Here is a 226,976-nt window from a genome sequence, read left to right on the forward strand (position 1 = left end):
TGTAATATGAATATTTCATGCAAGCGTTAATTAACAAAAATATTTGATCCAGTCATCAGATCCACGAAGAAGATCTCAATAATGGAGCATAAATGTTGTTGATACTATATCTACAACTTTTCCATTAAGATGCATAATTTCTTTTGATGCTGTATCGATAAATGTCTAGGTTACAGCATTATTTACAAAGTTATTACATGGCAAAATCGATCTTGATCGGTGGTAGTTTTGATCGAAAGTAATCGAAGAGATTCCTCGACGATAGAGTATCTTAGGCACAACTAGTCGGGCTTCCGTTTGAATTCCTGACAAGGTAACGACCAAGAAGGAGCATAATACTTCACGAAGCAACCTCACATGCGACACAATCAACCCGCACACCAGTCAAACGGGACACGCACGATAGAAACACGTGCAGCGCGCACACATGTGCAGGCCGGTTAAACGGGAGAACCGGCAAGACTTCCGTTGCTTGGGGCGTCAGGTTAAAAGGTGTAGGAATTCGATTCGGTGGCATAAAAAGCAACGTCGATGGTGAGCTTCGATCTGCGCAAAGGAGGGAACATATTACACATATTAATACACGAGGGGAAAGGAAGAAAGTCGACGTCGAAGAAATTTAACATTGATTAATGTCGAAATCGTGCTGGTCTTACTTTCCTGATTGTCGACGAAAATCACACGGTCGTGCGCTCTTCTTTTAGAAAGCTAAAGTCCTCTTTGTAGCACGTGAATCAACGGCACATATACGTAAATCGGTAAACAGAAAGCACCTAATTATACGGCTAGCTAATTAAACGATCCCAATGCGGGAATATATCAGTCTCCCATCTCTTTCCGCGAAGAAATCGTCTTTCCGCCTAGTCACCGTACACTCGGGTCGAGGAACAACCTGTATCGTATACACGAGCATTGTACTTACATGCCTGTTTCATGCACACAAGTGTATACTCCACAACGATGTATAATGTACACGTATGGTCGTACATGTACGATGTATCGTACGTACGGAGGATGTAGTTAAGCGAGTATTATAATATACGCGCGTCGACTGATACTACATCCATCCAGCACGCTGACAAACATAAATTCTATCGTGTGCACGAGCACTAGTGGGTGTCGTTGCTATTGTGCACCAAGACTCGTACGCGGACTAAGATACGCACATGTATGGTCGGACGCGATTCTATTCTCGTGCATTCCGAGCCATGCGGGTAGTATAGGGCTGCACGTTTCCTGTGTACTCACGCCAGTCAGCTCTTTACGCGTACGTAAATGCGTAAGCGCGTGTAGACGTGAACACATGTGCGATGTTGCGGCCGTAAACCGCGTGTTTATTGTCGCACCGACGCGACGTGGCGAGTACATGAGAACCCGATGTCATATTGTACCGCGGTTCGACAAAAGCGGATCGTGATCTGGCATCGGTTTCTTTACTTCCGCTTGCGACACACGCGATGAATTATTATGGTCTGATGTTTCGACAGTTATTACAGCTAATGTGCGATAGAATTTATCACATCATTCGTCTTTTTTTTTCTTGAAAATGTATTATACTGTATACTTTGATATTATATACTTATTGTATATTGTTATATGGATATACTTTGAATTTTCAAATTCTATTTTTGTATCGTTATGATTTCTCAATTGATATTCAATACAGTTTATCTATTGGTTGATCTTATTTAGTCTGTCAATACACCCTCTGACACATTTACAACCAATAATTTCATTGATATACCAAAGTTATAAGTACAAGTTATAAGATTTTGTAATTGAAACGAGAACAAGAATTTGAAGTTTGCTTTCAAATATCTTTAAATCAATATGAAAAATTCTACTTTTCTCAGAGTCACTGATGCAGTTTGTCTACTTAGCCTTATTTTAACTGTGAAGAAACAATAATCTAACACTAATTCACTTTCGTCACTTTCGTTTCTATCTTAATTTTATATCCCTATTCTTTTTCTCTATGTAAAAAGATTGAACTCATATAATAAATAAATGAACATAAAAGCAGTTTATACATTAATAAAGGCGAGATTGAATATCGAACGACAGGCTGTTGAAAAGACGAGATTCAAACACGTAGTGTTACGTCAGAGGCGGTATCGAGCGATCGATCAACCCGTGTTGACCAATAGGATATCGACATGATCGCGCAGGTGCCTGGAAAAACGTGGGTGCCACCATCTCGTGGGTGGTACGAAGGCTAGAAATTCATGATTTTTGCTCACCTTTCGAAAATATAAAGTTTTCGTTGAGTGAGGTCGCCGTCGCCCACGTTATCGCGACCGGTGAACAGCTGCGAGACCTGGCGAATGAAAAGTTGGTTCCTTTCCCGCGTAGGACGACAGCGAGACGTGATTACGGCAACACGTGCAACTCCAACGATCAGATATAGTAAACGAAATAAAAATTCGTTTCGTCTCTGAGGAACAGAATAGACGCGTTATTTAATCGTTGATCCAAACAATCATGACGTCGTTTGGTTGCAATTGAGAAAGATAACTGTACGCGTGTCGTCGATTGTTGCAAATTAATTGAGAACAAGAAACACGATACAGTAAGCACGCGTGATTAATTTCATTGCTTCTCTCGTTCTTAGAATCCATCGATCACGATGTCGGTTACGCGATCTGGTGAACAAGGCGTCGATTATCCCAAATCTTTCAGACTAGCGAGTACGTCGTCTTGTTATGTCAGTAGAGCACAAGAAGCCTTTTCAAGCAATCGTAACATCGAACTCTTAATGTGGACATGTAATAAATAATAAAAAATTATAGACTGAACATTTTCTGATCGAATAAATTGCATGGCCAATTATTGTATGTATTGAGAGATGTTTCTGATAGATAATTTCTTCGTGTCGATCGCAGCAGATACAAAACGCAGACAGTATATTGGAATTACGTTGCATTATTATGCCGAACACGGGTTCCGTGAATGCATGATGGCGCGCCAAGCAAGATCTTGCATCTTTACCTGTCGACCTGTCCATTCTGTTCCTAGGCAGGTCCCGAAAAAAACCTGTTTTGGTCGCAATTGAATGCATTCGTGTCTGCTCTATCAACAACCAATAGAGAATAGGGAATGATGTCATGTTAAACTCCTACCTGTTTTCTGTGAAGATATCTTCATTTAAATGCATAAACATTCTTGCCATTTGTGTATCTTAAGGCTGATCAAGAACGATACTGTTTAGGTACTTTTTGTATCCGTAGAGAAACACACTTTTTCTTGTAAAAGATCTCAATGAGAGTTATATTCTTTCTTCAAGTTTCAATGCATGTATATATATATATGTTTAACAAGTGTAGTTGATCCTCTGTAAAACACGTATAATATACAAATTCAGCTTCTTTGTATCGAAAAGGAAATATTTCGTAGTAAAGGAATACATACATTTCTGCATCAATAACTGAATTTCCATTTTACATCGACAACAGCGCCAACTCGACTGGTTCGGCGATTCAAAGGATGAATCATTGCTTGAAATGCAGGAATCTTACTTTCCTAAGCGTTGCCGGCAGTATAGTAATCGTGGCGCCACATTGTGGACAAAGACAGTAACGCAGGTTGCATCTGGATGACTCGTAGCAGGGGAAAATGTCTCGCAGGTATCTGGTTTGACGAACCACGATGCGTGCGTGGTGCATGTGTGTGCGTATCGTGTGAATTTTCGCAGGTGGTGATTTTTCGTGCAGAACGAATATCCGAGATCTGCCGGTGGACGGACGCTAATCGAAACAAGGAGACGCGAGTTCGAGGCGCCGTGATCGCGGGGCGTATCCCAAAATCGTGGCGGAGAAACGGTCCTGCTTTCGTCCAGTAAACTTCGTCGTGCTACGTGCGTCGTGTTTTGTCGTGTTCCGTGAGAAAATCGTAATTCTGTAAAAAAGAAAGTGCGAGTGAGAACAAATCGAAGGGGTTAAATATCAGCTAATCAAGGGAAATTGATTTGACATGACGACTACCGAGCTGACTCACCTTCCTGAACGATGTCGAATCACTTTGTAGCGAATTTTGAAAAATTCTATTGTTAAACAATAGTCAGTTAAACAATAATCTTCAAACAGCAACCTAAAAATCTTATTTATTATCATCAAACGTCTCACTGTGAATCACTGCCAATGTGTAACTCAGCCGACGATTCTTACGTACAAAAGCTAGGTTATCTGCAACTCGGGGATGAATCCACTGACGCCGGCGGTGCGTCGGGTACCGGCAGGGTCACGGGATCACGACCTGAGGCTCAGGTACCCGTGTCGAGGAATGTCATAAGCAGAACAGATGCCAGAGGACCTGGTAGACCAGTTGGTGCTATTGAAAGTTTCATTGAGAGCAATGCTGACACTTGCAGGCAGTCAGCAGCTGATTACAAGCTATATGAACGTGAAAATATAATAGCTGCATCAAGATTTCCCACACCAAAACCAGTAGAGCAAATCAGTGCTCAGCAGCAACAAAATCAAAACCGTATGAGTCATCAGCAAGCACCAGTATATGAAAATATTGACTATTATCCGCAACAAAATCAACCTCATCCTCCATATTATCATCCAGTGGAATCTAGGAAGAGCCCTAAGAGTAGTCCTAGGGGATCTTTAGCAGGTGAATCCTATGAACCTACGTTTAGAAAAGCACAACCACAGGTTCCTACTGGGAATCGATATCAATCTGCATCACCAGCAAAAGAATTACCTCCATATGAGGCACCTCCTGTATATGAAAATATTCAGGAGGTGCATTTCCCAGAAAACACACAAAATAAACCAGGCCCTCAGGTTCCACCAAATTATTATCACCCAGCAACAATTAATGGCGGTGATTATGTTGTTATGACAGGAAAAGTGGGCCAAGCACAAAATCAAAGAGGTATGACACAAAATTTATCATACACACAACAAAGAGGAAGCAATATACGTGGTCAAAGTTATGATGGCTCTAGTTTACAACGCTGTGTTGATTCATCCACATCAAGGTACTTACAAGGATCTTCTTCATCTTTAGATCATCAAGCTGGTAGAAGTGCTTATGTTCCACCATCTGAACTACAAACACCAACCCGAAATTTTAATTATAATTCTGAGCAACAACAACAACATTCTCCCAGATCTGGACTTCCTTATCATAGTGAGTCACCACCGATACGCTTACCTCCAGAGCCACATCATTATCGTGGATCTGTGGATAGTTCAATGAGTGGACAGCATGGATTTAGAGCTTCAAATCATATAGAAACTGTACAACAGTCTCAATACCGCCAGGATAGTCCCCAAAGTTACAAATCTTACATAGAATCACCCGCAAGAAGTACAAATACAAATATTACTGGAGAGACTCAGGCCAGAAACTCACCTGTCTATGGTGCGAGACAAGGAGAGCAATCTGCTTGCCGCAATTCTCCCTGTTATTCTCCAAGTAGAATGTTACCATCAAATGAGAGAAACTATCATCATCAAGAACCTAGATCAGAATTTCCTGTCAGAAATTCTCCAATATATTCATCGAATAGATCATCAGAACACTTAAGATTAAGTAATTTACAGAATGATAGAAGTTTTGTTCAGGATACAACTGATCCTTCTGATACATCAAAACCATCACCTATGTATTCACCTAGCCGTAGTGATTCTTCCAGAACCGTAGCCAATAATAATAGTACAAGAGGTTCTCCAAAAGTAAGTCCAACTCACAACCAGGTATCGTCCGATACAGTCGCACAAAATGTGGTTAATTCGCCAAGACACGTGTCACCATCTTCCGCAAGCAATATTATCGGTAGTCCTCTACGTGGTCAGGTACAAACACCAGTGACCACTGGTGCACCAACCATCGCAGAATCTGATCCAAATGTTCATGGGCCTAGAATCACCAGTCTCCCTCCAGGGGTGACCAGTGGTGTAGCCGGCCCAGTCTTTTTAAATGCCGGTGTACCTGTATTGCAAAGGCCACCCGAACCTGAACTTGAAGAAAGAAAGTCAGTCAGTCCACCGATCAAACCGACATCCGGCAAGGGGCTACTACCCTACAATGTTATACCACCTAGACCTTCCGTAAGGAACTGGCTTATACAATTAAAAAAAGATGCATTAACCATTAGCGTTTAATTCTATTTTGTGCTTTTTCCTCTTTGCAAAACCTGTTCACAATGTAACGCTGTAATCGCACGTTAATTGGGTTACGGGAACGCATCGTTGCTTTCGATTTGTTTTGGATGAATGCCAAGTATGCTGATCCATTTGCATGCTGATTTCATATAAAAGGTATGACTACTAACACTAACGATTATACAATTTATCGTGATGATTTTTTATAGAAATTGACCATGAAGAATAATAAACTGTGAATTTTTTGTTATGCTTTTTATAATCGATGCTTGCTAGGATACAAAAAAGCTGGTGATGATTTTATTTAAGCGATGATGTCACAAATGTCAGTTATTATCGCTGATATTTTATATAATGGCTGACCTGTTTAACGATAAGATTAGCAATTTACTTAGATGCAAATGTTATTTCAAATAGCCCGATAAATATTTCCTCCTATTTACTAAGAAAATATATCGGGACGACATCGACTTCAACAATTTTCAATATTGCGTGAAAAAAAACGCGTATCGCTCGCAATACCTTATGATTCGTGACGAGTTTTTTCTTCGAACTCGCGCTGAATCACACGTTGTAAATCGTCAGCTCCTGACAAGCGCTGTATAGTTACTGTGCAATATTTTATTCATACAAGATGCGTACGCATCCTCTCTAAGCATGTAATATACCCTCTGTGTCTCGAACTTTTCTCTTTTTTGTCACGAACGTTGTTGTAACCGCATGCAAATTTATGTGTCCCTGTGACGAAATCCCATCCCAATCTATGACACCATTTGTCAGTACCGATCACAACGCAAAATGTGATTTATTTCTTGTAGGGACCCACCGAAGCAGAGAGGAAAATAGAAGAATTGACAAGACAACTCGAAGAGGAGATGGAGAAGCAAGAAGAAGAAGGGGAATACTTTGGTAAGAAACAACGATCGAACGGTGCTCGTAAAACAGTCGTCGAGCATTCAGGAGGATATTTTTTATTCTGTAAATTTGTCTATGCAATAGCTCCCCATTGTAAGATTTTAATTGGCACAATGTTTACATAGTTTTACCGTACCAAACTCTGTTTTCCTAACAATGTTTGTATAATATTTTTAAACAGATTGAGATGTGACAATTTGGCATAATTCCGTCATTAGAGGAGTTAATTTCCGACACGTTCCGATCCATAATTTGCACCGATTCTGAGAACGAATAAAAAGCAGCAGGGTACCGTGCCAATTCCCACGGCACAAGTTCCCCCTTGGTAGACCGGTTTTGGAAAATGGAGTCAAGTTTCAGTGTGTCGCGAAACTTTTTAACCCGGCGTTTCGTTGACATTCACTCTCTGCCCATTCGTTTCCACCTACGTGTCTTCGCACCTACGTGAAGCATCACAAGTGTGCGTGTTACATGCATTTGTTAGGTGAACGCAGACATGCACTATCTTTTCCTTGTATTGCACGTGTATGTCCGAACACTGTAAGGTGGTATTCACATTGGACACTTTCTTCGACGTCTATTGTGTTTTGTAATTAAGTATTCGCTGTTTCGATGAAGATTACTTCACAGACAGGAAGGAAGAAGCTTCGAAGAATAGGCGTCCAAAAATATCGATGAAGTACAATTGGACAAGAGACTTGTAGTGTCATTTTATTCTAGTTCAAAGCTCCAAATTTGTAAGATATTTATGTTAGAAATCTAACATCATGTTTGTCACTCTAATAGTTTTGTAAATGACCGGTGCGGTTACACAACTATGAAACACTTATCAATGCAGATAAATACGCATTCGATGCAAATAGCTTTCAGGCATGTCTATATTTGGCTGCGCATTTTTTTTAAAACCAGTATTTTCCAATAATTCATACGATAATGATGTTGTAGATTTTATTTAAACGCAGCCTAACCGTAGTCAAAGAGGAACTGAAAAATCTGTGCGCGCGGATAGGAACTTCAGTTGAGCAAGCCAATCTCAGCCGAGAGGTAGCTGGCGTTTAGGTGAGCTTAGTTTGTTTCTCTTCGTTTTTGTGTACGAGTTCTATTCTTCGTGTAACGTCCTGTACACGGCAAACTGCCGTGGCCAGGTCGCGCTCGCCGCGGTAAGTAATCTCGTTATAGATAGACTAGTCCGACTCGTTGGTGGATTCTAGTTCGAGCGAGACTGGCCTAGTGAAACTGAACCGTTGAATCGAAACTACAAGTGTCACTAACGGCGAATGAGGGATAAAGGATTCCTGTGAAGGGAATGGCAGGGCCTGTGTTACCTATTGATAGTTGTGAGTTTCTTCCGTAGTTCCTCTGGATCGTGTCATTAGTCCGTATTTCTTCTGACAGTTATTGACCCTGAAGAGCGGATCTTATTGTCGAGTATCGACGAGGGTATTTTTAAACTTTGCCCAATGCGACTAAACTATAGAGTTATGGTTGACAAGGCATTTTCATGACTTTAAAAATAGTTTCAAATGTTTGACACTAGTGCTATGAAAAAAATTTATTTTTTAAATGTATTCTGTTGCAATATTATAAAGGATACGTTGATGCTTTTCGACAGGTATTTGTCACACATGCGGTGAAAAAGTAACGGGGGCGGGTCAGGCCTGCCAAGCTATGGGCAACCTTTATCACACAAATTGCTTCATATGCTGTTCCTGTGGAAGAGCGTTACGCGGTAAAGCGTTCTATAATGTCCACGGAAGAGTGTACTGCGAGGAAGATTATCTGGTACGTAAGACAATAATTGCAATAGACGAGTGATACGATGACGTAGCTCATAGAAGATTTTGTCTGTAGTACTCTGGTTTCCAACAAACTGCTGAGAAGTGCGCAATCTGTGGTCACCTCATTATGGAAATGGTAATTAAATCGATAATGATAAAACGATTTACGTTGAGGTTTTAATTTATTCTATATTTTCTTACTTGTAGATATTACAAGCTATGGGGAAATCCTATCATCCAGGATGCTTTAGATGTTGTGTTTGTAACGAATGTCTTGATGGCGTTCCCTTCACGGTTGACGTTGACAATAAAATTTACTGTGTTAACGATTACCATAGGATGTTCGCGCCAAAGTGTGCTTCCTGTGGAAAAGGAATCACTCCAGTTGAGGTAAGTAGTTATATTTTCAAATGAGTGATTTTTGTAAAAATAACAGACATAACTTTGATTGATACGTTTTATTTCTCAGGGTACAGAGGAAACCGTAAGAGTTGTTTCCATGGACAAAGATTTCCATGTAGATTGTTACGTTTGCGAGGATTGTGGTATGCAACTGACCGACGAACCGGACAAACGATGCTACCCACTCGATGGTAGGCTTATGTGTCGTGCGTGCCACATCCAACGCATATCCCACACGCAACCCAGAGCTCCACAGCCAGTATCAGCTAGTTATCAATTTATGGGATAAGTTAAATATATTAAGTTGAATGTTTAAAATTCAATTGCATATCGGTCATCCGGTAATGAACATCGTTAAGAACTGACTGAACAAATCGATCTATCACTAACGTAAAGCTTACACGTGTCTATCCTCTACGAAATAGAAATTTATAGAAAAAATACAGTTATCGATATTTACAATATAATTAATCAATGTTTACAGAAGTAATATAGCTTTATTGTTCCTCTAAAATGTGAGAGGTTTGACGTGATCTAGCAAGACTGGATATTTGCAAAATCGAAATATCTACACTGCCTTTTGGGATCATCTAGAATCTAGATTATATAGCCAGGGCGACGTTTGATCTTTTTTTAGCAATGTATATTATTCCGTTTTTATGAGAAATAATTTCCCATTGACAGCTATTAATATAGGTTAGTATATTTAATATATGTGGTCTTATTTATTTTATCCAAGATATACGCGAATACAGTGGTCTCGTTAGGACGAACGAGTTGCGCAGGCAACTGTGATATATTAGCATAATAACTACATTGTTGTTAAGTAATGATTCCTTATTTTAGTTCATGTATATATGTTTGATATATAATTATGTATATTAATATTATATTACTATACATTATACAGGGTGGTTGGTAACTGCTGGTACAAGCAGGAAGGGAGTGATTATACGCGAAAAAAGAAGTCGAAAATATAGAATAAAACTCTTTTTTTAAATTTTTTTTTTAATTTTTCCATTGAGACAACGATCTACAGTGAGATCCGTTATAACGTACCGCACGCGTACCAAGCGAAAATTCAAAGTCGATTTTCTCGAAAACGAAGCCTCAAACGAAAAATTTTTATTCTATATTTTCGACTTCTTTTTTCGCGTAGAATCACCCCCTTTCCGCTTGTACTACCAGTTACCAACCACCCTGTATATAATATGAGAACAATCCTGCTGTCAATGTATATCGACTTTCTTATGATTAATAATTCTGGGCGCATCTCGACGTGGTGATTTATGATAATTATAGTGTATTATTACTGTACTTGACGTATCGCGTTTGCTAACAGTATTTATTATGACAATACACCATATATTGGTTACTAGTATCAAAACTTCATACAAGACTCTTGACTTTCGTGTATATTACTCAGGAATTTTAATACGATCGTGACAACCTCATCGTTGGAAAATTATGTGAATGTTAATGTTCAAATCAATGAATGGTACTAAATAAGGTTCGGTGCATTGAAGACGAATAATTTTAGTTTACTACAATGCACAATTTGTGCTGCCAAAAAAGCTTCCCTATATCTGATTAATTAATCAATATTTCTGCGTGTAAATAAGGTAGGCTGAAGATAAACTACGAGTATTGTAGGTGAAAAGTACAATGTTATTTAAGTATATGTGCGGTATATAAGATAAAACGTCTGTTCAATAAAGGAGGGTATATCTGAGCATCTGTAATTTGTGTCAATTAATTTTTTTAAAGATTTCAAGGTGGGTTAGGTATATGTAGCCGTTCTTTCATATAATATTACATATAAGATTTTCTTCTTTCATCATAACACAATAACGTTTACACATTTACAAGTGATAATATACATCCTTTTCATCAATCAGGCTTTTAGATTGAATCTCTTATCCAGGTGATCAATTAACTTTGTCCCATATGTTTTTGCTATGTTTTTGGGGGTTCTGTTTGTCGTTCTATTTTGAATCCTGTTTTTGGAGTCATTGTTGTTGTCGTTTTACTTGATTCTGCTGTCTATAACATAGAAAAAATTATATAGAACATATTATAAATTTGAGGACAGCACACTAGAAACCTAAGAAAGCGAATTAAAAAAAAACTAAACATTCAGAGAATTCTGAATTCAGTAGAAAATAGACCTACACACAGTATCATATGCAGACTACATCAAGAAGGCATGTAACAAATAATATAGTAGTCAGTTTTAGTTAAATGTCTTCACAGTTTACTATCAAGTAAAGGAATAATTTAGTGTAGTTATACCTTGTATACCATTTGTGATTGTTTACCAAATGACAAAGGTTTTACTATCCCTGACTTGCTGAGCTGTCTAATAGCCATTGTTGTGCACCCTATACATTATATACACATATATATATATCATTAATTTTTCATATGATCAACAATTTTGAGAATTGTTTTTGTTTAATTACCTATGGTGACAGTATATCTAAGAGGCGTAAATATTTTATAAAGGAGATATGCTAAGGCCCAGTTTCCAACAGTAGAATCTTTTACTTTGTCTATATACTTCTTACTAAAATGCATAAGCTCCATGAGGTGTGCAATATCCACTCCACTGAAAGAATAGACATTGCAAAGTATTGTGATCACATGTAATTTTATATGTAATTTATTATATACTATTTGACAGTGCTTACTTTTTGATTGTTACATAGAATGTGACAATCCATCCTATAGAGGTAACTATATGAACTGGCACTAAAATATGCCAATAATCCTTGGTCATTTGTTTCATTTTCGCGAACACTGAAAGTTTTTTCATCGGTTCTATTTTCGGGGCATCTCCTTTATTAGCATTCAAGTTACAATAACGCATGACCAGGATATCCTTACCGAATTTATGCCTATATGGCATTTCGTATGTTTTAATACGATTGAGAAACGGGACATAATTGCACGACAAGTTTCTGTAATGTGGATGCCTTTCTGAAATCGACAACGTCGCGATTGTAATTGTAAACCATTGGTAAAATAATCTTACGCGTTAACCTACCGAAAAATTTCAATCTCCAACGTCTTGAATCGGTATATCGTGTAAGACGTGTTGTCTCTAAGAAATTTTTTGTCATCAATATGGGACTAAATCCTAAAGTAGTTGCGAACCTTACGCCCCGGCAAAAAGACACATCCATTTTCGAAAAAGCGATTGTGGCTATTTCTAACCAAGAAACTGTGCTTTCAAGTTGTACTGTGAGATAGTTATAGTTCCGAGTTTGTCGAGTTGTACGTCTTGGACAGGTAAATTGGACAGAACTTACCGAAAGATTATTTAGTTCAGCCGACGTTGGCCTACGTAATGTTCGTAAAAATTACGTAAATATAGTAACAAAAACTCACATGTTTCTCGTATCGTTTACTGTAAAAGACTAGTTTGATGATCGAAACGTAACGAATGACAGCAGAGACATCTATCGAATTCTTTATCGTTAATATGCATATAGGCGGATGCTATATCTAAAAAGATATTTTGGTAGGAAACTTCATAGACAGTTGTCGGTTATTATTTTTAAACTAACAACATAAAACAACGAGATCATTTTAAACATAGTTACAAATAAATTTAATGTAAAATACTAGTGGTACAATATGTAGATAAATGTGATACTTCTTTTGGCATCAATTGCATAGTACAGTTACAAGATACATGTAAATGTCTTATTATGCAGTTGTTCAAAGGTTTCATAAAGTATTTACATAATTTCTAATTTGTGTTATATATACAGCGATATATTATCTTGTCTTTTTGCTATTAACATATTGAGATTCGCGTACTAATCAAAGCCAGTGGGAGGAATAACTGTGAAGTGATTTTTCGAGCGCCATTTTGGTACCAGTGAAAAAATAACGCTGAAATAAATTCAAGAAGGTCTATAGTTGTGATGTATTATTAGTATATTTCGCAATTAATATTCTATAGAATCTAGTCTCTTCTTATTTTTACCTGTGTCATCGCGATTTGTGATCCAACCAACAACAGGTTCCATTTCATTTTGTCGTTTTAGCCATTTATTTAGGGGCTCGAAATATCTTAATATAGCATTAGCATCCATCCTGTTTGTTCTACCTCTTGTCATTTGTCGTACCACATCTTTCCAAGATCTGGACGAACCAATTGATAGCACATCGCTAAAAAAATAAGAAATGAAGAGGGAATATATTTTCTATACTTTTTTTTCTATTATAATTTGTTTACACATACGATAATAATCTCCCAGCTTCTCTTGATCTATAAAAATCACAAGTATGTAAATCACCAGTGTGGCCTGCTATTTCACATAAAGATTCGAACAGTTGAAATTGCAAGACAACACCAACAAAATATCTAAAAATAAGATCATGTAAATATTAGAATTTATTAAATTGGTATATTAATATCTATTATTTAATAAATAAATTTAATAAAAAATTTCTAATTTCTTAAATTAATTTTTTTAATTTATAATTTAATAATAATAATAGCTCTTTTATACTTGGCATAAAGAGCGTCAGCTGGGATATGATACTTCGATCCAGGATCAAAATCTCTTTCGGATCGTGGCACTGGAGGCACGATTCCTTGATACTGCAATCTTAATTCCCACCATTTATTTGTCATATCCGTAACACCCTCGTTGAATACACGCCACCTCCACTTTTAACATAAAAGGACAGAGATGTATTCACAGTTTCAAAAAGACATCGCGCTTGCAAATAAAATATTGTAAAACCTCATCAACTATGTACGCAAATGGCATGTAGGCAACTTTACGAAGGGCCATTAGCATCAAGAAATTGATATCGCTTCCATAATCATCCGTAGAATTGTCATGTAATTCGAGTTTACTTAAATGTTGAGGGGTGAACACGGAAAGTTCAATGGCGTCACTGACTGCTTCGAAAAATCCTAATTTACACAGGATTGGTATTTACTGAATCATTCAACTTTTATTATCACAATGATAATTCTTTTTGTCACCTGGAATTGCCTCGTTTCGAAATAATAATGGTTGATCGCTATATTGTAAGAAGTATTGCAATCGAGCGATCTCATGGTGTGTTGATAGTAAATCTTCCATCGTAACCCTCGTACACTGCTTAATGCTATAAAATTAATCGATTAAATACATTAAATCATGCTTTATCGACAATGATAAGTACCTGTAATTCATCCTATTGCAAAAATCCCAAGCACTGGGAGTACACTTGACTTCCCTGTCGATAGGTTTCTCAAACATCGAAAATCTCCAGAATTCAGGTGGCATTGGCTTCATTCCAAGAGAAGTAAAGAATTCCTCTGCTATTTGGAACATCCTGGAATATTTTCTTTGTTAATATCGTAATATATCAATTAATATTACATTTAAGCATTACTATCGTAATATCACCTTAACGGTGTGAATCTTCGAATCATCATTTCCAAAGTGACGTCTAATTTTTTACTTGCTGGAAATGGCTGTACTAGGTCGAAAAGATCTTCCCAATTTTGTGCCCACATATTTCCTAAAATATGCGCCGGAATTGGTCCATCCCTTCTTATTTTATCGCCGTATCTTTCGAATAATTTCGTTCTTACATAAGTAAAGAGATTTTTGTACAAATGCATGATCGCTGACATTACGTCTGCTGTGTTCTGTCGAAAGTATTCATCTTCGAACAATTCTCTCATTTGATCACCTGCATCCTCAAACCCTATCGGAAGATACTTTTAAAATATGGATTCTTTTCTAAGAAAATTTTCAATGCAATTACATATGATTTTATTCACCATTTAGTCTAGCAGCTTGATTTGCTAGTTGAATGTATCTCATATATTTATTTTTAAGTTGAGGTCCAGTAGCTTCATGCCAAGCATGCCAATAATATAATAATTCATCATAGTCCTTAGATTTTGCCATTATTTTATTCACATCTAAGAAATATGCATTTATTTATTTGATATTCACAATTTGTTGATTATTACATGGACGAGTAAACTAACCATGGTCTAAATTCAGGTCACAATTTGCTCCTATAGTTCTATAAGGACACACCCTTGTTCGCACATATATTTCCTTCATTTCGAGAATCAGACTGTGCAACTGAAAATCAGTAATATTTCCGTCGTTTTGAGTTTTCATGAGATAATATTTTCATATTTACCTCATTAAATTTGTCATCTGTCAAAGAATTTCGTCCCCTGATAGCGATCATCTTGAGTTCCCTTTTAGCGAAGGGATCTCCTATTCGACTCCAAGCGAAACTGACAGCCTTGCGCCACGAAATTCGGTCAAATTTCAACTTCAAAGTCTGTTCTTCTATCTGATAAAGCAAAAATAATGAAATTTCTGACAAATTATTTCTGACAATCGAATATTTTTAGAAAAGATTTTTTTAGGGAGATCTATGTACCATTCTTCGACGATTTTCTTCAGTGACATTTGTTGCAAAATTCCATTGCGCTGTCATCACTCTCGTGCACATTGCAGAAGCTTCACTATCATATTCTCGAAGAAATTGTACAGCATCCCCTAAATTCACGTTCATACCCTAAATTCAATTTAAAATGAGATGAAACAAAACTTTAATATATACATCGAAGCAAAATCATGTTCTTTCTTCTGTAACCAAACTGCAGTACAATAAAATTTGCAATGCTACTTCATACTTTTAACCGTGAAAATGGTTACAAAGAACATTCCTACTGACCCAGATAGCGTGATCATATGATTCAAGGCCTAATTAGAATTTTAAATGCAGCTTTGATCTAATATTCCCCACGGGATAACAAGTCTCCCTCCAACCGTGTCAAGTAGGCTTCTATCAAAGTGTATCATCGCCAAAATACCGTTAATGTGATTTATAAACAACAATGAAGTAGAAAACACCGAAATCATAATTCATTTCCTTACCTCTAAATATTTGCTACAGCTTCTCTGCATAAGAGAACAAATAATCATTATACCAATCAATTTCCTCAGAATCCTCATTTTTGTCATAGTTAAAGTGGAGCCAAAAATAAGACAAATAAAGTGCAGGTGTCGTTGATCTCTTTCGAAATCGTTTTTCATTCTCACGGGAAATAAAATGCAGTTAGAAAGTCAGGATGTTGATCAATCGGCTCTTCATGCACCACTGAGCATATTATTCTTGCCATTTCACTGTCTGCCTTCTATGTTTCAAAAAAATGTCTTTTACACGATACTAATAAAAATGAAAAATTCTTTTTTACGATGATTCATTGACACAACAAGCGTGATCTTTCACTTCCTTTTATGATTGAAACACTGTTAGAAACTTTCGATTCCATTGCAAAACGCAATCTTCGATACCATCGTCCCACAGAAGGAAAGTTTATTAGGTTCGATAAAGAGGCTTTTGAAGTTTTTAATAAGGAATTACGTAAATTATTTGCGAGAAGAATTTCGATTAGTACTGTTTGCCAATTAGCAGTTGATCGAACATTCGGTACGTCGATGTTGTCGTCGCAAAACTGAATCACCACAGAAAGAGAGACAGGTCTTCCGGACGGATATTCCACGGGCGAAAAGAGGAAGGGACAGGCATCGTCGGTGCGTGAAGCGTGACCACCCAACATACCGTAGCACACGCCAAAATCCTCCTATCTTCAACCCGATTCATATTTCTTAATGCATTTACAAGAATGCATGAATACAGCTTAGAATGAACGGAGGAGTCGAAGATTTTTCTTTTTATGGGACAGAGTTCCCAATTTCTCTTTTCAGTCAAATTTTTTTTTTGTGTCGTACATTTTACATTTACAGTAACACTATCGAAAAATTTTTAAATCCACTTTGCATCCCATAGTTGAAAAACAAATTTTAATAATAAAGTTTTCGTTTTATTTGAAAATCACTTACCCTGTTGAAAGTCACATATATTTTTCGTAAAAAATTTTAAAAATGTGCTGTCTTTGAAATTAGAAAATTGGTTACTTTAAAATATAAAGGTTGAGTGTAAATTTATCGGACTTGAAACGATTTCAAAAATTAGTTATTAAAAATTGCCGAACGATGCTTTCGGTTCGTTCAGTATCTAAAAAATTTTTTTCAAACAATTTGTTTTATGGAAAGTACTGGTGTCATGGAAAGTGGATGATCGTTCCAGGTTTCCTTCGTCTTCTAAACAAGCACCGTAACTCCAATTATCCGGTGGCGTAACCAGTGACTATATGGGACCGCCGTAATTTTTTTACAGATATAATTGCATCCACGTCTCCTAGCGAAGACTTCTGCGTTTGACCAGTGGAAACAATTTTAAGGTCCTCGAGCAAGGTGATGGGAAAAGTAGGTAAAGATTTTAAAAAGTTATTGGGTATCTCGTGTTCGATATCTTCTTCTCTCTTGTACTAAAGTAATATATCAAATCAATAGATGAATCTCAAATTAGATAAAATTGTACCGTGACTTACTGTCTTTGCCTGGCTTCTTCGTCCATACGAGATTTCTTTCTGATCTGAGACTGTTTTCTATACTCCTCAAATATTATCTTCTCGATATTCCTACGTCTCTGCAGTAATTTATAAGTTTTGTCTAATTCCCTGCATTCTACTTGTATGTGGACAAATTCTAAAATATCTGGTGCCTAAAGATAATATCTTTTCTTACAAGCAATCTCATTAATCTACTTATTTTATCATAGAATCTTATCAATGAACAAAAGTAAACATTTACGACATGATTATCCATGAAACTCAATAAATTTTGCAATTTCCTGTTCTGCCGTTTCACTTTAACCTCAACGACCCGCTGCTCGATCTTTAACTCTTTAATCTGATCCTGTTTCGTTATAATTTCGCTCTTCACCTCGTTCAATTTACGCAACAGATCTCCCAGTTTCTGCTTGTGTTGCGTCAGTTTCAGATGGTAGTACCCTGTTACGAATACAATGTACAGACCTAATCTTGTACAAGATCTTACACTCGTTCAAGATCGATCACCTGCGATTCTCTTCATATCTATCACGTACAAGTTCTTTTCTTCGAGCATCTTTGCGTAATCCTGGTTCTCGATGCTTAATTTCTCGAAGTCAACGGCGTGAAGTAACTCGCCTAGTTCCTTCCTCTGAGCAAGCTGCTGTCTAGCCTTTCTGATCAGCATTCTCAATGTAGCGCTCTTCAATCTTAGCCTCTCTAGTATCGTGTTCGCCGATCTCAGCCATTCTTCGATGAATCTTCGCGAGAAGTCGCGCGTGAAAAATGCATTCACAATACGGCGGTACACTCTGAAACACGTGCAATCACCTGATCACTCGTTCGGCAGGAATCTTCCCTGTTATAGAGTCCACGCCCTCTACAACCACTTCCGATTCGAACTCTGCCGTCGATTCATGCGCCTCGCTGATCCGAATTTCGATTTCCTCGATCTTTGCCCTCATGGTTGCTTTCTTCTTTCGCACGAACACTTGCATCTGTTCCAGTTTCCGTTTCATCTCCTCCACTTCCTTTCTTGCCATAAACATCCGATGTGCTATTGTGATTCTGATAGGATGAAAGTGTGGTTCGATAAAGAATTTTTATGATGTTTAAGGCATTCGAGACCGGAGTAGTTTGATAAGATTGTTCAAAGCGGCCGAGTGGTTTCTGCAGTTATAGTTAATTCTAGTAGTGAAACATTCATCTTTTATTTGATTTTAGAACCGATGGATAGTTTATACTTTGGACACTTTATTCCACAATTAATTTTTTAATGACCATTTTAGTTGCAATCCGAGAATTGGCTGATAGCTAAATCTTTATAAATTCCACAATTCATTTTTCAGTGATTTTTTTTTTACTTGAAATCTAAGGATTTACCGATAACATAAATATCTTTGCAGATCTTCTACTTTACAACTAATTTTCCAATGACATTTTTCAGATGGTCCTGAAATTTTTTAGATAACCCGGACATCGAGTACTCAATCCTTGAGGAGAGCTACAGCATGATTATATATATACAGATCACCGGCCTCGAATGAATTTACTTGATATTCTGACTTCGGGCTATCGCCTGTAGTTCCCACTGTCATGATGCTTGTTGCTCCTAATCGACTTACGGACGGCATGCTGACAATGCTAGGTGTACTAACAACACTATATCTGCCAGGGTCATGGACATTTATTACGCTTTCTCGGAAGCTCATACGCGATGATCTTGGTAATAAGTGTGCTGTAACTCTTCTTGTGATTTTTGCTCTGTCCAGGACATTCTTGATGGCTTGATAAGAATTTTGGACGATAGATAAATTTTCTTTATGAACTCAATTTGAAATTTAGTTTAAATTAACAAAGATTTATAGAGATACTACTCTTTACTTTTGAGACCGTGAGGATCTTGTCGGCTCAGGTACCGCTCATACATGTCGTTTTCTAGGGTCAACATCCAGATTTCTTGCAAGAGGTCACTGTGCGTTTGATGCAAGTCATCAAGATTCATAACTATAATCGAAGATTAAGAGAGTTGTAATCGTTCAGATTAAAAGTGGAGAACGTTGGTTGACATGCACCATCGAAACTTATGTCATCGTCGTGCCTCTGGATCAATCGGGATCCGATACTGAATATACTCTCCCGCATCGACATTGTGATCAACAATTCATTTATTAAATAAATAACAAGAATGTAGGATGAGGATTTGAGGTTAGAATTTTTCTCTTCCTTTCGTGGCCTGAATCGAACTCAAGAAGAAGATTCTTTTTTCTTTTGCTATGTTCAAACGTTTAATTGTAAAATTTGAATACAGTGATTTTAATGCACGGTGATTCGTATGTACAAAGTGTAACCAACTTCTGTGGTACGTGAAACAACAAAAACATAGTGTAGAAATAATCCATCATATATTGTGCTACATGTCTGCATCTTCTTCAAGAAGCGTTTCCTTTCCAATTTCTATTTCGTCGATGCATAAAGAGTATGTTATTCCAATATTTTTCTGACCAGAACTGTGAGTTCTAATCGATGCTGGGAGATCTCCTACCGTAAATAAGATTTCTGCACCGTCATCGGTAAATTCATTCTAGAATGCAATGTTCAATTATGATTTGTTTCAATTATAAGACAATTCATTCTTTTTACCTCAGTCTCAATCTGTTGGCCATTCACCCAAACGTTTTGAGTTTGTTTATCTGCAAAAGAAATATTATTATTTTCATCTTTTTATCAGATAGAAAGATTGCAATTAACAAAATACTTACCTAGAACTATTCTATATTCTTCATTTCTAACATTAGCCAACCAGGTTTCCAAGATTTTCGACTGCGATCGCACAAAGCTTTTGTAAGGCTTCCCATTCACCCATAATGAGTAAGAATATTTCAAACCTGCGTATATTTTATCGCATAATAAATATTTAATTTAAATAAGAAGCTTGTTATTATTTTGAAATGTGCTCACCTCGGATTGGATCGATCCTAATTACGAATTTATTATCGTTGAAAGTGAAAACTTCGTCTCCAACTAAATGAAACATCCAATCTCTGTAAATTATCTTTTCGCCATCAACCTTCACCAATCGACGACCCGTCGCCGTACCATGTTCGAATTCTATCACGTGATTTCCATCGCTTAAGGGGACGCTCCATTTTGCAGTTGGTTCGTCCAACGATTCCAAAGTGTGCAAACTCCTAAAAAAGTTTTTTTGCTCAGGGTTATTTTAGTACCATTCTAAGGTTATTTAAGATTATCTAAAGATTATTTTACAGTCATTCAAAGTCTGATTGGAAGTATAATATTAAAAATATGTAGTTTCAAAATTATATACCACAAAATCCGCACAATCTATTTGATTATCCAATGATATAATTTTAATGATATAATGTGAAATGCACTGGATTATTCAAAGGTTTATAAATTAATTAAATGAACGAATTAAGTTATATCATATCAGGATAAAGATACAATCCTAGTTTAGTAAACATGATATTATTGATCTAATTTCTGTCCCCCTGTAATGCCTATCATAGTATGTAATGTAGAGTCTAAATTGTAGACTATTAGTTCATGTGTTTTTTAGATAAAAAAAAGATAAAAACTATTACTGTGTATTATTTTGTTTATATACATGGAGAAATCTTTTTAAAAGCATAAAATTTTCTTAGTTTTTACTTACTTTAACAGCATAGCAGCCATGTTTTCTTGATACTTGCTCTACCTTCACCTGTACTGGTCTCTTTATTGATCGAATTTCCTGCGACTATTTCACGGATCGATAATCCAGCTATTCTACGTCATAGTATGTTGCATCGCAACAAAACTCCAACCAAATTTAATTTTCAAATAAACATGTTCAAAGAAATGAAATAGAATTGTGAACAATTAATACACAACAATTTATTTATTATCTGTAATTGTTACATATTATATTCTTTTATTATTCTATACACTATTTTACAATTGTGATGATGATAAACAATTTCTAAATTATAATTTTAGATATCGTAAATTTAATTATATTGTACTAGAAAATAAAATTATTGAGTAATAGGAGGTAACAATTTTCCCGAACACGGTCCAAATCCGATTCTATACCCATCACCGAGGCAGTAACCTATAAAACAATGTTCAACTGTCAATAATTTCGTAGCTATGTATAGCTTCTATTATTTAAACGAAAATAGCGAACGTACCGCGTATAATCACTTCGTCACCATCTTGCAGAAACTTCCGGTTGGTCCCATCTTTTAACGGTATAGGTCGAGTGCCTTTCCAAGAGAGCTCGAGCATGGAACCATAGGAATCATCAGCCTGAAACATACGACGATTCGATGGAACAGTGTACCTTGGACATCGACGATTTAATTGGCAGACAATGAATAAGAATTTAGGACGCACCTCGCCACTTATCGTACCGGAAGCCATTAAGTCACCCGGATTGATATTGCATCCGGTTACGGTGTGGTGAGCTAATTGTTGTCGGGGTGTCCAGTACTGGTATTTATAGTTACTGCGACAGACAGTGGTAACGATACCACTTGGAGCTAGAAATTATAAAAGAAGAGAATAAATGCATGCAAAGATTGCAAATGCAATGTTTTAAAATATCACTATGAAATAAAAATCTCGTAAATTCAGCTTACTTTTAATGTCAACTTCTAATTTAATATCAAAGTTACAAGGTTCGCTATGCTGTAGATAAGGAAATGGGGTTGGATCTTGTGGCACATTAGGTACTTTGAAAGGCTGTAAAGCCTCCATGGTGACTACCCATGGGGAAATTGTGGTTCCGAAATTTTTTGCTCCGAAAGGTCCCAGTGGAACGTATTCCCATTTTTGAATGTCTCTCGCTGTAATTATTTTTTCGATTAATCATGTCTTTTCTATTTCATTTTAGTATCTTCTTTTACGTGAAGATCATAAAAAGAAATTATAAGATTTATGAAGAATTACCACTCCAGTCGTTCATAGCGACCATTCCAAAGATATGGTCATAAGCTTTGGATGCTGAAACGGCGTCACCTAAATTTGTAGGAGGTCCAACAAAGAACGCTACTTCCAATTCGAAGTCCATTAATCTAGAAGGGCCGAACGCTGGAGGCGCACCCTCTACAGGAAGTGTCTGACCATGAGGTCTCCTTATCGGCGTGCCAGAAACGACGACTGAGCTTGCTCTTCCATGGTAAGCAACTGGCAGATATTTCCTGCAGGTGTATCAGATCTATTACGGTTCTTTGAAATATTTTTTATTTTTATAAATGCAATTAAAGATACGTAATCCTTTAAACATTTTAACGAATGCTTATATTTTCTGTATCTTTAATTTTTTAATTTCTTATAAATGTGATTAATTTAAAAACAATTAATTACCAATTTGGCATCAGAGCATTTTCTTTTCCACGGAACATTGTGCCTACATTTGTAGCGTGATGAATGGAAGAATAAAAATCCGTATAATCACCAATTTTTGCCGGTAGATGCATCGTTGCTTCATTCTGTTCTACAAATACCCTGAAAAGTGGAGTAGTTCGTAAGATATGTGATTTGTTCGTTTTTATTGAAAGAGAAACAGAGCAATTTTTATTTTACTTCGAATGAGTATTTATTTCTTGCAGTGTAGGATTACTGATTGATAATAAATCTTGAAGTTTGGTTCTGGCCTCCAGCCAACTAGGTCTTCCCAAGGCCATAAAATCATTGAGGCAATCACGATGAAATACATCTTGATTGTTTCTTAACAATGGTCCATCGAACAGGTGTGAAATAGCGGATAGATCTAAAATTCTGTCGCCTATTGCTACTCCTATTCTCTTTTGAGGCTGCAAGATTTGAAATTTATCGTTGTACAGTATGTTATCAACATTCGATAATATAGTTTGGCAGTAGGTACAATTAATAATTCAAATATAAAAGAAATGTAATAATGTTTTGTCAGTTCTTCATGAAACCAGTACATAACTTTTTTAAACAATCTAGATGATCAATTTCAATGAAAATTAATTAGAAAAATATTATACAAGTTTAGTTGTTGTGTGATATGTAACAAATTGTTGGAAGTATGTAAAAATAGACAGATTTAGAAAAATTCAAACTGAAAATTTAAAAAATCGATTTAATCGTTAAAATATTATCTTACTGCTATTCACAAATACGTTTGTAAATACGCGCCTCCAATTCTACCTGTTATTATCCAACCCACATGTAGATGGCACTTTACTCAACTAACACTCCGATGTTTTACTTATATCGATGAAACAATTGTTTTTGAAGGGCAACGATATTATATTAATTTTGTATTATATCAATTGTTGGCAACAATCGTTATCATGATAAATAATTTCAACAAAAAATTTTTCTTCTATACCCACATAACCTACAAACTTTCTTCTAGTTTTGCTATCATTCTAATTTATATCTATGTCTATGATGTACTAGAACATGCCACTTACGTTGCGTTTTGTAGAAAAGACACCGTAAGGGAGATTTTCAATTGGAAAATCACAGTTTGGAGGATACTTCACGAAAGACTTCATGATCACAATTGCTTTGAACGACTGAGTCAAAACATCGCTTCAAAATGTAGATATATGATAATCGCGTAGAAGCTTGTCAAGGTCGACCGGCCACCATAAGATAATTTATTCACCTGTTTACGAACAAGCCTCCGGTCTAACTGGTTCCTAATTTTTCTCACCGTGTTTTCTCTTTTTCCTAGAAAACTCTGCATACCAAAGAATTAATATATTAAGTAGTTCATTGTTCATTCTTCATGTTTATAAACTTGCTATTAAATGTGAAAAAATAATTATTTTCGTTTCGAGATCTCTGTTAATTGAATAATTTGATAGAATTGTCTCATTCTTTTATTTCAACATTTTATTTTCTCAGTTGAGTGTTTATAAAGGTTTATAAACGGAATATCGATTTTATTAGAGTACGAAGGTTTGCTGAGAGTATTATTAATAAACTGAGGATGTTTGTTCGCATTTATGCTAATTTTAAACATGCAGAAATGTATGTAATGAAGATAACATGTTTGTAATGTACATAAAATATAAAACTATTCTCGTTAGAATATCCAGTGAACGAAACTAATCTCTGCTTGTATTTTATATCTTTACTTCTGGATATTTCTAGTCCTCCGTAAAAATAGGAATTCGTATAAATATCTGCAATCCAATGATTAAATTAAATCTTACGTTATAATAAATGTAAGTGATGGAGCAAAGATAGAAAGTATTGCGCAACACTTATTGACAATTTGGGATAACAGCAGTTTATTAGACATTGATATACAGTGGATAATAGGGTCAATTAGGTGGTACTTGTCGTACAACAAGATCACGACGTGCCAGCAATCATCGTTATAACGCCACGTATAATCCATATTCTTTCGCTCGTATTACCGCCAGGAGAGTTTTGCACACACGTTTACACATATACATATTTATATATAATTATTTTCTCACCTATTTGTATGTATATAAATGTATTTCTTGTTTTCTTTCTTTTTCTCTTGTTTTTTGCTTAATTACGTACAATGTATAAGGATAGCTGCTTTCACGAATCGCGAGGCATCTCTAAATACCGATAATACTCTTCGATCTTTCCTTCTTTCTCATTTGGAAGACGTCGGATTTTGTTGCTGCTCTCCTCGCTCCAACTTAGACTAATAATTAACGATAACGAGGTCACAGGGTTAATGAGATCACCCTGGGTCAGTTTGATAAATCACAAGGAAAGGAATTGACCAACGTTAATTATACTTGTGCCGATTTCGTCGGTTCTCTAGTTTCAAATGAAAGAAAGGATATTTATATGTTTCTCGTTAAACTTATAATTTTCTGTCGATTGCGTGCGCGTGCATGAAAGGTGCATTGAAAAGTGCATTGGAAGGTGCATTAGTGCATAGTTTATAGAACGCTAAAGTTCTTCAAAGTTTGTAGAACTAAAATACATATATATGTATATATAACAAGACATTAAATTGTGTAGCGAATAACAATAAAGTACAACAGCGTAGAATATACAGTAACAATGTCACAAGAATAGAATGTGACACGTTTTAGTGTCATAAATCATTTTTCTTTAATAATTCTCAAATAATTTTCATATTGGTACAACGAGTGCTAAGAAATATAGAAGGGAACGTATTCCGCGGCTTTCTATTTACAAATCTTCGATTCGTCAAGATATAAGAAGAAATGGGCACAAGAATAATGTACAAAACCGTCGTTAAATTAACGGCACTGATATGGCAAAGGTATACTTCTTACGTTTATATTCACAACAATGTGAAGTTTATAGATTCGCCAAATGTACGTGTAATATGTATGCAGATCAAAGGGTCGAGATTTTTCTCTACTTAGATAGTGTCATTGTATAATTCCTTTACCTGTAGAAATATAGTACCTTTGACTAAACTTTTTAATATACGTGCATATGCTGTGTGTATATATGATAATGTCTTTCTCTGTGTCCTCTTTAATTACGTTAGAATACGAGTGAATTCGTCGAAGTAAAATCAGCCATTCAGTCGGCAGTATCAACGACTGGTGATTAAAAAAATTTATAACGCTGATAAAATTATGGACAATTAACAACAACGGTTCGATAGAATGTCTCTTCTGCAGGTATCGGTAATCGTGGTCAGATAAACGTCATTCATTTGTTTCCTTTTTTTTCTTCAAAAATACATACCCTCTGCTCCCCTAGTATTGTCTAATGCATCATGATATCGTTTCGATTTTACATTACAATTCGCAAATTCTATCTCACGTCAGCTTTAGATGAATATTATTAAAAGTTGACTCGAATCATGCGTAACAGGAATGTCGATAATGTTCTACGATTTAAACAATATCGCATGGGACCCTTTATCTTAGCACGTTACTTTCCCGCCTCTGTATATACTTTGTCTTCTATCCTGTCTTTTATTATTTTGTTCTCATTCGTTCTCGAGTTTCTCGTGAATGGAAAAAGATCTATCGACGGCTCGGTAAGTGTCGACGGGAAATGAAAACGTCGAGTAAATTCGTAGGTTTACAATAAATACATTTTAGGTCTCCCTTATTAATATACACCTAGATATTTTGTATTTACTTAAGTTTAAAGACATCTTCGTTCTTTTACTCAATGGCGAGTGAATCGAAAAATTTATATAGGGTCGTTCGGTTCTTAAATGTTGCCTTTTTTTTATTTTCATTGTCGAACAGATTGATATTTCTTTCGTCGTTTCAAACGAGGCAAAAATATCGAAATTTTGTAGTTAAAAAGACGCAACTCTCTTTTATGTTTTCTCCTTTTTGTATTAACGAAATGAATCAACGTGTGAGAAGTGATGAAGCTAACGATCGATAGTGTCCCCCTAAAAAGTTAGATGAAAGACGGGAACGCGATTCGAAACTACGGAACTAATTTCTAATAAGAGATTTCTTTACCAAATACGTAATAAGATCAGTTTCCAACAGTGTATAAAGGTAATCGACGAACTAAATGACAACCGTTCGCACGAATACTTGAAAAAGCATGTACTTTCATGGGTTTGTGTTTTGTATTTTAAAATCTCAACGCTAAATATATATATTTATATTGTATATAATATACGCTTTGTTCTTTATATATATACTTATGCTTTTTTTTTTAGTTTCAAATACATTTATACTTCTTTTTCAAGTTTCCTATAATGTATATTAATAAATATTACTCTCCGTTAGTGGTGAAACTCTTCAATAATAAATAATAACATACGTACGTTTTGTATATAATAATAATGTATGCAGGCCTGCCCTCTTTATTTTATAGCTTTGCAAACGATCAATAAATAACAAATTCATTTAGTCTCTCAACAAAGTAACGCGCATCATTTCTAAGCGAACTAATATCATTTTTTATCTCTATATTACTCCGCAGTGTACCGATGCAAGTAAAAATATTTTGTACATCTATCTCGTTCTCTTCGAACGAATTTTTAATTAATTCAATGTTCTTCTGAGTTTCTTTTTCCGTTCGTGACTATTCTCGTAATATATTTATTTTACTTATTGCCTCCCTGTGAGGCATACGCAACGTTAATGATGTAATCAAAATCAATTTTCGACTATCTTCTTTCTAAATCCTGTAACTCTCAATAACGTTCTGATACGGAGCCAACTGTTGCAGCGCGTATGTCATGTATTTTCACTAAGAAATAAAATATTAATTAAACGAACTCTCGGTCATTATAAGCGCGATTAACTATATTTTACTATTGTTTCAATCTATGATGAAAACGCGTCGTTGCTACTCCTTCGTTTCCCTTTTCTTTTCTAGTGAATAGGTATAGCGCCAAGGGGTGAAAACTAGTAACATTTACGGCCGGAAGCATCGCTAGAGCTTTGTAACTTGATTCTTCGTTTCGTGGATGTGCTGTAACCTTACACCTAGAGAACTTACATGCTATGAGTATCCTTCGATCTTCAGTAGCTGCCTTGTAATATGCTGAAGAAGCGTTTCTCGTGCTACGAACGATGATTTGGTTACCGACTCTCTTCTGTCGTCAATTTCAAGCTCGAACATTTAGAGAATATTCAAACGAAACGATCGTCTATTATAATTTTAATTTTCATTTCCCTAGACGCACTTATTATGCCAAAAATCCAAATTGAAGTTAAGCTCTGGATAGTAGCGATAGAAATTTCAACAAAATTTTTCTCAAGTGAAATTTAATTTAATTTAAGTAAAACAGATATTCTTTGATGTGAATAAAAACGTATCCTTTATTTAATTTTTCGAAAGAATTTTTTGAATTAAACCTAAAAGTTTTCATTAAAAAAAGAAATAAAATAAAACAACGAATATTTTTCTTGGTCTACAAGAGAAAAGGAGAGAGCCGGTGCACACTGCTTAGGTTAGTAATCATGAATACGAGTCTCGAATTTGGCCTCCGAATTTTGTACACGTAATGAAACGCGACGCGATTCTCCTGCTCGTTAAATGAATTTCTAATATCAGCTGGAAACACTTTCGATACGATGTCGCGATATAATTAACTGCATCGCGGCAACTGATTACGCAACTAATTAGAACGGGCGGGTTTCTTACAGATCACGGCCTAATCGGTCCATTTCATCCAATAGGAAGTCGACGTCCGCTTCCGTTACCGCGGCACTCGAGATAATATTTCTGAAGAAATTGGGTCGTCGATCGTCCGGCTGGTAGCCGACCATCAGTGTTCCAGATTGCATCATTCGGCCTTTCAAAATGGGGCAAATCTGTGAACAGATATTTTTCTTCTGCTTTCTCGGTACATTGAGGACATGTAGAAATATTATTATTATCGATAAAAATAATTCTAATGAAATATAGGATAATCAGAAAATTGTAAAGTTGAAATATTCAAAGCTAACAATTTAAGTTTAGAAATAGAGAATTAGAGATCTGAAACGTTAATTGGGGTTTAACTAAACTATAATCAGAATGAAAAAATAATGCCCGTTATAATATTTAGTAAGTTGAAGAGAAATTACAATAAAATATGCGTAAAACTCTGCAATATAGTAATTCGAATACGATGGAATAGAGTTAGAAAAATTTGTAAGTTCTCAAAAGATGTTTTTAGTCTCACATCTCCAAGGATCTTGATCCTCTCCTGAGTATGTGGCATGTTCCGAACGCGTATTGGAAGATACCAGAAGCAGACGTTCACCATTTCAGGTTCCAGTATCAAATAATATTTATCAGGCATCTGTTTGATCCGCCTGACCATATACTCTGAGAGTTCCATCAGCCGGTCCATGTGTTTCTCAAATCCTTCTGTACCCTGTACGTCAAACCGAATTTGCCCAACTTTATCATACAAATTAAATATCCTTCTAAACTGAATTATGTTCTTTGACCATTCATTCCATCTACTCTCTGAAATTTATTTTACGAAGTACGTCAGGATAATCTCTTCTAAATTTGAATAACTTCTGTCTACGTTCTCCAGTTTTGTTCGATTGCTACGTCCATTTACCTTGGCTCGCCATTGCAACCAGAGCTTGAAGATGTCATTATGACGTCCGCATTGAATCACCTTATCACCGGTGTCGTACTTCACGTCGTACAGTTTGTCTGTCATGAACAAATACTCTGCGGACATTTGGTTGCAGCTAATCAGCAATCCCTGCAACATAAAGACATAAAGAACATCGCGAAAAGAGGAGAGAAACCATCGTCTCTCCTGTTGTTTACCAGTTCTCGTTTGTTTTTTTTTTTCAGTTCATTTTATGGAGCTTGCACAATGAGCGTTTCGAAGCGCGTTCGAGAAAGTTTCTAATTGACAGGCGCGACAAGAAACAAACACGGAGAGACGGGTCCCGGTCGATATGAGAATTCAACTCATGCGCAGGAAGAGGGAAACTGAGGGATATTGAATTTACAAAATGGCGACTGGTACTCCGCCACCCTACCAGCCACCATTGTACACCCATGATCCTGCGATTCTACGCGTCTCGCATCCTAAAAGTTAATTGAAAGCTTGCCGTTAAACATCCGCCTCTCGTGATTCGCAGTTAATCTGACTTTATAGGATGAGAAGAGAATTGCAGTAAGAGAGACAATAAAGAATACAGGAAAATGAAAAATGACTGAAAATCCATTGAAAATTCATTGAGAATTGTTGATGAGTTCTATAAATTTAATAAATCGTCAGAACCTAAAGAAATAGATATTTAGAACGTTGAATTTCTCTGACGATTGTTGCCACCTTTAAATCCACAGTTAGTCACAATTAAAATGCATATAATTGCAGATTAATTACATAGACTATTTGTATTAACAGCATACACACGCAATAGGAGGAAATTATACACGTTTGATATGAGAAAATTCAATTTTTCCAAGAATAGGTGGCTAATACGCGAATCCGTAGAAACGGACTGCACCTGGTCAGACGCATGGTTATTTCATACATAAAACTGTCTGTATTTACATTATGTACATATAATAGCATAAAATTATAGACGGTCGACATTGAAAAGCTTCACTTTTTCAAGAGTAAACGAATAACACGCGAGTAAGTAAAAACTGACTGTACTTGATCAAACACGCGTATATTTCATATGTACATATTCCTCGTGGGTTTTTCTCGTTTCTGGACTATAAAAGGGAAAAAGCATAAAGCGAGAGAATGATCATTTAACCGTGTAACATATAGTGACATACAAGAGAAAATTAAAAATTGATATTCATGTACATGATTATTACTGTTATACGTGCCAGTCATTATCAATCACAATTCTATTCCGTAGAACTATACTATCTGCAATTATCCTTTTATTCACCGTATGTCAAGTGAAAACATTCATAACAGTTTCGATTATCATTCATATTGAAATAATTCGTGATCCTGATTTGTCTATTGCAAGTTGCAACAATTTTTAAACCCGGGGTTGTTCGAACTGATTTTTCACGCTCGTGCAAGGATAACGATACGGACGAAGAAGGAAAAGGTTCGGTAGAATTTCCCTCGAAACGTTCCTCGGCAGCCGGCGCACGGAATTTTAATATCCGAAGGGGAAGTTCTGAGTTAGCAATAACCACGCAAGCGCGGGGAGAGAGGGATAAACCCCCGGGCAAACCGTCGCGGTACGGCCGGCAACATATGTTATCTCTTAGTTTAATTAAATTCCTGCAGTGCTGCGTTCCGACGCGTACGTCTAGCCCCACGGAATGCAACTACTGTTGTGTCATCACCCTTCCAGGAGACCGGAATTTTGCTCGGTCCACGACCTCGAGCTGTCGATTTGCTCAACATGATGTATATCCACGTGTATGAGACACGTCGCAAAGATGGATCATGATATAATTCTACGTACAGTAAGACGAATAATAGAATGAGTTTCGTTGACTTACGTCCTCCTTGAAGTGAATCGTCGAACACTGAAGCAACGCTCCCATGAGTTTGTGCGGGTTCCAGGTTACGGAGTCGGCTCTGTGAACATTGACATATTATAAAGAATATCTGGATAGAAATTGTTATTCAAATATCATTTGAATTATTATGAGAATCTGAAGTTGAATGATATTATATGTAGATACTAGTTAAAGAATTTTGGGTATCTGAAAGCAGAAAGAAAATAATTCTTCATTTGAAAAAAGATATTGTGATAATGAGTATATGAATTGTTTGGAATATTGAGTAATTCTACAAATAGAAAAGTATAGAAGCGTGATGATATATCGCAAACGCTACTTTTTAAAATTTATCTCAAAAGTTATTGTACTATTATTATTTGTGAAAGTAAATCATTCTTTTCTTGAGAATTGAACAGTAATCATGTCCTTACCGAAATTGAGAAATTTATAAAAAGTAGAATTAATCAGTTTAGTTTCTGAGAAATTCGTATATAGAAACTAAGATCTATAGTATATCTTCTCGAGAAATTGTGGAAGTATTTAATATGTTAAAAATAGGATTGTGATTCGGATTTGGGTTTAATAACAGGAGATAATGAATTGAAAAATGTGAGTGGAACAGATTTTATCTGTAATCTAACGAAAAGAGTGACGTAAATATGGCTGAGAAAGGCGAAGGAGCTCAGCTGGTCGTCAAACGGTTATCCACTCCCGAAGGGACCAATAGGGGATAAAATATGAGTTATTTTCCCTCCTGCTTCGTGGGGGTCCATCAATTCGAGAGAAGAGCTATTAATATAGCCACGGGATTGGATTTAACCCTCTGCTCCTAAGAGACACACCCTTGCGGTAAAAATTCCTAACCCTTCTTAATCCTTGCCGCGGCGAAACGCGAGAACCTGTATACTACATGACACTAATTTGCGATGCACTCGAAACGTTCAACAAGTGTCGCTTACCTTCCCATTAAAATAATCCACTGTCCTTTTAATATGCATCAGATAGGTTGTACATGATTTCTTAACGAGGTAATCTCTTAATCAGAGCTTTTTGTAATTAAAAAATTAGAAATTAATACGGTTAAATTTTTAATCCTTGTAATTTGGTCTTTACAAATTTAAATACGATGTCATTTATTTTGAAGATAAATAAAACAGCACAACAAGGGATTTATTGTATAAAAAGATTATTGCATTATAAAGTGTTGGAATTTGACAAAAATCTACTGAAAATCTCTATGAGTAATATAGAACTTTAATAAAATTTTAAATATTTTTAGCTTATTGTAAAAATAAATTAAGATATTATATGAATATAAATATGAAATACATTAAAATTACGTTAATTGAATGTCAAACGATTTTTCGATATTCGATTATCGTTTTGTAGAATAAAAAGAACGTAGCCTTGATAGTACTAGATATTCTAAATGATAGTCATCAGTATCGTACTCATATTCCACAATAATAATTCGGAACGTGTAGCTTTTCGCTTATGCAATCAGCATCAGTTAACTCGGTTCAAGTAGAATCAGATGTACACGTGCAGACGAGCACGGTACGGTCTGCTTCATGACAAACGTTATCGACACTTGGCAAGTGACACATATATCGCGAAACTGTCCCTACTGTCTGTTGACTGTGCTGTGGATGATGTGAGAGTACTAGAGACGGCCAGGGAAAGAGATTCGTGTCGACGACAGGCGTTTGCCATTAGTCACTCTTCTGCATCCTCTTCAACGTACGAGTTTATCGTACTGTTGTATCACCAACATTTTCGACAGCATTTTCTCCCATTCGACGTTTCGTATTCATAAAGCTTACGATCATATATAAAGCTTGCAGTGCACATATTTGCTTTGATATTTTATTGTATAATTAATGTGTGATTTAATTAACCGAGAAATTATAATTTTATAGAGCATAGTTTCATTTTAGGGAATCGATGGAAAGTTTCCCAGGTGTTTTGATTTTCCATTAGTTAAAAAGATATCGCTAAGAGTGTGCATAATGTCTGTACATAAAGCTCGAGTGATTAATGCGATTCGCAACTGGGGCTGGCGCGTGCAGCACCCCTCCGTTCACTCTTAAATTCGTCTTAGGTGCCAACTCCAAAAGCCGCGCAATATATATTACGAGGGTTGCTAATTACCCCCCCCCCCCCAGAAAGTAGGCGAGGAAAGCAGCTACTTTTCAACTGGAACTGTCAAATTCATTATGCGTTGAGAAAGAAGGATTGATACAAGAGGAACAAGATTCATCTAATGTTAACGCTTATCCATTTTTTGTATCCATTCACATTCAAATGCAAAAAAGTAGTATGGCTTTTCCATCACTTTATTATTTGTGTACGAACATGCCTAGTAATTAGACTGTGTGCGTTTATCCATTTATAATTTAAAACTCAGAAACAGATAAAATGCACACGATACGCAAAATGTATGAAATATCTAAAGTATGATACTCGTTACGAACAAACCTCTGCTTAGTTCCCGTTCCATTAATTACATTCACAAAGATATCATTTTGCGCAATAACTTTAATGCCTGCGTGCATATCAATTTAATTATTTTTCATTGCAAGAACAAATTTTGCGAGCTTAATTATTTACCTTCTCTTTATATTGCCTCTTTTATCATTATGTTAAGTTGACACTGAGGGATAAATTGACTTGGAAAAATTCATATTATGAACGAGGAACTAGTTCCACCAAAATAAGAATAACTTGCAACGATTGCCGGACGAGATCGCAATAATCGCGCTCCAGAGAATCGAGAATTCTCGGTACAATTCAGGGAAGTGTATATGAAAGAAAAATACACATGAAAGCAGCTGAGCTTAGCCGAGTATGCGACAAATCTGTTGAATCCAGCGAGAGAAGGACGCGAACTATCAGATTCACTTCCGCCTGCAAACCTTGCTCTCCTCCCCAGAATCTTTTATGCGTAATCATTCCTGACTTTGTCGCGACGGTGGAATCACGATTTCCCTTTTTCTCTATTTCTCTCTCTCTCCCTCTCTCCCTCTCTCTTTCTCTGTGTCGCTCCTTTTCAAGGGTCTGCACTGTACTGTTCGAGGGAGAACCAACGATAGTTGAGGAGGAGAAGAGAGGGGCGACAGAGAAGACAGACAACGAGAGAATGAGGGAAGATGTTCCCTTTGTACGAGTTTAATCCAGCATTGTCGAGGCACGGTCTTTTATTTCAGGCCCGCGGAAGGCACGGTACGATGCGGCGGCGTGTCGATATATAAAGAGGAGAGTTCTGTTCTGCAAATGCGCTCCAGGGAACTGATCCAGCTGTTGCTCGTCCTTCGGACTTTTCGTTTGCCATTTTAATCAAGACTTTCACAGGAAGGAAGTCCTGGGGTACAGTCTGTACCAGCAGCAACACAGCGATGAGAGTGGAGGATTTTACTCGCGTTTACTCTACATAACGTGTGTTTCGCTTTATTTAGCTTTGTTATACATCATCGTGGAATCGGTCAATATTTAATCTTGTAAGTTCTGAATTACGTATCATATTTCCTTTACTGCGATTTTCAGATTTGATTTGATACTTGAATAATATTTTCGATGTTTGCATGCTATTACTGTATAATCTATGTATCACTAAGATATAAATACATATGGCAATACCGACAAGTAACAATTCGAAAATATAATTTTGATAATTCGTATGAATTTTGTTTTCGCCCCTTATCTTACTTATGTAAAACGTATAAAAATATTGCCATGAAATATTGTAAAAATTAATCATGAAAGTAAACGAAATAATTTGTATCAGCTTAAAAACAAAGAAAAAAAATATGCGCACGATAAAATTTCATTTTTTGTATAGCGATGTTTAATAAGCTTCAATCGAATTCGAGGAACATTTAATTCATGATAATTTTGATGCGAATTACTACAAAGAAACCTCAGGACATAAAGAGTTAAAGCTTCGTGCCACGGAAATTTGTAACAAAAACATACTGTAAAATTAGAATAATAATTTACTTCTGCGTGAAAAGGATAGATATATAGTAACTATTGTTCACAATAGTAAACTTCCTTCATAACATGTGATATTAACATTCTCTGTGTAGAGAAAAATTCCGAATGTATGCCACGATGCAGAAGAACAAATGACGATACTCGAAATTGCTCGAAACCGGCGACTTTTTGCGTGAAAATGATTTTCCTGGCAGGCCTCGTGCCACTTTTTTTCGGGTCACGGACTGTCTGGCGTTGAATGAAGGGAGCAGATGCGGCCGGATGCAAATCGTGGATTAATCTCGCCAACCCCATCTGAGCTACCCCCGAATCGGTCTATCCCTGACCCCCAATTGCAGCGCGAGGGGTCGGACATCGCTCGCCTCTGTGAATCTATATGCGAAAGTTCGCATGTGTCGAGGACAGGAGTCACTCCTTTCTGTCGCCCCTCGATTCTACGGATTACGATACTGTACAGAAATAGCCGGCAGGTATCTTCTTTCTCGCGTCGATTAATTTATCCTAATTTTTAGCCAGAGAATCTTGTTATAGATTTTTCATATTTCACAAATTCCTTTAATTGTTTCGCGGTTAATGAAAGAATGCCAAGATAAGTTTTAGAAAGATTTCTGGCAATAACAATTGCCGGGTTTTTATGTATTTTTATGAACAACTTAACCCTGCGGCATTTCTTGAATTTTTATTCATATTTCGATATTTCAATTTCATTATTAGAATAAAATTGAATTCTTTTTACTTGAGAAATTGTTTAGTAGTAAGAAAACATAACTGAGTGAAAAAAGAGCCGAGGAACGCAGAGGATTGAAAATGCAAAGCTGTGCATGAATATATAAAATATTCAAAGTATATATATTTGTTGATAATATATATTAGATGAAACAAAATTATTTAAACTTCATTTTTAGCTATGCTCTCAAAAATATGCGAAATTGTATAAATATCCGCAATGTGGAATAATTATAACATTTCTCATTGATATCAATTTACGAATGGGACTATTTTACTTAAAAAATCCTATTTAACCTACATTTTTCTAAATTTCAGAATATACTATAGTTCGTATTATTGTACTCTTGCAGTCATTATTAAAAGAAATTATCCTATTCCCGTGCAAAGTGATTTTTCTAAGGTTTAAGATGTCTTATTCTCATCTCGAATACATTGAAAAAGCTTTATCGATTTTATCTTCCGTGCACGCGTGTGCGTATGCTTTCTTTCTGAGTGACTCCATCAAACTAAGCCTCAATAAACTACATATAAAGTACGTGGATTAAGCCGCCCCTCTATAGAACACGCGTGGAGGTGTTTCTGGTTGATCGAAAAGAGGCGAGTCAAGGAAGTTGGATCAATTTAAGGATGAAATTACGTCACGTTTTTTTTTTTGTAAAAAAATAACACAAATAAAATATTTTGTTCTTTTCACTCACCGTTCGATTCCTGTCATTCGGGGATGTCTGTATTTCCTTGAAAGAAGCAGTCCACCACCCCAAGCCGCCTAAAAAGGGAATATTTCGTGAAGACTTTGTAAACGTTGACTCTTAAAGCCCAGATTTTCCGAATTTTCCCTCAATTTAACCCATCGAAACTAGCCGTCGACTACGTGACGCTTCTCACATCTATTATTTACGTTAAGACTCTTACGCGTTTGGCATTTATCGTTCGAACGCTAAACCGATTTGAATAAGCTGTCTGGCTAAGTGAAAATCTCTCTCGTCCCATTCTAGCTTCGAAACACTTTCATCTTCGGTTTTGTTCATTACATTAGTCGAATAAATATATTTTTTAATTTTACACGCGCGATACAAGGGAAACGATCGATCGTTCTTACAATTTACAACGACTTTAATATTCTGCCTATTCTTGAACCATTTTCTCTCATCGATAAAATTATTATTAAAAATTATTATAAAAAATACACATTATTATAAAATTTGTATAAAATATTCACAGTATAATAATCGTTATATTTAAGAGATAAAACTAATTTCATTGACTAGGTCCGACTTCTTTGATTGCGTTCATAAACATATCAATTTGTACAAATATCTAATTATTATAATTATTGGTAGAATTAATTGATTTCACTCACGTCGATGTGTAGCCAGAGCTTGTGTCTCTGGCAAATATCAGCGATTTCTGGAATAGGATCGAATGCTCCGATGACGGTCGTTCCTGCGGTAGCGTTCACGAAGAAGGGGATATGTCCTCTAGCCTTGCGTTCCAGAATCAATTCTTCCAACTTCGATGGGATCATGCGTCCTCGATCATCGCTGGGAACCATCACACAGTTGTCCGTTCCCAGTCCGCAGACAGAGGCGCATGATTTCACCGAATAATGGCACTGTGCGACAAATTAAACACACCTCAAATTTTTATTTCTAGCTAGGTTATATGGCGGTTATAATTTTACTATGAAATCATAAATAAAATTTCTCTAAAAGTAATTTTCTTATACGATTATTATTAATCAAAGAGTTCTCTGAAAGTAAATTCATTGCAAAGGATTTCTTTCTAAGCTAACAAATTTGTAGAAATTCTATCTTAGAAGATTTTAACTTCCACTGTTAATTGATAAAAAATAGATAAATAGAAAAATTCATACATCTTGAGGAAGATGAGTCGCGATTAAGATTCTTTTACAGAATTGTGAATTAAAGAATTCTTAAAGAAGAAAGCAAGATGTATTCTAACAATCAAAGATATAGAAATTGAAGAGGATACGAAGATATATCGGTTTACACAAGAATAAAGTTTGATTTATCGCGGAGCTTATAGAAAATGTTATAAATAGAATTAGGCGTACCTGGTCAGACGTAAACATAACTAGCTGTCCCCCGATAGCAGCGAGGCCTCGTTCCTTGTAAGCGGGAAACATTTTGTGTCTAGCAGCGAGAAAAGCATAAAGATTGCTGATGGAACCTCCTGGTGCAAGGATAGAATCACCACCGTTCCAACCAATGAGCTCCCTCATTTTCTGAAGCACCACGTGCTCCATCAAAATGAACACCGGTGCAATTTCGTAGGTGAACATGTTCGTGTTGGCTGTCGCTGTCAGCCATTCACCAGCCATCGAGACGATATCAAGACCGCAGGATAATTGATTGAAGAAATGAGGATGACCTGAAAAAAATCGCAAAATAAAAAATGGAATTATTACTTTAGTTCACATTTTTTAATATTGGAAGTATAGACCTATGCCACTATATTCTGTACAGTTAAATGTACCATACGTAGATGATTATAATTAGAATTGTATAATGAAAAGAAATAGGTATGCGTATATATTAATAGTTATATAATATATAACTTTAAGTAAAGTATAGTTTGAATATTTTATTATATATTTTACAGCATTTCGTGCAGTTCTGCATCTTTACATTTTCTATAAATGCATGAACATCCGTAATATATTAACTATTCTTTAATCTTAATAAAAATCAATATCAACTTTGTCAAAGAATTTGCGTTTTTAGTAATTGCAAACATAAAAAATCGTTTGACGGATATAGTAGTTGCAGTGTTAACGATCGAACAATGGTATTGAAATACTTGAAACAAATGCCTATGTTAAATTCACGAAACAATCCTTTCGCCACGGAAGGAGGCATTCAAATTAATCGTTTCCACCAAGAATCAGGGTGACGTTCTAATTCCTTTGAAATCGTGATTGTTTGAAGACGGCGTCCAATGGCGGGGTAATTAATAACACCGACGTGGCACGTGGCCAAAAATTATATTGCCAACGTTCGTAACGCCAAACAGCGAGGTCGGACGTTAAAGACACGCGAATAGAAAGCGAGAGAGAGAGAGAGAGAGAGCTTTAAGCTACTGGCTGAGTACGTTGTCATCCGCTCTGCTGAACATCGCGCCAGGATCAGGGTTAATGCTTCTGTTCGATGGGAGTCTGCCTTCTGATGCGACTGGGGGAACAAGTGCTCGGATTCTACTGTTTCTTATACGCGAGGTACCCTGCTGTATCAAGTTAGATTTTTGTATTTCGTTTCCTTTGGTAATCAATAATTTTATTTCGAATCAGTCTGTTAGTTTTATTTATATTTATTTAAAAAATAAATGATTTTAACAAATATAAATTCGAAGATATTACACTTGTAAGATATTGCAAGATTAATATATAGATAATGTGGAAGTATAATAATGCTTATACAGAATTACGTTTACGCTAAATCGGGGAATTCTGTAGCTCAACCATATTATGATTACTGGATTCCATTCTACAAATGTTAAGGCTGCTTTCATACCTAGGACACATGTGGAAATGTTTCGATATAAACGACAATTTGCTTAAATTCAAGATGAACCGAGAAAACGCTAGAATTCGGTAAGTAGATACGGAACGTTTGTGATTAGAGATGGAGTAAAGAGGATATATGAGCCACCAGCTTTTGTTATGTACCAGCATTGGTGTCTATTAATGATATTTACACTATAAAAAGTACTTTAAATTCAGAAGAATTCAGAATTATTACTAAGCTATCCACAAGAAATATGGGAGAAAGATAATAACTTAGGAGTAACAAGTAACTAACACCTTATTATAATATTTCAGGGTTGAAAAAAGACTTTTACATTCATCACCTTGTTAAACACATTGTCTTTTGTTAATTTTGATTCTTAGATATTTCCTATTTTTTTTCTATTTGTTTCATTCTTGTTAAAAATAAATTATGTGTTTATATGCGTAAGTATTACTATTCAACCAACCTAAATGAGTTTGACTTATTCTTATTAACTCCTAATTCTGTAATTATAAAACAGATTACGGAGTAAACAATAAATTAGAAGATTTTTATTTATTTATATAAAGTAAATCCTTTTTTTAGTCATGGATATCATTTTTCCGCAAAATTTATGTTTCCGTGATGCAGGATTTTCTTCCACCCTTGAAACCTATATCCTATCATTCTCTAAAATAAGGTAGATCCCTTGATCCCGAGAATTGATGGATTCACTCCATTGAATATCCGGCCACGAAAAGACTTTCTCCCCCGAGTGTACGATAACCTTCACAACCTTTGATAACCAATGAGCATAGTCGGAAGGTTTTCTGCGTGAAACCTCCAGAGTCGCGTTATGTTTTTCCGAAAATTCTGCTCCCTCGATATTAAGACTAAAGACGCGAATGAGTATTTCGAGGGTGGCGCCTAGACATTTTAATCTCACGGTATTACGTAGTGATTGACGTATGACGCCAGTCTATCGAGGGCTAAGTGCTCCCCTTGGCACATCTGTAACTGTAACTTCAGTACTTTTCTAACGCGAAGTCGAGATCATGATTTCCCTCACAAATTTTCGCAATCTTCAAGAATATTTTATGAAAGTTTTGGAATAACAATTCGTGAAATTAGTGAATAATGAATTTCTATAATTTTAATAATTTTAATTTTAATTTTCTATTTTTGTTTCCTTAATTTGAGTTATTCCATCCTTCGATATTTTAACTTAGTTAAAGAAATAAAACCAAATTCTTGAAACTCTAACTCGTTTTTTACTTATCTCGAATTATTTCGCCTTCAGTATATCCAAAAAAGAACCTCAAAGAATTTCCAATGAAAAAAATCAGCAATGATCGAAATATCCACAAGCGCTTATCGCAATTTTTCTCCCTATATGGCAAACTAAATTTAGTAGATCCACCAGTGAAACATCGAAATCTCCGGAATCACGAGCGTATATCTCGACATAAGAGTCTCCACCCCAAAAATGTGATATCGGGCAGCGGTATCTGAGCCGTTTGTCGCAGTGTTATTCGCAATTATCTTGGTCCGTGGATCGTGGCACGCGTCCGGTTCTGGGGTGTGCAACAAGACTTCTCCCTTTCTCTGTCTCTCCCCCGATTTTTCCAAGAGCATCGAGCTCCAGCGGTTCAGCCAAGGGTGGTGGAGGGTCGATGGTCCGAGGAACCCGCATTTTGCGCGTCACACGCGTCGCTGCGCGACTAGATTGTTTGCAGAGGCTCTCAAACTGACGTATGATACAAGAAAAACAAACTATTTCGACCAACTGGCGAGACAGGTTGATGTAAATCACGCGAATCGCCAGCGTAACTATTCCGTGGCAAGCTTGCGTTATCTTCTGGGACAAATGGAGAAAGTTTTAACTATTACATCAGTGCAATTGCTTGTAGATTGAACGTGGAAAATGAATTCAGAGCAGAAGTGGGGGATGATTAAGTGAACCTAGTTAAACTTTCTATTGGCAAGAGAGGAATGTTGTAAAAGTGAAGTTGGACGTATTAGATTGCGTTTCTTAAGAGAGTGTTACAGATCATTAATATAAAATCTATGTAATCAATAATATATGAATTATTTTGCTTCGTTATTCTTTGTAAGTGGATTAGGTAAATTTATCTCACCACCATTAAGCTGAAGCTTTCATCGATTTATCAGAAAATTCCGATATTTTTTTAGTACACTCACAATATCAGTTTTCTCACCATTATTGTTATTAATTGATGCAATTATAGTCAACCTTTATCCAATACGATATTATTCACTGTAATTGAAATAAGTTCCGTTTCTATAATATTCGTCAAAATATAACATTAAAAGATTTTAATATTTTGGTGTAATATTTTAAACGTTCCAGAAATGAATGCAACAACGATTAAACATTCATGATGGGTAGTGAGCGTTTTGTTTGCGTAGTTTATAGGAAGATACGAAAAACAAACGCACGAGAGTGCAACGCGCGGATCGAGATAAACCAGCAAGGTTTGCCGTATTATGTAGATTTAAGGGTATGTTAATTTTGCTGTGAGCTGCAGGGATTTTCGAACCGTATCCCCTTAGACTCATTTTCATTGCCACGAAGTAATAGCAAAATAGACGCTGCCCCCTTAAAACTAATGGACGGTGATTTTCTTTTTGTTGCGATCCTTTACACTCTCGCGTAAATCGAATTTCTATATCAATTTTGTGTTACAAACATTATAGTTTATTTATAACGAAATATTGAAGAAGGTAGTAAAATAAAGAAGAATATACTGTCATCTTTTCATGGCAATCTGTTAGCATTCCTTTTCCTTCTATTTTATTAAAACATATTTATAACAGGTTTGCGTTACTTGCTTTCTCACGATTTCTGGGTTTCTCATATCAATTTCATTATACTCCTACTTTTTTCTTTGTTAAACATTGTTTTATTCGTAAAAAAGATATTTAAAAAAGTAGTAAAACAAAGAACATTACAAAATAAATTTTTCATATTTTCTACTTATTTTGTTAAAGAATATTTGTCACAGATTTATACTGATTAATTTCTCGTAATTTGTGGAGTTGATATAAAAGGACATAAATAGACTGGTATTTGTACGTCCGATACGATAGATTCTGCGATTTGTTCCTTTCACTAGGTTGCTCTTACGAGCAATTACAACGTCGGAGGGTATCACTTTCCGACTAATTTGCTCTCTTTTCCCGCGTGGAAAAGAAAAACGGAACAAATTTTAACGTGGAGAACCTGCTCGATGCAGACCTCGGTAATATATTACAGGGCTTAGGATTTGTATGAAGAGAAGTGTGTAACCCTGGCTAAACGCTAATACCGTGCAATCAATCATATCACTAGAAAGAAAACCATTTCGAATGTGGTCTTGAGCTCAGACTTATGTAACGGCACAAGAAAACGTCTTATGCGAATAGCATTATTCACCTTTCGATGGAGAAACTCCATAATTTCATTTCTTTTACGTAGCTTTTACGTAACTTTTAACTCCACAATTTCATTTATCTTCATACACTACATATTTGACCAATTTTAAATATATAATCTTTATGAATTAAATATTCAACAGATTTTAAAAATAATTAAAGCCCAAATCTTTTAAGAACCACAATTTACACAGACAATAGGAACTCTAAAATTTAAATCAATTTCAATGATCAATCAAATTAAATTAAAAAGAAAAGGAGCATCGTTTATGAGAATTTCCATTTGTCTTTGTAGGCATGATATTTGAACAGTTATGATTTTGGGTGCAGGAATTCCATTCTTCTCGCCTTCTACCGAATGGATGACGTAACAACTTCTGCGTTCCATGACGAAACGATTTCTACATTCCACGGCCGGCTATCGATGCCAATTTAAATTCCAATGGGTGTAGGCGATGCTTTCGTGCCGAAAGTTCACGAAGGGTTCAAACTATGAGCGATCCCGTAGCTACCCCCGCTTGCTCGCCCCTATTTACTATTTCCCTCGACCCCAGCGAGGGAAAATCGTGTAGAAATGGCTCTTAATTACACCGATCCTATTGAATTCACCACCCTGCGCAGTGGTGCCACGTGCGCTAACGCTACAACCGTGTTTTTCGATGGGCACAGTTTGTATTGTTCTTCCCTCTCCCCCCCCCCTTTTTTTTTGGTTATTCGTACTCGAATTCCAATAGCTTTTTGCAGAAAAAACCATCGTAACTTCGATCCACGTTGAGGGGAATTGGGACGAGAGTTCTCGATTGAAAATTGGCAACTTTTTTGTCTGTTAAGCCTTTCGCAGCCTCATAAAATGACGAAGAATTCAGGATGAACGATTTGGAAAATAATTATTCTTTTGTCTTCAAAATGTTCTATATTCCTGATATCAGATATAAGGAACATATATTTTCAATTTTCTATAGGAAATAAACGTTGATAACTGCAGTTAAGATGTGAAATTCAAATAGATAATTTATACAACTTTATTCGATCTTAAATCAATTTTATATGTTTGTCTTCCTCAGACTACGCTGGTAAAGCGTAATTTTACCTTAAAAATATAATTGATAGGTTTATAATTCTGAAGAAAATTATTTCTCCGTCTCTGTGTAATTATACCGAGTTTCACATTAGGATATCGAAATATTGTTGTTGCATGTAGATTGTGTTTTCTAGGTCGAAACAACTAGAGCGCCTATTTTATATATCGACGAAGAGCTTTATACAGGAAACATACAGAGTTTCTTTCCAGTGTCAGACCTTCGAAATTCTCAGTCTTCGTGATTGTATAGACATTCTATATGTCGACAATATGTCGTTGTTGATAAATACGAATCAATCACGAACGTCGAGACACCAGTTTCACCGCAATCAATCAAGATCTTCGTACGTATCTCGATATTAATCGATATTAATTTCCTCCTATCGTGAGATACACGATAGTGGAAATTTCAAGCTCAGCGATAATTTACATAAATTTGACTGATTTTACATAAATCTTTTTCTATGCATATAATATTTCATTTTTTAAATACATATTCAGCATCACATTAATTCTTAATATGAAGTTTTACTTGAGACTAGTTGATTATCGTAATATTAAAATTTATATTAATTCTGCGAAAATTCGTTCATAAACAATTTCCCTCCCTAAAACACTGTCACCCTCTTAACAACCCTCAATATCTTTATTCTTTTTATGGTGTCATATTTCAAAAGACTATCATCGGCATTCTTATCATCCAACGCCCCAAAAAAGCATTTTCAACGTATCTACAATCAACCGATTCGATTGCAGAAGGGTGGATATTTTCTTTTTTTTCGCGGTTTCGATGACAGTCAGATCGCTACGAAGAGGGAATCTTTCGTGGAATATAATCTAATAAGGACTTTTTGTCGGCACGTATACATCGTGCACGCGTCCCTCTATACACAGGGGGTGGCTCGTCATTCACTCTGTCCACGATCCTTTCCATCGGCGTTTGCTACCAGACAAGCCTGATTTCTGGCCTAAGTTCGGTTTGCCCTCTTCCATTGTGCATTAGCATCTATTCAAGCTGGTAATCGAATCCTGCCGAGATAGCGAACTTTCGCGGGGGATTTGCGGTTGACTTTTGGCATTTCCTCCACCGAGAGACTCTATAGATTCGCCAAGCTACGACTAAATTAATACCTCAGTGCAAACTTCTACGACCGCACTAGTTGTTTTACGGAGTTGAAAATTTTCGATAAGAATCGTGAAATTAAAATTAGAGACAAATATTGAATATTGTGATAGATAGAATTTTCAAGCCACGATTAGATTAACATTTCAGTGTAAAATTCTACGATCGCGTTAGTTGTAAATGTAAGAGGTAAACAATTTTAATACAAAAATGAAATATTTTGATTTGTCCACTAAATTGGAGGGATTTTTAATTTTGTGGGAATAAATGGAATTTAATTTTGTAGGAATAATAGGATTAATATCCAACATTGATTATTTATTATCGTACAAATTTTTCACTTGATTCTTCCTTTACAATTAAAAGAAATGGAACCTTATACAACTCGAAACTGTATCACTGCTTTTCAGAGAAAAATAACCAAGATAGTGCAGGGTGATAATACGGTTTTTTTATTTCAGTTAGCAGCAGCCCCTCGCTCATTTATCACGTGCACAAGGGCAACGTGTATATTTCGGGGGTTGTAGCCGACGGAAATGCAGGAAGTGTCTCTAGCCACCTTATCTCCGACCCCGAGAGCGCGTATGCTAAATTGAATATGAAATTACGTGGCTTATCGCCCCCCCGAATGCAAGCAAATGTGATAGCACAGTGTTAAGCGATTTTCTACTAGTCATCATCTTCAATTTTTCTTGAGTTTTTCGTTTAGATAATTTTTATCCATACTTAACAAACAAAGAAAAATCGTTTAACAATCTTCATTTTGATTCAATTCAGAATTTTTACTTTTAATTAATAATCAACGATTAAAACATAAAAAAAGTTATTTTTGTTGTTTCTAAGTAATAATCACGAGTTTGAATAGTCAACTTGTTGTACAGATTAACGTTAACTTACCAGTTTTAACTTGATACTTTAACGTGGTGGAACAATCAATGAGAAGTTGCTGAAGAGTCAAACCAGAGTCGGGAATTTCGAGATCCAGGAGGCGCATCATTTCGGAAGGATGATGGAAATCGAGTACCTTCGCAGTCCTGTCATTCGTTGATTTGATGAAATCCAATAGAATATCCACTACCTTCATCAGGAATTCCTTGGTTGCTGGATAACCTTCGGCATTCTGCGGCAGGATATCTGAGAGCAACAAAATTGAGTATTGTAGTAATAGATGTCTAACCATTCTTTGGATTTCTACATTCTTGTCTATACAGAGATTCTGTAACATATTGTTTTCTTAGTATCTTCGAAATTATTATATAAAATTGTTTCTTCTAGGTATATACTGCAAATATTGAACTGACGAGATACATTCTACCTTTCACTGAATTTTATTCAGTGATAATTCTTTATTTAAACAACTAACTTTACAATCTCAGAGATATTATATATTTTCTCTCCGACTCTTACAATTCCAAGAGCGTTATAAGTATAATTCGTTATAAATGCTTGGAAATATATATAAATATATATTCGTTGAATATTCTTGTAAATATCGTAAATATAACATTAACATTCAGAATTGTAATATTTGAATGTTACTATAAACACGATTCATCGAATTCTTATTCTTAATTGTAATTCTTAATTTCGAAGATACCAAAAATGTTGTTAAATCATACAAGCTACGACACTGATCGAAGTAATTTGAATTTAATGAACCGTAGTGGTGGCTAATTGCCTACTGGCAACTCTCTAATTGTTATAATCAAGTGAAATCTCTTCTACGACAGCGACACCGATCGATTTGATTACCGTTTTATCGAGCGTCCGTCTTTTCCTTGACGCTCCGTCGCACAGTGAGCCCGATCGCGATTTTAACGGACCAAAAATAGAACGCACTTCGTGCAAGTCCAATCAGTACCTTTGCTCGTTCCAAAATTCATTGAATTGAAGAAAAAGTTCAACGTTTCTTTAACGGCTCGTTATTATAGTTCTAAATACAGGTTTTTCTTTTTTAGTAGGATTTTATATTTTTCTCATTAAATTCTAGACGTTATATTTTCAAATATGTAATGGAACTTTGGGATTAGCTCAATTCCTACCCGTGGCAGACATTTTTCTTCCTTAAATCTCATCGTGTTATTAAATAATCACAATTTTTGATATTACTACCAAGCGAGCGAGAACGGGCCGCTAAAATCGAACTAAGTGTAATTTGTACTACATACTGCATATTTGCAAAGTCTTTTTTGCAAATGTAATTGTTACGAGGATTTTGATATTAATATAACGTTATGATATTTTTCGTCCCTTGTTTTACTGGGTGTACCTATAAGGACGAATTATTTAATAAAGCGTACCTTCTTGATTACAATTCATGTTCTCTCGAAAAAATCCTTAAGTCGTAAGACAAGTTTAAAAAATGTAAGAACAGCACGAATGTTAAACGAATACTGCCCTACGTGCGAGAGATTAAAAAAATTATAGTTTGATTGTTCATATCTGTGCTCTCTTGACTCTGTTATCCACATATTTGTTAATTTATCCGGCATACTACACAGACTTGAAACAGACGTTCATCTCTTACGCAGAGTACAATTTGTTGTCGGACCTTTGGCCCGCTAGAATCGCGATCGGGCCCACTATGCGCCGTTTCGACCTACCGCCGGCTCTCCTTCGCAGAAAACGTCAATTATTAGAATGATTTCACCTCATCAAACAATTGAAAGTATAGACCTATATTGACACACTCTCACTTGTTTGGTGGGATGACACCATCTCACATCGTCATCATCTCTTCATCTTCTTCTTCTTTTTCTTCTTCGTCTTCCTCTACGTGTCATACCAGTGACGAGTGACTTGTTTTGCTATTCAGGAACATTCATGCAATAGTCATTCATCGTACTACACGAAAATGCATATAATACAATTATGAGTAGAGATACACTGAAAATATTTGTCTTCCAAAAATTTGTGACGTTGAATTTAAAGGAAGATGGAAGATGGATAAATTAAGAGATAGAATTTTATCGTGACTGGAATTTAAAATGTAAACTTTACCTCGAGTAATTTGATTATTTTATGGCTCTGGTTTGACGCAGATAACAAAAACTATTTACAGTAGGACATTTCAATGTGCTCGTGGTAAATCCTTGGTAGATTGAACTGTCTTTTAGTCCCTGGGTAACCATAAAGCATCCTGTGGAATAAACCACCCTTCGTTTCCCATTGCATTAAGAAGATCCCATGGATAAACAGACCAGAAATTCGCTAGTATTTATGTTTTAAAGTCACTGTTTTTCTGTTATCTGAATAGAATGAAGGAATACTGAACTTCTTAATAGAAAAATCTTGCTTGAAAAGATGATCATTTCAACTCAAATTCAATATGCTTTATATTCCAACTTAATTAATACGAGTATATCGGTTCTCAAGTCATTTAAATTTGGAAAAATTGTCGTTCAAAAGTTACGTTAGTTAGATTTTACGATAAAGATGTATTCAGAAAGAGTAGTATAAAGCAATTCTAAAGGAGCAAGTGTATTTTTCAATAATCACGAGAACGATGAATGAGAATCGAATGGGAAAAGAAGGGAGCGTGGAACCTTATGCTGAATCGTTCTGAGCCCATGGTTAGACAAGAGAAATCCCTGGCTTCCAGAGGCTCTGCTTCAGCTAATCCAGCTCTATCAATCTAACGTCTGAAAAGACCGTCAAAGTCTCCTTTTTTCGAGTTTTACGGCGCTTCCGATAGAACTACTCATCAGACTCGAATGTTATTCAATCGATAGTGAAAACAATGTACACAGAGGAATAAAGTTAGTAATTACCGTTAAATCGTGCAAGAGACGGAGGCATCGAATACATGCTGTTTCGATTGGCTGAATTACAGATTCTAGCTTGATCTACGTGGAACTCGTACGTCGTTTGGCACCAGATGTACGGAACCCTCTATTCGTGGCTTTAATCAAAGCGCCTTCTAGGGGTTGTTACACGCGGCAATTAGTTCTGGCGATTTATAAGCAGGATTACGGGGTTAATTTATAGTAACGAGTCGGAAGAAACACGAGGCTACTTGAGTTCCCGATAAAATTTTTCTAGGCAATCAAAATTATAACAAAATTTCTGCAATAAAAAGATCTTCTATAATTAACTTCTATCAAAATTTTAATAAGTTTGAAAGATTGAAAATCGGTTCAAGAGATTACAGTTACGTTTCTACAATAAATCTCTACTGTTATCTAGTATCAAAATCCTAAAATATGTCAACTAAAATCGACTCATTTTTTGACTAGAAAAATATTAACCGATCTTTTTTATTTTTTTTTTAGCTTGGAAGCTGCTCTTATCGGTATCTAGCACTTGGCAAAGTGTAAACAGATTCCCTACAACAAACCCTTCCGCCCTTTCTGTGGCGTGTAATCTGTCCTCAGCCACTCGTCGTCTATGAGCCTCTTCAAGCCAATTCTAAATCCGCTATTATTATGCACCCTTCCGAACCTCGCGAAATCAGGGCAATATTGTGACTCCCGGATTTCATTCTCGAAAAGCCAAGGCTGCTTCCACACACGAGGAGATGCTCCGAAACAACTTTAGAAACAATAATTTGCTTGGATTCGCAGTGACGCATGAAGACAGTAGTAGAATATTGGCCAGTAGATACGGAACGTATCTGGTCAGACATAGAGTAAATTTGATGCGCGAGACACTAGCTTCTGTCGTGCAACAATCTGACTTTTGTTATCATTTTTCCAGCTATACGCTACGATATTGGCATGCATTATTGTAGTTTAACGTAAACAATTAAGGGAAAGTTTGAAAAGATACAATATACATGTAGGAGAAGCTAAGGTTATGGTTACATTAAAAGGAACACTTGTAGCTCATTCTATTAATTTCACATAAAATTTCTGAAGAACAGGGCATGCTGTGATATTGAAAAAGTTTTGAGAAAACATTTTAATAAAACTTACCCGAATATTTCAAGTTACAGTGCTCCCTAGAGAGCGAGTACGTGTTTTCGGAACTCATTAGTCTGGTCGGTGAGTGTGTCCGGGCGAAATTCTGAAATTTACAATAAATACCTGTACTTATTGAACTACATGAATATATATTTCGTAACATTCACCACAAAAATTACCGACATTTCTTAGAAAATCTAACGAAATCTGTTGATGAAAGAAATTGGTAATAGTGAAAGCTCATAGAAGGTACGGATGCATCCGTTCTCAGGCAACGATTACAAAAATTACTATCTTTCTTAGGGAAATACTACTAAAAGGAACCAAAGAAACAGAATAAATAAACAGCTACCGTAACGATAAACGATCATAAAATGACGAGAACTAGAGACAGACACGATGAATGACATGAAACGAGATGGGAATGCCTTACATATAAGTATTCCTTGATCGCTGTGATTTTAGTGCCGATCATTTGCACATTGTCCATGTCTCTGCTTGTGCCCCTCGCCTCAGTCCCTACAACAATCAACAACAATGTCCGCTTCAGTGTCGAACTTTTCGAACAACACACTTTCGCGCTTTTTCGTATCTTTTTTTATTATCCATAGCGAGAGCCTGACAGAAATTGCGCAACTGCGAAGCGAGAATTATTAAAAAATACGCCGAAAGAACACGGCAGGCCGAGCGACCAAAGAAACATGGACAGAGAGCATTGTCTGTTCTTTTTCGTTCTGATTTCTTTTTTTCTTTTCGTTTTGCATTTATTTGTCAGTGAACTTTCAACTTCAGGTTCTTTGAAATCGTATCGTTGCTCTCTGAACCGATCGACTGGTCCTTGGAGCGTGAGAAATGTAAGCGATAGATCATCCTCCAGAAATTAGAAACCACGGATCACTCTACTGAGAGAGAGTAATTCAAACGTGGCAAGAAACGATTACGTAAGGAGGAAGATAGTGCAAGCTAGTAGAGAATCGTGCAGCTTTCATTCAGATTTTCCGTATGTATGGTATTTGGTGATTTATGCCGGGGAAAAAATATAGCGGTATCCAGGCATGTAGAATTTTTATGTAGAATACAATTCTAATGAAATGTAGCATATTGTGATAAAATAGATAGAGTTAATAATATTAGAAGTACGTACGATGTATGTTTCTCTACGTGTAGATAATAAAATACAAAGTCTTCTAGAATGTACAAAGTTTCTAGAATCAGGTATGGATTAAAGTCTTTTAGAAAATAAGATAATATTATACTATTCGAATTATTCGTCAGATTTTGAATAAATCCATCCACGGGATACATCACAATGACATTGAGAAGAACGAATGGAGCGAGAATGAGTTATGCGTGAAAGCGACATGTAATTCGAAACAAGAACCGAGAGGGTTTCAAAAAAACATTACCAAATTCCACAACAATCCCAAAAACATAATTCTCCCATTACCCCAATAGAAACCACCCTTGAAGAAATACAGTTCTATTTTCAAAACCTTCTCGAGTATCTTTGAACGACTAAAACTGAAGAAAGCGAAGATGATCAAGAAGAGAAACGGTTGCAACGAAACTCGTATTACCAAGGAAGTACTCACCGATTCCTTGCTATCTCCTCGTGGGATAGTTGGAGTACGAATACTTCGATCTCGCTCGCGCTCGCAAGGGGATGAAGCTGTTGTAAACGGTAGAGAAGGACTGGAGGATGGATCGACGATAGACTGGTGAAGCGACGACGGGCTTCGGGGTGGTTTCCAAGGGACTGCTTCCAGCCGAAAACGCCTGGACGACTCTCGAGCCTCGGCCTGACTCGGCCTGCCTCGAGTCTGCCTGACCCAGTTTCTCTCTCTCGTGCAACCCACGCAACTACCCCAGCTGGCGGGGGTTGTTTTCACGTGGGCGGAGCTCGAAACGTCGTCGTATGCACAGGGTTGAAAGGGACCCGCGTACGAGGGTGGTTACGTAGGCGTGCCGAACTCTAGCCAATCCCTGTTCGAACGTCATGCTGACGTCAGACAGTGGTATGACGTATCGTTCGTCGCTCTCCTTTATCTCTGTTTCCTCTCTAGCCTCGAAGGCAGATACGAGGACTCCACCGCGTGCGGTTTTCGCCACAGAGATGCCTGTGCACTGTCTCTCCTTTTATATGTTTACGAATGTACTCCAGACGTGGAACCGATAGGATCCAAGAGAGCTGCTTAGCCGCGAAATCTCCGGCACGCTTGCCCGTTAGCCGAGATACACGCTGGAGGGACAGTATCGGAGGTACTCGAGCTTTTCGAGCAGGGCTCCTCCACATCGTTTGAGCGCCACTCGTTATCGACAACGTGTGAAATTATTCAGCTAGCGAACAAAGGAATCACCTGTGAAAATCCTGCGAAATGTTATCGTGTGCCGGTAGGTTAAAATAAACCTCCGTTCTTTTCCTACTGTATCACCTAATATTGTTGAAGATATTTTTTTTAGTAACGCGTTGGAAGTACATCTATATTAATTTGAAAATTTCTCTAGAAAGTAGGAAAAAATCTTCTGGGAAAACCCTCGTTAATTTGGGATTCTAGGAAAAGAAAGCCTTGAAATGGATTGAGAAATAAAATGTTTGTATAATATAATACGCATAATTGACTAATTTGCTATCCTAGAAGAAGAAACTCTTGAAACGGATCGAAAAAATGATTTACGATATAACAACTACACGGTCCTATAAATATTAATACGAATTGTATTGAACGCTTGGAATAGAAATTATATTCTGGAGTATCGGTGGATTCTTGGTCACGAGTATCCTGAGGAATTCAAATCATTCTCTGCTTAAAGAGATTGGAATCGTTGCCGATGAAGCTTCCTAAGAATTCACGGCGCGTCCGTGTCGTACTCCTACGAGAATCTCCGATTCTTGACGTCGGATGTTTCAGCATCCAGCTGCGTTTCTTAGACAGAGAAGCAACGGTGCGACGCGAAAGAGACGCAAAAAATTTGATTGCCGATTTCTTTCGCGAAAAATGTCGCGACGCATGCGTCTCGTGGCTGGAGTTTTCGCCGCGCGAGGGTTGAGGACTTTCCGACCGAAAGGGGAAAGAGAGGAAACGAGGGATACACTTCGAGAGAATGACAAGCGGAGGAAGAGGAAGAAACGTAGAGGTTAGGCGAGGTTATAGGGAAGGGTAGGAAGGACAAAATGGACGGCAGCCAATCGGATGGCGGGACAAAATGGCCGACGGTGAATTTAATCAATACTTCCTCCGTCCTTCGTGAGAGGGTGGAGGACAGGACAAGACCCAGAAACTGCCAGGAACGTAACAATCCATCGTCGAGTGTACGTATTCGCATCATTGAGGTCGATACACTTAGTTCCTTGCCTCTATGTTCCTCAGACACCCGTTATATGTACTAGAGAATATGAGTTCTTCTCCTTCGCTAACGATCTCCCTTGTTTTTCCATTGTAGTTACTTGTTTTTGTGTAAAATCGTCAGTAAAGTGCATTCTGAGAATGAAGGGTTGCTCAATGAGAAGAGTATATAAATTGATCTCTTTTCATTTCTTCTTTCTTTGATAATTTGGAACGTTCTTCATTTAAGTATGTAGTTGAAGGCTCTCTAGCTGCGATGCCGATTATCTTGTTACAGGAAGAACATAACGAGTCTCGTGATGATAAAATTTCAAGTGGTAGTTATCTATTATTTGTTGAGAACGTAGTTGACGATTTTTTTAGTAATTAGTACATCGAATCTGGTAATTACCTAATTAGAGTTTTAGTATTACCTACTTGAGAAAACAGTTAGCTTCGTTAAAAATATTTGAAAACTGCTCTAAACCTTAAATTTGATATTCAGAAGGAGATTTAATTCGATGAATGGACCAGAATAGTCTTTGGATAATTGAAAATTCGTACGATCGGATATAATACTTAAGAGCAATTACGTAAACATCAATTGATTTGAATATTCCTATATTCCTTCACGAATATTCGGGCTCGAACTCAAAAGTTAAAAATTCAATTAGACAGAATCATGGTGACATTTCAATATATCAGAATAACGGCGTCATTGTACGAGAAATCGATTTGGAATTTGGTGGAAGGAGATTCAACAGCTTCTCGCGTCTGTTACTTCGCACAGAAAGTTTAAATTGAAACGATGCAGCCCGGAGGTACCGGGAAAAGAATTCTCGGATGCCTCGGGATAAATTTCTTGACGGTGCTATCGGCCCAGAGAATGCAAATTACTTGTGTCCAAGTTCCTCCTCCGCTGTTCCTGAGGGCTGTTTTCCACTTTTTCTCGCTTTGTCTTTACGTGAAAATCATGAAAGTACTATCTCGATGAAACAGATAAAGTGCGTGCTCATTTTCTGATAACACTGGCGCCGTTATGAATGTTACATTGTTTATTTGATTTAGAGAGACGTCGATATGAAATGCGTTAAATTTTTAATCCTTGATACTGCAGGAACGCGATATGTCGTGTATTATCCTGTATTATCTACGAATATCAATTTTGTGACGAATTTTAACCCTGGAATATTATAGCGAGGTATTGTATTATTCCTTATTTTTTTTAAAATAGAACATAAGAAATGTTAATTATTACTATAAGTTATGATTTGATAAACTGTTGAGTAGCAAACATACGCTTGTTAGCTGTTATGCTAATCAAATTACGTATTTAAATCATCTATTTTTACTTATCTTCATAGTTAGAATATTTAATTTCCCGATGTAGATAATGCTATCCGGAAATTATTTTGAATTAAATTTAACGCAGGCATATTTTTCTACCATTATATAATTTTTCAATTTGACGAAAATATGAGAAAATCATTAAAATATTACGTTAGTATACACGAAACGAATTTTACATTCAAATCTTTTTTAATAATCCAGGCCCCTTTATTTCTTCAAACAAAAATAAAATATTGACATAAAAATTCGAAGAGCGTGATAGGAATAATTGATCTCTTAGTATCATAAAAATACATTGATAAAAAACCAACAAAATAAAAAATAATATAATAGTTAAATTTTTTAATTTTTCAATTGAATATGAAAAGACTATTCATAAATGTTGAAGGTATTTGTTAAGTGTACAAATTTTTACATTTGTTCCAGCGAATTAACTAAACACAAAGAATAGACAAGGGTAAAAAAAAAAAAGTAACTTTCGATCAAATATGCTGAATCTATACAAATTACAACGACAATGATTTATTTCACTGCTCATAAGGACAAAATTTTGCTAATAAATAAGACATGATTGAAACGCGACAACGATCGATACTCGACGTATGAGACGTAGTATGCATCCCCCGCGTTTGCCAGTACGTGCATACGCGAATGGGTTACGCGTGAATGTGAATATTCATGGTGGCAGACTACGAGCTCGTTTGTCTCGTGAAATGAATTTCGAGTAACCTAGATTGAAAACCTGGCGTAGTTCGTCCACGCATTTATCTCGTTGCGAGGTCATTTTTCATTCGAAAGCTCGATGTCTGGGAAAATATAAATGCCAAAGGGACGAGTCGCCTCAAAATTTTTATTCGCCGGACACGAGATATTGCCCCTATACCTTGGAATTGAAAAATTCCACTTGTAACGTCGAGGAAAACATTTGTCACAAGTAAGCATTATTTAATTCGTATTATCACGGAGATCTTACATTTTTTCTGTTGCGTCGTTTCAGATTATCGTTATCAGCATCTCGTGATAACGTCCCATGGACGACGAATATGCCTAAGTTTAAAGTAACATGACAGAAAATTGTACTCATAATGATTTTCATCCTGTCGTATATATCATTTCACAAGTATTAAAGTTTTACGATATTATCGCAATTATTACACCGTATTACATCATTTCCTTATGAATGAAGATAAGAAAATAGAAAAAGTTAATCCCACGCGATACTCAACTTCTTTCACGTTTCTAATAATCTCTGTTTCTTGTCTCCAGTAATCTGATTTCATTGGTTATCGTTATTACGTAAACGTAATCATTCATCATTGACACAAGATACAGGTAATTTAATCGCCCTCGTTCATGTACTGATTCCTTGTATTTACGATTGCACTCCTGTTTCATACTTTACAAGGAAAAGATTGAAATTGCTTGGAGTACGCGATTATCGGTAAGACCCAAGGAATACCAGGAATAAGCATTACATGAACTTTTATAGATAATCGATCGAAGTCTATAAGATCGAGTGTTCAGACTGTTTTCATGAACAGATGGATAGGATTTACGTGTTCCTCGAATGAATATGAGTGTCTTCAATAGGTCAGTGACCCTTTAAGAAAAGAAACGAACGTGAACGGAAAAGTATCCGCTGTGTTATCTTTCATTACGCTCCTTGGACACGTTTGTCCGTAATCAGTCTGTACCAGTTGATACAGCCAATGATAGTTAATGCGATACATACTGTTGGTGATCAAACAGTCGAGCCAGTGGCGTGCGTCGTAAAGCTTCAAATCTCTCATTCATTTCGCGCGATCAACCTGTTGTCGGATCATAAAGTCTTCTTTCTAATTTACGTTTAATGTTAAAGGTAAGTTATCATTTTATGCCTTTTACATTATAGATATTTGGCTTGGAAACGCTGTTATTATCGAAAATTATTTATTATTGTTATTTTTCGAATTGAATCATGCAGAGGACAAATTCGACAATTTTATGAAAGTTAACTATTTGATTTCTGAAGGATTAACACTAGTACTATTAATAAAGAAATTATAAGATTTGTACGGAACAGATATAAATTTGGAACAAAGAAATATAAATTTAGAAGCCTATGGAGGAATATGTAATTGAAAGAAAAAACAAGCTTCCGTTCGTGCATTCTACAAATTAGATCTCTGTGAAATCAATTTTGATGGAACGAATCACGATACAAGAATGCAAACATTTTGAGTAATATAGTTTGTGCTGTACAATCTTTAATTTATATAAATTCAAGAAAACAAATAGTCAAATTTCTTTTCAATATCGCCAGCATGTTCCGGTTTTAATAACAAAAGAGGAAGAAAACAGGGTCGTTCTGATTCACGAAATAAGCTCACAAAGTCCTTTGTCAGGAGCAGATTTCAATTTCTGCGTGCCACATTCTCGACACAAAGGAATCTCAATGCTGGCTTCACGATCCCAGCAATCACCATCGATTATTTTTATTCGTTAAACTGAAAAGCAATTGGTATATCTCTTCTGTGTCATCGCGTGTTTGCTATTATGTCAATTAAAATAAAAATGCCAGAACTTGTAGCTTCTATCGTTTAATTAAAATTAAAAATTGTACCGTGCACACTACTGCACATGGAATCGATTGCGGTTTTTGTGCGAAGAAATTCTTCGGTTTCCATCGAGCTTCTACTCGTAAATCATCGACGCGAGAAAACCTTCGAAACAACTTAGGAAATAGAGGCTTACCGATTATCTAAGAAGGCACGAGCCCTTGATGACAATTAGTGGAATTTTAGTAAAGTTTGCCCGTTCCAAACTGGGGACGACCGCACCAGTTATCGACATACGGCACCCAAAACCGATAACGGATACCAAGATCCTGGTATTACTCACTCCGCGTGCCAACGAAGCTTCTAGGATATAGTGTGTCTCGTGATACCCGAATCAATCCATTATTCGACGAAGAAATTCGACGATCGAAAACAAAAGAATAATCTCCTTTTATCGAAACATACTATTGTTTGTTGCCTTTCCAAGAATTTCAACTCCAGATCGTATCGTTTCAGAATTTCAGATATATGTCTTAATCGTCGACAGAAATTATTGTCAAATTCCAAAATATAATTTTAATTTTAATTCAATTTTACTGTTTGGATACTTTCATAATCGAGGAGTTTTTTGAAAAAAATGTTAAAAGATAAAGCGATGAATTAGATAAATTGCTAGTATTTGTGTTTTAGTGTTTTAATATCATCTATATTTCAATTGATGATTATACTAGTTGTTAAAAATTTGTATTCCTTTTATATTTAGAAAAAAAATACAAACTCTATAATAATTGTGAATTGTTATGTAACCAAAAATCTGCATGCTTGTTTGGAACGCTCTTTAATTTTAGACATCGACTTTAATCATTAAGAAACAATGATCAGTTCCAAAGTTAAAAAAGCTAAAGTTCTATGATATACAAACAATCTTCTGTTTGTTTTTTATCTAAGAATTTATACTCCGAACTATTCACTTTGATCGTTAAAAAATGATCATTATACTCGCAAATATATGGAGAACCGTCCTCTTTTCCTAAAAATTTCAACTTCAGCTCGTATCCTATCAATACTTTTATATTTTAACGCATCCACTCAAGCCATGAAAAAACAACTGGCAAATTCTAAGATATAATAGCAAAAGCCACCTTCACACAATTTCTATTCGCCTTCTTCCCAGAAATTCCTCTACTACATGCACTATGTAACGCGAGTCACCCTGTATATCATTTGGAGACATACCAGAAGAGAAAGAGAGCTGCAGGAAATTCCCGATTGTCATAACCAATCCCTCCGATTCCTCCTCCGGCGGCTATCGGAACGCGGCAAGTTCCTCGTTTGCTTTCGTATTGATTAGCCATCACTTTCAGATGACGCCTCTACTTCGGTGGGTGTTGCTGGCGTTGCTGTTGGCCATGGTGGTCGCGCATCCGGTCGAGCACGCATGCGTTTATCTGTGCCGTGCACGGAACACCAGCCCCGAGATCACGGGAGGCTGCGAGCACCAGCAGAAACTCGTTCTTCAGTCCAGCGGAGGCCGGTTCCCGATTCACCGTCTCTTCAGGCTTTGCTTGACCCCGTGTCATGGTTCGTCGGATTTGCTCGTCTTCGACAACACCCACACCTGTCGTACGTTTCGACAGACGCTTATCCAGTATCACGGTTGTTCCTGCGACGACGTAAATTATGGCGAAACAAGGAATAACCAAGAAGATCCTTCGACAGTCAAGAAATTCGAAGAGGATCAGTTGAAGGGGACCGATGTAACGAGGATGTTGGAGAAGGCGGGCGAACAACAGATTGTTCGAGGTCAAAGTTTAAAGACCAAAGATGTTCGTCGATACATCACGGAGATCAAAGTGGAAAAGGATATAATCCAAGCAGACTTTAAAGATACCGACAATTTAAATAAAGCAGACTCTGAAGAGACATCTAAAGATGCTGCTACTGGTAATTTAGAGAAACCAGGCTCCAAAGATGATGCTTCTCGCAAGGAAGATTCCACGGATGAAACATCTGTAGACTGGGACCGATGGTGTATGAACCAATGTGACAACGGTAAGGGTGGAAGCGCTTGTAACTGTGACATAATACCGTGAAGAGGAAGATGGGCTTCCGGACGATGAAGGCAGCAGATTTACGAATTTACATATCTCGTAGGTTAGTCGGAACAATGGTACCGATAGATATAAGGTTAGTTTCTTTGATTGATAACACGTAAACACCGTTTATTTCGTGTATCTTTCTTTCTTTTCCTAATCTATGTATATTCCTCGATAATCCTCGTCGGGGCGAGATTCGATCGTATATTACGATTCATGTATGCAATTCCAATAATCGCGATCGCCGGATAAGAAAAGAGTATTTCGTGTCTTTTATCTGAAGATGCTTTCGACCCAGCTGCTCGTTGTTAATCTACCGATCAACGAGATATCGACAATGTAAGACTGTAGTGGAATATTTTTTTCGAAACGATCGCAATCTGCGATTATCGGTCTTTAGATGGCTTAATTGCTTTCCTAGGCTTAAGAGACTTCTTTAGACGCTAGGTCCGGTTCACGCGCTCAACGGGGGGAGCTTAACGACCAGGGAAAAAACTTTTTATCAGACCGCAATAGAGGGATTTTCTTCGAGACAAAGGAGGCTTTTCGTTGTCACGAATTATCGACCGTTCTCCACGATAAAAATGACACATCCTTCACACGATATTTACAGTTCAGGGAAACGATAAAGAACACTGTGAGCATCGTTCTAGAGGCGTGTGAACAGGACAATAAAGTGCAATGTGTGTATTATGCAATAAACGATATTTATACGTGGCAGCGGTGCAACAAACGCGTGCACCCGCGCGTCGATATACGTCTAGTTCCCTAAGATTTCTTCTAGTTGTAATAAATAATCTTTTACACAACGCCGGCGTATCTTAATTAATAATGCTGTATTTAATATTAGGATATCAATAGTTTAAGGTATTTGTTAAGGGAAATGAAACAAAATCCATGTCTTCCAATTTCGTAGTTTCCTTCATACTTCGCGTATAATCAAGCCTCGAACATGATCGGATGTAATAATCCGACAGGCGAGCAGAACAATGCAAGCATGCGAGTACTTGTTGTAGTTGTTATTTAAGCGATTATTTTTTGAACGCGATCACGTTCCGGTTCGAGGGAAATCGATGGTGATTGTAAAACGATTCTTCGGGTTCCTTAGAACGAAACGTTCATTTCGTTCATTTTATATAGTATGCCGTTCAAAAAAACGTTGTGACGCGACAATAAGACGTAGATTCTAGTATGCCTGTGCGATGCAAAACTTTGTCTTTCGCGCACTTTCGACACATACATCTATCTGTTAAAAAAAAGAGAAGATACAGTTAAAATGTATTTCTGTATGAATCATGCGTCCTTACGTTATAATAAATACGGCGAACAGTAAAAAATTGGTTTTTCTGTTAGGATCGATCTACTACATTGAAATAGTTCCGTAATAATAGTAGGAAATGCGCGAAAGACTCGACTTCAGCAATTTATTATCTGGGCTATGTAATAGTTGTAAGTGAAGTAATTGCTTTGTAAATATAAATACGAATAATCGGAAATTTTATTTAACTAACGATATAATATCGAGGAGTCAAAACTTGTGGGGTACCAATTTACAAATCTAGAATATAATCTGCACAATTTAATCGTTGTTAACGTTTACATGGAGTTATTGTATTCTGATATGTACCTACACGTAAAAAATGTATGTGGTTGCTGCCGGTAAGCAGTCATGGAAAATAATTAAGCGATATGATAATTATAATTATATTAATATTATTAGTATTAACGAATATTACGCTCAAAGGCTCGTTTATCGGCATATTTACGAGTTAATCCGTGTCTCTAATATATTTGTATTGTTTATGTTTGTGATTGTACATTATGTATATATCGTATAAGTAAATAATCTTTGCATTATGTTTTGTCATACGATAAATAAAGAATATTGTAATCTAAACGATGCACTGTTAGATAAATTCTCGTAAAGTTTGAAGTGTATTAAAAAACATTATTTATGATTTCGAAGAATATTTTCCTCAAGCTAAAAATTGGAAAATGATCGGTAAGAGATAAATGCAAAAGAAATTTATAGATTCCTTCTTTATCATCTACAGCTTGTTCAGACAACTGAAGATAATTTATCGACATTTACCTACTGTAAATCTTCGTGTTATCAGCTGAAATGCGTGGTTTCTGTTGAAATATCAGGTCCCTTCTATATCGTCTCTGTTTCACATGTCCGTGCTTCAGTGTCACGATGTATCCACTGGCGAGATACAGAATAGACGTGACATGCAATGCTTTTTCGAGTTCTACGTTTTGAGGGTCAACCTGACATTATCGATTCAATATAATATTGGTTTGGTATATATATAATACTCGTCTGTAGTGTCTCCATTGACTAATTCTGTACCTCGTCGGTTGTATCGCGATAAAATTATCCAGTAAATGTATGTACGTACCTTGCTGTGATAAAACCCCAATGTCTAATCAATGATCGCATCCTACTATTTCTTCGGTAGATAACGCAGAAATTTAAAGATAAAAATAAGAATTTTCTAATCATCAATCGGTCAAATAGGACACCAATAAAAAATTATCCAAATTATTAATTTTTACTCAGCTTACACCAATATTGGAATATTTTTAAAAAATATTAACGTTTCTGAACAAATTTTCCATCTATACTCACAAAAGTTTCTATGAAACTTTTACATTCATAGTTTTGTAGAAGAAAAAAAAAAGGAAATAGTACATTTAGCAATATTATGTTACAAAATGATGAAACAGTGTTTTACAAAATTAAATGCAATATATAATAATATTGTAACCTGAAGTAACATTATTCATATTGTTTTTATATCTATATAAAATATCTTCTGTGTCGTAAATAGATCGTCATTTCCCTTGGGGTAAAAGGTAATCAGGAGTGTCTGTAATTAAGTTTCGTACGCTATTGCTTGTAACATTGTTCTATAACAATATTACAGCACATATCTCTGTGTGTAGTCTGGCTTCTTATAAAAGCCGAACCTTCTTTCGGAAACAGCAGATCACAGTCATCCTTCTCTCCAAGAAGATCTTCCAGCTCTAGGTAAGATTAGAAATACATTATTATTATACTATAGAAAATAAAATTTCTTTACATTCTGGTGTAAGAAAAATTCAGATAGCTGTCTCGAATCATTTCTAGAATTTCCCACAAATGTTCAAACTTATATTCTATTCTTCTTTTATAATTCATGATTTTTAAATTCTGCGTTTTAAGTTTCATATAAATGCTTGCATATCTTTCTATTATTTCCACTGATTGTCGTCGTTGTACGAGGAATTTGAACATTACGTCGAATCGATACATCCTTAGACAAACTTCTTGGTGAGTTCACTTGCAAATAATGTAGGCCATCTGTACTTGATAGGCACATTTGTCTTCGGTCCATTTCTCTACTATAAAAGCTCCGAGCTTTTGCCTTATTTGCAACATTCGCTGACCAACTACCGTACAAGTTCTATCGTTTCCACATTTGTAAGTAAACTGACCATTTCTATATAAGAATTTTTCCCTTATATATTAAACAATTCTATTTGGCAAATTTTACTCCCTGTTCCATGTTACTTTTAGTTTCTTCTTCCTATACGATATTCTTAGTTTATCAAATAGTTGTTCTTTTAATTTCAAGCAGTCTACAAATCAAAACCGTCAGAATGATGTCCTTCCGCTTCGTTCTTGTCATCGTCGTTGTCGCCTTCATCCTCGCCATCGGCGTGGATGCCGCCTACAGGAAGCCTCCCTTCAACGGAAGCATCTTCGGCAAGCGATCCAACGCTATCACTGGTAAAATAAAAATTTACAATATCTTTTAATTATTCTATAAAGAATGAGAAGTGTTTCTGTTTCTAGAACTTCGCGATTAAGAATTTTTCAGATTTCTTTTATGCTCTTCTAAGTTCCAATAGTACATTTTATTTTATATTTATCCAAACTCTGAATTTTATATTATTCTTTCGTTCCGTCAAATTTTCATTTATATAATTTTTAATATCTCTTTGTATTTAAATTCTTATACTAATTCTTATCTTATGTTACATTATATTTTGTCTCTTTCGATCAAATTTCATCTGACACCCCACTACCTTTATCTTACGTCTAACCGTATTGAATTTCCATATTATTCTGTCGTTTCCCTGACAATTTCTATCAAAAATGATATTTCTGCATGGAATGTTCCATAGATTACGAACTCATCAGCCGAGCCATGTCATCGGTCTGCGAAACCGTCAGCGAAACATGCAACGCCTGGTTGGCACGTCAGGACTCCAACTAAAAATATTGAAAACGCCAGGGTTCACTTGAATGCGTCGAATGCTAATATTTATTGCTTGATCATTTCATCGACGTGTAATACATAGATAGCCAAACTATGTCAATGTCTAGTTCAACAATCACTCTGACGCTTTGAGATTCGTCGCATCGTCCAAATCACTCGCCGTCTTGTAATTATATCGCTTAGATTTCAATTAATCTCGTTGTATACATGTTTCTGATAATACAATATAATAAAATCTAATGTTTCCTGACATTAATTCGGTGGTTTGATAATTTCCATCTTTGTAACTTTTATGTAAAATTCTTATGTCCAGATATTTCTTTTATTTTTTTTTTAAGAAATCGACAATTTTATTTAATTTTTATTTAATTTTAATTATTGAATTTTATTTAATTATATTTATTTATTTAATTGAATAATATATAATATTTATAATATTTATAATATTTATTTAATATAAATATTATTATTATTATTTTAAATATTATGTTATTATTATAAATATTAACTTATAATATTTATTGAATTGAATAGTTATTTAATTTTTATTATTGATAATTTACAAGTAGTAAGAATTTATATTAAAGTGTACATTTGCACGCATTAAACATTCTATGTTGCAAAAATGGATGAATTTGTCTCTTACTTTATGATTTCTGAATTCTATATAGAACCAAATCATTTTATCTGATTATTGAAAATAAATTTAAAGAATGCGTCTTTTCGAGAAAGTGTCCAATTTTAAATAATTTACGTAGCAAGCAGAGGTTCGACGAAACTATCCAATATCTGAAATGCAGATCGAACGATTCGATATGGGGAGCACGTATCACTCACCTGGTGGAATAAGGGTTACGCTTACGCGTGGACAAAGACAGTTTCCTAAAAACAAACAGGAAAATAATTGCCTTATAAATCAATGACTTCTTGAAATTCACGATAATTTAATCTTTAATACATCCATTAAAAATATCATGGATAAATTTCAACAGCGTATTATCCTTTTACAGAGATATATTATTAATAACGAAAACATCTTATTACGTTAATAATAATACAACATTTAAATTTCTATCCTTCACTCGTGTTCTCATTTTAGCAAACAAGAAGGTTTTCAGCCTTTTGAGAAAAATTTCAATCTAAAATTAAAACCAAATAAGGATCATTCGTAATTATATCATCATTATTAAATTATAATAAAACAATTTTTGAATATTTTCCTCAAACTTAATACACTTTTCAACGACAGATGAACACTATTGAATAGAGAATTAAGAATTAACCATTAAATATTAGGTCGTCCAAAAAGTTTTTTTTCATTTTATAAGGAAATAATGGATGCACAATATTTTCCATTTTATATTATTTCCATTTTGTTCTATCAAAATGAAGATCACAACGTTCGACTGATTAGGTTTCATGTTTGTATAAAGATGCATCGTTGTAAAAGACGGGTCTGTAAAAGAAAGACATTTTTCAGACAACCTAATACTTCCTATATAATACACGAGTTATTTAATTCCAATTACAATAAGACGATAAAAAAAAAAAACATTGAAATCTGGAATGAGAAGATTTGACGATCAATTTAAAATACAAATTTTCAATCTCAGAAAATCTTCGCGGTATACTCGAAACGTAAGCGACGGTTCAAATATTCCACAGACAAAAATTATTCAGCGACAAACGTTCAGCTTCAAATTCATTCGACGAGAGGATAGGGGTGCAACAAGTGTCAGCATCGATTCACATTAAAATCAACCTGATCGAAATACTTAATGCATTCTAAATCGCTGCATAAATAGAAGGATAGCTGACAATTTTTGTTCAGTGTATCGTGACCACGGGAAGGTAAGTGACACGTGCAGAACAAACTTCCCAAGAAAGCGTTTCAATTTTCTCTTCTTTATTCTGGCTTCCGCAGATACACCGTAACCTTACATACATTTCCTTACATGTGAAGAATGTAGGGGAGAAACATTATAAATCACATTTTCTATATCTCACGAGGAAGCAATTTTAGAATTCAGTACGTTGTTAGTCGATCGCGTGTTACTAAAATTGTCTCTATATTTTGTTTCCATCGTAAACATGTGTTTTTCCTATCCTCTTCAACGTTTCAAAGTTTGTTTCTCGTATAATATTACGATATGAGGATATTAACATTAGAACTGCCGATAGTTAACACGAAGCTATTTTTACCAAAACCAGTCTTTAAAAAATACGTAATAATAGAATATTTTTATAGTTATTGATTTGTTACTTCCTTACAGAAGCAATTCCATGTTGTGTAGTACATTTTTGGTATTATTAATATCAGGGACCATGATTCCTAAACGAGACTCGACACATTTATAAAATTGTAGAACCAGTTATTTTGACTGGTATGGTATTTCTAGTGTTAAAAAGCTTGGCTTTGTAAGTATACTTTTGACTTTTATACAGGGTGGTTGGTAACTGGCGGTACAAGCGAAAAGGGAGTGAAAAAAGAAGTTGAAAATATAGAATAAAAATTTCTTTTTTTTTATTTTTTTTTTAATTTTTCCATCGAGACAACGATCTACAGTGAGATCCGTTATAACGAAATGCGATAAAGTGCACGCGTACCGAGCGAAAATTCAAAGTCGATTTTCTCGAAAACAAAGCCTAAAACGAAAAATTGTTATTCTATATTTTCGACTTCTTTTTTCGCGTAGAATCGCCCCCTTTCCGCTTGTATCACCAGTTACCAACCACCCTGTATAAAACTTCGTCAACGTATCAGCTATTTTTAAATGACTCACATATTTGGGCCTAGCAGATTATAGTCATTTGATATTACAGTATCGAATATATTAAAATATCGCTAATCTTAATAGTCGTATTTGTTACCTTTACATAAAACTCGACCAACTACTTTTACAACATTTGTATCCTCGAACGAGATTCTAGTCGTTTTTAATCGTTACGTTAATACCCTTCTGTTTAATATTAACGTAACTTTAAAATCAGAAAATCAACAAAATTACACTTATCGTGCATTCCCTTCTTCTCCGTATTTACGCGAACGTACACGCAGAAAGAAATCGAGAATGAACATCTTAGATCTTCAAGTTCGGTTTCAACGTCGGCTGAAACAACGAGAACGTAATGGAACGTACACGTTGGAAAGATTTCTCACGCGTGATCATCGCGCAGATGCCATCACAAACATCGGGAATATTTAAATGCAATGGGGCTTTGCCGTGCAAACTCTACTATTCCTTCGCCCACGGTGCAGGAGTATTCTGTCCACTCTTAGCGATAATGGAAGAAGTCCTAGGAAAAATCGCTCAGTTTGCCACATACAGTCGCGGAAACAGCGTCGTGTGCACTTTGCTCTGCTGGCTTGTTCGAGTATACGATACGTTTTCGCAGACAACGATCATGGTCGAACGAACGGACATAGTCGTTAGATAAAATTTGTTGGAAAGTCACAGTGTTTTGTTAGTTAATTGTTTTACAAGACTGATCGAGAATTAATCGATTCGTTCGCAGATCCAAAGCGAGAAGATGACGAGTTTGCGATCTTTGGGATTTTCACGACGTTTTATCGTTGGTGGTGAGTTTATTTTTCAAATGAAGAATATTTTGTGCCGAGAGTGCAGTGTCCTTTTTATAGTGATCAAGAGTGAATTTCGTGAGAATTTCTTCTTTAAAACATTTTAGCTCTTACGGTTGGCGTTTTGGCATTGCTGGCTTGTGAAAATCTATCTAAAGCAGACGAGGTACCGGCATTCTTCTTAAAAATTGCCAAGAACATTCCTCGTGTAGGACGTAGCGAGGGTTATAATGATTTTTTGAAGTCTCGAAGGAACATTCCACAGATCTCAGGCTATAATAGTCGTGCACAGGTATTAATAATTGAGACACAGTATCTTAATTTCATACTTTTTATACCGCACAGTAGAATAAGCGATTTCGATCAGACGGTGTATTGGTTAGAGTACTGTCTCGTGCGAATGTTCAATGCTTTTGTAATTGTTAGTTATATTACATAAAGTTAGCGTGTGTTTTCTTCATCTTTAAGGCTGAATCCTGGGCACCGTATGCTAGCGACAAAACTTTCTCGAGACCTATAAAGAGACGCGTGGATTATCCTTCGATTGATGGTAACGAATCAATTTTATACGATCGTTTATTCGATTAAGTCAGGATAATCGTAAAATAATTTTCTGATTTCTAACAACTGTCCATAATTTATTATTTTATTTAACCGACAGGAATAATAAGTAGCAGCATACAAAGTTGTAATTAATACATTAAATTTTTTCTAAAAAAATAAAATTAATTTTTCGATCGAAATTTAGACTTCCAACAAACGAAAAAAGAAAAGAAAGAAATTTTCTGATTTCTAACAACTGTCCATAACTTATTATTTTATTTAACCGACAGGAATAATAAGTAGCAGCATACAAAGTTTTAATTAATATATTAAATTTTTTCTAAAAAAAATTAATTTTTCGATCGAAATTTAGACTTCCAACAAACGAAAAAAGAAAAGAAAGAAATTTTCTGATTTCTAACAACTGTCCATAACTTATTATTTTATTTAAACGACAGGAATAATAAGTAGCAGCATACAAAGTTGTAATTAATATATTAAATTTTTTCTAAAAAAAAAATTAATTTTTCGATCGAAATTTAGACTTCCAACAAACGAAAAAAGAAAAGAAAGAAATTTTCTGATTTCTAACAACTGTCCATAACTTATTATTTTATTTAAACGACAGGAATAATAAGTAGCAGCATACAAAATTGTAATTAATATATTAAATTTTTTCTAAAAAAAAATTAATTTTTCGATCGAAATTTAGACTTGCAACAAACGAAAAAAGAAAAGGAAAGGAAAATGAATGTTACACACATTCTGAAAATTTTATTAAAACGTTTCCTACCGTTTTAACAGATGCTTGGGCTTGGCAACACTTTCCCCTCGCGATAGAAGGACCTCGAGAACTCTGGCGAACTTTGGCTGGCTATTCCAAAGACACATCAGATGAGTACGTTTTTCAAAATTATCAGTGCGAAACTGTCTAGTTGATAGTTGGTTTAATGTTTGGTTAATTCGTTTAATAAAAAGCGTGGACAACGACGTATGGAAACGGAAGAAGAGAACGGAAAATGAGCCTGTGATTTCAGAGGACAATTAGCATTAAAGAAGCGAGATGGTGACGTCGCTGTGCCTACGGATGAATATACTTTAATGATTGCTGTCGGTGTAAGGTGTTGGGTTAAATATCGAGAACAATAAATATGTAAATAGGAGATGTATTCTTTTTTCAAACGTCATTTTCTCCTCTCACTTCGAATGAAACCCTTATTTTATGATTTGGCGAGACACATCCTAATTTTGTAGAATTAAAATGTTCTTTTCGTGTCTCTTTACCCAAATGACTAACTGCAAACGTAACATTGTATATGCTGAACAAGTTTCTTTGTAATTTGTCGCACAACTGTTTCTCTCGTCTGCGTTTTTACCAAGTTTTTCTTTATGCTAGTAGTGTGCTTAAAGCTATTATTCAAGAGGAAAATTGCTAACACCAATCATGGAATATCGAACAAAGGACAACATGTAATCTGAAAAATTTCGTTGCCAAATTTCACTGGCAGATGGTTTTGCATATGCCATCGATCGCTGACATTAAGAAAAATAAACGACTGACACGTTTGACGCATCTGCGTGCAAACTGTTCGACAATCGAACCGCGCGAAGTAATATCGATTTTATGAACCTTCTGCTTCGTACGTGTAATATATCACCTAAATCTTGCAATTCAGAGTTTTTGAAATTTATTGTATCGTGCCATTTCTTTTTCTTTTTTTTTTTTTACATTAGATTGGAATAAATGTGTTTCCATTGACGAAGGAATAATTTCTTCTTCTCCAAATTCCGCAAAACTTCGGTTCTGAAAGTACAGAATAGATATTTAATATTTCAACGACTTAGTAAAAGATCGCTTACAAAATTTTAAATAATAAACGAGAAAAGAAATTGTAATATTTTCGCCTTCGAAAATCTACTTCGTGCTTCATTGTATATTTAGGAGGTTCTGATAAACATAACGCATATGTCGATTCTGAAAAAGGAATAGGATAGCCGGCGCCAGTTCTTGGAAGGATCGCACAATTGCGAAATTGCAGTTTCAGGCGTCCTCTGTCAGTCGTCATATGGGAGATAATTTTCCTAGACGTTGCTGGAAACGTGAGCGTACACGTATGTAAGTACTTACATGACAACCAACTCTCCCGTAATTGTCGATTTTATCGATTTCGCGTGGCGTACGTAAAAAATGACACTGGAGGGAAGGGTCACATAATATCGCGAAGGTTTGCATCGGGTACAGTCACCATGAAAAATATACGAAATAAGAAGCTATTTCCTTCTCCATCTTATTATCCATCCAATTTAACTGCCTGACACAAAACTCGTTTTTACCAACATTTATTCTTAACTTTATGGGATGAAACTACCCCCTTTTAATTTGTTATTTATCCAATCTAAATGGATGATATAAAAGTCACTTCTCTATATAAATTTAGTAGAGATTTTTAAGGGTTGACAATATTTCCTAATTTATTATCCGCCCACTTTAATTGATTTAATTTCATTTTTATTCCAATTTCTTTTAAACTGTTAAGAGACGAAAATTCCACTGCTTGTCTATTATTCATCCCATTTAATTCAATAATTTACAAACCATTTCCATCTAAATATAAAAATATATATGTTTTTAAGGGATGAAGATACCGTTTTTAGAACCTCTTTTTGACCTTATTATCCATCCAATTTCATTCGTTAATAAAAATATCATCTGTATCAAAATTTATTTGATCTTTTTAAAAGAGGGAAGATAGGTATGCGTCGTTATTAGTTATTGCAGAGTAGAACGCGTCATGTCAACCCTCGGGTTGTCACGACCGTGCATACAGTTTCTCGTTAAAATCGACATTAGAGTTAGTACTCGAGAAGCAGTTATGATAATGACGGGGCTGTGCCTCGATCAGCCACGTGATCGTTTGCAACACTTGTTGGTCAGAACGCGGGCGGATCGAACCTCGAGGAGAAGTCATTTCGGTATCACTTTATAGAAGCCTCGAAGGAACCTTCATCTACCGTCGATAACCCTCGAAACAACACATATTTTGTTCAACAACAAAGTGTATAATTTCAGCTTCTTTCCCCGATAAAACTCTCATTCGCTCTTCGTATACGAATTTCCTACTATTATAACAATTATTAACGCTACGAAACATAATTTGTAATACATTGTTACCATAGTAAGCGACAGTGAAGCATCTACAAATTCAGTGAATCGAAAACAAAGCAAACTTAGGGCGAAAATAAAATTTACGGAACTGTTCCCGACTATTTATATGTGAAATTTATTTAAAGAAATATTTAAAATAAATTTCTAAATAAACGTTCAATTTTCCTGAATGATGGAAAGATGGCGCCACGCGCCTGAAACGTAACACCAACTTCGCAAACCTAACTAGAGATATCGCCACCGATCGCTCTCGCTTGCCTCTCTTCCCTTGCCTTCTCCGATTGCACCCCGAGACAATAAATTGTTGTAATTACAATAATCTCGGTGTTTAAATCAATGCTCGGTGTTTACGCGGAGGCAGCCGCGTAACTGGTAATTTTAATTCATTACCAACGAAGCGGTGCTCTCTCGGTGGATCTATCTGTTTCGTTCTCTCCCGCTTCTCACCGTTCGCGATAATTCGCAACGTGACGAGCCGGGCCGAACAATGAACGACACAATGCTCCCATGCACTTAAACGATCCATCCTTCGAAGACCCAGATTCGTGACACGACACACGGTCTCCCGTCATCGATAGAGTCGTGCAGCTTTCTAAACATCGGCTAATTACCCCGTGGGCCAGGCCATAGAGCGCGCGCAATCCTCGAAGAAACGTTGTTTGGCAGCAGCCGCGTAATTAAAAGCCGCGCGCTCTCCCGGCCGTGTTCCCTCGAACGAGCGACCCATACATCTCAGCATAAACTTTCCAAATAATTATACCGAGTATTATTTAATTCAAGTAATGACTACCGTGGTGAACCGGCTGCCGTAACAACGGCACCGAAACAGAAGAAGTGGCAGCGAAGGCGGAGAAGAGAGGAGAGACGTATCGGAGAGTATTCGTCCTGGAATATCTGCTCTTATCTCTCTTACACTTTCTACGTGTACCTTCTTTCTCTTTCCTTCGTTTGCTCTCCTCTGCTCTCGTGCCAACGGATAATTCGCACGTACGACGTTTTCACCTTTCCGTGCGCTAGCTAGCCGCCGCGCGGCACCGATTTTTCGTTGAATACCCTCGCGTTTCCGCGAACTCCGTAACATCAACCACCGGGCCGACTCCCACCGACTGGTGTGTTTTCTGGCGCGCGAGATGAGCCAGGAGAAGACAGAAGAGAGTATACGAGGACGAGAGCACCACTGTGAACCAGGGCCTGGCTGGTTTGCACGTAGCAATTTACGGAAACCGCACGTAACGCGCGTTCACCGTCAGCCGGAGGAGGCGGAGAGACGAAGAGAAGTCGACACGGAGCGTTTCCACGGAGTGTTACGTAACGGATCGACGCTAGATCGCCGGCCGGAGTAACTGTATCTTCGAAGAAGAAGCAGCCTCCGCCGTGGCCGTGGCAAAATCACGAAGCAGAACTTTGCCTCCGGGACTAGGGATGACGATCCTCGGCTCCCATTTTCCTATTTTCAAGCCCTTCGATAGACTCGCGTAGGGTTGTTTCGGCCACCTGAGTTTCAACATCTTCAAATTCCACGTTAAACTTCGCGCAGAGTAACTAAACTTGTTGTATGTTACAGTTAGGCTTGCAATCTTATGTATTTCTATTTGTGAGAATTTTTAGGATGCAGAAACAAACAGAAATATATGAAATATATGAAATAGTATTTTGTATGACATTTAGTGGGTAAAACAATTTTCTACTTAAATCTCATTTTTTTTAATTACATTCGTAGAAATATGGCTTTGCACGAATATTCGCAGTCTAATCGTGAAATACTACTAGTCTTTGATTGAATGAGAAAAAAAAAACGAATTATTATAATTGCAACCGATGATATTAACGTTAGGTGAACAATTTCCTATGTTCTGACGAGTAAAAATTATGTGGAAGTTGTGTAGCTGAAAACTATGCTTGCCGAGCTGTCAATGTATATATATGGAATCTTTTTTACTATTTATGAAAATCAATATTCTGCGGTTTTATGGTAATTGTATTGTTGAGTTTGCTTGTGAGGACGAGGTATGTGGAGAAGGTGATGCATCGATGCATCGATTAGAATAATTGAAGGATTAGTTCCTTTGGAAGCGACTTACAGACGATGGAAGTATAAACGTGTTGGAGGAATGTTACAGTGTTGTATGCAAATCAGATATGTGGCAAGATGTGTTTGTTTCTGCTTGCAGATTGATTAGATATTTGATGCGTGCAGAAGGTTGCGTTTGAAATATCAGGTACGAGCTGTGCGATGGTTTATTTTCTTAGAAAATAGCTTGCCGCTTCGTTGTTTGAATTCCATTACTTAAGCTCGAACTTAAATACTTGAGTTTCTATTTTAATATTTAAATATGAATTTAAATATTTGGATTTGTAGTCCGATATTTAGATGTTGATTTAAATATTTCGATTTCGAATGGAAGTATTTGAATTTGTATTTAAATGCAAGACGAAAGCAAAGTCGATCGAATCATTAATTGAATAAAACGATCTTCGACGTTGAGTACTTTATACGTACTATAATTCACGGCTGTTTATCACTTTATAGTACTGCAGGTATAATTTTTTCAAGACGATCAAGGTACATCAGAGCATGAACAGGCTAAGGACATTAATGAGAGATCGATATTAAAACCTGGTATGAAATACTCTCATATTTTCTTCGGTATGCGACGCCTATAATTTTTCTATCGTCTCTGAGTACACACCGGTTGCGATTACTTCGTTTTCGCATTTTACAATCAATTCAAATGGACACTAATTATAGCGGCGGCTATTTTTTTCTCTTTCCATTACTCGTGGAAACGAAGCGGTACGCCAGTGGTACGTTTTTCATAGCTAAGGAATCACACGTTATTTTTCACGATATTGCATTAACATGGAATCGTTGGAGATGCAAACACGACTACAAGAAATCATCGATCATTTAAACGAATCATTCCAAAAAGAAGAATGACTCTTTACCTATATTATTGAATAACAAAAATAACATCTACTTCTAAACCGAATTTTCGAAAAAATCTCCTTTTTTCATCGTTAAGAGAATTTCTTAAGTTTGAGTAAAATTGAAATTGAATTAAGTATGACGCTAAAGATTTTCTTAATCTTTGATTCGATATTTCACGTTTATTACATTTCAAGTTACATTCACGTGCTATTATTCTATCAAACTGTAGGAAGAATTTTGTTCCTTATTTTCATAGCAAGGAATAGGCATAAGAAGTTTCTTAACTCGCCTCTTTTATCGCCATAAAATAACACATTCGACATTCCTGACCACAATGACCCAACTTCCACTGTATGGAGGTTAAGACAGAGACATACTTTTCTGTCATATTTGTAAGAAAGATATAGTACGCTAAAATTTATTACTCAGTTATTTAATAACCTATTAAGTTCAAAAAATCATGCGTGATAGATTTTATAAACACAAAATGAGGAAACTCCAACTACGATCAAAGTAAGCAACCAATTAGAAGCATTTGAAACACAGTCCACAACAAGTACTGATAATCTAAAACAGTACAAGCCCCTTTATTCGTTCAACAAGAGAAAGTTGCAGACATAATAATCCCAGAACTACAAAATTTTACACAGGTTGGGTCTATCGAAAAATTCTAATCGAACGTATTTATAAAAAATCATTCGACTTTCATAAACAGGAACTGCGACGATTTCTCCGCAGAAGTCCGCAGAAAGATTGAAGAGCCGCGAAGGGCGAATCGGTAGGCGATCGGCGAAAAGAACCGGAAGAACGTCGAAGCGGAAGTTGCATAGCCGGCGGGAACAATGCGCGTGCCTCGCGACTGGTCGTTTAATAACCCTGATTTGCCGTTTATACGGGAGGTCATGGAGAACGGAGCACAGAATAACAGAAAGAGAGAGAGAGAGAGAGAGACGAGAGAATGGAGAACAGAGAGGAGAGAAACGGGACAGTGCGGAGGGGAGAAGGGTGGTGCTGATGATGGGATGAGAGGGTGAGCATCGGGATCGCGCGCAACAACCGTACATAATCACGTAATGCGGTTATCATGCCAATTGCGTAAATATTTGAGCCAATTTGTGGCATGCAACGGACTCGCTCTCTCCTCGACCCATGGCTTCACGAGACCGCCGCCCGATCGGCGACCTATTACGAGCAACTTGTTGTTGCTCGCTGTTTGCCATCCTCTGTGAATCTCTCTCCCCGTTCCTCTTATTCTTTCGCCTTCCCTCCACGTTGTCATCGTGCTTCACCCTCTTCGTCACGTCTGCATCGAGGATAATTCGACCATGTCGCCAAACATTTCGACCCACTGGCCTCGCCACCCGTTGTACAAACGATCGACTGGGAACCGCGAGACTCTCGTGCGGTGACATTCGCATGCACCAGGGACATGGGAGCGGATCGATCACGCCGCGCGATAAAACTGCTACTGCTTTGAGAATTAGGGACGCGCTCGATTTTAGGAGACTTTCTTCAATCGCAAGTCAGAGAATAGGAATTAAGCTCTTTCGGGTAACTTGTTGCAACGAAGATTGAAAATTCGGCCGTGGAATCTGATAGATATGCCGGAGATGTATCAGTGATGTGTATTACTCGATAAGATGCAGGAGAATTGTTTTATTTTCGTCCGAATGGAAATAATAATCTATTCGTGTTTAAATGTTCGATTTAGTTTGAAATGATCAACAATTTATATTTGAGGACGATCGCGTCTTCATGTTTGAGCATTCCAATTAATCTGGAACTTCCACGTGATTTTATCTGGCTGAAAAAAATCACCTGTTCGTGCGCGAATGTTTGTACTTAATTTGAAATGTTCAACAATTTTTCTGTAAGAATTTAATTTACAACTTGTCAATTTTTTGGGGCCATGATAAACCACAAATAATGGAAATGGAAATATCATTGTGTACGTATTTAAAAATCATTGTATTTCTAAATTTGTATCTCAGTTCATCAGTTTGTACTTTAAAGGCTTCATCTTAATTTTTCACTTCGTATTATAAAATCTTTATCCCTAATCATCGCACAAGAAAGATCGTTAAACCTTTATTCGAAGAAAGGGTTCTCTGAAATTTCCTTTAATGTTTTCAAACGAGGACTGTGATTTACGAAGTGGAAAAGATTTTTGTCTAGGAGGATTGCTGCTAAATCAGAAGACGAAGGAAGGTGAGAGGAGCAGCCTCTCTTCGGCAGGATGCAAACTTTTTCCACAGAGTAATTCGCTGGCAATAAATGCAGGGCCTGTTCCTGGTTCCTGCTCCGTTCCACCCTGAGAGACTCGTTGGCTTTCACTCTGATATTCTGCGTGTGCACGCTTGCCTCGGCCGTGTCTCTGTCCGTGTTACCGCCTTCTCATCCCCGCAGGTAGAACAGACGGTCGGCCATAGATCAATTAGGCGAGTGTACAAGTGTAGGACCTCGTAAACCTGCGAGACCTGCCGGCTCGACTTCCCTCGGGATACGAGTCGTGTGAAAGAACAAGTCAAATCCACGAATGTACCACGACAAAAACAGTGGACGGTTTTCTTGGAACGACACCGATAGTTCATTCATTTAAACCTGTGATACTAGAGTGTATAAATATTCTATATTCGTTGTTTTCTCTAATGTTCTTTTCTTTAATACTTTTAATTCTCTGATATCATAAATGGAAATCATGCGAGAGAAATTAATCAGAAGAATCTTGGTAAGATATAATTGAAAATGAAATTTTCATTCGTCGATGAAATAACCTGTTGGATTGAAAGATACAAGTTTCCTAAAATTAGTTGATCAGTTAATGAATTTAATACAAAGAGCTATAACATTTTCGAGCGAATACAATTCCAGTACAAACCTTTCCAATGTTATTAAGAGAATAAATATAACGAACTCTACGTCTTAAACAAACCGCTGGTGTAGAAATGTCCGAAGACTAAACAAAGCGACGTGAAACGAAGCGAGCTACACAGCGTACATGGCCGAGCGAGCGTATTACAATCGCGAGATAGCATATTTCGTCATCATCGACTTTTATCGCCGGTTGTTCCCTCCCCCGACTAACTCGAGCCGCTCGTTCACAATGCGAAGACGGTTTTTGAAGAGGGTTGAAAGGTTATCACGGCCGTGCACAAGGAGAGACGTCGCTTCCTGCCGTTCGAAGTCTTTTCTGCCGTTCAGAAGCCGTGTGAAAAGGTGGTACGAGAATGGGGAGCAGAAAAAGTGGCGAGAAGTCGAGGAGCCTGGAACAGAGGCGCCTTGTCATGCCGTGTAATGACGGCGAGGCAACGCGACGCCCTGTGCGCTCCAAGAGGAACAGAAACTCGACGAGAGGAACAGCAGTGAGAAGAGAATAAAAAGAAAAAAGAGAGAAAAAAACAATTACCATCCTTTATCTTCCTGCGAACGAAGAGAAAGAGCGTGCCAGGTAGTACCGAGAGGAGACGAAAGAAATAAAAGACGTCCTTGCTACCGTCTCCTCTCTGTATCTATTCCCCTCCTTCCCCTTCCTGTCTCTCCCTTTTCGTTCTTCTTTCCTTTCTTTCCACTGTCCTGTTCTTTGAATCAATGTGTCGGCCATTAAAGTGTCGGTCGAAACGAAGCTACCGTGCCGATATTATCGAGCTCTTGGTAATTAATCTCGAAAAAGTTAGAATCCCTTGGTGCACATTGTCAATGGAGAAAGACAGGGGTCGTCATCGTTGAGACAACTTTTCTATTCCAAAGATTTCGGTTTCGATGTTTCTCCTTCCTTCTTCTTAACGCATTTTTGGCTATCGAGAAAAGAAATATTAGATATGAAATTCCACTACATCAGAGGCTATGATATGGAAGCTGACAAACATGTATGAAATCATTTTGTAAACATCTATGGATAGATGTATGGTTTGTAGATAAAAAGTAACTACTGAAGCGTTAAGCACTACTAAAGAATTACAGCAAATAAACCTCTACACGGATATATAACAAATATTGACAGTGATGATACCAAACCATTAGCTCTCTTATTGCTTCCTTCAGTCGAAGACATTTTGTTCCTCGTAAAAGACGATAATTAGTCGTTAGAAATAGCGATAAAGCCGAAGTTAATAAAATCTAGTCAGGTTTTAATACGAGGCGAACGATAAGTGTACGTTCTTTAATTTATTCTACAAGTTATCAACTTGCTTCTCTCTTTGAAAATAACAAAATCAATTGAACATATATAATATTTCGATGAAATGAAACTTTTCGTATATTCGTGTAATCTTTCCACAAAGTTAACAACTGCAGAGCAGATATTAAATCGACGTAGCTCTCGAACAAACCGCGATCTTGTACGCAACTCCATGAGAGTATCGCGACCTCCTTAGGGTTAATAGATCGGTCGATTCGATGCGAAAGAAGCGTGCCAGAAATTGGCTCGTAATTTATCAGAAGATCGGAGCACAGACTCGGAAGCCGAACGAATTTCTTAATGTAGACCAGGCAGCGTCGTAATTTTCAATAGGACCGTGGGGTGTTAAATCAGCGCGTTTCCACAGTGTGAAACACGGCGTGTCTATAATAAAAAGTCAAGAGAGGTTACGTGTCGCGCCGCGGAATTTACGCTCGTCCCAAATCGATAAAACCGGACATTAACGAGGCCATCGAATTCGTTTTGATTGCCGTGGCGAAAGAAACCATCGTCTGGCATCGTTTCTTCCCTCTTGCCCCTCTCTCCGTCGTCGTGTATCTCGATCGTTTCACGTGAGAAGTAGCACTAACCATCCAACGACTAGGACACCGCCCAAAAACGAGCTAAAAAGAAACGTTTCTGACTTCCTGGAGAAGCGTATCGTGAAAGGGTTGCGGTGCTGTCGGTGTTCGTTTCGACGTAGGGTAAGTGCGAGGGAACAAGCGGGAAGGGGTGATTGAGGCCACGAGTCGTAAGGGACACTCGATAAACAACCCCCCGCGGCGTGCTCGCCAGATACAGGCGTTAAATGAAATTAGCACGGCGTTTAGTTAACTTAGCTCGGCCGTTTAGCTCGATCCTTCGGGTTATAAATTATTCCGGAATGACTTGCACTGAAATGGCCGGTGAATAGGGTAGACAGAGAAAAGGGAATACTTAGAGTGAATGGGTAGGACAGAGAAAAGCAGACAAGAGGAATACGGCCGGATATCGAAGGGATATAGATTGGAAAGGATAATTTGTTACGCCGCAATATTTTCGTTAACTCTGTAATATGGATGTAGTTATAATACTGTAGGTCTCTCTGGCAAGTTGGTTCATTTTTTTTTTTTTTTTTTTGAGTGGCGGTGAAATTCCTCCTTCTTCCTTGACAGAGTGACAGTTTTTATATTAGAGATGAAAATATTTACATCTTACTTTTCTTCGTAGTGTTTCATTGATGTAATCATCGTTAATAACCTTTATCTAAACAAGTCGAAATCTATAGAAAGTTATAACTAGTATTTCTGAACAAGATTTTCTCTTTTTATCTCTGAAAAAAAAATCAATATTTCAAGTTACGAAGAAAAATATAATATTTGTACTTTATATTTATTCGTAGAAATTCATGGGCGTGTAGTCATTGCTAACAATTTTCAATAGATAAATTTGAATCTATAGAGGAATATGGTCTTGTTTTCTTAAAAAAAAGTATTCCTTTCTGTAAAAAATCCAATTCTTATATCAGGAAGGAGAATGTATGTATTTGTATTGTTTCGTATCTTATTCTTACGACCATGTTAACAATTTTTGTTGGACGAGTCGAGGGATACCATTCCCTAGAGACTTAAAATCATTAAGGCAAGCGGCACGATGCTTCAGGATCCTTAACTACGCGCCCGTACGAAAGAAAAAGAGCTGAAACGGGCCGTTGAGAAGGCGTGAAACGTTGGCGCCTGGCGCTCCGAGCAGGAAAAGGGTTCGACGATTCGTAAAGAGTAAATGGAGGCTGTGAAAACTGGACTAACCTGTGATTTCTCGTGGCTCGTGACCACGAAATATACCATAGGTTCCAGTGCCATTCCGTCCAAAGATCGATCGATCTTTCTCACGTACCGAATCGAATCGAAGCAAAAGAACCGAAAAAGACCCCATTAGACAAGGTCCTTCTTATATTTCCCTTGAGAACTTCAAACTACCATGCAACTTTACTACTTCAGCTGAATCACCTATTCCTAATCCTTTCAATGCTGAATATTCCCAGCGGTAGCAATCCGCGTGGACGGCACGCGCCTATCGGTTGCGATCGTCGAGGACGGAACACTTTTTTAAATAGAAAATAATATAATGATTTATATATGCCACTACTATAATATCCCTTTGCATTCTGAGCACCTCGATGACTTCCCAGAAACTCCGAATTATTTTTACTACGTACTACTAGTTACTCCGACACTATTTACAATCATACTTACGTTGTCGCCACAGCGGCGACAACAGAGTGCAAAGGGATATTACTCACAATCACGACTCTCGTGGTGTAATAAAAATTACGACTCTCCATGAAACATACAGAAGATAAACGGACTTTCATTTCTTTTTGTTTATTGCCGTTGCTAGGAAATGTACATGTATCATCTCATACACTAGTGAAAGAATCACAAGCGTGAGAGAGGTCGAAAAAATCGATAAACGCATATATACGTCCACAAAGATAGCTTACATTGGATGCATAAATGCGTTCGTAGAATAGGTGCATAGGACATTAGAAGATTTCGTCGATTTCGTCCAAAAGTGCCGGTCTTCAAACAGTTTTGATTCATTGAGAGAAAAGGGATGGAGAAGTATAATAAAAGAACACTAATCCGAAGAAATATTAGAATATATTGGAAATCTCGAAAGCAATTATAACCAGGTCCCTAAACAGTCGAACGAACAAGCGGCGCGGTCTTTGTCTATCGCGTAGAAAGAAAGAAACCTGTAGTCGGCTTGTTTCACAAACGAGGTTAGACCCAACTACAAAGGTCGGCCGCTGAACACGGCCAAAGACCTACCTCACCTCCATAAAGGACACCGACTGACTCACGCGGTGGCCCCAGCCGACATGAATCTTCGGACAAGACACGTTTTTTGCATTAAATATTTACACATTTTTGGTGGCTGCTAAACCCATTCAAACTGTTTCCTGGTTTCCGATCTCTATCTTTGGAATTGGTTACGCATTTGTATAAACTAGGAAGGTAATTTGAAGAGGTGACAATGCTTCGTGTTTAGGTAGACGACCGATCATAGGAGGTGTGTCCTGACGAACAACTACCTGCGACATTGTGTTCTCCTTTTTTAGAGGGTCTGCCACGCGACAGTGTCGTCTATTCATGAAGAAGATTGTAAATCAAATGGATCCCTCCGGTGGTTGTTGACGCGGATCATAAATGGGGAAGTCAATGTATTTGTTATTGATTCTTCAAAATCTTTTCTACTGTTGAAAATTTTGCTATGAACAGAAAGCGCAAGAATTGGTACATTTTCTAGAACACGATCGTCAAGCATCACGGATGTCTTCATTATAAAAATAGATTTTAAGATGTTATCATGTGAAGATAGTATAGCAATTCTTGCGAGAAAGCGCGTCAATGGGAGTCGTAAATTTCCATTACGATTAGACAATCGACGCCACGAACTGATCGATCCCTTATTTCGGTTAGGATAATAGAGGCGGTTTAATGAGTAGAATGCTTGATTAACAATTCAAAGATAATATATATTTGCAACAACTTTGTAGAGAAGATGGTTGCGCTGGTGCGTAGATATAAGTGAAGTAGGTGACTGATCTAAGGGTAAAAACGCGGTAAAGAGATGTTGACTGTTCTAAAGATGATGAATCAGTCAAGTTCGGTGACGATGTTGTCACAAAGGAAAACTTTTACTCGATGCTAATTGCCGCACCACTTGTCGCTCGTGGGTGGAATCCCGAGATTTCCTCAATCTTTACCTGATGGAACAATACCCATAAGGAACCTCTCGAAGATGTTTCATGACACTTAATGACCTTAACGTTAAGTCAAAGAGCCTCCTTCCTTAGGATTATTTCTAAGGATTCCTTAAGATCGACTGTTCCTTAGGATTATTGCGATCCGCTTAATTCCATATGCACAGCCTCTATGGTGACCGCCTCGAACATAAAGAGTCACCGAACGTAGCAGACATCATGGTATTACACCTTCAGGTGTACCATTTTACCATCTTATTGTACAAAAATGAAATGGAAATTTTATGGAATTACATTGTTATTCTACAATCATTTCTGTGAATGGAAACTTTGTTCTAGTCAAGAATCACAGGGATTAGAAATTATCTTCTGACATCACGCATGTCTCCAGATGTAAAGATCTTATTGTACGAGGATAAAGCAGGAATTTTACCGAATTATCTCTAAACCTTTAATACCAATGCAAACCTCGCTACACACAGAAATCACAAGACCCACAAATTACCGCTAGCCACAACGCACGTTTTCAGATGTAAATATAATTTTCATGTTATTGTACAAGACCAAAACGCGAATTTCATCGGTTGGTAGTTACAAAGCCCGCCGCTCGAACATTCGACAGGATCGTTTGCAAGCGAGATAAAACAGCGTAGGGGCACCGTGGTCGAACGACAGTAATCAGCGGTCATAATTCAGTTTCGAGGCTACCCCGGTCTACAAAGGCTTGGAAGAAAGAAGATCTGCGAGCTGATGTTTCCGTGCTAACCTTTCAGTCGCCCCGGGGTTCGCGTGATTCGCAACGTATTCTAGCCGGGCTAGTCAACCCCCGGAGGAGGGGTTTTTTGAGCGAGAGCGGATCGAGGACGCCGGAGGATTCACGGGGGCCCCCGATCCTGAAATCCGGGACACGCGAGCCTCGCGGGAAATTCCTCTCTATACCACGCGGGCATCTCCTAACACTTCTTGGTAAAACGACTCTCGTCGCCTCGGGGCAACGTTACCTTCTGCCTGATCCACGGCCCAAACCTCCCGACCAAAGTGAGTCTCTCGTCTTCTTTTCATTTATCGAGCGCAGAGTTAGCCGTAGCTCGTTGCCTCCTCTCCGTATCCAATTATATAATCGGTAAACGGGCGTTTTATCAACGAGCAAAAAGCAAGGGATCACGAAAAAATACGTGATGTTCATTCGACGAAGAAGAATATCCACGATCAGGCTGGCTGACATTTACAGTCGTTTCCTAGGGTGTAGTTCATTAATAACGAGCAGCGAAAGTGTCATGAAACGAACGGAACCGAGCAGAAACGCGCGTTTCCGTAATCAATCTCCACTCTGCAAAAGGGGTCTGATTACAAGACACGCGAATCGCGCGCGACTCGTAAAATCGAGCCGGGCAATTAAACCGCTGGCCCGGCTAATCGAGATCACGTAGAACGCGCAATTAGTCGGGACGCAAGATGAATTGAGTAATTACATTCGCATTACAGGCCGGCCTCACTTGCAACGTTATCCTTTTCTGATCTACGTAAGGAGTACGCGTGTATCTAACGTGAATTTACAAGAAAAGAGAGAAAAATCACTTTCCCATCCTTCCTGTTTAATCGACCACATTAACACTGGCTTGTCATTAGATCGAAAACAAATTTCATCGACGCTTCCAATGGACATAAATAGACTAACTCGGGTTAATAGTTACGGTGGATGAACTATGCGGATGAACCAGCGTTGTGACGAATGAAACATCTGAAGACTGCAACGTACATGCTCGTACAATTGTATATATGCTTACTTGTTAAATTTATTAAAAAGTTGGAATAAATTTTACTTCATTTAGTACTTTACATTGCAAAATACATGTAATGCGAATCTGCATTATATATATCTATATGTACTATATAATCTAATCTGTATCATATAATCTAATCTGTACTATGTATCAGGAGTCCTAATTCTTATGCACGATAGTATGTATATCTGATTGCTTCGACATATGTACTGCTAAAGCTGGGGATCGAGGGAAAGTCAAGCTAATCCATTTCATGGCATTGTTAGTTTAAAAATACATATTTGGTTTAATACATAAAGTATTGGCATACACCATTATTTTCCAACGAAACGTTTTTCTATCAAATTCTATGCATTTCATTTTCACTAATAAATAAAATAAATACAACGACGTGGCAATACATTTTGTAGCTACTATATATACATACGAAATCGTTTCTACCGAAATCTAAGCTGCGTGAATTCTTGCACCGAAAGGTTTCAACGACGACGGTGTTTCCAAGTGGCGCCAGGGAAAGGCTCGAAGCTTGCTCGGGCCTCGAAGCATCGTCCGCAGGTTTTCGATGGAAGCAAGAGGTAAAAGAAGAACTTCCAGGGCAGAGGCACTGGCGCCGCATGCGGCAGCCTCAAAGGGATCCTCCGCACGCCCATCTGTCTCCGCCCCGCCCCTATTCCCGCGCACCATATACATCATGTACGACCACGATGTACCTCTGCTCTGACCAGAGCGGGACTCGATGCCCCGACATCGTGTCAGACTACGTCACACATCACCACCGTGTACACTGTCCCCCGGAGCTGTTGTGTCCAACCACGTGCTACCTTTTTGTATTTGCACTTCGAGATACTATTTGCCAAACTCCACATAGATCGACTGTTTTCGTCTTAAACCTTCACCTTACCCTTTTGTTCCAAAATGTGTTTTCTAAAACCATCAGGGTTTTTCACGCCTTTACGTATCGCTCCTAGAGAAAGAAGATGAAATTTCAGTAGCAAGAAAGATATACTTTGCCACTATAGACAAGATAAAAAATCTGACCAACAGTCAGCATGTTAAGGGACACACTACTTAGATGGAAAAGTTTGGCACTATCAATTCTAAGAGAATGAACATACCTATATGTATATGTTAGTGTATTAAATTGGAAAGACGTAGAGACAGGCTACAATTACGTGTAATCGTTGGATATTCCAACCCTAAAGGAGTAAAACTGCACTTAACTTAAGTCTAATTTATCTTGATCCTTAATATCACTTTAATTAGATGAACCTATGAGTGAGACATGAAGCGCGTTGGATTCATGTAGTTTTCAGGATAAGGGCAGGAAGTAAAAATGGACTAGCCGAAGAAGGTAACCTACTCTGGTTGTAATTAATCGACTTTTAAGTGGCCCATTAAGGGTACGACCAGCTGCTGGAAAGAATCTAACAGCCACGTGACAGCGATTTCTGCGCGATCATCCGGCGACGATCAATCGAGTTCATCCTCACCGAGATGTGCTTAGTCCTTTTGCCGGTGCCTGATAGTTCAGGCTTTACAGCTTACTTAGCGGCATGGGGCAACAGTGTTTAGTCTGTTGACTAATGAACCTGCGGGATCCAACCAGCCGGCAGATTGCCTGGCTTTCGTTTAAACTCCCGTGGAAAGGGTCAACCGGTGGATCTTGAGGAAGATGGATGCTGCGCCGTTCGCGCCGCGATATTGCCTCTTGCCTTCGATATATGTATTCCTTTTAATTCGATTTCTGAGAACCATCAACGAGCAAGCGAAATTAATGGAGATATTGGAAATAATATTCATTTACATCGATGGTTATCTTCTTGAATAAAGCTCTTCCTCATTTCAGAAATAAATGAAGGATGAGCGATACGAGCATAGATGGGGAAAGAAAGATTTAAGTTTCCAGGAAACCGGTCTCTGTCGCGACTCCCACTTCCATGTAACAATTTTACAAGGAAGTGTCTTCCTTCCGTCCGTCCGTTTGATTGATTGGACAGTAACTAATGAGCCTCGGCTAATTGCTCGCGGTAATATTCGCCAGCAAAAACGAGCCAAAGCACACATAGCTGACCCGTGACTTCCCAAAGATCACAGGACTCCCCACGCCGCTTCCTGGACACGGCCTTCCGCCCGACCTTCTTCATGCTTACCGCTAATTATTTCGGCTACTCTCTCATCGGCTCTGTTTCTGTCCTTTCCCGAACTGATTCTCCTTTGTTCTCGGTCGCGACCAGAAGACTATCGTTCGATACGATTTATATACCTCTACCTGAAATAATTTATCGTTCCATCGATCTGTTCCAACGAGTATCCGCGATACTGATGAACATCACCCTGCATTTTTATCGAGATAAGATTGTAAAATGAATCGTCTACAATATTCACGCGTTACTGTCGTATTCGCGACAGCAGTGAATGTATTCTTTTGCACTTTTGCTCAATGTAAGATTATAAAACGAATCTTTTGTAAAATTCGCGCGATTCTGTCATACGCGCGACGCTAGTGAACGTTCGTCTATATTTTAAAAATAGAATGAACCGGCTACGAAATTCACGCGCCACTGTTCATCCTCATTTTTATCGAGATAAGATACTATTCCATTCTCGACACTAATGAGCATCCTTCTTCATTTTTATCGGGGTAAGATCGTAAAATTCACGCGCTACTGTTTTCAAAATCCATTTACTGTTTCTCACGATCATTAAATCATCGAATTGTTAATACAATCGTGTTTTGAAACGATCGAAGCTATCGAATTTGACTTTTATTGGATCACCGATAAATATGGGAGCCCAAAGGTTCGTCGGTGGAATATAAACGGGAGGTGCGATTGGACCAGTCCGAGTCAACTCCTAGAAATCCCTTCTGGCACCAGACTAGAGATCGCGTAGGGGCCAATTATGTTATAGGAGAAAAGGGAAAGAGAGAAATGCTACAGAGATTCTATGGTTAGGGTCCAGCAGGATTAACCCTCCACGCAGTTCCTTTTACCCTCGACGTTCCCCTCGCGACGATTCTTCGCGCTTCTTTCCCTTCTGCCTGCAGCGATTCTCTACACTTGCTGCTGCGTGCCAATCAACGGTACCGTGCAACGATCTTGGACCACCTGATGGGATGACTTCATACTCTGCTAACTGTTGCTCCTTTTACGCTACTTCGCACATACTGACGTTGAAGTTATTCTCTTGAAAATATTTTACTCGAAGATCTTTAGTCGAAAGCTATCAAACTGGTTGTTACAGTAGCAGTGAATTTTTCATTGTTTATGACATAATTTAACTGTGTTAAAAACTGGTTAAATACTGGTTGGATTTAGTTAGAATTTTAAATAGATTATGTGCATTGAATATATGAGGTGTGTTAAGTACGCTGAATACGTTGTATGCGATGTAAGTTGAATTAAAATATATTGCGCGCATATCGATCGTATGTGTCGTTTGGTTCCTAAAACATCCGACTACGATGCTGGTAAAACGTCGAAAAATCATTCCCATTGAAAACATCTTATATCCTTATTGGTTTCGACAGCTATATACCTATGTGTAACAGAATTTCATAACGTAGAATTTTGTCGAATCGGAAAACCCCATGAAATATATAAAAATGAATATCCTCTTCTCTGGTATTGTATATTGCTACATACTTCACTTTAATCTCAGATACCGAAACGCATTTTGTTGTATTTTCCATAAATCAAGTTTCATCCAATTCAATAGCATTTACTCTCTTCCTTGGGATTTCATTTTCTGGAAATCAATCCTAGGTCAATCGATACGTGGATCTGAAATACAATCCATGGTATCTTTTCTAGAACAAATTTCATCCAATTCAACACTATCTAAGCTGAAGTAGAACTTACACACGGACCAGCAACACCCAGGATCGGCAAACGTTCGCGCCATCGATCTCGTGATCTCAGCGCAACGATACCAGTTCGAAACCAGGGCTGAACAAGGGCAACACGTCGAGATCATGCGGCTCCACGGTGATGGCGTGACAGCCGAAGGCCGGTTAGGCAGATGCATGGCAACGAGTTGACATCGAACGCTGCGGGCTAGCGTGGCTAGAGCCACAGCTCTCTCTCTTAAACACGCACATTGCGAGAACAACCCGTGCGGTTCTCCTGGAAAAGGGAACGAACACGACGAAGAGACTAGAGACTCGGTCGTGCGCGAGCGCGTGCACGCACGGGCTTAGGCACGCACACGACCTGATTGTTGGCCAGTTTTCCGTGTTGTTGTTGCTTGTTCGTATACGCTCAGGGAGCGTGCACTTCTCCACCATGACACATGGAATAGTAATGAAGGACAGAGATACACGAGGCGGGTTCTTCCTCGGCGACGAAGGGAGCCGAGCCAACGGTTCGGAGAGTCGTCACGCGAGAACGCGGCCAGCTGACGTTCTCTCTCGATACACTCTCCCTTGGAGCCTTCTCTTTTCCTCGCGCGCGCCCTTTTTCCGCCTTTCATTGTCTTCCCGCTTTTGTACGCGGCCATGGAACCACCCTCCTCCCGTCTTACGGAGTCGAGAAAATGGATCATATCCAAAGTTTCAACAACTTTTCGTGAATTATTCCAATTCTTTTTACTTGATTTTATTGTTTGGTAATATGAAGCTGATAAATTTGTAGGTTGATTTTTAATTACTTCACGGTTATGCTAACACAAAGATTTACGGTTACAAAGCCACCCCCTTTCTTGAATTCAGGGAAGCGGTCGATATCAAATATTCAAACAATTTCTTTAAATTATTCTAATTTGTATCGCTTGACTTTACTGATTGATAATATGGATTTGATTCTATTGATAAATTTGTAAGTTAATTTTCCATGATTATGCTGGTGATTCACAACCGCAAAGTCATCATCCCCTTTCTTCATCGGTTCAGGGAAATAGGCGATATTGAAAATTTAAACAATTTTTCGCAAATTATTCCAAGTCTTTCTGCTCGAATATCGATTGGCAGGATAGTAGCAAAGAATAGAAACGTTAATATATTTAATTAATTTATAATTACATTGATGTATTGCGGTCATAAAGTCACTCTTCGTGGCTTCAAAGAAATGAATGCTATAAAACGTTGAACAACTTTACATAAATTATTCGAGATCCTTTGTTCCATTATCGATATTTGGGATGGTAGCGCAGGATAGGAACACTAATACATTAGTTCATTGTAATATTGAATTTAGCAAAGGTAGACCGTAAAATGCACTTATAACATAATAGTTTCACTTGCCTTTTATGCTCATAAAGCTACCCTTCCTTAACTGGATATAAAGAACCTTATTTAAATTTTTTTACCAATTATACGAGTGAGTGATTCCTAAAGTTTCTCTATCTGGTTATTTATTCAAAGTTATTATACCAAAAGACAGAAGAATCTGTACGTCTGTAACTGAATTTTTAAATAATTTACAGTGTACGAGCTAACAACATTTCGAAAAGCTACAATAAATCATATTACAGAGAAATACTATTTTTCAGGTTAATTTTAGAATGTCACTTCCTCTACGGAAGGGCCGCTAGATTGAGAAAGACGATCTCCACTGTCACTCATCCAGCTTAGCCAAGATCGTCCCTGTAATTATACTGGCCCGTTTCCTACTCTGTCTCCTACCCTTCCATTCCATTTGTCCTTTTTTCCTTGAGTCTTGCCTTCGATACCGCCGCGTTATTCTATTTTTCTCCTTTTTTCCTCTTCTTCTTCCAGATACGTGGAAAAAGAAGAGAATAAACGGCGATCTTCGAGGTGGTTGCCAGTTTAGGTGAATGGACGGTAGAAACAAAAGGACGCCGCGTTTCATCGGCTACGTCAGAGAAAGTGACGATCGCCTAGAATGGGGATGAAGGAACGCCACCGTAAAGGGTGTGGTTCGTTCCTCAGCCAAGAAACATCCTTTCAATGAGAGGTTACAGGTGCCGGCGGATGTTGCTTCTTTTTCCTCGATCGAATCTAACGTGGGAAATGTCGGTTAATCTCCAATCGGATCGATTTTCTAGGCCGATCATTAAAAACCTGTATAGCGAGGTGAACGAGAAACATTCAATTTAGGATTCGTCCTTCGCTTTTCTGCGTCGTTCTGACGACGTTACTCATCAGATTCTACATTATTTTAATCCCAAGATATTTATCGACATGTTGTAAATTACAAATTATTCCGTAATTTCGAGCTTATTAAATAATTTTCTTGCAATAAATCCCTCGTATGTATAAGATTCTTATATTTTCTATAAATAAAAAATATAAATAAATATATATACGTTCTCTAGAGATTCTACGAGCTCAATGAATCTTCGACTCTCATCGACATTCTCGTCACAAGTGCGCCATTCATTTCTCCAAGACGGATCCACGTTTTCATCCCTTCCCTTGGCTAACATCCCTCCACGAGCTCGTTATTTCCTCCCCCTTTCCCCTCCTCTCAGTAGACTCACCCAAACATCCCTTTGTTCCATCCCCTTTCTGATTCCGCAAATCTGCAAGCAGCTCTTTAACCCCGAGTCACCGTGGAAATGAATTTCAATCGGCGAGTTTCGAGTTCATTCGCGTGACGACTGTTCGGTTCATCGAACATCGACGAGACGATTCGCTCGACACCGACGTTTGAGTTCACCCCGCGGCGTGCGTGCTCCTTAAAAGCGCGGCTTTTTTTGTATTTCTCGGCCCGAGATCCACAAAGCTGCGTACACCTCGTCAAGTTAAACGAAACTGAAATTCTAATGAGCCGGATGTTCCAGCGATCTGGTGCACCTGATCTATAATTTCATACCCGCATACGTCTGTACGCCTGCATGCACCAGGTAGCCGCGTTCGGGAAAAAATAATACACGCGCGCACGAATGTGTGTGTAAATATTTTTCTCTGCGATTCGAAGTAGGATAAACTTGTTTTAACGAGAGATTGCGATGCGAGATAGATTTGGTTTGTCGATGTTTGAGGTGGTTTCATAAGTGGCACTGTGGAAGTGAGAATTCTTCCGTCGTCTGACTGAGGGTCGAGCGGTTTGGAGCACCGATTGCGAGCGAAGATCGACTTACTTAGATGAATTATGAAATATAGATTGAATATAGATGAGTTATGAAGATAGTGCATTTTCGAAAATTTCTAGTGTGCCTTAATTTTGCGGCAGAAAATTTGTTAAAGAGTAGACAGAAATAAGAATGACGTATAATATAAATAAACTGACGTGTAATATAAGACACTGCATGTGTATGCATTCCAAAATAGAATGAATTTGTTTCACAGCGATCTTATGAGACAGATTCTTATGGGATAGATTCGATAGCGTGTTATTTGAATGGAGAAAAGAGTTTTTCAGTGGTTTAATAAATTTCAACGATAGTTTCATAAGCGTGGAACGGTGTTTGAAGTGTCTGGAAAGTGGGGGTGGGACATGGTCCGTGGCTAAATATAGGAAACGATTTTGGACGGGGTAATACCGCGTAGAATACGGTCAAACGCAATGTTTGCGGGCAACGCCCACCCATACTCGTCCGGGTTTTTACTGCCTGGCAGTAAAGAACGAAAATTATGATCGGAGCTTGTCACTGCTTCGGGCATCGAGGAGTGCTCTGAGATCTACCATCGGATGGAAGTTTGCTCGTACCCTTGTAATCGCGATTGTAGAAAGATCTTGTTCTGAGACGAGACTAGAGAATTTGGAAATTTTTCATATCTATTTATGGATTCGAGTAAAAGATGTTAAAGATTCATTTAATTTCTTATTCTTTCATTTTTAGTTATTAATCTAATTTTTCTTCTTTCTTCATTGTATTTTACGATTTAAAACCAGTTTGATTTTTTTTTCGAAATGGCAGAACAATTTTTTCCCATTCCTTTAAGATAGTTTTTGTTCGCTCGAGTTCTTAAACTCATTAAAACTTCATTTTCTTTAATATCCTATAATTAGTATCCTTCGTACTTAATTTTATGCACGAATCTTTTGTGATGTTCTCTCATAATCTCATTTTCTTCTTATTTGATAACTTTAATGTGTTAATTAAACTTCGAAATATTAGATAGCGAGAATGCTGGTGGAAAAATCGCAAAGTATAAAAAAATTGCTTCCCTGAAATTCTTGACATTATTATTCTTGATCATCCTTTTAGGATTAATACATTATCTTCTATATCATACTTCCTACCAACGTAGCAATAATAGGGGGATGATTTCATCTGGTTAATTCGACGACGTCTAAAGACACGTTATAAAATTTGTTTTTGTACGATCGGGTTACAGGATCGTTGTATCATCGGCAGGAATGGAAATGAGAAGGAATGGAAAAGTGGCGATCGCGGAAACTGCGAAAGTAGAGGCAAGAGAAAGTTCTCGTTTTGCGAGATGCGAGCGCAATTACACCGGGGCGATAAAAGTGTTACTTCGCGCTGTAATTTAGAAATATTTTTACGTCGTTTTGATTTGGCCGGGGAAACGAGAACCGTGAGTAGAATAAAACCGCCACTTCGCCGTGTAATTTTCGTGCACGAGTTTCCACGCCGCCACTGTTTATATTCTACTTTCCACTCGGAGAACGGCTCTCTGCTTCTCTGTTTTCCCCTCTCGTAGCATAGAATCGCGAAATTGGTCCATAAAAAAAGGAAGGTGTGTTAAGAAATCGCTGAATGGAGCATCGTCTATCTAGCCGTCGATTTTTTTCGCTCCATCCCTCGGTCGTTCCATTTAAGCAAGTAGAAATTTTGAAACGTTTCACGCGCAAATTCGTCGAAGCATTCAGATACCTTTCTCTCCACTGAAACTTGGAATTGAAATTAAAAGCTTGGAAAATTGCTTGAACGAAAGATTTTAAAGATCCTCGTGTTCGACTTTATTCATGTACCTCAATGTAGTTTCAAGTTCTGTTAACGTTTTCTTGCACGATAATTTACTAATTGTAATGGCATTAATCGATTGAGAGATGATAAATTTGAAGTTGCGGATTTGACTTGCACAAACGGTTCCTGTAATCTTACAATTTTACGCCGAATATAACAATTAATTATCGCAGCTTGTAATTTGTAAAATTCACCTGCAAACTTTATCTGCTTCGAACTTGTTACTCTTATACGAGAAAATCTACTGATACTGAAAGCTTGTAAAATTACGCTATTGCTTCAGTTTCCCAATGAGAACTAGACATTTCAAAGACAAAATTTGCTAAATAAATCTGCCTGATTATCCACCATAATCAACATACTTTTCATCATCACGAACCTTCGTCCCTCTTATTCATAATCATTGAAACATCTCACACGAATGTTTATTGGATCACTGAAAATCCTTTCTCTCCACTTAAACAAATAGGAATCTACAAAATCACCGAACGAAACTCCATCTGACTTACCATATTCGACTTTGCCCAAACATTTCAACATTCTACGACAACCAGCAATCCTAAGGTTCACCGATATATTCGAAAGAGAAGCAACAAGGCGTGCTGATTACGTCTGCCCAATTATCCGTCGATTCTTACCATCGCTGGGTCCTTTTAAAGTAGAAAGTTTCGGTTGGAGAATCTATCGGCTTTAGGAAAGTTGCGCGGTGGCTCGTCACAGTCGGAGGCAGTCAACGCTGAAGCAGGAACGTCGACACGGGTCCTCTCGTCGCCTAATTGAATGGCATTTTATTTAGCACAGTTCCCCGCACTCTGGATAGCCGCCATTTACCTCAATTACGTAATTCACCGTACACAACCGACCGCGCAGCTACCCACCATGGGTATTGCATGGTGATGGCCATGCCGAACCATGATAGTGTGTGGTGGTTCGTTGTGTTGTTGGTGTTGGTGTTGGTGGTGGTGGTCAACTGATGACACGTGTTTGCGCTACCGCCGCCGTGCAATTAGCCCCCCAATGTAATTTCGCGCTGTAAGAGCGTGCCACGCTCTTTTGGCCTAGTACCGTACCTGAGGGCGCATCGGTACCCCTGCATTACCAAGAGGGAAGTGATTTTCTTCGGGAGACGTAGAAAAATTCGATTTTAAGTACTCCACCGCCGGCACTTCGATGGTTATTTTTGCATCCGGTTATAACCATCGATGGGTGAAACGGATCCTTTAAACGAACACTGGTTATCCTCGAGCCTTTGACCTACTGGTTAAAAATCCTCCTCCAACGTCGTTTACTCTCTTTTGCTTGGATCAGACAGAACGGTTGAGAGTTTGAGAGTGGTCATTTTCGGCGATGCTCGGAATTGGAAAATGTTCTTAATCCACTTGTAGTAATAAATATCAAGCTTCACGAATACGTGGAAAATTATTAAAATTATAATTACATACTAGAACTGGAACTACGCATTTATCCTTTATGAACTGTTCTTTTATCTCCTTTTAATTGGTTATTAAAGGCAGTATGTGTATTATTAAAGTCAATGTGTAGTTGCCATTCTGATATAGTACGATCTTGCGATAGTTGTTTTGGTTTTCTTCGATTCCGCGATTTGTTCACGTGCACAGTTTCTTTGAATTATTTTGAAGATGGCTCGCTATATCCAGAGCACGAACTTGCAGATTTCCAATAAATGAACATAATATATTTCTTTACTAGGAACTTTATATTTTTACGTTCTCTATGAGTTTTTTTTAATCGAGGCGAGAAATATCCAATTTCCACCACCCCCAAGTATTCGTTCTTCTTACTACATTATCGTCGTACAATTTACACGGCGCTGTTTACGCGGAAATTAGTTCTTCCATAGTTTTCTATCTCGATAGGTTATTGTGTAATTAATCTCACGTCGTCCAGGCAATCGCATCAAGAATAAATATTCGTGTAATTGAAGCATCGAGTAGGTGTGCGCCGTTGGAACGTGATGCAATGTTAATGAACGGGATATTATCCGGCAACTAGTATCATTGCAGACGATACACGCTGTATAGTCGGTAATTGTGCCCAGCGATGCTGATTAGGTGTAATTATCATTCGATCGAAGAAATGTCCTCGTGTTAGCTGTCATGGTGGCATTACCTATCAAATACACTATTTTATTTTTGCTCCCGATTCTAATTCCTTCTTTCTCGTTCTTTCATCCCTATAATATCACTACAGGTACGTATAACGATGATATATCTTATTTGTGCATAATTAAAATTACGATCAGTCGATTACGTGGTTGGGTAAATTTACCAGAGTCATTCATAGTTAAAGCTTATGTAGGAAACAATGGTTTTCTGGAAACGTGAGGATGGAAAAAAAATTGCCGACGGGGGCGGATGAAAAAAATAACGTCAATTCTGGGAAGACGATTAGGAACGATCAGATAAGGGACTGGCTGGCGTGGAACGTGTCGTTTCCCAGCCGCTCGAAGACTTTCGACTTAATTAGACGTTTGCTGTCGTCCTGATTTTGTCAGCTTTAATCCTGCCCCGTAACGGGCGCCAATAACGCGCATCCCAGTCGCAATCACGTAACACTGTGGTCGTTCACTAGATATTTCAAGACGACACGAACACGTTTCATAAGATATCGGGATTTGAGTGATAAAGCGTGACCTGATGATTTATGGTAGTATTTTTGATGCGTGAAAAGCTTGCGAAATACAGTGAAACATTGATTGAATGAGATGCATCAAATGGAATCACTTTGTTTTCATACGAGAAACAATCATTCATTCTAGACTATTTTAGAAATATTAATATCAAACAAGAACAAGAGCTTCTGAACAAAAATGTCAGCTACTTTACGATAATAACATTTTCGAATAAGAATATGCAAAAAAAAAAAAAAAAAAAAAATAAAAGAAAAATAGCAACCAAATCTCGTTACGTTTCTGTTCTTGTTTTTCAATCTTTCTTGGAAGAAATCATTTCCAAATTTACCACTGCTGAACGTTTTAGTTAATCGATTATTCTCTTAATCGATATTCCGATAGCCAAAGTTCTACCGTATCAACCCTTTGATCAATTTCGACAAAACTCGTGTCGATTCTCCAATATGGTCGCGAAATTGCAGGTGAAAGAAGATTATTCGCATACTAATTAATTGCATGGGCAGAAGAAGGAGACAAAGGTTGTTCGTGGGCGAACAACCACGCTTCGGATTATCCGCGAATGGGATCTGATCCTTTTCCGCGCCTTCACCTGTCTACCGTGCTGCATTCGCGCAGATACGATCAGCAAAAAGACCAAGCGCGTTACGAAATTTGCTCACTGGCTGAATTTTTTTCTACTCCGCGTCCGTGCTACCAACTCCTGTATAGCCGGCGAGAAATTGTTCCGATAAAAAATTCTATTACCTATAATGCGACCACCGCAGCCAGATTAGCATCTTTTGAGGAAAATTTAGGTCACACGGCTCGACGCGTTGTTCCCGTGCCTTTTCGCCGCGTGCAGTCTTCAGCGTATACGTTCTAACTCTAAAGTTTTGTGAAATTTTAAAAAAATATTAGACAAGCGAAAGAAGCGGGGAAAACATTATTTTGAGAAGATAGAAAAATTTGTTACGATATCAGTCTGGGTCTGCGACGTAGTGGATGACCATTCGAGGAAACTTCGTGTGTGTACGACCTTAATGAAAAATTGCAGTGTCGAATGTGTTCAGTAGAAGGCTTCACTCGAAAAATGGAACCGAGTAATTAGCAATCGAGTTGCGTGTACACGAGAACGGAAAAACGTGTCGTCCTAGGTATTCCACCTCCGTCGCCGGTCCACTCCTTTCGCGGTGGGCTAATGGGCGGGGCTAAGCACGTCTGTTGCCAAACTGTCACGTTGACGTCCGACTGTTTTTTGTTGCATCTTCGCGAGTTTTTCGTCTAGATGTAATCTCAGAAGCCGTAAAATCGTAAGAAAACAATCTACATGATCCGAAATAGGCGATATCGTATATTCTAATTTTGATCGCGAATATCAATAATAAATAACATGTTCGATTACTTCGAAAAGCCAAATCGTATCATTTTCGAATTATTCTACGATAGATAGCGCAAAAGTGGCGGAAGAATAGTCTTCACTAGATACTCGAATTCGAAGCAGCGAAACAGAAACTACGTCCAATCTTTCGGCAAGGGAAATTCACTCGCGTCCCAGATGTCAGCGTCACCCTCAACCCTCGATTCCCATCGAATTGGCGGTAGATAGGGGAACGGGGGAGTCTCTTGTCGTCGTTGGCGGCGGCGGCGGCGGCGGCGGCGGCCCGAAACTCGCCGCTCCATGCATACAAGCGTCGCTGGTCGAGCGTGGTCTCTGGCTTTCTTTACCGGAGCTATACCCCCGACAGAGTCTGTCAGGAGTAGTGGCAGCGTCGTACGCGCACTACGAACGAAAAGGGTCCCCGGACAGGTAGAGAAAACACCTCCACGAGCGAAGGTGCCCCGAGGGTGTCGGTAAACCGTGGGCATGGCCCGATTTCGTCAACTCCTACACGGACACCATAATGGCCTCCGTACAGCCAATCGATCGGCTAGACGTCACAGACGCAAAGTGGGGGAATGGTGGAACGGCCAATCGCGTAGCGCGCTAACGGCCAACGTGGGTGTGGCCTTGAGTGGCGCCACCGCGGCGACTTTCGGAAACGGCGCACCGGGCTCCGGGGAGAGGCTTCGGCTTCATTATGTATCATTATACCGGTCCGCGCCGCGCGGTGTGCACTGCAGTTACTGGGCCAGGCGCGCGTGTGTGCTTTTCTCTCTTCTTCGTCGGTCGTCGTCGTCTTCTTCTTCTTCTTCTTCTTCTTGCCTACGGTGATCGGCGAATCGTCGTGACCGTTTTCTCTCGTCGACAACCACGTCGGCCGAGCCACGATGCTCATCGGCGTCGAATAATCACGGCATACGCGCGTGTGGAAAAAGCACTTGCTGGTTGCCGCTGAACGAGAGCGAGCGTGCGCGCGCGCGCACGCCTCTGTGTCATCGGCGACGTACAATTAAATCACGCAGTTCGCGCGAGTGTACTGTCACGCTAGGACCACAGTTTCGACCGACAGATTACCGGATCTCCGTCGGAGAAGCTAGACCAAATTTCCAAACCGTGGATCGTGCGATATCCCAAGTGTGGCTCCAAATACCCAGGACGATCGTATACCACGGATTTCGGCCCGGTATCGTGACTATCCTCGCGGTGGTGCACGATCGGAACGTGATTAACAGTGACGATTGTTGGAACAGTGATCGACGGGACCAAGAACGTGAAGCGCCCGCTCCGTCGCAGTGCAAAGAACCATTACTCCGATGGGCAGTTTACTCGATCACGGAGAACGTTACCGTAGATCGGGCTGACCCTTGCAAAACTACCTGTGCATGACTTTGGTGCATCTTCTCGAATATACGATCCATGAAATTGGATTCAGTTCCGTAAAGGCTACGCGGGTGAAGTGCTTAGTGATCTAACTGTAACCGAGCTACTACAGACTACTTGGCGGAGAATTACGAAACTAGTGTATTTGTGAACACGTGAGAGAAACAATTAACTAAATCTAGTGACAATTCGAACATCATACTACAGTTCGTTCTAAAGTGGCAGTGAAGAGATCACGTAAATCAACTCCTTTGAACAGTCCTCATCAATCATCGCCTCATAAATCTATCGAATATAGCAACACCGACAAAGCCATTAAAACCGTCCGCGATCTGGAACGAAGTAAATGAGGAATATCCAAATGTCGCCTGTTTATAGGGAATTAACATTGTACCGATAAGCGATCCATTAATCAATAGTGACCAGTCGTGAAACGTGAAACAGAGGCCCCAAGATTCGGGCCCCGTACGGCGTTCGCGCGACGGCGGCGGCGACGACGTCGTCGGCGAGTTTGTCCGCGAGAACCGTAGGCTGTGGCGGCGGCATCGACGTCGCGACTAAGGTGGAGCGTCCGGGCAGCACGACGACGCTCAACTTCACGGACCTGGGGAGCCCATTCGGGGCGGGCGACCCCTGTCCGTCTAGTACCCCGACCCCGAATAGTATGTCGGGAGGCGGTGGACCGTCTGGAGGCGGCGGTGGTGGCGGTGGCGGTGGTGCAGGTGCTGGAGGCGGTGGTTCCGACATGGAACAGCATCTTCATCACACGGGATTGGGCTCGGTGACACCTGGACCACCCGGTGGAAACGGTGGCGATAGTACAACATCGAGCACGCCCGTCTCACAAAGTGGAAAATCGGCATTCATCGAATTGCAACATAATAATCTGTATAATCCCGCCAGTCTACGTGGTGGTTATCCCGGAGGACACAATGTGCCTGGTGCTCATCAATTCCCGCATCAAGTCGGCGCGCTAAGTCACCAAACATCCGGACCAGGCAGTGGGAACCAGCAACACGCGGATGCAGGATTCCCCAGTCCTAGGTCCGCGCTAGCCGGATATCCGTTCGCGCCCATGCACCAGCATAACGCCTATGGATATCACCTGGGATCGTACGCGCCCCAGTGCCCCTCACCGCCCAAGGACGGTGAGTACCCTAACTGTATGTATTCGCAGCCTTTTTTATTCCTACTATTAGAATAAAGATAGTTAACTTAATTCTGTGCTCCTCGTTCCTTGGAAATCGGAGCCGATCTATGACGAAGACGGCGATGGTTGTACGTTGACAATCCAGCGAATCTTTTCTCTAATCTTGTTTGCAGCTGATCTTAAAAGTTACCAAAGTAGCTGACTTAAAAGCTTAAAGTGTGTATAAGAGGGATTTTCTATGAGTAATTCCTTGGAACGGAGAGCTGTTGGAAGGTTTACAGCGAAGCTTACTATACTATTTTCTAATAACCATACTGTCGAACAGTTTAAATTGATAGATTCGCTGTGAGTCTTTCAAAGCAAGTAGCAATTAGCATAGATTAGAATATAAAATTTTTTAAGTAATAGAATATTTTCACAAACCATATCAACTAGAAATACCCTAAAGAATCGTTATCAGACGTATAATTATCGCTATTACTATATTCGATTGTGATACTTTTTCTGATAACGATGCTTTTAAATTTCCCAAGAGTCGGATGTCTGATCCCGGCGGTAGAATTCTACTTAAAACGCATTACACTCGTAACGTATTTCAACCGAATACTCGTTACAATTCCACGCATAATTCGTCGATAAGTACATAGAAGCGATGTTGCGATATTTTTAACACAAATTGGTAGTTCCATTATCTAATCCTGAAACGTTTCACATGTGGGAGGTCAGATAGTTGGAAATACATTACGGTTGCGCGTTCGCGTGGCGATCGGACGCCAAGTCAAAATCGTAAACTTCTTTCGTTGATTTCGCATCTGGCGAGGTAGGCGCTCGACGAAAAAAGAAACGAAAACGGAAGAGAGAATCTAGAGTAGCAGGTAGTGGATCGGTCGACGGCCTGGGCAGGCACAATAACGCCGAGAAACGGAATAAGATATACGACTAGGAAAGAGAATCCTCTTGGGATCCGAAAAAGTCCCGCAAAGCGGCTAACGAACGAAACAAAAAGCCCCCCGGCTGAATGAGAATAGTCGCGGCCTCCCTGTGTCCTCGAAAAGCGTCGCTAGATATTCAAGCAGTCAGATACGCAACTGTTCATCGTTTCTTTGCACATTTCCCTCGCCTTCTTCTTCGTGTGTTTTTTCCTCGTCAACTTCTTTGAAGTTCACGCGAGTTTTTACTGTATATTTCAATACAGTTAACTAAATTCCAATATATGCAATTGTGCATCATGCAATCATGCATCCATGTTTTCTTCATCTTGTCCTCTTTTTCTAGTTTATATTCGCATATTGGCTAACGCCAAGCAATTAGATATATAAAGCTGCTTGTTATTTCGTTAAACATCTTTGCATTTCTCATCTTTGTCTTTTTTTTTTCTGATAAGATTTTACTTCCGTGAAACTGCAATTTGTTTCTCTCATAAATCATCTTGGCTCTCTAAAAAATTCACAGAAATTTTTATTCAATATGTAAATGCAGGCAGTTGAAATACAAACAGTTAGATACACGTACATATTTTCACCTTCGTCTTATGTATGAAATTATTCACACACCAATGTGTTCAGAGAAAAGAAACGTTCGCAAAATGTTTTTAATATTCTCGATCAATAATTACAAAGTCCTTTGTAGTCAATTATTTTTAAATTCACACAATTTTCACCCTTACACGTGAAACTATTTAGCTACGTATAACGGTTTGCGAATTGCAAAATTAGTTTAGAGTACTCCGAATATTTTCAATCAGCGATTGCAAAATTCCATCAACTTCTTTCAAATCTTCCAAATTTTGTTATATATGTCGGAGACTCGGGAAAATCCGTAAGATTGTAATTAAAGTTTACAGTTGTAACTAAACAATTTGCCGTCAGTCTGCCCAATTGTACTTGTTGGCGATTGGTGATAATAAACTTGGGCTCAAGGCGATCATCCGCCGAACGTAGCCGCGGTCAAAGGTATGGAGCGATAGTATGACACTCATTAAAGGAAATACCCATAGAGGTATCTGACCATGCCAATGGTTCCTTCGGACAATGAATACCTGATGTTGAGGCACGTACACAGCACAAATCCAGTTAGCCCGAGGACCCGCTATAAAACCTGGGTTTTTCCGGCAATTAAGATTTTTGCAAACGGACAGGCAGCTTGTGTCCCAAAATCGAACAATCGACAGCGACGTCGATCCGAGGATCTTGTGTACTTAGACACCCCACCAGAGTTTGTCTCGGTGGCGTCGCTGGGACGAAGATTCATTCCTTATTGAGACCTCATCGAGGAAGGGAGATAGCGCCTTACCATCAGTACACGTTTGAGTTAGAGCAAGTATATCTATGCTCCCGTTGACCGCGGATTCGTTATCGAACCTGAGACCATTATCACTAGCGTCGCGAGTGCCTAATCGCCGCTGTTGATTGTCGAATCGGCAGTGTTCATGCTCGTAGTATCAGGCCGTACCGTCGTTATAACACAGCGATGGCCATTCCAATGGAGATCTAGCAAATGCCCACAACTCTATTCTTGACGCTTCTCTGACATATACAAAGGGAAACGTTCTATGAATTTCTCAGCGTGTGCCGTGAAAGAAAAATCAGCATCGATTCCTCGCTAAGTAAGCTCGTCGTTACAACGATTGAAAAGAAATGATCAGCACGATGCGTCATTTTTAGAATTGTTTGCTCGAAATACCAGTGGTATATCGTATCGCTTTGCTGATGAAGCTGTCAACCGCGAATCGGCGAACACGAGCGACGATATCGTCGCTGCCGTCGATAGAAACGTGCAATATTTAGTTCTTTAGACGCGACGGTATTCCCGACACGGAAGACACTCGATAAAATCCTAAATTAATTGAAGAGGAATTTACACGAGTTTTTCCTTCTCTACGGGAACTCGCTATAGGCTTCTGTCTTTTCTGAAGGGGACAATCGACAACCTCCCCTGCGAACCCTATCTATCGCGTAAATTAATAATGACCGATGGTTCTTCTTCCTTTCCACCTGTCTTTTACCGCCGCAAACGTGCACGTTCCAACGTTCCTGCATTATGGAAACCACGAGAGGTTCTCGCCTGTTTGGAACCACCCCTTTCGTAATTCGAAGCACTGGGATATCGGTTATAGGTAATCTTGAATCGGTGAGTTTGTCGAAAATTGCTAGGAGAGTAGGAAAAAAAATAGATAAATATGGATAGAAAGGAAACGGTGAATCCCCCGATGGTGAAGTATATGAAAAAAGGGTTCGTCCCTCGAGATATTCGCACGTTACACGATACGTTTACCCATCGTTGCATAGAAGAATCCAGTAAAACGATCGAGGGCTCTGACTCTCGGCAATTTCTTCTCCCTTCCTTCCTTTCCTCTCGATTTGGAAAATTGCGAATACTTGACCATCGATGGGAAGGAAGAAACGAACGTATTTTCCAAGGGTCCGTGATCGGTAATGGGCAAATGTTCTACGATGCGTTCTTTCGAATGGGTTCCACGATTCCACGGAATCGTTCAGATTATAGGTCATTTTCTCTCATTAGGATGACAATTTCTTCGTGCTCGGTTTTCATAAACCATTAGAACGGACCCCAGCAGGATAGAACTATGACGAGTTCGCGTAAGAACCGGATTAGCGTGGTAGAAAATTCTGCTCGAGGAGAGAGTTCGTCGTTGTGTTTCCAACGAATGGCGACAAATCGCGATTGCCGTGTCGTAACGTTATGTCTGCCTCCATTAACAGCGTTCTCAGAGAGTGGTTACGATAATGTAGAATTGATCTATCGAACGATAGCCACGTGTTGCTACGTCGATTATTGATTGCTCCGTCGATCCTCGTAGATCACTCGGTCATCGTAATGCTTTTTCTTTTTCTTAAGCGTTTTCCATTTTCTTCTTCGTTCTTATTGTCGTATTTTACGATTAAAGAAAGTTACACACGTTCTTCCGCGTGGTAACGCGCGATTTGTCGTAATTGTACAGCGATAATTGGTTAATTCGAACATATCGTGTGCCGATCGTTTGTGATTAATCATTACGAGAAGCTCGTTTACACGTGTGACAAATTGCGACGAAAGAATTTGCCCGTTGCTCTTTGCTGCTCGTAATCCTCTGCGAATCAGGCACGGAGCCTGATGAAAGCGATTGAATTAATTAAATAATAAATATCGTTTTAGAATCGCGATCGCGAGTTAATTACAAAGGAGCACGCTATTGTTTGCACATCCTCCTCGGGCTCTGGCCACCTGCCGCGTGTCGTTCCTTTCAACTACCTTTCTGGCAAAATACTTGACACCTCCAATTTAATACCCTTGTCAAACGTGCTTAGAGAAGAAGGAAATATATGAAATATTTGAATACCATTCCATCAACTTCATGCTACGAGTCACGTGTAACGTTTCGTAATTCACATTTAATAAGTTATTTTTAAAAGCTGTTCGTAGTTTAGCTGCATTTATATATTTCCATATGGAATGAAACTATAAAATCTATGTCTGTTCTAAAATTGATCTTAATCTTTAATTCAACTACCGACATTGTGGATTATTCTCTTTTGACTTCTGTCAATGCATATACAATATACAAATTTCGTAGATCTTTGTCTCGATGGAAAAATTTAAAAAAAAAATTTTTATTCTATATTTTCGACTTCTTTTTTCGCGTAGAATCACCCCCTTTCCGCTTGTACCACCAGTTACCAACCACCCTGTATACACTGGCGTCGCAGTTTTTCTTTTAATGCATTCAGCCTATATGTAGCAATATAAATTTTCAAGAAATACTTTTACGACTCTAAGTTCGTAACTCCTTCTACCGCTATCTCCTTTCGTTAATCGTAACTGTTAACTTTTTAATGTTATTTTATACTTCTTTCGATCTTCTTTTCCCAATTCCATTCCACTCCCATCTCATGCGAAAACATGAAAAACATCGATCAGAAATTGGACATCGGAACAGTCATATAACCAAGGAGGATTAATGAAGTCGTCCGAAACTTTACTTGCGACGACTTGTCAGAATCAAGAGAGTACGAAAGAAGGGACGATCTCGTATCGTGTACACAATCGTGTACCACCGTACCGATCTCATACTCGACAATGCGCAAACAGTGCACCGTTAGGTGGTAGCCGTATATCAACGAGCAATCTCATCGGTTGCGACAAATGAACCGTCCATTAACATCGTCCCTGGCCGAGCCTTCTTCTCGGTTTGGCCGTTGCCTTGTCATCGACGTTGAGCCCATCCATGTCGAGTCGCAACGAAGCAAACGATCCCGGGAACCAGAATCCAATTAGCGTGGCTACCTTTACCGAACTCTACATTAGTCACCGGGCCTGGCAGCGACCAACCACCGGTCAAATTAATCCGGAACGGTTCAAAGACAATGCGCCCTTTGGATAGAGAGTTCTGGGGTCTACGGCCAGGGTGATGGATTAGGTATTAAACGGTTGTTTTCACAAGGATTAGGAACACCGACCTGGAGCACTATTGGATCACCCGACAGATCTTCAAAGATGGAAATTCCAAGTTGCTCTATGGATGATGATGGCAGCGACGATGGATTTTCTTCTTCTTTCCCTTTTTCTCTTCCCGTAGGTTCGAAGATTTTGCACGGAAGTCGTGTTTTCTCTGGCTTAGATACATCCGTAGATATCGTGTGGCTGCCACTCAACCGGATCCTGGTTCGTCCCCCCAGCTGACAATGAGAAAAGTGGGGTTCGAATGGTCGTCACGCAAAGTGCACCGGTCGCGGCTAGCTGTTGCGATCGACGATAAACTATTCGTCTCTAACTCTGCTGTTTTTCCACTCGGACTTGACTTCGTATTCCATTGACAGGGCTAGAGCTGGACACAGAGAGACGTTGCGATTTTTTAGTGGCGATGGTGTGAGATTTGACAGATTTATTCGTCGAATAGCTGGATTGCATGGTCATGTGCATTGTGTTATTAGAAATACGAGGCTCGATACGGAGGAGTGGTTTTTTTCTCGTGAGAGTTTTTTTGCCAGGCATGCAACGTTAGCGAACAGAAAACAATGCACATATAGCGATATAATAACGCTCATTGTCGGACATGTGATAATATGTATGAGGATTCTTATTTTTTTCATTTTTCAACGAATATTTTTATCTTCGCAGATAATTCTAAAATTGGGAATTTTTTTTTCATATATGATTTTTCTTTTCTGACCTTTGTCTACGGTATTACTGATAATTGTTTGAGGAATACATTTTTTATATCTTATTTCATTTTTTCTATAGAAGTTAAGTAAAGGATTTTTGTTATGCTTACACAAATATTATTTTAAGTTTATCAGTGATTAGAAGTTATATATATTTTAGATTCAAAGTGTTCAGGCAATATCTATCAAATTTCGAAGTCACTTAAATTATCATAGACATCAATGTACATAAACGCAACTTTTTTAGTATTCAGCGAATAATACGTAAATCGCTAAAAATAGAAAAATTCGCACGTTACAGTCGAATATGTCTAAGCATATAGTAAATACAAATATGTTGAACTGCGCGCTTCCCGATTTTTATGCATCGCAAATTCGCGCGAAATTATTGCGAATGCGCTCACTCACATATATTTCCCTACGTAATTCAACACACTGCATTCACGCGACGAAACTCGCTCGTCTGTATCAAATCTTAGAAGCACAAACCCATCGAATTATACATCGTCGCCTGAGCGAAATCGCAACTGCGCCGCTCATCTGCATCGAGGCTTAGCACAGTTCTTTTCGATCCGTGACCAAACGATTTTTCACAGAAACTCGCGTAGAATCGTTGATCACTCGCGAAACGTTAACCTCTTCGTTCTGATGAATGGTGTATTAATTATATTTTACGGTATCGTGGTTGCTTTTATATCTGCATCGAGGATATATAGGACGATAAATTGCCTCTTCGAGAACGGTTATTCCCGGTGAAATAACAGGCAACCGCGGATCGATCGATCGCGTACACGCGAAAATCGGGAAGGGAACGCGCGCGTAAAGGAAACAGGGAACGCACGACCGCTCGCAAATGAGCCGCGCGAATTATGCTAAAGTAGTAGTTTCACCGCGACCGGAGCGGTTTTCAGCGACCGCTTTGCATACACCGTCGCGCTAATGACTCCGCGAGCTCTTGCAACGCACAAGCACTCCCGAGAAAAATGTATCGTAAAACCGTGCCTCTCCTTCGTTTCCCGATTTTTCTTACAGTTTTCACTGAACTTTATGCTTTTATGCACTTCTGTGCCACGATGTTGCATCATAGGTTGTGATTATCGCGGTGATTCATTCATAATCAATGAAATGATTGGCAATGTGTTTGGTATATACATTATAGCGTAATTCACGATGTTTGTGCTTAGACGGATACTTATGTAAATTTGTATTTTTATGAAGATTCGATATAGAAATGCATTCTAAGTGGAGATTCTACTTTGGATATTTTCAATATTTTTGCATATCTCATGCATTTTAGACTGTCCATAAATGTACAAAAATTGGAAATCTAATAGGATAGAAATGGTAATTCGTATCGGTTTGGTGTGCAGTGTCAGTGTGTTCTAGTTTTATGTTTCTTGGGATTTATGGATAATCGATGATGAAATAGAAATTCTTTCGAGCACCGTTTCTTTTACCATATCGATATTTTCCCTGATTTTCAAACGAAAGAGGAAAGCATGAAGAAACTTTTGTAGATTTTCTAAGTTCATATTAAAATTGATAATAGGAAAGGAAAATTATTGCTTAGGTTCAAAAAATATAAACCTTTTCAAAAGCAGGTAATAAATCCATCGGAATAAAAGAAGCGCATATCTAATTCCGAAATCAGATAGAATGAAAGCTCGATTACCATCATTCTCAGAAAATATGCTACATTATAAATGTACCATGAACTTGCTTACCAGTAGTGGTCAACACGTTGAATTTAAAAATTGAAAATTTTAATTAATCGCGGCAAAAAGACAGTTTTCCTCAGTATTTAATTAAGCTACGATATTTTCCACAGAAACATAGTGCGTCCTATCAATAGCGCGTCGCTATATGTCACAGACATTGCATAAAAATGCGTAAAGATAACGGGACGGCTATTATTCCTTTCGAAATGACACGTTATATTCGGCGACATCATGGCTCCACTGACCTGCCACGATAAAACACCGAATAAGCATTATCGCGTTCAACCTGACATAAAATCGTGTAGGTTAATGTATTCGACGATACCGGTCACGACAGCGCAAAAACGTCTCGTTAAACGAAGGACACCGCCTTCTGGAAGAATCCTTGCCGATGGAAAGACCCCGTAACTCCTCCTAACACGCGATTGCGTATCGTAAATATCCCGCCAAGTATGGTGTACGTACATATATAACCTGGCAAGAAAAGATCAAGTATAGCAGGGGTTGCTTGTTAATATCTGCCATTTTACGCGTAATCAAAATCTCCGTGTCGTTCCGCGATCGATCTTGAAACTCGTTGATCCACGGGTCAGTCTTCCACGCCCCCGTTACTGGTGACATGGCCAGCAATAAATCATAAAAATCATATCGTATGTATGTATACACGCGTCGTATGCATATCCAACTGATCGCTATAAATTTCATAAAGGTAGAAGATCGCGCGCAAGTAGTTAGAAATTTCGAATTACTAATTCAAAAGTTGGTAATTACAAGTTTTGTTATCAACCATGCCACGTTCGAGAATTTTCTGCTACACCTGTTCGATGGAGGCCATGCTGATGTATGTTTTACTATGCCGATTTTCATAGCATGCACACATAGACATGGTGAATTTTCCAGGATGACATTTCCTTGAACGCGCCGCATTAGGTGGAAAATGACAAGGCTGGCCTGTTTGGATTTCTAAATGACTGTGTTACGTTCAAGGATTCACACCGCGCGCCGTATTACGCTACATTGTAATTAGGGTATAAACATAATGGCGCGATCGTACGTACGATAGCGTTCGCCGGGCTGGCACGATGCGTTTATTTAGTCGGTGCGTAATTATTCGATGATTAATTTATAACAATTTTTTTTAATTAATTACACTATGGTTAGCACTCCGATATTGTTCGCCACGATAGCGATCACACGTGGCAAATTACACGAGATTAATCATGATTTATCGCGGCTACCTACGCCCGAACCTTTGTCGCGATCTTCGACAAGCCTTTCATCCTTTTCTTTCGATGTTATAATGCGTTCAACTAATTTCTCTTTCCATTCCTTCCGTTCTTTTCTCTTCCCACAAACGTCAACGAATCGTTTCGAATTTGGATCAGATAATTAAATCGTTCTATCGTTCTAAATGTATCATAAATCAAGTATCTGTCGAATAGTTTTGTTTAGGTTTTCGTTAAATTTCTCTTTAGTTCGTACACAATCGGTGATGAGGATTCTGAAAGTTGATGTTAGGGTGGTGCATGTTCGCAGACCTCTCGCCATTGGGTGACAAGGGTGGCAGTCTCGTCGACGAGCTCGGCGGTGGTGGCGGCGGTTCCTTGAGAAACGGTAAAGGCAAGAAGATGAGGAAACCACGGACGATCTATAGCAGCCTTCAGTTGCAACAGCTTAACAGGCGGTTCCAGAGAACGCAATATCTCGCGCTACCAGAAAGAGCGGAGCTCGCGGCGAGTCTTGGACTAACGCAAACCCAGGTAAGTGTTATATTTCTTTTTATTTTTTTGTCGTGCTTGTTTCTTTAATTCTTCTTTCTTTTCGCGATCAATTTTCTCTCACGGAAGTACTAATACGACGTACGTTGTTCTCACGTACAACGAAATTCACGTGCACTACATCGTCGGTGGGATGATGAACGCTGCACTCGTCACGCGAATCAACACGGGGCTTACGTTGTTCCGTGACTCTTACGCCTGGAATCCACTGCGTTTTCACGTTATCTCCTGGCAATTAAGCGAGGTTTCCATGAAAATTTCATTCGGTACGCGTTCAGCTTCGTATGGCAAGAAAATTCCTCTAAGAACGCTCGTAATATCCTCGGATGTTGCATTAAGATAGAGGAAGGCGCGGAAAATTTCTGGTATAATCCCTGAGAATCACTGCAAATGTTGGTTTAAATTAATTTAATTTGTATAAGATATTCTTCTTCGGTGGATTTTTACCGCGTGTATTTACCGAACAGATTGTCATGGCTTGTCTGCATTCTTCGAATTGTACAATTGTGCATTCTGAATCGCTGAAATAAATTACATTCCATGAAGGAAACTGACCAGCTTTGAATTCTTAAAGTATGATTAGTTCACGAGTCGTGCAGATTTAATTTAATCCACGTGCTAAAGACACGTTCCGTATTCTCCCCCTGAATCTTCCCATATCGAAACTTTTCCACAATCTTACAATTGTATATAATTCAACAATTTTTCTATCTGCAAAATATTTCACCCTCCAATATTCACGAGGGGCGATCTTTCACGTTTCACATTTTCCGACCTGACTCTTCCAAAATTGCATTCGATATCAGAAGCTACAATCTTATTAATTTATAATCTTCAAGCGCAGCTCAAATTTTTCCAATAATACTCCGCTAATAGAATTCTTGTACTTTTTAATCAATTCATATACGTTGTCTTTTTTTCAAACTTCCGTGTAATATTCACAAGTGACAGCTACGTGTCGTATGCCTTTTAATCTCCCAAAATTGCATTCTAAATTCGAAACTATAGTTATCTTCAAACGCGGTACGATATTTTCCGCGAAGCTTTACTAGTAAAACCCTTCTATTTTTATAATTAACCCACGTGTGCAACTTTTCTTCAAATTTCCGCGCGGTATCCACGAAACATAGTCATGTTTCGCGTCCACCCCTCGAAACCACGAGAAGATCCTGTTGCACGGAGAGTCCAGGGTAACAGGACTCTCGATGGACAGCATCTGTCAGCATTATCGGCACAAATGACTTTACTAAATCACCGATCCGCCACGCCCTGGACACCGGGAGGATAGGGTTGCCAGTACTAACGTGCAGCGTATCGGCAACAGGGAGAAAATCAGCCGCGAGACACTAACGAGAAGATCATAAATAATTCCAGTAGCCGGACGATCGTGAAGTTTTTTAGTTTTTCACGGTGGACATCGGTACTGGCTTTCCGCTAATTATCCGGTTTGGTTTCCAATTAACGATTTATTAGGCTGAACCTATGGTCAAAAGCTAATTGACGCTGGTCTCTTCGAAGTCATGAATTTCTTGCGGATAATCCCACGACTCCCAATTAACGATTTATTAGACCGCGATAGCGCCTTCGAGCTAATTGAAACGAACCGTACCCGCTTGCGAAATCTTAATTTCGATATATCTCTGACCACGATTTATGCGCTATGTCGGCAATGTACTCGATTAAAGCTGCATTCGTGATTTTGCGAAATCCTTCAAGTTTTGTCAGTTTTACGACTCTTCGATTGAATCCGGTTACCCTAATTAAGTTTTGACTACTTTCGACTGGAAAAAGAAGCGAACCGAGGGAAAATTCCTTCAACTGCGTTTATCAATGCCATATAGATGGTGCGAGATTATAGTGATCAGCTCCGCAGTGATTGATTGTTACGATTAATTCATGTGGAAGGTTTGAGTTATCGTAAAAATCATGGAAGAATCTTTTTCTCGTTATTCAATTATTTATAAGACTATTATTTCTCCCCTGTTTCAATTACCAGACTTTTTGTATTATTACGCATAATTTTCTTAGAATATTCTCAAAAATTTCCCTGTGAAATCGGATGTATCGGTATTGCTCGTTGATTTACGCATTCCCTGCCAGTGACGTATACGTTGCGCCGTCTCATTTATCTAAAATTAATCTACTAGATTCTAAAAAATAACCACTAATTCAATCATTGGATTTTTTGAGGCTAGATATTAATGAAGATTTTTAACACAAAAGTTAACAGAAAAAGAAACAAAACATTAAACCGTGCAATTGAAACAAATATAATTAATTACATCAAACATACCAGAGATAACTAAGGAAAGACGTTTGATAAAAAGTGTGTGCAGCTTCCGCAGAGAAATAGCAATACGTACTTTAGATACAATCAGTGCGTTAAACTATGATTTATTGGTCGTATATATTAAGTATGTCAAATAATAGCCCTGATTTCACAATGGAAATTGACCCCAAATTGATTTATTTGTATTTAGCCCCCCCCCCCTCCTTCCTTCCCCGGGGGTTCAATAGATGTCAAAAGGCTAGAGGTTTTCTCATAGGTACACACATCGTGATACGTAACTGCGTATCGCGTAATCACGGGATAACTGGCTGTCGTAGGTTGCTGATGTCGTTGCAGGGGGTCCCGGACCGGATAATTTCATTAGTCTGAGCTCCGCGGGAGTTATTCCCCTTTCTCCTTCTGCCAGAGAATCGAGCTCGACGCAGGCTGATGAGTAATCGCGGCACCGTGTCAGGTTGTTTGCAAAATAACACGGAACAGAGCATTCCGACTGGTTGACTTTCAACAGAAGACTCTAGAATCGGAATTTTCCATTTCTGAATTCAATCTGTTACTTTGAGGGAGAACTAGAAAGTCTTGAGTTATCTATAATTCGTTTGCACTGTCACAAAATTTGACGCGTAAAGAAGAATGTCAATATTTTCCTCTTGTAAGAAATATGAAAAGTATAATTCAAAGGAGGAAATCGCTGGCAAAAATGATTAATCGTCACCGTATCTAAATTCACGGAATTCTTAAGTTTCTTCAATGTTATTCACGTTTCACTTCTCCTGTTTATATGAGGTCAGCTTCTAATACAAAGCTTCCGAGTCTTTAAGCGCAATTCAACGTGCGAAATTTGTGAAGGAAATTAACACAGTGATTTCTACATTCATCGAATCGAAATTCACAGAATTATTAAATTTTATATAGCTTTTCCTAGCATTTCTTCGGTATTGCCCATATTTCGCCCCTTTCTTTCATCATAAGAGTACATTCCACTACAAAGCTTCTGATTCTTGAACTGTACTTTAAGAAGAAAAATTCCTGAAAAAATGATCGATCGATAAAATTACTGTATTAAACAACGATCTATCCTCGTCAATCTAAATTCTCAGAATTCTCAAGTTTAGCGAAGGTACGTACCTATTTCTAAAGCTTCTTCAATATCTTTCTCTATTTTCTACTATTTCTTTTCCACACAAGGGTAGTTTCCATTGCGATGCTTCGTGAATCATACTCGATGCAACATCTTCGACCAGGTCTCCGCGGCACCGCGGTAGCTGATCCCGACGAAGCTTACGGCCGATGCATCTCTTCAGGGTGTACCGTGTATAATCTGTAATCGGCCAATCAAGGCGTTCGAGCAAGCGCCTGTGCCTGCTCCGTTGGCCCTGCTACCGTCGCATCGGGTTTCTTGTCATCGCCAGCAACATGGCGCCTACAGAGCCTTCAGAGACTCTTCCATCTTCCCTTCGTTGCTGGTCTCCTCCTCCTCGCTTCGAAACCGCTTCGTCTCTTTGTATCTCTTTCCCTCTGTGTCGTCCCTTCTTCGACATCTTCTTATCCGCGCCTTTCCCTCCCTCTCCCTTCCTTCCTTCTTCTCGGTTGCCCTTTGGTTTGCTCGTGGTGTTCAACTTCGCCACGGAAAACGACGAAGACGATACGAAAAGAAGAAGAAGAAAGAACGGTGGAGGAGATCTGAACCAGAGAAGTGAGGCCACGCATCTCTTTTTCTTCGAGACTTCAATTTGAGGACGTGGTAGCGCGTTCGTGCCGCTGTGCTGCTACACCGACAGAGAGAAAGAGAAAGAAAGAAAGCAGGCAATAAGGATAGAGAGTACTTGTACACGCGAAGTACACATCGTCGCGGGCAGGAACGTGTACGTGCAAAGGGGATAGACACGTAGACGCGGCTACATAGGTACCAACACGACCGTCTGCGTTCCTGCCACGTACCTTGGGCGTGGTGGTTCCTTTTTCTTCGTCTTCGCCGACCAACGTGGTCGATCTCTCCTCATTGGCCCTGGGAATGCCAACGCGTCGAAACGAGATTCGAAAGTCGCGCACACCAAGGGAAGAACCGCACGCCGAGTGAATTCGAAATCTGAATGTTCCAAAGTACGTTTACCCCCGAAGATTCGAGGTATCCAGGGTACACCCAACCTTCGCTCGATATTCGTCCAAAATTCACTCAACAGTCATTCAAAGGTTCGTTCAATGTGCGCATCTAATGTGCGAATTTCACCTAAGAATTTCATCCACAGTTTGTCTAATATTCAGTTGTTTACAATACTTATCCAAGATTTACTTAAAATTCACTCAGAGGTTTATTCAATGTTCTGAAACTAACGCTGCTGAAAAAGTTTGACCAATGTTCCGACCAATCATCCGAAGTTCGTCTAATACCCAAGGTCTCATTCAAAATTCATTCCAAAATTCACTCGAAACTCGTGCAAAGCTTTGTCCAATATTCACAAAAAATTCAGCCATGGTTTTATTCAATGTTCATTTAAATGTATGTTTATATTCTGAAAATATTCTATCAAGGTTTACGTAAGGTTTCCTTAAGGGTGTCTAACACGCTTCGCAAGTTCCAGCACCTCTCTAAGTGGCCATCGAAAGCTACGCACCGGTGGATCATCCTCTATACTTCCTGTTATTTATTATTGAAAGGGGCATGAAAGACGTAGATAGTACTCGATATCGATATTACGGCGACCGGTGAACGATCGAGCCGAACTACCCCTCTACATCGATCACTTTGTACGCTCCGGGAATAAGATAATGCTGTCACTCAAAGGGCGATATATAAAACCAACGATCGATCGACAGTGTAACGCCTTTCGCTGCATTTATCCGCGCGCCATTGCGTGGAACTTCGAGAATTCAAACGAGATTTTTCCATTCTCTCCAACGAAACTTTCTATAACAGGAACGGTTTGCAATGCAAGATTTATTCTTTGATTCGTGTGCCAACATTCTTTAATAGGAATGAACCAGGATTAACTAGAGTTTCATGTAACGAATTCTTCTTGCCTTTATCCACATATCCTCAACACCTTTGGACAGTGATTAATAAACAACTGACTGGTACCGTTCGTGCATCAGGATCAAGGTCGCAGAAAATTTTGATGCAACACGCGATGCATTTGCAGAAAATCCGAGAGGCGTGGGAATTAAGGTGAAAATTAACGTGCAAATAATTATTATTCATGCATGAGCGAGTATATATCCAAACGTGAATCGTAAATGTGTATGTAGTTTGAGACGTTGGTATGTGCAGGAGATGGAACTAAGAGGATGAAAAATGAAGATCGCGTTACACGATCTTTTGCTCATGGAAGAAAAAGTGATTCGGGCTTCTCGATTCGATTGATCGATCGACGTGATCTTCGGATGGAAAAAGAGAGAAAGATTTCGAAGTGAAGGAAAAGAGGCCTTTCAAATAGGCAAGCGAAACCTCGTTTATCTTTCCTTTTTATATTTTTCATTCTACTAGCGAAATACTATAGAGAAGTGAAAGACAAATTAAAATTGAATTTCTTGATTATTCAAAATGTTAGATTAAATTTCTCTCTTTAGAAATATTCTTTACTCTGGTTTAATATTGCAAGGTTTGATACACAACAATTATGGAATTGCTACTATGATATTATCACAACGCCCAAGCAAATAGAAACAAAAAGGTCTCACAACTCGAGTGATTGACATGTTATTCGCACAGTATTGTAAGAAAAATTGATGTTAAAACGATCATTAAAATACAATGTACGGGCACACACGTGATAGGTATGTAAATCAATGTGACGCGGAAAACCATGTTTTAAGTAGTGCGTCAATTATCTGCGTCTTTTCCGTTACCACAGACTTAGACAGTATTTCAGATTATTTAATAATTCTATTTACTGTAATAAATTATATACGACTATTTTTGATATTAAAATTAACACGGTATATGACAAATCTACTTGCTTATTTGTTCTTTTACTTATTGAAGGCATTTATGTGCAGAAATTTCTAAAACTTCCTACAAGACCAAAGCAGTAAAATAAAATTAAGTATTCTTTGGAGCCGATTGGTTTCTAATCAAAAGGCAAAGATGATAAAAAAAAAGAAAATGTAACAAAAAAGCACATTATCTTTTCCTAGCTACCGGAACACTACGTAACACCGGATCACTTTCGAAACGTGGTCGCAACAGACGTCGATTCGCGAATAACCGCTCGTACATGTGTCTTTCCGCCCCGTATCTCCAACCTTTCCCTCGCTTTCCGCTCGTTTATCTGCGTCCATTTATCTGACTATCACTGGCGTCGTACACATGCCTCCGGTGCTACTTTGGCGAGCCTTTCGTCTGTACTTATCAATACCGATCGACTACAGATAACGAACTCAGTTTCTCGCCAAGGAACAATGAAACGATTAATTAATGACTCTTATTATATTTCGATCAGCCATTATAAATCAAACGTAAAATTCAAATGAAGATTCTTATGAATCGATTCACAATCAGATAAATTTTGTCTGTGAGTCTTTTTTATTTGATTTAGAAGCTTTATACAGCTACAGAATATTTCTCTTCCTTTCTGTTCAATGTTTATTACCATCAATTAATTAATAATTACCGTCTCGATCGCCTGCTATAAATCAAACATGAAAATCAGATGAAAATTCTTATAAGTCGATTTGTAAGCAGTAGAACTTTGTCCCTGAATTTTTTACTTGATTTAGGAGTTTTATATAACTAGTTGTAGAATATTACCGTTTCTCTCTCTTTCTGTTCGACGTTTATTATCAGATTCAAAGGTGGACTCGTGGTAGAACTCGACTATGGCGGAGTATGGCTCGACATAGCTACGAGTTTTGTAGGTTAGATGTATTAGATAATGGGGGCCCGGTCTCTAGTCGCGGAACAATGGCTCGAATATAATTGATGATTCTGCTGGACGGACTCGCGTATGAATCATTAGGCGAATACCGTTTGTTCAGCCCCGGTGTTTGGCGACGGCCGCGTGAAAGTGGTGCGCCAGCTTGGACGCGAATGTCAGTCGTATTGTCTTTCACGGCATTAGGCGGTTCGTATGGTAATAGTAATTAATATTTACTCGTTTGTCTCACGAAAGAAACTACTTGGCACAACTCTGGCATTTTTTGACAATTCTTTTGGACCACGTATTTACGATTTATTCCTCGATTTTCATGGTTTAGTATTTTAGTGTGTATTGCGACCGCAAGTATATCTTGACAAATTGTCGATATTTTGTTAACAAAAAAGACAAAAATGTGATAGTTTTATATCAAGGAAAGAATAAAGGAATTAAATTTAGAATTTATGTTGCATTCACTATATTCATTTGATCTGTTGTTAGCACTATGCGATTAAAATTGTTGCAAAATTATTTGAACAGAAAAAATTCAAATTCTACGAAGGAGTCCAATAACGAAGTTTTTATAAAGGCGGTAATGCAAACTTAATGAAAAATGCGACAACATAGTAAAGACTAATGGACCTTATATTTCTCAGTAACTATTAACACATCAATTCTATGAACATAATATAGTAGTATGTGTCAGATTGTAATATAATTCGATGTATATATAACGGTACTAATTTATTATATATTACTACCTTAGTAATGTGATGAAAAGAAGAATTAAGAATTAAGAATTTCTTGTTCAACGTAATATCTGAAATTAAAATCTCAAATATGTAATATAATTTCTTTAAAAATAAAATATCTCGGTATCCTGAAATCCTAATAAATCCGTACGACGAACAGAAATCGAAGATTAACTATTATACCCTTAAAAGGCAACCAACTCATCTGAAAACTGTATTGAATCGTACTCGACATAAAACAGCTACCATCGTAGTTACAAGGAAACCGATTAACCGATTCATTGCTTTTCTTTCCTTCGATCTAAACAACTTTCTTCCTCTTCGCTCTAATCTTTCTTTCCATCCTCCCAATCTCATGCTTCTTCCTATTTTCTATCAAAGTAACTGATATCGACGCAGCTTATCGTGTTATTATCTGATCGACGCGGTAGTTACGTACGTGCGAGTCAAAATAAGGATATGTTCGACGAATAAAACTTCTTGTCTCCGCGTTACGTTTCGCCATCCCCGTTTGCCAGCCTCTCGGTAGCGTTATCGGTGTATTCTCGCAATAAAACTAATAGAGGCTGCAGACCGACGCGACGTGTCTCGCTATCGGCTTGTATCTGTCGACCACCGGCTACAAATGGGAAAGTTTCGCGGCGTGGCACGCGATCCGCGGCATGGCACGACTTATTATTCCGCGGAACGTTCGTGTGCGACCACACGCGCGCCCTTGTGTATTTTCGTACATCCACCCGTGATCCACGTGAATCGTGCACGACATTGTTTAATTCAATTTTATTCCGGCCTGGCCTTGTTATCTAACATGGCTCGTTAACCCGTTGCATTATCTATTTTTTGTTTTCCTCCTTCTGCATTCGTTAAAGCATCACTGTCGAAAGAAGTATTTCCGAGCTACATTTTGGGCTTGGGAACTAGCGAATTATAATGGAATTGGAGATTTTAACAGTGATGAAATTTCTAAAGTTACAAAAATGTTTAATAGTAGTGAAAATTGCGTATAATTTTGAAAAAACTTAAATGCAATCAATAGATTATGGCCCATGTCTAGTTCATATCAGTTATTAACAGCTAATTTTTCATTATTGAAAAAAAAAAACAATCTTCGCTGGTTCATCTGAATATCCTAAATCAGAGAAATAAAAGAAAACGACGATTCTTCTTGTGACGAATTCTTCTAGTATGAATCTCTTTTCTAAGAGTCTTCAAAGAATTCTATGGTTAAGTAAAAATACTTGTTTTCCTTTGATTTGGCACACAAAAGCCAAAATAACGCTCACATCATCTTATAAAATCTTAGTACAGAAATAATTAGTAGAATTTGCAGACTCGGAAGAGATATTTTGAAAATATTTATCAGCCTATAATTCTTCAATAACAATCCTTCGAATAGGACATCGATGAGAGGAAACGAGTAATTTGTTCCTCCAAACGAGGCTCGCAACGAATCACTATAGTCACTGTTGGTACGTTTGAATCGCTTTATGCGTGTGCGCATCCCTTTATTCGTGTCCAGTCTGTTTTATTGTACGATGTCCGGCGACAGCATCGTCGTCGGCAACGACACGGTTTAAACTTTCCCTCGGATTCGACGAAAGTTGTCGTACACGATGCAACGCGCTACAGGATTGATGTTTCCGTTGTCTAATGGCCTGCGTTGTCGCTATAATCATACGTCTTCGGGCTTGCTGTGTACTTTCCTTCACCCAGATATACCCGACAGTTTTTACTCGATCAACGTTCCACATAAATATTGCTTTAATAGTCGAGTTTTCTTTCGCATACGTTTCATACGTTTATAAATCGTGCATCTTGTCAACCTTGGTACGATATCACAGTGATACCAGCTAGAAATGAATTTATGCTTGAAATAATACTTTACTCGATAAAATTTCTTGATTTTTTCTTTGAAGCACCAGGAGTCTGTTCGTTTTTCACGAAAGACAAATTTCACGCTCGTTATCAGCCACTGCCGTTCGACGTTCTTGTTAATATTTGATGCTTTCAATCGCGCGTTACTTTTTGTCCTCGTCAGGGAAACACATTTAACCGTTCCCGGTTAATAAAAAAGCGAATCTAGTAATACTAGTTTTTCTGCCCAGGCTACGAAACTCGTGCACTGTTTCGCCTGGCGTTTCACGCGTGTCATACACGCTTGACGTAATCATGTCGTGCTACTCCGTTCCTCGTGATGGAAAATATCGAAGGTAATTAATAGTGTTCAATGGGCCGAAAAATAAAAATAAAATAAATCCGCCGCGGCGATTTGCGATTACGCCTGTAAAACCCGAGCAAATCTTTATCCTTGAAGTAATTGCCTACTTTTTTTCCACCTCCCGTTTAACCACCGGCTCTTGTTAATCTTTCTCTTTCAAACGTTTTACGGTTCTGTCGAATCTTGCGACCACAACTCTTTTTTCCCGCAACCGAGCAAATATTAACACGAACTGTGGAATTTCTGCTAACTGTCTCTCACTGATAAAGAAACTTCCACTAACTGTAAACGAATTATTCGATTCTGTGGCTCTGTGGATCACAATGAAGAGTTTAAGGTTCGTGACGACTGTCGTTTCGGTTGAATTGGATGGATACAGCACGACATTTCAATTTTCTTGTTATTGCGGGGATGGAAAAGCTTTTTAGTAATTGGTGTTTTCAATCGTAAGAAAATTTATCCATTTGTAGGACTTACGCGATTATCCGTCTGCGATTACAAATCTACAATTATTGAACGGGACTTTATGAAAATATTAATACAAATTGCCCACAATATTCTCACTTCGACTATTCCATATCCAAACGTGTAATTTTTGCATTCTGTCTGCATGTCAATCTGCGTTCTGTGAATTCCTGTACCTTTCAATTTCTCATAAATGCATCAAATAAAATTCTAGCAAAACTATTTTCTATCACGTTCGAATTTTAAAGTACCAAAGATAAAATTCAAGCATAGTGTAGAAAAGAAACAAAAGGCGATCGCATTTTTCCAATCGGGAGAAAGGAAAAGGAAGGTAAAAGAGCGGCGGAAACTCGTCTTTCCTTTATCGATGGCTGCCAAGGTGTCCCCCTTCCCCTTGGCGTGGTTCTTTCTCTCTTCACCGATGGCAGGTCCGGACTCTTGAAGAACCGGAGAAGGCCGATAATTATTTTCACGCAGCGGCGTGTTCATGTACGTGGATCGAAAGAGCTGGCGTGCCTCGCGGGACCTCCCACAGTGCCTCAAATACCAATAATTACCGGCAGACGAGTTCGATGTTTGCAGAAACGCCAGTCCGCCACGATTTTTTTAGTACACCACGCGAAAATTAGCGCCACCGTGTCGACGAGTTATGAGGGGCGCCACGAATAAGGGGCGCCTTTTATTTCGCCCAATACTCTGGTCGCGTGTACACCGTGATTTCTTCAAGCTTTTCAAAGATTCTCTTGTTTCCGCTATAATAACGATATCGAAGATTTCTTGTCTATCGAACAGTTCGATAGAATTTAAATTATTTTTCTTTTTTTTTTCGTTAGAGTCCTAAGACTAGATCGTTGATAGGTTCACTAGAAAAGTGGTGTGTGACTAAGTCTTCAGGGAATTGAAGTTGGTTCGAAGTAAAGAATTATTCATTGTTCAACTATTTAGCAGTGAAAAATATAGTTTCTTTTACACTTTAGCCAACAATTTTTGGATTTTGCAAGCTTCTAATAAAATATAAAATTAAATATTCATGTCTGTTGTTTATTATCAAAAGAAGAATTAAATATTCTTCTTATTAAACGATATAATTTTATCGAATAATTGTGACTTTTTAAAGCAAACTCAGTTACAAAGTTAATTTTTTTACATGTTGAAAATTGTTGATATTTCAAATATATTATTACTCTTTCAGTGGAGAAGCCGTGACTCAAAAAGTCATGATAGTAACATGGAACTTTATATATCATGATTTCTGACAAGTGATATTAAACAAATTCGAAACAGTTGCATAGAATTTTGATCTTTTTCTATTCTTCCTTCAACACAGAAACTAATAGCAAGTTATAGAACAGACATTAACACGAGCACAATGGTATGGCCGGCTAGATAAAGCGTACGTTTAACCTACTTCTTTTATCACATTGACACTACCCCACTGGTTACGTAACCAGCATTTCACCATACCAATTGAAGGTTAATGAGTGTAATCATAAAGAAGGTTCAATTCAGGGATGATGATTAAACATGCCTTCTATGTAATTAAACAAGAATCACAGTGTCGCCTTTTATTAACCTCAGAAATTATGCTTCTGTATCTTCCACACGATTCTATATTTCTTTTTTAACTTCATAATTCTTCAAATGGTAAACTTTTCACCCCGAGCTTGATAAAAAGCGTGAACAAGGGGGTGAAAGAAAGAGCGTTCGACTTTCTGAGAAATTATTACGATGCCGAAACTAAAAATATCTGGACGTAGGAGATGAGCAAACGCGGTCCCTTGGGTTGGAGAACCACGGCGGAGTCGAAAAGAATTCGCGCAAAACAGGCTCGAGGGGTTTCGACCGGCAGAAGCGCGCCCTCTTCCTTCCTCCCTCGTGCGAGGAATCCCTGCACCAAGAAGGGAACGAAAGCCTCCTCCCGTTCCCCGCCTTCTCCGAAGATCTTTCAGGAAGATCACCGGCGGCGCAATGCGTTTCGTTTGTGGCGCGCGCTCTTGCACCTGACCAACTTTATGGTAAAAAGGGCGCCCCAGCCTACGATATCAACCCGTGATCCTCTGTACGAAGATCGTCTGTGCGAAGATCCTCTGTGCCCCCTGTATACCCACGTATATATATGCACGTCAGTTCGTGAGATTCATAGAGAAACAGGAAGAAAGAGTAGGTGGCGATGTTAAAGCATAATGTTGATAGTGGTGGTGAAGATCGTGTGTAACAAAGAAACGACAAGGGAAGAATGGAAGTAGAAAAGATCGCGAGAGAGAGAAAGAGAGAGAGGGAGAGAGAGAGAGAGAGAGAAAGGGAGTATCTTTCGCGATGGTGTAGGAATGGGTCAGCCATGGCTGAGCCAGCTTGGGGTACACACACATTATTTCAATGTTGGCAGTAATGCCTGTTATTAAGCGATGATAATGATTGGTATTATCGCGGGTTGGGAGCAGCACTGGTAGCAGCGGATATAAATCATCCTTACTTCCTTCTTGCTGGCAGTGGTCGGGCTCTGCGAGAGCTCACCTCCATGCCAAGAAGCTGTAAATAACCTGGCGAGTTGCAGCGGCGTTGCTTGCCGCCAGGAGGTAAAGGAAAAGGCTTCCTCTAGTACCGCTTTTGTGTGTTGGTGAATCGGTCTTAGATAGGTCGTAGTTAGGTCTCGACATTCTCTTCCTACCGTGCTACCCTGCATGGACTTTCCCTTCCATATAACCACATACAGACCAGCCAGAACCATAGGCACCAGACTTCCGCTCTCGCCTCTTTCCCGACATTACGCATCTCGTTAACGCTTCGTGTTAACGACACGCAATCCACCATCGTCACTTGACTATTCCTTCGACCATTGCGGCAAATGTTTTCAAACAGAGAAAGAGGCTTCCACGCGTTTTCTTCGTCCAAGGGGGATGATTCACGATTCCCACGACTAGTATGGATCTCCATCGACGATAGTATAGTAACCCCAACGCGGGTTCGATTCCATATTGCTTTCCCTCGGTTCTTCGATCTTCTTCTTCTTCCTCCTCCGTTTTTCTTCCTCGTCCTCGTCGTTCGTTCTTACGAATTCACCCTCTTTCTCGCTCTACTCGTCCATAAATCATCGTTCGGCGCCGACGATCGAATTCACGATACCTACGTCCCTCTCTCCCTCTTTTTCTCTCGATTCCTAGAACGACGCGCAACAACAACGTCTCGAGGAAGGAGTTTCAAAGTTTCATCAAGCCACGTCTGCTGGCGATGATCCTCCTTCACTTTCTCGGCTCAACCTACGCGTGTGCGTGTTCCTTCTGCTCGTGGTGTGCTCTTCTCCGATGTGTCTAGGTTAGTTTGGCTTGTGCATCGCGAGCTTCGCAGAGTCTCTCGTGCACGTAGCTAACGGTAAGGCCAAAGGGGTGGGCAGGGGGGCACGTCCAGGCACGCCCACGCGTATCTCGATCTAATAAATCCAACATTTCGCCGGTAAATCCGAGCCCTCTCTCTTGGCATTCGCGCACGATCCGCAGGATCGAAAAAGGATCTAAGAATTCGGGCAACATCATGTATCGACAGGCTTTTTCTCATTAGTGCGCAAAATAGGGAGTTTTTTAGCGTTTCAAAGTTGTCGTGGAAGAAGAAGAAGATGGTATAAGGTTTACCCTGAGGCGTTGTACTTAGGATGAATCATAGAACTATTTGTATACTTCTGCAAGGTATTTTTATATTTAATAATTCTGAAACGATTCATATTCTTTTTGGAATAATTAGACTAATTACAATTGCATCTTTTAATGCTAATCTACACTATGTATTTTTCCTTTTGCCAATAGAGACTCTAATGGAAAATGGAAATTTTCTGAAATAAGGACAAATGCTTCGGTATACGTTGTACCATAAACTTTAAATTAGATTTCATCCCGTTCATATGACGTATTTCCCTCACATTTTTCTGATGTAAGTATATAGTAAGCCAAACAGTAATCATAGTTGAGTATTTCGATAAACTGATTTTTGTTGGACGGGAAATTTGAAAATTTCTTCTCAAAGCCTTTTACGATCCTGATAATTGGCAAGATAACAATTCGAACTTTTCATACAAAGTTCTATCGCTTTATAAGAAAATTACAGTTCCATAGAGACTATAGTTAAGTCATCAATTCCATAAAGTTCAAGAAGAAAAGCGACGGAGAAGGCAAGATTTCGTGACGTGAAAACTATAATTTTCCTCCGAGATTTCTTTCCCCTTGGAAGCTTCACGACCCTCGTACTCGAAGCTTCCAACTATCTTGCGTTTTCTCACAGAGGGAATTCCACGAAACCATGCTATATTGGCTTCATACAGAAAGACAAACGGAAAAGAGAAGACTCGCGAGTTCTGCTTGCCGGTAACGAGTCGTCCCAGTTCGCGATTCGCACGCGAGCGTACTAGTATCGGGTCAGTTGCGAGTATCACCTCGCCGTTCTACGACTTCTAGGAAGGATTTCAAACGAAGAAGAAGAAGGAGAAGAAGAGAAGTTCGTGTCGAAGTCGGTGGGAACGTTCTGGGGAAGTTTTAATGGCACCTTAACGATCGAATTATGCGTTTTGCGCGAAATCGTGGAAGGAGCGTTTGTCTATCGATATGTTTCATGATTGATAGGATATGTTTTATATTTAATCATTTCTTCGATGTCTATTGGCAATTAATACGCTACTTTCTTTTTAAGGGTGCGTTTATATATGTGTGTGTTCCCATTTATTATTCAATCTAATCACGATTCTAAAAGATGCAGATATAATAGCAATATGTGTGTGCTATTCTTCTGTATTCAATACATATGTTTTAAATAAATACATATAAATGAACTGAGAAACAATGATCTGTTTCTGAGTTGAATAAATTCTTTCCTGAAGGGATTTAACGACCATGTGCAGCATACTTATTATATCGATCTTCTTATGTCAATATGCAGAATGATTCGATGTTATAGAGATTTACAATTGAATATAAGATAATCAGATAGTCCTTCAATATCAGAAACAGTCTTAATATTAAGATATAATTATCGTCGCTACATTACAGTTATTTATTGTGTTACATTAATTCTTCTAGTTTATCAAATCAAACATCCACAAGAATCAATTAATTGATTAATTACAAACAAACTAATTCCGCCCAAATATATTAAATTTCGCGTCATCTGCTAGTACCTTTCACTGACTATGCAAACTTTACGTAATGAAAATGGAATATATAGAGAATTAGATAAAAAAAGCCAACATTAGAAAATAGGGGGATGTCCAAATTTTAAATACTCTCTATAGCCATTGTATTTCAAAAGATATCTTTTGAATCATTCAATAACAAAACACCAAACCCAGAAACTCTCTTTGAACGAGCCACAGATATGTTGTAAAGTGACATCGAAAACGCCGGGCCAAGAGCCACGAAACGGTTGGATCGCCGTGGGGTTACCGAACTCCCGGGCTAACCGGGCAAAAACTCGGGAATTTGCAAAAATGAACAATTATAGGAATCCAGAGTAGTCGTCCTGGCAGCCCCTTCCTTCACCATTACGTCCTTTTCCTTCTTTATCTGTCTCTCTTCCTCTTTCGTAATCCGTTCTACTCCCGCGGCAACCACCACGAAGTAGTGGAGGGAGGACGAATGCGCGGGTCGTTTGAAGTGGCAGCGTCCCCGCGCTTTTGCTTTCTCGGTTTCTTACTCCGAGTCGCCTTCTTCTTCTTCTTCTGCATCCACCTCCTTCACCCTTCTCTCTGCCGCGACAACCGAGCAACTCTCTTTCGCTATCGTTCTCAGTCAGTCTTGCAGGTCAGCCCTTTCGGTATTCGTTTGTTTCATGGCGGTTCCCCTTCGTGTCTCTCCCTGTCCTTCTTCATTCTGCTTCCCCTTTCCACTTATCCGTCGATCCGTTGCACACAAGCTTCTCGTCCCTTCCTTCTATTGCCGCCAAGGCGACCCTATGTACCGCATAGTTGCGGCATTGCTTCGGGCCGGGCCTCGTTTTACAACCCTGTCCCGATCTCGGAAGGTGCCGACCTCCGTAGATGTTCACCTACTCTCTGCCATGTGAAGACACTCTTTGTTACCTCGTTGGTTGGCGTAGACAAATTTTTATTGTACTATTGAAGTGATAATTATTGCTGAGGTAATGTTTATGAGAGTTTAGAAATCTTTCTTCTTGTGGTAATTTGAAATGTTAGATTAGGATTACCAACAATACATAACCCACAATACCATTCTTTATTATACCTTTTATTTATTAATCAGATATTTATTTATTAAGTGTCCGAATATTTGTATTTAAATAAAATGACCGATTACATGTTGATCGTAATATGACTATCGTCCTCCATATCTTACAATTCTTGCAGTATTGTTCACTCTATGAAATATCATTCGAATGAATAGTCTTTTTTAAAACTAGCCAACAACGATATAAACATTTAATTAATGCATTCAATTTAAACCTCAAATAGAGCAAGAAACTGTATGGTTTTAAAAAATGTCATAAAAAAGTTGAGTTCAATGCAAGGTGACGAGCTGTAAAGTAAAGTGACAAGAACAAGTAACAAAAATAAAGTCTATGAGACATACTCGCTTAACGATGTACGATATTATATTCGATTAATTAGATGGGTGGTTATCGACTAATTTATATGAATAGGGATGAAAGACGTATTTCGAGGGATATTTCGAAGATTGCAGCTCAGCTGTTTTTGTTGGATCATTGAGCAAGCAGGTGTACTATTACGTAATGACGAGTTACGTGACGTTTTATTTTTACTGTGAGAATTTCCGTGAGGCGAGGCACGACCTTGATTGACAAGCTATGTATATCGATTCAATTTATCGGTCTAAGCATGCGGCTTTTATTCGACGCAGCAAGAAACAAATTAGCCCGAATATAGATTTCGCGGTTCGTGTGAATACATTTCGTTTTTCAGTCGATTTATACTCAGCGATCAGTGGTGCAGGCAATGGCTTCCGGAAACAGCGTTAATTGAACGAAAAAACGCGGTATCTGTATAGTATCTCAAAGGGAAAATGAGCATCTGCAGTCAAACGCGACCAGTTCCTCTGCATGATGATCTCTTCATCCAACATTTTTCTTGCCTTTTTTCTTTCTTCCTTATCATCTCTTTCCCTTTTTCTTAACTCGGTAGCGAGTACAGTCCATTTACTTTAAATTTTATACGTCACGTTAAATTTTATATTAAATATAAACCAGTTTATAACTTGCTTCGCGCAATTAACTAATTTTTGCCTGTCATTTGTCGGAAAATACAGAAAAACAGGAGCCTCTTTAGGATCTTATTTTGTGCCTTCGAATTTTATGTGGTGGTGGAGCAGGTTCGCTTCAAAACAATCCTAGTTTACCTCGTTCTCTGTGTAGTCAATAGTTAATTAATTTCTTCGCCTAAATTCTTAGTGTCTTTTTTCTAACAAAAGAAACCAGGCTGCTCGGCCATTCAGGAACCTGAATCGTCTCTCGAAGAAAGTGTCGCTAGATTCCGAAGGCGATGACAAATGTGTCGACCGATGAATTCGCCATCGTCCGCCACGGCATCGATTATTCATTCGGTACATTATAAAAATCGAGCAGGCAAAGACACGTGGGCTTGGGGCGAGCTGGCGCAGAAGCCGATCGGACAACCAAACGTCCGCTTCATTTTGTATTCAGGGTGCGCATGCGCCAGTTGTCACCGCTGACACATCGTTCGTCAATCCGTTTCTGCACACAAAGCTCAGGAAGAATAAAAAGAACGAGGCGGCATCGCTGCACCCCGAGGAACGTCTCAATCGGCATCGATCGCCGATCGATCGATTCACCGACGTCTTCTTCTTACCAGAGACGTGCAGCACTTCGCCAGATCTTTTGCAACAACTCCGTCGAATCCTGTTTGCCATCACGATCCTGTTGATCGCGGTGATATGCCCGTCAATTTTCGTCAAGAACAAATATTCGATGAAGGAACGCGCGATGTTTGTTGAATTTGAATCGTCTAGACATCATCGGCAATCGTCAAGATTTTTTGTCGACCCGACATTGGATATGAACGCTGTTTGATATGTAATGCGTGTTGTCTAACGAGAATAATCATAATATCGCCGACGAGATTAACCTTTAGAATATCTTAAGAAATATCTCGAGTATAGTATCGATGCAGTGTTTACTCGAAATGTCGATATGAATGCTGTCGGACGATGCCGAGAACTCACGGATGATAGACTCGTGTCTGTCATCATGTGTGACATGTTACAGAAGGAATTTTCAGTTTTCCAACTTGGATTCGAACCTTTGTATCTTTTCGCCTGTATCTGAACTTTCGAATTCTTCGATTCGTATTTAAACTTTCACATCTTTCAGCTTGTATTTTCAAATCTACGAGTTGTTGGATTTGAATCTTCGTATTTGGAATTTTAAAACATCGTTTTAAATTTCCACGTCTCGAATCGTAAAATTCACGATCAACGCGCAATCTTATAAATTCGAACTATTCTTATAAGAAAAATTACTTTGAATTTTCCGTTAAATCGAATCCTTTCCTTTGCACAATGGCAAGACCTAGTATGTAATTCCACGTATTCTCCCAATAAAAATTCCCAATCTTATGAATTCTGACTATTCTTATAAAAAAATTACTTTGAATTTTCCGTTAAATCGAATCTTTTTGCTTTGTAGAACGGCAAAACCTAGTATGTAATTCCACGTATTCTCCTAATAAAAACGGCTCGCCGTCACCGATCAATATTATGGACGTCAATACCGATCGTTCTTAAGAACGCCATCACGACAACAAATTTCTTATACCGAGCTTAACGAGTGTCGCTCGAGAAGCCCTGTGGCCATAATTATTGTCTACTTGACTGGCGGGTTGGCGCCTGGCAATATCCGCGACTTATTTCGGGCGTTGGTTATTATAACTGGACGAAGTCCGAAAAAAAGAGTGATTTTAATGCGCTGTCAGAATCAAACAGCTTCGCCGATCCTGATGGTATCTCAAGCAGCTGCCGTTTGTTGCGTTGTTCCCGTGAATCGTCCGACAGCACGCGGCCGTAAAAGCGCGCGCATGCATACGCACACATCGTATCGCTTCGCTTTTTATACAATCTCTAACTCTCATTTGCTGTTTCATGAAAGATGTAACGCGTTGATGCGCGCCTACTATCTCTCTAAGTAAGAAGGTAGAGGTCGGAGTGGATCGCCTTGGAGCTCGAGAAGCGCCCCGCCCACCGTCTCGTCTTTGCTCCGAGCCCTTTGCGTTTTGTACTCTTCCTCCAAAACCGTAGGATCGGGCCCCACCGCGTTAAGCCCCCCTCACACCGCTGAAAATCATGCTCTTCGATTTTCTTCCTCAATTTGTTCGATGTTATAACGATTTACTTAAAAGTAATCTTTTCTAGTTCCTCCTGAAACACCCTGTTAACGAAGTATTCTGAAATATTAATCTTCCAATGAGAATAGCTCTAACTTTCAATCGATTTATATCGAGAATATTATTCATAAAATTGTTATCTTCGTTCATTCGCTCGTTACTTTGCGAGAAAAAATATTTTGAGCATATTGCGAACATACTGCGAATATGTGTAAAAATATTTACGATTGCAAGTAAGAATCGAATGGGTTAAGACTCTTGTACGAAAAACTTTATATGATGAGAGTAATATTCTACAAAGATTTATATATATATAAATCGTTCGGTAATAATGAGGTGGAAAAATTAAAATTTTCAAAAGTTCAAATTTGCTCTTTTTTATTATTAGCATTCGTGACTAAGAGTGGACGTTTCTTCGTTACTATTCGATGATCGTATTGGATTGTTCTAAATTGGCACGTGTAAGTCAGGCTTAAAGATTCACAGCCTTACACCCCGGTATCATACCACTCGCGTTTGGAAGCGCGTAAACCACACCACGAACCGACCGCGATCCATTCAATGCAAGATCCCGGTATAGCCTCTATCAGATGCCCTTTGTCGATCGATCCTCTTTGTAAATCGGGCCGCGATGGTGCTATCGTGTTACCTCTCAAGAGGTATACGTATTAACCAGGCCGTAATCCTGGAACACGTAGTCCTAATTTGTACGCGAACCTCGGCAATCTAAATACTGCAAATTACACATTAGGAATCATCACCATCGTGAGTCTTCTCTTTTTTCTTTTTCTAACTCGAAAATACATTGAACTGTCTCTTACGATAACACTAGTGAAATAACATTACAAAATTAGTACCTTTTTTCATGAAATTTTTAATATCTTGCACGCAAATTTAATTACGATTCCGTGGTAGATATTATCGTGACTCAGAATGACTATCGTTTCGTTACAAAGTTATAAGAACGCGACCGACGCAATGTAAAAATCCTAATGCTAAGTTTACGGATAAGCTTGATCCAGATCGTGGCCGAAGTCGGATCGGTTTTACGGATCGTTAATTTTGTCGTTACAACACGAACTTGGTAATGGTCGCGTGCAAAGAGCATCTCGGCTCTGGCTACGTTTAATTTCGAATAATTCTCCGGTATCAGGAAAAAATACGAGTCTCAAGATAGAAACACTTGAAATTTTTACTGGAAATATTTACTGAAATATTTACTGGAAAAATCACAATGAAGATAATAGTGACATAAATAAGATTTGAAGAATTTGAATTCAATCGCGTAAATCTACCATCTATTCTCTTACGATATATTCTTATCACTTGAAAAAATATAGTCAATTTCATGTGATAATAAACACAAAATACTATTTTATTAAAACTAGCTCTCCATTTGACTAATGAGAAGAAAGAAAAAAGCCTTGAAAGCATATATCAAGACAAGTAAACAATACGTTTACACTGATAAATTGTTGAAGTTCAAATTCAAGTAATTCGTCCATCCATTCTGAAACCTCAATCTCTTAAACTCATTCTACGAATACATCTGCTTAACAAATGTTGATGAACGCGTTGTAAAAGACTCGTTCATATAGTATAATCCTATCGTCGTCAACGTCACAAAAACGTCGGTTGAACTTCATCGAACGGTGACGCTATAGTTTCCAGTTCTAGCGTCAAAAAAGTTGGCACGAAATCACTACGTGTCTTTCGTAGAATACTATATACCCGCAGAATAGACGATGTCAACGATTGGGAATGACATGGACGATTCTAGTCCTCCTTTGATTCGATTCGGTTTACGTACAACAATCAAAGGCTAGCCTGTATACGGTCGTACAAGTTATACGCGGCAAGTTATCCGGCAATTTAAATGGCAAACTTTTCCTTGCACGACCATCACCACCAATACACCGGTAGCAACAAGGAACGATGATGAGGATCGATAGGCACGCCTGCTAACGATTAGAACTTTGTTTCATTACGAACCCCTTCTGCGGCGACGTGAGCAACGACAGCGAAATGAGAGCCCAGATTCTTTGTTATTATTAACTCATGCTTCTACTAGGTCGATACACCAACCCATACTAAGGAGTTAAACGTCGACCTGGTGGCTGCTGGTAGAAACTTACACGCGAGTGACACCGATCTGACGAACCCTTTCGAGGAATGGGATCGAACATTCCTAAATAATCCCGGATAACCACCCCTATGTGTGTTTGACCAACTTTTCACTCGACAACTTTTCACCACCAAGCTTATACGTGCTGGATTTATTTCACCATACCTCCGTACTTCTATTTATTTCGTTCTTTTTTCGTATGATATAAGCGTGCATCGATCTTCCCCTATCGAACGCCGTTCATAGGAAACGTCGACACACTTATGCCTGACTTTGGAGTTTCCTTCAACAGTGCCTTCGGTTTTTCTATAAATGGACAATCGAGTTCGGGTTTTCATGCAATTATCGTCGAATGTACTATTTTTAACGCTACCAAAGGCAAGCTGTATGCTATTCCGGGACAAATGTTTCGTTACCACAGTAAGTAGAAAATGAAATAACTATGATGGAGCGGTAAAGAGCGAGAGAGAAGAAGAGACGTAGAAAAACGTTCACAAAGGCAGGATGCCGCTGCACCACGGTATGCCGTCCACGAACCTACGAACCCCGGCGACCTAGCTTTCATATCTGACTTCACCTGCATAATTCACATCAAGTCCTCATGAGCGTATGTAAGAGTCTAGCTCGCAAAATGGTTGTACAACGGCGAAAAATCAAACGATAATTCCTACACCGTAAACAATGGAATACTTCTACTTAGGTGTGTAACTTCATGTTGAATGATTTAGATGAATCTACGGTCGAGCTGCAATGTTCGCGTACTCGAGGAACAATGAGCGGTCTAATTGCCGCAAGGTTGAATTTCCTAAGTTGTAATTTGTGTTTCAATCATTTTTCTGTTATCGAACGCGATTGGAAGGCTTGAAAAATGTTTTGCGAATTGCTGTTTGAGGAATTTTAATTTGTTAATTATCCTGGTTTTGATCGAAAGGCGAAGTTGTAGAACAGATTCATTTCTAACGCAATTCGATACGGTATTGTAACTCGATAATGCAGAAGGATTAAATAATAGAAAATAATTCAAGAACGAAAAAATCTCACTTTCAGTTTTATAAAATGACTATCCTACGCACGCATGTTCTACAGAATTGGTATATTAACCTTCTTTTTCGTACTTTTCGAATAAATTAGAAAAATATCTCCAAGACACATTTCGTCGCGTTTATCCAATATCTTGGTTGGTTGGTCTCTAACACCCTAATTTCTTATGAAAATTGACTCCAAATTCTCGCCTTGACAGTATATTTCGTTTGCACAAGATCCAGTTTGAAAAATGTATTTTCAAGAATAGCGACAGAGACTTATCTCAAAGATTTATTTTGAAATTAAATCCTCATTATACAAGTTGGCTTTTTTGTATCTAAGGAATTTATCTATTATTATTTATCCTATGATAAATTGAATTGAACATCATTGAATAATATAAAACATACCAAGTTCTGCATATTTGTACCCGGTATAATTCTATACAATTTCCAGTTCCCGATTTTAGACCTCGTTGAAGAAATTCGAAATCCTACCCCAACACCGAACTGTACCGAGATTCACAATCTGACTCAAAGCAGAAACTGCTGTCCGTGAGAAAGGTCTATCACCGCTTTCATAAAACTGCTGCTTTCCGGCCGGCAATTTCTTTCTCCATTTGATAAAGAAGAATTTGCTCTTCTTGACCGTGCTTGCCGCCGCCGTTATCCCCCAAGGCAATTTTGCTGTTTTGTCAAGGCGGACACGACAGGTTGTACGCGGGGCCCCTCGAGGAATCCTTCCTTCCTCTCACAGTGGCTTCTCTTTTCTCCCTCTTTCGCTCGCTTCCCCGTGTTCCCTCTATCGTTCCTCTCGCCGTGTCTTGGGATTAGCCTAGCGGAACCGTAGAAACATACGGCGGCTGTGGGAAATAATGACAGGGGTCCCTCGCGTCGGTGCTCGTGCTCGCTCATTCGCTCGTTCTAAAGTCTGGACAGGCGCTCGACAAGCAGATCCGGAAACGGCCACGAAAACTTTTCTTCACCACAAAATTTCACCTTTACGCGCGTTCGATAGCGTTCTCGACTTCCGGTCCTTGGTTCAGGGTCCGCCAGGAAATAGTTCGAAGATCGCGAGCGAAGGGGGCTTCTGAACCGTGAAGTCCCGAACGATTCCAGGCGCACCAACGGCAACTAATGGGACCGGAAGAGACGCGTACTTCTTTTACGTATAGCGTCGTGAACATTGTCGGAGCACGTGCAAGTGCATCGTAAACACTTGTTTTTTGAGAGGGGCTCGATGGACAGTTATGAGCTGATCGTTGTCCAAAGAGTCATTCAAAACATTTTTTAATTACTGCGCTAATTATAACAAGTTCACGAGGAGAAAGGATAAATAGGATTTATCGAGTTTCGCATGGAATATTTTTAGCATTCTCGTGACACGGATTGTGATTTTGGTATGATGGAAACAGGCTTTACGCTTGGGACAAAACTTAGTTTCAAATTCACTTTGAAGTTAATTGCTAGTTTTTAGCGAGGACTATAGAATACAAATATTATTCTTCATGTTTCAATATTAGACGTATCCATTGGTATTACAATCGTGGATAGTTTACGCGTGTTTAAAGAAAAATTGCAAGCCAATGGGTTGATCAGTATACGAAATAAAATTTAAAGAATAATTGGTACGGAAGGACGCCATAATTTTACAAAGATCACAATTGACCAAAGCAATTATATAATTTGTACTATAGAAGTTGTTGATATACCCATATATACAAATATTAATTTTAAACTTTCTATTAATTTTCTTGCTGATTCCACATTAATTTTAATATTAGCGAAATTCCTTGCGAAGCAAAACTAGGTTCCTTAAATTTCTCATATCATCGACGAGCTTCCAAAACCTCACGACCCGACCAATACACTTGGTACCCACTCCTCTTCGCGTCGTTTCAATGACGCAATCGCGTGATGCATCGCATCGAATGCAGAGCGAGCAGATACTCGACGCGAAAGGGGGTGGTTCTATCCACCCCTGTGTTCGCCAACTTTCGACAATACTCGTTGCAGTAGTTGTGCCCCTAAACTCTACACCACCGGCATAAATATTCATAGATATCCCGTACGAAGGCGTAGGTGGCTAGGTAAGAGGTGAGGTTAGAAAAGAAACTCGTTGGAAGAGGGACGAAATCGTGGAAGAAAGGAAAGGAATCGGATGGACGAATACGATAAGCGTATAAGGACGAACCACACGGGTAAAAGGAAACGGTCAACGGAGAAAGGAACGGCGTATGTATATATGTGAAAGTCAGAGTGAAAACAAGAGAGATAGAGAGAGAGAGAGAGAGAGAGAGAGAGAGAACGAGCGAGCAATATTAACGGGAAGTTTAATCGTCGGCTGGTCCGGGCTGTCAGCTCGGACGCACGCCGGGTCAGTCGGGCCCCTGAGGTCAATTAGTGCTGCTCAACACTCTCCTCTCGTTCTGACCTCCAAAAACAAAAGCAACTCCGTCGCGTCTCGTTTAGTTGCATCCTCATATTAAAAAATGTTCAACTTGTTGTGCCTCTTCCTCTTCACGGCCTCTTGCCTTTGTTTTGGCTAATCGCGTGGGTGTTTGACCATTTTTTAAAAATATATTTAGAATCTTCATGGCGCGAGTTTCACGCATAAATATCCTTCATTACATTTCTTTTCGCTCAGAGTATCGATCCAATCGAAGTATCGATGATCAAAATATTCATGTATAATTCTTGGATTGAAAAACTTTATCGGTAAAATGCCACACCAATGCATCTTCGTATTTGATGATTTTTAAAAAGTATTTAGCATCCTGACTTAGATGAGTTGATTAATAGTTCGTACGTTTCTCTTGTTCAAATTAATAATCCAGGATACTGACGATGAAAGTACTGATCTACAATCTTCGAACTTGATATAACTCATTAGAGGAACCATCATAGACATTTACATTTTGTTTGAACGCTTAAGAGTTTGATAATTCAAGTTTCATATATTTGAATTGCATAATCTATCATTTTTGTTGACCTATGACATTTGGGTCAAGATAACTCGGTAAATACCCATGCATCTTTCTCTTTCAATTACCTCCGACGACCGTTTCTGTCCATATTTTCCCCTCTAAATAGTGCTTTCTCGCGACGCGAATAGATTGAAAGCTGAACGTAAAAGCTATCCCGGTCCGGTCTGATGGAAAACCGAACGCAAGACGTGCAGCAATTACCTCTTGGCTCTGAACAGAAGAAACTATCGCGTTAATTGCGTTCACGCCTCACGAGCATCGTTTCTTTGCTTTTCTCATTGCGGCCGGTATAACACGCTCTTCCCGCTTGGATCCAGATCGCCCGCGCGACAGACGTTTCATCGCATGATATACTCCCCTCCTACGTTATTAAGCTGCTTCAATCATATTTTTTATTCCTTTCTACGTTAAAAACGAATATATAAAAAAAAAAAATATGAGAAGATTCGCTGGACGACGATGATGACAGAAAAAGGGACATCGCGAATCGAATGATGGAAGATAGGATTTTTCGAAAAAGTTACAGGGCCCTGCGTGTATCACACGCGCGTTTCAAACCAACGAGCTCTCCACGCCGCGTTCACGGGGGAAGGAAGCGAAGATAATGGTTGTGTCTACCTGATTAAGAAAAAAGGAGACGCGGAATGGGGAACCAGAGGGAAGAAAGAGAGATTGCCTATTAGCGTGGAGTCAACGCGCGGCTCTCTGAACCTGCAGAGAGAGAGATGGATTTTTTTTCTCTCGGTACCTTTCCCAGTCTTCCGGTTACAAACGAGGGATCGCCTTGGCGGAATCGATCGTCTGGTCGTGGCAAGGATCGCCAGCCAACGAAGGAATAATGGGAAATCTCGCGGGTAAAAAAAGGAAAGGTGGGAGTGGTATCTAACCCAATTACACGTGGAAAGTAGCTACGGCCTGGTATCGTTCTTCTCTTCGACACGAGCCACGTTAGCTTCCTTTACCGTGTCTTGCAGACAATTTTTTACCAAAACGCTCATCCGTTTATACACTTCTTTATTATATAAGAAATGATTCTTTCACGCCAGAACAGAATGCACTCTACGTTGCTAATTATGATTTAAGTGGTATTATGAAAATAAATGGGTACATATATGTGTATAAGCATGTTCCTATCCTGATAAAAATCAACGTTAATATTTATGGAAAACATCTGCGTATTATTAGTAAGTAAAATTTTATTTATAATGCATGAACCAGCCGGGGGACAAGCAATTCGTGTGATACAAGTCTATTCATTCTCCTTTATTGTATATCATTTGTTTTGTTTCACAGAGTAAGAATCGACGTTCGGATTAAATAAATCCAATGGACAGGAGTTCGTTTAGTCAAGAAATTTCGTACAACTAAATAGAATTCAAGAATGGAAACTTTAAAACCTAATGACAAATAATAAAATCCCAGTGAACCACCAGATTTAAAAAGATAAATTCACTTTGCCCTTTCACTGCACAAAGAAACGAAAATGGGAAAAGGATTTTTCTTCCGATAGTTCTTTTCCATAAAATAAAAAGCTCGGTATATCTTCATTCATTCGGTCGTTTCTTAGAAACGAGCAAGTGAAAGAGGCAGAAAATTACTGTTTCTTGATGGATTTCTCGCGAATCCGCGTGTCACCCAAACGCACGGGCCGCGAAACGATTCCTTTTTCTCCTTGGCCTCCATGGCGAATCGATGCGGCGTCTTTCCGCGGGACGGGAGGCGTTTTTCGCGTAGAACTGAACGTCTAACTGGCACTTACGTACTACGCCGTGTGTGCTTCTTGCGTTCGTGTGCACGTAACCACTGCAACTGCACACATGTTGCAGCACCTTCGTGGCCTTCGGGCGTCATTCACTCGCACAGAGCGGCCGGTTGCCATCCACTTTCATTATACATATGTACGTTTGTGTGTGTGTGTGTGTGTGTGTGGACGCGCGAGAGCCGCGCGAGCGCACGCCTTTAATTACATTTTTGCATCGGGAACTGGCGGGAAAGAGAAGAATGAAAGAAGAGAAAGAGGAGGAGGTTGGTCGAGGGCATAGGAAAGACTGGAGATCCTGAGAATCGTTGGATAAACCGACGTCTCAACGTGAGAAAGAACGATAATGGCGTTATCATTGAAGAAAGAACACGCTATGTTATTCGTTTTATCATTACATCTTTATGTTTATCGCTCTTGCCTGGGTAGAAAAATCGAACGATTCTAAGGAAAATGGTCTCGTGTGTAGAAGATTTTGTATCAGGTGATTAATGAAGTTTTAATTCGATGTACCTTGAGTGACACTATCATCGAAATAATAGAGAACGACTAAAAGAAGGGGAACTGGAGGTGAAAACAAGAAGAAGTATCTCTACAAGCTTACACGATGCAAATAGATTTCCCGAGACGTTCATATAGTACTTAATACATTCGCCGTCATTAATAACCGTTCACATGGGCCGCGTTGTGTTAAACGCTCGTTAAGAGCGACTGGTAGTCTTCAAAGAAACGGTCGAATTAATTCGTGTAATTTACAAACGCGCCGTGCCACCGTGGGGAGCCATGTTGCGGAGGCTTGTAATCATCGGGAAGATTTTGTATCCCTGCCACTGTTTCTATCTTATCGATCGTGTATCGTATTACACTCGATTAACGAACTTCAAGTTCTGTAGTGTCATTAATCAATTACTGTGCCAGTAGTCAGTGGGTCAGAAGATTTACACATAATTGAAGGCCTTAAGAGAGAGGTCTATAATTTGAATTGAAGTCAATGAGAATTAATAATGTAATATAAGAAAACTAAATCAATAATTTATATTAAAGACATTCTGATACGAAGATCTATATGCTTCCAAACATTAAAATTCCCTACCATATATAACATCGAAGATTCATTATAAAACTTCCCTAGATAGATGAGAGCGTTACGTAGTCATCTCACTAATTTTCGAAAAAAATTTACTAATATTTTACCGTTTAATTATCTTTGTAAATTAATATTTCAATCTTACGAATACATACAGGAAAGAATAAACAAGAGAAAGAATCGAGACTGAAATAAAATACGCATCAACGTCTTCAAATCTCACGTTTCACAGCAAATGATTAGCAAAAACGCCAAAGACACGGTAAAGGTAATTGTTTAATTACTTCTTCGAAGGGCAAAAGTGGAGCGACAAGAAGGCGTGATGTTGTACAAAAATGGACGATCGATCGCGTGTCGATGAAAGTGACAGCCAATCGTCATAAATAATTAATAAACCCATCGATCCGGATCCCATATTGTGACACTCCGTTTCCATCGTGTTACACTCGATTTTGCATTATACTCTACGTCAATACACCTACCATAATTCGCGATCTTGTATCGAACCTACGATCTTCTGGACGAAACGCGCGGGCGATTGTGGCTGGCTTCATTGATTGCTGTTTACGTACGGCCGTAAACAAGCCATTATGTAATCCCCCATGAGTACACTCTCATACATAATTTACAAGCGCGGTTCTCTGTCCTCACCTTCCTTCCTGCTGCAGCTTCAACGTTCTCGCTGTTCTCAACGATCGACTACGACACGGCGCTCGTCAAAGACCCCAGAGATCGTTCGTCTCACCCTCGAGACTACTTTTACGCTGCCATCGTTCCATCCTTCCGCCTGACTCTCGATTTTCCTTATTTTCTAACCGGGAAAGCTGCCATCCGCTTCATGCTTTCTACGATCGCGCCGGGTCATTATATGAGTCTCTTACTTTCCATTTAGGATCCTATATTTTTGTGAAACAGTAACTCGAAGAGAGATTCATTTAATTTGGATTCTTTGTCATGGTATAATGGAAAAATATAAGGTAAAATGTTTTGTAGTTTGGATCAGATTATCGTGGTTCAGGATTGCTACTTCTATTGTTGGAAAATTTTTACGGAATGAAAAAAAAAAGAATTCTTAATTTATAACCACTCGCTTTACAAGGAAATTTACTATTTTGGTACCACAATTTAGTCGATGTTAAAGACTTCAGTGTCTGAACATGCCTTTTGTTGAACAAACCTATAATTACGTTAGATTAATTTTTATCGCACAGTAAATTAACGAATACACTACAAAGTAGTTTAAAAAGCTGGACATATAGAACTATTACACTGCCGAAAATAACCAACTTTTTTTTTTTTTTTTTGCGATTTTAAGAATTTCCGGTGTTCTTCGTCGTTATCTATTTTCCAAAGTGTTCAAAATATATCGAGTTCCTAATTTTTCATAGAGATCTTATCAATTTGAATCGCTGCACTCTTAGGAATTCTCTGTGACTTTTCGTTGCCATATATTTTTCCACATACCTTTCATCGCTTTGATACTAATTTTATACTTTAATGATCATTAATTCTACAGTTTAAGATCAATCTACACGTAAAGGGATTCTGGAATGTCGAACAGAAGGTAGATTCAAAAGATGTAGCGACAGGCGTGATCAGTTCTATTCGCGGATTATTCAGCATATGGAATGAACGCGTGTGTGGAAGTGCGCGCGTTTGTGAGCGGCACCGTTTGACCAGCGATCTGTTTCAGTGAAAAGTAGTAAGGGGCCTCACTCGCGCGGCCCTGAGGTGCTGCCCACCTGACGTCACGCACCTGTTCTCTCTTTCTCTCTTTCTCCCTGGCCGCGTCTTGAGAACTCGACCAGCTCTGCGGCCTATTATAAGGCCCCGTAGGTTTTCTCCCGTCGCGGCGATTTCATGCCGCGAGATTCGCGCCTCGTAGAGGCCGCGGCGCCTCCTCTCGTTCCACTTTTTACCCTCGTCCTGGCTGTCGATCGATAACACTCGCCGTTTCAATCGACTCTTCAGGGACACGACACTATATCCGTATCTTCGTTCAAGTAACCGCGCGACGATGCATAAAATATAAACATTGAAGAATAGACATTTTTAATGTTTATAGAATGAAAAAATTTATATGAAGATTTTTTTAATACGCTCTCCGTTGATTTGTTATAAGACGGCTGGAAAAAATTATTATTTTGTTATTGGTTATCTTCTGATTATAATAGTTGTGCGACAGTGTTCTCCGGAGTAAGACATGGTCATTGAAAAAGTTGAAATTTTAATGTTCAATTAATGAAAAAATTCGTACGAAGATTTTTAATGCGTTATGCATCAATTTCCATAAGTCTGTCCAAGAAAATTCCCTCCTCCTCCGTTTATCAGAATCAGCTTGTCATTTCAGGGACGCGATATTATAAGCATCTGGTTGAAGTAACCGCTCACTACAGTGCATCTTATACATTCATGATATGAATATCGAAATATAGCAAAGAGTAAATACTATTAACTACTCGCGATGAAGATTTTCATTCGACGCATTTCCACAAGTTCGTCCAGGAAAATCCACTCTTCGTCGTTCGCCAGAATTATTCTCTTGCCTCAGAGACATGACACCGTAAGTGTTTGCCGATTGAAGTAATCATATAAAAGTATTCTCTCGTATGAAGTTTAGAATGGGGAAAAGTTAGGCATTTCAATATTAATGTTAGCAATGTAATGGTAATGTCAACAATGATAATTATGTAGAATTCATGATGAAGAGTTTTATGCAATTTTTTTTATTAGTTTCCTACAAGATCGTCCAAGAAAATTCGCTGTTCGACTATAGAATCATCTTTTTGCCTCAGGCATATGACACTATAAATTTCTGCCGATTGAAGTAACCATATAAAAATATTCTCTTGTATAATATTTGAATGTGGAAAACTCGGTTCGATGGGCAACGAGATTTAACGGTGAAGATTCCAATGTATTTTCCACTAATTTTCCACAAGTTCGACCAAGAAAATCCCCTCTCCCTGGTTTGCCAGAATCAATTTCGCGTCTCTGGTGCAACCATCGACCCCCCTGTCTCCTTCTCAGCTCCTCGCCAGCTGAATCGCCGGTGGAATGACGACATCGGCATTTCGAGCAAACGACAGAAACGAAGGCAACGGCAACAATAACGTGGAACGGGAGGTGGCGCGGGTTATGTAAGAATTCCGTCGCTGCGGATGCGACGCGTCAGAGGATCCCTCGAGCGTGGCAGTCCATCTTGCCTCGAGGATAGAAACTGGCAGCGTCCGCTTGACGATGAAGGAACATGAAGAGGAGGAAGGAAAAGAAGAAGATGGAAAAGAAAAAGAAGAAGAAGAAAAAGGTTTTCTAATCATGATAAAATGCCACCTACGAGTCAGAATTTTCCTTTTGCTTCCCTAGTAATCGACTACGATAGTCACGGTTGTCTTCCTTCTTCGACCTTCGATCTCTGTCCTTCTCTCTTCCATCTACTTGCGTTTCGTCGTCGTTCTCCTTTTCTCCTGCCGTTCTTCTCATTCTCTCTCTTCCTCTCTCTTCATTCTTGCCTCTTCCTTTCTGCTTTTACCAGGCACCAGGGCACTCTAGAGAGAAAAGGGCGCCCGCGGTCGCGTAGTCTTTCCAGTTACGCGAAAAATGCGGCTTCGCGATGCTACCATGGTATTCGAGCGATCCATCGGCCGCTCGCCGAGCTGCAGTCATTACGACGCACCTATGCGAACCAGCCTGCTGCTGCTGCTGCTGCTTCCTTCTTCGCCTCTTCTTCTTCTTCGTCGTCGTTCTTCGTCGTGGATGCAAAGCCGCACGTCGGCATCTGGCCTTACAATCGTCCAGGTTTCCAGGTCTGACGCGTTCCTGCGTGCATACGCATCGCGGGAAGATTCGACTACAACGTGAGAAATATAGTCATTTAATGCTGACGTATAAAGAGCATCTACTCTGGGGATCTTGTCGATCTTAATTATTGAGACAACGACGGAGGTGCGAGTTTGGTCATTTAGGCAAAACAATCGATTCGATTCGATCATTTTAATTAGCCTCCTGTCGCATTTTGATGGACTTTTGGTGCTATTCGATTCATGATCTTTTCTTGAGAAATGGAAGATTATATCGGACCCATAGATCGTTTATTATAGATCGTTGATCTTGACGAATGGAAAGTTTAAGGATTTCCAGGGATTAATTATTTCTACCTTGTGAGAAGATATTTTTATAATATAAATAAGTATAGAAATAGAAATTGAATAGAAATTATAGAAATTCCTAGGAATCTATTGTCTTCCTCCCCCTTTCCAAGAGATATTTTTATAGTAAAAGTAAGTGATTTAGAAAATCCAAGGTAGGTATGAAACTTTTGGAAGTAGTAAGTCTATAGCTGTCTTTTGTTCTTTTCCTAGTCTTCTTCTGTTATGCAGTAACTTCCTGTCGCCGTAAATAGTACGAGTAGCCTCAATTGTCTCGGTTAGGCAACATTGTTAATAAGTTTCCTGATAAGAAGCCCAACATTCCTGAGTGTCGCTTCAGCGTGACTCAAGCGTAGTTTGATGAATAGCGCAACTTACTAAAGTTTCAAGTACATTTCTCAGTCGCAACATAGGATTATGGTAATGCCCCGGAACCTGTACGAATAAAATAGTACACTACACACGTATAGCATGTTTTTACACTTCGTGATTTAAAAAATGATTAACTTATTTTAAATAGTGTGTAGCTCGATAACAGTTGAATAATTGATATCCTGTCAAGAAAATTTATCTCTTCATTCAATGTTCAACATTACTATATCTGTATTTGAAATTTACTTCGGTACATGAATGTTCTTCTAAGATATCACAGCTGATCTGTCTCATAAACTATTCATTCGTACTATTTATAATTCTAATATTTGGCGCATTAAATATTTTATCAAGTTCTAGTGTATGTTCAATCTCAATTCGTTATGTTAAACTGCTTATAAATGTCACAACGGCACTACCACTTCATTATTTACGTTCACCATTTTTCCATCTAACTATTCAAGATCTCCATCCTATTATCGTTACATTATCATATCATCACATTCAGGGCGCGTGCCAACGGTTTTGCGAAATCAAACGATTCCATGATGAAACGCGCCAACCTGTCCCTGCTGTGTAATAAACAGCGCCGGTTCAATATTCCATAAAGCATCCGGACTGGCTTTTTATAGGCGAAATATTTTATCACGCTGACCGTGCCCCGCTGCAATTCCAAGCAATTACGACGCAGGAGCGAGCGGCGCTTTCATTTGATCGCGGCGCGTATTAAACCGCGCGCAAGGGAAACGGGAGCCGCGACAAAAGGGGAGAAAAGAGGCAAAAGGGAACGAAACAAGTAACAGCGATCGGTAACAGGCTAGGAGAACGATGTTACAGAACCACCTGTAGCTGGCGAGCTGCCTGGTACCCTTCCAGTTCTCCAGGAAATGCGTCGTCGTTAATAACAACGCGATCTTCGCGTTCGCCATCCTTAACAGCCGTGTTTGCGAGATAATGAAATGGTAACATTTCGATCAACGTATTAAACCATAGGATAGAGCTTTTCTTCTTTCATCAAGCGTTTCGCTTCCTGTTGGTTGTATGTAGATGGTTGATCGAAATTAAAAGACGATTCTATAAGTGACAGTAATTTGAATCCGGTCTAAATTAAGTTTCGTAATTTTAATTTATATTATATATCCTATGAAATAACATCGTAAACCGCGATGTCTAATATCCCTCTCGTCTTTCACGGATCGTTTCGTTTTTTGTTGCGAATCATGGTCATCTATGGATGATAGAAATTAACAATAAAGTACCAAGCCGGACAAAGTGGCACGAGATTTGTTATTTTTGTAATTACTAAAAAAAACATGAAGAATATTGTTTTATTGAGATTAAAATATAGGTGCATATACTTACTTGTTTTTATCATGTTGTTCTAATTGCAACTGACAATCTATAATATAGTTAGGGATACGTATTAAAGGTCGGTAATGCTAGTGCTAAAAACTGGTTCTATAGGTGAAGCAATAATTTGGGCCCATTTAAAATTAAGTTCCGCAATTTTAGAGCAATTAATTTTAATTTGCGAGATAAATACCGTTGATGATCTTTATCGCCTAAAACACAAGGTATGCATAAAAATAAAGTATTTTATAATTAAGTAATTTGATCAAAATGGTTGAATCAACAACGATCCAAAGATAGCAAATCGAAGGGTAAGCAGGTGCGAGTGCATGATGCCATTTTAATTGTTATGCTGTGTAATTAATTTGTCCAGCTATTTTTGAAAAGTGTCAACTTTTTGAAGTTAGTAATTAAGTATAATTCTTTAGTTTTCAGCCATTTTTCACACTTTTTTCTGTTATTGACAATACAGTGCTATCTGAAAGTCTTCGAACTTTCCACTTTCTAACATAATGGTAATCTTCAAAATAGGCTATAAATTAGTTCTCATTCAAGCTGCCAGCATTATTTTATAATTAGAAATTTCGTTCCTTCCATCATAAACGGTATATAGCATTTCCGAGCCTCGCAATAAAGAAAACTGGATTTTAACAGCACACGAATGAAACTCCAAAGCTACAATAAAGTGACATGTAGCGATATCTGATCACAGATAAACCTCACAGCACAGAAACTTAAAGATTAACAAAAAATAGAACAAATTTTCCATATATAATCTATGTATCTATGCAACCGAACTCGAAATCGAGTCGAGACTAGAGGTCGAATGTTTCGCCGAGTACCAGCTGCAACTCTCCCAGATAAACTCGAATTAAGCGAGCAGTCGAACTAGCTATCGGAAAGATGAGGAAAAATCGGCCGGTTTTTCTTTCTTGTGGACTCGGGTGGCTTTAGAATAATTGACAGCGGGAGCGGGATCGAGGAACCTGGAACAATGCGGTAGAGCATTGTGTGCGGTATGAATTTCCGACATCAGGAATCCGGGAACGAGGGGAATTCATCGAACGGATAGAAAGCTAGAAGAACGAGCTCTCGTTCGCGCGGGACATATAGAACACTAGTCATAGGTACATACTTGACGTGACGGCGAGCGTCAATGACTTATTAGCCGAGGAATGTGGTGCACAAAGCGGCGAAAAATAATTCCACGCTGCCACCAGCGCCACGCAAGGATGTCCAGTAATCCTCGCGCAATAGATCGTATCTAATGCGTCGTTTCTCTCTTTGTCCGTGTTGAATTTTCATTTCTCGCAAATCGATCGCATAAATGTGTTTTTCCAGCGACGGAAGAATGTTGGCAAAAAAAAGGCATCGGTCGAGTATCGCCGTAATGCCGACAGCTGAAGAAAAAAGAGGCTTAACGATCAGGCTGGTAACAAGAGGAATCGGCTAACCGTAGATTATCTGTGCAACGACGTTCCGCAACCAGGATGGAACGAGGATAAAACGAGGATGGAACGAGGATGGAACGAGGATGGAAGGATGAGATCGATTTTACGAAGTAAACGCATATACAAGTACGATGGAATACTCCTCCTCTATATCGCGTTTCTGTGCCACTAACGTCGATGAATCAACAAATTCTTCCGTCGAATCGCGCTTTAGTTAATGATCCGTGCTTCACCGTGTTCTCCGTGTCCCGTGGAATCTGCTAGCAATCGATGATTCTTACTGTGATTCTCCTGAGAATTCTCTGGAGAATACAAAGGATAACAAAGAAAAAAAAAGGGACAAAAGAGAAAGAGAAATATTCCATTGTCGTTGAAAAGAAGGAATAACAAAAAGCCACCGCTGGCCGCGTTGGTGAACCGTTGACGAATTGTCAGATTTCTACGAAACGATGGATATACGCAACGACGGTCACGCGGCTTCTTCCTCTTTCGACGTATTTTCACGTATAGAGAGATGCATAGTAGTGGTTTCCCTGAGTGTGTTCGTCGCGAGTTGCTCCAAGAAGAAGAAATTACGTAAGCGATTCCCCACTTGCAACCGAGAGACGTCGCGACGTCTATCCTCTTGTCCTCCGTCCGTTCTTGTCTTTCTTTCCCGCGCGCGCACGTTCCTCTATCGCCGACATGCCGACGATGACGACGGCCACGGTGACACGTAGTAATACGCGATTGCGTAAGAGATCGCGACCGACTAGTACACTTCGACGCATCCGGCCCTTTCAGATGCCACATAGGAAGGACCGGAAGTCCTTTGACTAGTCGATGGTTCCAGCAAGTCGCTTGCTCATCGCGAATCGCTACCACTCTAATCGTTTATTTCTGTATGATGCTGATTGTTTTCAATGGTAGAGTTAAACGCTGAAACGAAAAATAGTACAAATAGAAAATACAGGAGAAAATATTGATCTGTTCCGTAATACTTGAAAACTTATCTTTCAGCTATAGATAGCTTATTTTAGTTTAGTTAGATAGTTGTTAGTTTATTTTAGTACGAATATTTGCTGAGTGATCTTTGATGGTAGAAATATCGATCGGATGCACAATCTGTAAAAAGTCGTTTTAGTATTAAAAACAGTCTTCTTGATATTTGGAGATTAGATCTTCGACGAACTTTTCGGTATGATGTAACCGATCTTTTAAGAACTTTGATAGATTCGGCAAAGATTGCTCGTTTTGTCGAAAGTTTTTCAGAGTAGCGTATCTGCATTGGCGATCTATGCGTTCGTTACGATCTTACACAACATTCTGCCAGGCAAAATCGAATCGATTGTTTCGTATAAAAATATATTGCCCAGGGGAACATTCGATGGAAGATCCATTAAGTATACAGCGTGAAACGCGACTCGACAGATGTAAAAAGTCGAGTCTTTTACCATAGATACTAGAAATCGGAGGAAAGAATCGTTGTTTTGAAGGATGTAACATGTGTAACTACTCGGAGTTGTTTAATGGTACCTAACGAATGGTAATTGATTCTCATTCGAATCGTATCGATAAAATGCATATCACTGATTGCGCAATTAACATGAGATTTTTATTAATCATGGTATTATAATGAATAGTAATTAATATTCTGACTTTTTTCCTCTTTCCACAGATCTGTCCTCCTTTTTTCCAAGTACGATTTAATCCTGCATGGAAACGATCTAATTATTATACGTTGTAAATAATTAATCAATAATTCAATGTCTGGAAGGATGTCACAAGTGCGTCAACATTCGCTTTCAACGATTAGTAAGAACGATATCTTGGAAACGAGATTTTTGGAACAATCATCGAAAGCAAGGATATTAGCTGTAGCTAAAAATCTTGGTATTTGTTTTAAATGAAGCTCCTTTCTTATCCTTATAAACGAGAATCTTGCAGTCTCATCTACACCTTTTAACGATAATCGTGCGTAGATCGCGAGTCCTTCCACTAGAAAGCCGATCATATAATGACTTTGTTAACTGTAAAATGATTTCTCTTTTAACGAGCACACGGTTACAGAGCTTCATTTACTGGAACGAAATTTTAGCTGGTAAATGAATTTTTGTTAATGAACTTCTAACGTACTTAGTTATCTGAACGTAAAATTCTATGAAAAGAAAACAAAAGAAAAAGAAATAGTCGAGAAATCGATGTGAATATCTATTTTGTCATCCTTAATTAAAATGTCCTATCTGGCGTTATCTCATTTTTCAAATGCTCGCAGAAAAACACAGTTCTATTGTACCTACAACGATCAGCATAAATGAACAATCTTATCAGGAGAAGACTAAGAATGACGTCTAATGCACGAATAGAACCACTTCCTGAGTTATGGATTATTTCGTGGAATCAATCGTAAATCCTGTTCAATCGACTGATTAGCGCGGATGAAATGGAAATTTCATATCGTGACAGATCGACATAAATTGTTTTCATCAACTAATTGAACGTTGGCTATCACTACAATTAATCGGTTGTCTTTTTCTCATGGATAATGGCGAGACACCGGTACCTGTTTTACGTCCGTCATTTTTTCGAGCCGTGCGACATTTTGTGTCTACCGTAATCTAATATATCGGTGTCCCACTTGATAACAAAATCTAGTTGTTTCCCCTTTCTGTCGACAATGCGCTGCATGTTTCTAGTAGGCACGGTGTCGTTCGATAAGAAGTGCCTTCATCAGGAAGATTACGTTCCTTCGTAACATGCCTTTAATTGCTACAGAACTTTTTCACAAATACGAATAAGTTTATCGACTAGACGGTAAGAATGTTTGTTACGTAATGATAAAATTTAACGCGAGACCCGACACGTTTATTCGATGACATAAGGTATCCACGACCTTTCGTAGAACGAGTCCTTCGTTTCGATATAAATATGCGAACGCATGACACGTGTTGCTTATTAAAAACTCAGTATGAATTACATTCATCGTTCTACGAATAAATTCAAATGTGTTTAATAAACCTGTAAAAAGACTTCTATTATACTTACTTCAACTGTAGCCAAATTCTCTATTATAATTCGATGGTCGATCACCTATTTTTACCGCAACAAAAACTTGCTACCTTCTTCCAACCAACCATGTTACTATATTTACTATAATTATCTAACATTTTATATTTACCATAGACGCAATTGGTTACGGCAAATGTGATAATATTGCCATTAGCAATATTACAAGATCAGTCATTCGTAACATTGTAACATTGTAAGAAACGAATGAATATTAAATCGTACATTTTATTCGTAACAAACAGATACAAGAAACATACAAAGTGCGTATGAGCGCGTTCACAATTCGTACACGTGGTCCTAGCGTATAGAACCGCAGAAGCGACCAAGAGGAAAAAACGATGCGATCTTCGGGTTTAGCGCGGTTTGTAGCTTCCGCGCGTGTACACGTGTAGCAACCTTGTCGATGCTGAATATTTATGCGCGCACCTATTCGTGCATCGCACCGCGGCCAACCGAGAAATCCGCGGCATTCTGGAAAAAGAGATACCGACCAGATCTGATTTATACGAGTCGGATCGGTTAGATCAGCGCCGCTCAATCGGTCTGCGTGTACCAATCGGTTGCCCGTCGAAACAGATCGATATCACACGGCCACGGTGTCGTGATTTATGCGTTTCACCTTTTGCCACCATTATCTGTGATCTCTGCTCGCCTTCCACGCGTGTAATGCCCGATTTTTTCCGTAGCGCAGCGGCCTACGCGACGTCGATCGCAAATTACCAATACGCTCGAAGCACAATCAAATCTATCGACGCACGGTCCTGGTACCAGTGGGATGGAAAAGTTAGGCCGCGTTATTTAAGAAAGTTTGCACAGCATAATATAACGATAATCTTACAATAATCTTAATATAATATAATAGTAATCTTTTATATTTTATAAACAGTTTGGTATTCGATTGTGATCGCAATGGTAAAGAAACAAATATGAAGATGCATATAGAAATTAGGAAGTATTTAATACACGTACATATGTACATATTTCATGGGGGTGACAAAAGTAACTTAAACACCTATTATCCAATAGATTAATTAGCTTCGCTATTCAGGGGCCATACTTAACGCTTACATTGTTATATGCTTAAGATGTTTGCGATAATCGATCAAAAAGATGGAAATTATAGAAACCAACGAGTCGATAGTTCACTCAAAATAAAATACAATAAAAAGGATTATCGATACTATTTGCCATTTACCATCTAATTTAATCATTTATTATCGTTTAATATCTTGATATCTAAAATTTCGGAGAAAAATATTGCCTGCTTTCTACTGTTCTCGACTGACGATTAAAATTTCAGTGAATTCTATTCGGTCGAAATAGATTCTTAAGCATCTCGATGGACAGAGATAAAGAAGGAAAAGGATCCTCGATTTTTCTCGACGCATCCGCGTTACGTAAGGCAGTTGAAGCAAGTCGGCAGTTTGCCACGTACCAGATCATTCGACCAGCCGAAGTTCTGATTTATACCCGTGAATCGAATCGATCGGTGCTGCTCAATCGGCTTTAGTTAGCGTTCTAATCAGCGCTATCCAGGACCACGTTAGATCGATATCGCGTGGCCAGCGTGCAATTTACACGTTTACCCGGCTGCCATTCTCTTTCTCTCTCCGTTCTCCCCACTCGTTTATTTCGCGATTCTTGTCTTTTATGTAATTTGTTACAAGCTGGTTTTCTCGTGCGCCTCTGGCGTACCGACGTACAGTCACAAAACTTTTTCCTATCTATACGCTTCTTCCTTCGGAGGCCTAAAGTATTCTATTTTTACGAAATTCTTTTCACGAAGACACGCAACATTCTTCAAACTTCGCCCAGACATTTTAAACGGAAGAGCAACGTGCCCAGCACGCGGCTCGATAGAATGTCACAAACGGAATCGATACGCTTCCGCTGTTACCTATAGTTGCACGTTCTTTAGACTTCAGCGGGAAGCATGATAAATAAAAATAGCTAAGCCGCGCAAGCTCGATTTAGCGAGTCGCTATCGTCACCGAAACTCGCGCTTGGATGGAGGAAATGGAAGGGGAAGAACGTGGTTCCATAACGAATAAGATAAAGTTTGTAGAAAATGTTTACAAACGTTCAGAAATTATGGGGATACCTATTAACGTACGAGATGTAATAATTGACATGGATACTAAGAAAACGATTGGTACAAAAAATGGTGGATTAAGAATACATAACGATGATTTAAATCTCGTTGAAAAATATTCGAAGTGAATAAATTGGAAAATTCCAACCACACATTGAATCTGATTTATAGAATCATTTACAATGAAAATTAATGACACGCATGGTGACTAATTAACACAGTTATCGAGAAATACACGAACAAAAGGGGAATTTGACTCGACTATAATTGATGAAATGCTCGTGATATCAAATCTATAAATTCGCCACAGTATAAGATTTTCAATAAGATCATTTTACAGGATCTTAATTATTTAGATTTAGTCGATATTTTATAAGTATCCTGATGCTTGTAAATAAGAGCGACGAGGAATGATAATCGTAATCAACAATCAAGATCCACAGAGCCTGATCTTTCATCGATGCATCGAAGGAGAGCATTTTTCGAATCGTAACTTTTTACCACGATTTTTTCATATTTCTGAGAAAATTGCACGGGAACCTCTTAGACTTTAGACCATTGTGATCCTCTTCCGCTGGTGAAAGCCACTTTGGACCTGTGCACTCGAATAGAGGCGAAAGCCTTCGAGACCCGCCTACGTTCTTGGCTACACGCGAATTCCTTCTCTACTTCGTTCTAACTGGTTCTTTACTTTGCTACTTTGGCTCACGATCTAATACGTCTTCCTTATCTTCGTTGATTTTGCACGAACTACAAGTTTCGAGGCCGCTATCTTTTCTCCGTAGAAATAGGATATTCATATCGAATCGCTCATGGTGATTAATTCTTATCAGTCATGTCATGTTGATGTATTTGGATTGATAATTGTAATATTTGCATTAATCGAAGTTTGAAATTATCAATCTATGATTGATAATAATCACTTTTTGCCATTGACAAGGGATACAATAAAGGGATAGCTAGTCTTGGAAAATTCGAAGTTCTTCGTAAATTTTGATCTTTATATTTGATGAGTCAGTGGCTACAGTTTGATTAGATCCAATTTTTGTTTGAAAAGTTTTCTTGGTGAATGTCGAATGATTATCCTATGCCAGTTTTTCAATTGAAACGTTTCTAGTTAAAATCGATCATTAATCATTTCGATCATTAATCGTAGTTAAATCTCATTCTCGAGATCCCATAAGAAAATCATTTTTCCCGCGTTTTCATTTAATTATCTCCTAAGGATTCAATTATCAAACTTTTTATCCCTCAAGATATTCTATTTTCTAGATTAGTAGTAATCTAGAACCGACGCATTCGAAGCTTCCATAATTTATACAAATTTCCTTTAAAACATATAAAAATCTTTAATAAGCAGACGATGTTTTATAGAACGCATATTCCACGAATGGAACGCGTGATGGAAAAAACTCTTAGCTAACTGTTGGCGAGTCACAGTATTTCATGCGCTCTTAAATGAAAAATGAAATATTGATGCATTAGTCCTCACATATTCAACTATATTCGACATTAAAAATTTTACCCGGATTACTTAGAACGAGAAATGAAATATCGATGCATTATTTCTCGTATATTCAACTATGATCAGTACCAAAAATTTTCTTACGACGAGTGCTTATGTAAAATATTTCAAATCAACTTTCGTCCAATTTTTCGATACAAATGTTTCATTATGCAACGTTTGAGCTCTGCAAAAATATCAAGAATAAACAGAAGTCAACTATGATCGATCTGACAAAATGTGACTATGCGACTGGACCAATACAAGAAAATCTTGCCGATCTATTGAGCTGTTAATCTAAAATATAACTAGTTACGTTATTGGCAGCGCGTAATTAACCGGGCACCCCGTTAACTGCTCGTTAAACGAACAGCCACGATACGTCGGATCACCATAATACTCGGCTCCGTTACCTTCCTGCCTTGTCCCGAACCAGCGTTCACCTGCGTAATTTGCACAGCTTTATTTCCTGTTAAACGGTGCTCGACGATTCGCCGATCGAACGGTTTTATAACTCAATCGCATGTGGAGCGTCGGAACTGCTACCGACTGCTTTGCCTTTTACTTTCCGAGCGACCGGTATCACCGCTGTTCTAGAAAATGGAAGTACGTATGAGAACGTCGCAAAAAATTATCGGCTCAACCGTAGCCCGCTTCGTGGCGTAATTATTGCTCGCCAAGTTATGTTACAGCGATTAACAATTTGCGAGAGTTAATAAAAACGATGCTATATTAAACAGGTCTTTTCTACAGCATATTTGAGTGAAGCTTCTTCAACATCTTAAAATTCCATCTTGAATTCTGCATAGAATAATCAAACTTGTTATATTATGAAATATATCGAGGCCTATAGAACGAGACGAGAGATTAGAAGAGTCGTTGATGGATTTTGTTTGAGTTTCAGGGTTTTAAGGGAAGGTTAGGAAGACTATGAAGGGAGTTCCCCTGAAAATGGCCGGTTTCGGCGGCCTTGGTACAGTTGATAATTGTTAGATAACTACCAGGTTCCTGGTAGTTGTGTGGCATTGGTTAGGTAATGTAACGATGGTGTGCAGAATAGAGTCTGTACCGATCTCTGAATTAATGCAATTGTAATTCGAATCCTTTTTCGAGTTTATGACGTTACTTCTAAAGTAGAATTTTATGTATTTATACATTGGACTAACACTGTCAAATATTGCGATTAACGATGCAGCAACCTGCTTCGGATCACTATTTCCCAATAATAAAATAAGTTATGACCTCGTCCAGTAAAATGGCTAGAAGTTGCTTATACGAGCACATGGGACGTAAAGGACACGTGAAGTCACGTGAAGTGAACGTCTTGTTTTTCTAACAAGGGAAACGGAAACGTGCTATCCTGTTGAGAGAGGGTGCGGACAGGGATCGATTTTCGTCACCTAATAACGGCGGTTTTTGCACATTTGCACCCTAATAGAAAATTAGTATCATCTTACGGCGGTAGTTTTTGGAAGCGACCAGGCCGCAGTACTGCGCCTAAACACGAAAAGCGAATAGCAGTATATAACCTGTATAGGTATATGGGATGTGCTGAGGTACGCCCACGATGGTCCTGCCAGTGTTTCTCAATACAATACTATACTGACACACACAAACGTCCCTGGTTCCATAGAATCTCTAAATATAAAAGCTAATTTCCTTATAAAATTTCACGCGATATATAAAATTCATTTTTTGAAAGAGCCTTGAAATCATAATATCTTTAACTTTTCGTTTCCTAATAACAAGATGTCAAGTTTATCTTACGTATTTTAGTAGTAAATAATGCATAAATTTTTTGAAGAAAATTTTATTCATTTGCATGATCGATGAACCGACAAATCATAATTTTTGATAGAAGGAAAATAAGGGGTCGAATGAAAAAAGTTGACGACTCGTTAGTCGGTCATTGCGAGTAAAGCAAGTGACGAGTGTTAAGTACCACTGTGCTGCCGTGAATTTCTGGGGGGAACCTTGATGCACAGCCTGATTTTTGGCAAGGAGGAACCTCCTCCTTCGTCATCGGTACGAGTTTTAATGCGTTTTACGGCCTCGGCTAAAAACCCATTAAGAGTCCGTCGGCGGATGGGAGGACAAATACCCCCTTCTCCAAGGACGTGCTGAAAATTATTTCCTCTCCCTGTTGCAACAATGAAGCTTGGTACCTTGACATGTGAACGATCTTAACTATTTATCTACTCTATCTATCACATCCTCCACGAAAGAAAATCTAATTGCGGAACTTACACAGAGAAATTAGATTTGTATAAATACACGTATTCTGTCCGCTAAGTATCGCAATAAGCATGTTTGCATCTTTGAATTTCTCATAAACGCGTCAACATCGTTGACACATAATTATCAATCCACCTCAATTTATCCAGTTGACCATTTTGTCTTATGAACCCTTTATTCATAAAGCTCTTCAATTTCAACAATAACTCTTTCGTACACTATATTAACCATTTTTAACTGTATGCAAGATATCCAATTATTATACAATTATCGAATCACTAACAATAGAAGTGGAGCAACGACGTAACGAATATTCGGCAACAGTTGGCAACTGACGAGCACAGACAACTGGCTATGCCGGCTGGTGGCCGCGCTTTTCGACTTTCTGAATTGCCATGGAAGCATCGTTTGCGTGTCCGTGGGCACCCAAGGTACCACACGCCACCATCTATCTCTTCTCTTTTCGAATCAATCGAACGTGTCTCCTCATTTTCGATCCTCGCGTGTCTTATTCTCCAAACGTTCCATTATATTCGTCCCTTCGCCGTATACATAGCGAAGACTGACTATTACACGATTTACGATGTAGATATCCAATTGCGAAGGAATTAAGCCGTAGCCTGAGTGACGCAGTTGGAGATACAGTTTATTATTCCGATTAGGAAAATTGATTTTGCAGATCGATTGGTCACGCTTGAGATGCAAAACGTCTCGTCGTATCCCGCATCGTGATGCGTGACATTAAACAGAGAATTTTATCCTTCGTGACACGTACTTACGTCGATCCAGATACGTGGGAAGCTGTGCACGACACGCGTAGGAAGTGCGTGTTACCCACGCGCATGACGCGTATGATATATCGTTGTGTAGTGGTTTGATGGCCACATACTGGAAAATACAGAGAAAATGGAAATATAACGTTATAATTGATTCTATCTTCAGCCTTCGTTTTTTGAGAACGAACGAGCAACTTGTATCGCATAGATAATTGCTAATACATTTGTAGACACCTTACACTAACCCAGTATGTGTGCAGAAAAAATTTTGAAAATTAGCGCTGTAACGAGATACGACTATCATAATTATTAATTGATAAGGTTTGATACAAATCTGGAAATTTATATAGAATGCGTAGGATATTTAGTACAAGTATACCCATTTCCCAGAAATCACAAAAGTGTTTAAACAATTAATTATTGTATATTATTCATTACATTAAGTGGAACCAATTTGACACTTAAAATATTGAATATTCAATAACGCTTAATACTCGGTGTTCAGTGGGACCATATTTAATCTTTATTATGTGCTTCAGATGGCTGTCCATGGTGAATACTCACCATGTTTAATTTTATATTAAATATGCGTTTGTAGTAAATATCTTGCAATTTTTCTATATATTTTTACATTGATTTCAAATTTGATCGATCATGACAGCTATGCCTTATTACAATGCTACAAAAAATATTATTAAATTTATTTATTTTTGTTCAATATTGATTATTTGTTTTATTTATTAGTAGTAGAATATTGTATGCTTGAAAATAGCTATTAAAATATTTAACTCCCTATTATCGTTTCACCACGTTATCATTTTTCACTTCCTCGTTTATCGACAGCCATGAAATCGCAAAACATCAATAAAATGGCATAAATGAAATGTTTGTTGCCGGTAAACCAACGATAAATTAAATTTAAACGCTCATAACTGTAATTATGTTATACTTCAACATTTCACGACCGTGTATCGTATACGAGACAAAGTTGGATAAACATAAAGTGTAAGTACGAGACGAAACCTCTATCCCATAGATCTATCAGCGGATCCACGCGCTTTAGTCACGACTAATTATTAATTAGAGACACGATAGAGACGCACGGTGAGCTCATGCAAATCGCGACGATTATGTATACCAACTCCATCCTTGCTAGTGTAAGCTGATAATCAATCTTCCAGAGGCCAGCATTTCCGTATCAACCTGAGATCAATCATTCTGGCAGTACCGAACACAAACATAAACGTGTTATTCCTCGAGTATCCGCGATGATTTTCATTTTCCTACGTACAAATGGTTTTCTTCGTCGTTTCATCATCCGAATTGAATCATTCTCTCGACTTCGCGACTACTTCGGAGTTACGTACCATTACGTAGGATAAACTAGGGTTACTTGAGTCAAACTAAGTAATTTGCCTTGTAATTCGCTAAATTCGGTTATAAACGATTTTTTGACTTGTCATTAGCGGCGCAATAAAAACATCGAATTAAATACGACAAATTTTCATCTTCATGAAACATCAAGTCTCACAATTATACAGCAAATTTGGTTAAGTATTCTGTGCAAAATTGAAGATTGAATTTTAAGATGTTGAATCCTAAGTGACTCGAACAACCCTATCGTATTATACGATAGAACTTCATTTATCTGAACACCATTTATTTATTGAAACGAAATTCAGTTAACACTCGATTGAACTGAACTTCTACTGTTTCAATTCGCTTTTCTGCACGTCAGTATTTATTATATGACGAAACGAGAGATAGCATGTAGTCAGAAAAATTTGGCGAGGAATTACCTATATCAACTACAATTACATAAATTGCTTGTCAGCCGACAACTTCGGATAAATAGAGTTCTACTGTAATAAAGTAAGGATATTCTAGTTTGCTCTAAATGCATAGAACCACATGTTTCCCCTCGTTTCGTTTCTTTCTTCTTTGCCTTTCGGAAAAAAAACGAGAACTCGCGCGTCAGCCAGGTCGGATGCTGTCGTCATTCATTACGAGCAAATCCGCGCTTTCTGGCCAAGCGTACACACTTTTCTACACGCGTGCACGCCGCTCCGGTGTCCGTGTACCGTAAACAAGTTTTATCCATCCGCCGGGGTAAAATAAATAAATGGCGCTCGTGATGCAGTCCGGGGCCCGGTTGCCTTCCTCTCTCGAACGGCGCATACCGGGTGTTCACATCCGTGAAAACAGGCTCCGTAAATATGCACGTTTTATGCATCAATACCGAGCGCTCGCCCATGCTCCTTCTCTCCTCTCTCATTCTTTCCCTGTCTTTTTCCCGCTTTCCTGTTTACCCCCACCGTCCCTTGTCGCCATATGAGTAAGAGGGAACGAGAGGAATGTTGGAGTAAGTAACGGAGAAGGTGAGCTTTGACGGAAAGAGAGATGTACACGGCGTATTGGGGTGGGAAGGGATCGGGTGAAGGGTCATGTTTAATTCACGAGCCGCATGCACCGCTCAAGATATAGAATCGATAGAGAGATGGTAGCGGTTGATTTTCTTCTTAGTAATTGCTCCAACCAGCGCTGGTCTTCTTGGTGACGGTGATTCCATCGTTTGACGATTAAGACAGATGGAACGATTAAAAGGAGTAACAGGGCGATCGAATGGCCGATTTGTAACTTTTTATGGAAATTCCGAAGACATGGTGTATTGGATATTCGACGTTGTGTATTCTTTGAGATTTTGTGTGATTTTTTGTAAACGATGTATGGATGGACTTTTTTGTAAAGTATAATATATGCGGGTAAAGCATTATTTGTTCGCTCGAATTCGATTGCTTTCGATTTTTAATCTACGTCTATTGGCGTGGCTCTCTGATATTACCTTTAGGTCGACCGTTTCAGGACTTGCAAAATTAATTTGGGAAAATTAGCACGCTGGGACTTTAGCAAATGTTCCCTGAGTTTTTGTATATTTCATTTTGTATGGTCGTCCCATTGATGTTATCTTCTGATTGATGGAATAGCAAAGTCAAACACGATCAAGATACGAGAGAAATATTTAACTTCTTTAAGGATGGAATTATTGAAGCTAGCGAAAGATAATTGCTTTTTATCCTTCCAACAGAAAAGGAAATAATTCAGGAATATAATATAAGAAGATAAAAGATTTTCATTTAGGAGTCACTTCTGAACCATTATCCAAGAATTCTTAGAAAATGTCGGAAAAATGTGGCGCTACGCAGGCGCAACATCGTAAATTAAAATAATTGCGAAATAGATTTATTCGCGTGAAACTTGTACTATCGCAACCCTTGTCCCGTTTCTCCCTCCTCTCCTCTCCACTCCTCTTCCTTATTTTTACTTCGTTGGGTGACGGACTCCCGCGCGATAAGTATTCATAAAGCGAAATTACGCTGGACGACGTTATATCAGTTTCGTGGTAACCGTGTTTCTGTCAAAGTGTCGACAAGCCACTTAAAACGGTCTGCCGGTGTTTCTCCCAGACGAGGACGGCGTGCAAAATGTGAGAGTAAACTAGATATTAATGCGGAGTCGTTGCACGTCGAGGGGGAGTGGACCATTATGAATTACTCGGCCATGTATATGTATGAGTAACACGTATGCATATTCATAAAATAATCTCTTGACCTCGCGAAGATCGAAGCCAGATTGCGAGGCAGCGTGCGAAGAAGAATCGCGCGATGAAAAACCGCGTAACTCTGTTCTACATTCTTCGGTGCCGCCCGTAAAGAAAAATTAAGAACCCGATGATATTGTTTCTATAATATTTCTATGATATTTCCTGCAAGTAATCGCTATTGACAAACGTCGAGCGCCATTAAAGTCTGGAGAATCACGTAATTCCTTGAAAAACCGCGACTTCGTCGTAAATCATCGCTCGTAGCGCTTAAAGAACCGAGAAGTTTCCTCGATTATGCCACCGTTTGGTAATATTTGTCATAAATAAATGTTGATGACAGTGGGCACACGACACAAGGTGGAAGAATTGGCTGGCCAACCGTTAGAAGTAGAATCAACCGTGCAGGCCAAGACTTTTCCAGTTTGCTCCCGGTGTAAATCGCTTTTCTTAACTCAATTACAATGCCGGTGGCTTTAATGACGCCCGTAATTATAGCGGCAATGTCAAAGTTAATTAAAGTTGTCGGATCGCTATCTTACTTTCATGCCGAGTCCGTTCAACGTGATTCTTTTAACCGAGACGAGACTTCGCGCCAACTCCCAGCCCCGCGAGAAAAAAAAAAGGGAGCGAACTTTTCGGCCACTGGGAATGCCGATTCCATGACGATTCCCTTTTAAGGGACAAGAACTTTACATCCACCGCGAGTAAGATTTATGGTTACGTTACATCCAGGAGAAAATTACAAGCTACGGTGTCAGAAGCTGAGGGGAAGATTGACATTTTCATCGAAGAGCCCCATACTTTAAGGCAAAATCGTTCGATGAAAATTATCAAATTATTTGGAAAATTTTGGATCAAGAGTTACCTTGAAGACTACAAAACAGTGAACCGAGAAAATTTTTGACTAAAGTTGTAACACATTGAAAGAAATTGTGATTTCTTACAATGAGTACAAAATGAGAAAAGAAAAATAAAAGTTGCGACACTTGCTCTCTCAACGATAGACAAAACGATGAGAGACATAATCTCTAAAGGAAAATAGATGTATCGCATTGAAAGTGCTTGAATATGTCCACAACAACAATGTTTGGTGTAGGAATTTCATCTCAAAGATAATTGTCACACAACCGTCCTAATACGCGCGCAAGGAATTTAAAAGCAGATAATCTGTGCAGATACTCAAAAAACAGAAAATCCTCGACAATGGAAAAATCTCTGGTAGATAAATCGAATCGAAAACCAAAAGATGGACGCAAAAGATAAAGGAAAATAACAATGATCGATCTGGTAATTCGAGATATTCTTTCTAGACACACAGCTTAGAGACACAGCTGATCCAATGAGATATAATCCGTAGGCAGTTGGACTCGAGTAATTATCAAAGTTGTAACCAACAGAGTGAGTTAATGAGGCCGCCTGGTTACAACCTGTCGATTAAAATCGTGCCGACCGCCGCTCGCGCCTCCGTACACTCTCACTCGCGATTCGAGCTCATTGATATCGCCGTTTCAACCGATGGAAAACGAGACGCGCTGGAATTTCTGTCGATCGAATTCCGTCGATTTTCATTCACGATTTAACCGATACGCTAACGGCAAGTTCGTCGTACTTCGATGAACCGTGAAACAGGACCGTTTAATAACGTGGAGGATTTACAGGTACCGGAATGTTTATTTTTCTTGGCGAGATTGCACGATGGAAACTTTAATTAACGAGCTCTCGAACCGGCCATCCCGATTTAATCGAAAACTCGTTTCCTTATGATTCTATTAGCCGCACGTATCAGGACTGTTTCGTTACTTAAATCCTTTCGGTTTGGAGATCGGTTAAGAGTCTCTAATGGGGTGTTACGTAGCATATCTCGAGCTCCTACAGGAAAGTGATCGTAAATTGTTACGTTATATAGTTGCACTACTTTGTTTTTAGATCGGCGTAAAGAAAACGGTAGGAAGAAACGTTAAGTGAAACGTTATAATCATTCATCTAAAAACATCATTTACTTATACAAGATCTTTACGTGGACGATAGCATCGGCGCATAAAGTTTCTAAACAATTAACTCCGAGACGATAAAACGCTGATGTAAGAAGAACGCGCCAAAAAGAATTATAAACTCCATACGCAAGTTCAACTCCTCTTGTTTATACCGTTTGTAACGCAAAAAACTTCCACGCTAGCTTCAGCCGAGATCCCTGTATCTCATTTCCCTTTCTAAGTGTCTAGGGTTCGGTACAAAAGCCGAGAAAAAGCGAATTAGCGAGGCGGCAGCGGAACAGCTAGGTGAGAAACCGGCGGAAAGAAGCAGAAAAACGCCGGTCCAGGATGAGGACGAGTTTTACAATCGGTGCAGAGGCGAAAGGGTCGGAAAGCCGCGATTTTACGTTCCCCTGGCCGCATAAGCCCGCTCGTTTTCAGCCCGCTGCATGGAAATCCAGGCTGCTTTTACTACCAGTGCTGCCGGTCGCTAACTTAAGGGGGAAACTTTATGGTTTCTCTCCTTCGTCGTGAGTCGTCGAGGCACTGGCTCTCCAAGGGACTCCATACACGCCCATTCCGCTCCTCCAGCCACGATACCACCGGTGTCGGTGTTTCGAGTTCGACGAGGAAGACACCTGATCGCCGTTAGAAGAGAGGCTTTACTCGTGTAAGGGTACGGAGCTTGTGAAAAGTGGCCTGGAAACGAGCGACTCGTGCATCCGCTCCTCCACACGCTGAAATTAACGAGCCACGGACGTGGCCTGCACGCTTCGGGAATTACATCTTCGGGGTGCGCTTTTTTCCATAAGGATACTTAACCGTTCCGGAGTTACGTGGCGCGAGCAACGGATCTCTGCTTTGTCTTGATCCTTGCTGCGATTCTGCGCTGTAGGTCTTGTTTATTATTAGATTCAGGATATATCAGGAAGTATCTTTGTTAGATTAGATGTTAGAATTTGTTAGATACCACGTCCTTGTGAGTGTTTTTCGATTGTGGTACATTTTAGTAGGATTTCCTTCGACACTTGTTTTGGGAGATCGGAGTTTGGTGAAAAATTAGTTGGATACGATGTTTTTTAATTATGGAGCATTTTAATAGCACTTTCTTCATTGTTGGTTTCTATTTTCTTTTTTTTTCTTTTTTTCTTTGCAAAATGGAATTTGTTGAAAGATTCGTTTGCATAGAATGTTTTCGTGATTTTGATCCAATTATGCTGCATCGTGATGGATATTTAACTTAATTAAACTATTTTGAAATCACGTGGTATGAAGCATCTTCGCTCTGTCTTACCGTTAGCTTTTATTGTGATCTTATAGCGTGGATTCTCCTCGCTACTAGGTTCAAGAGAATGGGAATAAAATGTTAATTTTTGAAAAGAGTAGTACGACCTAGTGAATTTATTTCAATTGTGGTGTGGTGTGACGGATACTTAACGATCTTCCAGTTGCTTAGTCCGAAGAACAGTTCTTTACTTTGCCTTCATTCTTATTACGATCTCGTATAATGAATTCTCCCCATTATTTGTACGCTTTTGTGATTCTCTACTTTTGTATACTTTTTGTGTTCAGTCATATTCTACCAACTTTTTCCAACCTTTTTCAATTTCTAAATTTTTACAAACAATTACATATTCCTTTCATTTAATATCTTGAGTGGATATTTTGGGCAATCGAAATAAATATCGAGAGTCGTTTAAGTGGAATAGAGAATGTTGAAAGCAGGAGACACCATGATGGAATCGATGGACGCGGTCGTGTGCTCGCCACCGTGAAGGTTTCGATCCATCGATGCCTCGTGAAAGACCGTACGGCTCCAGTCATCGCATTCTCCTTTTTCGACCGCGATCGTTCCATGCTCCGATTGGCCGGAACGCGATACCTCCGTGTCACGGTGAAATTAAGCGTGCTTTTAACGCAGCCCCGTATTTGAGGAACCCCCTCGACAGGCGCCCTACCGACAATCGATCCTCGTCCAATACCGGAGCGACGTAGTTCCCGATGACGATGAAGTATGGCGTATTCTCCAGCTACATTTCTCCATCGCGTTCAATACTCCTCCATTTCAAATTTATCTTCGCCAATTTTATTTTCACAAATAATTCTCCAACAGTTATACAAAGACGAAATTTAGATCACGAGATACAAAAGGAATATTACTGGGTTACAGAAAAACTGAATCCAAGTTTAACTCTTGTTGTTTTAGATCCGTACGTTAACATAATACACGTAGTAACGTAAACGTAAAAAAAGGCAATGAATCCTGCTCGTTAGAAATTCTATAAACAGTCATGCGGAATGATGACCTAATATTTGAATGTACACATATTTCGTTACTATAACTCCAACAAAAAACTTGCGAAGTTATATATAAAACTATTTATCTCTTCATTGCGTTGATTGTTTATCATCGTGTCAATTCGACAGGGAAGAACGAACAAAATTTAGAAAACGATACTAAAAACTACGTGCTCCATTCGATAATCTCCCGTATCACAACGACTGTTGAAAAAATTTACCCATCGATCTTGCCACCATTCTCACACACCCATAAACGTACACCCATAAACTCCCATGAAAACCGAACGATATAACGATTATCACCGTATCTTTATATATATAACCAGAAAACAAACGCGTCACGTGTTACGCGCGCCCGGTTACAGCTCAATAATCCAATTACAAAAGACAATAAATTCCGAGCGGGCAGCGTGCGACCGTGAGCGGATATACGCGCGGCTCAGCTCGCACACGCAGTCGGCAGCGCGGCAGACGAATGGCCAGGGTGGCAGAACGAATTTAATGCCACGTCGTCGGACACGCTGGCCGCTCTCCCCCGGGAGGAGAGGAGACACTGACATCGGGAACGGAGTTTCGTGGTAGGCAGGACCTACCCTTCCGGACGACAGACGACCAACGGAACCCGACCTACGGGGCATTGATGCGTACGAAAAAGCGCGCGCATGTCCGCCACAACCGTGGCCGGTCGGGCATTAGGGAAATATTCAAATGGACCTGCGAGACCCATTGTTATTCTACCGTGAAAACGGCCGACGTTGTTACCTTTTATTAGTATAATTTGTCCTATTAACCGTTTCCCAGCCACCACCTTATAACGGCTCCTCTGTCTGCGTTCCGTTTTTTCTTTTTTCTTTATGGTGTCTCATGACGAGAATTGGGCTATGTACGTATACGACCGATCAAAAGTTTGGTACCACCATGTATTCTATAAAAGTTGGGAATTTAACAGGAAATAGAATAGATTAGAATCTTTTTAGTTTAACAAAATTTTTAGTTGGAAATCTATCGGGCTAAAGGAAATTACTATCGATATATGTAACATTGGTTTTGAATAATTAACAAGATTAGTAGCAATATGTGCGTAATTGAACATGTTCAACTAATATACGTTGAAACTTTTTAAGTCACAGTTCGATCATTAATGGAATATTTGATATAGAATTATAGTTAAAGGGGTGTTCCGTTCATTTAGTTTGGATATTTCATCCTTTCTTCGATTCTTTCTTTTCTTTTTCTTAAAATATCAAAAGTCTTTTAAGAAACTTGAGGGCCACGACGGAATTACGAAGAAGTTTTAAATACCAAAAGTTAAACGATTCTATAATAGACTTTCATTTATCTAGGTAACTAGAATTCATTAACGATTTTCCTCGTTACTTATGATTTCTCAAATAATGGAAATTTACGTTCAGATAAGTAGATCGAACAGATAGTTAGAAGTTCGATCAATATTTATGATATGTAATTAATTTCGCCGATTATATTTTCATGAGGTTTCAATTCCAAAGTGAAAACAAATTCTTTAATTATTTCACTTACTAATTTATACGTATAGATCCTTACAATAAGAAGGAATAAATTTCTACGATACATGGATCAAAATCTTGTAATATAAACTTGTTCTAAATTACGTTCGATTGTGTCGACGCCTAAAAATTTAAACCTGAATCAATTAAAATTTCGCTGGTATAAATGGATCTTAGTATATCCTGTCTCTATCAAGTTTTTGTACCATTTCAAATGGAATGTAGGATAGATAGAGGCGAATGTATGCTAGTTTATGGTAGTCGGTTTTCTGTCGGATTTCTCGGATGGTAGAGAGTTAAGAAGCAGGGGCCCACGCCTCGATGAAAGTTCTTCACGGTGAGTGACTCACCGATCGAGATTAATGAACGTGCGCCTTATAGGCGCCGGGAAAACAGCGAAGCTTCTTAAGGTCGTTGCGCATTGTCTTCGCGCGAAAATCGTGCCTTTAAATGGAGGGCTTAACGAGCAGGATATCCTCGAGATTCTTCGACGAAGAAGAAACAGAAGGTTGTGCCACGACGTTGAGGATTGTTCGAGATCGTAAGTCCCGATCGATCGATCCGAGTATTATTAATTGCGTGTTGGTGTTCTTGTAACTTTGGTCTCACAAAAATACGACCCACTTCTCTTTAACCTTGCGTCACGCTTTCCATCTGCCTGCAGTCGCCATTCGAAGAAATGCACACGAAATCTTTCTCCCTCCCTCCCTCCCCCTCTCCCTCTTCCTTCCTTTTTGCGCTCCATCGAGTTGTACTCTCTGTTCTTCAATGATAATTTGACCTACTTCAAATATGGTCATTTGTGAAATGTTAATTCCGTCGCAGTTGGAACATTTACGATAAATCGTCGGAATTTTCAAGTTCGTACACCATCGAAAATAGTAATTTTCGCTCTGCAATTTTGACGACAAGTAAAAGATGGCAGAACCTTTTTCTGTCAATTGTTCTCTGAATTTCACATTTATCGCAATATTTTCAAGGAATCATGCGAATTACTTTGAAATTTATATTTTATTCAAAATATTATGTTTCCTTGCAAAATGTCGATAGCAATCAGAATATTCGTAAAAAAATACAATCTTTTTTACATTTTATAAAAAATCTCAGCTCCCGTTTTATGCTATCCACTCCTAAATGCTTGGAGAAAGGTCGAGGGAGTCTTGAAGCATCGAGGTAAAGGCGGGTGCACGTAAATACACATACACGGCGCATCATAGTTAACCACGGTGATCGTACGCTGCGATATCATCTCCTGCCTCCTTCCTCTGCTTCGCTTCTTCTTCTTCTTCTTCCTCCTCCTCTTCCTCTTTTCGCCTTCGTCCTCGTCCTCTTCGTCTTCTCTCGCGCCTCCACGGCTAGAGGGATTGCATAACCTCACCTTGCCGTTAAACGTGAAACAATGCTCTCGCGTGAGACAGTGCGAGGTGGCGGAGATACGCGATCTTTTGCCGGTGCCTAACTCCCGGAGCGGACTTCTCCGCTATCGTTGAGTACGTTCTATCCGCGGGTTCTTTCGACCGCCGCCTCCTCTAATGATTCACAGCGACATAGAACGCGAATGGATCGACGATGAACGCTCGTTTTCGCGCCGTGACATTTCCAACCAGCCGATCCGTGACAAACGAGCCGAGAGACTGTCGAGTGTCGCGGCTCGTTGCGGCGGCCACGACCGCTGATTTCTTGTTTCGGTACCATCTATCCGCTTAATTCGCACAGATTAATTAAGACAGATTCTCAGCGTTGTTGTTCGTTGGGGATCGTAGCTTCTGAGGAGAGTAGAAAGGGATTTTGTCACACTTGTCTTCTGTGTAAAACAAAAAAGAACTGTGTCATAGTTGTCTTCTGTGTGAAACAGGAAAATACCGTGTCATACTTGTCTTCTGTATAAAGTGGAATAGAATTGTTTTGATACGGATATTCTGAGGATTTTGTCAAATTGGTTCATCACTGCGGTAGATATTATTTAATAGATTTAGACGTTTGAGAAATTTTAATCGATATTTTTTTTTTTATAGTATATTACGTAATTACAAGCTGATTTGATAAAATTGATTAGTTTAATGGAACGGGTAATTATGATTCTGTTTGAAAATTTGGCAACTCTTTAACGTTGGAAGATAAATACATTGCTACAGGGCGTAGTTTATTAGAATCATCCTATTGCGTTGCGTGGAGATTGAGATTTATAATTCTCATTCGGCGCTCATATTATTGTTACGAGTTTCTCATTACGAGCATGGATTGTTTATATCTTAGCCATTGATCTTTATGGATTTCAGCTACCATATCTTATACTGAAATATCTGTACAACTCGTAAAAGGTGTATTATACAGTCATTCTGTTATCTCTTTACTTTAGTCATTTATGTTTTATGGGGTTAAGAAAAATAAAATTCTCTAATTAAGACATCATGAATTGAACATGATTTCAACGTAATATCAAAGCATCGTGAATTATTTGCACAGTGTCCTATACAACTACACGTTTATATGGATATCCAACATTTTATATATTTTATATATATATTTAATTTATATATTTTGTAATGTATTTGGCAAACAATAGTAGAATAAAAATGTTTGCAATATTTTATACCACTATTCAAAGAATTGTCGCGTGTGTGACGGTGGAAAAATTCGGATTAGAAATCGAATGTGTTTCGTCAGCGACATCCGCGATCGCGGCAATATTTCATTTTCTTTGGTATCTCTCGTTCGCCCCTTGTCCCTCATTTGCCCCATTGTTTTCATCGTGTAGGCTCAATAGAATCAGCAAACAATTTATTACGCCTACACCTGGGGCGCATCTATACCCTTATCAACGATCGCTCGTTGCTCCTTGCAAACGATTGCTCCTTCAAGTTGAGCCTCCGACGAGCCAACAGCCGACGCTGACTTCGGGCAACAACAGACCTTCCTCTCTCGCCTGAGTTCCCGGACGAGTGCTTCGTAGTCGAGTGCGTGAGTAAAACGTGCAGGTCACCCTCGTGGATCTGCCCGTTATGCGACCGGCACGAATGTAACATAAAGAAAAGGAGGAGGAAGAAAATATTATACAAAGCCTGCTATAATTCCTCGAAACAACTGATTACAAATGCGTCTGCTATTATAAAATGTAAACAGGAGCAATATATTTTAAAAAAAAAAGGGAAGAATATCCAGTCAACGCATAAAATACGTAGTTGTATAAAAAGTTTCTTTCGAATAATTTTTATCGTTGCGTCTGCTTTTAAAAGTCTCGATCCAAGCGAAATTATTTTCCAACATGAGAAAAAAGATAGACAAAAATATAATCGTCGACTATTTCTATGAAAAGCTTTTTTCTGTCGTTTCTATCATTAGAGATATCTATAAATGATAAAAAAATTTGGAAGAAGAATTACTCGATCGTGTAATCGATCATTGAATACATATAGTTTAACTTGCCTCTTTCGTGTGACAGGAAAGTAGATGAAAGTGTTTGTAGAATGACAGGGTGCATCGGATGATTAAAGTGAGACTGTGACGCCTCTCCTTGAAGGAACACATTGTCCATTGCGAATATCGTTGATATCAAAGACACATAGTGTCACATCGTGTACTCGCAATTAATAGGTACGACCTTTTATAATTACAAATGCGTTCCTGACTAAATCGATAACCTTTCATTAATCTGGAGTGATATTCACTACTCGAAACAATATCATCATTTTTCAACAAGTTCGTAATTGTGTACTTACATTTATGCGTCATTATAGAGAATAATATTTGACCATTATTTCCTAGAGACTACTATTTCTACCAACATTATGCGTTTAATATACATAAATAATTTTTCAATAAATAATTATTCAAATAGTTTTTCCCGAAATTTCCTGCAAAACTTGTTTGAATTATATCATGCTTTTGCAATACGTACACAAACTGAAAAAACAAATTTTCCCACAGCACAAGAACGACCATGTTCATGAAAAATTAATCTCCTTTTTAGATCTTTAACTTCCGTAGTTAGTTCAAATACGACACGAAATTCTATAAACTTCATATTATAGCTCTCAAACAATCGACGATTCTGTGCCATCGACGATTTCCCCCGGAAGTTCGCGTGTCCTCGGTTCGCGACAAGCCATAAGCGGCAAGTGAACAGTCGCAAATCTTCGACGGCGGCAAGTTCGGGACGCGAAACGGCTTACGATGGTGTACCATCGTGCATGCATGCACGGCTACATAAGTGTTCATGCACACGGCAGCAGATTTCTGGGGCGATAAAATCCCGCGAGCGAGGAAGTCATGTCCCGTAACTATCTGGATGTACGGTCTCGCGGTTTTCGTGTGTGCACCCACTCGAAGGCCTGATGTACGGGCGAGTACGCGAGGAGGACGACATTTTCCACGAGAACGAGCCGCGCCTTGCTAACCTTCCCGAGTAAAAGCGTGAAATTACCGGCAACCCGGCTAAAATTACCCTCCTCTCGCCTCTCTCGACCTGCAGCTCTCCTCCCTTCTTCTTTCTTCGATATCCAGCTCGCGGAAACTGCTCGAAAATTGCACGTGCCCCGCTATACGCCCAAGAGTACTTTGGATAATTCTCAACCGCCTTACGGATCCTGTACACGATCAGCCTGTGTCGAGAATTTATAGGGCAAGTATTTACTCCGTTCGTTATGAAGATCTTTTTCTTGTTTCTTTTTTCTCAAGAACATCAGATAATTTTGGATACTGGTAGAGCGATTTCTTTTTTTGATTTGAACGCAGAATTATCAAGGACTTTTTATATTATTTTATCTACCAAAGTGTATTAGAATATTTTATCTACCAAATGTGGAAACTATCATTAATTTTATATATGAAATTGAAGATTAATTTTATTCGTCGTTATTATTATTATTTCTGATTAATATTATTATTAATTCTACGAAATAAGGATACCGTGATTTCCACGTGGTTCATGATCGGTGTGTTAAAATATTTAATCTTGGAAAATTGGAAGATTATAGAAATGTAGCAAGTTGCACGCTACGAATTTATCAAATGATCCAAAGATTCTGGCCCTAAACGCTGATGCTCTTACTCTGTCTCTATTCCAATTAAATTCAACAACTATGCAATTCCCTTATTACTAAATGCAAAGCAAAAAAATGTCGATTCTATGAAGAATGCACAATATCCCCATTGCAATCAAGCTACTCTACCAAGACGTCCACATATCTACACGACCATAAGGCGTTTTTACCACCATTTAGCCTATCCAGCGACTGAATCTAACAACTCAAAACGATGTTCATATAAATAATTTCATAGGCGAATGCACGTAGATACCTCGAAAGTCGAAGCTCGTCGACTTTTTCCACACGCGTACCCGACGTTGTTCGTGTAGTACCGCAACGTCGTCAGAAGTGTTCGGTTCGTTCCCCACGGTGCAAAAAACTTTTATATCGACCATACAAGCTATGGTGTACACCATCGAGGCTCCTGTGCGTTTCTGGATGCAGGATACGCGCGCATGGATAAACGGATACCGAGAAAAGAGAGAAGGAACGAAAGCTACGACGCCGGCGGAAAGTGCATGCGCGAGCCTCCGCATATAATTTACCGTTTCACGATGGCACGTCCGTCCATAGAATCTGCGGCACGAAACTGGAATAGGTCGGTTATAAATTTCCCTTTAACGAGCCGGATTTTTGCTCGCGAGTCATCGATCAGATATCATCAAAATTCATACGGCAAACGCGCTGATCTGCTATCTCTCTCCTTGTTGCTCATACGGGACGATAATCACACCGGTGTCTGATAAGGATCGAAAGGTAGCTCGCGCGTTTTCAGGCCAGGGCATCTCGATTATACGAAACCGGCGCGTCGGTATTTAATTCGACGCGATTTTATCGGCGATTCCGCGCGAGAGAGGAAGAGATGAAACCGCGAGAGAGGAAGAGATGAAAACGCGAGAGAACCGAGTTAGGCGACGAGAAGGGGAAGTTTCAAAGAGGAAACGATACGTACACAAGGAGATGGAAGGAATTTCTTGATCCCCGACATGAATCAGGTTAGTGTACCGTCGCGATCATCGGCGCGATCAAATGGAAATTTTCTTCTTTTACGCGCGGAACGCTCTATGCTAATGAAGATCGGGGATTTCCCCGGCTTTAGATCGTGGATATACTCGATGCTTCGGTATACCAGCGGATTCGCGATAAGCCTTTATCTCTCTCCCGTTTCTGCGTCACACTTCGAGGTTAGAATAATGCATACGTGCATACGATGCGCATGAGATTATAAAAGGCCGTGTATACACAACGGAGAAGCAGTCGTGTGTATAGGCAGCAACGATATAATGCGTATCCTGGCTGGAAGAAAGAGAGTCCACTTCATCATCCTGCGACACGTACCGAGAGTGCGGAGGTGCACGGCGCGGAGTACGCGAGAGTGACATTGCCAGGGCTGTCTCCTTGTAATTTATTACTGTAAACACGACCGACGAAGTCTAGTTTTTGCTTCGAGACACGTCGCCGCCGATTTACATACGCGCAACGCTTTCCGTTGCAGTCATTCTTTTAATCACAGCCCTAGATTAATCTTTCTTGAGCTTACTGGATGAGAACCTGTTAAGGAGACTTCCGAAATTACGGTACTTTGATAATGTTTGATAAAGCTCCAGGCTTCCTGTGTCACGTTGTCGCATACATGTCTCTCAATTATTTTGTTCCGCCTCATTGTGGAAATGAATGCGGATCATCGAAGTTTCGGTCTTCTTAGAGATTCTTAAGAACGATTCGTTCTCGAGTTCTTCATATTTGCGACCGATGATCTTTCAAGTATTTTATACAACGCTACTGCAGGGGATATATTCCAGACAACCTTGGATTATGACACAAAGTTCTATTAATGTCGATCATTAAAATGCAAATATTTCTTCGAGATTCTTAGAAACAGTTGTTTTCTAGTTCTCCATATTTGGAATTGGATATCTATAAAGTTTTTTGGTTTCACTACATTAAAAACATGAAATTTCAAGAAATATTCGTGTTTTCGATATTGACTATTAAAGTTCAGATTCATTTCTACAATTCCAGGAAACAATTCACTCTTAGATCCTCCGTCTTTGCAATTTGTCAATTATGAAATATTTCGTTTCACCCTCACAGAAAAATTAAAGCCTCAATTATATTACTATATACTGCGTAAACATTGGCTATTTAAGTACAAATCAATTCCAAGATTTCTAAAAACGTTCCGTTCTTAAATCTTCCTTTCTGAAACTAGACGTCTTTAAAGTACTTCTTTCCATCAAATAAAAAAAAAAAAACAAATTTCGATCAACTCCCTATTATGATACTATGTTACATCAACACAGACTTGTCGAAATTTATCTGCAACTCTTCAAAAGACAATTAATTCCTCATCTAACGTAAGGAAAATCGAACGAAAAGCACGGAACGTGTTCAAAGGGAGGCTATCTCAACGATATTCGCTCGACCATGTTTCTGATAAAAGGAAACAGGTTTCCGATCGGCTCGTTTATCAGCTCATTCCCCGATATCTCAATCCTTCTTTTCCATCTCTCTCTTCTAGCTAGCAGAAACAATCTTTATCTTTGTCATCCGCGGAACACAGAGCTCGCGATTAAAACGCGTGAAAGCAGGGTGCTCTCGAGGCGAGGTATACGCTTATGGATCGGGCTAGGTCATTCGCCACCATAGGCCGAGCACTGTACATGGCGCACGGTGCTCCCAGGTTCCCGATTTCCGTAAAAGTCCAGAAACGCTCTCGCAGCCCATCGGAGCGCGAACTGAGCGCGCTTCAAATGGACTTTACGGTTTCCACGAACGAGAAATAAAGAGGGACCCCAGGCCGACCGGTCGACCTATCGCGGCCTAGCCGCCGCGTTACAACGTGTCGTTTACATCTTAATCCGTGCACTCAGCGTCCCCTCGAAGATACCACGACTGGTGCACGCTCTTGGTCGTATCGTGGTATCCGCTTCCACTTTGCCGCTGGATAAGAGAACGGTACCAACAGGTGCGATTCCAGGCGCGAAACGATCGTCCAAGCGAAACTTCGACACGCTCGATCTTATCGGATGATGCGGCTGCACAGTGTTTAGGGATATTAATATTTGCGCGAGGAATATTGATTGGGCAGATTATCTTGAGATTGTGCTATCTAATTCTTACACGAAAGACACGTTGTTCCCGTTAGGAATGAATGTTACAGTATAATCAGTTTCTTTTTAATTGATAATGTGGAACAAATGCAATTGCATGTGTCTTATTGTTTAATATTAGACGAGAAGTAGATGAGAAATTATTGTTTGTAGTGGTATAGCCTTGAAGAGATGATGGATGTGACCAATGTGATATCGTTACGCTGTTATAACAGTGATTAGACATCCTATGCATACAAACGTTGAAATGTATACATAGCTATCGTTTCGTTTGCTTATCTCGTGTCTCAGAAAAATGCACTCAGAAGAGATATTTCTCATTTATTCCACAAAGTAGTGGAATTGCAACACTATCTTAAAGCAAAAAGCACTAACCCAGAAAACATTGCATATCTACCGATGTTAATGCAGCATATATTCATGCGCGCTGAATTAGAAACGGTAAAACATGTATTACAAAGAGATATCTATCAAATACGTTGCGTATCATCGTCGCAAAATTCCACCGACTGTACCTAATATTTGTATTCTTGTGGTCCTATTTGATTTTGTAAGTCTTCTTCTCGAAATACTCAAAAACAAGAAACTATGTGAACTATCGGATGAACATAAGGAGAAGGAAGTTCTAAACAAGAAGAATTACTCAGAAAAGCGTACTCCTGTTGTTTTCACAGAAGAATGGAGTGAAAAGGGGCTAAACAACGAAGACAAAACAGCGGAGGCTCATTTTTCTATGTACGACTGCAATTTAAACGCAGTCAGAACGCGAATGTAAACGCGACCGTGGCTTAGTGGGACGCTGACCACGGCGTAGGAACGACCCAGGGGACGAGGATCTACACCTCGATGAGCACAGCACGACATTCTCCTTGCCCCTTGCCTCTCTGTTCCCGGTGGTCCCTCGTTTTCTTCCTCCGCGGCCGCTACCAAGAAGAAGGTTCCTTCTCTCTCTCTCTCTCTCACCCTCTCGCTTCTTCTCCTCTCCTCCGCCTTCAACTTCTTCCTCGCGTCTTTTTTTCCACTCTTCCTTCCCCGCCTGTCTCTTTCTCTCTCTTGTCCTGTCTCCGCTCATCGTCCTCGAGCGCGTCCACCACGATTGTCCGGTAAACCATGGTGCGAACCGCTCACCGTGACGAAGGTATCCACCTACAAACGAGGACTTATTCCGAGAGCAGCTCGTGGAAACTCGCGAATACCGACATGGGAATCGGCCGAGCCGAGTTCGCCCCGTCTCGTTAATTATGCCAATGACAACCGGCTGAAACGCAGGATTGAGCTGTTGAACGCGATGGCTCCTGGTTTCGAATCCCACCCCCTCTTATACGTGTCGAAGGGTGTGGAGTAAATTGAGTGGATGTTTGTTAAACTTTCGGAGGGATGATTAGTTTTTGAATAGGTGGAATATTAGATTTTGAATTTTCTTTGTTTGCAAAAGATTGCTTTTTTTTTAGAAAAGAAAGAAATGTTTTAAATTGGCGGAGTAAAAGCTTTGGGTCACTGATTTAGTTGGGAACTTTGAGCATTGGGAGATTTCGTCATTCTATTTAGAAATCTATCCCGCTATGAACTAGCAAATTCAGATTATTTGGTATTACCAAATAACATTAAGAAATATCAAATAATCTGAATTTTTCGCTTAGACTGAGATACATTTTCAAATAGAATAATTAATATCTCTTTTGATCCTATACTAAAGTACACACTTACATGGACACGTTGAACGAGCACCGATAAGGAGCAAAGATAACGTGTTATACAATTTACGCTGAAAGTGAAAATTCGATTCGAAATGAAAAAAAAAAAAGATTAAACATATAGCCACATCCAAATTACCCGTACCATGTATAAAAGGCTGCTTATTGAAACACCAGAGATCGTTACAAAGATAAAGAGTTCCGGCGAATAAAAATATTGAAACAGAAAGTGAAGGAGAGAAAGTAATCCACGAATCACTAGGCTAAACTAAAAACCTGATGATCCATCGTCCTATATGGCAGATACTGATGGAACAACAGAGATAAATGTTAGTGAACGTTTTCGGTGAAAGCCACGGAAGCATAATATAATCGGGATATCATTTAGTGGAACATCGGGGTCTAACGCCGGATATTATTCTTTTACCACGATCTAACGAGGTTGAGCGAGCAAGGAGGTACTCGTTTGCCGAAGAGGATGGCGCGAAGCGATGCGAGGCATGCTGGAAGTCAGGATCAGTTCCTATGCATGCGATTGCATGCGGATGAATAGGGCCTTTGTGTCTTGCGAACGACAGCCAGTACGATATACAATAACGGTTCCCTAAGATTTCTCACGTAAGCCAGGATCTGCATGTAGCCAGGAGAGAGAGATGTGGTTCAACGTTTGCTCCGGTGCATCTGCATTTTATCATAAAACCACGTAAACGCATAACGGGACTCGGGTTCGTCCTCGTGTACTTTCAAACTTTGTCCATGCTCCTTCCTCTATTAGAGCTTCTTATGAGATATTAATTATTCACTGTGTTCAGTTAACAGCGCATTCTGATACATACATAAATATTTACGACATCCTTCAAGCCTTTTCCGAGCTTTCGTTCCATCAGCATTTCCTATGATACACGTAATACACTTGTTTTCTCTGTTTAAGTAGTAGCTCAATTCAAGTAATAGTTCAGCTAAGCATATTTTTGACATTCTTCAAACTTTTCACTTCCGATGATATACGAAATATCACTCGTTCTCTATATTCAATCAACAATAGTTTTTGATACATGTTTTTGATATTTTTCAAAATTTCCCAGATTTTTGAGATAGTAGGATTTTCTATGACTCGTGGAAATATACCACATTTGCCACAGTCACGTAACAGTGGACTTCAGACACATACTCTGATATCTGTTCTTTTGATCAGCCTACTCGCAGTCGATGACAGACCAGATGTATCGCTTATTTTATTCTTCGATATAAACAGCAGAAAACTGACTCCTGAGAATCGTCTTGTAATAAGTTAAATCGTTCGAATTGAATGCTACATATCGCTTTCTCGTAACTGTAATACGATCTATATCTTAATCTATTTTTCTCATAACGCAAACGCTTTAGAAAAGAAAAATATAAAAATCCCATTTAATGTGTCATTAATTCTCAAGTATCTGCTAAATCTCCGACTCAGTCAATAATTCTGTGTCTCACTGTAACAATAAGAATGTCTGACCTACAAATTCTTCGATCATCTGTAAGATTATCTCTCGCTTCAAGTAAAAATTACTATTTCTGCAATTGGACAATCTTCCGTTTTAACTTCCTCGAAGTGCCAATTATTGTTTGAACCAAACAACGGAGAGTTCGAATCTTCCAAAAGTTTCTCAATTTCGCTGCGGTCTGTATATTAAATCCCTCTTGTGAATTCAGGCTGAGCGCAGGTATCGATGAACAGTAACCGGCACGAAGTGTGCGTGTCCGCGCAGGTGGAAAGAGAGACGGGAAAAAGAGAGAAGGAAAAGGCCGGGTAGAGAATGCATCGGTACGCGATGATGTAACGGCGTTATGAATATGTACAAAATAACAAATGGTCCCGGGACAAAGGAACGGTGACAGGGTACGCGCGTGTACCGCTCGTATTCCGGCTGTCGCAGCCTCACTCGTTCCACACGGTACGTGATCGCGGTGTAAAACGGTGTTTCGATTTCAGCCATAACCATTTTTCGCCTGTTCGATACACAGAGAGAAACGAAACACGGGAATAGAGAGAAAGCAACAGAGAACCTTGGTCGTTGGGAATAGGTATAATAACACTCGTGATAATCGCGTTTCCGATTAAGATTCCTCTGGTCGGCAAACAAACGTGCGGCGCACGTGCTCCATTGTACTCGCTGGGAGCAACAAAATGTTTCTCGCGATCATGATTAAAAAAGAAGAATAAAAAAAAAGACAAGATAAAAAAATGGGAAAAACAGGTAGGCGAGAACATCGCACGAACGTTTGATTGATATCTAACTAACGCGTCCAGCCACGGAACGTGGCTCGTCCGTAAACGGAAACTCCATTAAATTTGTTTTTTCGATGCTGACCAAACGGTAGATACTATCGGAGGAAATGTGTAACGGTATCTTTTCAATTCCTCGAGGGTTTCTTACATCGTAGATTTACTCGTAACGTCCTAGAACGGCCGAACCACTATCCTGACTTTAGAAACAAACGAAATAAAAAGTAGAAATAGAAAAAATGAAAGAAGTAGAAAATAACATAGAAACGCAACGATGAAGAACGCAAAACGCAAGGGGGCCGTTGCACCACTGGGGAATTTCGTTGTTGTTAAGGTGGCACTGCGCATCACCGATGCCAGGCAGGAAGTGGGAATCGCCGAAGCAGCGAGGGGGGCATGGAGCGGGGGAGTAGCGGAGCTGAGGGAACAGGGGAACCCGACGCTGCATTGTGGGAGTGAGCGGGCGAGCGAAATAAAAAAAAGGCATTATAGCATTATGCGAACGAACGGGGCCCTAGTGACGCATTTACACGGCTGTTATTATCCCCTTCCCTGTCCCCCACCCCCCTCTACCACCCTCAACTAGGTAGGAAACGTAGGTACCTACGATACCTGCTTACATGCTCTGACAGACGAGACAGTTCGGAAAACCCGACATATGTCGTCCGTACGTATATATACTTGTTTGAATACATTAATAAAAATCGTGGTCGAATTCGAATCCCTCGATTCGGTGATTCTATCGTTCCCACGAACCATTGGTTGCAACCCGGTGGCAGTTAGAACGTTTCGATTTGATTGGGAGCAATGATGCTTTAATTTGTCGATGCCTCGTGTGATATTCAAGATTAGGAAGATTCGATTAACCCTTTGGTATATGTGGATGAGATATTTTACGCTATAACATCGATCACTAACGTTATAAGTGAGATATGATGTAGGTCTTTGTATAATGACGCGAGATGTTTGAATAATGTTCTATAGATTTGGATAAAAATTAATTTGCAAGATATCTCGTCCACATTTCGAATATACTATTCCCCGTGAACACGAAGGAATTGACGATGTCAAACATAGCAATGTTACAACACAAAAGTTTCTGTCAGTTTTCTTTTACCTGTACAAAGTAATATTCCATTGCAAAAATGATAAAACAGATATATCAAGTATTTCGCTTATAGTATTTGATAAATACGTCGCGAGATATCTCGTCTATAAATACAAAGGGGTTAATCTTTAACTGTTTAAGATAGATTCTCGTACTAGCAACAGAAGCAATAATTTTTCAGAATTGTAGAATTGTAGAGAAATAAATATTCTACTTTCAAAAGACTCGGGAGAATTTTCACAGTGACAAGTTGCTCGTTAACAGCCCTTATCGATCGAAATATCCTCATTTCGCCGCCACTCGTTATCAGAATTCGAGGCTCTTCGCTTCAACGTCCCCGTTTCCATCTCCATCGATTCGTAGCTGATTGCCAGCCCGTTGAAAAACCCTTCAGCGACGTACAGTGTGTGGCCGTCGTCCGGTACCGATGACGGATTAGTTTGTTACGGCTTTCGGCTTAACGGAGGGCGCAGGTAGGCCGTGCCGATACGCGTGATTATTTATTGTGCGGACAGATTGGATCATTCAGAACACGCCGATGGGGGTCCCTGTCTATATGGACAAAGATCGACCCGCCACGGGAATATAACTCGATCCAATCGGCGATACACCGCTGCGATATAACCTCCAATTTTGTGTCAGCGGAGATCTGCACGTGGTCAACGGGGAGGTGAACGAAACGTGATGATTGGTGAAATAATTCGCAGCTATATTTAGGTAATTTAACTTCTCTTACGTACACTTTAGACACATGTTTGTAAAGAAAAATGAGATTTAGGAGTAGCTTGTAGGATTAAATCCTGTGATACTACATTTCTATAAATAAAATATTTTCATTCATATATATCATATATGAATATATATATATATATATATATATATATATATATATCATATATGAATATATATATATATATATATATATATATCACATATTGAAGAATAATTGCATTAACGTAATAACCATATTAACGCTTTAACGACGGAGTATGGTAATTGAGATCTTATGTAGAATATAGCCAGATTGTAGTATGCAAATATCAGATGTAAATACATCAGTGGTATGTAATTTAAGTAGTGTTAGATACATAATACAGAAGTGATGATTTATGTCTCTCAGTTTTCTCTGCTTGAAAATTTTCATATCGATACCTTGATTAATTTATAAGATGCAATTTGAACTAAGACATTGCTCATAGTAAAAGCGCCTTGTCGAACTGTGACCCGTGCTGATGTTAACTTATTCACATATTCGCAGAGTTTCGCATAAATATCAAAAAAAACAAATGAAGAAAGATACAATGAATTTCGTGTGCTGACCTTGAATAATTTGATAAAAAGATATTGTAAGTTTAGATATTAAAGATATTAAAGATATATGCTACGAAGAATTAAAAATATATAATGTGTGATTCAAGTAGCTGACCAGTAGAAGAAATATGGTAACAAAAATGTTTCATGAAATGTATTTAATCTTGTGTACCGAGAACATAATTAGTAATCAGTTGTACGACAGACATATTGTTAGCGTTCGCGTCCACGATCGTTGCATACTCGTATGCGCTTAAACTGGTTTGCCGTTGAGTTTTATTTGAAAAACAAAGTAATTATACGTAGATAAACATCGTAGCCATTGGTCAAACAGAATGCGTTAAAAACGTGGAACAATGTCAGCCGCGCGCGGTCTTATCAATGCCTAGAGAAATTATGACTAGCAGCCATCACTCTATTGGTTTTATATCGTGTTATTGCTCACGCAGCTACCGCCATTAGACTAATTGCGTTTAATTGTCCAGCCCCCGTTTCGATTATTCGGGGAATGATACAGCATAGTCTGTTAATGGAATAGATAACTTTTGTGTGACGCGAATTTTGTCGAAGATAGCCGCTTTTAGATATTTATCTGTTCAATATTTTACTGTAACGATCGATTTTTCATACGTAGCTTCTACAAAATGAAAGTTAAATTCCTTGTACGCTAAAAAAAAAAAAAAAAGAGAGAGAAAATAGATTGTCCTTTACAACTGATATTTGATTCTAGAAACTAATCTTGCATATGTAGTTTGCGTGAAATAAAAATTGCCAATCAAATGAATTTTGATGTTTCTTATTTTGCTCGTATTTTTTAGATTGAAGAAAAAGTAGACGTATCATGATTGATTGTTAAAAAAAAAAAAGAAGTTAACGGAGTTTCACGGAGGAAACACAGAAATAAATTTGGTATCTAGTTTAGCCCGGCATAACGATCCGATGTTTCCCAAGGAAGCGCGTGAGTCAGATGCAACGGAACTTCACCGTTTTTACGTTCGCATTACCATAACCTTTCGAAACCTTCCGAAAGTTTTATCGCCCATACCTCCCGCCATTGTATAACTAGGTTGTAACTACAGTTAGCAGAACTGCGCTGAAACGGCGTGCCGCTATCGACTGCTATTATCAAGTCAAGGACTACATTTTTGCAAGCACCAATTACGGTATCCATGTCTGTCATACGTCACTAAGTGACGAATATTGAGAGATACATACGTGTATATATAGCAACATGTAGATCGTAGACCAAAGTTCAAAACTTTGTAACATACTTCGTACGGTCCGAGGTTCCCAGTAGAATTAGGACCATCTGTGATCAGACATAATCACCAACGTAAATCGTTGTAATCTCCTTTTGGTAATGAAATAATCCTTCGTTTCTTTGGGTTTCATTTTTGCAAATCTGATTTCATTGTATAAGTAATTATGATGTTAATACGAATATAAAAAATAATAATAACGCCGTTATACGTTGTACTTTAAAATATAAAACATAAGTAAAATCGGTATAATCTTTCCCAATCCTAACATTTGTATGGCAACACGGAGGCTAGTAAATTCCTTTCAATTAATTTTTTACCATTCGACGTAGTGTCAAAAGAATCCCCTTTGTATATCGTTGTACATAACATTTAGACGGTAAACGTTCAAAGATGAACGTTTTGATCATAAAATGAAGTAGAATAAGGACCGCCGTTTTATCGGCGTATCATAAAGAGAACAAAATCGTAATACCGTTTCGACATCATATTACATAAACGAACATTGATAAAAATTATGTTTAACATTAGTAAATGCCTATTGGCTTATGCGCGTGACATTACACAAACCACGAACATTCCCGCTACCCCGTGCGATTTCATCGCGATTCCAATCGTGCTAGGACAATCCATCGGTAACATAGTGGCGAACAGCTGGCCCGGGGATTTGGGGAGAGGGAGAGAGAGCGTTCTTGGAGATCGCGGCTCGAATCGGTGGGAGCGTTTTCATTTAGACGTAGATTATTCCTAGATGCTTCTCTCATAAATATTAAACAGGCGGCGCGCGCGTTCTCGGATTCACGCAGGCGAAACGTTGCCGTACTTTTTACTCTGGAACCTTGTCCCGGCTGCTGCCGGGCTGCTGTGCCCGCCGCTGTACCCCTGTTCCTTCTTCCCTCTATATACCTCACGCCCCCTTCACCCTACGGCGACGATCTGTCGCTCATTGAGTATGCATCGGCGATATCGACAGGCGGGGGCTGTTACCAGAGTGCCTCGCTGTTTCGCCTTGGGCGATGTCGGAAGCCGTTGCTGGTCCCAGCAATATCAACGACGCCAGCAACGAGGTCATCCTATCTTGTTCCCTCTTTGTTTATCCCTTGGCGGAGGTTCGCGCGCGACCACCGGCTGACAGGAGTAATTTTTGCACTCGCGCGGGGCGGCCATTCGACGTGGCTGCGTAGAACCACTCACACATAGAAGAGTGTACGCGTGTTTATACATTCTCCAGGATGCTGGAGGAAAAGAGATAACAGCGTGCCACCGTGCCGTTCTAGTGGCCATCGGCGTTATACCCGCTTCGCACACGCTGCCTCTACTTCTTCGTATTTTTCGTACTCTTCTCCTTGTTCGTATATTCTTCTCCTGCTTGCTCCTCCTCTTCTTCTTCTCCTTCTTCTTCTCCCTCTTTCGTCCTTTCGTTTTTCCTCTACCCCTTATGTATTCCGTCGCGAGGCGGTGCTGACTCGTCACGCGAATTTGCATACATTTCGAGCTGTGGTCAGTGCATTTTTTGCGAGAATTCCTGCTGCCGTCTGGTTACGCATGTCCCGCCATGACGCGGCTAGACTGATTACGACAATCGATGTCTAAACGGAAAATTTCTTTTCGAGAACCGATACTTTATTCACGATAGGAGAGATCGTCTCTAGACAGTTTCGTTACGCGACAAGCCGCGAACGTTCCCACTGTTTTCCATCTATAAAACAACTCTTCTAAATAGCCAACAAGTTTTCTCCCGTGCGAGCCAACGTACCATCCCTTCGCGTCGAAGAATCTACACCTGCGTCATGCTATGACAACAACATACCGTGGTCTTCGAACAAAAAAAGGCGGACGTAACTCGCGAGCGAATATCTCATGGACAAAAGCGAGCAACCCCGACGTTGTCAGCCCTTAGGGGCCTCCAATGTTCTTCTTCGTATGCCGCGTGTGTCACGCTGGCTGTAAATATCAATAAACAAAGCCAGTGGCAGTGGGCAAATGCCCGGAGCCCAGCCCCGACAATGAAATAAACCACGCCGCGATGAGGTTTTAGTTCTGGCCCCTTTGTCGGGCGCCATCTCCTGCGCGCAAGCACGCTCCGCTTTTTCACCGAGCAATTAGAAAGAGATTTATTTGCGCCGGCACGCCAGCCACACGCTTGCCAATAAGACAGACTGCGAGAAGGAGGCAAGCTCGCGAGTGTTCGACTAGCAACATATTTTTCGGCCGATACGCGTATCGTACCGCCCAACCACCATTTTATACAATGCACACATAGTGACACGTGCATTCTTAACGCGTGTATTCTATGACTAGTACGCGAACTTGCAACACATGTACTCAAGTAAAGAACCGCGAGTTTCAACGGACCGATGCGCCTCACGAAACGTGAAACAATGTCGGCCACGAGTATTTCTTTCGAGGTTAGACAAACCCGCTGTTGCGGTTTTAATGAACTCGTTTTGACGTGACGATGCCTCCCCGTACCTCCTCCCCCTTTTCTCTTTGCTTTCTCCGTTTTGCTCGTCGTTCTAACCACATCGTCCCTTGCCCCTTGTTCACCGCTGGCCTCCGGCTCCGTGCTTCACGGAGCCGACTTAGTTAATTAAAGTAACCGTACGGTTTTTGATTGACGCCCAAGGCGTAAAAAGTCGTGGACTCCGTGTACGTATCCGACACCCAACGCTCGCTCGTCGGTTACGCAATGGCGGATCACCGAGGGTTGACACAGAGAACTGACAAGAAGCGTCTTCTCCGGTGATTGATAAGAGTTCCAGTTTCTTTGATTAATATTCGAGAGTTGAGTGTGCGGTTTATAGCAGGTTCTACGGGGAAAATATCCTCGGTATCCGAGTTTCCTATGTACTACGTTACGAAGGTTTCAGAACTTGAAATTCTTACAATTGGGAATTAACGAAGATAAAATATTTTATAAACGTCAGAAATAATTCAAGCTTTTTCGTAAAGTCTTAGAAGAAAGCGTGAATTTAAAAAATACACGGTGATTTCGAAACATAAAGCATTTACGAAGATTTGAATATTTGATAAAGTTTGAAAAGAATCTAAGTTTTTTATAACGTTTTAGAATGAAACATACGTTTCGAAACTTCTATGTTGATTTCACATTACAAAAATAGGATAATTTATAACCATTATAAATGATCTCGATTTATCGTGGCTCTTTAAAATCAAGCGTAAGAAGTTAAAGATTTCAGAGCTCAAAAAGGGAATGAAATATAAAATATTCTATATATTCCAAAAACGATCCAGATTCCTCGTTACGCTTTTGAATTAATCTACAGGACAGGAACACAAGAATTCCAGCAATTATTCATGTTACATGTAATCAGTGTTTTTCTTATCCCAGTGTTTTGTCGTAGAAAATTTACATACAAAGTTGCAACTCTCGATTTCCCAGAAAAGGAAGCACCGTATAAAACGTAACGTAGATGTGGTAAAAAAGCCGGCCCTCCGCTTCCGGAATTTTTTCTACGCGCAGGGTTAACGCGCACCGTTTACCTGGTACTCGCAAAACATACGAAACGTAGAGCTTCAGCTCGATGTCTGTTCCTCTCTCGCTCTTTGCGCTCGCCTAGCCGAGCCATGCTTACGTAAGATTGAGCAGCGCGTCACGTGCACGCGGCGCATGTATAGATCGCGCTAAGACACAAAAAAATACCGCATGTGCAATCCTAACAGCGGCACAAGCGCATTAGTATCCGCCGCACAGGCCGAACTCGACGTTCCGCGCGCGGCGTGTAGGCAGAGAAACAGGCAAAAGAAACGATAGTTACGAAACGAGCAGTTCCTCTCTTCTTTTTCTCTTATTTTTTCATCTTTTTTCCTTCGTTCGTTCTTCTTCGTCGACGTCAGTTTGCAACCCAGTAGCGCGACTACGGTACGACGGTATTATGTAGATTCTTCATAACGTGGCTGAATACGATCGAAAGCTGCACAATCCTTCCTTCATCATCGATATATCCGTCCAGTCGCTGTACCAACGTCGATAAAAACCCCTCCTCCTCTCTCCTCCGACTCGCTATGTACGCTTGTCCCTCTTGCAAAATATATATGTATGCCACGCCGAACAAGCGTGTATCATTACGCTCGGTGCGTACTGGCAGAAATTCATATCGGCCTCTGTAATTATCGGATGTTTGACGGACGGAAGGACAGCGGCAACAGAGACAGTGAAAATTGCTGGTCTCTGGCGACCGCAGCCGTACACACCGTCTCGGTCCACGTTAAATAGTACATCAACCTCGTGCTGCGACTCGCAGGTTCTCTTCGTTTTTCTTTCTTTTTTCGTCCGCGGCCGCGTTTTCTTCATTCGTTTTTCTCCTCATCGTTTCGGTCTCTTTCGCCAATAGCTACTGACAACTCGCGAAACAAGTTCCACCTGACCTGATCGTTCCCTCGTCGGATTTTTGTTGCAGGTGAAAATCTGGTTTCAAAATAGAAGAAGTAAATACAAAAAGATGATGAAGGCGGCGCAGCAGGGCGGCGGTGGCGGCGGAGGGCAACACAGCAGCCTTCTAGCCGGTGGAACCGCTCTACCTGGAGGACCATCCCCTCAACCGGGTCAACCAGGAAGTCTCATGCAAGGAGGTGTGTTCGCATATAATGGTTACGCGGTAATCTGGAGCAAAAAATCGGTTTATCACTATTTTGATCGGCTATATTGAAATACCCGTGGAAATAATGGTATCACACGATGTTTCCAATTAATTACTATTCCATATTATAGACATCGATTACGTCAAAATGGAAGCAATTTCTATACACTTTTAATTAGATCAAAAATATTTAGTATTATTAGTATTATTTAGTATTAGTATTATTTATTATTAGTATTAGTAGTATTTAGTATTATTATAGGATTAGTTTATTTAGAAATACGCCTTAACGAGATGATTTTAATGCGTGATACGTGATCGCGTTAATCAAGATAAGAAAGAAAGGCATAAAAACTTCCATGCCGCAATTTTCTTCACGATGCAAGTGCTACTCACGAATACCAACTCAGAAGATATAAATCAATTAGAGAGATCGAATCGTAATGCCAGTGGCATAAAACCGTTCGATAACCTTGTCGATCCACATACATATCTCTTCGATTTCGAGATTACAACTGGTTCAATGAATTATCAGCGCGCTGTATTTTCTCACATCTTCCTCGATGAAATCATCTCTAAGAACCGATGTAAATCCTAAGTTATATTTTAATTTCAATTAACATTGATTCGCGAAATACTCATATTTCTAAATACTTATAAATCAATTTCTTCCTGTTGTCAATCTGGATATTCTGGTTCGATCAATTACCAAACCGCGCTCTTTCCACGATTTCTTCTCTCAGTTTCCACATAACTTAATAAACCAGTCCTGAATCTTCATCGACATACCAATCCCCTTCTTCCGCCAACTCTGATATTCTCAATTTAAAGCAATTTCTCAAATCTCAAATTCTCGTGAAAACTCAAATCTTCTCACTGTCGATCATATAATATTTCCTCCCAGTCTGATAAATCGATCCAATCTTTACCTAATTCAATAAACTATTATTTACTATAACTATTAATTAACCTAATTCGATAAATAAATCCCCACTCCCCAGCCCTAAATTTTCATCCATCAAATCGTCTAAAACCAACCCCTTTCTTCCACCAATCTCGATATTTTCAACTCGATTCCATTTCTAAAGATGCAAAACCTTGACTCTCTTTCCTCATCGACTCCCGCAATATTCCCTCGCAGCTCGATAAATCAATTCACCCGGCACCCCCGAACGACTTTGGATCATCCCCGTAACGCGTCAATGGAACGCTGCAGCGAATCGAAATGTTCCACCCCCTCGTTCTGTTCCGTTCAAGATAAGTCTATATCTGGAGGATCGATCTCGAATGTTCTCCGTTACTGTTTCAGGAGGCGGAAGTTCCGTGTCGGGCAGTCCGACGACGGGCTATCTCGGTGGCATGGGAGGCGGCGCAGGGGGTCACACCCCCGGCAGTTCGAGCCCCGGAAGCGAGATGTCGCCTCAGCACAACGAGAGCCCGCCCGCACCCTCTTGGCCGGGCGAGATGAAGCACCATCCGCATCCGCACGCGCCACCGCACACTCACCATCACCCCCATACGCCTGGCCACCATCCACCGCCGCCACCGCCGCCGCCGCACCACGCGGGTTACATGCCACAGTACTCCTGGTACCAAGCGGATCCTAATCCCGGACTACTCACGTAAGTGGTACTTCTAGCATTCATTGGACAACTCTGTTCGACTAACCGATCACGATACACCGTGTCCACAGGACGATATTTCACGAGTGCTATAATATACACAGGCTCACGAAAGTATTTCAACATTTGTAGAGATCTTTTATGGATGTGCACCGTGTGCCGTAGGAAACATTTTGAAATTGCATCGGCACTGTTGTGAGACTCGACTACTGTGATTATGTTGGTAAAGTTTTAAACTAATACGAAAATATGTATATGCAACAATTATATGATATTGGCTTATCCCAAAAGCTTCTTTCCTCTCGCAAGGAAATAGTAGATGCGCATTTTTTGTTTTATTATTTTTGTTATTTTATTGAACTATGTAGGATCCAATAGTATTGTTCCAATAGAACAAAATGGATCATATATAATTCAATAAAATAATATAAAACTAAAACTGTTGCGCATCTATTATGTCCTTATGAAACGAAAGAAACGTTTGCAACAATCTAATATTCAGTACAACTATTATATTCCACAGAGATCACGAAAGTATTCGAACAGCAAATTTTTTATTATAATAAATAAACCTCAATATTCAGTGAGACTGTGTTTAATACTTATTCGAAGCTTAAGATGTCTATTCATGCTGTATTTTTAATCTGTATACTAGTGTATCATGTTTCAGATTGGTCTAAAATTTGATCAATTTAATCATGACAGTAGTGTTTCATTACAATGCTAATGAAATTTCATTTTGATCGGTTGCTTTAATGGGGACGCTGAATTTAGGGTATGAAAGATATTAATGCACGGTATAGTAGACGAAGTTGGATAGTTTGAAATTTTAGTGGATCGGGTTATGAGGACTTAGGAGTTTCTTTCTTGTAGATATTATTTAATTTATGGATTAATTTATGGATTAATATATATAGAAGATTTATAGTAAGGAGATTTAGGTGAATATTACCGTTGTTTCTAACGGAAACGCGTTCCATTAATCCTTCATAATTCATTGTGACATTCCTTTCGGGTAAAGATTTTCGTAAATAAAATCCGTTGCAACTTTAATCCTGCAATACTTCTTCGTTAATTATTGTTTCAACTATTTCTAAATTCTCGACTATTTTAAATATTGATGAAATAACTCGTTATTTATGTTTTCTAATAATTTTTCCGAAATAATCTAACCCGACTGAACTTGTTCCATGTAATCGTTATTATTTGAACTAACTTTCATTGTTCAATATATAGTTACAGCGTTACGAAGTTAAAAGGAACGTAACATTTACCGATGTAAATATATATACACGTAGAAACTTTAAATATCAACGACACATCGGTTCCTTGCATTGCATTATACAAATTAAAATAAAGGACATTCTTATCAAGAGAATTTATCTATAATTCCAACATGTACGCCCGGATGAAGAGAATTTAGCAATAATTCCAACATCTACTCCCAGATAGAAGATACAACGATTAAATCGTGTTCCCTGATCTATCGATATTCTCGATCGAATGACCCAAAGAAATCGTGTACGGGAAACATTCTTCCCCCTCTATTTCCACGTAGGGTGGCACGAAGGGCTGGGTTCTAATGGCTCGTTCGTCTGTCGTATTTTTTCAGGGTGTGGCCGGCGGTTTAACGAAGATGTCCTTCGAGCTGTGTTCAGGAGGAACCGCTTCTTCGTAGCACCGCGGACGTGCCAGCGCCCCTGCCCCAAAGTGTGAATACGTATAGCACCTGTCGCGATGGACTTCGCGTTCGATGTTAATAAATTGTTTCTATCTCTTAACGAGAGCCGCGTGTTCACCGACCGGTCAACGACAAATTGGTCGTCCGTCGTTACGACGAAAAATCAAAGCGTCGCGATCGTGCGATCTATAGGGAACCAATCGCGATGATAGTAAGTTGGAAGAACGCAGTTGTCCTGCATCGACGAGAATGAACGAACTTTTCGTGAAACGAAAACGTTCGGTAGAAAATCGAATTCACGTACGATTATGCATCGCGAATAGCGATTCGCAAATGATGCACGACTCGATGTTCACGTCGATGGAATTTATATGAAACGTCTATCGACGACGATGAACGATCATTCATGCTTTACCTGTAAATGAAATCATCGAAGAGGAGGGAAAAAGGACGGCCGAAAAATCGCACGACAGATAACGACGACGTACGAATCATCGAATAGATGTAATAGAATCTCCTCGATCGGAGATCGACGGCAGATCGTCCGCGTTCGCCTCGCGAGCTTACCGATCGCTCTTCGTCGTCGAACGCACGTAACCAGGCAAAACCAGCTGACGATCGATCGATCTAACAGTGACTGAATTATCGATAGAATTTCAATGATCGTGAAACGATTAACAAAGCGATGAGGAACAGTTTCCGCCGCTTCGTTAAATGTCAAGATAGCGGTCGGCTCTTGGTCGAGCTGTTGGCAAATTATCCATCGGATGGTTCTCGCGGACCAAGGATGTTTTCGCCACCTGAAGGAGGAGACACGATGTTTCGCGTTCTAAACGATTCACAACGATTCCTCGGTTTCCTTCGTAAATGTCAATCTGTTTGTTAGATGACGTTAGATCGGTCGATCCTTTGTGACAGTTGCCCAACCGAGGCGGCTGACCCACTTCGTGCTCTGGAAGCTGGATCTCGTCGGATCAAACGGCAACAGAGCGAGAAGAGAACAGAAAGGCGGAGAAGCAGAAAGGGTAACCGCGAAAGGGGACAGAAAGAAGGACGGACAGAGACGAGACGGGCGAAAGATGGAGAAAGACGGTTTACGGAGATAGAGAGAGAAAGAAAGAAATATTGCACAAACTCGTCGTCGAGAAACAGTCGTTCCTCAAGGCGGTTGGAAGTAATGAAATCCTAATGACATTTTCGTGAGTCAAACGATCTCGGCAATCACGGTGGCGCGCTGTAATCACCGGTCCCTCCTTTCCGGATGAAGCAACCGAACGCGGTGGACCCTCCTCCGAAAAGGAGCGGAGGACACGAAGAGATACGCGCGATTTACCACGAAACCCGAGGCCGTGCACAGTCAGTGGAAAAAATCATTATCTCGGTCGACGACGCGACGGACAGTTCTGACAAGTGCGCGTTCATTAAATTCGTGAAAAAAAGGGGAAAAAGAAAAAACGAAACATTCGTGAAAGCACGGTCTCGGGTCCATCGTGGCTCGATGGAACATCAAGCGGAAACATCTGTCGCGGAGACAGTCTCCGCGATCTCGTGAAATCTTTCTCTCCTCTGACCCGCATATAGTTCGTTCGAAAGATTCGATTTCTTTCGGGAATAAATCCTGCCGCCCTCTCTGTTCGTAATTCTTCATCGAACAACCTTCAATCTCATACCTAGAGGATGCATCGAGAAAACGAAAAGGGTTTTACGCTGTTTTTACCGTTTCCCGTCGGCCATGCTGAAGATCTCCACCCTTTTGCCATCTTTGCCATCACCGGCCAACGATATAGCTAGCTTTCAAAGAGACGCCACGAAACCGCAGGAAAAGAGAACGAACGTTTGCGGTTTGCGACTAGGGGAAACTGGGAGGGTCGGTGAGCCCCACCGCTGACCCAAATCCTCCGGCGTGTCGGTGTAACAATGGTCGTCTCATGAGAACGCGGTCTCGTACGGTCCCTTTACTTCCTCATTCTGCCTTCTTTTTCGCCTCCGGAGATGCCACCGTTCTGGCCGAGAACGAACTCGAGGAATCGCGAAACTTTAACAAAACTACGTCGAAAAAATCTCCTCGACTTTCTCGGATGTCCAATCTCAACTACGACATTTATTTTAGCCTTGAAATTATATTATTACATTTCCTTTTACATTTAAATTGAATCGTTTTACATTTCAAATCGATAGATCTCTTTTTATCGTCGATATTCCAAATCCTATTCAATGGTTCGCTTTTTGTGATGATTACTTAAACAACCTATTTTTTGCGTTCAATATATCCAAATTCTGTGTCAATGATAATCCTTCTGGTAATCGATACGTACAAATTCAATTCAAACGACTCATTTTCTGTGATCGACGAATCCAAATTCTACTGCGAAGGTTTTCTTTTTATGATCGATATCCACAAATCCTATTTCGGTTTAAAGAAAAATTCATCTTTCGATCGACAAACGTAAACGACAAACAAGTCTCGAGCTTGTTCCGACGGAGTTACGTGTTTCGTGTTTCCCCGGCGATCTCCGTTAGAATATTTCCTCGAGCGCGCTCGAGCTTTCCCATCGTGAAACTCTCGACATGGGAACAGAGTACAAAGCCAGTTTCACGCCGCTGGACATCTGGAGCCATCGCGTGTTACCTCGAAATCCGCGAGAAAGAAGTAGCCTGAAGCTAGCGAACGAGCAGAGAAGGGAAACGACCGACGACGAGCAAGATCTGCGTCGACGTGTTTTCTCTCCCCTTGTATCTTCTATCCTGGTCGAAATTTTTCCCATCGTCGCGGCTTTACCCGTCGTGTTCGTCGTTGTCGTTCGACAATCTGGACGCGATATCACGGCTCCGGATTCAGCGCGATGATGACGAGAGATGACGAACAACGATTCCCTCCGTGTATATGTACTAATAAGTGCCGTTAGATTTCGACCGCAGAGGCTGCGAGGCGCGGAACGGCGACGGAACAGCGGTTCTTGCGTTTAGATTCGGTGCAATAAGGAGGCGTGTGCGTGTATAATTTAAGACGAAGCTCCCTCAGTTCCTAAATTGCGTGTAGAGCGAGTGAATTGCGAAAAAACAGCGTAAAACGATTCGATTCGCGCGGCGAACTGGACGAAAGTGTTTTGCCCGGCGATTCTCGCAAACGCGTTAAAAGACACATCCTGTAACCCGTTATTCCAATTTTTTTCCACGCGTATTTTTCGTCCCAAGATCCCGGCAAGAAAAAGAAAGAGAAGGTAAAAGGAAGAAGAAAATAAAATAAAAAAAAAAAAAGAAAAAAAGGAAGAGAAAAAGAACGTTGAAGAGGGAAGCGCCCTGTGACAGTGTGTCGGTCACTTGCAAGAGCGTAACGTGTTGCAGTTTAGCTTTGTCACGCTTTCGTCGAGTTCGCGGGATAATAGAACGTTGGCCGAGGACGAGCGAAACGGACTTTAACGCGATGGAAAACGAAGAGAGGCGCGCGAGATGAGAAGAAATATAATGGAATGACGAACATCATACGGAATAACGGAGAAGAAAATGATAAATATATATTGGAGACGAAGAAAACGAGAAGAGAGGAGTCCGTAGAATTTACTAGCGTTACTAGTCCCGGTGCAAGTAAGCGGGGATCGAATCGAGCAGCGTGAAACAGATTTATAAATGATCGATCCCTTCTGGTGCGTGTAAATATTGCACCGGGGCCCACCCCTGTTAGCACGTAAGCCGTAAAACAAGTGAAAAAAATCTGTGTATAATACGATATTGTGATAAGATGTGTAAAGATACGAGAGAACGCGAGAGAGAGTGTCTGTGAGAGAAAGAAAGAGAGAGAGAGAGAGAGAGAGAGAGAGAGATAGAAAGCCAGAAATCGTCTATATACATATAGGTTAATAAAAACACGGCAGACCCCAATTCATCAATTTTATCGAGTACCCTTGTACGAATATAGATACTACGAGGACTAAAATACCTTAATTATGATTACTATTGTATAAAATATGAATAATAACTAATTAATTCAATTTAAATCGCATCGACTTATATACGTACTTACTCTGCTACCCTTGTTCGTGATTTCTCGAGTTTTCGAGAATACGATGAAGATGCAATAAAATGGAGGTCGTTCAAAGATGTTCCACAAATTGTCGTATTAGATAGTAAATGGAGCGATTATTCGATGGTTTCTGAGGAACTGCAACTGCAGAACGGAGGATTCCAATGTCCTGACGGTAGGTTCGAGTTCCTGTTTCTTTCCCTTTTCTCTTTGTTCACCGGTAGCGGACACCACCTGCCGTTTTAAAGGCGGCGTACGCATGCTCTACTTTTATGGATAACTGTACTCCTATCTCGCTTAAAGCGAAGCCACCGACTATTCCGTGTCTTCGGTGCGTCTACACGGTGTCTTCGAAGAGCTGGAAAATTCACAGAATAACAAGTTTCATGATAAAAAAAGAAATCTCTCTCTCGAATAATATCCTGACAATATTCTTGATGGAATTATCCGATAAACGTGTAAGTATTATTCCATTTCATCGAATGTATTCTATACCTTAACGTTACTGCAGGTCTTGGATTTTTCGAAAAACTTTATCTACAACTGTTATATCATATAGCGAGCTGATAATCGTAATCAATAACTCGTGTGAGTCATACTACTACTTTTCTAGAAAAATGTTTTACTTTCATTATTTTAAAAGGCCTCGATACATATTCTTTAAAATTAAAAAAAAATATGTCGCAATATAAAATTAAATTACAATTTGGTCGACTATCAAATTAAACGAATAATTCTTTCGAGGATTGTGATTACGCGTAACATACTTCTAATTTCTAACATACTCACTTATACGTCACTGTGATTCTCAGCTATAGTTACACCAAACGTAAGAATTTAAAGAGAAAATAATCGTGAATAACCCAAGAAACGTATCAAAATTAACAATAAAAACAAGGATGCTCGCGTTTCTTTCTCTGATATTTATGATCATCCAAAGCTCGAAACTTGATCTCGAAATAAGCGAAAAATGATTACATTCGCGACGCTGTTGTCCGAGCAGTCGCAAGCCAAAACTCGTCCACCATCTGCAGAAACAGCGAATCGATCTGACGTCTGTTATAATCCGTTCGGCTGATCGTAATAATCGTGACGAAGCTTAATAAGCCAATTAGCTATTCGATGATTAAATCGTACGCTTATCTGGATATTGATTTTCCTCGAGACAAAGGCCATTCTTCCCGACAAAAGCGGCCATGTTCCGCAGGCACTCAGTCGTTTGCTACGCGCGACTACGCTTGCTCGTCCGTGCGGGACCACCGGCAGAAAAAGGTGTACCGATGTCTCGATGAATGCGGTGTGCGCGCCTCTGCCGCGGTTTTCAAACGTAAACTTATACTCGGTGAAAAGGTAGACAGAGAGCGAAAAAAAAGGGAAGCAAAGGGAGGAGAGAAGGAGGAAAAGAAGAGAGGAGAAAGCGCGAGGAAAAGGAAGAAGGAGAGAGATAGGCCACCGTGGCACGACAATGCAGCGGCATAAAGTCTCAGAAGACGCACAGGGAAACCTCGCAAACGGGGGACAAAAACCTATAATGGACACAATGGTCGATGGATCTCGACTGTGGGCCTTCGACTGGAAGGCGCCGGTATTCATTGTGGTGTACCTTCGAAAAGATTATGTCGAGTGGATGTTTGCCTCTTTTCGTTTTTCCAGTTACCACTACGTGCTGTTTTATTCAGCATGATCGTTGGAATTTCAGAATTCATCGGCTCATTCTTTCCTCGAAAATTGTGCACTTACGCCAAAGATAATAGTCCTCTTGTGAAAATCTGTTTATTCTCGACGCATTTACAGTAGATTGGTTTCGATCGGCTGGGTTCATTTTCGAGAGATTCAATCGGTGCACACCGTAGATTCTGAACTAACCTGTACCTATATCAGGTCTAACGAGTTCATTGCATGTATGCCACGTTATCACATTATGTTAACCACTTTGCCAGCCTTTCGATTCTGTCCTAGTATCTCGCTTTATCATCTACACGATAAAATGAATTTATAGCGACACATTTCACGGATCGGATTTACATTCGACAAATAGCAGCGCACAATTAACGACAACTAACCGATCCTACGAGATTAGACCTTTCTATGGATATATAGAGCGATAACGCGGTAAAAGTAATACGATTAATTACAATTTTATTCGCCATCGAAGTTCGTTAAACTAACGAAGAGGAGAACGAGAGGGGGAGAGATGATACACGTCAATCGTTAACAACTGCTTCCGTCTAATCAAATTCGCGTTGAAGATCGTGTTCTAGACAAACACGGTCGAAGCAAGCCTTTGTATAAACCAGCTCGTTTAATTCAACTTCCCTCAACATCCCCTTATTCTATTACTCAAGGCCTACCAGCCGCCTCCCTTCTCTTCTTCCACCTCTTTAATTGCATTCTCGAAGATGAGATCCGAATCTAGAATGGAGAACAAACAGGAGGCGAGCAGAAAATTAAACTATTAAAGTGCTCGAGAACTTAAGTATCGCGCATCACGATCATCTTGGTTTCTACGGAACGTAGGTGAGCGAGAGGAACGCGCGGACTTCGTGTAGTTTCCCTCTTATCGTGGCCACAAATCGCGCCACCCTAGCTAACTAGATTGCTCGATTTCGGATAATTAGCATTTTAATCGTGTCGAATTTCTCTGGTCGAGCGAAGTATAAATTCATATCAGAAATAATTCAGTCATTTGTAAAAAAAAAAAAAAAAAATGAAAGTAAAGGGAAGAATATAGTTACCTCGTAGTAATCTAAAATTTAATAAGAAATTCGATAACTCCAGAGGATGGATCGAAATTCAGAAAGATAATATATTTGCAGCGGCATAGGAGTCAAAGGACGACGCGAGTCGAGAGCGACTCATGCTGTTGTTTTGCCTCGGAACATTGACTCAGCCTTGACGCAGAAATATAATGATAAACAAAATCCGGGCAGAACAATGTCGGCGCTACATGCAACCGTCGAATAAAATTTTCAAACGAATTCAAATTTTCCCACTTCTCCCCGACCAGTATAAATAAACGGACGTGATCGCGAACGGATAGTATTATACACATCGAGTATCTAACAGAGCATGTCCGAGTATCTCACGAGTATTTATCGAGTTATGCGACGTGCATTAACGAATATTTATTCCGCGATTTTCTTCTGCGATTTATACTTTGCACTAACGACTCGCGTATACGGCTGTACATTAATTTATTATTTTAAATATATTCGACTGTTTCAACAACGAGCAATCTCGTCCTTTAAACCTCACGTACTAACTATCCTCCACATATTGATCCATAGTACCTTGAAATTAGACGTTCCAAAGTTTGATTATTTTCGCAATATTTCTAAAGTAATCGTAATATTTATTGCGACAACTATAAACTATTCCACGTGTCACTATTAATAATAATTGAAAAAATAGTTCTCAAATTTATTTTTAATATTCTAAAATTTACTGGTATACAAATCCTGACTTTTTTCAGCCACCTTAAATGACTAAACTTATCTCTATGTGCTTCTCAGATAGATAAACTGTTCGGCCTCGTATAGTTGTTATCGTTTAAGATTGTAATTCAGTCGATCAAGTGACATCGAAGGTAAAGGAAAGAGATAATAACATCGATGATAAACGTGATACAAGTATAGACACGTGTAATACTCGTTGATAGAGGATATAACGGAGTAGGAAAAGGAATTAGTATCGTGCAGGGGTCAGGAAGAACAAGCCACGACTTGCTAAGACGGCGGACGATATCGAATAAACAAACGAACGAGTGGGAGGCGGAGGAAGTGGCGGATATTAAGGTCTTCGTGACGGAACTTGCCTCGTATTATAGCGAGCTAAGTGAGGAGGTCTCCTCGTCTGGTCGAACTAATTCTATTACTTCGTCCCTTCCTTCCACCACCATACGTCGCTTCTATCTAACCGTGGATCATCGCTGTTAGACCATTCTCTTTCGCTAGATTGTCTTTGGGACAATGTAACATCGTAACAACCTCGGTGACAAGCTACTGATAAATGTGTCCTTCGTTTCAATCTTTGTTCTCGGCGATTCCATTACAAAAGGGTTGCGGTTGAACTATGAACTTTGACAAATTCCCCCTTATTAGTGCGATATACAGATTTAGAATAGTTTCTAGCAAATTTGTGATACGAAACTGAGATATTTAGAAATCTAAACCCGCTCCATTCTTTGTCCTGTGGATTTTATTACGAAGGGGATGTGGCTGAACTATGAACTTTAAATAACTTCTGCCACTTCAACTTGCTTATCACGATAAAGAAATTCAACAATAAGGTGAAGAAATTTCGAAATTTAACGTAATATGAAATTAAGAAATTAACAAATCTAAATATCGAATATGGTCTGTATAAAATTTAGAAACTTGGAAATTTAAATACCTCATGCTGATCCATAAAAAAAATTGCAATATCGCGTATAAGATAAAATTTTCGACCGAAGACACACGAACAGCACCAATGTGTGAAATTAATCGTGATCAAAGTTCGAATTCGATGACCGAAAGTCTACAAGGGAGAACCAGGAAGGGTAACGACGGGCAGAAAAAGAGGAAAAGTTAGGGGAGGAAAGTTAGAGGTGGTCGAAGCAAGAGGTGGTCAGGTTGGGGTGCCAATTTGCGATTCCACGCAGCAAGAAGGGCGTGGCGGGCTCGCGCATAGGGTGGCTCGCTCGTTTGCGCGACATTGTCGGGCAACCCTAACCTTCTGGCTGCCCCTGCCATCTTTCTCTCGACGAACCTCGTTCGCGTTAATCTCATAATTCTCTTATGTGGATGAAAACCAATGAGTTCGGCCTTGAAGGCCGCAGCTCGAGAAAACGATGTTTATGAACCAAATGAAAGCGACAGTGTTGCTTTTGCGATGATACAGAACCTTCGAGATGATGGGAACACGCGTAATTGATTATTGAAATCTCATTAGAATATATTAATGGATATGTGGTTGAGAATTATTTATTAGATGATTCTATTATGGGATCGTTAGATTTCGTCCATAAAAGAACCGCTAATTGCTTCACTCTGTTTTTATTTATACAAGAAAAGAATTTATAGTCGAGTGTTAGTCTTTCTTCGTTAACGTATAACATTAATTTGTAATGAGGTGATCGTCTTCAAATTTCTCATACATCTTTCTTCCACGTGTTAAACGCTCTATGCTCACGTTTTAATTTACAAATGAGGATATTGCATAAACTTCTTTCTTAAACGATTAGCTGCTACATATTCTGCAACACCTTGTATAAATATTACTTCCAATACATTAATAATAATTCATAAAGAAGAAATTATAATGTCTATTTCTTGAATTTGACGTACATTGATTCATCAAGGACCGACGTTACGTTAATGTGATATTTCTTTCGCAATTTTTTTTATTAGATAATTAACATTAATCTGTATATTAATACCGTAGGTATAAAAAAAGAATCGCGATTCCTTATATTATTTTTTTTCTTACTTAGATCCTACAATTTCCTGAATAACAAATTTAACTACTTTTTTTTAAAGTGTACAAGTATTTTTTACATTACATACATTTTTACATAGTCGATAATATCAAATCGATAATACGTCGATAATACTCGATGATCGAGAATACTCTATCATTTCTTTCTTAATAATTTCGATTAAATTTAATCCGATCTATTTCATAACGCCTGAAACAAACGATAATCGATCGGGATTATCAAATATCAAGCATTGTCAAATCGTTTACAAAGAGAGCATAGCGCCGCCGTTAGTGTACTATAACATAACGGCTTTAAACGTCGAACTGTTGCGTCGCCTTCTGGACATCCAGCTGGCGAAGTTGCATAGCGCAGAGGCACAAAGGTCGAAAGGAAATGAACGCAGAACTCCGCCCAACGGATCGTTTGTCTCGCAAGGGGTTGAAGCCACGTGGCAGAAAGACGCACGCGTCCTTGGTAAATCAAATAAACGCGACAAAACGAGAACTTGACATAATCTAACAATCGGCCGGGAACGCTTGTTGCATCATGTTTTCGCTTTCGAGATGACACAATAACCGAGACGAATTTACATGGAAATGGTAGTGCTTATTACATACCTGGAAACGGTGTGACCGTGCCCATATGAATATTCAATACGAAATTAAACGGGTAGACGACGTTTCGCACATATTAAATAACATGAAGCAAGACAAATGAAAAAAGAAAAAGATGGATGCCGGATGCATGGAGCAATTAAATGCTTCAACGCAAAACGAGCAGTTTCTTTTAAATTGGAAAAAAGTGAGACCGAGAGCTCAAAGTGCACGCAGTTTTCAAACAATCTTGGTCACTCGAGATACGTATGTATGTAAATAAAACACAGGAAGAATATCAAAGATAGCCAATATCTACGAAATAATAAATAATTTGCTAAAGATAGAAATAAAAGTGTATTGTGTTTAATAATGTTACATCTCGCTTACCAGTATGACGAACGTAGGAAGTCATCGTATGTAATTGTGGCCATTGCTTCGAAATCGACGTGAAAATAATAGTTGAAGGCAATTTGGTCCATCTTAGATAGATCATGATTTCTAGTTAGTCTTTTAATATTCGCGATTAACAGAATCACTACCAATACACGCGCGATTTGAACGAAATAACGAATGGACTAGGCGAAATTATGCAACGAGATAAAAGTTATGTACTACGCGATTAAGATTCCCGAAATTTCGACGCGCAACAACGCGATGTTATCATCCAGACGGTAGGCACGAAAATGCGCACGAGATAGTGGTCGTTTGTTTGGATTTTCCGTTGTTCCTTGCCGGAGTCGTGTCAAATTCGATGTTATGATTCTTCGATTACCTCTGCGTGTGTGTACAGAATTTGACTTGAATACAATCGTTAATTATAATGGTAATAATCATGACGCGACCAACTAACGCAATAGATTGTTTATTTTAAATGTTCTAACGAGACATTTCGCGTGTTAATAAAATCACGTGAAATATTTTGTCTATAATATTTTATTTATGCATTGTATAGCCTTGCATAAACGACATTACGATAACGAAATATCTCAGCTATCCAAAATCGCGAGGGAGTTGACATAAAAATTATTACAAATCGGCAATCTCATTTTCAGTATGAACAGATCAGAGATACGAATATATTGCTTATCGTGATGTACAAGAAAAATTATAGTGTTGCAAAAATGTACATAGTAATAATTACTCGTGAAAAAAGAAATGGTTGCTGTGTCACGGAAGGTAAAAGGCGAAAAATAAAATAATGTCAGATGAATCGGTACAACGCGCTGAGTATATCGGATAAATTGGTTTTTATTGATCCCCACTGTTCACGGCGACGAGTTATGCGCATGGTGATCGTTAAGGTGATTAAGAAATCACGTGCCATTAACGCTCATTAAGGAGCCAGAGCTAATCCCGGTGTATCAAGCCTCAGTCTCCTCCTTGTTTCCTGTACTCCTTCGTCGCGTGCATTTTTGCTTTTCCATTCTCGTAGAGCCTATAGTTCCCGCATTATAAAACAACACGATACATTCAATCGTAATCTCCTTTGCTTCTTTATCGAATCTACTGTTGGTAGCAATTCTACAATTTATGAGAGCTTGTTCTTCTTGTAGGTATATCTATGTGCTTATAGTCCAAAGAAATCAATCGAAGAGCTGAACGAAGATACTGTACAAATAGACATTTTGGAAAAGTTAGATAAATATTGGGAAAAATGTACTAACCATCCAACAATTCCATAAATTGAAAAGTAGTTGAAAATGATGGCGTTAGAACTATATATCTTTTATCTTTAAATTTACGATTAGGTATATTACGCCACTCACTTTTATGGATGCAAGGTAGAATGAGATAAATGGATATAAGAAATTAAATTATTTGGTCTTTGAGAAATAGAACACTAATTACGTACGTAGATAATAAAATGGAAAAATTTACGGAGACTGAAGTTGAGCAGTTTGTCTTTTGATCGTGGGAAACTCATATGCAATCTGTACTTATTTAAAAAAAAATTGCAAAAATGTTTTTTCACAGTAGTATCGACATGTGATTTTTCAATATCTACGAACATATATTGCAGATTATAATACTTGGATTCTGGCATCCCTCTAAACTGTCCAATTAAAAAGGAATCTATACAATAATATGCCCGCAAATTTTACTATTTCACATCCATTGTAAATTAACTATCTATTATTTCTGAGATTGGATGCAATTTAGAGGCACGATTAAACAAAATCTGAAATTCCTGTAATTAAAAAATCTTCGAGTCTAGTTAAAAAGCTAAATTCTCCAAATCAAAAATCCACCCTAGAAATTCGTATGTAAGTCAGATGGAAGTGCAGAAACACGTTCGCAGGTTCCTTCCAAAAAAAGTCAAGTGAGCTGAACCGATCTGTCTACGTCTTCCTTTATTCCGGGACGTTAAGAAGGGTTAAGGGGATTAGGATGAGGAGACCAAAAGGATGGCTTTCTGAGTCCTCTTTTAAAGGCACGCTGCTTCGGGAGAAGGTAGACTCGGAGGAGCTACCTGTCGAGTAAAGCCAGGCAAAAATAAACAGATTTGAAGGAACGTTTATCCAGCGGGACGGTAGTCGTATAGCCGAGTGAATTTAAAAGCCATTGGACAGCGGGCGCGCGTCCGACCCTCTGACCCACTCTCGTCGAGTGGGGTCACTTTAGAAAAGGGCTGGTGACACTAATCTGACGTTAACAGGACCGCGGTAATCTTAGATCCTTATCTCGTCGACGAACAGGGACAGAATTATCGGCTGCTCGATGAGCTAAGAGCCAAAATTTCCTTCATTTCCTCTCATCGTTCCACTTACTCTCCTGCTCCAATTTAACCCTTTTATAGGATCGTAGGGAATCGAGCGATATATAAATTAGCAGTGTCAGATTGACGGATGCATCTGTTTGTTTTTCATGCATGTTTCAAGAGGCTTGAACGTATGAGTCTATATACCGAGGGCCACTCTTTTGTCGATACTTCTTTTGTCGCACGACCGCGAACGACGTTAAGAAAGGCAACATTTCATGTATTATTCAACCGTGAGGAGAACGTGCCGTACGTTCTCGAGGTGGTCTTGAAATTTCCTTGTTCTTGGACATTTGCGCCATCCGTATAATTTCTTATTCATATTTTCTTGAGATCTCTTTTTATCGTAACGGTGTATAAAAGAATTGTTAGAATTTTTCTAAAATGACAATTAACTTGTTTTTATATTACAATTTACCGGTTGCTTCGTCCTTGATGAAGCGTCTAGATATAAACGAGAAAATAAATAATATCCATAACAATGAACGTTACGAGTACATATGGTGGTCGTAGATTGCCGATTCCACGAACAAATTCGAAAGGTTTGAAGTCGTGAAGTGAACACATTGGTTTGAGTTGTTCTATAGACTTCAAAGAAGCACCCTAAGAGTCTCTCTTGCTCCAGCTAGAGCTATCGAAGGTTGGACGATTGAAAATCGTACGTGGGTTCAAAGGAAAAAGGAAAGGAAAGCGAACGCACGATTATGCATTGAATAATTGATCGAGAAAGTTAGGCAAGTCGCCGCACTTTTTTTTTTGTGAATCAAATCAAAGGAAGGAAACATCGGATAAGACAATTATGTGTAATTCTGTCTCCTTTATTATTTTTTAGCGAGCAATTGCTGTCGCACAATCGAAGAAATCATCGGCGAGGTCTATTATTTCATGCGGAGAATCATCTAGTCCAAAATAATATTTCATTGAAGCTATTATCTCAATCAATATGTTCTAACGGATAGAATGAGCAAAATAAAGCAGAACCTCGCAAGTAAAGATATCACGTGTTTAATTTCGAACTTTAATCTGTAAAAAAGCTTCGTCATTCCTTATAAAATGTTATAGGTATTAATAGAGGATTATAAAACAGTAATTAAATGCAATTAAAAACAAACAGCTGTATAAAGTTGAGATAACAGAAACAAAAAACCGGTGTTGAAAAACAACAGTAAAAAAATAAATTAAACCACAGGTTTGATAAACGGAAATAATAAATAGGTTTGATAAGCGGAATTATAAGCAGAGATAAGAAATAGGAGTGAAAGATGTATTCAAGAAATAGAACTGAAAAGCGTATGTAATAAATGGCGTTGAGCAACGTGATTAAAGTATCATGTATGATTATACTTCTTTTTTATTCTTATCTTTTTTATCTTTCCTTATTCTTATATATATAAAGAAAATGAGAAATAGAAGATACAAAAACCCGTCAGAATATTTAATGTCGCTTTCCTTTTTATGTGCGCATCCTCACAGAAATTGTTAGCTACCTTTACGAGCAAAACTCATGTTCTTCCATTAAGTACGAAATATTCAACCGTATCCGCGCGTAAAACGCACGTACATAGCCTGTTGAAACGCAAACTCACAAATCTCCTTGAGCGAGTCGCCAGCTGGACTATTCGCGAGCACCAACGGTTCTTCGGGGCGCTTGTAAATGCGAAAAACGCCTCGAGGCCAGTGCCGGCATCGGCGAGTTCACGCCCCCGGTGTCTCGGACACAATCGCGATCGAGAGGAGGGTTAAAAAAGAGAAAAAAAAAAGCGTGCGCGATGAAAAAGCCGACCGGTGTTAGAATGCAGGGGTACTTTACAATGTGGGAGGACTTGGTGCTCACTCCCCCCTCCTCCACCCTCCACAGTAAGTTTTTTTCACCCTGACATTCCTCCCTCCTTTCTCTTTCTGTCCTTTCTCTTTCTTTCGGTTTCGCCTGCAACCCCCGACTGTAAGTCGGCCTCTTGTACCGGGTGCTTCCGGTGTAATTGGATATCGTCGTTCGTATTGACATTAATTTCTAAAATATTCCTGGCGACACCCTCTCTCGCGCCACGCCTATCAGAAATGTTTTCAACTTTTTTCCTCCAACGTCTATGAACGTTTTTCTTTAACTCGACTCTTAATCCAAATGATTCATTCGTATCTTTCAATAGAAATTTTATAGACCTATCACGGCGTATTTTGGAGATTCGAGTAATTTTTATTAAAATTTAGGAACAAGGGCCTTCGTTGCGTTGAACGAGTATCCTTCATTTTGATTTCTACGAGCCATATAAGTTTTATACGTATACAGGTATCTTATAGCCATCGGTAGTTCTAGTGTTAAAATAATTCAATCGTCTTTTATTTTCCAACTTATCTGATTTCAATGAAAACACCTGGCTATCGTACACATCAAACTGATAGATATCGGGTTTCGAATGTAAACAATGTATTTTCATTAAAACAGACGTTCAGTTTATATTGAGACACAATTATAATCAATCGTGTCTACTATATTTATTCTAGAAAATATATTATAGATTACTAGTTTTAAAAATACAGAAAGTTAACAGGATCGAATACCATCATCTTCCCTTCGAAATACCTGTTCAAAAGGTGTCGATATCTTTACAAATAAGATTCATTACCAGAATCAATAAAAACACGTCTGCAACATACCGTCACCAACATCTGGTATCCAAGAGTTTTATAACAAGTATACGTTACACGTGTTGCCTCGTACCCCTATCTCGCGACATCCTTTGAAACTTCGTACAAATGGTTTACATTCGATACACCCGGTCAAGCCTATAAGACTATGCAAGATAATGCCGTCAGGCTGCCTGGACGTAAAACGTGTTGTATAAACACCGATACTATCAGTGAATCGGGCATTAACGTTCGTATGTCCACAGGCCGTACGAGCATCTCCCTTGTACCACCATGATAACAAAACTGTCGGAAGTATACGGCGGCGGATCACCGTTTTAACCTATCATCGACTCCGATTTCAGGGTTCGGGTGGCACGCGTCAACCCTCTTCTACGCCGCGCCCTTCGACCTTTGTGTTACGGCACACGCATCGCGCGTTTTATTTCACAAGCTGTTATTTTCGAATTTGGAGGGCAAGGAGATTAGCGCGGCTTTGAGCTTATTAATGTGCTATGACAAAAGAATTTGACGAAATTCATCCTCCTTCGTGGCTCCTATTTGGGGACGTTTCCCATTTATTGCAAAATCTTCTATAGTTTATAGGGATAGTTATACTGTTGTTTTTTTATTTGTCGTGCCCTCGTGTCTAATGTTGGTTAAAGTTTGTTTCTATATCGTTTTTGGAATATGAAGCGAAAAATGTAAGTGGTTATACATCGGATGTTTGGAATCATTACGTGATTCTATGGAATCTAATAATTTAAAGAAGTTCCGAATTTCATTACGCCGGAAAATTATGGCATTAAAAATCTATCGAAGCAAACAAAATTAATGCGTAGTATCGAATGAAGCATTAATTAAAAAAAATTAAACAAAAAAGAATTACATTCGATATAATTAAAAATAGAAGAATGTAGCCAATTTCTTTTTCTGCAATTAGTATCTAGCGTACAAAAATACTTGTATACATATACTGAAAGTGTATCAAATACTGGTCACGCTCGTAATTAAAATTCCCGTCACACACGAGCGCCATTACGCGTGTTTTGTCGAGCTCATTTCGACATGCTCGACCAAACAAGGGAACGAAGCTCGCGGTTATTACCTTATCAAAATAAAAAACGATCCCACGGATGATTCCTCTTATTTCATTATCCCAATAAATACCGGGAACGTGGCAGCGTGTTTCTCGAAATACGAGGAACGCGACCGAAGACGGGACAATGTTTAATATTCAGTTGTCGGAAATTCATTAAAGTGGTAGGAACACGCGGAGGCATTAAATTCGGCATATCTCGAAAGGGTTAATTGCTACAAAACAGCGCGCAAGCTTCTTTTCACAGGATCCAAGCTAATGGGGAAGGACAAACGTAAAACAGCACACAGCGAAAACGAGAGTAGCGCACGCGACTCGAATGTAATTGATGCGTGGTTCCGTTTGCAGAAAGCAAACTCGATGACTCTGCTAGTAACGACGATCCGTTCATACCATAATACGCTTAATGAGGACCCGTTAATTACGCTAATGAATCCCAGAATCCCATCAGCTTATACCTGAGCGCAAGCTGGAGTCGCGCCTGCTGCACCATCCATCCACGTTATCTTATTGGTCATTCTCATTATAAATATTCCAGACTTGGACGTTGTTCGAGTAAAATGTTTGAAAAATGAACGATTAAATTTCCCATTACTTAGTTATAGAACGAAATAACTTTGTTTGGAATTTTCTTTCGAAGTGTAATGTGTTTCTTGAAGCGATAATTCAAATAGTTTTTAATTCTGTTGTTTCAATCGACTGTCCTAGATGTACACATATTTTGACAAATATTACTCAAAGGTGATCGAAATGAAAATAGTTTTAACAACAAATACTATAGCGGCTATATTGCTTATGGCGTAAATGTATACACAATACGTTATTTAACACTCAAATTAATATTAAATTTGAAAAAAATTGACTAAAATAGAAAATTATTTGAAGACGTTTTACTTTCATCGATTCTATTTTAGACGATTTTGGAACGATTCGTTAATATCAAACAGCTATCTTTTTGTTCTTGTTTCAAATAAAATTTGCCCCAGCCTGTTATATTACAATTCTTGCCTTTGCTCGCTCTAAATGCGAACGAGAATCGTGAAACTCGTCCGGTTTCAACTATTCCTCTTCGACTACTTTATATCCCTCTCTTCATTTCCAGCGATTGCATCTTTGCTTTCTCTATGGTTTTCTTGTTGCAAGACGTACACAGTCGAGAAGTTCAAGAGGGTGATTGTCTCGTCAGTTTGCTTTCCGTTATTTCGTATCGCGATCTAACGAGGACGACCGCAAGTCGAGCGTAATTAGATGATCGACCAGTTTAATAACACGGCGAATCTTCTTCTCTACTTCCCTTCCTCGTTGCCTGACATCGCGCCACGCATTTTGCTCTTGCCAGGTTGGTTATCAGTTAGCCGAGATTCCACGGAATCACCTTCGTGACCGTGCAACTAAATGCTCGTCGTTAGGGCGACCGTTGATTGGCGTTGTTGCAAAGCATTTTCGATAGAAAGACTCTAGAAAGGGTATTCGAATAAACTACTATATCAATGGGTATCGAATGGAACACTTTCGGTTTCCTCGATTTCCTTCTTCCATCATTTTCTCAATGAACGCTTTTGTGTTGTCCTTTATGATTTCATCAGAATTACAAGTGTAAAATGAAGTTCGAGTTTGTGGCAGAGGAAACATAATGGAATTGGAAGTTCAAAGAAAATAATCCATTAAACGGAATCGTATATATTCTCTGAATGAAATTAACTGTGGAAACGAGGAAAATGATTTTCTATCTCCTTGACAGAAGTAACAGTGTTACTTAACATACCACGAATTGACATTCTTTACTAACACTGACAGAACGGCGCTAAAGGAAAAGAGAATTTGTATTATTGTACTTCTCTCGTAACAGTGTTTTCATTGAACTTAATATGGTCATTTGCTTATGAGAATAAATGTTATTTATTTGATCCCTGAGCAAGCCCAAATAACGTATGATGTGTGAAAGATGAATTATTCCAAGCTCCGCGCTAAGTTTCTTTTCTAACACGAATACGATAACAATAGAAAATTTGTTCTGCTCTATTTGTAGATAAGATACGATGCACCGAAATTCAGACTAGTTTTGCGAAACAGGAGATTTAACTTGTTAAAATACTGAAATGAAAGTCGAGCACGGTAGGGTTAAATTTACGTCGCTGGCGGACGTACAAGAATATCGACAACAGTCGAACAACATTCCTAAAAGTCAGAATCCACTGGCCGAGCTGAAGAAAAGAAGGAAACGCGGTGATACAGACGCACGAGATGCCATGTACGAGCATATCGTGCAGAAATGACAATGGCCGAAAGGCAAATTGCGTCTGCGTGGCTGGCACGAAAAGCCAAGCAGCAACCTTGAAAGACCTCGCGAGTTCCTTCGGTAACGTGGGATAGAGGTGAGAGTAAAAGAAGACGAACGAATACGTACGATGTGTGCAGCAGAATGCACGCTAGAATTTTTCCCTTCGCATTCCTTCTCATACTCGTGCCTGCCATTCGTTTCTTTGCCTGTCCCTACCCTCTCCCCTGTCTGACCAAATGAAAAATGGTCACAAAATTTCCTGCACTCGTCCGTCTTATTCGACCACGTGTAGAACTAGCATGGAAAAGTCGATCGATGAGGCGTTAAGTAACCGTGTCCTTGTTAGATTCTTGAGAAAAATCCGCTCGTTCTCGGGAAAACCGTCTCCTGTGATTTCATCTCTTACGCAACTACCATCCTTTTTTTCTCTTTTCCATAGACTGCGCGTTGTTACTCCGAACATTAACTATACATATACATATGAATCTGTGTGTTGATGCGTTTACCCGTGGGCTCTTTTATTATAATCGATTTCCTTAGTGTATCGAGCATGGACTAAGAGGACAAACTGGCTGACAATGATGGATTAGAATTCCAGAACCCGATGAAGTAATTACAAAGACTCGGCGTGCTTTACCAGAGACGTAAATTATCGTTGATTGATATTTTCGACGTGTTTACGAACGATATTCCTTCTTTTACACGTTTCGTTGTCCGATAGAGAATTATGGTACGGGACCACGTTCAAGGATGAAAATAACACTTACGAATCGCCGATACAGTCGGATCACTTTTAAATACGAACTCGTTTTACGTACCTAGTAATCAAGACGCGACTCGCGGTAACTCGTTACTATTCGATCACCCAGTATTATCGCGTGGTGTGACCATCAATTGCGTGGGTTTGCGTCTTTACAGGCCGCTTCCGACCTTCGTAACAATTAGCCACAATTAAAGTCGCCGCGGCAAAGGCCGTACGCTGGTTGTCTTAATTTCTGAATGAACTTCCTGACATCCAGTACGAGCTGGGTCGATATTCTCTCGAACTCGAACGACGAAAGGGTGGTTAGGGAATCGGTTAATCGTCCAACATTATCGACAGTGTAAAATATCACGGGATTCTATACGAATTTAGAGAACTTCTATTCTTTCTCATCTAAGTAGTATTTCTTGTTGTTTCAAAGAACTGCTCGGGATGCTAATCGGGAATTCGCTCGATTTTTACCTTTCCTTCAACTACGACATAAAACGAAGCGGAATTTTTAATTTAAGTAACTGTAGCATAGTTCTTATATTTATATTTGCTTTACAAAAATAATACATGTTACGATTATAATCTTGTTTTGTATTGCTACTTGAAGATTCTAATATTACGGAATGAGTGAACTTCTTCCGTTACTGGAAGAAAGATCTCAAAATATCGTCAAGTATCTGTATATTAAATATCAAATAACTTTTTAAGATCGCGAAGGTCGTGGTTAATTTAACAGATAGACGTAAAATTCTTTTCATAAACATTTCCAAAAATACCCCAAAAATAACTTTCATATAATTCATTACACAGATATAGATGCAATTCAATATATACTTCGATATTTGCGATGAATATTACAAACCACGCATCCAATGAAGAAATTGCATTAGTTTACTTAACTGATCGCTGTTTATTTAACTATTGTATTGATTCATATAACTGTTCGTTTCTTACGTTCCAATCGAAATGAGTGGTATGACAATCAGCCCATAACGAATAAATATTTGTATTTTTTTTGACAATTATAAATTCCATCTACATTAACAAAAGTAAACATTCTCCCTATCTTTGTAAGTTTAATTCAAAAATTGAGCCCAGAGTATAAATAAAAATCCCTATATATCGTTCAATATATACCGCAACGATGACAGAATTCTTAAAACCTCCGCCACGACAGGATTATTTTAGAAGAAAAATTCATGTGAGATAATTAGTGGTTGCTCTAATTTTATTATGTATGTTGAAATTGCAGCTCGATGGAGAAGGTATCCCAAGAACTGCACAAGATCACGCCTCATGCACCCTGCAGCGCGGACTTTCGAGCATCCCCTCTTTGGCGCCGCGGGAGTTCGTCGGAGCACACTCTTCCCCGTGCAATGGATATGCACGGAGTAATCCCTTTCCATTGGGACCGGTAAACATCGGCTATTGAGAAGCGCATCCGCCCTCCGTAAATCCCTGGGCACGTTTAACGCGATCATTTCGAAAATCGGATTTGGCCCCATTGTCCCCACTTAAGGGGATGACACCGATCCTAGCCGCCGCGGGAAGCTGCTTTCGTTTGTCGATGCATACCGCAACACGCCGTGACAAGGGCCCATTCGGGACATTCTTCTGGACCGTCGACCAACATATGTCCCCATTTTGATGGACCCGTCGCTCCTTTGAAACGTGATTTTGCGAGAGCAACGAAGCGAAGACGCGATGGAAGAGAGCTACCAACAAAAGAGCTCGCGTTTAAACATTTGTGTTTTAATTTCAAATATTTATCATTTGTGTATAACTATAGAAGAATTGATTTGAAGTCTGATGTTTCCTGTTTGCATGGATTAAATCAGTTTCGTTTCAGATGTAAGAATTAATTTACGTACCTAATATTTTATGGACTGTAAATGTGTACACGTTTTAGAATATTTTCATGTATCTGCTTCGTGTTTATGGGCACGCCTTTCGCTCAAAAGCTGATTTTGTAAAAATAAATGTAAGAATAAAAAAAAGATAGGGAATAGATTACTAGCATCTATTTTGCGATCAATCAAATGAATCAATAAAATTGAGGTTCCTTTTTCTAATGTTCTTATCGAATACGTTTTACGTTATAATCTTTAATATTTGGAAAGCAGTCAACTAGGAAATCCACTAGAAAAGACACTATGTCGACTTCACGAGTCTTGTACGCGACTGTAAACTTTGTAAATCGTTTCAACAACCAGATTAGAAGAACCAACGTAAGAAGTTTTTCTTTTCTAATTTCATTACCGGATTTCCTTCGACACTTGGCAATCTTTGAATCGCATAAAACTGATAAAAACATTGCACACAGCTCTCGACTTTGCCCAAGTAATATCACGTTATTGAACATTATTGCAGTAGATAATCGGTCGAGATAATCTCAGGAAAAAAAGCAACCCCTCTCCGGGTAATTTAATCATCCATCTCCCGCTACTATTCCATTCACATCAGTAAAATGCAAATAATGCGCCTTTCGATAGATCTTACGACGATATCGAGATGTAAAATGCAACAGAGGAGAAATACCACACGTTGATGGAGCGTGCAGTACGCTTTCCACAGACGCGACTGCATACAGAGATAGGAAAAGAGGCGAGAGAGCACTTTCGAAAATCTCGTGACTCGCTTCTTCCTTGTCGTGGTAATGCCTTGTAGGTAAAAAGGAGAAACTCGTAGGAAGGGAGAAAGGATGAAAAGAGACGGCCACTGTGGCTCGTAAAAGGAAAACGGAATCGAGGGTGAGCCGTAGTGTGGCCATTTTGTCTGTTTAGTTCCACACGGAGACACCCGATGTATGGACTCCGCGGTGCGTATAATCGCTAATGCTCAACCCCCCTTATCCATCCATGGGGAGGGTTAAAGCCGAACCCCCGCTAATTTCATAGATAGCCCTCGCTCTTGCCACGACGCCGTGAATGAACCCCGTGAGATTTTGGAGACACCGTTGGTCCCCGATTGTCTGTTCTTGTAACACGTTGTTATCAATGCATGATAATTAATTTGCGTCTCGCTGCGAGTGTCAACCCATGTTTCAGGGGGTTAGGCAATATTGTCGCGAGATATTATAGACTAGACCATGCCAGTTCGAGGATTGTGAAAGCGTTAACTAGAGACGAAGAAGTTCGAGCAGTTGTAAGAAACCTTAAACTATCTAATAGATATATTGGATTAACTCTTATGACATACGATTTAGTAAATAAAATGTTAGATAATCTAAAAGGCTACGCGTAAAGATACGGAGATGTATAGTTAAGGGTTGAAAATAAGAATGAAATTCGAATAATGATAAAGAATTGTGAGATATTAAATTACAAATGTAATATAAAATATAATTAGAAGCTTAAGTCCCTTTAGAAGAAAGAATATGCAAGCTTCTATGTATATAAATAAGAGTCTCTTCTGTTTCTAATGGTATAAGTAAAAAATATATAATAAATGTTACCCCTCTGACACACTCCCTGTTACTGAAACACACTCACCTGTCCCTACAGTTACATTCTTCGCTCTATCAGAAATTTCTTTATTTTGAGCGATAATTTGCCTGTATTTAATCGGTACACCACACGCACTAGTAGCAGTGAATGTGTTAAGAAACCTATGTACTATTTGTAACTTAAAATATAATAAATTCTGCAAATAAAGAAACTGCAGCTTACCTTCGATTATTATTAATATTAATAAAACTTTAAGAAACTGTAGGAAATTGTAAATCATCTGTCGCTTTGTTTACCACTTTCCTACCCTGTCAAAATCGATGTTCCCGATCAGCGATCACGAATCAGCATCATTGAACGCTTCAAATCCCGTCGTTGAGCCATTCTGTTCCCTTTCCTTTCTCACAGCGGATCGTTGCAGCCTTTTTGCGGGCTTTTTGCGGCCTTTTGTAAGAAACACACTGACCGAAAATTCCACTTGGTCCATGTCACAGACTTCACGGTCCATTGGATCGTGAACTAGATGCTCCTTGTCGTTCGCGGAGCGGCGAACCCGAAGAATGAACTGAATTGGCCTTTTCCATTTTCGCTAACTCCCTAAGCCCGTAATACCCATTTGCCAATCGAAAACTCCTCTGGCGAACTATTCTAGTTGTATAAAAGGAAAACGTAGCCTGGATATCGACAACAGATGGATCTGTGGTATTAAACGGTAAACAAACTGTTGATCAGTCGTGTAACGTTATTTGAAGAAATATATTATGCTATTGTTCGAATCAATAAATTAATTGAATAACATTAAGTTAGTGGATATGTTCTTTTTTGTATATTTAATGCATATACGACGTACATTATTTCAGATTTATAAAAATTACCGATTTTTAAATTCGACGATTCTTGAAATAGATCTGTTACGATTTCTTCTATAGAATAATTTATTATCAATTAGAAAACTGTTTCATTGGGACATAGAGTATCTTCAACTTTCTCCACTTGTTTCAAGTGCTTTCAGGGTACCTTTTCCAAAATGAAACTCACGTAAGGAAATCATACGAATACTCTAGTTACTCCTGACAGCCAATAATGACGTATCAATTTTTTTTTTTTTTTTATGGCATAGTACCCACTCAGGATTAAATAATATGATTTATAGCAAATTGCTGCTTCTTTATTATATTCGATAATTAACGATAAAATAAAACACTGATAACAGTACCACATCGGAAAAGAGATATTTCATATGCACGAACCTAACAGAAAGGATGTCTGCGATAAGACGTTGATAGGTACGATGTCTGAACACGTCGACGAGTTTTCCATCTTCCGAGCCGAAAAGACCTGAAGGCGAAGTCCCTCGGTCGATCCGTTTAGCCATCAGAGGAGTAGTAGGTATTCGTCTCTGGTCGCCGTCGGCCTCTGATTGTCCTTTATTGGGTTAAATTGAACTTCCTTCTCGTGATACGCGGCTCGCATCAACTCACTCGCTCTGAGTAGTTGCTTAGCTCTTAAACATCTGTGTAGGTACGGGGTGTTCTTGAAGTATCTCGATTTATCTTCGGCCTGCCGGAACGACGCCATTCATCCTAAAGTAGAAAGGAAAATAAAAATCTTGTCACAACTGGACATCAATTTTCAGCGATCATAATGAACACCCGACCAAATAAAAGATACAAACACGCAGCTATAAAATGTCATTTCATTAATTTTCTACGTTACAGAGACGTACTTAGAAGAATCATTGGATCATTTTAAAAACACCTATTACTTGACACTTTTGTCAGAAATGTATATATTTTTAAGAGAACAATTTCCTAGTTTCTCCTTAAGCTATAATACGCCGAGGATCTTTAAATTTTGACAAGATAGAGATTAAAGGACACCCTATAGATTGGCGGGCGGGCGAGTCATGCGAGCTTAAGAGTTAAGAGTTTGGGTTTGCGCTGCGCAACAATTCGCGAGGGGGCGAACCGCGACTCAGGAATTCAGAGCGGGTAAATACGGTGGGCGTCTTATTCTTACGTGCGGAGAACGCGAATCCCGCGACCTGTGAACCACTCTTAATATATCGTGCTATCGCGTCAAAGGCGTCGCTTTGACCAGCTTGCCTGTCCACCAAGACTCAGCCGAGTTTAACGATGTTAACAACGCCGGCATTCTACCGAAAGAGGCCTCGCTAAACTGGAACGTTCGTCTCTTATTCCGGTCCGCGCTTATTACTCTAGAATCGAACAGGATAAGCGAACACTGTTTCCTGTTACACATAGATATCGATTTTAGGTTCAACAGATCGAATGCTTAGTTTTGTCAGCAAATAAAATTCAATGAAATTTCCTGTTTAACTTCCCCGCGCGATAATCTTTCGAGCTTAGTAAATGAATATGAAAGTTTGGTTAATTTTTCAATAGGAATTGTTGGTCGATGGTTGAGAATCCCTGCTTGAGGGAATCGTACTGATAAGAATGAATTATGCAGATGAATGTTGCGGCGATGTCGCCGATGTATCAAACCGCCTCAACTAGCTCATTCTCCTTCGTTATCTATTCGTTGACGAGCCCGACGTGCGCGACGTGATCGTGGACCAGAAATCCGGACTGTTCCCATGTTCCACTTATAGCATTTGGTCCAATCGCACGCGTCTGACTTTAGACGATGTCTGATAGCCCTAAAATCAACACCAGGCTCGATCCTACTGACGCAAACATCCCTATCAGCCCTGCAATTCGTCACGAATGAAAATCGCGAGGCTACATATCTAAATGAAACATGATCTATGCGCTTACGACTTTAGGTTCCACGTTTAAATTGGTACTTATGGGATGTTCAGTGGATGTGGATTCGTCGAATAGATAGCAAAATCCCATTCATTGACAAATTCAAAATGATCCAGATGATACCTAGGTCTCGCGGGCATATGCAAATATATATTTGCGCTGATTATCTACTTTCAGCACTTTGAACGAAAGAAATAAATTGAACAAACTACGTGATATTTATCTAAGCAGATATTATTTGTACAAGACTAGGAACTCGAGGAACAAATAACAAACTTCCAAGCATTAACAAATGGACAGAATGATTGTCGAATGATTGTCGACAGAATGTCGTAATATATTTGGGTTGATTACTGTCAGCGATACAGATGAAAGAAATAGATAGAATAAACTACGCAATGTACTGCGAAATAATTAACGAAAAAATAAAGGAAAAATTCTTCATTTCCATTTGTTTGTGAAAGAAATAAATAACATAAATTAGAACAAGAAACAATAACACAAATGTTGCAACTAGATAGCACAGAATACCAACACAAGATTAAACATGGCAATAGATTGCGTACGAGGTATTTAACGTATACGAGGAAATTTCGAGGACGGAGAGACGGCTCATGACGGTTCGTCAAGCCCTGGCCAAAATGCCTGGCGCTCCGCACAGTGCCCGAAAAGGCGGTCGCCTCGAGTCCAGCAAGGTAACCGTTAATGATCTTCAAACAAGTCTCGCGTCAATTTCGAGCGGGCAATTCGGTGAGACTGGACTAACAGGTGGAATAAAGGCAACGTAACGAGCCCGAGGTGTAGCCTGAAACGAGCTCGTGGTTGTTAGACTTCTAGAAGCACGAGGCCCGAGAGAAAAAGGTAAAAAGGCAAGAGAGAAAGAGAAGAGCCAGGCGAAGGTGACGATAGATCATTAGGTAGTTGACTTGGTTTAAGTAACGGTGGCTAATTATCCCGGCGAGAGTTAATAACCTAGCGAAAGGAAGAAGCCGAGGGAGGTCACGAGACTGGCATGTCGATATTCGATTCTACTTGGCCGGGGATCTCTCCGGGCTGGCATCGAAGCACGTTACAAAAGTCCGAGTGGCGGAACAGAACGAAGAGAAGAAGGAAAAGGGGGCGCGAGTGGGAAAGGTAAGGAGGGAGGTGACTTAATGATGCCGCATCCGGGAGTCGCCAGGACATTGTACCGCGCAAAAAAGGATCTTATAACGCGTTCACAGCTGGACCCGCATTCTACGTTCCCCGTGTTCGAATGGGAGACCCCGATCCATTAACGACCCGACGCAAACATTAATAATCCGCAGCTTCGCCTCGATTGCCGTGCGGACGCGAGCTGCAAGGTGGCAACCTTGGCCAGGTGACGTAATAGTGGCCCGATCTTTTCGACCCAGCTTCCTGGACTCCATGACTACTGTTGCTGCTGGACCCTTAATACAGGGAAACTATCAGTCAATGATCAGTTGGCCCTTTTCAAGTTTTACACGATACACGAGGAAGTAGTAGATATCGTTTCGTTGTAATAATCAAGTTTCTATCGATTAATATATTGGTGCAGAAGATTTGAAATTGTCATTATATAAATTTTGATATTGTTTCAATTACGAGACTTTTGTCCCCTTGTTCCAAGATTTATGTAAGGAATATTGGATTGAATAGGTGCATTAGTACTGCCCATAGTCAATTCCATGTGATATTTTCTACTACATATAATATATTGCTGGAAGTTGCTGCTTCTTTGTCATCCATTATTCTCTATTCACTACTATATTCTTCATATTTCACGATTCTTTATACTATACGATAGTTATATAAATAGTAATTGGCTAATTATTTCTATACAACTGCTCTGCTACAAATTTAAGAAGTAGTCTCGCTATTTCCATTAAGGAATCCATCGATGTTCCAAGTGTCTCTGGACATCAAGCATTTTCTTATTCCACAGTGATACGCATAGTCTTCGACATTCTACACAGTAGTCGCTGAGTATTCGTAACGATGTAACATCCACCCATAACGCATGATACTCCGAACAAAACGAATGTAAATCAGGGCAATAAATACTGAATAAATTAGTTTGACGAGGAAAGGGGAACGACTCGATCGTCTGATTTCCCTGAAAAACAGCAAAATCGGCGAAATAGAGTCGCGTAGCCGTGGACCGTGAGGTAAGGTGATTCGGTTCGATTTCAAAAAAGCATCGGCCTCCCGCGGCGAGGATTCTCGTTCATCCATTCATCCAGCCGCGTGTTACGTTGGTCTTCCACCGCGTGTTGAAAGAAGAGGGCGACGCAGAAGAAGAAGGAACAGAGGTGGAGGAGAATAGAGCGTACAATCACGATGAGTAGCGGCCCTGAGGTGCGAGCCGCGAGTGGAAAGGCTCCCGGGCTGCCAACCTAATAAAGCAATTTGTCACGGTTGTCGTCCGAATGCCAGCCATACATTAACACACAATCTCGCCTCCGAGATAGTCGGCCTCCGTCCTCTTCGTCTTCCTTCCCTCCGACATTGGACCATCCTCACCTTTCCTGTTTTCCTCTTTTTCCATTTGCCACATCGAGGCTTTCTCTGTCCACGACTTCGATCCTTTCGTCACGGTGAAAAAATCTCTCCTATTCCGGTGACCAGGTTAATCCTTCCGACAATAAGGCGCAGTTATCTGCAGCATAAACCCTCATTTATCAATTGAAAAGAATACGCTATTAAAAGACCCTCTGGTCTCTTATTCTTGTGCCAAGAGTTACGACGACGCTTATTTTTTTAGACCGATTTTACGTTAGAAACGTGTTTGGACTACTTTTCTCATTTAAGATGGCGGTGGTGTAAGAGAAACTTTATGTGAAATTCATCTAGAAGGTTTACCCGTAGCATGTTTCGTGCAATACCAATTTTACGTGATTTGTCATCCTAGTTGTACATTCATTACATTTATACAACATTTTATGTCACAAAATGAATGCTATGGAATTATGAAAAAATAATTACAGTATACTGCAAAACATTGCAATATACTGCAAATTATTGCCAGATTAATCGAACTATTGCTTATTGAACTAACCGATCCTATTACATGACCGAAACAAGATGAATAACGAGAAGAACTAACGAAATCCTATTACGTAAACTGTTCGCTCGCTAACGAATTCAGATAAGTAGAACTCTACTGGAATCTTATTTCCCCTGAGATACAAAGTATCAAACAGCTCGAAGTTGCAGCGTGGATCATCGCTAACCTACGCGACAGAGAAAAACCGTGTCGAAACTTTCTCCTTCTTTTTAGATATCCCAGTTTCGCGTGATTCCGACCAAGTTCTGTTATATAGCTCGAAAACAGAAACAATATTATCTGCCGGTCGATTCGAAGCACACAACGACCAGCCGGATTATTACGCGGTTTTTGCACCGTGACCCTGGAACAACCGGGCTCTCGACGATGGATTCTGACTTCCTCCGCGACGTCGTTGTAAAAGCTACGAGATTCTGCAGCTTCTTGCTACCGGCGAGAAGCAGCACTCTCGAGGTGCGGGACATTCGTGATTGATGGATCCTCTCTCCGAGTGGTCTCTCCGGCGAATCAGACTCGGCCACACTCTCTCTTCTCCTAACGTTCGTTCACAGTTCTTCTTCTGTGGTTGCTTTGCAGTTTCTTCTCACCACTAGAACGTACGCCTTCGCATCCGATGAGAGTCGGCTTTCTAATCAAGAATTATTGGTCACACTCGACTGCTTGGTTCACCTGGTTCTCCAGAAGGTGGTAGCCAGTATTCTCCTGCGATACAACGTAACGCAACCATGTCACATGGAGACGGTGTCGATTCGGCAGATGATTGAGGTTCGAAGCATGCAGATTCGAGGAATCAATGTCAGATACCATGTAATACAATGTATAGCAACATGTAATTTCCTCCCCGGACATTGTATCCGCGGTTACGATCAAGCCGGTATACATTCTTTTTTTCCATCGATTCGGAATTCCGCCGCATGAAGATATTAAACATGTTACGCGCCACGCCTCGGTAATTCAATTCTCGGAATTGAGCGCGGTGCTCTTTATCGGCTTGCCTCACGGATGATCGCCGCCCCTAAAATCACGGTTCTCGCGGTTGCTCCACGGACTATGACTCGCTTTCTTGTAAAACGTTTAAGATACCGTACACCGTACGAAACGCGATCGACATTGTCGTATGGTATATATATATATATTTTGTATATACAATATATATATATATATTATATATACAAAATGGTCGTCGTACCATGTGATCCTCCTCCTCGAGCGTGATCGACCTCGGTGTCGTTCAGTTTTAACGTCGTTCCTTCGGCTTCGTTTATTTTTGTCTGGCTACAGGATAAAAAGTCTGATCGCGATTTAACGTTCTCTCGAGGAACGAGCAGCTAACATGTTGCTAACTGTTCAGGAAGATGTGCCTCTTTTCAGCGAATTATTTATAAGAAATCGTTCGGTCCCATATGTATTATTTTATTCTGTATAACGGTTGTGCGATCTTTCGTTTAGAGCTCGCAAACGATGGTCGGTTTCATTACAAATCACCCGATATTCTCAGAAACACCTAAAGGCAGAAATAACCGGTGTTATTCTGATATCGCGTACTGATAAGAAACACCAACATGTGCATAAATGTTTAAGACCGTAAGATCAGTATTCAGTTGCAGTATAAGAATTGTCAATCTTTAAGGTCAACGTTCTAGATAATAAAAATCAATATCGATTTCCCCAAAAGCGCTTGTGTATTTTTATCAATTACACAAACAAAGAATCTGAAGTCCGTTCGTTTGAAAAAGTTAGCGCACCTGATGTTAACAAATTTCCCTGTATCATCATGAAAAGGAAGCAGCTTCGCTCTTATTTCAATCGCTACAAATATCCCAAATCAACTTGCCAACTACTTGTTGTTAAAAGGATCATGCAAATTTATTCTCAAAAAATTCCACAAACTCTAAGAATTCAATAAAAAAATTCCTATTGTTACCAGACATTCTCGAAGGTAGATCGGAATCGATCCAAGCACACGGAGGATTCGAGATAGCACCTGAGGGGGTGGGTTTCGTGCCGGACGAGCTGGCATGGATCCACCGTGTCGTCGACGGTGTTTCCAGTTCAAGGTCAGCGGGAATCTAGGATGGGTCGCATGTCGAAGGAACCAGAGCGACGACGATGTATCGGCGTTCGGTGGTCAGCCACATGGCGAATTAAGGGTCAGCCCATTACCGATTTGACCTCGGATGACCCGGCAGTGTATACAGAGCTGGTTGCGTGCTGCTTGATTCAATTAACCCCACGACACACAAATACGCGCGCACACACGCGTATTGCGTTCTATGCTTACGCGGACGCGTTTGCACGTGTGGGACCGTCGGTCGAGTGGTCGAAGTGCTTCGGTCGAGGAACGAAGCACGACCGATGCCACGACAAATTGGCGAACCTCGTTGTACTCGTGAGGGAATCGTAGAGAAACGGGGCTGGTGGGGCGAATTGAATCTCAGATACGACAATTAGATCGTAGAAACGGGTTTGAGGGAGAAATCGTCGAGGAGAATGTAGTTTTCTGGGAATTACAGGAGTATTGTATTATAAATGTTTTAAATGGCCGATTTAGGTTTTAACTTCTTGAAGTTTATGGGTTTGATGATCAAGGTGTGGTTTGTATTTATAAAATACACAAAACAAAATACTCGTCATAATATTTAGTAAATAATATAAATATCTAGATCCTGTCATGTTCACAAAAATATGGATTTCATAAATTATCGACTAAGTTAGTTTCTTGATTTTAAGTTTTCATTTCCTACGATTATCGTATGCCCTGCTCTATAACGTCTAATATAATATTTTTAATTTCGCAAAAGTTAGATACTTCTCATCTTAAACATCACTGCAAATATATATAACCACATATCTCCAAATTCAGATCTTTGTTTGACAAGATAATTGTATCTTTGACTTCGCAAAAATTTCAAACAACTAATTCAGTTCAATGTCTTTTACGTTACCAAGATATCCGAGAGGAAACGAACGAAGCTTCGCGCTTTTAGCGAAGAGAAGAAACACAAGTATGTCAAGTATCGAAAAATGTAGAAATCCGACGATTTTCGCAGACCAACAACGGAACACCACGGTGGCAAATTACAGGCCAGTTTAATTCATATATATATATATAGATATATATATAAATGTATACACATATATAAATTGTTTCAAATTAGCGGTTTAACAGGCGTGTCCAGTATCATTATCTAGAACGTTAGCGGCAGGACGTGGGTGTTAAAACAGATCAGAAAGTCGTTCGTGGATCGATAAGGTTAAATCGCTCTCTCGTGTTCCGTCTGCAATTTGCGAAAGGACCTCTTAATTCGATGTGGTTTTCTGAGCTCCCCGAACCGACCGTCAGGCACGAACAACGTGTAAATATGTAACGAGTTCATTAGGCTGCTGGTCCGGCGAACTTTCGTGCCCCGCCATAACGGCGATCGTCCTGCTAATTACGGTTTCACCGAATTTCCGCGATTAACGACTCCCTGAGTCCACTTCTTTTCCACCTCCCCTTCTCCAATGTCGGGCATCGACGTCTTAACGACGAACAGCCTTCAATGATGGAACTGATTAATCATGGCTGTCTTTACCCTCCATCAGTGTAACCCAGAATTAAATTTCGCGAAATAAGTGTATGTCTACCTGTGTTTAAGCGAAGAAGAGCGGAAACGCTTGAAGAAATATATTCACGAGAGCCTGATGCAAACGTAATTAATCTTATCAGGCGTTTCGTGTAATTTTATATTGCCATCCTTCATCCCTTTCTCTTCGATAAATAAAATTCTTATAACATTGTCGGATATATGGGCCAAATATTATATCTCGACCATATATCAATTTTTTTCTTTCTCAATGTTGGGAAACTTTGGCCTGACAGCACAAAAAATTTGTGTTTATCGTCGTTGCAAACAAAACATTTCATTCGATGTTCGATAATATTAGAACTATCAAAGTGGTTAAAATTACTAATTCGTAATTTGTTATATAAGTTTTATAATTCTTCTATTGCAGATATACACTGCACATTATTCTTTATCCATATATACTCTGATATTTTGTTTACGCAAGTTTCCCATTTTAATCGTCGATCCTTCTAGCGTTAATTTCTCGTATCTACATATATAAGCGAATAAGTGAGATAAGATTGAAAGAAGCTATTCCTTGCAAGTCTGTAATGGTCTAATTGACGTGTGATCTGGAAAACGAGGAAAGAGAAGGAGCCCTTAGGAAGAACCGAAATCGTCGATCTTGAAGAGACAATCGGCTGGCGCAATCAGTATCATGTTTTCCCCCTCGGTTGCTTTGGTTCCTTTTATCCTTTTATGCAACGTTAACGCCCAACAAATGGACCTCTCGACTTCTATCGTGTCAACGCATTTGATAAGAGGCGAGGTCACCCGGTTACCAGTCAACAGATGCGTCCAATTGGCCGGCCTAATGCTATTGCAGCATAGCCGGCAGCGTACCAACCACAAAAAGTATACGTGCATTCGCGTTACCAAGAAAACTATCCTACCTCCACGCGAATCCAGAGAATATAGCCTACGAAGTAAGTAAATTGAAGAGGAACGCTGTTATCCGAGTTCGTATTTTCCTCTGATTCGAACTAGTTTGTTGGAACAGCGATTTATTTCACGGAAAAAGCGGTGGAACGAGAACAAGAAACGAGCCGAGGAATCGTGCGAACATAGGTTTCTAGATTTAGATTGCTCGTTAATTCAGCCTTTACTTTGTGTTACGACAAATTGGCTGGCGTTAAGATTCAGGAGTAATTCAAATTGAAGGGTTCAGTGAAGGGAAAGTGATATAGGTGATGAAATTTTTAATTTGAGGAGAGCGTGAGTGTAATTAAATTGTGATATAGAAATCAGTATGCCTTCGAACATTAACCCTTTGCACCTCTATCTTCTTACACGAATAGACGCGAATAGAATCGATGATCGGAGCAGATTCAAGATATCACTTCGAACAGTTAAAATACCTTGTCTTACGTAGACGTTAAAATTTGGAGATTTATAATAATCTTTGTAAAAATCCCTCTTCTAGGAAAGTACGAATACACACATCGCACATACGGTGGATCATTTCATGTACTTGCATCGTTTCACAAAAAATCCATCAATTATAATTTCTCGATCATTAACGTGATACTTATCATACGTTATAAAATTATCCTTAAATTATTGTAAAACGTCTCATTCCTTTTTTCCCGAAACTTTACAAAGATCCATCCTAATCTCTAATTAAAACAAAATTTACCAGTAGAAAAATAGCCGAGACTTTTTGTCGTCATCGAAAGAAACCCACTTTCAGACGCATTAACTGAAAGTTACACGACACCCTGATATTAGTATTCGCGAGATAAAACTCGTTTAATTCCCATTCCAGCGCGACAATACGCACTCAACTAGGTACGCGTGCATTAACGTGTATGTACATACGTAATCCTGTTCAACGAGCATCCTTAAGTGTAACTTAACTTAACGCGTAATGCACCCTATGATATTAGGGAGAGCGCGTACGAACGAACGAACAATGTGTGTGCGTGTGCGACGATAGTTTATCCTTTTTCGATGTACTGACTTGAACCCATCGCCGTATATGTGCGTGAACGCATTTACGGAGCCCTTCGCGTTTGCACTTCAACCGACTGCTTCTCGCGCACCACTCTCCCCATCGATGCTGCGTTCCCTCACCCCCTGGACCCCTCATCAAACCCCTCGTAGCCTGATTGAATCTACTCCGCGTGCGGCTTTTATTTCGCGCCGTGGAAACCCGAGCCAATCCGTTCTCGTTCCACGAACTGCGGCGCGCCGAAAGTCACGTTTTGTTACTGGAGCGTCCGTCGAGATTTTTTCAATTAGCCGCGTCTATCCCCCAACACGTGAAAGTGCTTTTGTTCTTTTCGCGGACGTTGCCCATCGTCATGGTATTCCGCTGTTGATGGAAATGTCGAGGAATCGCTGCTGTGTACGATCCTTGTATCTTTGGTTTCTACAAGATAAATTTTAGAGAGAACCTTTTGAGGAATTTTTAGTTTCTAAGGATTCTAAGGACTAGTAGAATATGTTTTGAATTACGTGGTAAATCTCGAGGAAATTTAAAAGACTGTCTAAGAAATTTCCTAATTTTTAGGGCTGATTTTCAGTTCTAAGCTGATTAGTATTAGCGAGGATGGTTAACATAAGTATTCCCTTGAATAAGGAATAAATAAGACTCAGATAAGTAAGACTTTTGAAGAGTTTTCTAAGAAATTTGGAAAGAAATTTGGAAAATATTAAATCTCGCAAGCTTTTAAATAATCTTTTGAAAAATTTCTTAATTCGCAATGACGCAACTTCTCGACTAAAATAGCTATAATTCGTGAAGGTAAGGTGAATATCTGGAGAAGGAGATGAACCGAGGGTTTTCAATCTAGGACATTCGACGGCTCATGGGATCGTCGAATTGCGGAGTCTGCAATCGTACCACGGCCCGAAGTTTTGATGTCACAAGTTTCTCCTGGATGTCGAGAGTGGTTGTTAAAAGGAGGTGTCGCAATCGTGGTCGGCCGAGCCACTGTGCTGCTGTAGCCCTGGACTGCGCAACTCCTCGTCTTTCCGTAATCTCTTGAATATACGAACGCGTATTACGTCCTACCTGGTGTACACGCGACGTGCGTGTGTGTCCACGTGCTTTTACAACTGGAACTCGCGTTATTGCGTTCTTGCCTACGCCGCGTGGCAATTATAATTTTCGAGGTTTACGGCTGGCGAGTGCGGTTATTTTTTTCATTCTTTCGTTTTTGCAGTCACGCTGCGGATTCCGCCGGCTAAATTCGCGTTGAGCGGATTTTACGCGTACAACTACCACAGCCGGGGCAAATTAGGTTCAATTATTTATTCTTGGAACCGAGGAGGGGGCGTTCAAACTTGGAACGTCTGCTAGAGAGCTCTCGTTTCTACATTCTAATTTCCATCTTAATAGAGCCGCTTCGAAAACTCTATATATTTCCCACCTATTTTTCCACAATTTAAAAAATACTCAAATAATTTGAAGAATTGACAACGATAAGAAGGCAGCTCGAGTATTTAAATCGTATTTATTAGAATAAAAAGAAAGCTATAGGTTTCCTATTCAAAAGTGCAAATCTTTATCACTACGAATATTAATCGGTTATGAATTTATAGCGCGTTTAAGAAGTCATTCGATTTTGACTGATTCTGTGTTGATTTTCGTTGATTTATACACATTAGTGGAATTAGAACGGATATGGAATTAAAAAGAGGAGTTGCTTACTTATTGCTACCCTTTTAAATATTATCTCCGTCTTATTTTCAAGAAAATCTTTATTTCTACTGATTTGTAATAATAGAATCTTAATAACGACTTTATAGCCACAAGCCCGAGATGAGTCGCTATAGAAGTCAAATTGCAAATTAAGCCCGTTTACTTGGTGGTCCACGCGTCAGGGTCCAACGAATGCACTGAACTGGAATCGCGCGCTGTCCCCACGGAATTCGTCGCCGCAGAAACGTCGTCGGTACGCGATGTCACCCTCCTGCGGCAATTAAACTATCCCATTCGACAAGTCCCGATTCCAAGATCAGATTCTCTTCAAACGCATTCACGCTCTATGCGAATACGCATTTGTCGCGTGAACGCGTACAGATAATCACACGTGTGTGCACAATTCTCTATCCGTTGGTCATTTCGTTCTTCTAATTCCAATTCCATTACTGTATTCATTAGAAAGTATTTTACGATGAGATTGATGCAATACCTTCACATAATCGTTAGTCATTAGCATAGAGACTATAGTTGACGAGATTAATTTCGAGGTCGCTAAATCTAGAAAATTCAACAGCTTCATAAAAGGGATGGATTTAGAAATAGAATTTTATTATGATTATTAATGTAGCGACGACTAATGGAGTTCTTAGGTTTGGGAAAATTATTTATTTATTCCTTTGAAAAAGGGGGTGAGTTTACATTAAATGTTACTTATTTAACTTAATTTAACTTAATTAATATGGGCACTCGATTCATTAACGTATTATCTTACTATGATTGTTGGTATAAAGACCAACATAATGGTATTAATCATGGAAATTAATTCCAGAACTGTCAATCTTGAAAAATTTATTTCTTCGAAACAAGAAAATTTCTTGTGGAATTTGTTATAAACGATACCTTGATTAATACGAGTAAACTTAATTCTTTTAAGATTTCAGAATGGATTTCTAAACGTGAGAAAATGATCCCAAGACGAACGAGGAGTCACACCATGACAAGGTGATCCCAACGGCGACCCACAAAATCCTCCGTGGCCAGATCGTATTAGGCTAATGTACATAAAGCCCGGTCTTGGGAAGAGACGAACGCATAGGGAGTCGGCAAGAGAGACTAGACTAGAGAAGAGGGTGAGCTTTGATTGGTCCATTGAGGACACGTGCTGGCAACCCCGACGTGGGCCAGCCCTCTGGCTGTGCATCTCGTTACGAACTCATTCAGGAACTCCAACGTCGCCAATGACGGAATCAAGTGGGATTGTTAACGGGGGCACCGTAGGTGGCTGGGACAGAGAGAAGGCGATAGAGATCAGGACCTAATGACAATGACGATATAATCAGACAGGATAATTCACTTTACATGATCGTCACGAGCCACTGCGGGATTCTCCAGTCTTATCCCAACAGAGAACCGATTCCAACTCAACGTTCCTTTGATCCCCCAAAAGCAAATCATATCGTACGGATGCATTTGTACGATTCTAGATCCCCATTGATAAGGTTCTCGCGAAGGAATCGATGTTGTTGGATTGGAACCAAGAGGGAAGGGTAGAATAGAAGACTCTTGAAAGCGGTCGTAATACTGCTACAATTAGATTAGACGTGCATACGTGTATATACATATGAGAGACGAAACAAAAGTAGATGAAATAGAAGTGAGAAAAAATAGAACGAAGGGGAAGAAGGAGACGGAAAGGAGAAAGAGTAGCGGTCGACGTTCCCATGTGTTCCTACGAAGTCGATCAACCTGGTTTGTTCGAGCGAGCATGTGGGCCAACAATGCCCACTTCGGGAGCAACCGCGACGCACTTCACTTCGTCCATTATTCCGTCCACGTTTCCATGTGGCTGGGGTGCCGGGGGTATTCCCCGTTGCCAACAACATCGCAGCCAGAAACTACCCAAGCCTTCACGGTATACGAAGAGGGTTCTCCAGCGCACCGGCCACTGTTGAAAGACCCTGAAGTGCACTCCTTGAAATTCGCTACGCGGCAAGTAGCGTCGAGTCGGATGGCGCTACCTGCGTCCTCGAGCGGTGATGAAGTCGAGAGAAGCCCTTCAAGCAGACAGGGGGGGTTGGGTGACCAAATTTTTGGTTACCGCCAGAGGCTCGTCTCTTCTTCGTCCATCGTCGTCCTTTCGTTAGCCGCGTTTCTATCTACTTTTCATGCGTGATTCGGATTACGAGTCTGCGGTGTTGTGGTGCTCACTATAATTGGAGGATCGCCTGTGCAAATGACTTTATTGTTCGGTGTTTTCAGTCACGTACAGTACGCTGTCTAAGTTGCAAATGTGGGAGAAATATTTTGGAATAAATTCAATTACCGAATATGTGTATGAAATATCTTTTACTGGAATGTTTTATTCTCTTTTATTTTATTTTGTTTTTCTTTTTTTTCAGGGAATTTTTGATATAGTATTTAGAAGAATATTTTAACACAACTATTAGTTATCGTATCAAATGAAACTCTTCTGTGTTTTAATCTTGCTTAAAACTTTTTGTACATTCTAAAAAATTGTCTTGCATAACATTTTCAGTAGGTTAATGAAATCTGTATCAATTTTAAATTCATTTAACTGTGTTCCTAACCCGTGTAATTTATCCAGAGCGGCCATTTTCCGATCTGCAACGACAGTTTCAATTCTTAGCTGGTTGGACCCTCGAGTCTGGCTCTCCTTTAGATCGGTTAGAGGTGCGGGTACGGATGTGAAAGAGAAACGTACGTATGTACATTCGTTGGTAGCCGAACGAAGGGTGAAACAATAAGCGACGAACGACAATGAGGATTTAAGTGGCGACCTCAATGATATCAACTGCACGCTGGAATAGAATTCAATTGAATTGAAGGAACAGCAAGGGGAGTCCTCCTCCTCCCCTCTACCTTTATGTCTCTCTTCTGGACAACGTTTTGTAAGCACTTCATCAACGTGTTTAGTACTTTCCGCGTAACAACTTGACGTCCAACAAAATTTTCAAGCTTCAAGCTTGATTTACGTCTACGTTGCTCATCTCGAATTGAAAATACCTGATAACCAACCGTTG

At 39.2% G+C, this 226,976-nt stretch overlaps 12 protein-coding genes and 2 long non-coding RNA genes across 19 annotated transcripts; 5 read left to right on the top strand and 9 right to left on the bottom strand.

Annotated features, from left to right (window-relative positions):
- Positions 1-465: 465 nt before the first annotated feature.
- LOC117216381 lies at positions 466-3,573 on the bottom strand. The gene is made up of 5 exons (XM_033463055.1): positions 3,409-3,573; positions 3,120-3,331; positions 2,989-3,011; positions 2,241-2,434; positions 466-546 (listed from the first exon to the last, which is right to left on the bottom strand). The coding sequence occupies exons 2-5, from the start codon at positions 3,142-3,144 to the stop codon at positions 486-488; spliced, it is 303 nt and encodes a 100-aa protein (XP_033318946.1). The 5' UTR covers positions 3,145-3,331; positions 3,409-3,573; the 3' UTR covers positions 466-485.
- A 34-nt stretch (positions 3,574-3,607) lies between these two features.
- On the top strand, positions 3,608-9,921 carry LOC117216375 (LIM domain-containing protein jub). Its single transcript, XM_033463035.1, has 6 exons — positions 3,608-6,062; positions 6,935-7,025; positions 8,644-8,813; positions 8,883-8,945; positions 9,017-9,199; positions 9,279-9,921. The coding sequence occupies exons 1-6, from the start codon at positions 4,137-4,139 to the stop codon at positions 9,498-9,500; spliced, it is 2,655 nt and encodes an 884-aa protein (XP_033318926.1). The 5' UTR covers positions 3,608-4,136; the 3' UTR covers positions 9,501-9,921.
- A 937-nt stretch (positions 9,922-10,858) lies between these two features.
- LOC117216376 (angiotensin-converting enzyme-like) lies at positions 10,859-16,290 on the bottom strand. Of its 2 annotated transcripts, XM_033463037.1 has the most exons (16): positions 16,132-16,224; positions 15,632-15,769; positions 15,383-15,541; positions 15,222-15,321; positions 15,009-15,152; positions 14,629-14,932; positions 14,402-14,554; positions 14,220-14,344; positions 13,972-14,147; positions 13,735-13,895; positions 13,464-13,586; positions 13,206-13,390; positions 11,902-12,190; positions 11,674-11,819; positions 11,504-11,592; positions 10,859-11,254 (listed from the first exon to the last, which is right to left on the bottom strand). In XM_033463037.1, exons 1-16 carry the CDS (start codon positions 16,216-16,218, stop codon positions 11,168-11,170), a joined length of 2,466 nt encoding a protein of 821 aa, XP_033318928.1. In that variant the 5' UTR covers positions 16,219-16,224; the 3' UTR covers positions 10,859-11,167. The 2 variants fall into 2 exon arrangements, with proteins under 2 accessions (XP_033318928.1, XP_033318927.1); XM_033463036.1 differs by lacking the exons at positions 10,859-11,254; positions 11,504-11,592; positions 11,674-11,819; positions 11,902-12,190 and adding an exon at positions 13,014-13,111 and having other exon boundaries at positions 16,132-16,290.
- A 1,357-nt stretch (positions 16,291-17,647) lies between these two features.
- LOC117216449 lies at positions 17,648-19,802 on the bottom strand. Its single transcript, XM_033463149.1, has 7 exons — positions 19,727-19,802; positions 19,536-19,658; positions 19,205-19,437; positions 18,642-18,821; positions 18,180-18,486; positions 17,914-18,113; positions 17,648-17,824 (listed from the first exon to the last, which is right to left on the bottom strand). The coding sequence occupies exons 1-7, from the start codon at positions 19,800-19,802 to the stop codon at positions 17,648-17,650; spliced, it is 1,296 nt and encodes a 431-aa protein (XP_033319040.1).
- On the bottom strand, positions 19,728-21,406 carry LOC117216401 (fas apoptotic inhibitory molecule 1). Its single transcript, XM_033463088.1, has 5 exons — positions 21,328-21,406; positions 20,613-20,842; positions 20,414-20,539; positions 20,295-20,344; positions 19,728-20,235 (listed from the first exon to the last, which is right to left on the bottom strand). The coding sequence occupies exons 1-5, from the start codon at positions 21,345-21,347 to the stop codon at positions 20,065-20,067; spliced, it is 597 nt and encodes a 198-aa protein (XP_033318979.1). The 5' UTR covers positions 21,348-21,406; the 3' UTR covers positions 19,728-20,064.
- A 192-nt stretch (positions 21,407-21,598) lies between these two features.
- Positions 21,599-24,254, bottom strand: LOC117216403 (fumarylacetoacetase). Of its 2 annotated transcripts, none has more exons than XM_033463089.1 (8): positions 24,101-24,254; positions 23,241-23,470; positions 23,022-23,162; positions 22,605-22,855; positions 22,295-22,501; positions 22,050-22,195; positions 21,845-21,962; positions 21,599-21,765 (listed from the first exon to the last, which is right to left on the bottom strand). In XM_033463089.1, the coding sequence occupies exons 1-8, from the start codon at positions 24,182-24,184 to the stop codon at positions 21,689-21,691; spliced, it is 1,254 nt and encodes a 417-aa protein (XP_033318980.1). In that variant the 5' UTR covers positions 24,185-24,254; the 3' UTR covers positions 21,599-21,688. The 2 variants fall into 2 exon arrangements, with proteins under 2 accessions (XP_033318980.1, XP_033318981.1); XM_033463090.1 differs by having other exon boundaries at positions 21,600-21,765; positions 23,241-23,427; positions 24,101-24,229.
- Positions 24,255-28,505: 4,251 nt separating this feature from the next.
- On the bottom strand, positions 28,506-52,027 carry LOC117216347 (glutamate decarboxylase). The gene is made up of 11 exons (XM_033462995.1): positions 51,890-52,027; positions 50,731-50,816; positions 50,310-50,400; positions 46,294-46,530; positions 38,326-38,642; positions 37,612-37,863; positions 36,950-37,017; positions 31,527-31,605; positions 29,647-29,796; positions 29,257-29,451; positions 28,506-28,903 (listed from the first exon to the last, which is right to left on the bottom strand). The coding sequence occupies exons 2-11, from the start codon at positions 50,785-50,787 to the stop codon at positions 28,730-28,732; spliced, it is 1,620 nt and encodes a 539-aa protein (XP_033318886.1). The 5' UTR covers positions 50,788-50,816; positions 51,890-52,027; the 3' UTR covers positions 28,506-28,729.
- A 4,646-nt stretch (positions 52,028-56,673) lies between these two features.
- On the top strand, positions 56,674-60,862 carry LOC117216383. The gene is made up of 2 exons (XM_033463059.1): positions 56,674-56,828; positions 58,872-60,862. Exons 1-2 carry the CDS (start codon positions 56,820-56,822, stop codon positions 59,598-59,600), a joined length of 738 nt encoding a protein of 245 aa, XP_033318950.1. The 5' UTR covers positions 56,674-56,819; the 3' UTR covers positions 59,601-60,862.
- Positions 60,863-63,236: 2,374 nt separating this feature from the next.
- LOC117216356 (SIFamide-related peptide) lies at positions 63,237-64,116 on the top strand. The gene is made up of 2 exons (XM_033463008.1): positions 63,237-63,378; positions 63,777-64,116. Exons 1-2 carry the CDS (start codon positions 63,249-63,251, stop codon positions 63,866-63,868), a joined length of 222 nt encoding a protein of 73 aa, XP_033318899.1. The 5' UTR covers positions 63,237-63,248; the 3' UTR covers positions 63,869-64,116.
- A 2,897-nt stretch (positions 64,117-67,013) lies between these two features.
- Positions 67,014-69,163, top strand: LOC117216374. Its single transcript, XM_033463034.1, has 5 exons — positions 67,014-67,451; positions 67,559-67,743; positions 67,920-68,001; positions 68,799-68,892; positions 68,973-69,163. Exons 1-5 carry the CDS (start codon positions 67,403-67,405, stop codon positions 69,040-69,042), a joined length of 480 nt encoding a protein of 159 aa, XP_033318925.1. The 5' UTR covers positions 67,014-67,402; the 3' UTR covers positions 69,043-69,163.
- Positions 69,164-97,345: 28,182 nt separating this feature from the next.
- LOC117216313 (homeotic protein distal-less) lies at positions 97,346-191,794 on the top strand. 3 transcript variants are annotated; one of them, XM_033462929.1, is made up of 5 exons: positions 97,346-99,174; positions 108,574-108,815; positions 184,317-184,488; positions 185,806-186,118; positions 187,731-191,794. In XM_033462929.1, exons 1-5 carry the CDS (start codon positions 98,691-98,693, stop codon positions 187,747-187,749), a joined length of 1,230 nt encoding a protein of 409 aa, XP_033318820.1. In that variant the 5' UTR covers positions 97,346-98,690; the 3' UTR covers positions 187,750-191,794. The 3 variants fall into 3 exon arrangements, with proteins under 3 accessions (XP_033318820.1, XP_033318822.1, XP_033318821.1); XM_033462931.1 differs by having other exon boundaries at positions 97,347-99,174; positions 108,592-108,815; XM_033462930.1 differs by having other exon boundaries at positions 97,349-99,189; positions 108,592-108,815.
- LOC117216314 lies at positions 184,429-198,585 on the bottom strand. 2 transcript variants are annotated; one of them, XR_004489348.1, is made up of 3 exons: positions 198,265-198,585; positions 191,821-192,178; positions 184,429-184,519 (listed from the first exon to the last, which is right to left on the bottom strand). It is a non-coding gene; the product is annotated as an uncharacterized LOC117216314 (long non-coding RNA). The 2 variants fall into 2 exon arrangements; XR_004489349.1 differs by having other exon boundaries at positions 184,430-184,519; positions 191,817-192,178.
- A 9,903-nt stretch (positions 198,586-208,488) lies between these two features.
- Positions 208,489-209,447, bottom strand: LOC117216296. The gene is made up of 2 exons (XM_033462904.1): positions 208,970-209,447; positions 208,489-208,852 (listed from the first exon to the last, which is right to left on the bottom strand). Exons 1-2 carry the CDS (start codon positions 209,035-209,037, stop codon positions 208,579-208,581), a joined length of 342 nt encoding a protein of 113 aa, XP_033318795.1. The 5' UTR covers positions 209,038-209,447; the 3' UTR covers positions 208,489-208,578.
- A 721-nt stretch (positions 209,448-210,168) lies between these two features.
- LOC117216297 lies at positions 210,169-218,687 on the bottom strand. Its single transcript, XR_004489343.1, has 3 exons — positions 218,603-218,687; positions 212,091-212,423; positions 210,169-211,537 (listed from the first exon to the last, which is right to left on the bottom strand). It is a non-coding gene; the product is annotated as an uncharacterized LOC117216297 (long non-coding RNA).
- Between the last annotated feature and the right edge of the window lie 8,289 nt (positions 218,688-226,976).

Source organism: Bombus bifarius, unplaced genomic scaffold (assembly GCF_011952205.1).
Source record: "Bombus bifarius isolate JDL3187 unplaced genomic scaffold, Bbif_JDL3187 scf7180000010271, whole genome shotgun sequence".
Taxonomy (NCBI): Eukaryota; Metazoa; Arthropoda; class Insecta; order Hymenoptera; family Apidae; genus Bombus; species Bombus bifarius.

Excerpts from the sequence above, each read along its gene's own strand:
- LOC117216375 (XM_033463035.1), top strand. The coding sequence starts at position 4,137 with ATGTGTAACTCAGCCGACGATTCTTACGTACAAAAGCTAGGTTATCTG. Across the intron at positions 7,026-8,643 it reads AGAAGAAGGGGAATACTTTG|GTATTTGTCACACATGCGGT; the intron begins GTAAGAAACAAC and ends GCTTTTCGACAG. Across the intron at positions 9,200-9,278 it reads AAGGAATCACTCCAGTTGAG|GGTACAGAGGAAACCGTAAG; the intron begins GTAAGTAGTTAT and ends TTTATTTCTCAG.
- LOC117216376 (XM_033463037.1), bottom strand. The coding sequence starts at position 16,218 with ATGACAAAAATGAGGATTCTGAGGAAATTGATTGGTATAATGATTATT. Across the intron at positions 15,542-15,631 it reads AAGAAAATCGTCGAAGAATG|ATAGAAGAACAGACTTTGAA; the intron begins GTACATAGATCT and ends TTGCTTTATCAG. Across the intron at positions 11,820-11,901 it reads TTCTATGTAACAATCAAAAA|TGGAGTGGATATTGCACACC; the intron begins GTAAGCACTGTC and ends CTATTCTTTCAG.
- LOC117216296 (XM_033462904.1), bottom strand. The coding sequence starts at position 209,037 with ATGGGGACATATGTTGGTCGACGGTCCAGAAGAATGTCCCGAATGGGC. Across the intron at positions 208,853-208,969 it reads CCTTGTCACGGCGTGTTGCG|GGATTTACGGAGGGCGGATG; the intron begins GTATGCATCGAC and ends AAACGTGCCCAG.
- LOC117216347 (XM_033462995.1), bottom strand. The coding sequence starts at position 50,787 with ATGGACAATGTGCAAATGATCGGCACTAAAATCACAGCGATCAAGGAA. Across the intron at positions 38,643-46,293 it reads AAAGTATCAAGTTAAAACTG|GTCATCCTCATTTCTTCAAT; the intron begins GTAAGTTAACGT and ends GATTTTTTTCAG. Across the intron at positions 29,797-31,526 it reads CGATTCACTTCAAGGAGGAC|GGATTGCTGATTAGCTGCAA; the intron begins GTAAGTCAACGA and ends TTTATGTTGCAG.
- LOC117216356 (XM_033463008.1), top strand. The coding sequence starts at position 63,249 with ATGATGTCCTTCCGCTTCGTTCTTGTCATCGTCGTTGTCGCCTTCATC. Across the intron at positions 63,379-63,776 it reads GCGATCCAACGCTATCACTG|ATTACGAACTCATCAGCCGA; the intron begins GTAAAATAAAAA and ends AATGTTCCATAG.
- LOC117216401 (XM_033463088.1), bottom strand. The coding sequence starts at position 21,347 with ATGGCTGCTATGCTGTTAAA. Across the intron at positions 20,843-21,327 it reads ATGGCTGCTATGCTGTTAAA|GAGTTTGCACACTTTGGAAT; the intron begins GTAAGTAAAAAC and ends AAACTTTTTTAG. Across the intron at positions 20,540-20,612 it reads TAGGATCGATCCAATCCGAG|GTTTGAAATATTCTTACTCA; the intron begins GTGAGCACATTT and ends AAATATACGCAG.
- LOC117216313 (XM_033462929.1), top strand. The coding sequence starts at position 98,691 with ATGTCGGGAGGCGGTGGACCGTCTGGAGGCGGCGGTGGTGGCGGTGGC. Across the intron at positions 108,816-184,316 it reads TTGGACTAACGCAAACCCAG|GTGAAAATCTGGTTTCAAAA; the intron begins GTAAGTGTTATA and ends TTTTTGTTGCAG. Across the intron at positions 184,489-185,805 it reads AGGAAGTCTCATGCAAGGAG|GAGGCGGAAGTTCCGTGTCG; the intron begins GTGTGTTCGCAT and ends TTACTGTTTCAG.
- LOC117216449 (XM_033463149.1), bottom strand. The coding sequence starts at position 19,802 with ATGTCGATGCGGGAGAGTATATTCAGTATCGGATCCCGATTGATCCAG. Across the intron at positions 19,659-19,726 it reads CGATGACATAAGTTTCGATG|TTATGAATCTTGATGACTTG; the intron begins GTGCATGTCAAC and ends CTTCGATTATAG. Across the intron at positions 18,114-18,179 it reads AGATATGAAGAGAATCGCAG|GGTACTACCATCTGAAACTG; the intron begins GTGATCGATCTT and ends TATTCGTAACAG.
- LOC117216381 (XM_033463055.1), bottom strand. The coding sequence starts at position 3,144 with ATGAAGATATCTTCACAGAAAACAG. Across the intron at positions 3,012-3,119 it reads GATATCTTCACAGAAAACAG|GAACAGAATGGACAGGTCGA; the intron begins GTAGGAGTTTAA and ends GGACCTGCCTAG. Across the intron at positions 2,435-2,988 it reads CAGAATGGACAGGTCGACAG|AGACGAAACGAATTTTTATT; the intron begins GTAAAGATGCAA and ends TCTGTTCCTCAG.
- LOC117216374 (XM_033463034.1), top strand. The coding sequence starts at position 67,403 with ATGACGAGTTTGCGATCTTTGGGATTTTCACGACGTTTTATCGTTGGT. Across the intron at positions 67,744-67,919 it reads GCTATAATAGTCGTGCACAG|GCTGAATCCTGGGCACCGTA; the intron begins GTATTAATAATT and ends TTCATCTTTAAG. Across the intron at positions 68,002-68,798 it reads GGATTATCCTTCGATTGATG|ATGCTTGGGCTTGGCAACAC; the intron begins GTAACGAATCAA and ends CCGTTTTAACAG.
- LOC117216403 (XM_033463089.1), bottom strand. The coding sequence starts at position 24,184 with ATGAAGTCTTTCGTGAAGTATCCTCCAAACTGTGATTTTCCAATTGAA. Across the intron at positions 22,856-23,021 it reads AATGCTCTGATGCCAAATTG|GAAATATCTGCCAGTTGCTT; the intron begins GTAATTAATTGT and ends ATACACCTGCAG. Across the intron at positions 21,963-22,049 it reads CCGGTACGATAAGTGGCGAG|GCTGATGATTCCTATGGTTC; the intron begins GTGCGTCCTAAA and ends CGTATGTTTCAG.